Source organism: Saimiri boliviensis, chromosome 1 (genome assembly GCF_048565385.1).
Source record: "Saimiri boliviensis isolate mSaiBol1 chromosome 1, mSaiBol1.pri, whole genome shotgun sequence".
NCBI classification, from domain to species: Eukaryota; Metazoa; Chordata; class Mammalia; order Primates; family Cebidae; genus Saimiri; species Saimiri boliviensis.
In genome coordinates this window covers 8,020,965-8,309,322 of record NC_133449.1, presented here as the reverse complement: position 1 = coordinate 8,309,322, position 288,358 = coordinate 8,020,965, and positions in this window count along the sequence as shown.

Here is a 288,358-nt window from a genome sequence, read left to right as displayed (position 1 = left end):
CTGCAGGGCACCCATACCTCCAGTCTGCACGGCAGGAGTCCTTCCCGTGTCCTCTGGGAGTTCCTGCCCATGCTGGCTGAGGCCCCAGGTGTCCCGGGAGCAGCTCCACAGAGGGAAGGTGGTGGAGGAAGAAGTAGGGATGCTGGCTAAGGAAAGCCCCCTTTCCTACAATGGCTGTTCCCGGGGAAGCCCCAGGCACGTGTTCCCCAACCTGAGGCAGCGCTGGTTGTAGTTTCTCTGGGCTTCTGGGCTGGTGGTGCATCCGGCCCTGCCTTCAGAACGGCCCCTGTGTACGGCTGGCATCTGTGACGGGAGGCATCGCCTGTTTCTGAGTAATGTGAAAAAAGCAGCTTCTTTGACTTCACCGTTCCTGGAAAATGGCCTCAATTTGCTGGAAGAGTGGGGACAGAGGGTCTCAATTTGTCATGTGAAGCTTGCAGGCCATTGTCCTCAGCACCTAGCATGCTCTGATACCCGTGAGGGTCTTGAGAGGCTTCTTGAGGAACTCTGAGCATGGGCTTTAGCTGAGGCTGAAAGTGCAGTTCCCAGCCTTCTGTGCGGAGTTCTAGCTCCTGCAGCCTCCTGGGTCTGGCTGTGTCGGCCGCCCTCCTCCTCCCTCCTGCAATTGCACCTCTTTTCCCTGCTGCCTCCTCAGCCAAGCCCAGGGAAGGTCGTAAAGGGAGGTGGAGGGGGTAAGAGGCTGGTGGCGTTGATGCCTCCAGGCAGCCACTGTTCTCTGGGCTCTGGACCTGGGTGCCCAGGGAGAAAGAGTGTCCGTGGATTTATTTTGCATCAGAAGGAGCAGACTGCTCCAGATGCCTTTTCTGGAGGGTGAGGACTTGGGGCAAAAGAGATGGGCCCGTCCCGTGAGTGTAGGGCCTGGAGCTTGCTTTAGTGCTAAAGCCAGAAGTAAAAAAGGGATTTAAAGAAATGAAAATGGAACCACAGAGTGTCAGACCTGGATCATGTCTTGGTCCCGAGCTGGCCCCCTTCCCATTGCAGATCAGTGGAAGAAACTGAAGCCCTGAGAAATTCAGAGATGTGCTGGAGGTTCCAGAACTAGGCCTGGAACTTTCTCTAGGGTTCAATGCGATGCCTGAAACAGTGGAAGGAGCCCGCAGCATGGCCCAGATCCCCTTCAGAGTTCCAGTATGCTGGAGCGTAGCATGCGAGTAGACCCTGGAGGCCAGAGAGCTGCCCACTGCCTCCCCAGAGTTCTCAGGACCAGTGCTGCTGAGGTGATGCACCTGAAGGGTGCGTCCATAGCGGTCACAAGTCAGTGCTGGGTCTCTGTGCCGTGGCTCCCACATCTCCAGGTCTGGCCTCCCTCGGCCCTCCCTCTCCTCAGTGGCCCCGGCCTTGGCTTATCTGTGTTTCTGCCAGGGTGTCCTCATCCTAGAGGGTGAGCTGATAAGGCAGTCTCATAGGATGCAGGGTTGGAAGGCGCCTCAGGGACACTTCAGCTGAGCCCCTGCAGGAGGTGGCGGGCGGAGGGGCCCAGGCCGCACTCCGGCTGCAGGAAGTTTTTCTGTTTCTGTGTTTGTCCTTCCCATGGGCTGCACGGTCCTCAGTGCAGGGGCTGTGGCTTCCACACCGAGCACAGTGCCGGCCTTGCTGGACACTCAAGAGAGGTGAGTTCCCTCCCGCTGGCTACATCCACCCCCGTCTCACCAGCCTGGATGCTGGGTGGTGGCTGCACTCCTGGTGTGCCGCCTGCCTGCTTGCAGGAAGTCTGAGTGCCAGCAAACCCTTTGCTTGAAGAGCTCCCTGAGGTAGGGGGGTAGGTTTCCTAACGGCCTCTCCCCACATCCTCTCCTGCTTCTCCCAGCTTCCAGATCACGGAGGATGCCCCAGCTGCTGACTTGTACACAGAGGTACTGCAATATCCAGAAGAATCCTCGGACCTGAAGGATCTCTCCACCCAGGCATCTGCCCCTCCCACCCTACTGGGAGTCCCTGTCCTCGCTGGAGCCAGCCTCCTGGAGCCCTTTTCCTCACTGCCATGGCCCTTGGGAGCCCTTCCTTCCCCCTTTCCAAAGGGGAAGCCCTCAAACCCCACCTCGGTGACCCCGGGCAACTCAGTGCTTCCTGCGTCAGCAGCTCTGCCCACCTGCAGTCCGTCAGCAAATTCTCTCTTGTTGGTCTGGCCTGTCGCTCTGGCCAAGGCAGGCACAGCTGCCCACATATCTTCTCCTGTGTCACCTGCAATCTTGTCCCAGAAAGGAAGGCTGTGATGTTCTCATCTGCTCCATTCTTGTGCTTAAAGGGCAGGGAGGACCGTGGGAACGTCCCTCAGGGTCAGGGCCTGATGGGACATGGTCACAGAAGGTTTCCTCGAGGGGGCTTTGTGAAAAATGGGTGATTGTCACATGGTTATATAACAACATAAGCCATAATGATTTCAAACCATGTACTACTAATTTCATGTACTAACTTCATATTTTGTCTTATGGAAAATATTTGAGAATGCCTCTAGGGGAACGTTCGAGCGTTCATTGCGGGTGATTCTGGGGCGCACCTGCTGGAGTGATCTGTGTGAAGCTGCGTGCCCACCCTTTCCCCCACCTACCCCGCTCCCCTGAATGCTAAGACTCATTTAAAGTCACAACAATTTTTTTTTAAGTCTCTTTTGCTGTGTAGCAGAGTTTCATCTTCCAAGCATGGATGATCAGTTCAGGAGTTCAACTGTTCATTCATTAAATAAGTCAAATTTATTGAGCACCTACTGTGTGCCAGGCACAATGCTAGGTAGCCAGTGGGTACAACAGTAAATGAGACTGGCACAGCCCAGTCCTCGTGGAATTGTGGGTCCGTTGGTTTGAATCCTAATTCTGCTATTTGCTGTGTATCCAATCATTTAATCTTTCTGAACTTTCCTGCTTTTATCTATAAAATGAAGATAGGAATTCTTGGCTCACTGAGTTTGCCTGGGACATAGTTGGTGCTCAGTAAATGGCAGCTACTCTCTTTGCTGTTTTCCAGGCCTCGAACTGTCTTTTTTCTTCTCACTCTAGAAGTTGCCTGGAAAGCTACGAACTGTTAGCTCTTGAATCAGTTGGCTGCCCCGGATGTCCGAATCCCTTGGAAGGAACCTGGAGGAGCCGGCTGATGGGCTCTAGGTACATGCCAGGCTGCGGGCCGTGCTGAGCTTCCTAGCGACCTGGAGCCTGAGCTGTAGCTATGTTCTGTTCCAATTTCTGTGTCTGTATTCTTTGTAATTGGGCCACAGTCTTAGACAGCTAGAGCAATTAATGACCTTGAGAAATGATCCCAGCCCTGAATACAGAATCCTGCTCTTTTGAAGTCAGCCACTCTCTGTGGGTCTAAATGTGTTTGTGTTTTCCCCTCTCAGGCATATGCCTCCTCCTTCAGCTTTGATGCTGCCTCTGTAACAATGGGGTTTAGAATTATTAATTCCTCTTCACAGCAAGGTGCAGGTTTATTACACAAAAAGGGGTAAATATAATTGCTATCTTGAGTAATCGTTTTCTGAGGCTGAAAGTATAACCTTTAATTAATATTTCATCTGCAACCAGGATGGGTAACTTGAACAGGGCCTAAAAATATTCCTGTCCTGGCACATGGGGAGATTGTGAACTGTGCGACATGGAGCCAGTGTGTGCTATTCCATTGTTGGCAATTATTTCTAAAATTAAAATGTTTAACCCATTAACCCATAATAAAATGGGGGGGGAGAGGCTGTAGAGATGCAATTCTTTATTGAGCGGGATAAATACGCACAATCCTGGCATAATTTGTCTCAGCCACCTGCACTGGGGGAGCCATCTCACCTGCCTGAGAAATGAATTTGGGGCGCAGGGGCCTGGTGGGCCAGGCAGTCACTGATCAAAGCTGGGATTCCAGGCTGCGCCCACCAGGCACTGTGTGGGCTGGACTTGGACTTGTACAGGTCACTGGGTTTAAGGGTGGGATGGGAAGCCCTGTCTTTGATGTTTTCCGGAGCAGGGCACTTGAGATGTTCAAAATGCTTCCTGAGAGAGGGCCAAAGGGTGTTCCTGGGCGCCCTGGGAACCCAAGACATGTGCTCTGGGGCAGGAAGAGGGCAGGCGAGGACCCAGCTCAGCGTCTGCTGGGAGAGAGAAGGAGGGACCCAGTCAAGGGCAGGAGGAAATGGAGTTGCAGATCATTTGGTGACCAGTGGTGATTCTGGGTGACTTCCATCCCAGCGTAGGGATTCCTCTGGATAGGATCATAGGGCTGGCTCTGGCAAGGGGACAAAAGTCCTTAGTCATGTGCATGTATGTCAGCATGTCAGTTTTTCACGGTGTATGCATCATCTCACTGACAGGTGCTGCCCGATCACCTTAACAGCCTTCTGGGACCCGTGGCCATGTGTTCACAACAGCAGCCACGGCAGGTGTTTCCTGAGCTCTTGTCCTGGCCTCTGTCGGCTCCATCTCATCGATCCTCCAGCAACCCACAGGGAAGGAGAGGTTTGTGTACAGATAAGGAAACTGGGGTGTTTGGCTAAAGCTGTTGATTTGCCGGAGTCCCACAACGATAGGTGAGTTGGGATAAGAACTCAGTGGCCTGCTGGGTAGTGAGGATGACAGTGCAGGGCAGTCTGGGTTTGGGGAGCCCTGTGGGGCACATGTGTGAGGCTCACTGTGTGATGCTCTTGCTGGCCCTCCTGGATCTCCCTTGGGGTCCCCAGGAGTCCTCACCCCAAACCTAGGATGCATCCACACAAAGAGGCAAGTCACTTTATCAACACCATTGAGATGATTGAAAATCCTCCTGCTCATAGGACCCTGGAGTTGCTGTGTTTCTGTGTTGGGCTTGTCGAGTCTCTCTTGAAAAGAATATCATCGAATGGGTTTATTGCCATTTTATTGATCACCAAGGGGCTGGTCTCAATGATTAACCATCTTGAGATTTCCAGACGTGTTTGCCAGCCGTGGTGTCCTCAGGAATACCTTCATCAGGGAGAAAGCCTGCTGGGTTTGTAAACGACCACCCCCTCCTCCCTCACTACCTGCCCCTCAAGACGTGGGAGGCTGGAGAGAAGCAATAGTTAATTTGACTTTTCTTTGTTCTCTTTGGAGAGAAGAGTGTTCTGTGCCAGGTACCAGGAAGCAAGGAAGGACAGGGGTGCTGATGACAGCCCATCTGCAGTTCCCACGCGTTAGCTCACTTGGTCTCACTGCAGCTCTGCGGGCCGCTGGTCCTACCCTTGCCATTTTATACAAAGGGTAACTGAGTCCTTTGAGATGGGAGCACCAGCCAGGGCACTCTGGTCAGTGCAGAGAGCCAAGATTGGAAGCCGAGGGGAGCGGACCTCCAGGAGAGGGAGTGGCTCTTGGTCCCTCCAGCTGACACTGGAACCTTGCTTTCCTCACTGTGTTTATGTGGCCCACTTCTACCAGCTCCAATCCAGCTCATAAAAAACACTTCTAAGAGGTTTAACAAGAGTGACGTCATTTGATTTTTCTCGCTTACTCATTCCTTTTTTAAAATTATGAAGCAATACTTGCTTATAAAAAGTTTAAGGTGTTTTCTTCCCTAATCATCTCTCAGAAGTAACCAAGGTGAATAACTTGGTGTGTAGTGTGCTTCTATGCAAATAGGAATCTTTAAAGATATATAGAGATATCTATACACACAGGACTTTCTATTGATACAAAATGAGCACGTATAAGCATACACGCCACAGAAGCATTTGTAAAGGTCAAAGACTGGAACTACCAAACATGTTCCTCAAAAGGTATTCGGTAGAATAGATTTTGATGGAGACCTTTAATAGAATTATTGTTTGATCATTAGACAAAAAATGAGGCAGCTCTCTGTACACATGTGAGAACTCCTTACCACACGTTGTTCAATAAAACATTGGGTGCACAGTGTCAGCCCACTTAATTTTCCATCACAGCTTCCCACAGAGGCAGATGCCACACAAGCCACCCACCCAGATGCAGAGCCTGATTCCTGGTGTGTACTGGATGGTGGTTTCCCAGCTGGAGTTCTCTGGGCCAAGCCGCCTGTGACATGGGGTTGGGGGTGCTCCAGAGAGTCATGGCTGTCCCCAGAGGAAGTGACTTGTGGCTGACTGCTCAAGGGGAAGTCCTGTGGTGGTGGAGTCGTCAGCATTCATTCAAATAAGGTATGTGCTTCGGCAGGGATGGGGGAGGGGCTGAAAGGCAGGGGGTAACTGCGATGACCCTAATCTTGAACTGAAACCTCTGGAAGGGCATCGCCTTCGAACTGTTTAAATGATTGCATGGGATCATCTCATTTTTACATCAGCAGAAGCCTAGGCTCAGCGAGGTGAAGTGATTTGTCTGAGGTCACACAGCACAGCATGGTAGTGATTGGGCTGGGGCTGAGGGCCTCTCTGGGGGTGCATCTGAAGTGTCTGTGCCTCAGGGAAGCAAGGGAGGGGAGACTGGGGCTGTGGCCAGTGTCTTTCCAGCCTTCTCGGCTGTCTGTCTCCTCTTCAGCATCATCTCACTTTCCTTTCCCTCAGTTTCTTCCTCCTCTGCCTACACTCTTGATTTGTTCTAAATGCCCCCTTGCCAGAGCTGAGGAACTTGGGGGGACTTGCCGAGAACCCTGGGTGAGGATCCTGGTTTGATGCATTCTTCTTGGAACCCTTGGATGTTCCTGGGGTGTCAGTGTGTGTATGGTGTGAGTGTGTTGTGTGTGTGCATGTGTGCTTTGTGTGTGTGGTTAGGCGTATGTGGCATGTGACTGCATGCACATGTGTGGTGTGTGTATGGAGTGTGTGCACAGTGGGTGCGGACGGTGTGTGTGTATGCATGTGTAGTGTGAATGTGTGGTATGTGTGCACGCGTGCAGGGTGTAGCTGGTGTGTGCTCACTTGTTTGTGATGCGCATATAAGTGCACATGTGTTTGTGCATGTGTGTACTTGTGTGATGTGTGCCTGTGTGTGTCCATGCATGTGCATGTGTTTTGTGTGTGCAAGAGGAAACAGAGGGTGACTTTGCCACAGCAGCGTTCAGCTGCCCCCAGTGCAGGAGCTGCCCTCGAGGACCGTGTCCCCCTTTTCGGCAGCCCCGGTGAGAGTTGTGCCTCATGCCACAAGCGGGTCTATTCCTGCAGAGCCTGGACTCTGGGTTAAGAGAGGTAAGCACACAGAAATAGTAAACCACTGTTTTCTTGCCAGCTGTTTGCCCTTATTAATTCAGGTAGCAATTACCCATTCTGAATATTTGGCGACTAATTAGTTTTCCCGTGGAGATGGCAGAATGAGGAATGCTCCGCTTTGACCTGATCCACTTTCTCAGTTGCCGGGGGGCGGGGGCGGGGTGGCTGGGGGAGGGAGGAGACTGAGCATGGGCGTGAGAGCTGCAGAGAACTCTGCTCAAAGCCTGGGATGCCCTTTAGTTGCTGTGGTCTTTGCGACAAATCTTTAGGAGGATAAAAATAGCCCACCCAGTGTTGGTTTTGTTGGGGCTTTCGTGTCACGGGCCTGTTTCCTCTGCGGGTGCAGCCCCTGGCGTTGCGCCGGCTGAGGTGGGGGGCACTGGCAGCTCAGGCTCATGCTGCTCTCCAAGCAAAGCGCCTCCACTTTTGGGAACCTCATTGGGACTAGGGACCCATTGGAGACTGGACCTGGACCACAGGGACCTGATGCTCGGGGCGAGGGCACCCTTCAGGCCCCAAGAAACCGGGGCCTGTGGGACACACAATTCAGGGGACAGGTTGGAAGAGACACTCAGATGACTGGCTGAGCTCAGCCGGGAGTTGAATCGGAGATCATTTCTTATCAACCACTAAGCCCCTTGGCCAACATCGGGCCTATATTTGCCTTTTTAGCTCTTGAACTTTCTGTTACTGGGAAGAGTTGTGAGTACATGATCTGGCTCCCAGAGGCACCTCTGAGAAGGGTTTAACGGGAGGGTGCGCGGATCCAAGCCAGCTCAGTCCAGCAGCCTCCTGCACTGGAAGGGCCCTCGGGCAGGAGTCTATTCTGGGGAAGTGGTGGATGGATGAAACCCATTGCACTGCTTGCTGTACCTTTTCTGGTGGTGGGGAGGGGGCTCAGACTGCTGTGGGAAGTGCATGCAGTTCAGGGCACCCTAGACCAGCCCGCCTGTGTGGGTGGCTGCCTCCAAATGCCTCCCCACACGCACACTCTGTCTGCAGGGATGCAGAAGTCTGTGAGTCACAGGCCTGCTCTCTGTCCAGCATGCTCATGTGTTTGTGTCTGTGAAAGGGGCTCTTTGCCCAATGAGGCCTGGGAGGCCTCCAGGCTGATGTGCCCCCTTAGCCATGTTTTAGAGCCTTGTCTTAGCTGAGGGCAAGACCGGCTGCCTGCCCTCATCCTTGGACATGGGTCCTCTCCAGAACCTGGGGTGGGCATCAGCATTCTCAGACTGGCACCCACTGGCTGCTTGCCCTCTCCCGCTTGCATGTCCCTGACACTCAGCCTGTCCATCTGCACACAGCTGGGACTGGCTCCGGTCGTCTGCACACGGTTTGCCCAGCTCACCTACTTATTGTAATTTAAGGCCAGGGACCCTAGCTCCTGTGTGCCTGGGGTTTCCCCAGTGCCTGGTTTGTGCTCTGCTGCCAGCCCTAGAGGGTGGCTGATGCCTGCTTGCATGTTGGGGCTGGTTTCCCTGAACGGCAGCAGCTGTAGTTCCTGTGCAGATAGGCTCAACGAAAGTGCCAGAGCCTTGGGTTCAGACCTGGCTGAGTCCTGTTCTGCCAGTCGTTTGTGACCTTGGGCAAATTCTTTCTGCTCCAGGAGCCCCGCTTTCCTTGTGATTGCTGTATCTTGGGGGTAGACTACCCGCATATTTGTCATTTGAGAGAATGACACAGGCTCCTGTCCCAGCGATGTGTAGGGGCTTCAGGGAAGAGAGTATGCGGATGTGACCTTTGCAGTTTGCAGCTGGACAAGTGGCCGTGCGCCTCCCTCTACTCCCTCATGTGTCTGTGGGGTGATCAGGCATCGCCCCTTCCTCCCGGGAGCTGAGAGGGCTCTCCTGCTTTGGCCGGGAATGACTGGTTTAGAGCTGAGGTTGGGGAGACACCCAGGTGTTTGCCAGGTCACCCAAGGGACAGGGTTTAAACAAGCGCCATCGCAGAATTCCCAGGCTGGGACATGAAGTGGCTTAGAGGCGGAGGCCAGCTGTCCCACGACGTGGGCCGTGGCTCACTTCCTCCAGGCCGCACCTGACCTGGGCCTGGGAGTGAGCTCAGAACTGCACACACAATCCCTTCAGCTGGCTTGGGAAATGCAAAAACACCAGGTGCAGGGCTGTCGGTTAGAGTTTCCATTTACATTACCTGGGGCTTTCTGTCCAGCTCGCCCTTCCCCCACCACCTCGCACAGGCCTTCACCCCCACAAGCCCAGTGGGCGGAGGTTCTTCCCAGACAGTCCACCTGGGGAATGGGAGCTCCGGGCAGCTTCCTCGGGGGCCCTGGCTCTGGCTGTGTAATTTTGACCTGCAAAAGGCAGAGCCATGTGACACCTGTGGAGCCTGGAGCCTTGCTCCTAACCCCTCATGATCTGGGTGGCCCTGGGCAAGTCAAACCACCTCTGATTTCTCCTCTGCCCATGTGGATATGAAGACTTCCTTCGAGGCTGGCGGTGGGATGGACTAGGCAAAGGATTAGAGAGGGGCTGGAACCGTGGTGCTTGATACGTAGTGGCTGATACAACGCCACCCCGGCGTGCAGTGCAGGCTCTCTGCCTCTGGCTCTGCGGAGTTGGCACAAGTATCAGCTCATTTAAATGGCACGACGTTTTCATCATGTAGACATGATTCTTGTTCTTTCCATTTTACCAGCGAGGAAACTGAGGCACAGAGAATTGAAATAACGTGCCCAAGGTCACGCAGCGAGTCAGAGGTAGAACCGGATGTTGGAATCTAGGCAGGCTGAATTCCAGCGCTGTGCTGAAGCTGTTCCTCTTACTCTGATCCCTCAGCGGCCCTGGATGCCCCTGTGGGGTCCAGGCAGCTGGCATGACTGGCGGGTGGAGCCTCGCTGTGGTTAGCATATAGCCCTGGGGAGGCCAGCTCCAGACCCTGCCACTCCATTTGCAGGTGGGCTGAGGAGGGGGAGGTTGGGGGGGAGGGTGTGGGCTCCCAAGCCAGATGCACCTGGCTGTGCTTCCCAGCTGTGACATTTAAAACTGTGGACCTTGATTTTGTCACTAGTAAGGGCATGGGAAAGAGAAGCCACCGTGCTTAGGCTGTTAGCTTTCCATCCTTGGACTTACCCAGGTTCTTCTGCTGTGAGTCTGGTTTTCTTCGATGCTTTTTTCATTCAACAAACCTTTCTGGGAAGCTTTTTCCTGTACATTTCTGGACTAATGAGCAAGACTCAGTCCTCACTTGTCTGTTGGAGGGTGTGTGTGTGTGCATGTGTATGCTGTATTTATGTGCATGTGTGTTGCATGTGTGTGATATATAATTCCAAAGACATAGGAGTAAAACAGAAGGCATCAATGAAGCCCAGAGGAGGGAAGCGGCAAGGCGCTTCCCAGCAGTCAGTGAGCAAGCTAGCGTGCAGACACTTAAGAAATGTATGTGGAATGAAGAGGAGGAGATCAAAGAAGGCTTCCTAGGGGAGGTGGCATTTAAGCTAAGGCTCACAGTATGAGTCCTGTTTTGATTACAGAGAGAGGCTGCTGTAGGAGACAGGCTCAGAGACATGGAAATGCCTAGCCAGAAGCAGACAGCTCCCAAACTGCAGTCTATTCGGGGGCCCCACGGGGCCTCATTTTGTCACAGGCTGTGTGTTGGGGTTGGGGAGCAGGAGGGGGTGAGTTCCTGGAGGAAAGTAATAAAGATCCATCTGTTTGTTCAACAAACATTTACTCGCTGTGCACTGGCCTAGTCTGCTGCTCTGTGAAGACCAGGATGACGCTGTTGACGGAGCCGGCAGACCAGTGGTGGTGACTAACCCGGGAGCCACTTGAGCCCCCCCCCCCAGTGTCCCTGTGCTGGCATGGGACTTCTGCAAGGCCCTGGGGGCCCTGAGCAGGGAGGGGGAACGGGAAGAGGAGGACTGTCAACGAGGGGTCAGGAGGGAGGGCACCCTGCAGCTGTGGCTTCCAGGCTATGCAGGTGCTGTTGGCAGAGGCGAGGGAGGCCATGTGCTCAACCTGTGGGGCCTGGCCATGGGGAGGAGAGAGTCTGTCAGCCTGGGGCAGCTGCTGGCAGCTGGCGGAGGCTGGGCACTTGCCTTTTAGGGCGGTGGTGCTCATGATGCATTGAGCTCAAGTTACCTGGGGAAGGTACAGATTTGGGATCCTGCCCCCCAAGACTGAGTCAGTGGGGGCCTGGGAATGTACATTTTCATTTTGTGGTGCGTTTTTGGCACCCTAGGGAATTCTGACGTTGGTTCTTTGCTTAGTAAAGTCCATGACGTTGTTGCTTCTGCGTAGAACCCAGAGGCCCCAGGTGAGAGGCGCGGGAGCATCACCGTGAACTCCGAGTTCCCACCTTCGTCAGTCGGCAGCTCACCGTTCATTTCCTTTCAGTTCATTCCGTTTCTTGTATTTCATCGCCTCTCTCCTTATTCAAGACAAGAGTTTCCGATGGTTCGTTATCTTTATATAACAACACGTGAACATGGCATCCATTAAAAATGGGGTAAAAGATGGCAAAACAAAGGAGGGGTCGATGTGGATGGGAAACAGCAAGGCTGTTGCCTTGACTGTCATTTCCTTTCCAGCTGCTGTCATTTCTTTCTGGTGTCCAGCTCCTCTGTGGGCTGTGTGGAGGATTTCGGGGTCCAGCTGCTGGAGCTCCTTCCAGTGCTGAACACCTCACATCTCTATAGAAACGAGAGCTACCAAATCCACAGTGGATTTGTTGAATGAAACGTGTGCTGCTTAGTAGGCAAGCAATGTTGAGGAAGTCTTGTCTGGTGACAGGAAGGGCTGTGTGCCCAGTGCCACCAGCGAGGTTTTGTGCCTGTGAATGCGGCCCCTGCTCTTGCTCGCTAAGCCAGCCCTGAATGGTCAGCCACCGGCTGTGGGGCCGCTTGGCCTCTGTGCCTGACCCAAGGTTCCCAGGCCTCAGGACCCCCGGGTGCCAAGTCGTCTCAGAAGGGGTCTGCCAGGAGCCTAAGTGGGCCCAGAGGCCTCCATGTTTTAGGGTGTTTGGTGGAAGGGGACTCAACCACGTTGTGGTTTCTGTGTGGTCCTTGGTGGAGACAGACCTGGGCTTCAAGAAGCGCTTTAAAGCAGAGGACTCCACTGGGACGGCGGCCGCTCCGGTTCCGGAATCTGCCTGCACGCGGTCTGCCTGCGTGTTCCTGACGGAATGGATCGAGAGCGAAGGAAACTCGGGGCTGAACTCCTGCTTCCTGAGAGCAAAATGAACTAAAGCCCATCAACCGCGACAGCAGAACCCCTCCTCTCCCAGGAGGGTGGACCCGCGCTCTGTTTTCATTCGTCAGAAATCTATCGTAGGAAGCCTTTCCTGAGATCTGTTGTAATTTAGGCCACTTTTTTTTTTTTTTAAATAATGCAGTTGATTCTTTTCCTGTGATCTTTCTTTTCTCCCTGACTTGAATTTCCTCAGGAACTATTCAAATGCAGCCTCTGGGGGGTTCTGTTGCTTTTGTTTTGTGTTTTGGGGAGGTCATGACTTTCTCTAAACAGTCATTATTAAACAAACCAAAGGAAAACCTTCTGTGAAAATGCTGTTTACAAATGTTGCCACTTTTACAATCATTAATGGAGGCTGCGAAGTGTTGGATTCTGAGCTCCAGTGAGTCTGGGGCAGTCGCTTGGGTCCTCTGCCTGGCACCTGCCCCATCTGGAGGGTGGTTTCTTGCATGGGGAGTGGCTTCAGTGCCCGTCTTCCTCTCTTCCTCACTCCTCACTCGGTTTTTCCGGGGCTTTCAGGTTTGGCTCCCACTGTAGGGTCGGGAAGGCCCTGTGCTTGGTGACTGTGGCTGGCGGAGTCGCCCTGCTCTGCTGGAAGAGGGAAGAGCGCTGGGTTTTGGGCGGATGACCCCGGGCTCACCATCCTAGTGGCTCATTTGCTGGGGGCATGCGGGCTCCTGGGAGCATTATGAGGAAGACAGAGTAGAGTCACAGCTGCCCACGCACCGCAGAGAGGACACGGGGGTGTGCAGCATCTCGGGAAGGGCGTGGCGGGCATGGCAGGTGTGGCAGGGCCGTGCCATTCTGTCTGTCATGGGGCCCCTCCGTCCAGCTCAGGGCCATGGATTGAACAGAGAGGCAGGCATGGGAGCTGAAGAGCAAGGATACTCCCAGGTGAGGGCTGGGACTGGTTTCCAGGCTGGCAATGGGTAGGGTGTGGGGCTCAGAGGAGTGGGGTTTGGGTTGGTGGTAGTAGCTTCGACCTGGCTGTCATGCTGGAAAGGGGTGATGGGAGCTTGATGGGAGGTGGCACCCACATGGGAAAGGAGCTGGCATCACAGCTGTGCACTTGGTGATTGGCTGCTGCGCTGGCTCAGAATGATGGGTGCTCCAGGGGGAGTGGTTAGGGGGAAACCACACCAGGAGCAAAGCTCTTCCCTCGTCCCTGCCCGTCTCCTTCCTGTCTTTCCTTCCTCCTTTCCCACCACCCTCCTCTCTGTCTCCCTTCTGACCTCCCTCCTCCTCTCCCACTTTTACCTTCGAGGTGTGATGTGAGGGTCCCAGATGCTGGACTCATCTGGGGCTGGGTGTGCAGGGTGAAATATGATCTTGCGGACTTTCTGGATTGGGATTCTGGGAAAAGTTCCTGGGGGGTGCCCTGTTAATAGCACCTCTGCTGACACTGGAGTGTGACAGCCACTGTGTGAAGGCACAGCAGCCTCTTCCCCTGGGTTAGAGATGTCCTCTGACCCCACAGTCTCTGTGGAAGGCCACGTGTTACACGTTAGTTCCTGTGGGATGAGCAGTGTACTGCCTGCTGCAGAGTGGAGCACAGTGTTGCCCTGCATTAGCCAGGGTTCTCCAGAGAACAGAACCAGTAGCATGTGTGTGTAGAGAGAGATTTATTTTAAGGATTTTGTTTACACAGTTATGGAGCCTGTTGAGTCCAAAATCTGCAGGCTGGCCGGCAGAATGCAGAATGGGAAAGTTTTGGGCTGCGGGTCAAGCCCAAAGGCCTGGCAGAATTCCCTCTTGCTTGGGGGAGGTCACTCTTCGGTCTCTTTAGGCCTTCATCTGATTGGGTGACACCCATTCACATTATGGAAGGTCACCTGCTTTACTCAAAGCCCACTGATTTAAATATTAATCCAGTCAAAAGCACCTCACAGGAAGATTCAGAATAATATTTGACCAAATATCCGGGCATGGCGGCTCAGCCAAGTTGACACATAAAGTTAACCAACACAGCCCCTTATGTCTTTTAAATATCCATAGATCTCTCTGGTTCTAGAAGACTGTCATATGCAAGGTAGGGGTCTAGACCCTGTGGGACTACAGGAATGCATAAAGCCACATGAGAAAGCCTCAGTTCTTTCTGTCAATTAAGGACATAGACTGTCCATTTCGTGTCCATCATAGACAAGTGCAAGCCTCACAGAGTGCCACCAGCACGGGTCACACCCCAGCATCGTCCTTGATGCACGTCTTCGTTTTTCCATCAAACGCCTCCACCTACTTCTTCCCTCCCTCCCTTTTTGCTGTCATTCAGTCCATAGTATTGAGCATCTAGTATATTCCAGGCGCCAGGCCAAGCACTGGGCAATCAGAAATGGAGAAGACACATCCACTATCAACAGTGAGCCCAGAGGCCAGGAGGGCAGCAGGTGCAGAAGTCAGTCCGTAGGACGTTGGGGCCAGCAGCTGCTTTCTGCTCACTGAGCCTCCTTAGCAACACCGGGTCTTAACACACAGCTTACCACAGTCCTGGGTTGTCCTGGGGACACCACCACGTCTTGGTATGATGCACCTGTTCTTCAGTACGGAGTGCCGTGTCCCTCTTCTCCTAAAGATGGGACTGAGGGGAGCAGCAGTATCACCTGGCAGCTGGTTAGAATGCAGATGCTCAGGCCCCACTCAGACCCATGAGTCAAACCTGCATTTTCACCAAATCCAGCAGGCGATTCCTGCATGCATACATCTCTCCCTGCAACCCTGCTGTTCATCCCCTGCCATACACAAAAGAAATCCATGGAGAATTCCAGGAGAATTGACAGCCTGGCCACACAGCTGCTCTGTGAGATTGGAGTTTATTCCTAAGCCACACGGGGAGGCCCCCAGGCATGCTCTTCTTGGGGTTAAGGGAGGCAGCCTGGAAGCCGGTGGTGAAATGTAAGTTCGGAGCAGGAGTCTCTGCACCTCCACTGACTTCTGGAGGCAGCTTGGAGGAGATCCGTCACTCATCCAAGATTTCTTTCTCCTCTGTAAAACAGGGATGATACAAAAATCTTTCTTTCTGGGTTGTTGGGAACTCAAGCAGATAGATCCACAGCGCATGGAGGGCCTGCCTTGAGCGAGGTGTGTCTGTGCCCTCACGACGGGCAGAAGGTTGCACTGGGGGATGCTGGAGCTCTGGGGCTGGACCCCTCATCACCGACGCAGGGACGGTGCCTGCTGCACAGACTGTCCTGAGGACTAAGTGAGATTCTGTGAGCAAACACCCTGAGCCGTAGCTGTTATTTTTGTAACAACTGGCTTGTGTAACTGCCCTGTGTGGAGTGCCAGCCCTTGACTCATACCCAGAGACAGGTGGGGGCAGGTGGAGGAAGGGACCGCTCTTGGCGGAAGCAATGTCTTCTAGATTGTCCTTGGAGGCACCATTCACTCCAGGGTGCTCAGGTCTAGATTTCTGAGAGTCCATAAGAGGGTGTAGAAGTTAACATGCCACGTTGCCAAGTAGATTTCTTTTAAAAGGTGTTCTCTTGTAAGGTAGCGACAGATGTGAGGGTTGCTATGGCGACAGGTGTCTGTTTGGAGAGTCCGGTACAATAGGTGAGATGGCTGTCTGATGGTTTATGGTCATGGAAAGTGAGCGATTTCTTCCCAGGAAATTTTAGTGAGCGATCACCTTCCTCTGGGTTTATTTTTTCTGAAGCTGGTTTTATTTTGTGCCTTGGGAGATTGGGCAGGATGGAGGAGCCTTTGTGTGGATTCACAGTAGACTTGGTGCACAGCACATGGTCAAAGGGTTGGAGTCTTTTCAAGAATTAAAGGAGATTAAAAAAGAGCCTTGAAGAATTAGGTGGTTTAAGATCCTCGGAGAACATTTCACTGCCTGTGAATTTCTCTGTAGCAAACAGCACTGCAATTTTGCAGAGTTAGGAGTAGAATCTGCATTGGCCACGACTTTATTCTTTCCACAGAGCAAGTCTTCCAGAGTGCCTCCTGTGTACCTTGAAGGTCATGTGCTGGGGGGCATCAGGGTGGCGTGGCAGGATATGAAGATGGGTGAGACCTGGGCTCTGCCCTTCAGTAGTCAGGGTGGAAGACACAGATGGACAAAGGCTGATCGTGGAAGAGGCTTACGCTCCTACAGATGGACAGCTGGGGTATGGTGGATGAATTTGGAAAACTTGGCTGGGGATCATGGAGCATCCTCGGTGCCCTGTTGAAGAGTCTGAACTCTTTCCCACTGGAGACTTTTCCCTCGGGAACAAGATGTGGCCATCCAGGCCCACATGGTCAGCAGGTGAGGGCAGCATGGGAGGGAGAGGTCAGGCAGGGGCTGGAGGACCGTCTGTCAGGGCAGAAGGTGATGGCTGGGCACCAGTCCTCAGCTCTGCACGGCAAGACTGACCAGGTCCCAGCCAACAACCTGGGCTCTGCTGGCTCCCCAAAGCCCTGGGAGTTTGCTGCATCTTCTGGGCCTGGGTCAGGCTGGAGAGGTGGTTCCCTGCAATCCCCGCAGAGGGCTTCCAATCCTAGCCAGAGGGGAAGGGCCTGTGTCCCGAGCTCTGAGGCAGAGCTCTCCTGTGCGTCTGTTTCATGCCTTTCTCGTGTTCCAGTCACTCCTCTTGGTGGGTGCCCGGGCCCCAGTCAGCTCTGGCCAGGATCAGATTCCCAGATCCAGTTCTCTAACCAGACTGGCCCATCCTCGCCTGGAGCCACTGCCTGGAGCCACGGCTGGAGACCCAGCACAGCCTGTGGCTGAACCCAGGGATGCAAGCCTTGCTGGACTGTGATAGGAGAGCCAGGAGTAGGAGCAGAGGAAGGTGTGCCCAGAACTTGCTGGGAAGAGCCACCTGTGTCTGCAGGAGTCCCCTGGAAACTCTGCTGCAGCACCTGGCAACCTTGGTGCAACAGCCGGTGGTTGCGCTAGACATGAGCCAAACGCGGAGCTGGGCAGGGAGCCAGACAAGCATCTCGCGCTGTGGGTCCTCAGCCCTGTCTGGGAGGGCACAGACTGGAGAGCACACGGGAGGCCAGCCTAGAGGAGCCTTCCCGCCATGGATCCCGCACCCTCCTCTGCTTCCTGCCCATCTGCACGCAGAGAGTGAGCCCTGGAGAGCCACGGAGCGCCCGTATGCTCTGGGCAGGGCACAGTCTCAGCCTGCACCCGACTTCCCAGCCATAAAGTGGAGACAAATCGTACTTGCCTGGGCTGCCTCAGTTCACCCAGGCGGTGATTTAATGCAAGAGGTTTGTAAGCGCTAACTAGGATGCCATTCCATGGGATTTGAAGGATGAAACAAAAACATTTATTTTGTTCCAGAACATAAAATTGATACATGTTTTCAGCATGCAATTTGGAAAACACATACAAAAAAGAGAAGAGAGAACAACCCATCACGCCATCACTCAGATGCAAACGCTCTTCGTATTTTGTAGTATTAGCTGCCATTCCTTCCTCTGTGAGCAGACACATTTCTACCTTTTATTTCCTTCAGTCCAAATGGGATCATAGTTCATGTACAGCTTTGAAAACATTTCTTTTTCATTGAACATTTTTTTTTTTTTGAGACGGAGTTTTCGCTCCTGTTACCCAGGCTGGAGTGCAATGGCGCGATCTCGGCTCACTGCAACCTCTGCCTCCTGGGTTCAGGCAATTCTCCTGCCTCAGCCTCCTGAGTAGCTGGGATTACAGGCATGTGCCACCACGCCCAGCTAGTTTTTTGTATTTTTGTTTTTAGTAGAGACGGGGTTTCACGATGTTGACCAGGATGGTCTCGATCCATCGACCTCGTGATCCACCCGCCTTGGCCTCCCAAAGTGCTGGGATTACAGGCTTGAGCTACCGCGCCCAGCTCATTGAACATCTTAAACATGTTTTCTTATCAATAAACCTCCGGCTGGAACCTCATTTATGGCTGCCTGTGATTTCATCCTGTGATGGATCCCACGTTTTGTTCAGTGGGTATCTTCAATGCACATTTAAGTTGCTTCCAAATTGTCTCTACTGTGAGCAGTAGTTCAATGACTGGTTTTCCTGTGTACCTCTGCCTTTTGAACTGGGCAGTTTTAATCGGAGGCATCTTAGTGGAGGCAGAGTTTTCATTCCTGGGAAATGTATGCCCGGGTCTCCCTGTCGGCTCCAGCCCGCCTGCCCAGGCTTCATGCTGAGCACATGCTTGTCTTTTTCCTGGCATTTTCTGGGCTCTGTGTCTTTGCTTTGATTTTTCTGTGTCTCTTCTGTCTTAAATGAGAAAAAAAGATGCCCCTGCTTCTGAGAACAGAGAGAACCAAGTGACAGGCCACAAATTTCCTGATGCACCAGTGAATAGCATTTTCGCTTGTGTGAGCTGAGGGTGAAGCCTGATGGTTCTAACCCGGGCCAAGCTGTGGGTTGTCCCTGCCACTGTCTCATGATGCTTTCTTCTCTGGCACCAGCACTGAGGTTGCCTTCCAGGGCTCGTCTCCGGCTGTGGTTCTAGCTATTCCCTAGCACAGTTGTCCTAGCCACCGATTTCCTGGCCACAGATGCAAAGACCCACCCCTGGAGGGTGGAGGCCCTCCCTGAAGATGGCCCCACCCAGCAATGCCATTTCCTGCCCAGCATTCAGGACTCCTGGAAGCAGAATTGTAGGGTGCATGCGGCACCTTCAAGGGGCAGCCTTGAGTCTTCCCCAGTGAGTGCCCCCAGCAGGCAGAGGGAAGGAACAGGAACCACCGTCCACTGGATGTCTGTTAGGACCCAGGTCCTGAACTGGGCACTCACATGCTGATGCCTGAGTGTTAGCCTTTGATTTGGGCTACCTTGTCACACTGTGGTCAGAGACTTGCCAGGAGGACCATATGATGTTGTGTCAGCTCTTTCTAACCCACAGATCTAGACTCAGCAGCTCCCCCACCCCTCCACAACCCGCCCCACAGCTTTGAGAGTCATGTCACCTAGCACACAACTCAGCTCAGACAGAATTGGTTTGGATGACAATGGTGGGAAACACCTCACAGCCAGCAGTACGGGGACAGCAGGCAAATTCCTCTAGTCCGGGGCTGGACTGGCTATGCAGGCTCAGCCAAATCCCAAATCCCGCTCTCTGGAGCAGACTCTCATTAACCCTGTGCACAGTACTGATGCATATGCCACATGTCAGCATATTACTATTAGTATTCTACCGTTTTATTGAGGCCTGATTGACATATGAGCTGTCCATATTTAATGTATACAACTTGGTGAGTTTGGAGCTAAGCATACCTCTGTGAAACCATAACCACGATCTATACTGAAAAAATTTCCACTGTCTCCACCAGTGATTTCTCCTCCCTTCTTTATTGTATCATGTTAAATATTTTTTTGTGACAAGAACAGTTAGTATGGATCTGTACTTTTAGTGAACATTTATGTATGCAATACTGAACAATATTGATAATGCAATACTGGACAATATGCAATACTGAACGATATTGACAATGACAGGCACTAGGCTGTCCAGTAGACATCTAGGTCTTACCCGCCACGTGTAACAGAAACTTGGTGCCCTTTGACTAACCCCTCCCTGTTTCCCCCTTCCCACCAGTCCCTGGCAACCACCATGCTACTTTCTGCTTCTATGAGTTGGACTATTTCATTTACAGATTTTTTCCAGCTTTATTGTGGTATCACTGACCAATAAATTTAAGGCGTACAACCTGATGTTTGATAAATGTATACATTGTGCAAGGGTTACCACAATCTAATTTCCTTATCCATCACCTTATATAGTTAACTTGTGTGTGTGTATGTAGAGAACACATAGGGTCTACTTACTATCTTAGCAAATCTCAAGTACACAATACACCAACTCCAGTCACCATGCTGTACAGCAGATCTCTAGAACCTGTTCACGCTGCGTAAACTGACACTTTGCCTGCTTTGGCCAACTTCTCTCCATTTCCCTCTCCCCAGCCCTGGTAACCACGCTCCTACTCTGCTTTGTTTATGGCTTATTGCACTTAGCATAATATCCTTCCGTTTCATCTATGTTGTCCCAAATGACATTACAGGCATTTCCTTCCTCCATAAGGATGAATAACATTACGTGCTGTGTGTGTGTGTGTGTATCACATCTTTTTTAGCCGCTTATCCATATGGACACTGATATGGTTGTTTCCATATCTTTGCCATCGTGAATAATGCTGCAGTGAACATGGGAGTACACCTATCTCTTCAAGATCCTGATTTCAAATCCTTTGAATGTATATCCAGAAGTGGGATAACTGGATCCTATGGTATTTCTATTTTTAACTTTTTGAGGAATCGCCACACTGTTTTCCATAGAGGCTGCACCAATTCACCTTCCTGCCCACAGTAACAAAGGGTCTCTTTTTCCCATATCCTTGTCAATACAGCCTTTTTTTTTTTTTTAAAAGTAATAGGCATCCTGACAGGTATGAGGCGATATCTCATCGTGGCTTTGCATTTCCCTGATTATTGGTGATGTTGGGCACTTTTTCATATACCTGTTGATTATTTGTGTATCTTCTTTGTCTACTCAGATAATTTACCTATTTTTAAATTGGGTTATTTATTTATTTTGCTATTGAGTTATAGGAGTTCTTTATATATTTTACATATGAAACCCCATGATCAAATATATGGTTTGCAAATATTTTTTCCGCCACTCCTTTTTTTTTTTTTTTTTGAGATGGAGTCTCACTCTGTTGCCAAACTGGAGTGCAGTGGTGTGATCTTGGCTCACTGCAACTTTATAACTCCCAGGTTCAAGTGATTCTCCTGCCTCAGCCTCCTGAGTAGCTGGGATTACAGGTGCACACCACCACATCCAGCTAAGTTTTGTATTTTTAGTAGAGATGGGGTTTCACCATGTTTGCCAGAATGGTCTCTATCTCCTGACCTTGTGATCCACCTGCTTCAGCCTCCCAAAATGCTGGGATTACAGGCGTGAGCCGCCGCATCCGGCTGTTTTTCTCCTTTTTTTTTTTTTTTTTTTTTTTTGAGACGGAGTTTCGCTCTTGTTACCCAGGCTGGAGTGCAATGGCTCGATCTCGGCTCACCGCAACCTCCGCCTCCTGGGTTCAGGCAATTCTCCTGCCTCAGCCTCCTGAGTAGCTGGGATTACAGGCACGTGCCACCATGCCCAGCTAATTTTTTGTATTTTTAGTAGAGACGGGGTTTCACCATATTGACCAGGATGGTCTCGATCTCTTGACCTTGTGATCCACCCGCCTTGGCCTCCCAAAGTACTGGGATTACAGGCTTGAGCCACCGCGCCTGGCCTTTCTCCCATTTTTTTAGGCTTCTTTTTCATCTTCGTTGTGGCTTCCTTTGTGGTGCAGAAGCTTTTCAGTTTGACATAATCCCACTTGTCCAATTTTAAGTCTTCGCTCTATTTTTCTTGCTCTGCAGAGTGTTGTTTACGTCTGCTGTCTTCTCGTTAATTTTCTGTCTGACCCACCTATAATTGATAGTATTGAATTATGCTATTATTGTATTGTCTATTTCTCTGTTAAGATTTGTATGTTTACTTTATAACTTTAGGTGCTATGATGTTGGATACATACACATTTATAATTTGTCATTGTTATATCTTCTTGTTCAATTGACCCTTTTATCATTGTGTAATGACCTTCTCTGTCCCTTATGACAGTTTTTGACTTAATGTCCATTTTGTGTGATATAAATATAGCTACCCTGCTTTCTTTTGGTTATCATTTACAGAGAATATCTTTTTTCCACCCTTTCCCTTTCAGCTTTGGTATGTCCTTAAATCTAAAATGAATTTCCTGTAGATGGCATGTAGTTTATCTTGTTTTTTATATTCATGCATCCAGGCTATATTTTCTGATTAGTGAATTTAATCCATTTATGTTAAAGTAATTATTTATAACTAAGTACTTACTATGGCCATTTAAAAAATAGTTTTCTATCTCTTTTGCAGTTCTTTTGTTTCTTTCTTCCTCATTGTTTATCTTTGTGATTTGATTTTTTTTGGTCATGATATACTCTTTGATTATATTATCTTTCTCTTTATTGTATCTAGCATAGGTTTTTTTCTTGTGATTATCATGAGGTTTACATAACATTTTTAATATTTATAATAGTCTGTTTTAAGCTGATAACAACTTCAATTATATACAAACACTGTACACTTTTACTGGTCCCCTCTCTCACTGTATGCTATTAATATCAAAATGTAACTTATATTGTATATTCATTTATAAATTTATGATTATAGCTATTCTTTAGACTTTTGTCTGTTCTGTTAACTTTTAGAATTGGATTAAAAATGATTAAGCAGGCTGGGCATGGTGGCTCACACCTGTAATCCCAGCACTTTGGGAGGCCGAGATGGGTGGACCACAAGGTCAGGAGTTTGAGACCACCCTGGCCAATACGGTGAAACCCCATCTCTACTGAAAATACAAAAATTAGCCAGGCATGGTGGCACACACCTGTAGTCCCAGCTACTCAAGAGGCTGAGGCAGAAGAATTGCTTGAACCTGGGAGGCAGAGGTTGCAGTGAGCAGAGATCATGCCACTGTACTCCAGCCTGGGTGACCGAGCAAGACTCCATCTTCCACCCAAAAGAAAAAAATAAAATAAAATTAAGCACCACAATTACAGTATTACATTATTCTGTATTTCTATATTTATTTACCTTTACCAGTGAGATTTATACTTCCATAGCTTTTGTGTTGCTATTTAATGTCATTTCAATTCAACTTGAAGAATTGTCTGTAGGATTTACTGTAAGGCAGGTCTAGGGGTGACAAACTCTCTTTTAGTTTCATTTGGGAAAGCCTTTATCTTGCCTTCATTTTTAAAGGACAGTTTAAAAAAATTTTTAAATTTATTTTTACTTTCAGCACTTTGAAAATGTCATCCCACTTTCCCTCCTAGCCCACAGTTTCTGCTGAGAAGTCTGCTGACAATCTTATGGAGGTTGACCTGTATGTGAAGAATTAGTTTCCTCTTACTGCTTTCAAAATTATCTTTATCTTTGACTTTTGACAATTTACATACAGATAGGTCCTGAGTTACAATGGTTTTACTTAACGATTTCTTAACTTTAGATGGTGCAAAAGCGACATGCTGTGCATTTGGTAGAAACCATACGTCAAATTTAGAAATCTGATTTTTTCCTGGGCTAGCGATGTGTGGTGGGATACACTCTCTTGATGCTGGGCAGTGGCCACAAGCTGCAGCCCCCGTTAGGCACTCGATCATGACAGCAAACAACCCTGCATTTTTGACCTATGATCTTTTCAACTCACCATGGGGTTTCTGGGACATAATCCCATCATCAGTTGAGGAGCATCTGTATGATGTGTCTCAATGCAGACCTCTTTAGGGCCAACCTATTTGGCATCCTTTGGGTTTTATAAATATGTATGTGAATTTCCTGCTTGACAGTGTCCAATAAGTCCCATAGGCTGACTTTCTTCACTCTTGAATTCTGTTTGTTTTCTCCTCTGACAGTTAACTTATACGACCTGTCTTTGAGTTTGCCGATTCTTTCCTTTACTTAGTCTAGTCTTCTGTTGATGCTCTTCCAATCCTGCAGAGTTGAGCTGGCTGCTGAGACCCACACCAGCTGCTGAGATCTGTGTTTTCCCTGCAGGGGGGTCTGAGAGGTCATCTATCGGGGCTTGTGAGGTAGAGACTGCAGAGGTGCATGTGGGCTGACTTCTGGGGCCTATAGGTAGGCCAGTTGGCTGGTGGGGTCTACAGATAGGCTGGCTGCTGGGGGGTGGGGAGGTGGTCCACAGCTGGGACAGCTGGCAGGCCAGTTTGTGGGGTCTATGATCTGGTTGTTGGTATCTGCATGTAGTTGCTGTGAGCACCAGCCACTTTTCTTTATTCTTAGTTGACCCCAGGTGATCGAGGCATACCAATTTCCTCAATGTTTTGGGTGAGGTGCTAGAGAAGTGGGCCTCCTGGGAAGTGTCCTGAAAGGCTGGGGAAGTTGGATGCTCAGTTTGCTCTCTCTCCCTCATGGGAAAGATTGTAGGCAAGGGCGTCTCTCAGGGTTTAGCTGTGCCAGCTTGGGGAAGGGGTGATGTGGGCAAAATGAAGCTACTCTTCTCAGTCTTTCCAATGGGACTGTTCTTGTATTTTGTGGTTCATTAGGGTGCCGGGAGCTTTCAACTGGATTCTAGAACTCTCCTAAAAATATTTCATCCATGGATGCTTGTTAAACCCATGTTTCTGTGAGGAGACAAGGGCCAAGACCTCTTATTCTGATATCTTGCTCTTGTCACTCTTCTTAATAAGGAGAAATCCATCTGTCAGAGGGTCTGGAGCACTGAGTCCTCTGGTGTCCCTACTCTGTTTGGGAAAGTGTACCTGGCAGACCGCTTCGGTTGCCTAGTGAGTGTGGAATCAGAGCCAGGGAGCAGGTTGTTTGTTCTGAATGCTTACTAACTTCAGGCACTGTCCCCTGTCTCTATAGTGAGGTGGGCCTGCCATTGAGACTGGAGATTACAATTCGTTCCTCAGACACATCTGATTTTCTTCTAGATCCCTGCGGGTTTCCATGGGCTTTCATTTCCCATTCTATATAATAGGGTTTTTACTTATTGATGCTACTAGTTTCAGAGGGGCTGCCTTTACTTTCTTCATATTTCACATTTATCTGTGGACAGTCTCATTCCAGGGAAATGGTGTTTCCTGTACAATTGTTCCAGCTTCTTAGCGCCCTGTGAAGAAGGGCTCTTTGGGGTCACACTGAATTCATGTCTACTTATTGGTGGTTTTTCCTTTTCCAGGGATTGGGTTTTGGTTTTCCCTTTTGTTCTCTAGCATCTCATATGCTACTCGGGCTGTAGGGAGGCACCGCAGAAGGCCTTAGCTGGAGATTCTGCTCTAGAAAGGGGCTGTTCCCCTAGCAGGAGTGATTTTGAGGGCAGGAGCAGAATTGCAGGTTCAGAAACTTAGGTACGTTTAGGCTCATTTTTAAATAAGTAAATATGAAATTTTAAATACAAAATTGGGTATAAAATGATTATCTATCAGGGCGTAGGTCAGTGAGGGGCCTGAAGCTTAGCTTCGTGAAGCACAGAGAAACCTGGTTGCGGGCAAGCGTTCGGCATAGGTGGGTTTGGGCTCCAGAGGACCCCTGATTATGGATCATGGTCTCAGAAAGAAGACCCGGGTTCTTGTGGCTAAACTTAAAAGCCCGTAATTGATAAACCTTGCACAGATAATTCATGAACATGCTCTCATACATATAAATGAAGAAACAATACAGAAGAGCATAGAGCAAAAGGGAAATGCTTCCTCGAATTATGATTGCCGGACCCGCTGTCTCCCATAAACAATCCCTATGAACAATTCAGGGCAACTCTCCCAGGCGTTTTTCTTAGCCTCTAAATATGTATGTGCACATTTACCTCATTGTTTAAAAACAATGCGTAATAATCCACAGTATGTCTGCTCGAAGTTTATTTGGACAATCACTTATTGATAAGTATTCAGGTTTACTTCAGTCGGTTGCTTTTACATGGTGGCAGTTACCATTGTTTTACCTATGTTTTTCTGCACATATGGACATATGGGAATATTACTATGACATAGACAACTGGAAATTTCTCTCTAGGTAGAAAAGTGTGAAGATTAAAATTTTAATAGATTTAATGTTGTCCTTTGAAGAGTCTACCACAATTTATATGCCTATCAATAGTAGAATAGTACATTTTAAATATATTCTTATCAGTATCACTTTTCAGCAGTATAATCGGTAAAATATACTATTTTTGGTTTTTTTAAATGTTGTTTTTGATATGGATGTGCATCATTGCTAATAAAGTTTGACATCTTTTTTTATATGTTTACTGTTCAATTATATTTCTTCTCTGTAAATTATCTGCTCATATTCATTCTTTTGGTTTTTTTTTGAATGTGTAGGTGCTCTTCCATACTTTAGAGGTTATACATGCTGCATCTCCGTTAGCTTTAAACTTTGTTTATGGTGCCTTTCATCATAAAATTTTTGTATTTATGTGACCAAACTTGTCAATCTTTTTCTTATTTCATCTGGGTGTTTTTATTTTTTGGTGGAGAAGGGGGAGTTGTAACACTTATAAAGCACTTTTCTATGCCTAGATTTAAAAAAATGCTTCTAATATATTTTATTTTAATAATTTTATAATTAAAATATTTACCTTATGAATCCATTTAAAATTTATTTTTATATATTTAAAAATTATAATTTAAAACATTTACAATAATATTATATACTTTCTAATGTATATATACTAGATAATATTTGTAATAATTTAAATTATTTTAAAAACAATTTTAAGTCTTTCTACCCTGTTTTGAAAGGTTGGTATTTGCTCAGTGATCAGAAACATCCACTGCTCTGGTTATCTATTGCTGCAGAACATATGACCCCTGACTTAGTGGCATAGAACAATCACAACTTGATTCTGCTCATAAACTCCGTGGGGAATTTGGGCAGAATGGGGAAGGTCTGGCTCTGCTCTACCATGTCTGGGGCCTCAGCTGGGAAGACTGGAGTGGCTGGGGTGATGTGAACAGTGGGGTACTGGGATCATCTAAAGGCTTTTCACTGACATGTTTAGGTACCTGGGCTGGGACGATTCAAAAGTTGGGCTGGGTGCAGTGGCTCACATCTATAATCCCAGCACTTTGGGAGACTGAGGTGGGTGGATCAGGAGGTCAAGGGATCAAGATCATCCTGGTCAACATGGTGAAATCCCCTCTCTACTAAAAATACAAAAATTAGCTGGGCATGGTGGTGCACGCCTGTAGTCACAGTTCCTTAGGGGGTTGAGGCAGGAGAATTGCTTGAACCCGGGAGGCAGAGGCTGCAGTGAGCCGAGATCGCACCATTACACTCCAGCCTGGGTAACAAGAGTGAAACTCCATCTCAAAAAAAAAAAAAAAAAAAAAAAAAAAAAAAATGTTGGGCTCACCTTTGAGCTCCTAACTTGGCATCTGTGTGGCTTGGGCTTCCTCACAGTATGGAGGCCTCAGAGTGGTCTGAATTGTTCATGAAAGCTCAGGACACCAAGAGCAAGTGTTGCAACAGAAGAGGGAAGAAACTGCACAGCCTTTTGTGACCTCACCTTGGAAGTCACCTGTGTCACTTCCATTGGTGGACAGTCACATGTCCACCCAGATTCAAACAGCAGGGACGTAAACCCCACTTCTCAATGGGAGAAATGTCAAATAATTTGTGGACATGTTTTAAAGCTGCTTCACCCTCCCTTATTGTATATTAAATTTCCATTTATAATGGATCTGTTTTGAGACTCTAACATATCCCAGTGGTCTATTTGTTTAATCCTGCTCCAACATCCCCTGCCATCCTACAGACTTTTATTCTTAGTTATGGCAATATTTAAAAAGTTCTAAAATAAAATCCTAGTTAGAAAGTAGAATTATGACCCGGCTTCTGTGGGGCGTGACTCAGAGACCACTGGGCACGTCTCCTCTTCGGCATGCTATTTAAAAGCACACGAAATGTGGCACCAGCGTATATTTCTGAACAATGTGTGGAAAGGGAACAGCAGAATAGAAAGATTAACAGTAACTGTGCCATGAGTAATGTGGGTGGCATTTAATGGGGGCCAGCAAACGGGAAGCTTGCGGAGAAGAGTTGGGGTTCACGCTGACGTCCGGAGGTCTCATGTGAGGCTGCCGAGGCCCCCCACAGCTCTGCTTCACATCCACTTCTCACATCTGCATCTGAGGCCCTGCTGTCTCATCCCCGAGTGTGGAAAATGGGCACTCAGCTGCATCCTCCCCGTCTCACCCACTATAATGTTTCCTATAACACCGTCCTGAGTTAATTTCTACGCTCTCTGTGCACATGCTGCTGTTTATAGTCCAGGATTGTGAGTGGAAAGATAACTTTACGTTTTGGAGTGTTAAGGAAGTAAAGCCGCTTCAGCGCATTTTTTTTTTTTTTTACAGGGAAAGTGAATCATGGACAATTTTCACTTTTGTCTTTCCTGGCATTATGTATATCTGTCCTCTGTCCCCACCCTGTTCTGGAATCACAGGTGAATTGGACCTGTCAAGAAAGTGCTCAGATGGGTAGACTGCAAACATTTTTTCCCATTCTGTTGGTTGCCAATTCACTCTAAAGACTGTTTCTTTTGCTGTGCAGAAGCTGTGGAGTTTGATTAGGTCCTATTTGTCTATTTTGTCTTTTGTTGCCAATGCTTTTGGTGTTTTGGTCATGAAGTCTTTGCCTATGCCTATGTTCTGAACGGTTTTGCCTAGGTTTTCTTCTAGGGTTTTTACGGTGTTAGGTTTTATGTTTAGGTCTTTAATCCATCTGAAGTTAATTTTAGTGTAAGATGTCAGGAAGGGGTCCAGTTTCTGCTTTCTGCACATGGCTAGTCCGTTTTTCCAACACCATTTATCCAGAATCTACAAAGAACTAAAACAGATTTACAAGAAAAAACCAAACAAGCCCATTCAAAAATGGGCAAAGGATATGAACAGACACTTTACAAAAGAAGACATACGTGAGGCCAACAAACATATGAAAAAATGCTCATCATCACTGGTCATTAGAGAAATGCAAATCAAAACTACATTGAGATATCATCTCATGCCAGTTAGAATGGCATTCATTAAAAAATCTAGAGACAACAGATGCTGGAGAGGATGTGGAGAAACAGGAACACTTTTACACTGTTGGTGGGAGTGTAAATTAGTTCAACCATTGTGGAAGACAGTGTGGCGATTCCTCAAGGACCTAGAAATAGAAATTCCATTTGACCCTGCAATCCCATTACTGGGTATATATCCAAAGGATTATAAATCGTTCTACTATAAGGACACATGCACACGAATGTTCATAGAAGCACTGTTTACAATAGCAAAGGCCTGGAACCAACCCAAATGCCCATCGATGATGGACTGGACAGGGAAAATGTGGCACATACACACCATGGAATACTATGCAGCCATCAAAAACGATGAGTTTGTGTCCTTTGTAGGGACATGGATGAACCTGGAAACCATCATTCTCAGCAAACTGACACAAGAACAGAAAATCAAACACTGCATAGGCGGGTGTTGAACAATGAGAACACATGGACACAGGGAGGGGGGCATCACACACTGGGGTCTGTTGGGGGGAAATAGGGGAGGGACAGCAGGGGGTAGGGAGTTGGGGAGAGATGGCATGGAGAGAAATGTCAGATATAGGTGATGGGGAGGAAGACAGCAAATCACACTGCCATGTGTCTAGTAATGCAACAGTCTTGCATGTTCTTCACATGTACCCCAAAACCTAAAATGCAATTTAAAAAAATAAAATAAAGTGCTCAAAGTTTCATCGGGAACTAGACAGAAAGATCAAAAACCACACAGGGGTCTATGGGGTACACTGAGTCCTTTCCTAGACAATGAGGGCAGTGGCGTCTAGAGAGGGCTATCCCCTGATGGTGGTGTGGCGGGGTAGTGAGACGGATCTGGGGAGAAGGAGATTTGGGGGAGGGAGAAAGCAGTCACACAGGGCTGCACAGAAGCAGGTGTTCAGAGGGAAGGGCACTGATTGCTGCTTTCTGGGAGAGCTGGAAGGCCAAGTCCGGGTGACCCAGACGAAGTCATCAGTTAGTGAAGACAAGAGCAGGGTGCAGGTGCAGGGGCGGGGGGATGCAGATGATTCTGAGCAGTTGGCTTGCGGTCATGAGTATTCTGATTTCACTGACCTTGCTGAACACACACTGCCTCTTGCCAAGCCGGTCCTTGAAGAGTTGGAGTCACCTGGAACAATCCATAATGAAGGGAGGGCATGAACTTGACCTTGAAGGGCCACCAGGATTGGGGTGAGAAGAATGGGAATAGCACTTGAGGGTTAGGAAAGGAGCAGATGAAGACTTAGAAGTGGGAAGGTGCCGGGCATGAGGATCAGTGGGACTGGAGCCAGGGGCTGGTTCAGGGAGCTGGCCGGGCTGCAAAGCCGAAGGCCCTGCAGGCCAGACTCGAGCGTGAGCCTTGCCTTTTGGCCGTGGGAGCCATGGATGGTCTTTGAGCAGCAACTAGGACTGCATGACAGGGGCCCTCATCGTGAGAGCTGGGACGGACTGAAGGGGACACTGAAATGCCAGAACCATGAGGGCGTTTCGTCATTGTGGGCAGTTGGGGAGAAAAGGAGAAATGAAGCAAAGCACTGAGATAGAGGAATTGGGGGCTGACTGGAATCGAATGGGGAGGGAGTGCAGGAGCGGGGGATGGTGCCAAGCTTTCGGCCTGACACCAGCGAAATACAAATACGTGTGTGTTTCTTTACATAGCCAAATGTGCAGATGATCTTTAAGACGTGCTCGTCTGATCTGGCACTCGGATTCTGGGAGGAACAGGAGGAAGAACTCTCTCAGACTGGGAATCAAGTTTTAGCTCCCCTTGGGGCTGTAATTATTACCTAAGAAACAGGATCAGGCTCCTGGGGGAAGAATCGAGCTGAGGACAGTGGTGAGTGTGACCCTAGCTCCTCCACAGGCCCGCGTGGCCTGCAGCCTCCAGGACTGCCTGGCGCCCCCCACTGCTGCCATCACAGCCTCTCGTGCCCACCCCTGGATTATGGGGCTGGATCTCGGGACTTGCTTCTCATGGGCAGACCCTGGATTACAGCAAAGGTGACAAGATGTCGCTTCTGTGATGAGGCCGCACATCTCACTCACTGCCACTGATGCCTTTGCTTGGTCACTCACCCTGAAGGAAATCACTGTCCTTGGGACAGGCCCCCACGTAAGGAAGGGAGGTCTCCAGCCAACAGCCATGTGAGTGAAAAGAGGACCAAATCCTCCCCCAATCAGGTCCTGAGATGACCACAGGTTGTCACCTTGACTGCAGCTTGTGAGAGGCCTGGAGCCAGGGGGACCAGCTGGCCACTCCCTGACCCACAGGGACCCATATCACCAGCTCTGAAGGGCCTCCAGGAAGGCTTGGCAGACTGCTTGATGCAGAATGAGAAGGTGGGGTTAAAGTGGGCAGATGACGAGAGACGGCATCAGCTGTGAGCCCGCGGAGGCCAAGGCCAGGTGGAAATCCTGGTTACCGCGTGAGAAGGCCTAGATCGTCCAGACACAGAACAAGGGCAGAGCCATCTTGTTAATCCGGATGGAGGTGGACATAATCTACATGTGTTGCGTTAGGCTGCTGAACTTGGGGAAATTTGTTGCACAGCTGTAGACAGCCGACACACCCAAACTCTCCTGGTGGTGTTTCAGAGCACTGGCCCGGAAGCCAGATGCTGGTGTGCAAATCCTGGCTCTGCCATTTACAAGCTGCATAACCTTAGGTAAATTCATTCATTCTGTGTGCCGCAGTCCCTTCACCTGTAAAATGGGAATAAGAATAACGTGTGTGTCACGGGATGACTGTGAGGATTGAATCAGACAGCCCCTGCACATGGCTTAGCCTCGTGTTAGCTCTCAGTCAGTGTCAGCTCCCATCACCGCAATTCCTGTTGTCTACCCCTGAAGGCCAGCCAAACACCCATCCCGCCTACAACTCCTCCTCACTGCCCAGCATGTGCTGGCCTCCCCTTGGCCCCGCACACTCTGGTTCTCCATTAAAAACTCTCGAATTTGTTCTCTGAGGGTCTCAGATGTGTAACCTCTTCTCTTCCCGACTGTGTTAGTCCATTTTGCATTGCTGTAAGGGAAGACCTGATGCTGGGTAATTTACAAAGAAAAGAAGTTTCTTTGGCTTGTGGTTCTGCTGGCTGTACAAGCGTGGAGCTGGCATGCCTGCTTTCGGCGAGAACGTCAGGAAGCTGCCACTCATGGCAGAAGGTGAAGGGGAGTGGGTGTGTCACATGGTGAGGCAGGGAACAAGAGAGCCAGGAAGGTCCCAGACTCTTTAACCAGCAGATCTTGTGGTAACACATTACCACTGGAAGGGTATCAAGCCATTAATGAGGGCTCCGCCCCCATGACACAACACCCCCCGTGCAGGCCCCACCTCCAGCACTGGGGATCACATTTCAACACGAGGTTTGGAGGGGACATACATCCAAACCATATCACCAGCTCTGAAGGGCCTCCAGGAAGGCTTGGCAGAGTGCTGGACCCAGAATGAGAGGGTGGGGTTAAAGTGGGCAGATGACGAGAGAGACGGTATCAGCTGTGAGCCCGCGGAGGCCAGGGCCAGGTGGAAATCCTGGTTGCTGCCTGTGACGGCCTAGATCATCCAGACGCAGAATAGTTGCAGAGCCGCCTTGTTAGTCTGGATGGAGTGAACAGAAACGACACACTCAGAGGCCTCGAGAAAATGCACAGGGCCCTGAAGGGGTTGTGAAGACTGGCTCTAGAGTGGCTCCCTTAATGCAAAGTGAGTGCTCGGTAAATGTTTGTTGCATGAATGTTTGTTGAATGGAGCCAAATGCTAGTTCGGTGAAGGTCCCCTGAAGTGGTTGGAATTTGGATGTTGGGAAAAGAGGCTGATCGCTGTGAGAGGAAGAGGAGAACTGAAAGCCACAGGAAAGGGTTTTGAAGCAGGAATCTGAACTTGGTGCTGGGCCCTCGGGCTGCACGCACCCTCCCACAGCTGTGCCCGCTCTGTACTGATGGCCTGGCGTGTGCTTCCAAGTTTGTATTTTCTGGGGCAGGCAGCTCCCTGGGCAGGTCTACGTAGAAGGTTGGCAGAAGGCAGGGAGAACTGAGGTCCTGACCACCTGAGAGAGAGACCGGTAGCACCCGCCCCTTGCCATGTGGCCCAGGGAGAGTCTATTTAGTCACCTGTGCCTGAATTGCTGAAATTCAGGAGAGACGAGGGAGGTGCTGGCTTTGGGTCCTGTCTGATGGAGCTCTGCGCAGATACCATGCTATGATCCCACTCCAGGGACTGAGGACCACTTTCTACAGGCACAACGGCTTCCCGGACCCCCAAAGGTGAAATACCGGTAGCACCCGCGAAGGCAGTCTGAACAGCTGTGCAGAAGCCTGCAGGTAGGAGCTGCCCATTCGTGAATTCAACACGCATTTTCTGAATGTCTACTCTGTGCTGGGACCTTAAAGCCCTGGGGTTGAACAAACCCAGACACAGCTCCTGTCCCTGAGGCTCTTTGCTCCTAGGGATGCAGGGCTTCCTGGGTTGGTCCAGGCTCCTGGGGCTGTGGGAAGGCCTGAGAGAGCCACTGGCATCGAGTGGGTGAGGGCTGGGGACCCTCCTGTAGTTCATAGCCAGCACCGCACGGTGAAGAATTACACCTTTGGGGATGAGCAGTCTAGTGGAGATAAGCGTTAATTAACCACACAGGCAAGTGAATGGTTACCAGCCCTGTAAACTGCTGTGAAGACAAGGCTCAGGGCGCTCAGAGGGGGAATGGCACAGCACCCGTCTAGGGACGGGAGGTGACATGGAGGAAGGAGGAGGGCTTCCCCCGGGAAGCCATGTGTGGCCGAAGTCAGACCATTGGGTTGCAGGGGTGGGGTGGCGGGGAAGATAAGATGAAGATTGTTCCAGACAGAGACAACGACATCCCCTAGACCCTGGGAGGGAGGAAGTGGCCCATATGAGGACACCAGAAAGCCAGGGGATGGTGGGAGAGGAATCAGGAGAGACAGGCCAAGGCCAGGCACGCAGGCCCTGAGAAGCCGCGCCAGGGTCCTGGTCTGCCCCCCGGGAGTTTTTGGCACACAGGGGACCTGACCACATCACAGATTTGGGCAGCTCACCCTGGAAGGATGTGGAAGCAGATGGGAGGGTAAGTGTGGAGCAGAGGGCCCAGTCCCAGGCCACGGCCCTGGCACCCGAGGGATGGCACTTGCTTGGGTGGGGTGGGGGAGGGGCGACGAGGTTGAAGACAGAAGCCACACGGAGGGATGTGTAGGCCTGGAGCGGGAGGCAGGCCTTGGGGTGAGGTAGACCTGGGGGCCACAGACAGGAAGGTGGGAAGACGCGTGGCTGACAGTGGCGTTGTTACCACGGGCCTGGGAGCGGGCGGTGAGCACAGTTCCGGGCACACTGAACCTGGTGACCTCTGAGGCATCACGTCGGGGGGTGTGGAATAGATCTCTGGTTGTGAAGCTGTCCAGGGGTCAGAGGTGAGGTCAGCGCTGAAGGTACCACTGGGAGAGGCTGGTGCGAGTCGCAGTAGAGGCCGCCGGAATCGGGGCCAGCCTTGAGAGGGGGTTCAGCAGGAGAAGACGTGGCTCCCCCTATGACTTGAGGTACCCCAGTTTTAACAGACAAGTAGAGGACTCTGGCTCTACAGTGTCCTCCTCCTTCCTCCACGTCCCCTCCCGCCCCTAGATGGGCGCTGCGCAATTCCCGAGTGCCCTGGGCCCTATCTTCCCAAAGAGAAAGAAACAGGAGGGATGGAGGGGAGGGAGAGGGGATGGACCCGTCACACACACTGGGGACATGCTTGTTTCCAAAGTCGCTGGGACAGCAGGGCTTCTGGCTGCTGGGACGGAGAGCCCGAGGATGACAGCAACGTCTCCGGATTTCGAAAGTGGGGTTGTTGGTGCCATTGGCAAGAGCCGCCTCGGAGAAGTGGTGGGACAGAGGCCGCTTGGCAGCGCGGGCGGAGCGGGCGGAGGAGAGGAAGACAGGCCGGCCTGGAAAGCCTGGAAGACGCCTGCGAGGGAGGAGAAGCGAAGTGGTCGCTGGAGAGGCGGCGGGCTTGAGGGAAGACTCTTGTCCATGATTTCGGGAGAGGTTTTAGCATCTTCCTGATGGGTGTGTTATCCCTCAGTGACATCCCTTAAAAGGAACAGCTCGTGACTGCAGGTCAGTGCTGCAGAACAGCCACCGTGTGAACGCACCAACGCCGCTGTCATCCTCGCTCTGCGTGTGAGGCCCGGAGTGGTGACGCACTTGCCCCAGGTCACACCGCCGGAAACTGGAGCCGGACGCATCGCACGGTCAACCGAGCCTCGCTCAAGGCTCCGGGTCTGAACTCCGTGGCCTTTTGGCTCTGCCACCTTTCTGTTGAGCCTGGGTCAAGGCCACGCGTCTTGCCCCTGGCAGAAGTGACCTGTGTGGGGAGGGTGGTCACGTTATTGCTGACTCCCCTCCCTCTGGCCCCGTGCTGGGTGTCGGTGCTCACGGCAGCCCATTGGTGGCCTCTTCCCAACCCCACGTGCAGGGATGAAACTGGCTCCATTGGGAGTGTTTATACTGCGGAAATTGGCACCCGCTACAGATCAGAGTGATTTTTAATCGCCTCCCCAGGCCCCAGTGAAGCTGGTTGTGCGACATTTACCAGCACACCGCTTGGCTTGTCCGCACAGAGCACCAAGGTGGGCTCTGTGGAAACCCTCCGCCTCCGACACACCTTCTGCCTTGGGTGAGCGACTGAGGGCCTGCGGCTCCCTTAGAGTCCCTGAGCCTGCCCTGCAGCTGGAGGGTCTCCACCCCTCAAAGGCCACGGGGACTTGGGCTCTGACTTGCTGACCCCCAGCAGGGCGGGTGACAGGAGGGAGGCCAGGTGGCCTGCAGTGCCTGGGAGCCCTCGCTGCTGGGCCGGACACCTGCTGTCCCTGCCCCGGCTTCCCTCCTGTCACCCTCCTTCCCTCCACATCAACACAGCAGCAGCGAGAGGTGACTCTCCAGATCCCGACTTTCAGAGCGGTCACCTCTGCTTGCTGAGGTGCAGCGTAGTTTAAGGAAAGAAGCAAGGATGTTTTGAAAAGGGAAGAAGGGGCCCAGGGCTCTCTCGGGCTCAGGGACAGCCCAGCCAGGGCTGTGGGTGCCTCCACAGACCACCTCCCTGTGCTGGGCTCCGCTCTAGAGAAGGTGGGGCTTTCTGTCCATTTTATACATAAGGAAACTGAGGCACAGAACGAGGAAGTGACCTGCCCCAGGGCACACATCGGTGAGCGGCAGACTCCAGGGGCTCCAGGCCTCACTCTTGTGTTCCTGTAGGGCCCAGGAAAGAGGGAGATTGACTCAGAATCGAGACCGTTTCCGCCACCCGTTAGGCAGTGGGGTGGACGACTGTCGTGGTGTCTCGGTTTCCCAGCCGGCTCCTGGGCAGCAACCGGGAGGATCCTGTGGCTTCATTGCCATCATCGTCCTTGCCACAGGGCCTGCGTGGGGCCGTGTCTGCCACCTGCCTGGTCTAGGCCAGGCACGAAGTGGGTGCTGAGGCATCTCCTCTCCATCTCCTGGGCTCAGCCGCTGTGGCTGGTGTCTGGGGCCCTTGTCCCAACCTTCAGCCTGCAGTGCCCACTCCCACGTGAATGACTGGCTCCTGCATTTCCCCATTCAGCTGATGGTGAGTGCAGCGCTATTTTAAGCCCACATGGAAGTACTTTTTTTTTTTTTTTTTTTATAAGGACCATCTGCTACCGGCCCCAGCCCAGATGATACAGTTAGAGCCTCCCCACAGCATCCTCCCCGCCTTCAGACAGTTCCAGGAACAGGGGTGAGTCATGCCCAGCTGAACTCCTGCCTCACTCAGCCGAGAGCTGGACCGGGCGCCAGCAGAGGGGGCCGCGCGTGTTCCGGAGAGCAGGTGTGCTCTGCCACCTCCCAGAGAAGGGAAGGGGACCCTCACCCTCTGCCCCAGCTGCTCCCTGCTCCCTCTGAGGGACTAAGGCCTGTGTCATAAGTTCAGTAGCAGATGCTGCAGCTTCTTGTCATAGCAGCTTGTCCCAGAGCAGGCCACACAGAAGCCACCCTGCTCTGGCTGCCCCTGGAAGCATCTGGGGTCTGCTTTGGTACAGAGAGGGTGGGTCTCCCTTGCTGGGCTGCTCGGGGCGGTGTCCTGGGTGTCCAGCTCGGGCTGTTGGGAAGATGCGATTAAACACTGACCGCCCCATTTTCTTTCTGGGCGAAGGATCAGGGCCCAGGCAAGGCCCCCTGGCTGTGCTCACCTCCCCTCGCCCTCTGACCCCTTCTCTCCTTTTCCTGTCTCAGCGCCTAGTGGCTCACTGTGAGCAGAGGTCATCAGGGCAGAGACCCCCATCAGACTTTCAATCTGGGCTCTGCCCCTCAGAAGTGGTGGGACCCAGGGCCAGGCCTATTTCATCCTGAGCCTCTGTTTGCTCATCTGTAAAATGGGGAAGGCTGAGCTGCCTCCTAGGGTACATGAACAGGAATGGACGGTGCACGGGAAGGATCCTGCATGCCACCTGGCTGCTACTTTCCCATCATTAAGGATTCTGAAGGGCCCGCCTTTGGCATTGCTGAAAACGCTGGACCTGTAACTCCATAGAGAAGTGCTTTCCCGCCTCAACACCAGCACCGTTCTCCACGTGCGGTGGTACCTGCCTGCCTGAGGCCGCTCGTTTTGGCCGCAGGGAGCCCGGCGAGGCGATACATGGGCAGCAGGTCATTTGAGCCGACAGTGCAGGCCCTGCCTGCTGTGTTTCCATCATCCCTGGACTGGCAGAACCACTGACTTTGCAGGAGTCTCAAAGGCCAGGGTTTTGGGGGGCGATTCTCCACCACTCCTGCCTGCTTCTTTCCCCCCGGGGGCTATGGCTGGTGCCTGCTGTGGGGTCACTGCGTGACAGGAGTGCCACAGCAGCTCAGGTGCAGGGCCCTTTGATGGCCCTGGGGTGCCCGGGAGCAGGCGAGGGCCAAGACCTAACAGCTCCGCTTCCTGTCCCTGAGTCTATCTGCCGCTGCTCTGTGGAGCCCTACAGTTTATCTGTGGTCAGTTTTCTTACCCATTTCCTGCCAGCTGCTACTGGTTTTTTAGTCAGCTCCGACAGCTACGGTAATTGGGAAAGGACGCAGGCTGCTGGGGCCGGTGATTCACCAGCTCTGGCCGTGGGGCACAAGGGGCACAGAGGGAGGTACCTCGGTTCCCCTGCCTGGCCCCCCGAGCCTCAGCGAGTGAGACAGAAAAGACCCGGGGCACATTCACTGTGAACCGAAAGCTGATCTCTGCATGCACGCGTGTGTGCATGTGGCACAGGGAATTTTTTTTTTGAATGCGCCAAAGCCAGAATAAATGGTTTCATATTTTGAGAAGTCAGAATGTAACTCCAAGCTGGGCGAGGCCCGTCTCCCGGGGAGCCCCATATTTTCTCTTGAGGTGTAACTGTGGCGAGTTTTCTACACTTCAGATAGGATATTAGAGTCACATTTAAAATTTTATTTCATGGCATTTCCCAAAATGAAGGGAAAACCCCCATTGCAGCAAATGACTCCTCCAAATAGAAGCTTTTGACTGTGTGTTTTAAACGCTGTGGGCGGGAGTTCCGGAGCTCCCTCAGTGTCGGGCATCACCACCAAGCCAGGTGCCTTTGTCTGCTGAGCGCTGGGCTCGTGGGTGGGTGCCTGGCTGCAGAGCAGTGACCCTCGGAGGCAGGAGCAGGACCAGCCATGCAGCCTCACCTGTCCGGGCCTCCGGAGCCAGCGCTTCTGATTTTGACCTGACTCTCCGGGTAGCCCTGAAAAGCACCACTCTAGACTTTATTGGAGGATTCTATTAATTTTATTGCTAGCAGTGGGTTGTGGAGCATGAAGATGATTCTCTGATGCAGAATGAAATCACCCACTACACACAGATCTACTGCCCTACTCCCAGGCACCAGGCCCTGTTCGGGACACAGCAAGGGACCACCTGGCATCTCAGGCACAGGGCCCTGTCTCCCGGGGTCCCAGGCTGGAGAAGGTGGATAAAGTGAACAAGGAAGCCTCCTAATAAGAAGTGCCCTAATTGAATGTGAGCCTTGCTTCCAGGACCTGCCAGAGAGCTGGCTGGGGGCCCAGAGGGATGGCCAGGAGGGGCTCACTGGAGTAGTAAGTGAGACCCAAATGATTTCATCCATGGGTAGGAATTAGATGAGGGGAAGGGATAGCGTTAGGAGGTGATCACAGAGATTGGGGTGCTGAGGATGGCCTTGGTGGGTCTGGGGTCATCCCAGCTGACATCGTACAGCAGAAGCTGCTTGGAGCAGTCCCTGACCTCTCCAAGAATTAGTTTTCCCATCTGCGCCATGGGTTTGATGATACATCCTTTCATGATTGCTGTGAGCCTTAAGCGAGGGGATAATGCGAGACGCTTAGCACAGCCCTCACTAAGTTCAGTAAGGAGGATAATGGCCGCATCTGAGGGCAGCTGGAGCCGCTGACGGGGTTTTAGACTGTGAGTGATGGGGATGGACTGTTTTTCTTGAGTCATTCCTGGAAATACTTTGATCATTTAGGCCAGTTGAGGCTCTTGGTTGAGCATGAGATGCAAGAACCATTAATACTGCAGGATATAATCATGTGCAAATTTTAGAAAATACCTGAAATCTTCGAATGCGTTTCCCTTTTCCCATCACCAGATTTTTGAATACTAAAATCAACCAAAGGCAGAATCTGACCACTTTCCAAAGCAATAGTCTTTCATATTGAGAACAAAATCACGGGACAGTTCTTCATTTTTCCCTTCTCAAGAAGTCGCAAGACACAGAATGAGAAAAGCGTGGCTTTTGATGACCACACCTTGTCGGAATGGCTGAGAAACTCCTCACCCGCCACCTGGTGCAGCAACTGCGTTCTGCTCTCATGGAGCAGATCTGATGGAACCAGGATTTGCTCTGTTCAAAGATAAAAACCGCGGAGAAGGAAGCAGGGAATCACAGGGAGGGATCTCCATCTGTGGGGGCTGGCTCGGGGAAGTTTTGCAAAGGCTCCATGTTGAATTAACCCCCATCGAGCGCAGCCTCAGAGCAGACATCCTTCATTCCTCCCAGTCACGCGCCTTCCACCGCCCTGTACTGCCAGTGCTTCTATGTATGTAGTGGGAGAGACGCCTTCAACCAGTAATTGCACGCAGGTCTGGATGATGCCCGGTTGCAATAACTCCTCTAAAAGCAAAGAACTTGGTTCTGCAGAGTCAAATGAAGCTCAAATGAGGTTCCTGGAGTCACTGAGGTTTCTTTCTAGTCTTCTGTTTTGCACAAACCTTTTTCTTACTGAGCAATTCACCATCTGCTGGCTTTGGAAGAGGTGGATTGGGTTTCAGGTGGGGGCATCGAGAAGCAGCCGGATGTCCAAATTTGGAGGCGACACAGGCCACCCAGGTGCGTGCACAGGAAAATGTATGCAGCTGCCCTGCCACATCAAAGGCGTGTGGTCCAGGGCGATCCGGGTGCTATTCCTGGCACAGGTGCCAAAGTACTGCTATCCAAAGCATCTTCCATCTCAGTTTTCTCATCTCTAGAATGGGGCTCCATCTAACTTTTCTGGTTCCACAAAAACTCTTGAGCAAACCACCTCACTAGCCAGGAACTTGGTATGCCCGCGTGCCCGGCCAGGCAGGGCTTTCTAGTTTCCTCCTCGAGGTTTTCTGAGAATTCATCTGACAGTGTCTGCAAATGTCTCTCCATTCTCTTTCTTAGAGGAAACGCTCGTATTAGAAGAAAGCCTCTTGTGACTAGCGCTCCCTACTTTCCAAGGTAAAGCTTTGCTGTGGCTCCTGAAGCTCTGGGCTGGCTTCTGCACAGCCTCCCAAGGTCTCTTCCCAACTCACAAGTTGGATTCTGCCACTGGCCTTGCTAATTTCCCAGGAATACACCAGGGCTCCTTCCATCACCTGTCCCCCAGTCCCCTTCTGAAGGGCACATGGCAGCAGCACAGAGCAGCGTGAGGTTCTCCAAGTCCCAGAGCCTCCCTCTGCTTGACATTTCCTCTGATTGACTCTGCAAACTCTTCTCCATCCTTTAGAACCCAGCGCTGTGATTATCCCCTCTGGGAAGCCTTCCTGGACCCTCCTGTTCCCCTGAAGACGGATGCCCTTGATCCACAGGCTCAGTGTCAGGGCTGTTTGGGAACCCTGAGGCCTCTCCCTGGTCACCCCGCAGGCCAGCTGGAGTGCTTCTCTCACTTTTGGGGAGCAGGGGCACATCCTCCTTGGTCCTACTTCACGGCCAGACTCCTATCCATGGACCTCCCGGCAAAGAAGCCTGGACTTCCTGCTTCAGAAAACCCTGCATGAGGCAGTCTGACTGCAGGGAGGGCTGCCATGGAGCCTGGCCACAGTGGAGATGGCCCTTTCAGGCTGAGAGTGGAGTGGAGCTGAGAGAAGGGTTTCTGGGAAGGAGGGCTCAGTGGCCAACTGACCGCAACGACAAGGGTGCTTGCTTGTTGTACAGAAGCAGGTTGTTCTGCGGTGGGCAGGAGGGGAGGGGAGGGGATGGTGGTCCTGGAGGCCCCAGGGAAGGACGGGAAGCCATCTATCCCAAGGATCCTTCTGCCCTTGCTGCCTTCAGGAGGGAGCAGTGGCCGTGAGAAAGGAAATGGAGATGGGAGGGAGAGCCTGGCAGCCTGTCCTACTCCTGCCCCAGGCGACAGGCTTGTGACATTCAGATAGTTCCCTGGGTCTGGTTTTTCCTGTTACTGAAATTGCTGCTGCATAAAATTCTCTGGGCTGGGTCAGAAGTGGCAGTGGGGGAGTGTGCCCATGTGTGTAAAATGTCTCAGCTTAAAGAAACAGGAAATTCAGGACCAACTCGAACTCTGTGGCCCATGCCTTATTTCCTAGAAAGAAAGGGGTCGATAACACAGGAGGCTAGGGCCCCGTGGCAAGGACAGGGATGACGCAGGAGGCTGGGGTCCCCCAGTGGGGTCAGGGATGACGCAGGAGGCTGGTGTCCTCCATTGGGGTTGGCGATGACATGGGAGGCTAAGGCCCCCAGTGGGGTCAGGGGTGATGCAGGAGGCTGGGGTTCCCGAATGGGGTCAGGGATGACAGGGAGGCTGGTGGTCCCCCAGTGGGGTCAGGGTTTTGGCCCAGAGAACGGGCTTCTGGCCTCTGTCCTTGCCTGAGCCTGGGGCAGTCTCCTGACCCACTGGGTCTCTTCTCCTCTCTTCTCTTATAGAATGTGGCCAAGAGCTCATGCCTGCTGGCCTGGGAGGGTCTGGGTGGAGGAGGATGCAGCTCTGCTTGGAGAAGCTCTGGGTGCTGGGTGCTGGGTGCTGCTTGGTCTGAACATCCTGGGGAAATGGTCAGAGTGAAGTGCAGGGAGACTCCGGGAGGGAAGACAGGTTACAGTGACGTGAGAAGGGGCAGGAGTAGCCTCGGGGTCTGGATCTGGGAGGTTCCTGGGATTGGACAGTGGGGCAGCCATTTCCTTCACAGTCAAGGAAACTGAGGCCTATAGAAGCAGAGTGCATGGCCCGTGGCCCCAGCTCTTAGCTGCTTGACACCAGCACCACAACATAGGTCTGCGCATGCGGCCACCTTTCCAGTAGGTGGTCCCAAATGTCCCCGCTCTGAATTCTAGGGCTGGGCACTTGGCCAGCTCCCACGTCCTTCTCTCCCTGAGGGAGGTGCAGGGGTCCTGGAGCCACTCCACGCTGCGGCGCCTGGGCTGGAGGTCACCCCAGGAAGCACCTGTGGGTCTGGCTGATCAGGGCCTGATGAAGGACACAGACTTTTAACCCCCAAGGCCCTCAGAATAACTGGGTCTGGCCTCCTGGGTCCAGCTGAGCAGGTCTTGAACTGAGGCTGTTTGGGAGATCTCTGTTTCTGTCTCCATCTCCTAGGCTGTTCAGAGCAGCCGTGGTTTGGTGTCCAATCAAGAGGCAGCTTTCCCACATGGGAAAGGAAGAGACCTGGGGCAGCCGGGGGTGCCTGAGGCCCAGCGCTCGGCATAGGGCCCTCTCTGCAGCTCCTGGGCCCGGAGCACCTGCCTCCACCCCATCTCAGCCAGGGTGTTCTGCAGAGCTCAGACCCTCGGGAGGCCCCTGTGACCTCTGATGGCGGGGAGTACCCAGGCAGAGTGTGGGGAGCCTGGAACAGCTCACATGGCACAGACTCTCCCTGCACCGATTCCCCTCCGCTTGTTCCACTTTCAAAAATAGCTAATGAGGAAATTAATTTTGTCACCCAGATGTATTCAGTAAAAACATGTCAGGGAAAGACAATTAACCTCTGTACTGATAAATCCTTCCGAAATTAATGAAGTTAACATTTGTAGATATCGAGAGATTCATTTGGGGAGAGAGGCCCTAAATCACAGCTTCCTCCAGGCGGAGAAGGGGAGGTTGGGGGTGGAAGGAAAGGAGAGAGAGAAAGTCATGGGACAGCAGAGCAAAGATGGAGAAGCGCACACCGAGAGAAACTACGGCGGGGCCGGGGGAGGGAGAGAGGAGGGCGGGTGAGGACTGGCAGAGAGACACACAGAGAGAAGGAGACTGAGGGAGAAGGAGCTGGGGGCAGTGGGAGCCTGGCTGGGACCCGTCTGAGCATTTTCCATTGGGCCAGGCATTCACTTGCAGTTGGTTTTTGTGCAGGAAAAGACTCAACAACTTCAACCAAAAATGAAAAGAACTGAGATATATATAAGATATATCTATATCTATATATATCTATATATATCTATATCTTATATATAAATATATATTAAAACATATATAAGATATATATCTTATATAAATATATACTAAAATATATATATATTTTGAGACAGAGTTTCACTCTTGTTGCCCAGGCTGGAGTGCAATGGCGTGATCTCAGTTCACTGCAACTTCCGCCTTCAGGTTCAAGGAATTCTCCTGGTGCAGCCTCCTGAGTAGCTGGGATTATAGGCATGTACCACCATGTCCACCTAATTTTGTATTTTTAGTAGAGATGGGGGTCTCTCCATGTTGGTCAGGCTGGTCTTGAACTCCCAACCTCAGGTGATCCGCCCACCTCAGCCTCCCAAAGTGCTGGGATTACAGATGTGAGCCACTGCGCCCGGCCTGAGAAATGTTCGGTCCCACCTTGGCCTGACGTCTCTCTCTGCCTAAGGTCTCTGGATCCTTTTCTCTCAGGGAATCCAGGCCCTGGGAGCTGACTTACCAGCAGGAGGGGCTGGCTGGCTGGACTGGAGCTTCCTGTGCACGTTTAGCCTGGGGTCCTGTGTTTCCCCAAGAGCCACGGAGTCCTGGCATCGGCAAGTTTAGCCTCTCACCCGTGCAGGTGCCCCTCACTTTCTCCCCTTTCACCAAGGGCAGCCATGCCCCAGATGTAGCATCTTATAAGAGGTGGGTCTCTGCCTGCGTCAGATCCTTTGATCCAAGGTCAAGACGGGCTTGAAAAGTCAGGAAACCTTAGGCCCTGTGAACAGCCAGGTCAGGGGGTGTTGGTGGCAGTGGTGTGGCAGGGGCCAGCATGGGAGGAAGGGACAGTCCCGACTGGCACTCTCCCGGCCCTCCGCAGCCTCAGCCCCATCTGAGGAGCCCCAGCTTAGAAAGCGAGTCAGACTCTGCTCCTGGAACGGAGGTGAAAACAAAAGCTTCCCGGGAGACCTCTAGTTTTGGCAACGTCAGGTCAAATGGCTTTGTGACCTCCTGGATTTCCGTTACATCCGAGACTGGCAGGAGTTGCCTGCAGACCTTCACTGGCGAACTTCTTTCCAGAGGGTGTGATGTCGCCATCAGCCCCTAGCCAAAGGGGCTTCTCTGCTCTTGTCAATTTAAAAATTATGCTTTTAATAATCTCTCCCAAGAGCATGACATGCCGACAGTCGTGGATGTGGTGATGATTTCCATCTCACCATGGCTGATTCTGCGAAGTAGGCATCAGGATGCCTGGGGGCTGGTGTTGCTGTGCGGAGCCCATCAACCGGGAGGCCAGGAGGAGATGGGAGAAGAACCCTGACACTCTTGGGCTGTGTTTCTTTCTCGAAAACCCAGGGTCGATGGCAGTGACCAGCAAACGGGAGGGGAGGGAGGGGAGGCCTGGTGGCCAGGGCCCCAGGAGCTAGCTGGAGTCAGGCCTGGGCCCCGTTTTGGAAAACTCCGAGGGCTGGAGGTGTCTGGGGAAGAGCCAAGGGTGGGAGATGAGTGAAGTGGGAGAGGCCGGGCCTGGAAGGGAGAAAGCTGCCTGCTTTGTTTCTATACTTGAAAGAATGCCAGCCAAGTGAGTCTCACAAACACTGTGGGCACAGATGGAAGAAAACAAGATATTAGGTATCTGGAGTTGGATTTTCCGATGACCGGGCACTCGCTAATCTAATCTTCCTAGGCAGAGTGACGAACTTGCAGATTGCAGAGAGTGATAGATGTCACCTATCTTGACTTCAGTTGGGCCGTTGCTCTTTGCTGTGTGACAAACCTCCCCCACCCCCAAACCAGGAGCTGAAGGGGACATTAGTCCCATTCTCTGGATGACAAGCTGGGGGACCAGGGCCTCTACGAGCCATCACACAGAGCAGGGGCTAAGAGTGATGTCTTGGGTGCCCAGGCCTGTGGAATGGAGAACAGAAGACCTGTGATGTTTTTCAGAGGACATCCAATGTGGGTGGGAAGGGGTCCGGCCAGGGAGGGAGGGCCTGGACTCATGGGGCTGAGGTGAGAGGGGTCAACTGCCCAGCAGGGCCAGAGTGGCTTGCCTAGGTCCTGGCTGGTTTGGGTCTGTTCGTCTCGCGCTCTCCCCGGGTCTGGCACTGGTCTGCGATGTGGATCTTACTCCATCTCTCCGAGGCAGTGGTGGGGCTGGTGCTGCTGGGTGAGCACAAGTCCAGGGCCGCTGCCGACTTCAACACCGAGCTCTCGGCCTCCCACGTGCCTCCCGCCCCCCAGGCTGCTTCCCCCAGAGATGAGTAAAGGACTGAAAAATTAGAACCGGGAGGGAAGTTTGGGGGAAGGTGAGGCTGCAGGCTGATGGTGAAGTCTGCAAGCACAGGAGGATTAGGGCTTTTTACATGAAGGGTGTGAGGTGGGTGGTTCTCTCTCCTCTGCTCTGGACAGAACACAGGAAGCTGGCTTGGATGACAGAACCGAGCCTTCGAGCTGGGGTAGGGAAGAGATCTTGCCAGCGAGGGGCAGAGATGCAAATGAGTTACTAGTAAAGCTCTGTGTGGTGTGTGGAAGTCTCAGAGATGGGTTGGGGCTGCCTGGTGACCGCAACCCACCTGCAGCAAGGTTCTAGGATGTCTACAGGGACCCCTTTGGGAGCCCCCCAGGCCGCATGAGAATCCCCACCATATACTGAGTCAGTCTAAACCTTGGTGTCCCCAGCTGTGTATTTTGTTTTGTTTTGTTTTTTTTTTTGAGATGGAATTTCGCTCTTGTTACCCAGGCTTCAGTGCAATGGCGCGATCTCGGCTCACCGCAACCTCTTCCTCCTGGGTTCAGGCAATTCTCCTGCCTCAGCCTCCTGAGTAGCTGGGATTACAGGCACGCGCCACCATGCCCAGCTAATTTTTTGTATATTTAGTAGAGACAGGGTTTCACCATGTTGACCAGGATGGTCTCGATCTCTTGACCTCATGATCCACCCGCCTCGGCCTCCCAAAGTGCTGGGATTACAGGCTTGAGCCACCGCGCCCAGTCTCCCAGCTGTGAATTGACACAAACGTTTCTACCTTTGAGACTGCTGCGAGGATCGGAAGGATGCTGTGTATTAAACACATGTTTTCAGATCGAAAGTGCTGCACACATGCTGTCCCCAAGGCACATGCGTACACAGGCACAGACAGTGGCAGAAGTGCTGGGTTCAGACACGTGGTGGAGTGCCGGGGTGTGTGTGCCCCCTCCTCAGCCCCTTCCTCTCACTGGACCTTCCTGAGTCAGAGCAGAGACCCCTAAGCTCAGCTGCCTGGAGGCAGGGGAGCAGCGAGGGCCTGGCGCTCTACGCCTCCCTCCTGGGCTTTCTCACCCTGGCCTGAGAGTAGAGGAGACAGGGAAGCAGCCCGGTGGATCCAGGGAGAGGTGAGAGTGTAATCAGTAAAGCAGCAGTCACAGGCCGAGACCACCTCCTCCCGCAGGGACAACTTACTAGGAGCAGGGCCTCTTGCACAACCAGGCTCGGACGCTCACTGGGAGCTTACTAAGAGGGTGGCTGGGGGCCCAGGACCTTTCTGGCTGCAGTGGCTCCAGGCCTGGGCCACCCCTCACCCACTCAGCCTGGACATCGTCCTTGCTGGCTTGGCCCCATCTTGGGGCTGGCCTGGCCTGGGGTGGGGCTGTCCTCTGGCTCCTGTCTCTGCTGACCCTGCGGGCCAGCCCTGCAGCTGTAAGGGGTTAATTAACAGTCATGCTGGGCAGAAGGGTGGTAACCAAAGGGGAAAAAGCGGGGAAGTGACAAAAGTTGAAGAAATCTCACAGAGCCCTCACAGCTGGGGCTCTAGTTCCTGATTCTCTTGCTGAGACGGTGCCTGACGGCAGCCCTTGGCCTCTGCCTCCTCTTCCATCCCTGCCAGCCTGCGGGGGCACGGGTTCCCCTCCCCAGACCCATCCTCTCAAGCACCCCTGACTCAGCTCCTTCCACAGCCTGCAAACCCTGCAGAGGGTGGCCACGGGGCTGAGAGTCTGGTCAGGGGTCAACTGCATTTCCTCGCCAGTCTGCACTGGATACTTCCTACTTAGAGACCAAATATCTGAGTCTCAGAGAGGTCAAGTGACCAGTGTGCTGCTGGGCTCCTTACTCCTGAGCTGTGCCCTGCAGAGAGGTCCGGGGAGTGGCAGGAGGGTCCCAGCCAGGAACGCTGGCATGCTTGCTGTGGAGCTTCCGTTGTGCCCTGTCCTGCCCATGGTGGGAACCTGTGAAGGACTTAACCTGACCAAGGACAGAAGTGGTTCCCCAGGAGTCCCTGTCCCTTTGAGCAACCACTCATGGACCCAAGAGGACAGGAAGTGCTTGCAGCCTTCTCTCCAGGGAAGGAGCCCTGACTCCCTGGGAGAAGCCTGACTCCATGGGAGAAGTCTGACTCCAGGAGAGGAGCCCTGACTCCCTGGGAGAAGCCTGACTCCATGGGAGGAGCCCTGACTCCCTGGGAGAAGCCTGACTCCAGGGGGAGAAGCTTGACTCCATGGGAGAAGCCTGACTCCAGGGGAGGAGCTCTGACTCCATGGGAGAAGCCTGACTCCAGGGGGAGAAGCCTGACTCCATGGGAGAAGCCTGACCCAGGGGAGGAGCTCTGACTCCCTGGGAGAAGCCTGACTCCAGGGGGAGAAGCCTGACTCCATGGGAGAAGCCTGACTCCAGGGGAGGAGCCCTGACTCCCTGGGAGAAGCCTGACTCCAGGGGGAGAAGCCTGACTCCATGGGAGAAGCCTGACTCCAGGGGGAGAAGACCATTTTCTGCCTCATGTGGGGCTGGGGAGACGGTGGAGACCCGCAGCTGAGGGGCTGTGCAAAAGAAAGGCTCTCTACTAGCTCAGCAAGGTTTCAGCCACCTGACCTTGGGCAAATGCCCTCATCTTCCAGAGCTCCAGTTTCTTCACCTGTAAAATAGGTATCATAATAGCTCCTGGCCAGATTTCTGAGTTTACGTGGCTGCCATGGCACGGTACCCCAAACTGAGTGACCTGAGCTACAGAAATGTATTGTTCTGAAGACCAGGAGTCCAAGATCAAGGTGTGGGCAGGGCTGGTTCCGTCCGGGCCCGCGGGGTAGGCTGCTCCAGGTCGGCTCCCAGCTCCTGGTGTTTTGCTGGCCATCTTTGGTGTGTCTTGGCTTGAAGAACATTACCCTGATCTCTGCCCATGTGGCTGTGCTCTGCGGGGCATAAGACAGAGTGTCACAAAGTGACCTGTGCTGGGCTGAGATGTTGGGTCAGTTGATAGAATTGTGCCCTGTGTGCTCAAGCACAATCTATATCCCAGACCTCCGGGGAGAGGTGGGGAAAGAGATGGGTGAACTCTCTGGTTTCTCTCTTTTGTTGACCCTAGGGTAAGGACCATACCCTCTGTTTGGGTCTGATTGGGCTGCTGGGCTGGGAGTCAGCTCTAAGAGCCACAGTGTGGATGTTTCCAGCATCCCTGGTGGAATCAGGCGAGCAGGCTGCAGTGCTGCCAGCTCTGTGCTCCACCAAATTCATTTTTATCCATTTCATTTTTACTTGGCAAATAATAATTGTCTATATTTATGGGGTGCAATATGATGTTTTGATATATATTTACATTGTGGAATGATTAAATCAATCTAACACATCTATCACTTCACAAATTTGTTTTTTATACAGAATGGGGACTATAATAAATAAGAATGCATTGCATATTTCACAGTTGCTAAAGTGCAGTAGATGTTAAACGCCAGCTTCACTCTCTGTAGTCAGATATAGACATGGCCTCCCATGCCCTTTCAGTAACAAAAGCAGACACACACATGCATGGATATGGAGCTATGGACACACGAACCAATACTTAAAGGTGTGCCAGTCTTCAGGTCAGTGTTGGCTGTCTACTGAGTTGTGAGTAAAGATGCTTAGAAGATGATCAATGTGCTGATGAAATTCTACTTTGCACTGGGCTCTATCAGTCCAGCCCAGCCAAGTGCAAAGAGCTGATACCATATTGGGAGCATGCTATGGTAACTGTGTGTGTGGTGGTAGGGGGCATACTAAAGTTAGATGGGTAGAGCTATGATGATACTTTATCCACCACCTCTGTAATCTAAGAACAGAAGCTATCACATGTCAATTACATGTAAGACACTGCTAGCATATTCTTGCAAGCAATGTTAATATTCCCATTTCCAGAGAAGCATGCAGTCTCCAGAAGGACTAAGTACTCTTAATGTCCGTGGGACTGTCTGTTCTTTGAGTGGATCTTTTGCCCATGCATGATTTTACACTGTCATATTAAATACTGGTTTACTGAGTAATGAAGATCTTCCAAATGTTGACACATTTTATTGTTCAATATCCAGAAGCCACTGTAATTAATATCAGTACCAATCTCTGCAGAAAAGTCTTGGAAAGCTCTCAGTCAAGCACAAGCTTCCCAAAATTCTAATTTTCACTTGAAATCTTAGATTGTGTCATGGACAATAAATGCTGTCAGTTGTTTGCCTTGAACAGACCTACTTTGTTTATTTTCAAGAGGATGTCTGCCAAGTACCTAAGTCTGAAGAAATGTAGTTTGTCAAGTTGTCAAGTAAAAATAATGTTGCATGAAAAAAGTGGCTAGTTTAGCTTGTAACTCACGTAAGTGCTTTTCCTGTAGTCAACTTCTCACTTCAGAGCATAGTAGAAGGGCGTATGTGTCCTTCCCAGCTCCTCACACAGAATATTAAAGATATGCCATCAAGTATAGAGATATAATGAAATTAATGCTTTTTCCTGCTTCATCAAGGGCATTCTCCAGTGAAACTGGTATGTATGGCAGGGGAGATCACAGTGACTGTTAATGCAGTTTGATGCCACTGCCCATTGCCTCGATCTGTGCAGTTTCCTGAACTGTTGCTTTTGTACCATGTGTGCAAATATTGACACAGGGAAAAAGCAATATGCTCCCCTTGCTCTCTCTCCTTTCCTCTGTCTGTCTGTCTGTGCCTCTGTCTTTTTATTTTTAGTCCATTCTTTCTCATTCTTTCAGCCTTCACTTCTGTCTCTCTGTTCCTTTGTGCATCTAATTCTCTGTCTCCCTCTGTGTTTCTCTTTTTCTGACCCTTGTCCCGCCTCTCCTCTGCCTCCTCCTCCTCCTGCTCTCCCTGCCGGTGCCTGGATGTGTGTGGGACCCTGTGTGGATGTGCAGATGGCACTCACCATGGTGGGTGGTGGTGGGGCACTGGTGTGAAAGATCTCTCCTATAAATGCAGAGTAGTATACAGCCCTCCATCCAGAGAAATTCTTTTCCTTTAGAAACTCACCAGCCCAGGACCCCCCAGCAGTGGGGAGCTGCCTGGTGGTCGCTGTGAGCGCCAAGGGGCCTTCCTTGCCTCCTCCCAGCCATACTGTTCTGCTGTGTGTCTTTGAGCTGTGGAAGAGAGGGAAATACCATCTTGCTCCTTCTCATTTTGAAGCAGATTGGATTTGATGTTTGTGTTGAGCAAATTAGTCTAAAGATATTCTATTTTTTTTTTTGTCTCAGATGTGCTTGCTATGCAAACATTTTTATCCAAATCATCAGAAGAATTATTACAGTTTGGTCTGGACACAGTGGCTCATGCCTGTAATCCCAGCACTTTGGGAGGCTAAGGAGGGGGCATCACCTGAGATCAGGAGTTCAAGATCAGCCTGGCCAACATGGTGAAGCCCTGTCTCTACTAAAAATACAAAAATTAGCCAGATGTGGTGGTGGGCACCTGCAATTTTATCTACTCAGGAGGCTGAGGCAGGAAAATTGCTTGAACCTGGGAGGCAGAGGTTGCAGTGATCTGAGATTGTGCCATCACACTTTAACCTGGGCAACAAGAGCAAACCTCTGTCTCAAAAAAAACAATTACAGTTTGTCTCAGAGACGTTTTGCAGGACCACCTGCGTAGATGGGTATCTGCACCCTCCTGGCACCCTCTGAAACAGCCCTGCCCCTCCTTCTGCCCTGTCTAATCTTTTTCTTTCCCCACTTGCCCAACCCAAGTTGATGTCTGTTAGATGTAGCCCTGGCTATTTTTGGAGGAAAGGCAAAGAACATTTATCAAGCTCTTTACACATGCTAGATGTGGTCCCAGAGCTTTAGATACACTTTTTTCATTGAGAGGTTATAGCATCCCTCTATACCAAGAGGTGGATACTATTCTATCGTTCCCATTTTACAGATGAGCAAACTGAGACTTGAGAAGTGGATAGTGACTTGTTGACCAGTAGCCTGGCGGCATGACCGCAGGTGCGGTTGTTGGAGGTTGAAGCAACTGGCAGCGGACAGAAAGGCCAGAGGGTATTTGCATGTGTGCACATGTGTGTGTGCATGTGCACTCGTGTGTATACACGCACGGGGCAGGGCTGGGGTTGGGGAGACTCACGCTGTGGCTGGAGCTCCTGCAGGAACAGGTGTTGGGGCTGAGTGTGGAGCCCCAGGGAGGTAGCACTGAGGAGTCTGGTGATTGTCCTGCATGTGACAGTTTTCCGTAGGAAAGTGTGCGGTCAGCTGTGTGTTCTGGAAGCCTTACTTGGAGAGCAGTTTAGAGGATGGATTTGGTGATGGAGGAATAGAGGGGAGGACCAGAGGAAGGACCGCCGGTAGGAGGCCATGGAAAAAGTAGTAGAAAAAGCTGCTGATGGCTGGTCTTCTTGGGGCCCGCGTACCGGAGACGAAGAGGGCAGGCTCTCGCGAGGGCCAGGTAATGAACTGGATGTGGGGGCTGAGGGGGAGGGGGAGGTGGCATGGTGCCCAGGCTTCTGGTGAGGATGCTGTGTGTGCATTGAAATCCCTCCCCAGGAAAGAAGGCACAGAACAGAGGAGAAGGGATGGGTCTGGGGGCAATTGGACTTTGAATCCAGGCCTTTAAGATACCAAAGCCCCAATTCTCTTTTCTACTGTCCCAAAGCTGTTGGACTAGAAATGAGCGCCCCATCCCTGGGGGTATTCAAGCCTAGTCAGATGGCCTGAACTTGATCACAGGCCCTCAGGACGCAGGATGTGGGTGGGAAATGGAAGAGCACCTGTGTGCGGCCTTACCTCTGCCTGCACCCTCGGAGTTGGTTTGTCCTGTGGAAGTCACTTAGGAGCTGTTTTCAGCTCCTTGTCACCACTGACCAATGCATCTCATTAGTCCTGCCCTCCAGCTGACAAGCATCAGCCCCTCTGACTACAAGATGGCTTCCCCTAAGTGTTGCCCTCTGGCAAAGCTAAATATTAATTATCTCCCTTTATTTCATGATTATTCATGGGCACTAATGTCACCACATCGTGGGGTGGGAAGTTGGCACCAGGTGACACGAAGCAGGGCTAAGTCGGAGGGAGCTGCAGAATGTCCCTGACACTGGAGGTAGTCGCTGCCTGGGGAGCGTGACTCGTTGTTACTGGGGGTGCCTCTGAGTGGCGGCTGGCATCCCAGGTAAAATTGCAGGATCAGAGGGAAGAGAAATAATTTGCTCAATCTGGGTGCTCAGGTGAGAGGCACTCCTGTGGAACCAGAGCTGCAGATCATTCATCCAAGGCTCAGCTGAGAATGTGCCTGGACGTTTCAGGTTTTGGCAGGTGACTATGCATCTAGCAGACCCAGGATGCGCTGGAAACGTGCTGGCCCAGGAGTGAGAATGGCTCAGAAGACAGGGCCCCATATGTGGGTGGGTGGAGGTTTATAACTGGACACAAGTCCGTATCAGAACTGCCCCTGGGGTATGTGTATTTATGTGTGTTTGTGTGTACCTGTGTGTGTGTGTGTGTGTGTGTGTGTGTGTGTGTATGAGAGAGTGGGTGTGGGGGACATTTTGCCCAGTAGAGAGGATCCCTGAAATGATGGAAAGTGAGAGAAATAACGTCCTTTGCTGAAAGGTCCGTCTCTTCGTATGACCCATGTCCTTGGCATCCAGATGCTCATCCATTCTCCACTCTCGGATGGAGATGCAAGCTGGGGAGGTCCCCACTTACTGTCATGTGAACTCGGGTAGATGCTGTCCCTTCAAAGGGCAATCTCTGACAGAGGCGGGGGAGCGGGAGAAGGTCAGTGTGAAGCCCGGAGTTTCCAAATGGGTAGGCAGAGAGGATAGCCTGTCATGCTAATTACCTCCAAGTAACGTAGCAGATCTGTCATTATCATATGAGGTCATCTTAATTAGAATGATATAAAATAATGTCTAATTAGACACCATCTCATCTTTTAGAGACTTGCCATAGTTCAAACGGAAAAATCTTTCAGCTTCTTGGTGGTGAGCTTTGAAAATCTCATCCTCTCTCATGTCTCTCCCCCTGCCAGCCCTGTAGTCACTGGCCTCCAGCGGGGTACAGTCTGTGTGCTGGCCCTCCTTGGCTCATCTGCCAGGCAGAGGGAGAGGTCAGGCTGGAGGTGGCCTCCGGAGGAGCCAGCAGGGATTTGGAGGGGCCCAGACTCCCCACTTTGCTCAGAGAAACTCCTTTTCCTGGGAAAAATTGTCATAGAGGACAGAAGACTCACACTAGGAACCAAGACAGCTGGACTTCAACCCTGGACAGCCTCCAAACAACAGACCCTCCTGTGAACACCCTGCCACTCCGACCCTCGGACTCTTCATCTGTGTCTTGGAAAGTGGGTGGTGCTAGTCTTTGAGAGGAAGTGAAGAAAGGAGGCTGGAATGGAGCAGTGTTTCTTAACATTTTTGGAAGTCTCGCAGTCCCTTAAGCTGGGCTGAAGGGTTTTGCTGCCAAACCCAAGTCGTGACATTTCCCCCTGGTTTGTAGGAATAAGGACATCAAAAGCTACCAAATGGCGAACGTCTGCATGTTCTCCACTTGCACAACTGGACCCTGCTGGGCCCCTCTGAGCATCCTGAGAGTGAGGCCACCTTGCTTGCCCTTTGTCACATCCTTCCAGATTGCACCATTGGGCTTTTCCATGAGTGGCCTCTGGCCAGCTGGTCTCAGCATCTCTGCTGGCCCTGCTCTTTAAGTCTGGCCTCTTGTGACCGAACCCCTCCCATGCCCCCAGGCAGACATGTTCAGCAGCTTTACTGAGGAGGCTTAGCGTTCGCTCCTGGGCTCCTGGAGACTGCATGCTGGCCTGGCCTTTTAGAGGGTGCTGGTTGGGGTGTTTCCTCACTGCCTTTGGGGTGGGGGCAGAGCCTGCTCTTCTGTCCCCTCCCCACCTTGTCTTCACTCCTGTCCTGCCTTTTGCATGTGAAGCAGAGCACTTAACACCTCCCGCTGAACAATCTTGATTTAGGGCTCTTCACCTTTTAGGGCTTCCCTATATAACGGGAAATATTCAGATACTCCAGCCCACATCTGCATGAATTCAAAGGCTCATCTAAGAGAAAGTCTTTCCAGGGGACAGAGTTCTCTCTCAGAAAGCAAAAAAAAAAACAAAACAAAAACAAAACAAAAAAAAAACGGGTACATTTACCAAAAACAGGCTAACTGGTGGTGAAAGTTGGCTAGGTCTTCCTCTAGAATAGAATGTTCTCCATTTTAAGTTTCTCTTTCATAAGTTTTTAATTCAAAATTTAAGGTCACGTGAAGACACACATAAAAATGACCATCTGTAACCATTTGTAAGTATGCTTCTCAGTGGCGACACGTTTCTCTTCCATGGTTCTGAACACCTTGGGACTTGCTACCCGCTGAAGGACTGCTTTATTCTATGAGATCCCACTCTTATTTTAAGTTTAAATCTCCACAACCAGTGTTTGTGCTTCTGGGTGTCCCACAGGGAGCACGGCTGCTCCTGGCGTGGGCGGTGGTGGTGGGAGTCACCTTGGAGACACTTCTGGAGCCCTTGCAGCTGCGTCTTTGGGTTCTGCTCCGGTTTGACGTCGGCACAACCTCCTCCACTTATTAGCTCTGTGACTTTAGACAAGTGTGTCAGTTTCCTTGTCTATAAAATATAAACACTGAGCCTCTCCTGGGGTAGAGGCGACAAGGACCAGATAGATAATTATATCCTGAGAGCAGCCAGTGTGCCCTGGCCCCAGGAAATGGCCTCTTGCTGGGACTGCCTGGGGTGGTCACAGCAGCTGTCTTAGCCAAGCAGGAAGTGGAGCGCAGGCTGGATCCTGTTAGAGCAGGTTGAAAACATGGAAGTGAGTCCAGCGAGGGAAACTGTGAAAACCAGCCCGGCCTGAAGCCGATCGCTGACCTCCTGCGTGGTAAAATCGATACGGACTATCCACTTCCCCTTTGTGCCTTGGCTTCATAGGAAAGTCCCTGCAGGTGTGAGCTGAGACGCACAAAGAAGGCTGGGAGATAGCAGCCCTGGAAAAATAATTCCACCTGTAAACACCTGTGTTAACAAGCTCTGTATTTGTGCAGCTATTTTCTTTTTCAAATTCTGTTGACACACACCTATTCTCTTACCCTGCTCAGGTGTGTGTTGCATGGCATCTGGGGACCTGCTGGCCAGGGGCCAGCCTGCCCGTCTGAAATGCTTCCCTCCTCTGCCCAGCAACGTGGGACGCGGGAGGCCATGTCTCTCTGCGGCTTGGCTGTAGCTTTAGTGCTGCCGGACTGGTGGCCTGGAGTTCAGCCAAGTCCCGAAGAGCATGAGGTCTGAGACCTCAGTGTGACAAGAAGGGCCAGCCTGGGGCCCCTTAGGGGACAGTGACCTCAGCTGGGTGAAAGGGGACACCTGCTCTTTTCCTGGCTGGTTAAGATCACTTTGCATTTTCACACCCAGAGGAAATTTGAACTTTCCGCCACCTGATCCGAGCAGCAGCAGCAGCTGACCCAGGACAGGGGAGTGGGAGATGCCCAGGATCCAATAATGAGCCCTTCAGAGGTGCTGTGGGGAGGGCGGCGGTCAGACTCCCACAGCCTCGAGAGTTGCCAGCTCCAGCTCACTCTGTGTAGCCGTGTTCAATAACTCTGGTCCTACCCTGGTCACTGGTCTCTAATGCCTCGTAGAATCACCAGTGGATCTTTTCAAGGTCCTGAGGCTCAGGCCCCAGGCCTAGGGATTCCTGTTCAATCATTCCAGGCAGGGATTTTGAAAGGTTTTGAAAGTCTCCGCAACCAGTCTAATGGATGATCAGTTGGGAATGATTCCCCTAGCAAGATAGTGAGACATCTCAGTGTATTTATAAACTAGCAACCTTTGGTTTAGAACAGCATTTATGGAAGCGATGGATTCCACATTTACAGAAGCATTGCAAAGACAGTGCAGACGATTCCTGAACACACCTCACCGGCTTCCCCTTTGTGACAGCTTGCATTTACCTAGTGCGTTCCTCACCACTAAGGAACGAACATGGTTGGTTGTGTCAGCTAAGCTCCATGGTTTGTGTGCATTACACTGGTTTTTCCCTAAAGGCCTTTTTCTGTCCCAGGATCCCCTCTAGGGTCTCATGTCGCATTCGGTTGTCACATCTTGGTGGTCTCCTCTGGTCTATGACAGTTTCTCAGACTTTCTTTGTTTTCGATGACCTTGACAGCCGTCGTGAGAATTGTCCAGGCGTTTTGTAGAATGCCCCTCAGTTTGGGCTATCCGATATTTTTCTTATGGTTAGACTGGGGTTATGGGTTTTTGGGAGAGGTCCACAGATGTGAAGTGCCATTTTTTATCATATGAGATCAAGGGTACGTGCCTATCAACAGAAGTGATTGCCACCAATGACCTTAAGCTTCTGGCTGAGGTGTCTTTGTTAGGTTTCTCTCTGCAAAGTTCTCTTCTTCCCCACTCCTTTCACTGACCTGCCCTTGGGAAGCAAGTCCCCCAGCACAGCCCACACCTGAGGGCAGGGAAAGTCACACTCCACATCTTGGAGAGGCCAGTAGCTACATAAATTATTTGGAATTCTTCTTTAAGCGTGAATTGTCTCTTTTTCCTGTTATCTGTTCAATCATTTATTTATGTTGATATTGGCTCATGGGTACTTATTGTATTCTCTGGGTTATAATCCAATACTGGTTACTTTGTTGCTCACACTGTTTCAGCTTTGGCCATCAGGAGCTTTTCCAGGATCTGCGGTCCGTCCCCCTCTTTTTTTTTTGGGACAGTCTTACTCTTGTGGCCTAGGTTGGAGTATAATGGTGAGATCATAGCTCACTGTAGCCTCCTTGAATTCCCAGGCTCAAGTGGTCCTCCTACCTCAGCCTCCCTAGTATCTGGGACTACAGGCATGTACTACCATGCTCACCTAATTTTTCTGGTTTTTTTTTTTTTTTTTTTTTTGTAGAGAAGAGGTCTCACTATGTTGCCCAGGCTTATCTTGAATTCCTGAGCTCACGTGCTCCTACCTCAGTCTTCCAAAGTGCTGGGTGTGAGTCCTGGGCCTGGCCCCATTGTCTCTTTGATGCACCCCATCCATTGTTTTGTGAGCACTCCCTTGCTTAAGGAGATTGCTGAACACCTGCAAGATTCTGTTTTACGTACTGTTTTTGCATTTTCATTGCTTAATAATAACCCTCCCCTCTGGTGAATGCATGCCCTCTCTTCCTCTTACCCACAGTTTTCATTCTCGTCCTAGGAGTGGCGTCATGGGGTGGGGGAGCAGATGGAGTCCTGGATGGAGGGTCGTCTGACCGGTTTGTACCGAAGCTCTGCTCCTCACGAGCTGTGTGATCTGGAGCTAGTTCCTTGACCTCCATCAACCTTCAATTTCTGATCAATGGAAAGGCAGCAGTACTACGTGTCTCAACGGAGAGCTGGGAGCATAGGAGGGAGGTGTGCACAGTGGCACTTGGGAGATGCTTAGTGAAGCTGGCTTTACTGTTTCTGTCCCTGGCCCTTTCACAAAGCAAGTGGGTGGCTTTTTTGACCCCTTTGGAACCTCAGTTTCCTTATCTGTAAAATCGGAGGACTGGACCAGGTGGTATAAGAGGATGCCAGCTTCTGGATGTTCCCTAAGGTCCAGGTGCAGCTGGCTGGCGGGGATGGGTAAATAGGAGCGAGCTAGAGGGGGGCCTACAGGCCTTGGCCCAGGTATAGTCAGCTTTGTGAATCTGCCAACCAGAGAAGATGGCTTTTTGCCCTGGAAGACAGGATATTACCCTGAAAATGTCACCTGCATATCTGTGCTGAGAGCATTCCCTGTGTGTTTCAGCTCTTAGCACACCCTGGCTGGCTGGGCACAGGCTGGTGAGCACAATCCAGTTGGATCTGATGGAATGTTCCGTGCAACTGTTTTCACTGGTACAGACACCTACCTGCCTGTTTTGTGTATTCTTAGATATCTGGTCTCCTATCTTGGTGTGTCCCTCTCTACCCAGCAATGGCATTTGTCAGCTTCTGGTGACAAATGGGATTTTGGTTGGGGCGTGAGGTTGGGTTTCTGGTGTGAATTTCTGGTTGGTTACAGGTGCTGAAACTGGGGCCAGAGCCTGGCTGTAGGTGGGGTGTGGCTGCTCGTTCTGTTTCCTGTGGGAGCTCGCCTGACAGTCAGCCTGATGTGGGCCTGTTCACCTGAACAGGAAGGGGAAGTTTCTGGAAAGGGGTGGATGGGAGAGGGCTGGGGAGCAGACTCAGGTGCTGGGGTTAGGTTGGGCAAGAGCAGTGGTCTGCAGGGAGAGCCAAATGAGAGCAAGCCTGAGTTTCAGTCCCTGAGGAAGAAGCTCCAGGCCACTTACCCAAACTGAGACATAGGTTAGGGGAACCCAAGGCTCTGTCCGAGGTGGTGGACGTCCTCGCATTCAGGATGGGCAGCAGAGTGAGTGGAGACAAAGGGGAATCAAGGTGTGTGCCCTTGGCAACGGTGGGCCCAGGAGATCCAAGGAGGGCTCAGTGCACCCATTCCATGGAATAAGCAGGGGACAAGGACAAAGGCCAGGGGCGAGGTCTCTGGCCTGCCTCTTCTGCAGGCTACTCTATAGAGACGCAAGTGCACCAAGATGTAGACACAGAGATGTTTCTTGCAGCCTTCATTGTAGTAGGATAAAACTGAAAGTAACAAATGAGAACGTGCATCAGGAGAATGTCAGCTTTCTTTATAATGTGACCTGTGCAGCAGAAGATGGAAGAACTGCGAATGAGCTAGGCCCGTGTGAATGGGTATGGGAACCCCTGCTAAGGTGCATGCTGGGTGAAGAAGGCAAAGGGCAGGGCACTGTCCAGTCTGCACCCAGCTGAAGAAAAGTAAATTCACTAATGATGCTTCTGATACTGTATCAGTTAGGATGCGTTCTTCTGCAAGTAACAGAAAAGCTGACTAGCGCTGGTTAAAACCTTGAGGTTTATTTTTCTCACGGAACATCATGTCTGGAGGTTAGCAGCTGGGGATGTGCTCATCCGCTTAACAAGGTCTTTAGAGACCTGGGTTCTTTTTCTTCTGCTTCGCCTTCATGAAATGTGTTGGCTTTTCATCCTTACGCTCTTTACCTATGGTCCCAGGATGACTGCTGCAGCTCCAAGTATCACACCCAAGCCTGAGAAAAGACGAAGGGCCCAGCCAACGCCAGGCACATTGTCTTTTTTTTTTTTTTTTTTTTTTTTAAATCTGGAAGTAAGAGCTTCCTAGATGCCACCTGGCCCTGTCTCCCTGTCACGGGCTCACTCACCTGTGCATCTCATACCTGTCTCCTGCTGCAAGGAAGGCTGGAAAAGAAGCAGCTGGTTTTCTAAACATAATAGCAAGAGAGAGTCTGAAAAAGCTGTTAAATTAGCAGCTGTTCGTCCTGTGCATGCAGTGACCCCTCTTGTGCATGTATTACTTGTTGGGAAGGACCTATAGGACTCTTGAAAGCGATTACCTGTGGGGCGTAGGGTATTGGATCTGACAAGGGGAAGTGGCTTCCTTTTAAATTATGTATCTTTTTGTGCTCTCTTTTTTTAACTGTGCATTATGACTCTTTCAATGAAAAAATTAAAAAATCTACTAAAGCATAATGAAACAAAAGCTGTGAAATGTGCCAGACTGAGAGTAGATTCAGGGGACAGTGTCTAGGGGAAGCCCTGAGGTCCCTGTTTGCAGAGAGTAAGGCCATCTATGGGGCTCCTGTGGCCAAGTCCATGGGCACATGGGCAGCAAGCCTGGGCAGTCTGGGCTGATGATGGGGAGGTGAGGGAGACCCCCTCTCTGCTCTCTGGGTTTGTCATGGAGTCTGGGGTAGGACTGAGGGTAGGGGTGGGCTGCAGAGGCCCAGTGCCAGCCAGTCATAGGGAGAGGAGGACACTGGGGAGGGGGCTGGGAAGAGCCTGGTTCCCCCATTTTGCAAGCATGTTCCTAGTGTTTGTGATTTTCTTGCTGCCTCGTCTTTCAGAGGCTGACACTAACTCCTCAGGAAAATCCCTGCCTCTTCTGCTATTGAGCCTGACGTATGTTTCTGATTCGGCTAACCAACTGGACACGTGTCTTTGATGATACAACATGAAGGAGAAATGGGAAGATGATCTGCAATTACTTCTTGAATCAGATGACTGGGATGAATCCAGAAGAGAGCCGAGGAACATGGGACTTTGCTTTTCCTAAGAGTGATCTCACTTATGGTGGTTTAGGGGCTGATCTGTACACCTGCACATGTGAATGGAGTCTAAGAGGGAACGGAGGATAATTGTCCCAGCCAATACCACCCCAAGTCTTTCTCCATTAGTGAGTGACCTGTAATGACCCTGCAGGAGGGGACGTGCCATAGCTGGACTCAAAGGTTTGTTCTGCTGACCAGGCGTGGGAGACCCTGGCCGTGAGGGGACGGAAGGCAGCAAAGCACACTGCCATGTGTGTACCTATGCAACAATCTTGCATGTTCATCACATGTACCCCAAAACCTAAAATGCAATAAAAAAAAAAAAAAGAAAAAAAAAAAAAAAAAAATCAAGCTAGAAGAGTCTACAGAGGGAGACGGACACCCCAGCTTTTTATCTGTCTACAGCGGGTTCTGTCTCCTCAAAGTCCTGGGTGGGGTATACTTTAGTTTGAGTTTTCCTTATAGGGGACCAAACTGTGCCAGTGTACATCTTATTTGTCTTGTGTGTGTAAGAGAAAGCCCAGCACAGTGTACATTCAGATGCTTCTTAATAGAAAGGCCCAAGGAAGGTGGAGCTTCAGTATTTTCCTGACAATGTATTGGAGATAATTATAGGATCCAGGAAGGACTTTACAGAGACTCATAGATTTTTCAGGTAGCCATTCCTTAAGTTCACAAAGCATGAGAATTGCCTAGATCTGGGAACCTAAGAATAGACGTATTAGAGCTCTTTGCAGGAAACAGAAATCACTCTAGGTATGTTAAACAGAAAAGGCTTTAATACAGGGAATTCTTTCTTTACAAAATCAATGGAAGATCTAAAGAAACAGGCTTTCAACTGGGCCTCTGGAATCACTCCTGTAAGAATATAGATCTGGACATTGGAAGAGCTGTTATCTCTGCGGCTACTTTTAGGGCTGATCTGAAAGCAAGAAGCTGCTGCTGCATCTGCTTCTGATAGAAAAGGAGCACTCAAAGCTGCCATCTGGGGATTAGGAAGCCAGATGAAGACACTCAGGAACTGGAGGACGGACCCTGGGCTGCCATTGCTGGAAAGTTCTACGTCTCTGTGTCTGCACTGCAGCAGTGCTGGGCCCTACAGGAAGAGGGCACCCACCTCACTGCTGCCTTTTACAGGCATCTGTTTGGTCCAGGCTACTTTTTATCCAGACCTCTGGATGCATGTGAGCTTTGAAGAGCCTTCCAACTCTCCAGTCTGACAAAGGAGAGGGCAAATAGGCCTTTCCAGAGAGCCCAGCAAAGGAGGTGACACCAATAGGTGCGAGATGGCTAAACTCAATCTGTGCAATATTAATTCTTCAAGAAATGTTTGACTTGGAAACACATCACACGTCGGGTGGGGAAATTGTGGAAAGCAGCCATTTCTCCCAGTTTCGACGTGTAACACTAGCTGCTTCTGTCTCAGCTCAGTGGGACTTTGGTTCATGGCCTTGAGCAAGCCTCAGTGGCCACAGTTGCAAAAGGAGACGTGTGACGAGCTTGATGGGGCGATTTCTCACATTATCTTTTAACTCACATTTTGGTCTTGAGCTGGGCATGTCTTATAAGCACTTCTGTAAAAAGCAACTCTTCGTTGTTGGGTCTGCCAAGTTTTAGGCACACTTCGCTGGGTGATTCTCTAAGCGCTTGTGAAGATCATAGTGAATTAGGGGGAAGAAAACCTTGTGGAAAGGTTGGAGAAGCACTAGAAAAGTAGATTACTGCACAAACAGCAGTGTGTGGTATGAAGCTGGCTTCTTTGTTTCCAGGCTCTGTTCCGTTTGCCATCCCCACTGGGCCTCCCTTTGCAGATGAGGAAACAAAGCTTGAGTAACTTTGTGACTTTGGGGATGGCATTTTAGAGACCCTATGACCATGGTAGGGCTGGGATACAGACACATGTGTCCTGGTGCTCTGGCCTTATGATGTACGCACTCCGCCCATCAGCATAAAGGGCGCCGTCTGCTTGGAAGTCTCCCGGTCCCCAGCTGGGCTCCTGGGATGAAGAGGAGGATGGGGAGGGACATGGCGGGTGGAGGCTGGGGTCCTTTTCTGCCTGCTACAGTGGGCTTCAGGGAAATGTTGGTAAATGTTTAACAAGGGACACCTCTCCCCACCCAAAATAAAAAGCTCTAAGTTACAGCATTTCCCTATGTCTGAGGTGTTAATTCTCTCCCATCCCATTTCTGAACTACCAGTGAGACACCGATGAGTGCACATCTGGAAAGAGATGCTCCCACTCAGCAACGATGCTGTGGGACCACCCTGATGTAGGTGCTCTGCTACTACACCTGTTGGCCAGATCCCCGGTGTTTGTGAGAGTGCTAGGGCAGAGTGGCTGATGGCTGGAGGATCACGGAGATAAAGGGGGCATAGGCTGCTTGGTGAAGGGGCTGCCCCGAGACTGACATCATCACTCTGAGGCAGGAGGGGGCTGAGGCTGCATGTGCTGACCGGTCCTCCGAGGAAGGGCTTCTGATGCTATCCTGGCAAGGAGTGCTAACCACCTCCCACCCAGTGCCAGGGGCCTCAGTGACCTGTCCATTGTCACACAGCTAGTGGCTGCCACATCCCAAGGCTCCAGGCTCCAGGCTCGTGCCTCAAGGGCGGGAGATCTGGCAGCTCCCTTCCTACAGGTGCTGACTGGGGCTTGGAAGGGACTCCTCCCTCGGCTTGGAGGGAGTGCTTCCCATTGCCCCACACCACTGGAATCCCCCCTCCCTCCCCGAGGCCCAGGATGGAGCTGGAAGAAGGGAGGGGAGGAGAGGGCATCCAGGCAGGTACATCGGCGTCAGGGATTTCCCGGGAGTGTTGGAGAAACCTCCTGGGAGTAGTTTCTGAAAGCATGGATGAACCAGGCCTGCGTGGACTTGTGGGAACTGGTGATTCCGGGTATCTTGTCTCCAGGGCCTGTGGTGAGGACCTGACAGCAAGTGACGCTACAGCAGTGGGACTCAACGAGTGCCTGGAAATTTGTCCCCACTCTCAGCTTTAACATGAAAAAGAAAATCGCATCAAACCAGACTGCAAATTGGTAAAAAGTACAGATGCTGGAGCCCTGCTGCCTGCACCCAGGCTGCAGGAATTCCTAGCAGCGTGACACTCGGGACACTAGGCAACCTGCTTCTCTCCCCCACCTCAGTTTCCCCATCTGTAAGATGCTGATGATGGTGGTGGACAGTGCTCATCTTGTAAGTTGCCACGAGGATCAAATGATTAGAAATACTCCTTTTTTTTTTTTTTTTTTTTTTAGACCGAGTCTTGTTCTGTCACCCAGGCTGGAGCACAGTGGCATTATCTCAGCTCACTGCAACCTCTGCTTCCCAGGTTCATGTGATCCTCCTATCTCAGGTCCCCAAGTAGCTGGAATTACAGGCATGTGCAACCACACCCAGCTAATTTTTCTATTTTTTGTAGAGATGGGGTTTTGCGCTGTTGCCCAGGCGGGTCTCTAACTCCTGAGCTCAAGCAATCTACCTGCCTCAGCTTCCCAAAATGCTGGGATTATAGGTGTGAGCCACTGTGCCTGGCAATTATAGATACTCTTAATTACACCTGCTGGGAATAGTTTCTAGCAGGTGTGGAAATAAATAAATACAAGGTATTAGAGTATTATCTGCATTAAAGTTGGTGGTCTCTGAATATTGGGGCTCCTTCAAGCTTTTTGGGGGGTGGCTTGCTTGGAAAGAGACTTGACTTGCCATCCTGCCTCCCAGCCGCACTGCTCCACCAGTGCAGGCAACAAGGGGCTGAAATGACGCTTCACGGCAACACAACGTGTCCTTTACCCCATGCTGTACACCAGTGACTCAGTGGTCTCCGTTTCTGGGCCTCTTGTTCCACCGCAGCCTTGGGGAACTACTGCTTCTGCTCCCCCAGGCGCATGACCGTCTGCCGGAGGAGGACACTGAGGGCCAGGAGGACTTGCACCTGCCTTGGTGTGACTGTTTTTGAAATCCCAGATGTGCCTCTTCCAAGCTCTGTGGTACAGAGCAGGTTACTTCACCTCTCTGAGCCTTGGTTGTTATTGATGTTTGCTCAGTGAGCATGTATCGAGCACCTCCTTTGTGTGGAGTTCTATTTTAGGTATGAGAATTAAGAGGCATGCATAACCACTAGTCACAGTTGATTAGACATGGCTCTGGGCCTGAGAGAATGTGAAATCTATTGGGGAAAAGACTATTAAGTTGATGGGGGTCAAGCATACATGAGCTGGGAAAAGGTCCCGGAAGGCTCTTCAAAGGACAGGTCGCAGGCTGCTGCTGCATTTCAGGGGACATAGGAAGCAGCCTGCGGGATCGGGGTCCCCTGGAAGGGTGTGTGTGGGGTGGAGGCAGAAGGTGAGGAGGCAGTTGGCAGGGCTGTAAAAATGACACAGTGTGAATACATGGGACTCTGGGCGGGCACACCGGCTCCCAAAGTGTAGGGCCACACACCATGTTATGTGGTTTAAGCAGATATTTCGTTTCATCCTCATAAACCCTATGACCTAGTCACAATAGACCACAGCCTGCCCAAAGGCCGCAGAGCCAGGACATGCAGCGTGGGCAGTAGCTGGGTTCTGCTCTGAGCCCCAGGCTTGACCGCGAGGCTCTGCTGCCTCCTACTGTGTCTTCCTTTCTTCCTGCCATGTTGGAGGAACTCAACTGGGAACCACCAGCCACAGTCCTGAATGGGCCCTTTCTTCCCGTGAAGACACCTGGATGGAGGTTGGGCCCAGAGGAAGTGGAGTGACAGCAGGTGCAGAATGGTTTCTGTTTGCTTCTCGGTTCTCAAGTGTTTCCTCTGATAACATTCACAGACAGCAGCTCTGCTGGACAGTTACTGCCCACATGGAGGGCAAGAGGTGCTCTGTGTGGGGAGGTGGAGGAGGGGAAGGGGAAAGGGGAGGAGCAGGAGCAAGAGGAGGAAGAGGAGGGGGAGAAGGAGGAAGAGCCAGAGGAGGAGGAAGATAGGGAAGAGGAAAGGGGGAATGGGGAGGAGGAGGGGAGGGTGAATAAGGAGGGGCAGGAGGCGGCCATGCCCAGTGCCTGAGCAGGACCTGAGCAGGCTGTTCCTGAAGGTGTTAGGAGCCTCTAGCTTTCCACAGCCCGGCATCCTTTGGGTTGAGGCGTTCCTGAGACATTGGCAGTGTCAAGGGCGGCCCTCCTCCGTGACGCAGGGGACGCGATACCATCGGAACAAGAGTATATTTAGAAGACAGGAAACCAGCCCTCCAGCTTGCCCTTGATTTTACAACCAGCGTTTTAGCCTTGTGAGCACCCCCGGAATTGGCTGAGGCTGCAGGGCACTGTGAGAGGAAATCGTTTTGGCCTTTGCACCCATGCGGCCTCTTCCCCTTTTCTCCTCTCTGCCTCTTGGCCTCAATGTCTGTCTCTCTTTCTGTTTCTGTGCTGTGCCGGCTTTGCTGGGGTTGTCCCAAAGTGATGGGGAGAAATGACATTTTACTTGGAACTGAGTCATTTTGCTGGATTTTTTCCGCCGTGTTCCTGATTAGTAAACCTGTTTAAAGAATGGGAAAATGCACGGGGCTATTTTTACGTGTTCTTGGCACCAAATCCCTAATTCCTAGAACAGACATCGATTGCTTTTCTAGTCTCAAATGCAGATAAACGCGCAGCAGCTGCATGACCTTTAGCAAAGTAGATCAGCCTACCGTCAGTTTGCTCATCTGTAAAATGGGGCTCATACAACCTACCTCATGGGCAGAGGATGAAATGAGACAATGTACACTGACCAACCCCGCCCCCCATGCAGTGTGTATTGGCTATGGGCACTTAATGTGCTGATAAAACTGTGCCAACACCAGCCCCAGGGGACTGGTAAATCCCCTGAGTGTGCTAATACAGGTGTGTTTATTCGTTTAAAATCCACCTTTGGTTGGTGATTGGAGGAATCAGACTGAAACATGTGCTTAAATCATCAGCTGGGAGAAAAGTTGGTAACTCCTGCTGAGTAAATAAACATTTGCCAAGCTCTCCCATGCTCGCTTGGCACAGGCAGATGGAGAGGGAGAGGGAGGTGACTCAGCTCTGCCTGAGGGCCTCCATCCAGGGAAGGAGGTAGGCGCAGAAATGATGACCAGACAGTGAGAATTGTGGGATGGGGATGGGGCACCTGGCTCTGCTAGAGGAGTTTGGAAATGGCTTATCTGCAGGTCTTGTTATCCACAGTGGAAAGCCAGAGGACACTCCAAGATGCAGCAGTAGTAGAAAGACTGGGACGTGATACACTGTGAGGAATACATTACCTTCTAAGAATGAAACATAATTTAAATGACAGCCACGATCAATTTAGTGTCTGTTGAGTGCTAGACATTGTGCCCAGTACTTTGTATGTGACTCCTCATGGGATCTTCACAGCAGCTCCATGGGGCTGGTACTGTCCTCATCTCCAGTTTACAGATGGGGCCAAGATAATCCCTCAAGATTTGACTGTTAAGAGGCAGCAGAGTGGGGTTTGAACGAGATCTGCGTGACTTGAAGTTGGCCCTGCCTATGCAGGCACCTGGCTTCCCTGCTTAGAGGGTGGGCTCACCCTTCCCCCCTGGCCTATGCCAGCAGTGAGGGAGGCATCCTAGGTTCTGTGGTCTCTCTTGCTACCATGTCCAAACAATGTTGAGTCCCAGCCATCCCACGTCCCTCAGTGCCATCCTAATTCTGCTTCTCATCCCCGCCCCACTGCCCCACGCTGGTCCCGCCTCACCCTCTGTCTCCTGGCCTCCTCCAGAAGCATTCCAGGTGCTCTCCTTCTGGCTGTTCCTCCTCAAGTCCATGCTTGCGTGGCTCTCAGTGCACCCTGTTACATGCAGTGGCACGTCCCTCCCCAGGGTACCACCTCTGGGACCTCCCCACTCCCACACTATCAGGATGTGTCTGTCTCCGTTTCAGCATCCACACTGAGCTCTGCCCGCCTCCCCAGCCTCCTCTGGAAGGATCCAGGCACCCAGCCTCATGCCCAGGACCATGGAGCCATCAAGGTCTTGCTCAGGCCAGGCTGGCTTCCCACTTCCTGCTGTTCCCATCTTCAGCTCCTTTTTTTCCCTTTGCCTGGTGGCTCCTGCTGTGAGACTCAGCCCTGGCATACTTCTTCCAAGAAGCCCTTCCAGATGCTCTCCTCCCAAACTTCCCTTGAAACTCTTTGGGCATCCCAGTTCCATTGGCCACATCGCCTCAGGTCTTTCTCACAAGACTTGAGTCTCTTTTTGTCTTTTTCACATCTCACACTTGACACCTGATATTGGAAGGCACAAACAAGATAGATTCACATCAAATCCAGATTCGACAGCTGTCCAGCCAGGCTTTGTCCCCCATTCTTTCTTTTTTCCTTTTTGAGGCAGTTTCACTATGTTGCCCAGGCTGGAGTGCAGTGGCACAATCTTGACCCAATGCAACCTCCATCTCCAGGGTTCAAGGGATTCTCCTGTCTTAGCCTCCCAAGTAGCTGGGATTACAGACATGTGCCACCACACCTGGCTAATTTTTATATTTTTAGCAGAGAAAGGGTTTCACCATGTTGACCAGGCTAGTCTCCAACTCCTGATTTCAGGTGATCTGACCACCTTGGCCTCCTAAAGTGCTGGGATTACAGGTGTGAGCCACCGCACCCGGCTTGTCCCCCATTCTATTCGTGCCTCAGTTTTCACCATGGGAAATGGGAACAGCAATGTCTGCCTCCTGGCGTGGTTGTGAGCCACTGAGAAGATGCTGTGAGTGGCATCTGCAATGGCTGGTGCTGCAGTGGACTCCTCCAATGCGGTCTGTATTGTCAGGGGCACGGCAGCAGCAGGGCAAGGGTGGGGAGGGTGGATGCTCAGCACTTTGGGAAAGCCCACCTCAAACCACACACACTGGGGCTGTCAGTGTCTTTGCCTCTGGCTTTGTAAGTTTGACAGTGACACAAACATCTCTGTGTGGTGCACTGAATGTTTGTGTGTCTGTCCCTGCACCCTGCAATCCCCCTGTGTTTAATGCTAATACTCTGTGGTTGTGTTTGGAGATGGAACTTGTAAGGGAGGAGTTGAGCTTAGATGAAGTCATAGGGTGGGGCCCTGATCCAATAGGACTCACATCCTTGAAAGAAGAGACACCAGAAAGCTCCCTCTCCCTTCGTGTGTGCACACCAAGGAAAGGCCCTGCCAGGACTGCAAGAAGGCAGCTGCCTACAACCCAGGAGGAGAGCCCTCACTAGAAATGGAATCAGCCAGAACGTTGATTTTGGACCTCCAGCCTCTAGAACTGTGAGAAAATAAACCTCTTATTTCAGCCACCCAGTCTGTGGTATTTTGTGACAGCAGCCCAGTAGACCAATACATGCAGATAAGCAGCTTGGATGCAGATATCAGCTTGCACTCCTGGGGAGCTGTGACCTCAGTGCTGGGTGCAGATCTCTCTAAGTACCATTTGGCTTGGAGTTACCATGATTCACTCTGTGTGAGTCCTTCCTGACTGTAGCCCACCCATGCAGAGCACAGTGATTCTGCTGTGGTCATTTCTAATTGCTCCCAGTTGGCTATCCTGAGATAGACAAACTAAAAATAATTCCTCTGTGAGTGAAAGCTGCTGAAGGGACAAGAATGCTGCCCTACTGCTGGTCATCACACTCTCATGAGTGGGACTCTCCTGGGACACATCTGAAGAACAGGGCATTCTCACTGCCTTTGGTAACCATCTCCAGTATTTCTTTTGGGAGGTGAGAAGCCAAAGGGGCCTGTTGATTCTGTAGCAGCGGCTTCTGGCATGGAAAGCCTCAGAGCTCAGCATGTGTCCTGTCCTCACTGTGGCCATCAGCTGCTCGGGAGGAGACCAGGAGACACCAGGAGTGAACATTTCATTCCCGATGCAGCCACCAGAGACTTCTGGGGGTATCTTTTAAGCAAAGGGGGAGATCAAGTGCAGACATCCAGGCAAGAGGGTTGCTTTGGAAGTTCACTGCCATGCCTGTGAATGCAGCCTTTGAGACTGGCCTAGCAGAGGAGTCCAGGGGAAAAGGAGGTGGGGGAACCAACTTAGCTAGAACACATACGAGGTGCTGATCAACCTGGCTAGAAGCTGTTTGGACTTTAGCTCACTGGTTCCACACAAACCCTATTCTTGTGACGGGTGTGTGCTCATCACACAGAGAGGGAAGTGAAGGTTTAGGGAGTCCTTTAACCATATGTATTTCAGGGCAATAGTTGCAGCCTGAAAGAGCTGGCAGAGACCTGGATACCTTCTGGTCTTGTCTACTTGTCACACAGCAGGGGGAGGCCAGGCTAAAGTCAGAGGTCATGGCAGAGGTGAGAACAGGATCTGCCTGTGGTCACTCCTTTTCTAGCAAACAGGTCACTCCTTTTCTAGCAAATTCCATGTCATTTCTTCAGCTTTGATATGAGACAAGCTAACACTGGACAAAGGCTGTAGGAATTCGTTTCCTTGATCAGGAAGGAGCTGGCAATCCAGGTGGGGCAGTCCGGAAAAAGAAACCGTGACACCTGGCATGCTCCCTAGCCTTGGGGTTCTCACCCCAGGCCCTGGAGCAGAGCTGGGCATCCAGGCCAGCTGCTCTCTGCATGGAGTTCAGGGGCCTGGGCAATGCCTGCTTGTTCTTCGAAGCCCCAGTGTGGGTTCTGCCTTTTCACAGCTGTAGGGGGCAGGGATGCCCAGACTTGCCCTTTTAGCTTCCCTCCCCTTGTCACCCTGGAAGAAGCCCATTTACCACATCCCTGCCTTGAGATAGGTAGACACCCATTGGGCTTGCCTGGCACACCTGTGAGCTGCCGGATGGCTGGGAAGACCAATCCTAGTCCAATGTATGTTTCTGTCTTCCAAATAACCATGTTGATTTTTCATGGTTTTGATTTAGAAGCTGAAGTGAGATTTCAGGGTTGGTTTGGCTTGGGTTCCCTTGGGAGCAGACATGGAGACAAAGATTTTAGTGGGGTTTTTAGTTTGTGAGGCAACCCTAGGTGGAAACACTGATGTGAAGTGAGGCAGGGAAGGAGTGTGTGCTTCTGAGGTGGCTGTGACAAAGCCACCAGCTGGGTGGCTTCCAACAACAGAATGTTCTGGCCCATGGTCCTGGATGCCAGGAGTCTGAAGGGGAGTGGTCGGAAGGGCCTCATCCTCTGAAGGCTTTGGGGAAGGTTGTGTTCTGTCCCCTCTCCTGGCTTCTGGTGGCCTCAGACGTTGCTTGGCTTATAGAAGCTTCCCTCCCATCCACTGTGTCCACATGACATCTTCCTACACTGACTTCCCTCTGTGCGTGTATCTCCAGGTTCAAATTTCCCTTTCATAAGGACACCAGTCATATTGGATCAGGGCCCACCCAATGACCTGAACTTCACTTGGCGATATGGTTTAGTTGTGTTCCTACCCAAATCTCATCTTGAATTCCCACATGTTGTGGGAGGGACCTAGTGGGAGGTAATTGAATTATGGGGGCAGGTCTTTCCCATGCTGTTCTCGTGATAGTGAATTAATCTCATGAGATCTGATGGTTTTATAAGGGCGAGTTTCCCTGCACAAGCTCTCTCTTTGCCTGCTGCCATCCATGTAAGATGTGACTTGCTCCTCCTTGTCTTCTGTCATGATTATAAGGCTTCCCCAGCCATGTGGAACTATAAGTCCAAAAAACCTCTTTCTTTTATAAATTGCATGCCTTTATTAGCAGCATGAGAACAGACTGATAAACCTGGTTTCCTCTGTAAAGACTGTTTCCAAATGAGATCACCTTCTGGGGTACTGAGGGTTATGACTCCAATGTACTATTCTGGGGGGATACAGTTCACCCCATAATAGAAGGGAAGGAAGCTAATAAAGGGTGTGTTGTCTCAGCTAGGGTGGTTCAGTTTCATGCAGTCCTTTGGAAAACGGTGTGGACCACATCCCAGTTACCCAGCTGAGGGCGAGGGAGTGGAGAATTAGATGGACTCCAGTGCCCCATTTGCCCTCTATATCCCCAGCCAGGCACACGCCTTGCCATGGTGCCCTTGGTGCTCAGCCCTCAGCCCTCAGTGTGAGGGATGGGGAACCTCTACTCTAGACCCCACATGAGGCTCATGCTGGCAGTACTCATGCTGGATAAAGCGGAATTGACCTCAATGTGGCATGTTCAGTATACTGAAAAGAAAATACTCTTAAAAGCACCTGAGCAGATTTACTGCTGCTCTGCAATATAATTCAATGTGTTGCCTTACATGAATTCACATTATGTGTGAAATATAATGCACAATTAGCTTTATTATATATGGTATATTTCTTGGTTAATTTCCAGCCCTACAGCTTTCTTGCCAGAGGGGCAGGGTTGAACTCAAATTAGTCAGAGTAGCTTCTGGTTAGCATTTCTCCTAAGTTCAGAGAGGGAGATGGAGGCCATGGTTGTTGGGAGGAGTCCTAGGTGAGCCTTGACCTTGGGGGAAGCAGCATCTGGCCGGGCGGCAATGACCAAGAAGGTCTGGACATCACAGTCGGAGACCTAGCAGAGGCACTGGGCTCGAGAGACCTTGGAGGAATGGCTGCCTGCCTTTCTCCATGCAGCCTGGGGGCTTGTGTGTTGTGTGTTTTCTTGTAAAGTGAGGAAAATCACGTTTCCTTTTTAGGAAAAACCCCCAGCACAGAAAGCTCTCCACAAGGCCTGTAAGGAGGCATAAGGTCCATAGGGAGAATTGGCAGCTCTTGGCAGGGGAGAGCTGCTTGGGTGCTTCAGTGCAAGGGGGACTGTGGGCCATGGCCAGGGTGGGACTTTGGGGACCCTGGAGGTTCCAGGATGCACCCAGACCCCTGGGGCTTCCATCAGCCAAAGACCCCCTGGGCACCTGCCCCCTGATGCCCAGATCTTTCTATGTCAGTCCTGTGCATCTGGTGGTGGGGGTCGTGGTGTGGCATGGCAAGGAGTGGGCGCTTCCCTGTCTGGCCCAGCCTCTGGCTTCTGGCTTCTGGCTTCTTTTTGGCTCGTTTGATGTCTGCTGAAGGTCTGGCTGGCAGGAGGAGTGGACAAGCACTTAGCATGCTTGGAGGCCACCCCTGTGTTCCTGGGTGTGTGGAATGCAGCTTAGCTCCCACATTTGCAGGGACAGGGAGTGTGGGACCCAGGAGAGGGCCAGATATGCGAGTTTGCCACATGGAATACCCGCTGGGGCTGTGTGGCCTCAGACACATTACATTTGGTCAGTCTTGCACCACTGTAAAGAAACACCCAAGGCTAGTAAATTTGTAAGGAAAAGGAGTTTAATTGGCTCCCAGTTCTGCAGACTGTACAGGAAGTAGGGTGCTGGCATCTGCTCAGCTTCTGGGGAGGCTTCAGGAGCTTCCAATCATCGTGGACAGCAAAGGGGGAGCTGAGGTATCACATGGGGAGAGCGGGAGCAAGAGAGGCAGGGAGGTGCCATACTCTTTCAAACAGCCAGAGCTCAGAGAACTCACTACTGTGAGGACAGTACCAGGCCTGGAGAGATCCACCCCATGACCCAAACGGCTCCTACCAGCCCCAACTCCAGTGCTAAGGTTTATATTTCAGCATGAGACTTGGGTGGGGACAAATATCCAAGCCATTTCACCTGTCATTTAACCCAAGAGAGCCTCCATTTTATCTTCTCTCCAGTGGGGCTAATAAAGCTGACCTCACGGAAGTGCAGAGAGGAAGGAACTGCATGAGATGGTTGAGATAGTTCTGTGCCTGGGGCACAGAAGGTACTTAATAAACCGAAACTCTGATTACTAATAACACGCAGTAGTTTTGGGATAGCAGATTTGGCTTCCTCAAGAGAGCCTTAGAGAGGTATCTTTACGGTCTACTATACAATGCTAAAGAGACAACTAAATTCCTGTTTACACGTAAACATAAACCCTCTGATTCTAACTGTGCCACCTTAAAAGACATATATTTATGCTTTCGGCTGCAGCTGTTCACATGTTTAAAAGTGGTGTGGCACTTGCGGAGTGATTATGCTAATGTACCTCAGGAGTTAAACAGTCGCGTGAACTGCGGTAGCCGTCTATTTGAACTACACTGTGCAAATAAAATGTTATCTTAAATAAGCTCCTAATATAACTCAGTAATCACTGTAGTGCTTTTTGGTGAAGTTGTGGTGTTATTACTGAATTTAGCCATTGAGTCTCAAATACCGAACCTTTGAGCAGACACCAGTAGTGCCCAAATGCTGAGTTCCTGGTCTAAAGGAGTTGAACATGGCTGTTCTTGCAGGCTGGGAGGGTGGGGAAGGGCTGGCATAGTGCAGGAGGTCCCAGTGAGCACAAGTGAAGGGCGATGGTACCTGCCGGAGGTGGCCCTCACCCTATGAGAAGCCTCATCAACTGAGCAGAACACCTACAAAGGTTGTGCAGTCTGTACATTCCAGTGATAGAAGAGAATCAGGTTTTGAGGGTGACTGAAGGACCAGTTATCCAAGTAGTGTGAAGGCAAACACAGACCGCAAATCTAATGTCTTGGCTCCAAAATTGTATTGCAGTTCTCATGCGGGTCATGTCATTGCACCTTATGTAGGGGAAGAAGAAAAGTAGTATCTGCTTGCCCTGGAAAAAGTCCTGGATCTGGAGTTGGAAGGCCTAGGTTAAGGGTAGCTGAGGCAGGTCCCTTTACTTCTCTGGGTCTGAGTATTAAGCAAGGCAATGCATTACCCAGAGAATACTTATTGGTCACCTATTAAATATTGAGCAGCATGAAGCACTTTCTAAACTGCAAGGCACTTTGCACATTTCAGGTAGTATTTGAATATCTGCCACAGTTGGGGTGGAGACGGCTTGCACATGTAGTCTGCTTGTCAGGAGATGTGGAGGAAACTAACATATATTTTAAATGCTTGCCATGTGCCAGACCTGTTCTCAGAGTTTTGCATAAATATTTGGAGGAACTTGCAACTCTCTGTGATGCTCATTTACATAAGGAGCTGAACAATTGCACTCTGATGAACAATCACAGCATGATCGTCATTTTTCAAGTGAAGACACGAATGCTCGGAGCAGCTATGGTGCTTGCCCTGATCACCCAGTTAAGAAGCAGAGGGCCCCCAGACTCCAGATCCACCTGTCCACGAGGCTACCTCCTTTTTCCCTCACCCCACTGCCTCAGACAATGGCAAACATTTGCCTTCTCTGATTTTATAGGTGAGCAACGAGGAATCTCAAGAGGCGGTTTCCACACCACGAACTGACATGGCACCAGGATCTGGAAGCTCTGGGCTTCTCTGTCTTCTAGAATTCTAGGGGCCTCACATGGCAGCCTCCTTGGTGAGTGTATTAGGCTGTTCTTGTATTACTGAAATACAAATAATACCTGAGACTAGGTCATTTATAAAGAAAAGGTTCACTGGCTCACTGTTCTGCAGTCTGTACAGGAAGCATAATGCTGGCATCTGCTCAGCTTCTGGAGAGGTCTCAGGAAACTTCCAATTGTGGAGGAAGGTGAAGGGGAAGTGGGCATCTCACATGTCCAGAGCAGCAGCAAGAGCGTGAGGAGGGAGGGGCTACACGCTTTTAAATAACCACATCTTGCAAGAACTCACTCGCGATGGCGAGGATCATACTAAGGGGGATGCTGCTGAACCATTCATGAGAAATCCGCTGCTATGATCCAGTCCCCTCCCACCAGGCCCCAACTCCAACACTGGGGATTCCATTTCAATGTGAGATTTGGGCAGGGACACACATCCAAACCATGTTACAGAGCCACCTACACAGAGAGGACAGGGAAAGCCGGCTGCTGGGCCTGTTCAGGGGTATGTCTGTCACATGGGGGTCTGCAGTCTGTACCTTCTAGAAGAATCACAGCATTTTTCTCTCACAGACACACAGAAACCCAAAGAGGCCAACTGCATCAGGTCTGGATTATCTATGATTTAATTTTGATTATTGTAAAATTAAACTTCCAGAGCTGTATAAAGTGTATTCTCAGTGAGTTTCCACACTGCCGGGGAGTGCTGTTGACCCTTCTGTTTGACTGGACGCACCCTCCCTCCCTGTCCTCCCTGCGAGGCGCAGTCTCATGCAGACTCTGTATGACTGTAGGATTAACCTTCCCATTCTGTGGACGAGGACATTCAGGCTTCGGGAGCTTGAAGGGAGTTGTCCAAGGCCACTCTGCTGATAAGTGAACCTGACCCACGAGATTTTCATTTATTAAATCCAGCACTCTTTTGCAACAGTGCAAATAGAAGCTTCATTCAGGATGGACTAGGGGATGGCCCGGGGCTGCAGGGCTGCTAGGGGCGACAGAGTGACTGAGGGGTCGGGAGAGGCAGAGGCGTCGGGATCAGGGACGGGCACTCCATTCTGGCCTCTGTCACCAGTTTGCCTGGAATCTGTAAAATGGCAGTTTGGCTGTTACAGACTGTGCTGTGCCTTTCAAACCACATGAGAAGCCTTAGCCTTCAGTACCTCACAATGGGACTGTATTTGGAGACAGAGGGCCTAGGTCTCTAAAGAGGTTAATTAAATTAAAATGAGGTCATTAGGATGGGTCCTAATCTGGTGTGACAGGTGTCCTTGTAAGAATAGAGATTAGGTCACAGACACTCACAGAGGGACGACCATGTGAGGACACAGGGAGGAGGTGGCATCTGCAGTCCAAAGAGGGAGGCCTTGGAAGGAATCAGTGCTGTGGACACCTTGACCTCAGACTTCCCGCCTCCAAGAAACTGCGAGAAATGCTTCTCTGTTGTTTAAGGCCCCAATGTGGTACTTCTTATGGCAGCTGGAGCAGATGAACACAGACGAGATCATTCCATAGTATGGACTTCCACCGACAGCAAACGCCGGTGTATAGCAACAGTGTTTCTTGCCTGCTGGTCACCATGGATTCATGAGCTATCCATGGGTCATGCTTGACTTGGAGTTGAACAAATGAGATTGGGTCCAGAGAGATTTCTGGGGCCTGAGGACTTGGAACTGGTATTTTTCTATCCAGGAGACACTTCCGTGAGCCCGCTTCCTTACTACCACTAACTCCTCTCAGATGCCTTGCATGGCAGGCTGATGGGTTCAACTGGCCCACAGAGTTCCACATCCCTGGCAGGTTTTGCCCAATGAGCAGGTATGTGTGGCAGAAGGAAAGAAGAGTGGCTCCTTAAGTAGTTGTATTATTCAGGGTTCTCTAGAGGGACAGGACTAATGTATATCTAAAAGGGAGTTTATTAAGGAATATTGACTCACGATCACAAGGTGAAGTCCTGCAATAGGCCGTCTGCAAGCTGAGGAGCAAGGAAGCCAGTCCGAGACCCCAAACCCCAAAAGCAGGGAAGCTGACGGTGCAGCCTTCAGTCTGTGGCCGAAGACCTGAGAGCCCCTGGCCAACCACTGGTGTGAGTCCGAGAGTCCGAAAGCTGAAAAACCTGGAGTCGGATGTTGGAGGGCAGGAGGCATCCAGCACGGGAGACAGGTGAGGCTGGAAGACTCAGACAGTCTCGTCCTTCCAGGTTCCTCTGCCTGCTTTATTCTAGCCACGCAGGCAGCTGATTACCTGCTGCCCACCCAGATTGAGGGTGGGTCTGCCTTTCCCAGTCCCCTGACTCAGATGTGAATCTCCTTTGGCAACACCCTCAAAGACGAACCCAGGAACAATACTTCGCATCCTTCAGTCCAATCAAGTTGACACTATTAACCATCACGGTAGTGTTGAAAGAGCAAAGAGAAAAATTGGCAATGATCTTCTCATGGTCAGAAGCCAGCAAAATGGGAATGGGAAAGAGTGTTATTCACAGTCCTTATTGGTGGAGCTAGCGGGCGCGGGAGGCATGTCTTGTCCAGCCTGTGCCTTATTACAGATGGAAACGGAGGGATGGGGGCACAGAGAAACAGTGCCTTGCCCCAGGCAGAGCTGATGCCACAGACTCCTGACCGCCACCCCCTGATATCCTCCCCAGACCATCCTCATTTGGGAACAGGAAAGGGAGAGAAGAGAAGATTCTCCTCAGATTCAGAAATGCCGAATGCGCAGCAAACAATGCGTTTGAGCCCTGAAAGACTTCTGCAGGCAAAATGGCCTCTGTTTGGGCTCATGCTGCCTTTGCTCGTTCCTCTCTGTCTGGAGAAGCTCTTAGACACAGCTCAGTGTTATCATCCCCCTATTGTGTGAAAACGACAGCGAAGGTCAGACAAAAGCGCAGCAGGCTTATTTCGACTCATCTGAAAATTACCCTCATCACCGGCATTGTAGAGGCTCCATCGTGTGGATGCGGTGCCAACTCCACACACTTTCTGTAGGTTGCCCGGGTGAGGAGTGCAGAGAAGGGGGAAGCATCACACCTTCCACAGACGGTGCTGGGCCTGGAAGGTCAGGTGCCTCCTCGGCCCATGTGTGCTGAGAACTTCCTAGACCTGGCAGTCCCTGCCTGGGTCTTTCCATGGCGGTGCTTTCCTAGAAAGGGTGTGTTCCTAAGGGACTTGTTCTGGGGTCTTTCTCTAGAGGGAGACGCAGCCATTCCCAGGCCAGGTGGATGCCACTTAACAGATCCTTGGACATCGTTGTCACCACTGTCGCACACCCCAGCATTTCTCTTCAGAGACGGTCTGACACATGAGCTTAGCAGCACTTGTAAAATGGAAACAAGAACAGGATTGGACGCGGGCAGCTGCTGAAGGTGGCCTGCGTTCAATCAAGTGAAACAGACAATAACCTTCACTGATAGGGCCGGCCCTGTGCATATCACGTCTGTGGTGTCCATACGCTCTCGGGGGTGTCACAGAGGGACTTGAGGACTGGCACAGCCAGGAAGGGGCCGAGCTGGGATCATTCACTCTGTCCTGTGCAAAGCTGAAACCTCTTCAGATGGCCACACTGCCCCCACTGGGGTGGTTTGCTGAATTCCCATGACCTGGCAGGCACTGGGACGACCAGCAGGGGCTTGCAGACACGCACAGCCTGGGAGTCTGTCCCAGAGCCTGGGTGTGGACCGGGTGGGAGATACAGGAGGAAAGGTGTCTTCAGGAAAATAAAGTCTGTCTTATTTTTAAAAAAGTAACACTTGTTCATTGCTGAAAGTTCAAAAATGTAAAAGAACGAAACGAAAAGAAAAAGCAACTACCTGTGTTTTCACAACCAGAAATTAACTACCGTTACTTTTTGGTATATTTTGTTTTGGTCTGTTTTTACTACCAATTAGTTTTCTCACATACTTGTGATTACCCATTGATGGTAGGCTTCAGTAGATAAAATCTAATTTTTTTTCATTTTCCATTTTATCATTGATACCTGTAGAGTGTGTTTCGTATGCAGACGGTACTCGATAAATGGTTTTAAACAAATCTGTAGAATAATATATATATCTATATATCTATATATCTGAATGACAGTATATATCCAGGTTCGCAGCCTTCTATCCTCATTTAAAGTTTAAATGTATTTCCCCACATTTTTACTGTGTTTTTCTAAATAGTGTCTTTTAAGTAAATGCATAGTTTAATGTACATATTTTAATGTACTTGACACTTTCCTACTGTTGAATATTTTAGACAATTTGCAAGTTTTAGAATATAGTATATTCTCAATAAACAATAATGAACATCTTTGTGTAGAAGGCTTTTTCCCCATATTCTGGGGTATTTCATTTGGATGGCTTCCTGGAAGGTAATTAACAGGTCAAAGTACTGAACATATTTGTTTTAAGTCCTTTGGCTACACATGGCTATAAGCATCTTTTCAAAGTGTCTGCTGACTTATATTCTCATCAGTAGGATGAGTGGCTCAGGCAGGCAGAATGTGAGGTCTGGAATCCAAAGGCCTGGGCTGACATCCTGGTGCTGTCACCCCCTTACAGGTTATCTTGGGTAAGTCCCCTGGGTCTCCATTTCCCTTTATGTAAAATGGAAGTGGTGGCAATAACTCACAGGACTGTGGTGAGAATCACATGAGCAAGGGTTGTGACGGTGCATCTCAGACTGTCAGATTCTGAAGTGTGAATTCTCTGGTGAAGGGACTTACTCTCAGATAGACATCAGGCCTGCAGCTCCCCAAGACTCAAGAGGTACAGACCCTTGGCAGTCAGGGGCACAGCACCCAGAGACTCGGGGTTACAACACCTTGGGACTCAGGAGTACAGCACCCTGGGGTTCAGTTGTGAACTGCCTGTGCTACCTGTGGCTGAGGTGTGCACACTCTGTGCTACCTGTGGCTGAGGTGTGCACACTCTGTGCTACCTGTGGCTGAGGTGTGCACACTCTGTGCTACCTGTGGCTGAGGTATGCACACTCTGTGCTACCTGTGGCTGAGGTGTGCACACTCTGAGCTACCTGTGGCTGAGGTGTGCACACTCTGTGCTACCTGTGGCTGAGGTGTGCACACTCTGTACTACCTGTGGCTCAGGTGTGCACCATCTGCGTTACCTGGCACTCAGGTGTGTAATACCTGTGGCTCAGGTGCACAGAACCTGGAACTTAGGAGTTTAGACCTATGAATCCCATGTTTTGATGTTCCTGTCCACCTCCTCTGCCCACTGAAATTTGAGCTGTAGCTGCTCAGATTCAAACAACTGGAACTGTGTTCCAGTTCCAGTGACTCAGGTCAAGGTTTGCTCAGTAGCCTGAGTATACAGGCTCCCTGTAACAGAGCAGTGAGCTTCTAGCACACTGTTTGCCAAAGGATTATGTCAAGAAGCACTTAGAAGTGAGCAGTAATTTCTTTCTCTGGTTAGATATGCTAGGGTCAAAGCTATCCTAACAGGTGTCTTCCTTCAGTGTAGAGGAAAAGAAGGGAACACAGATGGTGAATTGCAGTGCATGGTTGGCGAGGACTCAGCAACAGAGAGGAACAAGATCAGCAGAAGTCACAGGCAGAAAGGTGATTCACCTTCTAAGAACCTCTGTTTCATTTCACCCTCCCTTCTTCCCTACTGGCCTTCCCTCCCTTTGTGCTTTCACTCATTTATCCGGTATCTACATTGGATGGAATACGTGGATTAGAAAATGCAGCCCCTGCTCTTAGGGCCTTCTGGGTCTAGGAGGGAACATCAGGGTAAGAGAGCGGTGATGATGTGGTTGTGTGAGGGCTGGGACGGTGGGTGCTGGGTGCTAGGGAGCACGGAGACAGCCCCAGCTTCCCTCAAAGGCTCGGGGCACATGGGGGCCATATTTTAGGGACGTGCTGTGCAAAGGACAGTAGCATGGATCTCTGTTTGTGGCAGGGGCCTTCCCACAACGAACAAATTGGGCGGGAGGTGAGGCCTGGCTCTTGAAGCTGTCACACCGCAGCAGCGGGTTCTGGGGAGCACAGAGAGGTGGGTGCCATGGGGAAACCAGATGCCAGCTGGCTCAAGGGCAGTGCCTAGGCACCAAGTTCCACTCCTGGGGACGGAGGTCAACCATGAGCCCTGAGGCTCAAGAAAACCTCTCGGGCAGCTCACAGGTCCGAAGGGGATTGCGGAGGTTTTCACGGCTGTGCCAAGACTGTGTAGCACTTGTTAATTTCCTGAAGGAAGCTACATGGCTGCTCCCGTAGGTCCTTTTTCCTCTCACCTGGCTCACATGATAGGAATAATGCTTTCCCACAGCAGCGCGTCATCTGACCCGGGCCTCTTCCAGCGGCATAAGAACGGCTGCCTCGTGGGGTCCGTGCTGTCAAGTGTGGCCAGTTGGCTTTCCTCTCTCTTGTTCTTTTGGCTTTCCACTTGACACTTCACAGAAATGTGTAGGCAGTAGAGATCCCATATCAAAGGAAACCAGCATCACTAGCTACAGTGTCTCCATCACCTGCTACGTGCCACGCCTTGGGCTTGCAGGATGACATTTAGTTCCTGGGAAAACCCCCAAAGTAGCAATCATTATTTGCCATTTTACAGATGAGGATCTGAAGCTTAAAGATATTAGGTGACTTACACACAGCTGGCAAAAAGCAGAGCTGGAATCTGCTTCAGGGTAATTCAATTCGAGGACACACACTATCAACCACTTCTCTATATTCCTCGCAGTGGAAGGAGAAGGCATGGTAACATATAATTTGTCAAATGGGCCATGCAACATTGTTGAAGAAATGGACATCCTATGCTGAGGTGAATGGGTCCCCAGTATGTCTCTAGGTGGGGCTGACATTCTATATATCAGTAGATAAAAGCATAATAAATATTGTGGAATGTTAGAAAACCGGGAAGTTAAAAGTGGAAGTAAACGAAATAGAAGTGGGATGACAATCATACAGAAGAAAGGCAATGTTTTAAGAAGATGACGTGCTTTCTCACAAGGACCATACATGTGCCTCAAGATTCCTAATATCTGTTGAATGATGTATCAGGACTATTAACTGAGAATGAAAGATTGTCATGAACAGCCAATAACTGGGCAGGCTTAGAAGGGTCCCTGCTATTCATGCACTGTTCCTGCAAGTAACTGCTTGCTTCTGCTCCGGAAACACACAGATGGGTCATAGGGACAGGCTGATGACTTCTCAATGTCTGAAGGATAATCAGGAGAAAGGGATTAAATAGTCATTCGTGGGCCAAGTTGTAGAACATGAGTCGGGGGGGGGGAAACATACCGTGGTGAAAACATACCTCAACGAAAATGAGGCAGTTTATGATTAATAATAAGATCAATAATAAACTTGAAGTTAAAAGATTGATGGCCTTGAGATCAGCTTTACTTCAGACTGTAGCACGTATGCATGTGAGATGCGGGTTGCCTTAATTTTTCTGAGCCCTGGCTTCCTCTTCTATAATGAAGATGGTGACATAATGTATAATTCACAAGGTAGTTGTATGGATTAAAGAGACGATACACTTGGAGACACCCGGACTTGCTGTTGTCCACCAAGAGCTCAACAAACAGGATTTTCTCTCCAACACTTACGGCTGTCTTTGAATGGAATGACCTGCCTTCATGGTTGGGGAACAGCCCAACATTGGAGAAATTTAAGAAAAAGTTAGAGGACCCTTTTGATGGGATAAAGTGGAAGGAGGAGATTCTGACACTGGGAATTTCCAAATCCGACGGGGCCCAGGGGTCTGGTGGATCCACCAGGCCTTTCACAGGGATCAGGAAGGAGCAGCCTTCCCGGCCAGCTGCCTCCTGCCTGATAAGGAAGGACATCGGTAGAAATCCATCCAAACGAAACAGAGGGCTGAAAAGCACAGTGGCTGGAGTAGGACTGTTTCCTGCGGAGGTGTGTCCTTGGTTACGATCCCTGGTCAGGGGAGGGGTGTTGCACTGGGGAGCCCTGGCATGTCCTCCAGTCACCACTGACACCAGAGGACGAGACCCAGCTCCGGTCCCATGGCCAGCGTCCTTGTGTTCTAGTTGGAGAGGAAGACACATTTACATCCAAAGCTTAATAACTATAGGAGCAAACTTACGAGCTGCGCTGAGCTGCGCTGAGGGAGGAGGTGGAGGGAGGCATGATTACTTGGCATCAGAGTGGCCGGGAAATGTTGGAAAATGAATGAGCTCGAAGGGCTTTGATTATGGGTGGTATTTGGGTACCTAAAAAGGTGTGAGCCCAGAAATCTAGGCAGAAAGCCTGATGGGAAGAAAACCCCAGGGTTGGAAGGCTCTGGCAGGTCTATTTCAGGGCTAGCAGCAGCTGTCTTTGCTGTAGCGGGGAGAGAGCTTGAGGAGGGGTGGAAGAGCGATGGCAGGTCCCGGCTGTGTGGGGCCTCGGCTGCCAGGTTCTCCTCTCGAGCTGGATGGTGATCTCTGAACAGCAGGCTGGTGTGGCTTTCTTACTCCTGAAGCTACGTGGACCAGGAGGGGTTCAGTACAGGCTGTGAATTGACTGGCAAGTTGCTGGGAGGTTTTCTGGTCAGGGCACTCCGGGAAGGTTAGTGTGCTGGGGGAAGGAACGGGATGGAAGAATGGGAAGAACTTAGTAAATGGGAAGGGAAGACAGCTCAAACGGAGACTGTGTGGCTATGAAGACGAGAAAGAGGAATCAGAGAGGAGGCTCACTTTTCTCAGGCCACTCAGGGGAGTGGGTGGATTCTGGGAGACAGAGTGGTTGCTGCCGGATGGACCTGCCAGCCCTTACTGAGAGTTCCCTACTTCTGACACATTTCAGAGGCCCAGGAAGGCAAATTCAGCTGGTTGGGGTTTCCAACAACGTGACTGTTGGCAGCAGTGAGATAAGCCACAACGCTGACCGTCCCCTGAGCACCTGCCATGCAACAAGCAGCGTGGGGGACTTTACCCACATCACCTGCTGTAATGCCAGCCCTCGGCGGGCAGATGATCACCCAACACCCCCGAGGAAGCTGACAGGAAACAACTGAGTGGACAGCTCAGTGTCCCTGGGCAGTGAGAAGCTCTGGGATGGAGCCTGAGCACCCTGATGTCCCAGCCTAGCTTCCATCTAACACAGCAGCATGCTCTTCTTCACGTGTGGCGGGTCCAGGAGCAACCCCAGCTGGTGTCCTCCGGCCATTCCCTCTGCAGCTCAGCATCCAGCCCCTGCTCCCCTCAGGGAGCTCGAAGGCCAGTTCACCACAAGATGGTACCCAGGGCTGGGTCAGAAGCAGCTCTTCAGTGGCTGTGGATTCCTTCCAGAAGGTGGTGACTCATCCTCATAGAAATTCTCCAGTGCCTCAGGATTCAGAAGGGCCACTGAATGTTCACTGGCTCCCAGGGGCATCTCTCCATCACTTAATTCACCACCAGTCAGTCACTCTGCCGGCCAGTCTGTTGGAGCTCAAGGTTCTAAGCAGTAAGCACAGATGTGAGGAAAGTCAGATTGTTCCAGAGTCGTCATCCTCCTTTGCCTGGCACCTCTCCCCACTCCAGAGCACGCTCCTCCTGCCTTCCTCCTCCCACGGGGCCAGAAGTACTGAAGTCAGCACCCCTGCCGAGTTAAATGTGTCAGATCTCCCATCTGCGTGAAACACCCGTTGAGCATCTGCTGCTGGACAGGCGCCAACAGGGCAAGTTTCAGCTCTAAGGTGCCCACAGGGGACAAAGACAAATCACATCATTTGCCATCAGGACATGAAGTAGAAATAGTAAATCCCTTAAGAGAAAATAGATGTAAGGGACATGGAGCTCTATTTCTTTGTTGCTGAGGCCATGTAAGGAAACTCCAGGGAGAGGAGGGCACTGGAGCTGGATGGGGAAGGGCATTCCTGGAGGAAGGAACAGCATCTGGAAGTGCAGAGGCAGTCCAGAAAGGGAGGGAGGGAGGGCCCTGGGTTGGAACGCAAGGAGTGTGTCAGCAGGTAAGCCTGGAAAGTCGCCAGCTCATGGAAGGCCTGTAAGCAAGACCACGGGACGTGCGTCTTACTCTCTGAGCAGAGGAGCCACTGGAAGGGTGCGGCGGATGTCATGGACTGAGTTGTGCTCCCCCCCCAAGCAAAAGCTATGTGGCGGTGTCCACTCCCATGCTTCAGAATGTGGCCTCATTTAGAAATTGGGCTGCAGGGGTAATTCGTTAAGATGAGGTTGTATTGCAGTAAAGTGCCCTTGTAAGAGGAAGGGAAGGCATGGAAACACAGGGAGATGCCATGTGAGGACAGAGGCAGGGACAGGGGCACCCACTGCAGGTCAGAGGCGCCAGGGCCTGATGGCCACACCAGCGGCTGGAGACAGGCAGGATTCTGTCCACAGGGATCAAAGGGGGCAGGGCCCCGGCAACACCTTGATGTTGTACTTCTGGCCCCAGAACTGGGAGAGGATGCGTTTCTGTTGTTTTAAGCTGCCCGACTGGCTCGCCTGGTCATGGCAGCCCTGAGAAGTGAACCCCTGGGGTGGGACGCACAGACGCCACTGTCTGATGAACCTCTGATGACCCTCTCACCTGGTGGTCCGCCTTGGCCTTGGGCCCCAGTGGTGGGCATGGGCCACATCTCAGCTCACTGCCCCCTCCAATGTTTGCACGATCGGGCGGCTGCTGTTTCCACCTTACCCCAGATGGACCCCCAGCTCGGATAACCTGTGGATTGGGTTGTCAAAAGCTTCAATTCTTTTTTTATTCTTTTTTCTCTGTGAAGAGATACAGGCTTTGGGAAGACAGGCTATTATACAAAGTGTAAAGCAGAGTGTAAAAGTCCTTGTGCGTGAATAGGGGGAATATTCCAGAGGAGGTGCTCAGGCCAGAGAGGAGGGAGGAGGCAGGGACGTTGATGCCGCTGACATTGCACTTGTCAATGGCAGTGCGGTGGCTCCGACGGTCTTGTGTCTGATTGAGGAGAAACGCTATGTGCTGCTGACTGCATGTGGTTAAACCAAGGTTTGTGTAGCTACTTCTACACATGTTAGGATAAACAAACAGAATTGAGGGGCTGGTTTCAGCTTAGCACTGCAACCTGTTTTAACCTGGCTTGGCCAGCTTCGCATCTCGTTGAGGGAGGTGGCTGCATTATTGAAAGAGATCATTAAAATCACTTTCCTGTTTCCCGCTGTGTCCTGCCCAACCCTTCTCCCTCCCACCTCCATTCCGGCTCCTTCACCAGCCTGTTTGTTCAGAGGCGGTGGAGGAAAAGTCACCCTTGCTGGATATTGATAGAAGGGCTGCCTGTGTCTTGCACACTAAGGACATTGTTTAAGTGGTGCCACCTCTGTAAAAATATTGGTTCTGTATTGTCGCCAAGATTTCTGAGTTATCTATCAACCAGCACTCCTTGTGCAAACTCAGTCTGCCTTCTGACAGGTTTAATCAGCGCGCATTCCTTTTTAGAAAATGTTCACAGTATTTGCGAGCTTGTCTTCTCTTCCTCCCTGCCTGCCCCAGCAACCCTAGAGTGACGGCCATGTGAAGCTGTTCATCTGAGGCAAGACAGGGTAATTATAACATGAGAATGGGCAGGAGAATTCTCTCTACAATAGATTGGGAGAGAAATCATCTCCCTTTCAGACTAGCCTGTCTGTAGGGAATATCTTTAGCCAAAGATTAAAAGCAAAAGTGTCCTCATCAAGCTAGAAGACCCCAATTTACTTGAGACTCCGGTGTTTAGATTCTGGGACTCTCAACGAAGTCAAGATTTTGAACTGCAGGTATCCACTAGCTTGGAGAAAAAAGTGTAGTGGTATTTACTTTGATGAATTTGCCTTGAAAAACAAGAGTGTTGCAATTCCGAGGCACTCAGCAAACCCTGCAATTCTGTTTTTGTAAAATAATTCTGTACAGCAAAGCAGACTGACCTGAACGAAGTTATCACTTCAGCCATTAATCTATTTGGGATCAGAAAAGGTTATTTCCAAGTTCTAAGAATAATAAGAAGCTCAAATCTCCTAGACATTAGATTAACATTTGTAAAAAATTAAGCGTGGTCAGAAGTTAATAATAAAACATGCTGGACCTTTACAGTAACTGGTTTAATAGAGAGAGTATATAGGACAATAACCGGAGAGAATTACCAGATAAATTTCCGCCTGCCTTTCCTCAAAGAATGTATCTCGATTTATTAGAAACCCCCACATCTCTTAGAGATGGCTGTCTGAATTTATGCATTTACAGTAGGGAGGAAATTAATCAACATGTAGTTGGAGCAGTGAGCTGGCACCTGGGCTCATCACTTCTCTGCTCCTGACTGAGTGACACTGGTCAAAGCAGTTAACCTCCGTGCAGTTCAGCTTCCCCACCTGTACAAGAGGAACATGGCTTCTCAGCTGCCCTGCAAGGGGTAAAAACGCATGAACCAGCACCTGGGAAAAGAAAGGAGAGGGCTCAGAGACTGGGTGAAGGCAGCAGGGAAGAGTATTCCCAGGCCTTGAAGTTCGGCCCTTTCTCGGGGCTGACGTTCGCAATGTGCACTTCCATGTTGACTTGGCCTGTTACTCGAAAATACGGAAAACAAATATGAACTCAAGATAAGGCAACACGAGCAATGCAAAGGCCGATTAGCCTGAAAGAAAGAAAAAAATCACCGTATTTTAAAATGATAGCACACGATGGCTCCCTGGATCGCTCATAAATTCCTGCTTTGTGGCAGCAAGAACGTGTTCAAGAAATTAGTGCCAGGGTATCTCAGGGCAGCTTTCTAACCGCGTCCGATCTGCACGCGTCGCCATTTGCCAAAACTCTTCATCGCTGATAAGGTGCTTGTTAGAGAAACGGGAACTAAATTTATAGTCGGCTTTTGTGAAGCCAATTTACATGTTGTACTGCTGGAACTTAGAACTAAAGGGAATGTGCTCGAAGCCAAAATTGGCTTTGTGGCTCCAGTTTCCTCAGCTCAGCACCACCTGCCTCCAATCAAACTGTCCAATTACAGGAAACAATTGTTTTCTTGCTTTCTGGGAAGTGAAGAAATTCATCCCGTAAAGGACTGATTTCTAAATGTTTCTTTTTTTCTTTCTTAAAAAGAAATAAAAAAGATCAGAAAAGACCAACAAATCCAAAACATCAACATTATTTGGGGGAGAAAGTGTTTCCCTAACAAATTGCCTTCGAAGTTCAAAAACCAGAATATTGCTGTCTACAAACTTTGGTGTTACTGACCACAGATACCTACTCTGTAATTACCTCTTATAATAACATTATTAGCCATTCAGAAGAAAGGTTTTTCTCTTTTAACATGTGAGGTAGTAATTAAAGGCTGCGAATTTCACAGGTGAAATCTTGCAGAAAGTACGATTCTAAAGTCAAAGAATTTCCTGATCCACCTCTGCCTAATTAAACTTTCTTCTCAAAATAAAATCTTCTATTTGAAACAATTATATCAGGGCAATGATACTAGTTATCTTTGAGCCCAAGTCTCATGTATTTAAGCTCTAATTTGACTTTCTACAGCTCATTTCCTGAAATGGTTAAAATAGCAGCAAAGAAGTTGAAAAGAATATAAGCCTCTGGTCACATGTAGAGAGTATTTAGCATGCACTGAGCATAGGTGATAATTATAGTACATTCTTCCCTCTGGCAGGTAATATTTTGATGGAACTAACAAACAAACTTCACTTGGCTTGTTTCTAGTTCATCTCTTGAGTTTCTCTTTTTAAAAATGAAACAGAAGTGCTCAATATTTTATGATTCAATAAAAATCATGACCTCGTGGAAACCACTTACTGGCACTTTTCATATCATTCCTCAGACATGTATTGACCTTACAGAGGCAACCTCCAGAAGCTTACGTTTATGACGTTGTCTTTGTGCTCCAGTAGGAATTCACTTAAGTTATTCAGGGGAATAATTCCACTCCATTCCAAGGGAGTTCTCCAGTGCATTGGATGTTAGCTTCTAAGAATCCGGCTTGCCTCCTCCAGGAAGCCTTCCTGGTTGACATCAGCGAGAAGCAAGCTCCCACTTTCCTGCCCTGGCACTGGCCCTGCATGGGGCTCTGTCCCGGGTGGTGGTTTTACTTCTGCCTTATAGTGCGGCCCTCAGTGAACAGGACTCACTGAGGACCAGTCTGTCGCTCTTTCATTTGCTAGAAGTGAGAGAGTGGAGGCTTGGTGCTTGGTAAAATAAATGAGAGGATGATCTTCCTCCTATTTTTCTATTTCTTCTGAGGTCCCTTAAGGGTCTTTTCTCTTCTCCATGTCCCCTTGGACTCTTTCCTTAGCACCTTTTCTTATATTCTGCACACACCTTGGGAGGTCACATATACCTCTGTGATTTCGCCTGTAACTGGTGGTCCCCAAACCCAGAGGCCTGTATTCTTATCCTGCTCTGTGGAAAACTTGGGGGTGGAATTGGGGGGGTGGTGGTAGATAAACAAATGGGCTTCAGAATTGGAGTCCCCTGTGCTGTATGTGCCTGGGTCATCCATATACAAATGTGGGGCCAAGCTCAATATCCTTGAGCCTTAGTTTTATTAGCAAGTAGGAAGGCATGATACCAGCTAGAAGTACCTGGAGCTGCTAAGTGGAAACCAGTGTTCATACGTCCATAGCCCGGGTGCCTTCCTGAGCTTTAGATGCATAAAGTACAATGCTTGCTGTCTGCAAACCCTAGATCTGCCGTAACTGGCACGGTAGCCAGTTGTACATGTGGTGGTGAACATTAATTAAAATGAAAGGAAGTTTAAAACACAGCCCCTCACTTGCATTAGCTACGTGTCACATATGTGGCTCATGGCTATTGTATTGGACAGGGCAGAGCTGTAGAACATTCCAGAACATAGCACAGAAGAATTCCACTGGGCGGTGTTGCCTATTGCCCTGGATCCTCCACTGGTGTCCCAGCTCAGATCTCCTTTAGCGTCCTCCTTCCCCGTGACTGGCCCTGCCATCCACCCTGCTGTGCAAGCTGACCACCATGGGCCAGCCTTGGACGGATACGCTAGCCTATGGTTAACAGGGGACCCTGGAAGCCGACGGCCTCGTACTGCGTGTCATAGCTCTGTGGTCTCAACTGCTTTTTGTCTCTGTTTTCTCATCTGCAAAATGGGGACAATACCAGCTCCTATGGTAGGGGATTTTGAAGATGACAAAATAATGCAAGTCAGGTCCACAGTGGATGCAACGCAGGTGGCACGTGCCCATCCTGATCATCTGTGACTGTCCTGGAGCTCTCCTCCCTCCTCACATGCAGCCTCCAGCTCGGTGAACCTGCATCCCTACAATCAGTCAGTGCCTTCCCCAGGGCGGCCCGGCTTCCCACTGTCATCCTGCAGCCTCTCACCCTGCTCCTGGGCTGCAGGCTGCCCACACCCTCCTTTCAGAAACCTGCATCTGATCAGGTTCTGCCTTGGCCAGAAGGTCATCAGCCAAGTCTCTGGTGTCTTAGAGCACAGTTCTGCCTCCCTAGCACAGCACATGGGCTCCAAGAGGGCTCATCACCCCTCTTACGCCTCCCACGGAGGGAGTGGGCTTCTCTGTCTCCTGTCTTTGGACACGTTGCTTTCTTCCCCCCATGCAACTCTCTGCCCTCATCCCAGCTCCATCTGGCTCTTTTCTCCTCCTCAACATCCTTCACACTTAGCTCATTTCAGGCTCACAGCCCTGAGGCATCCCTCCCTGCACATCCCAGCTGGGCCCCTCGAGCCTCAGGTGGGGCTCCTGGGCATCCTCTGATTTTGCGTCCTCAGGACCTGGTGCTTGTTTCCATCCTAGCAACCTGGAAGCGGTTTCTCCAAAGCAGGGGCTGAGCAAGTCTTAGCTTTGTTTCCTGGGGCGTGACACCCAGGAGGCATCGGGAGGGGCCTGAGAGGCTCTTCACTGTGTGAACGGACCTGCTGGCCACAGCAGATTCTGTGTTCCCTCCCCACGTGTGCTGCTGCCCCCACAAAAATGCATTTCAGATGCTGAATGTCCACATCTCACGATGCTCTGGTGACTCGGGGGATCCCTGTGAGATGGGGGCTTTCCAGCAACCTAGATAACAAAACCACAGAGCAGCCTTCCCCTATGGTGACCTAGTTCTTAATTCCTGTAGTTTCAACGCCTATCACAGCAGAATTCTGATGAGGCAGGGCTCTTTCGCTGCTGGCATTTGATGAGAAAAGGGAATTGAAATGTAGGTGATTGATTTGGACCTGGAGAAGCTGATTGGATGTCACCCTGTTCTTCCCGACATTGGGGAACTGGTCTGTGCACAGGGGACTTCCTGTGACCCCTGTGGGTCCACCGGAAGTTCTGGTTTCTCCCCATGGAATGGGGGGCAAAGGCTGCCTTGTCAAACGCGGCCCGAGAGATTGATTACCTGGGCTCTTGCAGCCTCTCTGGGTGAGTTTCTCAATTAGAATGAAAAATCTGTAACGATTCTTCACCCAGATCCTCGTTTGTCTTTTCGGAGCTGAAGCAAAAAATTGAACTCTCTGAGTTGGCTTAATTGAGTTCATCCACGAGGCCACAGGGCTGGTGGCTGCAGCTCCCGGGCTGATGGGCACACGTGCCTTCCCTCCAGCCAGAGAAGGGCTGAGAGGGCAGGCTGGGGCCCACCGTGCCTCTGGGGGATCAAGTCCATGCAGCCTTTTAGCAGGAAAGGGAAGTGAGGACGTTAGCATGGCAGGTTGATTTTTCTCCCTGTTTTTCTCTTGGTGATCTCTTACTCAGCACAAACATCCCCTCCCTTAGGGAATCTTTTCCTGCCAATTCCCATCTCTTCCCAAACCACGTTGGCCCAGGCGTCCCTCCCGTGGCCTCCCTTGGCTCTTTCCGACGCCCCTGTCCCAAAACTTCTCTTATTGGATGAGGATTCCTGGTGACTGCTCAGCAACCTGGCAGTCCCTGGAGGGCAGAACGTGATTTTATTTTAAAATCCCTCAGAAGATTCTAACAGTTCATGGGGCAGCCGGGGCCAACACCCCGCCTATGGGGTGCCTGGGATCTGTAAGGAATGAGGGGAGCCATGCAGCCATTGTTGGCCCTGACTGCCCTGTAAACTGTTAGAATCTTCTGAGGGATTTTAAAATGAAATGCAGAAGCTTGGGCCCCACCCTGGACCAATGGAATCAGAAACTCTTAGGAAAAGGCCTGGATACCAGCATTAAACAACATCCCTTAGGTGTTTTTATTTGCAGATAGGGAAAAGAACAGCTTGGAACAGCAGAAACGGGCCTTTGAAATCTGACTGCTTGGTCTGGGATCAGGGCTTCCCTCTTGACTAACTTGGCTTTCCTCATAAAGATTCATGTCAGGGGCTGTCATGGTGAGCCAGGTGAGGTTGCTGCATTCTAGATACTGTGTATAAAGCACCTAGAATAGATGTGCACGCAGTGACTTTTATTCTTGTGGTTGCAAATGCTTGGTGGTGCACATCAGGCACGCAGAGTCGGTGGTAGGCAAGACCTGATTTGAACAAGTTACCAAATATTTGAATGTGGGTGGTTTGCCTTTTCTGAGTCTCAGTTATCTCATTGTGAAATGGGCTTAATAATATTGCCCGCATATCCGAGATGTGAAAACAACCTAAAACAATGTCTATGGAGAGATGAATACATACAGAAAATGTGGTCCATCTGTACAGTGGAGTATTATTCAGTCTTTAAAAAGGAGGAAATCCTGAAGTATGCAATGACATGAATGAAGCTTGAGGACAATTATTGCAAGGGAAATAAGCCAGTAACAGAAAGACAGATATTGCATGATTACACTTATATGAGGTCTCTAAAATAGTCAAATTCATAGAATCAGAGTGTGAATGGTAGTTGATTACCATGGGTTGAAGGGGTGGAAAGTGGGGAGTTACTAATCAATGAGCATAAAGTTTCAGTCAAGCAAGATAAATAAGCTCTGCAGATCTGTACAACATTGTACCTATAGTCAACAATAAAACACTCTGCACTTAAATATTTATTGGGAAGATAAATCTCACGTTTCATGTTCTTACCACATTAAAAAAATTAATTGCATGGGAAAAAGAATATGACCCATATCATAGACATGTAAGCATTCAATGAACCAAGACATTAAAGTAATAAGTATTTGATAATTGGTAGCTATTTTGGATTACTGTTATTATTACTATTAGATTGCTGGCCAAGTTGGTGAAGTACACAGGGTAAATGCCAACTGATGTTCACAGGGACAAAAACAATTGGATTATCATATATGACTTGTGGTTATTTGGACTTCCCTTCTAAAGTATATCTCTTGAAGTCTTGAACTTCAAGGAAACACCTAACACCTTGATTTTTGACCTTTATAAATCAAAATATTGATTAGACGTTGTCTTTATTATGTAATGTTAGATTGGTGAGCTTCCAATTCATTTATGGAGTCAAAATAGATTTTCATTTGCTAATTTCTGTTAACAAGGCAAAAAGCTTTCTTAAATAAACAATTATATTTTTAGGGAAGTGTAAATTAAAGCACTATTCTTAATTTTGCTAAACTTGTCCTCCCTCTAACTGTGTAATTTACTCTGACGCTCTCCCTGTTCTTGAGGCTGCTAAATCATGAAGCTCTTAGCCAGCCCCCAGTTTGAGCTGTTAGACGCATATGAATGTGATAGAGCTTTGGTTTGGGCTCTAGGGTTGTGGACTGGGAGTCAGAGTTAGAGGTTTGGTAGTTAAGCCACTGCAGCCCATGCGCTTTCTCCCCAGCTGAGGCTGATGGAGTTGGGGAAGCCACAATCCACACATGTGCCATTCAGCCTTCTAGTACCAGGATGGATGGATGAATGGATTCTAGCCAGGAAAAAACAATCAAATGCTGAAAAATTATGGAGAAAATTATGAATATCTAATTCATTTGTCTCTTGGCTCAGGATGGGTTGGCTCAGAGCTGCCATCAGAGGGATAATCTGAACTTCCTCCCCAAGTACTCCCAGTTATTTTTGGCATCCCCCTCAAGCCCCCTAAACCAGGTCACTTGGGGGCATTGGCATCTTCTTCTCTATCCAGGGCTGGTGCCTGTGAATAAACAAGCAGGTATCTTGCTGTTGTCTCAGCCTGCCTCAAGAAGGTCACTGTCCCAGGCATGGTGTTACCTTCAAGGGTTCCCCAAATTTCCAAACCTCAGAGAGGTTCTAGGCTTGCTGCAGACACAGAATGAGTGAGTTTTTCCCAACGATCCTAGATCTGAAGCAGCTCTGCTCTCCAGAGGCCGCCTGTCTCTTCTTCCCCTTCAAGAAGCTGGGACTAGCTGGGGAAGAGATACCATAGGCACCCCCGTGTTGTTCCCTGGCCCCTCCTGGACTCACAACCCCTTCTACTCTCTCTCCTTGTACAAAATAATACCTTCCTTGTTCACCCCTGGGTGCAGACAGACACTGATGTTTGTGTTCAGGGGAGAGTGTGGCAGTCTAGACCTTAGCTCTACCAGCCACAGCTCCCGCTTACACACACATAATTCAAACCAAGCTCATTAAGCAGCCAAAAAAGACAGCCTAACTTGGTAGTGTCTTCCTCGAGAACAATTTGACAATATTGATTAAGAGCCTTAAAAATGTTCATAGCCTTTTACTCGGTATTTTAACTCTTAGGAATTTATTCTCAGAAAATATTCAGGTAGGTGCATCAAGATCTATGTTCAAGGATTTTTGTTTTAAAATCTATCTCACTAATATACATGTAAAATTAGAAATTAACAAACTTAATGTCCATAATAGAGGAATAAATAAATCCGATGTTTGCATATATATAATAAAATATTTTAAAGCCATGAAAATCACATTGAAGATTAATGATCTAGGAAGATGATGTTGTAATGTTAGGTTTAAACTATTAGACATAAAATTGTAGATACAGTGTAGTGCCATAATGTAGAACATGTATTAAACATAGCATATATTTATATATATGCATGAATGTGTGTATACATATGTGCGTGTGTGTGTACACGTATCAGAAAGAATGCCCTGAGATATCAAGAGTAGCTATACCTGGGGAATGAGACTATTATAGTTAATTTTCTTTTCCTTTTTCAGAATATTCTTTCTGTTTTCTCTTAAGTTTCTGTGATGACCACGTAAGACCTAAAACAATACTTTACAATGGTGCAAGCGACAGAAGTTACCAGAATCTCCAGGACACAATCCTGCAACTTGAAAAGTAGGGCATGCTATTCCAGGTCTCCTTTGTGGGGACCTCCCAAGCCTGCTCTCTCTCTTTGGTGCCACGGACTTTTCCAAGGAGGCAAAGAGCTGGTCCAGACCAGGAGTAGAGATAGGATGGACCAATGTGATATGGTTTGGCTCTGTGTCTCCACCCAAATCTTTTCTTAGGTTGTAATCCCCACATGTCAGGAGAGGGACCTGGTGGGAGGTGACTGGATCATGGGGGTGGTTTCCCCCATGCTGGTCTCATGATAGTGAATGAGTTCTCATGAGATCTGATGGTTTAACAGTGTTTGGCAGTTGCCACCCCCCCATTCCCTTCACGTTCCACCATGATTTAAGTTTCCTGAGGCCTCCACAGCCATGTGAAACTGTGAGTCAGTTATACCTCTTTCCTTTACAAATTACCCAGTCTCAGCTATTTCTTTATAGCAGTGTGAAAATGGACTAATACACTATGTCTGGAGCCTGGTGCCCCAGACAGCTACCATCCCCCATACTTTGGGGCCCTGAAGTGAGATACCCTGACTGCTTCCAAGGTTCTGGGTTTGTCTCAGGACTGTGCTTCATTTCCTGGACTAGTCTGGTGTCCTGCTGGGTAGTGGACAGCAGAAAGGAAGACTCAGTCTGCACTGGTATCCCAGCTCCACTACATAAATGACGTAGGGGGCAGGTCTCCTCACCTGTAAAATGGGGACAGTAATACCATCCGCCAGATGATAAGCGAGATGACGTATGAAAAGAGCTTGGTGTTGTACCTGATATACAGCAAATGCCCCGTCATTGGTGTGTGTGCATGCACATGTGTATGTATGTGTGGTGTGTGTCTGTGTGCATTTCCCATTTGACAAATGTCATCCAAAGTCATTTTCAGCACTTACCTCTTAAAGCTTTTGATTAATGTATGCCTAGTATTCTTACTGGACCTATGCTGGGCAGAGTATATGGGAGTTTCTTGGTTCTGAGAAAGAGGAGAGAATCAACATCTCTGGACAGAATTGCTCTTGCTCTGAGGATGACTGCTGACCAGCCCTGAGGACTCTCTGTCCACTCTCCTCACAGTCATGAGGCTGGACCACAGCTGCCTTCAGGGACCCCATGTCCAGGTGCACCTGCTGAATGGAAAAGTCAATAAACAGTTGCAAATACAAATTAACTCAATGAGGGAATTTTAATTATGAGAGGAGGCTAACATTAGATTCATCCTCACCATCATTATCATCACCATCATTATCACCATCACCATCATTATCACCATCACCGTCATTATCACCATCACCATCATCATCATCATCACCATCACCATCATCATCATCATCACCATCATCATCATTATCACCATCACCATCACCATCATCATCAACATCACTATCACCATCACCATCATTATCACCATCACCATCACCATCATTATCACCATCACCATCACCATCATCAGCATCACCATCATCATCATTATCACGATCACCATCGCCATCATCAACAACACTATCACCATCACCATCACCATCATTATCACCATCACCATCATCATCATCATCACCATCACCATCATCATCATCATCACCATCATCAACATCACTATCACCATCACCATCATTATCACCATCACCATCACCATTATCACCATCATCATCATCACTATCACCATCATTATCACTATCACCATCACTATCACCATCACCATCACCATCACCATGATTATCACCATCACCATCATCATCATCATCACCATCACCATCATCATCACCATCACCATCATCAACATCACTATCACCATCAACATCATTATCACCATCACTATCACCATTATCACCATCATCATCATCACCATCACCATCATTATTATCACTATCACCATCACCATCACCATCATTATCAACATCACCATCACCATCATTATCACCATCACCATCACCATCATCATCATCACCATCACCGTCACCATCATCATCAACATCACTATCACCATCACCATCATTATCATCATCACCATCACCATCACCATCATCACCATCACCATCATCATCATTATCACCATCACCATCATCAACATCACTATCACCATCACCATCACCATCATTATCACTATCACCATCAACATCATTATCACCATCACCATCACCATTATCACCATCATCATCATCACCATCACCATCATTATTATCACTATCACCATCACCATCACCATCACCATCATTATCACCATCACCATCACCATCATCATCATTATCACCATCACCATCACCATCACCATCACCATCACCATCACCACATAACGATCAGATGAAAATGCAGCTGGGTGTTCACTTGGAAGCTCAGAGCCTCGTGTGGCCTGGGCCTTCCCTTTGCAGCTGTTTCCCTCCTTCTGGACTTTTAAGTGCCTGGAAGCTGCCAGGTGTGCACCTGACTGTACCCCTTTCAGGAAAACACTGCTGTCACTATTAGGTGAACTAGCTGGAAAGGAGAGAGCATCTGGGTGACAGGGCTTGTGGGCCATCCTGGCTATGGAAGTACGTGCCACTGCAGAATCATCCCACACTGGCACCATCAGGGCCATGCAGGCAAGAACAACATAGCATGAGGCCAAATGCAAATTGTTTTAAAACACACAAATGAGCTTGGTTCAGGTGGTGCCAAAGAATTTTCTATTTCAGTAGAGAGTTATTTTGTGCACTTTTAGTACTATCATCCAATAAAATTGCAACTGCTCATAGAGTCATTAAGCTGTACTTTTAGGAGATGCTGTCAAGGAAAACAGGCCACAAATTTAATCTGATTTGCTAAACTGATTTTAGTTACTTCTGTCAAAGCCACATCAAACCTTCCAATCTGTGTGCTTTCTTTTGCATTGTGAAATTGTTACCCTGAACACTTAGAATCAATTCGATTTGGTGATACCTTTAGCCACTCAAAGTGCTACGTGCACTCAGGCATGTGATGTGGTTCCTGACCACAAAGAGCTACAGGGAAAGATGATGTAAAATAGAACGTGAATGGGAAAACAGGTAGCAAGGGCTGGAGGAACGTGGAGGGCCAGGAAGGGAGGAGACGGTGCTGGCTGCCATGTGACAAGCACCTCTTCTGCCCAGGCCCGAGCTGAGTGTTCAACCTGTGCAGCCACACAGAACCCATGCCGAGAAGGGTCACACACTGATATAATGCTCTGCTGCCTCTGTTTTGAAATTCTTAGTAGTTATGAACATGGCACTCTGTGTTTTCATTTTTGCACCAAAACTGTTTCCTTTTTTTTCTGGACACACAGCCAGACCATGTCTTCCAGCCTCCTCTGCATTCAGGCATGGCCATGTGGCTGAGTCTAATGGCTGGAGGGTGAAAGCCATCTGCAGCCCAGCCCAGGAGTGTCTCTGTGAGAGGGTCTTTAAAACACACACATGAACTTGGTTCAGGTGGTGCAAAGAATTCTCGATTTCAGCAGCGCACTATGCCGTGTGCTTTTACTGCTGTCATCCAACAACAGTGCAACTGTTCCTGGGTCATTCAGCTGTCCTTCTCGGAGATGCTGCCAAGGACAGCAGGCCAGGCTCTTTCCCCCTTTGGCTAATTAAGTTCTGACCCTCAGGGCAACTGTGGAAGCCACGTTTTGAAGATGGTATAGCCTGAGCTTGAGTCTCTGAGTAACTACATGGAGCAGAGTTTCCTGTGCCCTCTCCTCCCTTGTCCCAGCCACTTGGAACTGGCCTGGACTCTCATGGGAGCAAAACAGGCCTCTCTGTGCTGAGTGACAGCAGCTTCAGAGCCGTGGCTCCTGCAGCCTGGGCTGTGTGAATGCCTCATTTTCAGAGGAAGGAGCTTTCTCAGAAGTTTCCCAGCAGACTTCCTCTCTCAGCTTGTTAGCCAGAATTAGGTCTCATGTTTTTTCCTAAACCTGTCGCATCAAGGAGAAGGGAATTACTACGATCAGCTTGGACAAATGCAGACTTACTCCCTGGGGCCAGGGAGGGCCCTGGTCACCCCAAGCCCAGGGCTGTCCACACCTGAGCAAAACTGGGCTTTGAGTCACGAGGTCTGGCAGGGACTTGTCATTGGGTCGGCAGCCAAACAGTGTCTGGGGAGGAAGAAACACGTTAAAAAAATTTTTGTTTTTAAGCTTCTGAGGACAGACAATGACCATACTAATGTTTTGAGGAAAAACAAATTATTCCCTGTAATTTCTTGTATATTGAGGGGTGGAAAAATTATACGTGTTGCATGAGTAGAGAGAAAGTTTCCCTGTAACTGTGAGGTTTATATAGAAATAAAAATGTCACCTGTAGATCTTCAATCATAACTACTAGTTTGAACTCTTTATTGTCCCACCTCTCAAATGGACACAATGACATTCAAAGGGGAAGAACACACAGAGCTCCCTGGGAATTGCAATTAAAATGTGCTGTCAGGGCAAGAGTGATGTGGGAAGTGGTTGATGTTGACGCTGGGTTTCTTTGGAGTAGTCTGTATTTTTGTACAAACTATATTCCTGCTTTATGTTTCGTTTGTATATCAGTAGGGAATGCCAAAGGCTGCAAGTAACAGCATAGCTGATTACTTGACCATATGGCTTTTAAGTAACGAGGGGTTTATTTTTCCTCAGGTAATAGGAATACTGGAGGTCAGTGGTTGCTGGTGCTGGCTCATAAACTCAGTGATATTAGCACTAACCTTCTGCAGTTTTCTTAGAATTTCTCTCATGTTTGCAATATGGCCGTTGGAGCTGCAGTGGTCACGTCCGAGGCAGAAAGAAGATGTTTGGGGCAGGAGAGACATTTTGAGCCTCAGACTCTGTCTTATCTTACCAGGAATTCAAAGTTTTCTTGATACTGGCCCCAAAGCAGTCTCTGGCTTTGGTGTCATGGCAGAACTGGGTGACAGCCCGCCCCTAGCTACAGGGCAGGCTGGGCAGTGAGGAGTGAAATTGTCAAGACTGGCTTAGACAGGGGCTCATGACTCACCCCCTGGGGCTGCTGGACTCATGGCTTTTCTGAACCTAAATGGGTTTCTTCCAGTAAGAGACAAGAGAGGAATGGACATTGAATAGGCAACAAGAGTGTGTATCAGGAGCAGCCAAGAGGCTGAGGGGAGAGGAATGGTTTATATAAACACGGCTGGTGGGATTCTGAACCTCTCCTGGAGGTGTAAGGAGACAGGTTTGGGGTCTGGAATACTTTTTCATAAAAATAAAGCCCAGAGCAAAGTGAAAACCACAGCAGAGCTCCCATCTGAGCTGATGCTGGTGTCCAGAGCTGAATTCCGCAGGCTTTTGCCGCCAGCCTATGTTCTACTGCTGAGCCAGCCCCTCTAAAGTGATAGGATTGTTATTGAGTCTCTCCAGAACAGGCTGGGGAGTGTGGTAGATTATCTCTCCAGTCAACTAGACCACTGATAAGAGGGCTCGATTTCCCTATCAGCTCGTAAGGCCCAGGTGTGGCATTTCCCTTGCTTTCCTGTGGCCTCCCTTCATGCTTCCTTTGCTTTCCTCACCTGCCTGTACCATGGGACAGCTCTGTTCCCTTCTCATCCAGACACGTGCCTCTAGCACAGTGCAATCTGACAGAAATACAACGTGAGCCACGTAGGTCGCTTTAAACTATCTAGCAGTCACATTTTAAAAAGCAAAAGAAATGCGTGGAAATTAAAAAAAATGTATTTTCGTTAATCCATACGTTAAAGATATAATCTTAACATAGAATCAATAGAAAAGTTATTAAGATATTGTACAGCTTTTCATAATAAGACTTTAAAGCCTGGTGTGTATTTTACACTTTACATATTTCAAATCAGATTAGTCACATTTGGAGCAATCAACAGACACACAGGGCTAGTGGTACCATAGTGAAAAGTACACGTGTAGAAAACAGATACCATGATATTCATCTCTCCATCTCCAGGACCTGCCGAACAGTGGGCCCTTCATCAGTACTTACTTATTTAATAAATATGAACACACTGCTGGAAAAGGTCCTTTCTTAAACATAGGTATTGGTTGGGGGTGGAGGTGGAAGTAGAAGAGAAAGCCCTGGAATACCATGCCTGGTAATACAGAGCCTGGACTTACATTCTCACAGCGTGGGCCTGGCCGCATCAGCAGATGACCCAGATAGGATGCAATTTCTTAATGTTGTCTCTGTTTCCTTATCTGTCAAAAGAGCCAGCAACACCTATCCTGCAGGATCCTGGGAAGAGAGTGAGTAGGCATACGCGAAGCGCTGAGTCCCCCACATGCCGTAGGCACTGAAGCAGCAGGCGCCACAGTTCCTTTAAACCAGAGGTTCTGTCAGTCATGTGGACAGCTTGTACTTGCAGCAGCAGGACCCTTTGGCCAGGCCTGTCCTTGCTGGTCCTGAAGTTGGCTGCGTCCCAGTGGTAGGACTCTTGGGGTACAGATTTTCTCTGTTTTGGAGCACTCTTGACAAGGGGTCAAAGCAATTTGTGGTGCTTGTCTTTTTGGCTGGAGCTGTGGAAAGTCATGTGCCAACCGTGGGGCTTAGGGTTTAGTCAGCAAGGGCACATGCGAATGGAGGGAGGTCCTACTCTGGGAGTCCATGGTACCCCCCAGGCCTGAGGGCTCAGCTTCCCATGGGAGTCTGGGCTGACTTAGGGCAGCCAGGCCCCTTTGGAGCTGGGTGAAGACCTGGACCCTGCTGCCTGCTGTCTGTGCCCCCTCGCCCATCCTCGTATGCTCTGCCCCCTACCCTGTCCTCTGGGTGTCCCCTTTTCCCTCTGAATTGACTGAAGTATACTTGTTTGAAGCAATAGAAACCACGTGTTTCCTGATCATACCTAGCTTTGAAAACGGAAAATGGGCAAAACAAGCCAGGCACATAGTGGCATTGAGAAAGGCAAAGGCTAACTTCATTAAAAAGCTTCTTTGTGGTATCAGGCAGGAAGTGAAACGGCTTTAAATGGCAAACATTTCTCAATCATTTAATGCACCAGTAATCTTGGCATTCTTTCTCCTTTGTCCCCTTAAAGAAAAAGAGAGCCCAGATATAACTCAGACGAGGAGGGGGAAGGCCGGAGCCTGTGTGTTGGAGAAACTCCCTGGAGTGCTGGTCCTCACCCCATGAAGCTTCACGGGAGGACTGTCAGATGTGGGTGCAGAGGACTGTGCAGGCTCTGTTGTGTGGCTGAGCCTGGGCCGCCCCGATGGATCTCTGACTTCTGTCAAATCTGTTACCGTCAGAAGCCCGGTAAAGGGCAAACTTTCCATGTTAACCTGTAGGTCCATTTGCTGGGGACAGTGAAACCCCAGTCCCCACAGGTAGCATTGACTTCTCCTGCCAAATGCCATCGTCCTGATTTCCACTGCACACTGGGCTTTTTACAAAAAAAACTAAAAACACAAACAAGCTTGACTGGCTGGATCCTTTCTTGCAGAAAAGAATTGCACGTACATATTGAGTAGTAAACCACTCAAAATGCAAAGGAAAACCAGGAGATGGACGCCACTGATACACTCCTGCTTAGCTGCACCTTTTGAGCTTCATTTGTAGATGTCAAATAGGATATGGCATATGGAGGTGTTCGGTAAATACTCCTTAATTGATGAAAAGGCAGACATACATGTGAAGATTTTGGGGGAAATAGCAGCCAGTTTAAGTTGGTAACATAAATGGTGCCAGATGCAATCATGTTGACCCAGCCCAAAGTCCAGCCAATATGAAATTGCTCTCAAATGTAACGACTTTAGCATCTTTCTTAATAATTCTCAGAGTGGTTTCCCACATCTCGTTAACCTTTGTACTGCTCTGCAGCTGTAGGGGCCAGGCATTCTCATCGGGCACTAAGGAACTGAGAGGTGTGCCTTAAGGTGTGGCTAGAACTCATATTTCTGGACATCCATTATCATCCTGTCTAATCCTATCACTGCCCTTCTGCATCTGGGAAAATCCCCTGTTCCTGAGCCTCCAAGTGGATGAATTGGCTCCCATATCAGCTCATTCCTGCTGCTGGCACGGGGCTAGTCCAAGGTGTTGCAACTGTTTATTCAGTGTCTGTCTTTCTCATACAAGTTCCTCCAGGGCACAGATCCAGAATTATAGACTCCACATCCCAGTAACTCCCACAGTGTCTGGTAGAGAATAGTTTAATAAATGCTGGTTGAATGAAAGAGCTGGTACATTCTTTGGTATTCAAAGTTATTAATTCCTTTTGTTGTTGGTGTTTTTTTTGTGGTATATTTTGAGTCTTGCTTCTCATAGTTCTCTTTTCTTCTTAAGATATATAATGAAGGCAGACTTCTCACCTTGCAAAAGGTTAGTTCCATTTCTAAAGCTATCTTGTGGGCTCTTTTGAAAGTCTGGAAATGTCTCCTGTATCTCTGGGGAGAATCCTAGGTGAAGGGTTGGCAAATGTGGCTGCAAACCAAAAGAACTTGCCCTTGGAGTTAAGTGGAAAGGGTGTTGTGTCCCTTCTCTTTTAATTTCAGTCCCTGTCATTGTCATTTGTCTGGCAGGAAGCTCTGTAGTCTGGGAAAGTGGAATTTTCTCCTCTCTGAGCTCCTTGTAGCCAGATGCAGTTGGTGATTTTTCCTCATTGGGTTTTCCTGCTTAAATTTGCTTGAAACAAACTTTTTGAATATGGAGAAAGGTTTTAGCGTGGTCCCAACAGCTAGCAGGTGACAGCCGTTATACTAACTTGTGCTGCGCCAATTTTAGGGAAGTATTTTTTTTTTAAGAGCCCTGACAAGAAGTGGCTGCTTTCTCAGGTGGTGCTATTGCAGAAATGCTACAAACAATGGCTACTTGTGGAGCCTAACATTGCTACTTTGGCTCACATTTCTACAGAAATTGCTCACAGGCTGATAGCCCGGTTGATGCTCTTCCTTGTTTCAATTCATCTGATTACTCTAATGCATATCAGACCTACGGTCCCATCTGATGAAGCCCCAACCGTTAAGGGGAAGTATTTGTCATCTCAGCACCTGGTTTCAGGAACAAAGTACTCACCTTCTGGCTGCGTAAGCTACTTCAAAATAACCTTTGTTCAGGGATCCCAGAGGGCTCAGTGCAGTCCCGACTGGCCTGCAAGCTGGTTGAGCAGCAGGGGCGGGGAATTCAGGTGAGAAGGACTTCCATGGTTGCCAAGGCGACCATCAATCATTTGAGGAAGCCTGCTGGGAGGGAGTGGGGTGAGAAACCACGAGAAAAATCATCCACCTTTTAATGACTTGTTAGCACCTAAATGCAGCCATCAGGCTCCCACTTTTGGAAGTGGTTATTCGGAGCACTTGATTCTGGAAATAGAAGGGAAGCTAAACATTGTAACTTCCTTTGGCAAATGCATCTAATTTGTGCATCAGAGACTGCTCACAATTCTTTAAGGGCCCTCAGAGCCTGAGGCTAATTAGGGCAGAATGTGGTGCTCTTTTCCATGGTGGGGTTTCCTGGCTGCCATGAGGAATTCCATTTTTGGGGTTTCTGTTTAGAAGCCTAGCTGTCCCTACCATTTCAGGCTCTCACCAAAGTGTGCTCTTTTCTGTGGAAGACCTACTATGGGCCAAAAGCTTTTCCCACGTCCTCTCATTTGACTTTTATTATTATTATTTTTTGAGACCCCAGTGTCTTGCTCTGTCACCCGGCCTGGAGTGCAGTGGTACAATCTTGGCTGACTGCAACCTCTACCTCCCAGGTTCAAGCAATTCTCTTGCCTCAGTCTCCCAAGTAGCTAGGATTACAGGCATGCACCACCACAACCAGCTAATTTCTGTATTTTCAGTAAAGACTGGGTTTCACCATGTTGGCCAGGCTGGTGTAGAACTCCTGACCTCAAGTGATCTGCCGTCCTCGGCCTTCCAAGGTGCTAGGATTACTGGTGTGAGCCACTGTGCCCAGCCCTCTCCTTTAATTCTTACGAAAGCTTTATAAGGTGGATGCTGTCAACCTTATTTTATAGATGAGGAAACAAAGGGCCAAAGCATGGAAATGACCTCTTCAAGATCACAGAGATAATAACTGTAGAGGGGGCGTCCACCCCAGTTGAGGGTGAAAATTCTATCTGTTCCATCATGGCACCCTCTGGAGGGAGGCCATGAAGGAGCTTGTTCTGTGCTACTCCTGAGAGCGGTCGCCCAGGGCATTGCTTCGTCGGCAGCTCCCTTGGCTGTCTTGGGTGTCCTTGTCCACCCCGTCTCTCGGCACTCGGTAGCTGTCATCAGTTTGATGCATCTCCCCGTCCCTCAGAGAACCAACCAGGGCTGTCGCACCTGTAACACAGGTGAGGGTTTAGGGAGGAGATGCGGGGTTAGGGAGCTCACATGTTGGCCACCCCAGGCAGTGCCAAGAGGCAGCTCCATCCCTTTAATCCATTGACCCTGGAGTTTTGGAAGAGCTTCCAATCCGAAGCATAGGAATCCGACTTTGTAAAATGTCTTACAACAGACCACCATAAAAATAATTGTACTTTGGTTGCTTTTCTGGATAATCTACAGATTTGTAAGTCTAGTATTTCAGACACAGCCATTGAACCGAATCTGATCATTTTGTAAGGGCTTGGGGTATGTCTGGTCACCCTGAGGAAGTGACCAAGGCCATCATGGTGCTGTTACTGACTTAAGCTTGAGTTTCTGGAAATGGGCATCTTTTTCCCATGGGGAAGACTTCCTAGCCAGGGTGGTGCCAGCCAGGACCTGGGTGCCCCTTTCCCTGGCTGCTTGTGTGCTTAGGCTCTTTCCAAGGCTTTAGTTCTGCCCATGTCTCTAAACAAAGACCATCTTAGGAGAGAGAAAGGGAATGCTAGAGGCCTCCTGGTTCATCATCTCATTATAATACCTGTAACACCTGTGACCTTAGGGTGTCTCTCTTCTCCTAGACCTACGAACAACACCCGGAAGGGGTGTGGCGGTGGTGGGGGTCCAGACAGACTTGCTTTAACCAGGCTTGGGAGGGAAGCCATGTACCTCTCAGCCTCATACTCCACATCTGCAAAATGGGAATAGGGAGGTCCGTGTTGCCAGGGTAAGGAACAAGGCATGTTTGGCACTTGTCACCAAGTAGGTATTCCATAAATGGCTATTATTCTTATCTAATAATAATCGTATTACATAAATCTAACTTTACAGTGCTCATGGGAATTGGAGGGGCTCAGCTCTGATGTTCCCTTACTCCTTACCTTAGCCTGGAAGAATCCCCCTTTTCCTCCCTTCTGCGGGTCTTGTCCTGCCTGACCATAGAATCTAATGCCAACCTTGTAATTGCCATCTGAATATAGATGGCATCTTATCTGCTGAATAGATTGAGGCTTACAGACATTAAGGGCTCGAGATCATAGGCCAGTTAGTGGGAAAGCTGGAGTTCAAACACTGACCCATATTCCTTATCTCATCGCAATGGGCACAACAGCATTAAGTGCTGAGTTTCAGAAACTCACATGAGGACGCTGCTTTTGTTTTCGCCTCGAGGTGGGAATGAGAGGGTCTGAGCTGTCCCAGATTGGACACAGGGAACTGGACAGGCCTTCTGGTCTCTAGCACACAGCATATTTTATGGGGAACTTACCAACTTTCCACTTTCCCCACCAGAGGAGTGTTTAGAAATAGCCCCCAGTGATATGGGTGTAGAAACTCCTGATAGAGTAGAGCCATGGGGAGGAAGTGCTCAGAGGTGCCGGGCCAGCAGGAAGTGGGAGCTGTTTCTAGCACAGAGGATGTGGCTCAAGACAAGGTATAAGAAACGAAAGTCAGAAAAGAAGTAGAAGTGGGATACTGAGGTGCCTTGAGCACAAGGAAGTGGCTTTATTGGCCAAGGTGGAAGGACAAAACAGCATCGCAGCGAAGATTTTGGGTGGATATGGAAGCCATTTTCCTCTTGTAGCGGCTGTGTGAGGGAGGTGTTGGAACCCGGGGATTAGACATCTGGTGTGTGGAGATTCTCAGTCAAGTCTCACCGGGACTGGACAGAAACCACCCTGAGGAGAAATTGAACTTGCGAAGGGAAACAAACGTTGATTTCAGTGCGGTTTAGTTGGCTGATGTGTGTTTGCATTTTGGTCCTGCAGCTCTGCGGGATGTGCCGGTGAGCAGAGAGCTACCCTGGGGAGGCAGCTCTGGTTTTCTTTAGTGTTGAGGGGTCTACCAGCCATTGAGCACAAGTGCTGTGCTGGGGTTTATAGAGAACAAATAATTACATCCTCACAGTAACTCGTAAACTAGGCAAATGCTATCACCCACATTTTACAGAGAGAAGGCAGCTCAGAGTCACAGTATTCAATTGACTTGTACAAAAATGGAGTTCAGCTGGCAAATTGATGTGAGCCTGGGTCTCTCTGATCCAGAATCGAGATTCTTTATGCTAGGCGGCTTGTCCATATACAGGTCTTGCTGGGAAATTTTTCTCCCCTACCTATGAATAAGAAACATGATTATCAGAGGCCACTTTGTGGGGCAAGGGCCCCTTTGAAAATCAGATGAAAGCTGCTATGAAAGAACGCATATACCCTGCAACTTTAGGGGGCTGAGGGCGCTCTGAGGTGCATCCAAAATTCTCCTAATGTCTATGGAGCCCAGCTCAGGAACCCCTGAAATAAATAAGGAAAAAGGGAACCAGACAATGTCAGAAAGGAAAGAAATTATAATGGAAACAGATTTAAAAATTGAATTGTCAGTACAGCCTACACACTCTGAATTTGTTGCCTTGAACATAACAAGCTTACATAAACAGCTTCCATTACCTTATATGATACACGTTCTTCTTGTTTGTAATGTGCATGTAAAAATGGACAACTCCTTTGAACATTCTACAGGTAGACGTCTTTTTCCTACCACAAAAGCCAAAACATCAAATAGCTTAAAACAATATACTGGGAAGCTGACATGCTAAAATAGCATCGCTTCCTTTTCCTTTCCTACTTAGGCATTTTTCCCTTAGGGGAGTCCCCTTGCAGGCCTATAAAGGTGACTTCCGTGATATCACCCACACTTACTTTACACTGCTACTATAGTCATCTTAAAGGAATTTGCATCTCATCAGAATACAGTCCTTTGTATGTATTTTCACTAAATTATTTATTTGTACTCCCTTCCAATAATCCTTAAACATGCTCATGAACTGGCCAGGTGCAGTGGCTCACGCCTGTAATCCCAGCACTTTGGGAGGCCGAGAAGGGCAGATCACGAGCTCAAGAGATCGAGACCATCCCGGCCAACGTGGTGAAATCCTGTCTCTACTAAAAATACAAAAATTAGCTGGGTGTAGTGGTATATGCATGTAGTCCCAGCTACTTGGGAGGCTGAGGCAGGAGAGTCGCTTGAACCCGGGAGGCGGAGGTTGCAGTGAGCCAAGATGGCACCACTGCCCTCCAGCCTGGTGACAGAGCGAGACACAGTCTCAAAAACAAACAAAATGCTCATGGACTGAGAATCACTAATGAACAGAGATGGGAGGGAGCTCAGAGATCATCCAACTTGACCTCCTTTACAGATGGAGAAACTGAGGAGCTAGAAACTGAGTGCAGGCACTCAAGAAGTACCTACGAAATGTGAGGCCAGATGGAATCTTCCTTCTGCTCCGAAGTCCTGGCACGGTGGGTATCTTCAGTGGGATGGGGAGCCACAGAGGCTTTGCTAGCAGTGAGGGGATGGTCACCATGAAGGAAAGGTGCCCTGTTCCAGGATGGAGGTAGGACCTACCTGTGCCTCTAAGGATAAGCATCACCAACACAATGTGGTGGGGAGCATCTCTAAGATGAAGTGGAGTCCGAGTGGGGAGGACAGAGGGACGGAAAGATCCAGAGACTCAGAGGCTTGTGGGACAGGAAGAAGATGGTGCAGACCCTCCAGGAAGAGACTCAGGGAGGGTGTGTTCCCTGAGTCTCACAAAGACTCACAAGGACTGTTCCCTGAAGGAGCCCTTGTGTGGACTGAAAAGTGACTTGATGGGAAAAGGGAAAAAAAATATATGGTCTAGCCTTAGGCCGCTGTGGATGTGTGTGGGACCATCCGGGGAAAGAGGTAGCTTAGCTGTCAACACATATGAACAGCCTGCCTGGGCACATTTTGGACCAGGTACTGTGGTAAGTTATAGAGGAGCAGAAGTTAGAGTCTCCACTTTCCAGCTTCTTCGCCACAGAGGTTGATGTGGTTAGGCGCCAAATTTAGCCAGTTAACTTTTCATGCTTTGCTTGACGTTTTCTCCTTTCTAATTGGATGAAAACCTGGGTTATAGTCCAGTTTGGCAGCCCTGGGTTACCTGGGATAACTGAGTCCTGTGACCTCTTTGAGCTTCAGTTCCCTTGCTGGCCACAAGCATTTTCTTCCTGTCCCCAAGAAATTAGAAATAACTTGTTTAAAGAGTGAAATTAAAAGTCAAATTAGAGGAGCAAAAGGCCCAGGCTGTCTTCTGAACATGCTTTGATTACAGTCATTTTCAGAGTATGATCGTGTGCAAAGACAGGGTTTGTGTTTCTGGAGAATGGGTGGAATGTTTCAGAAGAAGCAGGGAGGGAGGCCAGGACCGGACAGTGTCTTCCGGTGCAGGGAGGGCTCCCGGCCCAGAGACGGGTGCACCATAGCTGCCAGCGCTGCCTTGCAATAGAAATGAGTCCACCTGACATCGGGACACCTTCAAATTGGAAACGATTCTCTCTCTTTTCCCTCCAAGTTTGTGGAGTAAACTGATTATCACGTGGCTTCCTAGTGCAATTTGTCTACACGGAGTAAATGTTTGGCCACAGGAAGTAAGTGCTGGTCAACGTGGTGGTCATCTTTCGTTTCAGTTAAAAATTAACACATTAGCTTTCTGGTTTCCCGACTTAGCTTCCTGTGGGTTGGTCGGCGTGAGTCAGTGTGGGTCTCACACACAGCTACTGACCCCTAATGCCCCTTCCACACCCTGTACACACCATCTCTTTCTTCCAAGCCACTGTCTTTCCCTTCTTCACTGACCATACAGGGGCTCAGAGCCAGTTTTAACTCTCAGATGACTGTGGGGCTCAGTTCAGTCCTCAGAGCTGCGTCCTATTGCAGGTTCTTGGAAGTAGGAAGTGTGCCCACAACCATAGCCCAAAGGCCTGTTGACATTCGACAGTGCTAACTGAATGAATGAATGCCTTAATGCCTGGGCATAGGTGGAAAAAGGGAATAGAGCGCAAAGCTCTGGCACTGGGTTGGGGGAAGTCCCTATTTGAAGTGGGTGGAAGGAGTATTTTGCCAAGGCCTCTCGCCTGGTCTCTTTCACTGTCCCTGCATGGTTATAGGAATGCCAGTATTGTCCTTGTTCAAAAAATGAAGCAGGTGGAGTTGGGATCTTGGAATTATGGAAGAGAAGATACAATATCATGAGGATTTCCATACACATTTAACTTTCAACTCTAAAGTCAATGCAGTTCATGGAATTTGCATAGATTATCCTAAAACTTACAGGCAAGGACCAAATGGAGACAATATTAATGGAAAAAAATATGCTGTGAGATTTTCTCTCCAAGCATTGACTGATTAAAAAGCCACTGTCATTAAGACAGTGCAGCATCGAGGCAGAAACAGAAGGCAGATCAATTGGCCAGACTGACCAATAGATCTGCTGGTCTAGGACAGAGGCAGGGTTACACATCGGTGGGAAACATTTGCTGTTTGGGACATTTGGATATCCGAATGGGAAAAAAGTTAAATTAGCTCCTTACCTCACCACAAACAAATACGTCAATTCAGATAATGACAGAACACCTTCCAACATGGGTAGAAAAGCATCTTAAGCAAGATACAACAAGCAAAGGCCAGAAACGCAAGATTCATACATTTGATATTGAAACTACAATTCCTATGCAAGAAAGAGAAAGATGACCATACACTGGGGGAAGATATTTGCAACCAATAGAGGCAGTAAAAAACAAGTGCTAAGAATATAGATGTAAGAAAACAGCATAGCAGCTCCTCAAAAAGTTAAACATAGAGTTACACCCCAAAGCATTGAAGGGAGAGACTCAAATCAGTATATGCCCACCAATGTTCACAGCAGTGCCAGTCCCAAGAGCCAAAAGGTGGAAACAGCCCTAGTGTGCACCAATGGATGAATGGGTAAAGAAAATGTACAATATCCATACAGTGGAATACTATTCAGCCATAAGAAAAAGCACATTCCTACACACACTACAGCACGGATGAACCCCAGATACATCATGCTCAGGCACAATTAGCTAAGATAGTGTACATGAAGGAAATATTGTATGATTTCATTTATATGAGATATCTAGAGTGGTCCAATTCATAGACCTGGAAAGAAGAATTGTAGTTTCCAAGGGATGAGGGAGACAGAAATGGCGAGTGAGCGTTGAATGGGTGCAGAGTTTCAGTTTGAGAAGATGAAAAAGTTCTGGAGGTGGATAGAGTAGGGATGGTTGGTCAGCAACACGAATGTACTTAATGCTTCTGAGCTGTACTTTTAAAAATGGTTGAAATGATACATTTTAAGTTATGTATAATTTACCACAATGAAAAAATAAATGAAGCCAGGTGTGGTGGCTCACGCCTGTAATCCAAGCATTTTGAGAAGCCGAGGTGGGTGGATCAAAAAGTCAGAAGTTCAAGACCAGCCTGGCCAAGATGGTGAAACCCCATCATCTCTACTAAAAATACAAAAATTAGCCAGGCATGGTGGCAGGCACCTGCAATCCCAGCTACTTGGGAGGCTGAGGCAGGAGAATCACTTGAACTCAGGAGACAGAGGTTGCAGTGAGCTGAGATCATGCCATTGCACTCCAGGCTCGGTGACAGAGTGGCACTCCATCTCAAAATAATAATAATAAATAAATAAAATTAAATTAAAAAAATGAAGTACTGACACATGCTATGTCATGGCTGAACCTCGAAAACATTTATGCTAAGTGAAAGAAGCCAGACGCAGGAGATCACACCTTGTATGACTCTATTTCCATGCAGTGTCCAGAACGGGCATATTTAGAGGGACAGAAAGCAGATGTGTGGTTGCCAGGGCCATGGAGGAGTGAGGGGCCGGGGGCCTGAGGGCTACAGACTTTCTTTTTGGCCTAATGAAAAAATCCTACAGTTGATTGTGGTGATGGATGCACAACTCTGTGAATATTGTCAAAGCCACTGGAATGTACACTTTAAGTGGGTGAGCTGTATGGCACGTGAATTATATCTCAATAAAGCTGTTACAAAAAAGTTAAAAAAAGAATATATAAATAACTCTTTCAAAATTAGGAAAGGCAAACAACAAAGAGAAAACCCAGCAAAGAATAGAGGGGGAAACTTGATAGGCCAGTAAATATATGAGAACAAGTTCAGCCCAGGGAAATGCAAATCAGAGCAACAACGAGATTCGATCTCACCCATCAGGCTGGCAAGAATTCAAATCCTTTAATCCCCAGTAACGGGGAAGATGTGAAGCAACGCAAACCCTCACGAGTCGCCGTGTGGAAATGTAAATTGGTACGCACTCTTTGGAAAGCAATTTGGTAAAATTGGGCAAATGGAGAGAACTGCACATTTTCGACTCTAGGGATGTACCCCGGGGAATTTCTCATGCCTGTGTTGAAGTTGTGTGCAAAAACATCGGTGTGGCATTGTCATATCAAAAAAATTAGAAGCATCCTAAGTGTCCCCCTCAGGACAGCGGGTTAACAAATTGTTTATGAGGCAGTAGAATACTATACAGCAGTTAAAATGGACTGCCCATTTGCTGTATTCATATGGTTGGATCTTTCAAACAAAACATTGAAAGGCAGGTAGAACAGCCTACTTATATGCTGTTTATAAAATCGGCAAAATGACATTTACGTAATTTATAAACAGGACTTCAATTCTACCTGTATTCTTCTGTATATCTTTTTATTTTCTAAAATGAAAGGTCTGAAGCAAGTGTGTCAAAAGATTAACAACGATTAAACCTCACAGGTGTTGATATGGGTGTTTGTTACATTATTTTGTACTTTTCTATATGCTTGAAATAACTCATAATTCAAAGAATATTTTAAAGATCTACACGAGGGGAACAGCACACACTGGGGCCTGTCAGGGGAGAGGGGGAGGCAGGATATCAGGATGAGTAGCTAATGCACGCTGGGCTTAATACCTAGGTGATGGGTTGATAGGTGCAGCAAAACACCATGACACACGTTTACCTCTGTAACAAACCTGCACATTCTGCATATGTATCCTGGAACTTAAACAACAACAACAAAAAACCCTACATGGTGCTGTATATTTGAGGTCACGTGTATTATTTTGGAAAGCTTATATGCTTCCCCACATCTCATTAATGGTGACCCAGTTGGGAAGTCTGCCCAGGTCAGATGGGTTGGTGCCTCTGGGGTCAAGAATTGCCCTCTGCAGTTGATCAGCCAGCGAAACCTTTCCCAGCATTCCTGGTGTGAGCTACTTGGAGGCACATCCTGGGTCCTGCCCAGCTTTCTGCTTTTGGTTCTAGCATGGCATACAGTGTGAATGTTTAGGTGGGTGAACCCTCCCCCAAAACACACAGGTAGGAAATGTGGGTCTCAGCCTGAGGACCTGTATGAGGCTTAGAGAGAGGAGGGTGTCTTAAAACCTTCATGGGCTCTGCTTGGGAGATCCTGAAGTTACCATTATAAGATGTTTGGCCTTGGCCCACTGTTTCAGGCCGAAGTGTAAACTTACATGTTATAGGACTCACCTTGAACAGGGTCACTCACTCTTTCCTGGAAGATACTCCTTAACTGTGTGTAGGATGACAACCAATCTGAAGGATGAACCTCGGTAATTACAGGGAAGCAGTGCTCATCCAAACAGCGACGTGAAACTCCATCTGCACCCCTTTCTTACAAATGGCAATTACTGTATTGAAGGAGACTAGTGTGAGTTTCCCTGCTAGGGTGAGCTGACATGCTGGGCTTTAGTTGGAAGTGGCAGAAAGAAAGAATGAGTGCTTCTATTTTGCTGATGTGATTCTCTTCTTGCTGTTGGTAAGGGGTCGTTGGTAGTTATTAGAAACGAAGGACAGGAGAGCAGTGCAGGGAGCATCGCCTGGGTGTCTGTTCACGTGTGCACACGTGAGCAGAGAGTAACTGCTTTCCCCGTCAAACAGAATGATTTAATTTTGCCCACATGGGTATAGGGAGGTGCTAACGCACTGTCAGTGAACCCATGGCTGTGTCATTTCTGGTCCACCAGAATGTATCAGGCATGTTCTCAACCGAGTAACAAGTACCATGGGAAGCCTGCAATGAAAGTCCTTGCTTTCCATTACTCTGGCAAGGAAAGTTGGTTATGATCACAGCCTTAGCTGTGGCAGAAGATGACCCAATTATGCTGATGGCTTCTCACATGTGTTTGTTTGGGCTTCAAGGGATGACTGAGAATGGCCTCAATTTTTTTTTTTTTTTTGAGACGGAGTCTTGCTCTTGTTACCCAGACTGGAGTGCAATGGTGCAATCTCAGCTCACTGCAACCTCTGCCTCCTGGGTTCAAGAGATTCTCCTGCCTCAGCCTGCTAAGTAGCTAGGACTACAGGCACACACCACCATGTCCAGCTAATTTTTTTTTTTTTTTAATTGGAGATGGGGTTTCACCATGTTTGCCAGGCTGGTCTCGAACTCCTGACCTCAGATGATCCACTTCCCTCAGCCTCCCAAAATGCTGGGATTATAGGTGTGAGCCACCAGCTGAGAATGTCTTCAATTGAATGGAAAATATCTGAAAATAGTGCCCAAGGAATTTAGTGTGGAAGGATGTGCTAGTATTTAAATGTGGACTTTATGCACAAATTTGCTTTTATCGGAGTAATTAGGGCTAGTGAACGGTTTAATGAGTATTGAGCACATAGCAACAGGGCCTGAGCTGAGTAGTCAGGCAGCTGGCCTGGATGCACTGGGGGCTTTTTCTTTTCAGTTCACTGGAAATCATCCTCTTTCCATAATGTCTACAGCGCTGAACAGTCAGTTTGGTTCTAAACTGAAATTAGAATGTCTAAGTGTTCAGCCAATGCGTATTAGAAAAATTACTTTGGTAGAATACTTTCTTTCTCCTGAATGCCATTGGGACAATAGTTTATTTCAATTGGCCTTGCAGAGTCTTTGAAAATATCCTTAGTGCTGCAAAAGCTTTATTTAAGAACGCCACAGATCTTCTCCTATCCTGCATTCTTACCAGTGGAGACAGCGAGACGTTGCAAAATAAAAAGTATAATTTATTTCTTAATTGTAAAATACTTTGAGTATAATATTTCATTTGTGATATTAGATTAGTCATTTGCCATTACTTTCTATGGCAAAAACCACAATCACTTTTGTACCACCCAAATAATCGACTTCCTCTCCTTTATAAAACATCACAACCCCAGGCAGAAGAGATAGTTGAGTAGGGTTCTTCTTTTTTCTTCTCTTCCTCCTCCTCCTCTTCCTCTTCTTTTCTTCCCACATACAGACATGGGTCTCCCTATGTTGCCCATGTTGATCTCAAACTCTCAAGCTCAAGCAATCCTCCGGCCTTGGCCTCCCAAATGTTGGGATTAAAAGCTTGAGCCATTGCACCCAGCAGGTTTAGTAGAATTCCAACCCTCAATGACCTCCTGGCAAATTTTTCTCTTTAAATGTCACACGTTGGATACCTGCTAAGTGGTGGGTGGGGTGTCGGCTCTAAGGGAGGGTGCTCGTTCTGCATCTGAGTACGAGGGTCCATTTATGCCAGGCCGGGTGCAGCCAGGCTGAGGCAGGCAGGCAGTGGGACCCCCTGCAGGCTGCAGGGTTCGGGCACTTGTGCCTGCTGCTTCCAATGGTGGAATCAATGTCAGAAGTCCACAGAGAAGCCATAACGTGTGACTGGAGTGAAAAACTGGGGTTACAAATTCAGAGCAGTGTCTTTAGTTGGTTCTTTGATCCTAGCAGTGAACATGAATTTCTCTTCTAAGTAGGTGATCTGAATGCAGCTTATCAGATTTTTTGGGAGTCTGTGTGGTTCTTCTTTAGCAGCTTTCTTTCTTCTCTTTTTTAAACTTTTTTCCCCACTTAGTGCTTAAAAAAGGCACGACTGAGAAAATAGTCATCTCTCTGGGATTCGTCTCGGCTGAAGACATCAGAAGCTGCAACCACAATGGAGCGGGAACTGCGGAGCAGGCAAAGGTGGGGCCTCTGCTTCCTTCAGGGACAGGGTTCCTGCTCCTGATCCCACAGGGCGGCTGTGCCTCGGTTGGGTGGCCTGTGGTATGTCCCCACAACTTGGCCTGGATGCCCTTGGCTGTTTTTGCTTGGCATCCAAACTGGCAGTGGGGCTGCCTGCGTAGGCTTCTCCCCGGCCCTTGGCACAGGCTCTCTCTCCCCTTGTCTGCCGGGATGTGGGCTTCCTAAGAGATGCCTGGTCCTTCGCGTCTGGGACCTGATTGCCCTTGGAGCCCACCTGGGTCGGGTCTTCTCTGCAGCCTCCTGGGCTCTCTAGTTTGCTTATGAGTGTGTGAGGCTTCCGGGCTCCTTTCCTGCAGCCTGCCTGCCTCCCTGCGGTTTCCCACCTCTCCTCTCCCCCTGACTTCTCTCCCCATCCTCCTCCTCCAGTCTCCCGATTGTGGAGGCCCCGCAGCTCCATCCTCAGCTGACTCCTCTGAATGCTCCGTGTTTCTCCCCTGGATCCCATCCACACTCTATGTGTCAGTTTTATTTCTATGCAATACTCTTCTCCCTCCTTCTGATTGGCAGCCCACAGAGCCCCTCACCCCTTGCTGCTGCCACACCTGCCATCCCACAACACCTGTGGGGCTTCCCTTCCTCCTTCTCTGACGTCTGCCTCGTTCCATTCTTCCCTCTACTTGCTATCTCACCAGCACAGCCTTCACCCTTTGCAGGGGCTTCAAAGCTGCTCCCCGATTTCCATCTCTGCCCTCTCTGATTTATCCTGACTATAGCAGCTTTCATGGGGTCTCCAGAAGAGTCTCTTTTCTCCCTGCCTGGCTTTTGAGTAGGTTAAGAGATAAAACAGTGAGTAAAGATGGAGGTGTCTTTATTCCTGACAGACGCCACATTGGCAGATATGACTTTGCATGCAGTGGGTAAGTGTCTGGCTGTGCTGACCTCAGTTTAAGTGACTTAGCCGTCCAGTCTTTGCAGTACTTGCCCAGAACAAGTGTCTGCCACTGGAAGGCTGGCCCAGGTATGACTGCCTGGAGCGGAATGACAGCAGCCCAGAGCAGCAGCAGAGAACTCCTATTTTTCACCAACAGGCTCGCTGCAGAGAGGAAAAAGGAGAACAGAGCTGAACCAAGCTTGCCCAGTCATGCATCCTAAAATACCAACTGGATGGGCACTCTCTGTCCCCAGGTGGGCTGTAGGAAAGGCTACTGAAAGGAAGCATCCAGAGAGGGAAAAAGCATTTCTCCTCCTAGGGGAACTGACTAGTCTTACAAAGTCTGCATGCTGACCGTGGTCTCCAGCTCAGAAACATTCAAGCTCTCTATTTTTGTGCCCCCCCCCCCCCGTTTTATTCTCCCAAACTCCATTTTTGTCTAGATTAGCCAAACATCAATACCATTTGTCTGGTGCTTTTCCTTCTTTGTCTACATTTAAATTGGAGCCATTGAAAGTTTACAGACTTCAAGTTCAACTTCAACCACCATAACAATCACTGCAGTAGCAATTCTCAATACCAAGCTCCCAAGCCCCCAACGTGGGCCAAAGCACGACACTAGATGCTTCAGAAATACACTCTTATGGCCAGGCGTGGTGGCTCACGCCTGCAATCCCAGCACTTTGGGAGGCTGAGGCGGGCAGATCATGAGGTCAAGAGATCAAGATCATCCTGGCCAACGTGGTGAAATCCCGTCTCTACTGAAAATACAAACATTAGCTGGCCATGGTGGCATGTGCCTGTAGTCCCAGCTTCTTGGGAGGCTGAGGCAGGAGAATCGCTTGAACTCGGGAGGTGGAGGTTGCAGTGAGCCAGGTTACACCACTGCAGTCCAGCCTGGTGACAGAACGAGACTATATATCTCAAAAAAAAAAAAAAAAAAAAAAAAAAAAAAAAAGCATTCTTGTGTAATTCTCAAGTGTAGAAAACCTAGCCTGCCTGAATTAAGCAGTAGGGAATTTATTGGGTCATGTAATTAAACAGCTTTTTAGACCCAGCTCCCTCTATCCAGGCTCAAAGAAGTTTACCATAACTGGTACCTATCTCTTCACGGCTCTCCATACTCGGTCCATGGACCAACCCATTTTCGGATCCCACGTAGTTATAGTAATGAACACAACGGTGGCAAGCCCCACATCCTCTGTAAGACTGTACACAGTAGTGATGAGCCCAGTGTGCTGTCTAGGAGGGCACGCAGCAGTGACATAATGATGGCCCCAATGTCCTCTGTGGGGTGGCACACAGTAGTGGGGACTCCCACATCCACTAAGGGAGGATGCACAGGGGTGAGAACACCTCATTCTCTGGTTCTCATCCTCAGATAAAGAGCAGGTTTTCTTTCCTCACGATTAAACAGGACTGGCTTTGTCTAATTAACCCTGAGAAGCCTGGTCCGGGCCCTCTGCCCATCTACAGATCCACTGCTGTGGCTGGGAGGTCCAATGAACCAGTTAGTTTAGCTCCAACCCCAGGTTACTTGGTGAGCAATTTACAAAGGAAGGGCCATTTCTCAGAGGTCCTGTTTGCTGTAGGAAGAAGTGGTGCCAGGTGAGGGGAGCATGGAGGAGTGGCCTAGGCGTCATTCCCTTCAGACCTCTAATGTGCCCTTGCACCTCCTCGGGGGAGCCTGGTTCAGTTCAGGTTCTCACTCAGCAGGCCTGGAGTAGAGCATCCACCCCCGAGAGATCCAGGTTTGTCACAACTCCCAGGTGATGCCCAGGACCCAGACCGCACTTCCAGGAGCAAAGCACTCCAGTGCCCAAGGCCATACAAAATCTCTCAGATGACAGAGCTGGGGCTTGAACCCAGTCTGATTGATTCTACAATCTGGGTGCCTCCTACCACTGCCTCCATCTCTGTGAACACTGCCCAGGCCTCCCCGAGGGAAGTGCCCCTTTTCCTCAGAGCCCCATTAGCATCCTGTGTGTCTTTGACAGTGTCTGTGTTCCATCTCTTAGTCTAGTTATTTGGGTGAGTCGTACAATGCATTGCAAGTATTACTGTTGTTCACTGTTTTTCCCCTTGAACTTCTCAACTAGAATCCTATGGGAAGGTGGAACTGTTTTCCAGAATGTTGGTTTAGTGAGGTCAGGGCAAAATCCCTTCTCCTGTTTCTGACAACAATCTTGCCAGCCAACTCTTCTGCAGATTCCTGTCTCTGGTCACAAAGGAACTGTCTTAGGGACCAACCATGGATGGAGAGATCTAATCACACACCTGGTAAGGACATTTGCACTCTCCTAGTGCTCAGCCCTATACCTGGTACTCTTGGGCAGGACCCAGGCAAGGGAAAAGACATGAAGAGATTGGCCCTGCCCGCAACAATCCACTTACGGACACCAGAATAACCCACATGAAACCATGCGAATAAGACGAGACAGCCTGACAATTAAATGCTAATTTGAAGGACTAGAAGTGATGTTGGATTCAGAGGCAAAAGAGATTCAAGAGAGCTGGAACAGGCAAGAAAGACTCCATAGAGGAGGGATCTGAATTAAGTTTTGAGAGGGGGGCAGGATTTGGAGGGAGGCAGAGGTCATTTTAGTCCAAGGAAACAACTCAAACACTGGCTTCTTCATGCCTAAAAGACAGAACACCCCTGTGGCACTGTTTGTGTTGGGCACACTGGTGACATGGCAGGTAACCTCCAGAGCTGCCAAAGTGACTTGATATTTATTCAGACTCTAAAATAAATTGGCCTATTACATCAGTTGTGAGGAATCATATTTGGACAGTGAGTGGATGTGAAAGATCTAGTTATGTTGCCAGTTAAAGAAATCTGAGCGTTCATTTTTCTCTGCCTTTAGTGAAAGAGGATCGATAATATGAAGAGGCCTTGGCCGAATGCTGGGGAATGTGGGGCAGTGAGGGTGGAGGGAATCAAAAGGGAAGGTGAAGATGCAGAGATGCATGGGTTTGGGGGATCCTCAACAGCAGGGAGGGACATCTCTTTCCCCAAATGTTGGGGTGTCAGGAAGGTCTAGGTTATTTCACAGAAACTGGGAACTTCTGAAGGGTTTAAAGGAAGAGAGGTGGAAACTTTTAGAGAAAGGAGGCCATGGCTGCACCGAAGTTGGGGTGTAGGGAATGGTGTAGGGGATTGGCACAGGACTGGGACATGAGGCTGTCAGCAGATGGCATGACCTAGAGGGAGGTTTCCCCATTGGCAATGCCTGGGCCGACTTTGCCATACAGCTCTCAATGATCTGGGTGAAATAAGGAAAAGTGTGGTATGGTTTCTTCCCAAAAGCACTCAGCCAACGGCCTTTTATTTTTGAAAGATGCTGTTTGTTTTATGAAATGATGGGGATAGTGGTCCCTCAGAATAGCCTTCCTTGACAAAATTTAAAGTTAAAAACCCTATGCGACCCTCAGAATAAAAAAAAATGAAGTGATCTATACAATTTAAAAGTCAGGGAACCAACTGCTGACCCAAGAATACAGAGAGAAAAGGATGGACAGGAAGGGGCCAGTTGGTGGTAGCCTTATTATTTACTTATGTATTCATTCATTCATTCACTCAGCAAACACCTACTGGCCTTGAAGCCTTGTTTAATTTGAGCTACTGCAGACTTTGTGGAGACTGGGAGCAATGTGCTTGTCTTTGGGAAGGTGAGTCTTTGGCTTTGTGTGGGTGCTGGCCTTATAGGAGGCGGCAAAGTCAATGCCCTGTGAGACCCCCCTGGAGCTTCATTTACATTGATTAGAAGGGTCTGCCTTCCTGGGTAGTGGTCTCCAGGATAAGCAGGGGGAAGAGGGAGGAGGAGAACCAGGAACCAGAACAAACCTTTTAGCCCCTAGGGAACATCCAGATTGAAGAGGTGTAAGGGAAAATCACACCAGAGGCTCTTTTAGTGCGTTTGGGTCCAACAATAAATGTTTACTGAGCACCTAGACTGCTCAGGACGCAGCACTGGATGCTACCTAGGTTACTGAGTAACCACGCTTATTTCATCACAATAAATAGTTTTTAAAGGGCCAAGTGAAATCAAGAAGTGGTCCAAAGTCACTACTTACTTTTCCAATTGTTTTGGGGCATCAGTTGTTGAGAAGGACACCTGGGTGAATTTGGAGCATCAGATTCATGTGTGTGCATGTATGCAGTGTGGTAGCGGGCAACCTGCATGACCAGCATGGGGAGGACGTGGCATTTCTAACATGGAAGGGACCACTGGGATTATGGAGCCAAGTTGAAGTTTGGGGGCCCACTCTGGCTTTTGAAAATTCCACTTGCACGACTGATGTGGTTTATGCCATGGATGCCAATTATTGTGCGACTCATTGCAAAATTCTGCCCAGTCAAGCCAGTGTGGCTCAGGTGGTGAGGGGCATGGGACTTAATGCTCAAATGTTGAAGGTCCAGGGGCCTGAGTTTGAGTCCTCATATCACTGCAGAGTTGGAACTCCGTTATGACAGCTTACAGAAGCAGGTCTGGTCACACATTGGCTCCAGCCCTAATGGGGTAAGACTGGTGTCCTGCTTGTTTTTGGCTGGACGCTTGTGAGAACACGAGCATCTGACATTCACGCTCCCCCTCTTCTGTGCATGTGAGTAGTGGTGTGAGGAACGTGGTAATTCTCATTTCAGTATGAAATGTGCTTTAAACACAAAACAACCTACAAAACCAGAAGTGTGGGCAGGCCAATAAATGCAGGTTAGTCAGACACAATCCCATTTGAACAGCCACACCACTCCCACCTGGAGTCGGAAGCCTGGGCAAAGGAAAACAATGACTAGAATCTTCTCTCTAGCCCCGCCACTTGCTCACACATCACATTTGAAATGCATCCCTTCTCTCAGATGGAAATGAGGATTTTCAAGTAACACATAAAAAATCAGTAAGAAAATAAATACTGCAATAGTGGGGCCAGGATCCCCAGTCGTTCACAGAGATGCTATAGAAACTAGGCAGAAAATGAGGTATTTTCCTGTGTTGTAGTGCAGCACTTAATTTTTATGCTGATTATATATTTCTTATTCAATGTTATTTAACACCTGTGAAATTGACTTGACTTGGTAAGACGGCAGACTGTGGGATGGGGGTGGGGGTGAGAATCCTTCACAAGTCTTAAATGGAATGAAACCTGCCTACATATATTAACAAGGTTAAAAAAAAAAAAAAAAAACCCGGTCCAAACAGAAAACGGCCGGAAACCCAGTGAGGTCCTAAATATAGAACACTAGGTAATAAAGGATAAATATTTCTAGCAAGTAAAAGCCAAGAAGATAAATACCAGGTAAGCTGCACCTGCCTTCCTTATCTAACCTTTTAAGAATGCTATCGCTGGTTGCTGTTTGTCCACACCTCCAGCCGCGGGGGTAGGTGTTCCTGGGGGCAGGCTGTGTTTGCAGTAGCATCTATCCACGTCCCCTTCACCGGCTCCGCCTGGATGTTTCATTTCATTCACTTTATGGGTTCACCCACCACAAGGAAGCCTAGCAAACCTGGGCTCCGGATGCGCCCTGGAGCTTCTTCGGTTATTTATTTAATCAATTTCAGCAGGTAAAAAAGAACTTACTTATTTCTCAATACTTCTTTCTGTTTCCTGAAAGACTGAAAGAAAAATACGTATGTATGTATATTCGGAAATACGTATTTAGTAAACCTGGTAAAGAAACAAGGCTTGGGTCTCCTGGCAGCTGCGCAGACCTGCACAGCGGGCTCAGCCCTCCCGCCACGCCCCCTCGCCGACCTGCCTTGCACCCTCCGTTACTCTCGCACCCACGCCCCGGGGCGCACAGAAGCCGGCGTGGCAGTGTTTGGGGGTGGGGGTGGTCTGGGTGGTAGAGAGAAGGGAGGGTGTTCAGCGGCCCGGCAGGTGCTGCCTTCATCCGAGGCTATGCGCGGGGCCGGGGTGGGGTGGGGTGGGGTGGTGGTGGTGGTGGTGGAGACAGCAGCCGCCCCACCCCGCCCCTTAACCCCGCGCCCCAACCGGCTTACCCCGCCCAGGGGCGGCCTCCACGCCCGCTGGGCGCGTCCGGGCTATGCCCCGACAGGAGCCGGGCGGAGCCACCTCCAATCCCCCAGGTGGCCGGGCAGGTGCAGGTGCGGGGCCGCGCTCTGCCCAGCCGAGGGCTGTTGACGCAGGTGACCCAGGTCTAATAATCCCGTGGGTCTGGAGCCAGCCTTCTAGGGTCCTGGGGACTCGAGTTCTTGGAAACCTCCTCAGCTGAGGGGACTCAGTTTCCCCTGTGGAGAGGTTCCAGACAGCGGGACCCTGGACCGGGGAAGCCAGCGACTAGGCGTCACCCCCAGACCCTCGTATGTGGACGAGGCTGCTGTCGGGGGCCTAATTAGCGCGCGTCCTACCTCCCGACTTGGGGCGGCGTGTGCACCGTCTGCGTGATTCTTGCCCAGGTCTGTTGAGGGCCACCAAGTACCTCTTGCCATACAACTTTCTAAGCGCCCCACTCACCCTTGGCTTAGCAGGTAACTTGCCCTTTGCCCATCTCCAAATTAGGTCACCAAAATGAGCGGTCAAGTAGCTGATGATGAAGGTTGCAGCCTTGGGTAAGAGCGCTCAGCTGCGTTTGTGAACAGCGTGGTTGAGGCTTCTGCAGAGGGGCTGTGAGCTCTGGCCAGAGTTTGCACTTTGCAAGAGTCCACAGAGAGTCTCAGGGATCTGCTACCTTACAAAGAAAACCGGCCTTATCCAGCCTCCTCTGCAACACCCCCGGCCCCTCTCCCGCCAGGTGAGGCTGCAGGCCTGGGTGGGGTTGGGTGGCGGAGGGAGCGTTGCTGATGCTGTCTGCGCGGGCAGGGAGAAGCCTGGCTTCGGGTGAATGCTGCGGACAGGCCTGCGTGCCGGGGCCTTTGAAGGGCTTGCCGCGTTGGAAGCGGCAGGGTGGTTTAGTTTCCGAGAGCAGACTGCTTTCATTTTCTTGGTTACCTTCATCAAGATACTTCATTCTTTGACGTTTCCTGCCCAGAGCCCTTTGAACCGAGTTATTTTTGCTGAGTGTGCACTGTGCTCTAGGAAGGCCTGTTGTGAGAGTCCCTTCTGTTGCCCGGCCCTGTGCTACATGGTGCATAGGCAGTAAGGCTGGGTGGCGTCCCTGCACTGCCTTCCCCCCGACAGCGAGACCCGGAGAACCAGGGGCACCAGTGCCAGGGGCAGGTCAGGGCCAGTGTAGAATGACCTTTGAGATGGCAGCGTCCCCTCCGCGTGCACACTGTTGCAGACAACCTGTCCTAGTTTCAAAGAACTTGAGGGAAAAATATTCTAAGCATCCTCAGAAGATAGGCGCTGTTGCCTAAGCGCGTCTGTTAGTCAGTTGCCCCTGACGTCTAGATCTCAGCACAGCCCTGAGAGCGTCTCCTCACTGCGGTCAACATGAAGAGGGCCGTCCAGGGGGCCCTTTCGGTTGTGTGGTATTTAGTATCTGGGCCAAGATTAAAAAAAAAAAAAAGCAAAAAACACCATCACCAGAAAGTTTTTCTGTTAGAAAGTTTCTCACCAGTAATTCTCCAAGACACACTTTCTGGTCTTTAATGAAAATGTTGAACTCTTTGCTGATGATCAACATGGGGAAGGTTCCCACTGAGCTCATGAAATCTCCTCTGCTTCTTTGGATGGCCACGTGTGCTCTGATCTTGAACAGCACCGTTTCCCTTTCTTTGTGTGTTTTCCAAATGAGAAGTGGAGGCAGGCACAGGGCCGTCTCTCCAGTCTGGTGCTTTTCCTGCGTCTGTATGAGTGGGGTGTCATTGCAGGGAGCTGGCAATACCCCGGCTCCTCTGGTCACAGCTCATAGTCTTTGAGTGTGGTGGAGGCCAGGCAAGGCAGTAGCCAGCCAGGACAGGGCCCAGCCAGGGCCTCCTTAGGTTACACTTTGCAGGGGATGGCCAGGGGAACTCCCTTAAGGGGTGCTGGGCTCCTGCAGGCCTTCCCTAGGGAGTGGCCCTAAGAGAGACACAAGCGCCGTTGACTTCCCTGTCTCCAAAAAAGAAAGGGCCCCTCTTCCCCCTGCAGTGGCCCCACTTGCCCCTGTGAGGATGCTCTGTGGTGTTTGGGCATCTCAAGGCTGGGCAACAGGTGAATGGAGGGAGAACCAGAAGAGCGAACCTCGTGATGCATTGGGAGTGCGGGTGGTTAGATGCTGCTGTCTTGGAAAGGGTTGTGGCTTCAGGCAGATTTTATAGCATTTATATAACAGCCGTGATGCTTCTGCAAATCCTTTCCCTTCACTTTGGAACTCTGTCATCCTTGGCCTGCCGTCTGGGGCTGTCTTGCTGCCCCTCCTGAATATTTGTGTTTAAAAATGTGGACTGGAGCGCTGGACCGTCCAGGCGGGAACCAGGCTTTGCCAGTCATTAGTTGTAGGACTCACGTCTCTTTGTGCCTTGGTTTCCTCTTCTGTCAATTGGGGATAATAACAGTTTCAGCTTCACAGGGTGGCTGTGAGGGTTGAACGAGTGAGTGTACGTGAAGCATTTCGGACGGGGCCTGGGAGGCATAGCACCATGCGGTGAGGCCTGCGGCCGGCATTCCCCTGCTGTGTTGTGTGGCCGAGCCATAGGTTTTAATCCAGCTATTGGTATATGACTTGCAACTTGCTTTTTTTTTTTTGAGACAGAGTTTCACTCTTGTTACCCAGGCTGGAGTACAATGGTGCGATCTCGGCTCACCGCAACCTCCGCCTCCTGGGTTCAGGCAATTCTCCTGCCTCAGCCTCCTGAGTAGCTAGGATTACAAGCACGTGCCACCATGCCCAGCTAATTTTTTTGTATTTTTAGTAGAGACGGGGTTTCACCATGTTGACCAGGATGGTCTCAATCTCTTGACCTCATGATCCACCCGCCTTGGCTTCCCAAAGTGCTGGGATTACGGGCTTGAGCCACCAGGCCTGGCCTATTTTTTTTCTTAAGAGATAGAGAGAAAATATAATTGACCTGTTTCACTGTGAGACTGACTGGGCACCCTTTGCTAATGTATGTTCTGGGGCTCCCATTTCTGGTGGATTCACATTGGCATAACCGGTTAACTTCACGGGAGTTTCCAGGTCTTTAGGCAGTTTGGAATGGTGCAACTTGGGTTGTGTTCTAGAAGAAAGTGGATCTGAATATTGGTGTCATGAACTGTTTACCCTGGCAAGGGCTGCACCGAAGAGTGACCTATTGCTGGGGGTGTTGGCCTGGGTATAGTCAGTGCTAGCTCCAAGTTTATATAAAATGCAGCTTTAGGAGATTACCAGTCAATATTCCCCCAGCTCTTTAAACATAAAACATGAGAAAGTATGGCGGTTGTATCAGTTTCCATGCGTATCTGAATGTAGCATGACTCATCAACGGAGAATCGCTGGAATACCCAAATGAAGCCAAGGGCTGGGTCGAGGTGTGCTGTGTGCTTGACAAGTGAGTGCCAGGCAGCCAGCGAGTCAGGCTGGGATGTCTCCAGCAGGAAGCGCATGCGTGGCCTGCCAGGCTGCACCTGTTCTCACTTGGAATGCCCTTGCATTCTCAGGTGCACATCCTGCAGATGTTTACTGAAATTCTTTCTCCTCCATGAATCCCTTTATGGCAATAATTCTGAACTAAGAGCTTTGGGGGGTGAGCTTGGGAACCTGGGAGTCCCTGGAGCAGGTGCTGACTCAGTGTGGCCATGGGGAAGGGTGATGGGCAGTGGAGACCCCTGGTCTGCGCAGTGTATCAAGGGCTGTGGCTCACAGCAAGTGCTGCATTTATAGTCTTGGGGAGACAAAGTGGTCTGAGTTGTTTTTCTAGAAACAGGAACGGGCCTGAGTCATTTACACCCTTGCCAAATTGCTTTCGTTAGCAATTGTTCACATTTTCCAGATAATCTTATAAATATAGGCTTCTCTCAAACACATCTTTCCCCACATGGCCTGTTTTGTGACCAAAATTATGACCCAGTGTCTCTTCATTAATACCGTGCCAGCTGGTAAGCACAGAAGGATGCCAGATCGAAATTTCACAATTCTTTTAAAGGATGTGAACGGTGACAGAGGAGAAAGATCTCAACAACGGCTGCTATTTATCATGCAACAATCACACACGTGCACCTTGCTCAGGACGTTCCTCCCCTAAATGCGATCTTTATGAGAACACTGAAAAGTAGATTCTGCTCTCTGCCTCGTCCAGATAAGGACGACATGGCTGGGAGAGAAGTCAGCTGTGATGGACCTTAGGGTAAAATGCTGCTGCTGTACCATTAGCTGGCTGTCTTCTGTCCCTGCTAGGGCAGTGGCTGGTTTTAATTCTCTAGTGTCTCTTGCCTGTGGCAGTCTCCCCTGCGGGGCTGACATTTAGAACCCAATGGGGTGTTGGGGTGAAGGTGCGGCCAAGGAACCGGCAATGCCATCCACCCACCAAGATGCTGCTACACTGAACTTGGTGAGGTTGAGTCTATTTCAGTCATTCCTCATGATCTCTTTCTCCCGGATTCCCTGCTGTTTCATAGCTTTCTCCCACTTTGGAGAGTGAAGGATTCATTTCCACAGGGAGGAAGCAGCACAGGGAACTTGAACGTGGCTTTTAAATTTCAGAAGAACTCAGGGTGTGAGCAATACATCTGGAAGAATGCTAGTGCAGAGCCAGTTCCTGTTCCTTGTTGCTCTGAGATTAAAGATTCTAGAGATGGGAGAAAAGTTCTGAGAAGGTGCGTAAGGCTCTGTCTTCATGCACACACCCTGGCCAGTGCCGACCCCTCTGTTGGGTGGTGGGGGGGGGGCGTGGTTGGAGGGTTTCCACTGAACCCTTGACATGCTTGAGGATTCCTGGGGGACAAAAATGCCGTGTCGCTGCGGAAGTTCCCTGGGTAGGGCCTGGAAAAGGAGCCTTCATTCAGTCTCCCAGGTGGCAGCAGGTGAAATGGTTTCATTGGCAGTTCAGGTGGACAGGCTTGGAGCAGTCCCTCATATCACAGGCTCTTCCTTGTGCCTTTTCTCACCCACATGCAGCCAAGCCACAGCACTGAGTGTTGACTTGTCCTCAGGGAGGCCTGGGGGCTGTGACACCTGAGGAGGAGCCATAACTGGGACAGGAGCATGTAGCAGTTAATGGTGTGAACTGGATCCCTGAGATCAGATGGAATGAAAACATTTTGTGGAACCACCAAAAATATATCCACTGAAAGATGATAGTGACCAAGGCCAGGACCACAGATATCCTCCCCTCTGCACCCCAACTCCCACCTTCCCCCGTTAGGAGCAAAGATTCTCTCTGACCTTTGCTCAAAGCACGGCCGCAGCCATAGATTTGCTTCTATAGGCCTCCCCATTGCCTTGGCACCGGGTGCTCTGGGAGCTTCCATGCAGCCCTCTAAAGGACTAAATAAGACTCTGAGATGAAATTGGTCATTGTGAAAATAGATAAACCATGTTTCTTCTACAAATCTGGAGGCCGAGATTTGCAGCCAATGTCTGAGTTAACCAGCAATGGGCTCGCAGTTGCTGTGGCATTGGGAATTAGAGTTCTTGGTCACAGTAGGGATTTTAGGTAAACCTTTTGTGATGATTTTGCAAGATCATGGGCTGGGAGTTAAGCACTTGGGTATTTCAGCTCCGTCTCTGATCCTTGTTCAAAGCATGGCCTCAGTCATGGATTTGCTTCTCCAGACCTCAGTTTTCACATTTATAAATTAGTATTGGGTTGATTATCTCTAAAATCCGTTACAGTTCCAATTTTGTGAGATCATAAAATTAAAATCAGATCCCAAATTCCTTTGACATAGAGAAAGGTGGCTGGGCATGGTGGCTTATGCCTGTAATCCCAGCACTTTGGGAGGCTGAGGCGAGTGAATCACCTGAGGTCGGGAGTTCGAGACCAGCGTGACCAACATGAGAAACTGAAAATACAAAATTAGCCAGGCATGGTGGTGCATGCCTGTAATCCCAGCTACTTAGGAGGCTGAGGCAGGAGAATTGCTTCAACCTGGGGGTGCAGGTTTCAGTGAGCTGAGATCGCACCATTGCACTCCAGTCTGGGCAACAAGAGCAAAAAAACCCCAAAAAACAAAAAACATGATTCGAGCCCCAGCCCTGTTGTTTATGTGATTGACCCTCCCACGATCCTTTCATTTAATTTTTATCCCACTTTGTGCTTACTGTTTGTTCACTTCCTTCCAGTATTCGGACGTGGTGACTTTGTCTCATGCTGTCCTGATTCTCCATGGTGTCATTTCTCCTTGGTTACTGCCTAGGAGTTCTTGAGTTTTGTGTTGATCTTCTGTTCTCCAGTATCCTACATTTGGTCTTAAAATAGGCACATGCTTTATCATGTGCTGACCTTCTGATGTGAAAAAATCCCCAGTGTCAATGATGTTTAAAAAGGAAGCTCCAGGAAGAGCACAGCATTCTTGACCCTGATGACAGCCATTAAGCCTGTAGCCTCACAGGTGTCGATATGTGTCCTTGGATATAAGCTTTGCGCTTTTAAAAGAACCATGGAACCAGCCAGTCCACAACAAAGAGTCTTTGGTACGTATGTCTCCCCCCCAAACAAAGAAACACATTTAAATCAGAAGATGCACAAATTCTGATATTCCCTATTTTCACTAATTCAGGGGTCCCCAACCCCGAGCCAGCGACTGGTACCAGTCCGTGACCTGTTAGGAACCGAGCCACACAGCAGAAGTGAGTGGTGGATGAGCTCTGCTTCCTGTCAGATCAGCGTGGCATTAGATTCTCTTGGGAGTGCGGACTCTACTGTGAACTGCACATGCGAGGGATCTAGGTTTCACACTCCTTATGAAATCTAATGCCTGGTGATCTGTCACTGCCTCCCATCACCCCTAGATGCGATTGTCTAATTGCAGGAAAACAAGCTCAGGGCTCCCACATTATAATGAGTATGTAATAATCATAGAAATAAAGTGTACAATAAACCTAATGTGCTTGGATCATCCCAAAACCATCCCCCTCACCTTGGTCTGTAAAGCAATTGTCTTCCACTAAACTGGTCCCTAGTGCCAAAGAAGTTGGGGACCACTGTCCTAATTGTGAAATATATATACATATACATATACATATATACTCATTTAGTTCCAAGGAATGACTGAATACAGATACAAAGAGAAACAGGTAATACCTACCTACTGTGGGCATCTCTCTATATCTGTGTTATACAGTGACAGTCAAGAAATAATTTAAGAGTACAGTGACACAAAAAGCAACTCTGGAAATGGCGGTACTTCTTGTGATGGGGGCAGCCGTCTTCCCTGCCCACTGCAGCAGGAGGGGCCCTCTTCGGTGCTCCCTGTAGCCTCATCTCACTTCTTGCATGGCACAGGATGCCTTCCTATGGTTTCTCTTGACTTGTTTACTTTCTACACCAGATCGGGAGCTCCTCTGAGGCAGGGACTGTTTCATTCATCATTGTGATACCAGCGTCAAACAAAGGGTGGAGTGGATGGAAGGTTAGATGGATGGGTGGGTGCATGACGAGTGAGGAGCAGAGAATATGAATAGAGGTACGGGCAGAAGAGAGTGACCGTGATGGGGCACAATGAATGAATATCCAGTAGTAATGCATGAGATTGAAGTGATGCAGGTAAGCTCTTTAATGGGTTGAAATAATCCATAGAGCAAAAGTACTACCATTAGCAAGAATTGTTGACTTGTACACAAGCTCAAGGACAGGAAAGACAATTCATTATGGAAACCATACATTTGTCTATGATGATGTAATACATGTTTCTCCAGTTACCACAGAAATACACCAATGCTTGGTGCATTTAAAATAGATTTGTAGGAAGCCTGTCTTATTTGAAACTGCTATGCTCGTTTCAAAAATATCAAACTTAATATCTTATAGCAGTGGTTCTCAAACTTGATTATACATTAGAATCACCTGGGAAGCATAAACAAAATTCCTGATGCAGAGACTGTACCTAGACATTGTCTTAGACACTTTTGGGGTAGGACCCAGGCATCAAGAGCTTGTCAGGCTCCCCAGGTGATTCCAGGGTGCTCCCTGTGATGTCGTACCTGGGCTCTAATACATGCAAGGGAACTGAACACTATAAATGGCCAGAAGGAATTGGTCCCAATATATCAATAATTTGGCTTGGTGCTTTAATGAATATTTTGAAAAAGCATCTTCAATAAATAGGAGTTTAAAAACTCAAATGCTCTAAAAATAGACTAAAAATGCTCTGCAAGTCAATTTTATTGCTTTGAATTCATTATTAAGTGCAGCCATTGTTTTACACCCAACTGAATTGAATTTCATGCCATCATGGAGGCTCCTCCATTAGGAAAGTGAAGGCTTTCATAGCACAGGACGGGGGTGAACACTCTGCTCATATTGGAAGCGACCGTCTCAGATGCCACAGGTGCAGCAGGCCAAATCTTTTAATACCACTTCCACCCCTGGGAATTAAATTCATTCTCGGTGAAAAAGGATTCATAAATCCTGGCCCTGCCTTCCAAACAGTAGTATGATTTCGCCAGGGTGATAAATTGCTCCTATCAAAACAGACATCAAGTCTCCCAGGGAAATAATGGGTTCCAACAGAACAAAGTGTAACGTCTTAAGCACTTATGAGAGGGCACTAGAGGTGAAAAATCCAGTCTTGGGAAATCAGTGACTGTATTTTCTTTTTAAATCTCTTTCAACCTCTCCCTAATTGTAACAGGTACAGAAGAGCAGATGAAATGGATAATGTGATTAAATGAAAAAAAATCCATCATAAAAATGTCCCTTAGAGCATGTTTGTTGGAGAGGGTGGGACTGGGCTGGGTTGGGTGCCTGCTGGCAGGGCGTATAGGATTATCTTTTATGGTATCCCTGGCAAGCTGCAGGCAGGTGGGGAAGTCAGCTGTCAGAGGAGGTGATTTACAGAGGCCTGAGAGGCACTCCTGCCCTGAGATCCCTCCTGCTGACCGCCCTAATTACCTGCAATTCTCTCCTGAGGAGGGGTGAAGTTAGAGAGGCCCCGGGGGTGAAAATGAAAATGTCACCTGGACAGAAAGAGAAAAAAAAAAAAAAAAAAAGAAAGAAAGAAACCATTAAATCACATTAAATCATTATCAGCTATTAGCAATGTATCTTAAATCTCTCTCTCAAATAATCAACTGGCCTGGAAAGTGGCCTAGAAATAAATGAAAGAATGGAAGTCGATTCTGGCCACTTTTCCTTTCCTGCTTTCTTCCCTGTACATTTTCCTGCACAGACGTTAGGTTTTTCCGGGTGAGGACGGAAGCCTCTTCCCCAACTTAAAGTGCATTTTAAGTTCCTCGGCTGTTTACTCGGTCTGGAACTGTTACTGGAAAGGGGTCCTGATCTGGACCCCAAGAGAGGGTTCTTGGATCCCATGCAAGAAAGAGTCCACAGGGAAGAGTCCACAGAGTGAGTGAAAGCCGTTTATCAGAGAAGCAAAGAAACAAAAGAATGCAGTGACCTTGAGAGAGTAGCCCTGAGGGCTGCTGGTTGGCTATCTTAATGGTTATTTCTTGATCATCTGGGAAACAATGGGTGGATTATTCATGAGTTTTCCTGGAAACGGGCAGAGATATCCTGGAAGTGCGGGTTCCTCTTCCTTTTGTTATCATTTAGGGTAACTTCTAGACATTGCATGGCATTTCTAAATGGTCATGGCACTGGTGGGAGTGTCTTTTAGCACGCAGTTCATTATGATAGTGTATAATGAGCACTGAGGATGACTGTCTTGGTTTTGGTGGGTTTCAACCAGCTTCTTTACTGCATCCTGTTTTACCAGTGGGGTCTTTGTGACTAGTGTGTTGTGCTGCTCTTTCCTCTCATCTTCTTTGTGACCTGTGACAACTTCCTATCTCATCCTGTGACTAAGAATGCCTAACCTCCTGGGAATGCAGCCCAGCAGGTCTCTGCCTCATTTTACCAAAACCCTATTCAAGATGGATTCACTCTGGTTCAAACAGTCTGACAGAACTCACTTGAATTCACCTTCTGGGACCTGATTTCGCTATTTCCTCGCTACGAAGCTTCCTGAGATACCCCAGGAGACTAACTGCTGCTTTCAGAGCTGTTCACATGTCTTCTAATGCTTATGGGAGCACAGGGGACTCGTATTCATACGTGTATCCACTCAACAAATATTTACTGACATCCTGCTATGCGCCAGTCCATGTATCTGGGATAATGGAGATAGCCAAGATCTAGTCCTTAGAGATGCCTAGATAACTGTGCCTTGAGTCTAATTCCAATTACATTGAGAGGCTGTGGGGACCCCTGGGCTCTGGGGCTCCTTCCCTTCAGGGTCCAGTGTGGGCAGCACTCCATTCTAGATGCTTCTGTTCTTCAACAGTAGAGTGATGAGGTTGGAGTAGATTGTACATAAAGTATCTTCTGGTTCTGAAAGTCTGTGAACTACAGTCATCTAAAGAAGGAATTAAAAAAAAATACCATTTCTCTTAATTAGTAAAGTAAAATACTTTCTTTATAGAAAGTTTTACATACAGAGAATCAAAAAGAAAATAAAATCAGCATAATTCTACCTCTTGGAATAACGCCGTTATACCTCTCAGAATAACGCCAGAATAATGGAATAATCGTCGTTAACTTTTTGCCTTGATCATTTGTCTTTTATTTTACATCTATTACTTTAATGAGGTCAAGAACAGCTACTTTTTTGATTCCTGACTTGAATTCCCGCAGGGATGTTTCTTTCCCTCAGTCCGTCTTACCCTTCAACATGATTGTGATGGTTTAATACTACAGCAAGCCTTAGTATGATCCCTATTATCATAAAATGGCATTTATCAGATACTGACAACAGGCCAGGCACTGTGCAGAACATTTTGTGTTCCTGAGGCCTTTCAATCCCCCAATGATCAGATGAGTGAGGTGCTGTTGTTCCCATTTGACGCAGTAGGAATTTGAGCCTGACAGTGCTTAAGCAGTTGGCAAAAGGTCACACCCTTTTAAGTGTCAGAGGCGTTTGAAGCAGAGCAACTCCATTTTTAATAGGAGTTGGGTAAAATGTGGCTGAGGACTTCTGGGCTGCGTTCCCAGAAGGTTAAGGCATGCTAAGTCACAGGATGAGATGGAAGTTGGCACAGGTCACAGAGACCTTACTGATAAAACGTTTGCAGTAAAGAAGCCAGCCAAAACCCACCAAAACCAAGATGGCGATGAGAGTGACCTCTGGTCATCCTCACTGCTACGGACCCACCAGCGCCATGACAGTTTACAAACGCCATGGCAACATCAGGAAGTTACCCTATATGGTCTAAAAAATGGAGGCATGAATAATCCACTCCTTGTTTAGCATATAATCAAGAAATAACCATAAAAATGGGCAACCAGCAGCCCTAGGGCTGCTCTGCCTATGGGGTTCCCTTACATAGCCCACCTTTCTTTTATTCCTTTACGTTCTTAATAAACTTGCTTTCGTTTTACTCTGTGGACTCGCCTCGAATTTTTTCTTGCACTAGATCCTTCTCTTGGGGCCTGGATCGGGACCCCTTTTTGGAAACAGTTTTCCAGGCCATGGAGCCCAGGTGTCCTTCGTGGCTGCACATTGTCCCCATGTCTGAACTCTCAGGAGTCAGACCAGCTGCCTATGACTGACGCTTCAGATTGCTCCCAGTTTCCTAGCATTATAAGCAATACTCTGATTGAAATCCTTGCAGCTAGGAATTTGCACATGATCCGTTCTTATTTCCTTCCTTCCTCCCTCCCTCCCAGAGTTTCACTCTTGTTGCCCAGGCTGAAGTGCAATGGTGTGATCTCAGCTCACCACAACCTGCACCTCCCAGGTTCAAACAATTCTCCTGCCTCAGCCTCCTGGGTAGCTGTGATTACAGGCATGCGCCACCATGCCTGGTTAATTTTGTATTTTTATTAGAGACGGGGGTTTCCTCCATGTTGGTCAGGCTGGTCTGGAACTCTTCACCTCAGGTGATCTGCCCACCTCGGCCTCCAAAAATGCTGGGATTACAGGCGTGAACCACCACGCCCGGCCGATCCATTCTTATTTTCTTTAGATAATGTTTTAGTGGTAGAATTGCAAAGTGAAAGACTGTGTTAACTTTTGAATATATGCTGCCAAACTGCTCCTCTCCCATCAACCAGAGGTTGTAACAATTTAGTGCCTCCAAACCCAGCAATGAGCACCCAAGGGGAACTGATGCAATGCTGAGGAAGGGAAGAAAAGATGAGATGCAGTGAAAGGAGTCAGGGAGACTGGGGCGCGGAGGAGCCATCCCCAGCAGCAGCCCCCCCGGCTGTTGTTTAGCACCAGGGATCCTTGATTTGCAGCAGGCGGACATTACAAGTCACGGCTCTTACCCAGTTATGTCATCTAAAGTTACTGACGTTAAATAAATGCTAACTTTTCGTTTGCTTCAAATTAAAAAAATAATGCCTGCCTTTATTGTCTTTCTCTGCTTAGCCAAGCCTGAGGCTTGTGCCAGCTTTTTCCATGTAGAAATGTTACATGAAATTCCAGTGCCATCAAATGAGACCTTTATTCTTCCACCTGCACATTATGACTCTAATAAACACGTTATCAGCTCATGAAAATGATGGCAAACAGGTGACTGAAGGATTTGATAAGTCAGCAGCAAAGATTAACAGTTCTTTTCAGAGAAAGCTGTGAGAGGTTCCCCTATTTAAAACAATTGCGGCATGTGAATTTGCAGCACTTAAATCATTATCGGCAATTAGTCCTTGTCAAAAAGGTTGCAGCTGGCTTCAATTACAGGTAAGAATTTTATAATTTAAACTTAGTAGTACGTCTGATAAGTAGGACTTGGAGGAACACCCTCAGGGAGATTTGCAATTTGAGAAAAACTTAAGAGGCATTTCAAAATTCAAAAATACATTATTTTCAGTGATGCTTTGTTATTGACATCTATTATTAAGCTTCCAGAAAAAATTTCCATAAACTTAATCCTTCAGCTGTTTTATTCCCTAACAGAAAAATTACTGATTTAAAAATTGATTTTTAAATTATGAAAATACTACATGCACACTATTAAAAAAAAAATCCAAGGAGCCCAGAAGGATATAAAATATAGTAAGTCTCTTTCTAGGCATCTCCGCATTCTTGGACACCCATGCCCCAAAGAGAAGTACTCTTGCTTTCAATTGTCTTAGACATTATCATCACAACTTCATCTCAAATTATTTTTACCTTATTCTTTATCAGTCAACTTTGGACAGTGTATATTAACTCCTCACTAGGAAAGATAAATAATTGAGGGCCCTTCCATACTCTACCATCTCTCTTTCATGTGTTGATTCTTCCTGATTGTATTTATTGTAAAATCAATCAAAACTTTAAGTAACTTGCTTCTCTATTTCTTGACGCTTCAGCTCTAGATCTGCACTATTCTAATAGTGGAGATTATTGTTATTACCTATTATGGGTATCTCATTGTTTTAATTTGCAATTCCCTGGTGACACGTGATGTTATATGCTTACTTACAAGCTGTATGTCTTCTTTGGTGAAGTGTCCAGATCTTTTATCTGTTTTATAGTTGGGCTGCTTGCTTTTTTGTTGAGTTTTAAGAGTTCTTTCTCTATTTTGGAAGACAGTCCTTTATCACACATGTCTTTTGCAGATAGATGTTTTTCCATTTTTTTCTTCTCATGAACAAGAGTTTTTAAGATTTTAATGAAGTCTAGCTTATCAATTATTTCGTTAACAGATTGTACCTTTGGTGTTGTAGTCCCATCAACTATAGATGTTATCTGTTGGTGAGAAAATTAGCACGCTTATATGTCCCACCACCCTTTCCTTTTTGGCTGGCTATGCCATTATTTTTACATGATCAGGATTTAAAATATGTGTATGTTTTACTGTGATTACATTTTCTATGCTTTTAAAATCTGTGATAAAAATAAAAAGTTAAAATATAGAATTTATTTTATTATGATTATTTAAAAATGTTCATCGCAAAACAAATAGAAGTACTCTTATGTCACTGCACCGTGCTATTTGAAGGATCATCTTCCAAGGGTCAAGATTCAATGTACTTTTACTTTTCTTAAAACTACAACCATTGCTCAAAATTAGGCCACCTCTAAATGTGCTCCATGTTTGGTCCATGCATGTTTTCTGGAGCTATCTCCCCCACCCCCACCTTAGTGTCCCTTGCTTCCTTTTTGTTTGTTTTTTTCTAACCACTGAGGGAAGAGACATATGCATCTTTTAGACTTCCCAGGTTTTTAATCAAGCAATACATGTAATTGGATTTGTTTCTGCCTTGAAGGCCTTTTTCCTCAAGCCCCTCTACTTTCTCTTCGAATTGGTCACTTGCTTTCTAGGCACATGGCATAGCTGTCAACCTCAGATTTGTTTTCATGGATCTCCTCCGTGGTTCACCATGAGTTAAATTGCATAGCATCTTTTCCCTTGAGTTTCTTCTTCATTTTGCCAGAGTGTAACCCTCTCTGTCCAACAATGTTCTCATCCGTAAAATTAGGATTTTAATTTTGTGTTGATGTGAAGATTCAAGGAGTTTTAACACATGAAAAGCGCTAAGAAGAGTACCTGGAGAATATTTACTGCTCTGTGATTTTTTTTTTTTTTTTCCAGAAAGGGAAGTAAAACTTTCTGAGTCTTACAACTCTTAAAATATCTTTATTTTCCACTGCCCCACTTGATTGATAGTTTGGAATGTAATTTTAGTTTCACAATAACTTTCCCTTAAAATTTTTGAGTGCTTTGTTCCTTTATCTTCTAATGTTACATTCTACTGATAAATCTGAGGCCAAGTTACTTCTTATTCTTTATAGGTTTTTTTTTTTTCCGCTCTAGAAGTATTTAGAGTTTTTGTTTTAGCCTTGGGGTTCTGAAATATTAACAGGATATATGTGGTCTTTTAAAAATGCTCTTAAACTTGTCCTTTTTCTCACTTTATCTGCTTCTGGAGATAGATTAGGTGATACTGAACCTTCCGGGTTTCACTTCTCTGCATTTTCATTTTCCTGTCAGATTTTCTTTCTCCCTGTCTTGTTTAGCTTGTGCTGTCAGTCTTCAGTAACTTGGTCTTTAGCTGTGTTCAGATTTTAATTAAGCCTGTACCCTGAATATTTAATGTTCACAAATAGATGTTAAGTTTCCTAGATACTTTCTTGTTCTGTGCTTCCTTCTTTCCTAAACCAGTATGTTCTTTGGGGATGGCTGTAACAGCACAGCCAGGCTCTCTGACCTCGCCAGGGACATCTTTTTAAAGTTCTTTTCTGTCCAATAATTATTCCTCTTTTCACCAGGGTCTATTGTTCTATTTCTTTATCTAGACTTCTAACAGTTTATTTATTTATTTTCCTCAAAGACCTGATGATTTGGGGTTGAATCTTTATGAATGAAGAACTATGTTGGTGAGCAAGGGGAATTGATGGTGTGGTTTCCTTTGCAAATGTGTGGGTCTGTAAAGCAGAACCATCTCCCACTGGCTGGAGGGCTGCTTGCAGGCTCCATGCATGTGGGCAGCTCTTGGGGACAGATGTGCTTCCCCAAAGGTGCTAGAGCAGAGACTGGGCAGGCTTGGAACCTCCCACAATAGTCACCTTCCCCAAATTATCCCAATTCCTCATAGTGTAAAAACATATCAGGTAAAATAAGGGCAGTTTCTTTAGTTTGTAATGAAAAGGCACATATTGACTGAATTTTATCTTCTTTTATCGTTGAGGGTAGAAGGCAGCAAAGCACAACACAAAGAGATGAATGAGAACCACAGAACGAGCAAATTCGTACAGGAGCGTAAACATTGACCAGGCAACATCACGCTTCTTCACGCCTGCAAGTCCTGTGGGTTGTTCATTTTTTTGTTGTTATTGATGTTGATGGGGGGATGGGATGGGCCATCCCACAACAGCATTGCAGGTTTCAGACTCTGTTACCTTGATCGATGCGATAGCCTCTTCCTACCTGATCCTCGGCCAGCGTCTCCTCACAGTATTCTGGGGCTCCTGCAATCTCTCCTAGCATCAACCACTGCCTCTGTGCTGAAAATTCTCCATCTCTAGTCCCGATCTCTAGGTGGCCTACCTGGAGGGATGGCCCAGACCTCCATGCCTCCATCACGTCCTCCTCTGGCCACGGCGGCTGTTCTTGTCCATTCACCAACAAGTGTGGTTGAGAGAGTCCCAGGCGAACCCTCGATGGGTCTCCTGAGTGCCGAATGGAGTCTTCCCTGCCTGCATTGCGCAGTGGCTTTATCCTCCTGAGAATCTACCTGCCATCCCTCAGGGTGGCACTTCCTTTCCTTGCCTACTGGACGCTTGCTGCAAGGGCCCCAGGGTGCAGATTGCAGGCCACTTTTGGGAGCCCGATGTCTGGTTTAGTGTGTCCAGAGTGGTAGGACATGACGACATACAGACTCCTGGAGTGGGAGTCATGGTGTGGCCACTCCTACATTCAGCCCACTGTTTCGGAATCCACGTGTTCTACCTGCTGGGGACATAGTGCTATTTGATGATCATTGATTTTGCTGTGTGCCATTCTTGCAGTGGATCAGCTCACAAGCTGGCATTTCAATTACATCTTTTTTTTTTTTTTTTTTTTCTTTTTAGATGGACTCTCTATCACCCGGGCTGGAGTGCAGTGGTACAGTCTCAACTCACTGCAACCTCTGCCTCCTATTTTGAAGCAATTCTCTTGCTTCAGCCTCCAGAGCAGCTGGGATTATAGGCATACACCACCTCCTCTGGCTAATTTTTCTAATTTTAGTAGAGACAGTTTCACCATGTTGGCCAGGCTGGTCTTGAACTCCTGACCTCAAGTGATCCACCCACCTCAGCCTCCCAAAGTGCCTAGATTACAGGCGTGAGCTACTGTGCCCGGCCTCAGCTACATTTTTGAAAGATAGTTCCATGGTTTTTATCAGGCCAGCAGCTTTCTGGATGGTGGTTGGTCCCAAAAGGATGGTCATGGATCTCATGATCCCGTGTTGCGCCACCTCTGTTGCAAGGTAGGATGCTGGATCTGATGCATTGTTTTGTGGGGTTCTGTGCTGGCAAATCAAACATGCCATGGTCCCTGGGGCAGTGGAGCTGGCTGAAGCCCTTGGGCAGGAAAGGTCAGACTGTAAGTGGGTGATGCCTTGATTCTAGTCAACAAACTGCGTGTTGTGTCAGCACCGTGGTGGCAGTGACCGGGGCCGGCAGCACCTGGCCAGCTGTACCCTTGACTGCTCAGTTCTTCCAGCGGTGCTTGTGCTCCAGTGAGTGTGAACGTACCCTGCACCCATCACGTGCTGCTCCCCTGAGCTTGCCTCAATCTTCTGATCTTGCTTTCTTCTGCCAAGCAGCCTGCCAGGTGTCCCACATGAATGCAGCCTGTTCTGGTTCTCCTTCCTGATAAGGGTGGAAAAGAATGCGTTCACCCGGAACAGGCTGCATTCCTGGGCCAGAGGCCACTGAGCTCACCTGCACCGGGAAAGCTGCTCCCCACTGGTTACAAACAGCAACTGCCTGGATGAGTTGCAGATGTCCATTGTCATCCTCTAGAGTCTGTCAGGATTTTCTGGGGCCAGATGGTGAATTCAATAGGGGTGTGCTGGTACAGCCCCTGCATCCTCTAGGTGTTTAATCTCTGGCATTTCCTATGGGATGTAATGTTATTTTTGATTTTCTGCACTGGATTATGTGTTTGGGGGTGGGGGGCATCCACTTGAACTTACCCATGGGGGTAGCTCTTACCACTGACTCCTAGAAACTGATGTGGCAGTTTTACCAATTTCAAAAGTCAGTTTGAATTCTACATTTGGAGGCTGGGGAAGGGGCTCTGGTTGGGTCTGTGGACCTAGGGGAGTAACTGTGAGCTGGACCTGGTTAGCTTTTCCTTCAAAACTGGCCTCTGCACACCTCTACTCTAACAGAGGGTTCAGGACCAGGTGTGGGTCCCTGGGTACCAGTGTCATCTCAGATCCATGTCCAGTGGTCCTCAAATGACATGCGTCTCTTTGTCGAGGATCTGGGGGGAATGTTTGTATAGACACTGCCGTGATGTTGGAGGGTCCTCCCTCCTGGTGCTCAGCCTCTTTCTCTGTCAGTGGGTTCCAGGTCTGAAAATGAGCTCAGTCCCCGAGCTGAAATGTGGCTTTCTATTGGTCAGTTTCCTGCAGTCTCCTGACCAGTTTTCCTTGAGAAAAGCTTTTGTTAAGGATGCGTGGATTGTGAGATGCCCTTTTCAGTTGCCACATAACTACCCCGTGGCAGGTGTGTTCGTTCCTGCTGCTGGGTCAGGTGCTCCAGCTGCCACTCCAGGTTTGAAGCCCTGCGTCTCTGTGCCCACCTTGCTCCCTGCCCAGTGACACACTAGTTTCCGTTGCGGGATTTCATCGACCTTCTTTGCATTCAGGAGTCTAGTTCTGTAACGGCAGCATGGCCGCCCTGCGTGGTTCAGCAGTGTTCCTCTTGGCAGTGTGTTCTTTATCTGATTGCTAACTGGCGTGTTCTGTGGCTGAAGAGTGTGGTTGGCTTTCTGAGCTGATGTGCTGGACCTGCTCTGAGCCTTTCTGTCCCTTCCCTCATGGGCAGGAGGGTGGCCCAGGCATTTCTGCTTGACTTAGTGCAGACCTTTGCTTCCTTCAAGCTCCTAGGAGCCCTCCTGGAGCATGCTTAGGGGCCTTGCCAGAGTTTACAAGCCTGGGTCATGGACGGGCAGGCCCACATTGATAAACTCTCCCTATTCCAAGCGTAGGTTCCGCCCGTCCTAGTCTCACACTGTCAGAACCTAGCCGCACACATTCTCCCGGTTCCTGCCCATGCCTCTCAGTGAGGTCCTGCAGCTTCTCTGGAGGCCTTTCTTCCCGTAGCAGGCACTTCCTGCACTTCCCCATCTATGTACTGCTGTGACCTGAATCTCATGATCAGCCTGGCTGGTGGGAGGGGAAGTGGGGGCAGAGACCCAGGGGTGCGTGCCTCAGGAAGATGCCCACGTCGACTTGTGGGGCAGCGCTTCTGCAGCAGGCGTCCCCAGTCTTTCTGGCACCAGGGACTAGTTTCATGGAAGACAATCTTTCCACAGACTGGGGGTGGGGGGTGGTTTCAGGATGATTCAAGCACATTACGTTTCTTGTACAGTTTATTTCTATTATTACGTTGTAATATACAATGAAATAATTATGCAACTCACAATCACACAGAATCAGTGGGAGCCCTGAGCTTGTTTTCCTGCAACTAGACAGTCCCACCTGGGGGTGATGTGAGATGGTGACAGATCATCAGGCATTAGATTCTCATGAGGAGCTCGCAACCTGGATCCTTTCCCTGCATAGTTCGTACAGGGTTTGCGCTCCTGTGAGAACCTCATGCTGCCGCAGATCTGTCAGGAGGCGGAGCTCAGGTGCTGATGCTCACTCACCGCTGCTCACCTCCCGCTGTGAGGTCTGGTTCCTAACAGGCCGTGGATAGATACTGGTTCATGACCCAGGGGTTGGGGACCCTTGTCCTGCAGCATTTTCAAGCAAGGGGGGAGCACTAGCCTTTAACAAGGAGGAGAGGGCCCCTTCTGCAAGCCCAGAGTGTTCTCATAGTTGTTAGGGGGATGTTGACCTGGATGTCCCCATCCCAAATATTAGGGTCCCACTCCTTTACAACCAGTCCTCTGCTGGCATGGCAGAGTTGTCAGGGCTGAACATTCAGCCTTCTCTGGAGCTTCACTGCCCTTGTGATTCAGGCCTAAGCCTGCTCTTCAGCTTTTCCTGCCATCTGGCTGAAGGACATGTGAGCCTACCTGCTTACGTACTGCCAGGAAGGTTCTCTGACTTGCACACTTCACCTCAAGTTGGTGATTAATAACTCTCAGGCTTTCATTGTCTTTCTCAAATAAATGATGCCACTTAACAACAGCCATTCAATTCCATTATCCTTGTGAGGACAGCTTCCCCAGAACCTCCACAGGTCTCAGGGATGATACTGGTCAGCACATTCCCTCCCTCCGGAGCATCTGTCCAGTCTCCCACTGGCGGAAGCTCTCACAGCGCACACCACAGCCTGATGGCAGCCTCTGGTATGCCACTGGCCACAGGCCTCATTGCCAGCTGTGCTCATTTAGGGGGTGAACGCTGTGCTCTCCAAGGCCAAGTTCTCCCTCAGTGGCTATTTATAGACGCTCTGTAATGGATTGGGCACTCTGGGAATGTGATGGGGATGCCATCTTTCAGCTCTTGCTTGAATGAACAGCACACGATGCACATGCGTTCTCTCGGCATTGACATTAATCCGTGTCTGTGTGTGTAATACAGAGGACAGGGTGGGCACCTGCCAGTGCTCGAGATGGTAATCCCACTGGGAGTGACCAGGGCTCTGGGGAAGCCCTAGGAAACGTCACAGTCCAGAAGAGAGGAGAACCTTACTTCAAGAAAGGACTCATGTTAGAAGACATAAGTGAATAGACTTACTTCGGTGAAGATAAAGACAAGATTTGAAGATCTGGTGAATCAGTAGCCTTTATCTTACACAGAAATTTATATTTTTTCAAGATTTCTAAAAAACATAAATCCTTTAATGCTTACCATCAAACGAATAAAGCCACATCATTCTCTATCACTTTGCCCTGGAAAAGACCTTGGAATAACTTCTTGAGATGTTTACCATGACACCCTCCAACCTCTCTGTTCTACCAATCCCATTCCACTTCATTCTTTCCTCCCCTCTCTCCCTATGTATCTCTTGTCTCCCATCATTCTTTCCTTATGCATTCATTGAGTGCCTCCCCCCAGCCAGGCACAGCTGTGGCTTGGGGATCACAAAACTACAATGGTCCATTTGGTCCTTTCCCAGTGACCTCGTCATTGAGAGGATGACATCTGAGAACCTGAGATTTCCAGGCCCCATTCTGCCACGTTCCTTCTCTGATGCATTTGGGCCTCTTTAGATGAGTTTCTCTGCATCTATAATGGATGAAATAATACATTACATCAATTTCAGCAGCATTAGTTAGTATTTATAAAGTGTGTTGAACAAGCAAAGCATTCACCAAATGTGAATTTAGATTCGAACACGTTTTCTTGAGTGTCCGTGATTTCTAGCATGTTGCCTGGCAAGGCATCTTAGTTATGAAATGTTACCACCTGCATATATTTTGCATACATTTCCTCATATTAAAAAAAATCTCATTATGGAAGACTCATAGTTTGGAGTTATCCTTTACACAGGAAATCACAGAGAAGCATGCAGGCCTGGCGGCTGCTTTTTTTTTTTTATGCAAAAGTTGATGCATATAGTAATTAATCTTTTGTTTACTTGAAACTTTCACATTCAAAATGTTTAATTTTCACATCCAAACTCCCTGCTCTTTTGTGCATTGAATGGTGGTACCGTATTTCTAATTACTCAGCTTAAATGCAACTTCTGAATACTATTTTTCTCTTCCCTTCCTCTTCTAACAAAGTGCTCATGAAGAGACGAATTTTTATTTCCACTGGTTTTGACTTCACCATTGTGTGGGGTGGGCTCTGTTTGGTTCCTCACTCTCTTTTCAATCCCATCTCTGTGTTTGATGGTGTGAATAAAGTCCACTCAAAATTTCCGCTAGCAAGGATTCGCCTTTCTAACCAATCCTTTCATGCCATATTTCTAAAATAAAAATAATTTACAAAAAGCCTCTCTTGGAAGCAGCTGTCAGGCCACACAGCTTGTAATTACGGGGAAATAGCTGATGGTTTTGCTGCACCTCCACGTGTTTCCCGTGGATTTCTTCTTGATCATATTGCTTTAATTAAGTGTGGTCATTCTAGCAATCTTGCGTTAACATTCTCGAGAAAGTAATGAATAAACCAGGTATGGGGTTGCCTGCTCCAAATGTTTGGCCCATAAAAGGAAAGGATGATAGCTTCAGCATCTTTAAATTGCTGGGGTTTGGCATATGTGTGGGGCTTTGTCGTGAACTGGAGAAACAAAAGAACGAGCGATGAAAAGAATGGATGAGCGAGTAGAGGTATGCAGGGGGCTGTTTGCGTTGACTCTGCACTGTAGCTATAGAGATGCAGGTGCCGCTGTTTCTTGACCCGCAGTACTGCCTCCATTAGGTTAGAATTTTATTAAAATCTGGACCTTCCTTCCTCCCTTCCCTTCTTTCTTCTATCTCTTTTTCTTCTTCTTCTTCCTCTCCCCCCCTCCTCTTTCCCCCTCCTCTTCCTCCTCCTCTTCTCCTTCCTCCTCCTCCTCCTCCTCCTCTTCCTCCTCTTCCTCTACCTCCTCCTCCTCCTCTTCCTCCTCCTCCTCTTCCTCCTCCTCTTCTTCCTCCTCTTCCTCCTCTCTTTCCTCTTCTTCTCCCTCTTCTCCCTCTCTACCTGGGATCAGGTTTTCTGTGAGCCATCAGCTTTATCGCTCCATGAAGAACTCTCTTACCTCATTAACTGTGTTTGCCACCCTTACCTTTATGTAATATCCCAAAGCAGGGCCAACATGTCCGGGAGCTCAATGCCTCAGGCCTGCATGTTTTCAGGGACCTATGAAATGTGTCACTGCTTGTGTTTTGAATCAGAAGTTTAAATAAAAAGGAAGGCTTAAAGATAATATCTTACAGTATATTATCAACATATTTCTCTTTATACCAAGACATAGTAAAATATAATTTTTAATATTATTTTGCAAAGGAAGGGACTCCTGGAAGCAAAGATGCCTAGAGCCCACCAAAGTCATAATGAGACCATGTCCTTAAGGCTTCATATATTTCGATACAGCCAGTGAGGCTTGATTCTACCTGGACGTGAGAGACACCTGGGCAGTTTTTGAATCAAGCCTACCTAGGCTCACACCATTCTTTGGGATTCTGAATTAATATGTCTGAAGTGGGGCGGGGTCACTGGTTATTTAAAGCTGCATAGGTTATTTGAATGTGAGGTCAGGATTGGAAACTACTGGTCTAGGTGCTTCTCCTGCTCCATCTTATGCTCCAGTCACCTGGGAGCTTGTTGAAATGCAGACCCTGATTTGGATCCGTTGGCCTGGGGGAAAGGGCCAAGACCCTGCATTTTTGACAAGCTCCCCACTATGGTCAGGGTGAAGTTGCTGCCTCCTGGCCCACCCTTCTGCAGCAGGGGTTTGGAGTATGGGGTCTCCACAGAATGTGCATGCCATTCATTGCCTGCAGGCTCTGGAGCCTTATGGAACATAGCAATTGCTGTTTATTGACCACCCACTATTTGCTAGTCACCAAGCATGAAGCATGCTTTGCGCACCATTTCTCGTGTCACAGCCACCTCATGAGGGAGGTAGCCTTGTCTCTATTTTACAGGTGAAATAATTGAGATCCAGAGAAGTTAAGATGAGAGCCTAAGAATCCACAGAGATTAAGTGGTGGTACTGGGACTCAAATGAGGCCCAAGAAACTCCAGGTCCATGATCTTCTCCAGCACCAACCTGCCCTCAACAGCTGGAGTAGTCTTCCTTACAGAGGGCATGACTTACAGAGGCCTCCCTTACAGAGGCCAGTACTGCACACCTGCACCAGAGAGGTCAGGGCATTCCTGCCCATGGCTCAAGAGAACCACGCTTAAAAAGAGTGAAAACAGGCCAGGCATGGTGGCTCACGCCTGTAATCCCTGCCCTTTGGGAGGCCAAGGTGGGAGGATCACTTGTGCTCAGGAATTTGAGACCAGCCTGTCCAACATGATAAAATCCTGTCTCTACTAAAAATACAAAAAGAAAAAAAAAATAGCTGGGCATGGTGGCATGTGTCTGTGATCTCAGCTACTTGGGAAACTGAGGCAGGAGAATCTCTTGAACCCGGGAGGTGGAGGCTACAGTGAGCTGAGGTCATGCCACTGCACTCAAGCCTGAGCAACAGAGCAAGACTGTCAAAGAAAAAAAAAGTGAAAACATAAAAGTCAAAAGTGAAAGCAAAAGTGCGTAGTTTATATTACTTTTGATGCCTCCTAACTCCAGTCTCTCTTACATCCGAATGCTCAGTTGATCCCCCTAACACTGCTCTGATAGCATCTCTCCCCTGGATAAGAGGAGTCTTCGTGCTGATGACGTACTTGCTAAACTGTCTGACTAGTGATCAAGGACTTGCACTATCTGGCTTTACCCCCATGTAAACTCACTCACCTTCACTCACTCATTCAGTGGACGTTTGTTGAGTATCTACCCTGACCTAAGGCTCCTCCCTGCTGGAACTCTTGTGTTGTTGGAGGGGCTAGTGATGTTCGGATGAGAAATGAATCCCTACATAACTTACCGTGTATTCATTCCACGTGAAACTTATTTTCCTTGCCATTATTTTAACAACATAATGAATTATATTGTTATAATAAGATTTCCACAGAATTTAAGTAACAAGTTCAAGTAACAGTAAAGATCTAAAGGATTAAAATATCAAATACAGTTGTATTCAAGGTATACAAAATTTTGAATACATTTTCATTAAAATATAAATTTAAAAACTTTTAATTCAAGATATTAAAGTTATTTCTTTTCTATGTATGTTTTCAAAAAGTTATTTTTCTTTCAAATTGTTTAATCTGTTCAAAAGTTATAAGTAATACATTTCAACAATTAACATCAAATTATAATAATACAGGTGAAGCTTTTAATTACTTTTGAAACTGTATACCTTATTACAGTTTTCATAGAAACTCCTTGCAATTCTAGCGTTCAATATTCCCTTTGGTTATCCATGTAAAAGATTAGTGTCATGTTATATGCATATGACACCTATATCAACATGTCTATGAATGTGACAGTAGTGTGAATCATTTAATGTTGCAGAATGTTACTCAGTCACCGTCTGCTGCAGACACCACACGGATCTGTGTATGTCTCTGGAACCACGAACTAGAACATGTGCAGAAGCAAGGACAGGACAGATGGCACCTCTAGGAATCTACCGTAGACCTGCCCTCTGAGAGGGAGGATTGGACAAGGCGTCCCTCTGTCTTTCCTTTCATCTGTTCATCCTTCCCAGTGTTCCAAAGTGGCATCTGTATCCAGCCCTCAGACTTTCATGACCTTTGCGTACAGTCATCTTTTGTTTCAAGGACACAAGTCTAAACGTGTGAAGAAGCCCTACCTGGGCCTGAATAGTGTTGATCATGAGCAGAGGGTTGAGGATGACCTATTGAATTTCCTTTAAAAAATTACTCTTAAATTACCCAAATTGGGTGGCTTAAAGCAACAGGTATTTCTTCGCTCTCAGTTCTGGAAGGCAGCAGTCTGAAATGACTTTCATTAGGCTGAAGCCAAGGTGCTGGCAGGGCCACGCTCCCTCAAGAAGCTCCAGGGGAACTCTGTTCCTCGACTCTTGCAGCTTCTGAAGGCTGCATTCCTTGGCTCGTGGCCACACCACTCCAATCTTTCCTCCATGGTTGCATTGCTTCCTCCCCTCCCCCATGTGTCAAATCTCACTCTGCCTCTCTCTCATAAGGATACTTGTGATGATGGCATGTAGGTCTCACCCTGATAATCCAGGATCATGGCCCCATCTCAAAATCCTTACCTTAATTGTATTTGCAAATTCCCATCTAAGGTAACATTTCTGGCAATTAGGATGTGCACGTTTTTAGTGGGGGGAATTATTCAGCCAACCACGGATGAGCCACACTGTGTCAGTGTTGAGTGCCAATCATGACTGACAAGGTGCTTCCATGTATGCTCTTTATATGTAGTTCTGTTTGTACTTGTGACATGTTCCCTAATGCATGGGGTCTAGGCAGGGGCTCCTCTTCTCTTGCCTGTCTTGTGGGCAGTGCTGGCTAAATGGGTCACTTTATGCTCAGTGCTCAGGACAGTGACACATGGCAGGACCTGAATCAGTGCTAGCTCTGACAGCTGTGACTGTGTAATGTGGTCTGATCCTAGCTGTTGATGGATGGTCTGAGGGAGAGGGCCTTGCCAGGTATCTCTCTTTTAGCTACTTTCAGTCCCCTCTTGGGACCACAAGTTACATGGCTGCGCTTTCTTAAATACCTCTGGCTCTTTGGGGACTTGGAAACTACTGAAGCTCTTCCACATCTTGTGGGATACTCCCAGGCCCATGCCCAGGAGCCCTGGAAGGCTGTCCTAAACCCAGCTGCCTGGGCATACACCTCCCACAGTGCTCTAGGCTCCCACTGCTCACTGGGACCCCCCTGGAGGTGTACCCAGGGCCTCCTGATGCTCAGATCTCTGGAGACACCTCCAGCATCCGCTTCCAGCTGTCTGCACTCTCTGGCTTCCGCTCTGGTTCTCTTCTTTCTTGCTCTGTCTGGAGACTCTTTGTCCCAACCTACTTTATCTACTCTCTGAAACTATTATCTCTTCTATAAAGTCCAAAAGTGTATTTTCATTTTAAAAGCCCAAGAATTAGCCTTTTTCCTTTTTTCTGCATTACCAAGGATGCGTTCCCTCTAAGGCCAAGGCTGCCTCCATATCTGTCTGCTCAAAATGGGTCAGGACCATGGGAAGTTTGGAGAAAACCTCTTTGGTCAAACCGGGGGCTTGATGGAGAGAAACTGTGCCTTCCCCTCATCACAATCGTGGGCTTACCTTGAGTCCCACTGAGGCCTGGCCTCCTCCCTCGTGTTAGATCTCCCCTTGTCCCACCAAGCTGCCATGCCACCCCACTCAGCCCGGTCAAGCTGCTTGAATGAGGTAGCTTGAATGAGATCTTCTGTTACCTTTGCCTAGAAGGCCCATCTTCCAACCACTTGCTTTCTACTCCCAAAAAACTAGCTCTAGCTTCTTTGCTTCTGTAAAATAATTGATCTTACTTTCCTTTGAATCAGCCCTGTATATGGCAGAACCAAGCAGAACATGTAAGAAAAAACATCTATCTTATAATACAAACAAAATTCTAACAAATTTGGAGCAAATATGACAAAATGCTATAAGATCTTCATGGGGAAAATGATAAAAGCCTACCCGGAAGGACAAGAACAGAGAGACATACGGCATTGGTGGATTGAGAGACTTACTTTTGCAAAGCTGTTGGTCTTTCCAAATAACCTATAATTCAAATGCAATTTAAATCCAAGTCATTGTAATACCTTTATTCCTAGGACCAAATAAAATTATAAAAAATGCATATAGAAGAATAAAGGCAAGAATAGCCAAGGAGATTATAAAGAAAAAGGATAAAAGAAAATTTTCTCTATCAGACGTCAAGGCATGTTATAAAGCAATAGGAATGGAAGCAGGGTGGGCCAGCACAGGGTGGCCAGGCAGGTGGAGGGAGGGCACATGAGAGCCACACGTGGGAGGCTGTGACATGAAAGGAGGCTTGGGAGATGCGTGCAACAGCATGGACTATTGATAAATAACATTGCTGTCTTTGCTTACAGACAAAACTGATCACTATTGACTCAGACCACATACAAAACATATATCCCAGAAGGACTCAGTGTCTAAATTTGATAAATAAAGATGTAAAATTACAGAAGATACAGAGGGAACTTTCTGAAACAAGACACAATTGGCCAATATCAATATTGAAGCTCTCTCCATGATCAACGACTCCATAAAAATGTTGATTTTTAACCAATATCAAAAGTTTAGGGCTTAACATATGTAAAGAACTACAAGTGAAACAGAAAAAATGCAATGGAAAAATGGGTAAAGGATATGAAGTAATCTTATAGATGAGAAATACACAGTTGCTAGTAAACATACAAACAAGTGTTCCATTTTACTTGTATATCTAAATGGCATATGAAATCAAGATACCAAAACTAAAAGTCATGAGGGAATTTGGCAAAAATGTCAAGTATGATTGTATCAAGTTTTTGCACAAATATGGGCATTATGCACTGCTGGAGCAGGTTTAAATTTGCAGAGGTACTTTGGAGAGCAATTTGACAATATCCAGTAAAATTAAAAGCATGCATCCCCAAGAATGCATACAAACTCATGAATAAAGATGTTAATTGTAGCATTGTTTCTACTAGCAAAATATTTGAAATAGCCTATGTGTCCTTTAATAGGGAAATGGTTAGATGAAATGTGGTATTTTCACAAGATGGAATACTGCACAGTTAGTAAAAGGACTGAAATAGATCTGTATACGTCAACATGAATAGATACTCAGAATTATAGTGATAAGTGAAAAAAAAAAGCAAGTTGAATAAAACTTTTGAGTGTGATATTCATGTAAATGAAACACACACAAAACAATCCATATATGTATGGATACATATATATGCATGTGAACATAAAAAGGTCAGGAGGGAGGTTGTTTCAGAAAAGAAGGTGAGGCAGATAAGCTCGATCGTCCCGGAAATGGTTGGAAAGTCACTTCTGCTTTATGTGTGGTTAGTTCTCTCTCCTCATCTCTTTTTCTCTCTCCTTCCTTCTTTCTTCACTTCCCCTCTCTTTCTTCTTCCTCCTCCTCCATCTCCTCCTTTAATAGTGACTATATCCATATTACTTCTGTAATTCAAAATATGTATACATAAAAAGATTTGATGCAAATTAGAGAAAATGTTAACAGGGTCATCCCTTGGTATCCATGGATGATTAGTTCCAGGGTCTCCCAAGACACCAAAATCCTCAGATGCTCAAGACCCTGATATAAAACTCTATAGTATTTGCATGTAACCTACACATGTCTTCCCCTCTACTTGAAATAATCTCTAGATTCCTTATAATACCAAATACAATCTAAATGCTGTGTAACTAGTTCTTATACTGTATTGTTTAGGGTGTAATGATGGAAAAACGTCTGTACTTATTTAGTGCAGGTGCAACCATCATAGTCCTTACCACATTTTTGATCCTGGGCTAGTTGAATCTGTGAAGATTTGGGAACCTATGGATAGGGAGGGCCAACTGTAATTGTTAATTCTGGATGTTGAGAATATGGGTATCTGTTATATTATTCCTTTTACTTTTTAGTGTGTTAAACCCTCCTAAAAATAAGCAATATACACTCATAAAAATTCAGAAAGTAAAAAAAAATACATAAAGAATCCTTTGAGAAAATGGGATGGTATCTTGGAATTTCATTGACCTGGAGTCCCCATTCCTGAGTTTCCATTCTGCTCACTGCTGTCCTCTAAAGTGTAGCATGTCCTGAAGTGAGGACATGCTCACAGCTGTCCTGAAGTGAGGTGCGATTGTTTCTCTGGGTGACTCTGCACCATCCAAAGTGCATGGCTCACTGTCATCTGCCGTAACCTGCTCTGCCCAAGGGCAACCACAGCACCTTCCTCTAACAGATGACACACACCCAGATGTCCACGTGATGCTACTGGTTTCTATCAAATCCCTACCACATGCCAGGCACCCAGCTGGAAACAGAAGCACAAAGATAATTGAGACTTGTTCCCTGCCCTCAATAAGCTATCTGGTACAGTGTTTCTCAGACTGGAGTAGTTTAGCAACTCCTTTAAAAAGGGGAAAAAAACCCAGTCCCCTGGTGGTGCTTTAAACATGTTCTATTTGTGCAAAATCACAATTAGGATCAACCCTTTTCTGTGTGTAGTTCTATACATCTACAAACCTAAACCATTTTTCTAATGAAGCATGCACCAAACCTAAATCCACTGCAGTTGGAGTTTACGGTGATGCTTTGTTGACATGGCTGGGTCCTGGTACTGGTGGCCAGGCCAGGCCTGGTGGAGCCAGCCTCGTATACTGCCCTGTCTCTGGAGACTCACTTCTCCCACGAGAGTCCTCCATGTGAACAACTGTGAAGCTTTCATTCATGCTGTGCTGTGTGGGGCCATCTGACCTTTTGCTGGCTCAGTGTCACTCTTTGTGCATCAAGTCAGCCTCTATTTTTTTCTCCTAGCCTGTATCCATTAAAGCAGAGTTACGTGGTGCCAACACCCCCGAAAGCACAGAAGCAAACACAGGCACTAAGACGGTGGCTTGTTAGGAAGTGAACCAGGTGCAAGACAGGCATAGAGCGGCGTTTCCTCTAAGATGATTAGCACAAGGAAAACCGTCAACTTTTCACTTCTGAAGGAAGAGCTGCGGATTTGAGAATACATCCTCAGATCTGAGTTTGAGAAACACCAATCTAGTGACTCTACCTCACGTTCTCTGAGTCGGCTCCCGTTTCCAACACTCTGCTTCCATGTCCGTTTGCTTGCTATGTGACACATCTCAGAGGTTTTGAGTACTGTGGCCCAGACCTGGTTTCTGAGCACCCATCTCGAGTCACCTGTGCTGTCCTTGGCCTGCGTTCTTCCCTTCATGTGAGTGCTTCTATCCACAGGGGGTTGCTGGAATTCCCTCATCCTTCAGAAGGACCATCTCGTGTTTGACTTCTTCCATGAAGTCCTCTTAACTGTCTTCCTTCTTCTCTATTCTGTTAAGGGCCATGAATGGCCTCCTGGGGCCCGTCCATCTCAGGCTGTGAGGTTAACTGTGTTAACCTCCCCCCAGGGACTTGCTAGGAAACCCTTCCACCCCCCTGTGCCTGGCAGAGTGTTCTGAACACACCAGTGGCTCAGTACATCTTTGGAGTCAAGTTGGATTTGGGAGACTCTCCTGCACCGTGGATCCACCATGGAGCCAGTGCGTCTGTTGCGGAACAGGTGTTGGGTGCTGCCATTATGTCCCTAGCGGAATTGCAGAAGGCTTCACAACACTGACATGGTGACGAACACCCAGGACAACTCTTGCATGGAGGCAGATTCTGACACAAGCTCTGTGTGTGTGTGTGAGAACATATGGGAGTGTGTGACTGTGTGTGTGTTTAACCACATCCTGGAGGTCATGTCCCTGTAAGTCCAAGTGAGAATAACAGTGGGACATTCTTCCCCACAGGGAGGTGCCCACGCCCAGTTACCCTCATACTCTTTTTCCCTCCCATCTCCTTCCTCCTAAGGGTCAGGAGGGAATAAAAGAGATGGTAGAAGCTCTCCAGAATCTCCTCTTAACTGGCAGTGTCATTTACAACGAATTGCATGAAATGATTTACTGGGTGAACTATTTTAGGATACCGTCCTTTGATGTAGGATGCCCTAATCACACCCTCAGGGTATTAAGTACCTCTCACGCTCCAGTGGTGCGATTATATCTCATGCCATTCACGACTCTCCAGGGTGTTATTTTTATTTTTTTACTGGTATAAAGAAATCAATTATTTAAGGCAATTGCTTTGATCCTAATGAGCTGCAGGTTTGTGGTGGAAAACCTTAGCTGTGCAGTTGTCTGTGGGACCCGCTCCTCCCAGCGTGGATGCAGCCCTTCCTGGGCCACTGTGGCCATTACACTGTCACGTGGCTCCCCTTGAACACAGAGCTTTCCGCATGCGGGCTGTGGTGGAGTCCCTGCAGGCGGTCCCTTCATGTGAGAGGGTTGCTGTGGCCTCAGCTAAGTGGACACTCGAGCTCATCTGCACCTCCTTGGAAAGGCCAGGCAGATGGACTTGCTTCCAGTCTTTGAGCACCATTCCCATGGAGTGCTTCCTGCAAGATCGCTCACACTGCTGGGGAGAAAGGAAGTTGAGGGTCACTTGGGATCTGTATAAATTAACATTTATGTCATGTTAATGAGGTGCTAATTGCTCTGGCAATCTTTTTAATGCAAATCAATCCAGGCTGTTTGCATTGTCTGTTCCCAGCCTGATACATCCTTGCTTCTCTATTGTTGTCAAGGTAATTATCATGCTCCCGGGAACAAGGAACAATGTTTTGCATCTGCTCCTCTGAAACCTAGTGTCTTATAGGGTGGCAGGATTGGGTCAACATTGTTAGGGTTATTTAAAAATTACAGTCTTGGGCCAGGTGTGGTGGCTCACGCCTGTAATCCCAGCACTTTGGGAGGCTGAGGTGGGTGGATCATCTGAGGTTGGGAGTTTGAGATCAGCCTGACAAACATGGAGAAACCCCATCTCTACTAAAAATACAAAATTAGCTGGGCCTGGTGGTGCACGCCTGTATTCCCAGCTACTTGGGAGGCTGAGGCAGGAGAATCGCTTGAACCCAGGAGGTGGGGGTTGTGGTGAGCCAAGAATGTACCATTACACTCCAGCCTGGGCAATAAGAGGAAACACTGTATCAGGAAAAAAAAAAAAAAAAAAATTACAGTCTCTCCCAAAGACAGGGATGTTTGCAAGGGACGTGGCAGTCCACATCATGTAGAGTGTACGTGGATGTGGTTAGCTCACGGGAAGCTGGGAACACACCAGTTCCACCACAGGTCCTCTTCTTTGTTCAGTTTCCTGTCGCCTCTCTGTGCTGACGAAATGATGAGCAGTGTCCAAACCACATGGACCAAATTGGAGCCTGTGGCAAGAGGAAGCCCATCACCCCCATAGGTGCTTGTCAGAATGTCCTCCCATATTCTGAACCAAGCAGAAAAGGTGAACAGAACCTCTGGAATCAAAAATCCTGACTAGATATGAAGCCCAGTGTTGTTCTGTCTGCACACGATATGGTTTGGACGTTTGTCTCTGCCCAAATCTCATGTCGAAATGTAATCCCCAGTGTTGGAAGTGGGCCTGGTGGGAGGTGTTTGGGTCATGGGGGAGGGTCCCTCAGGGCTTGGCGCTGTCCTCATGATAGTGAGTGAGTTCTCATGAGATCTGGTTAAGTGTGTGGCACTTCCAGCCCAGCCTTTGCGCCTGATTTTGCCATGTGAGGGGCCTGCTCCCCCCTCCTTCTGCCACCACAAGTAAAAGCTCCCTGCGGTCTCCCGAAGCTGAGCAGTCGCCAGCAGCATGCTTGTACAGCCTGCAGAACTGGGAGCCAGTTAGACCTCTTTTCTTTATAAATTACCCAGTCCCAGGTATTTCTTTACAGCAATGCAGAAACAGCCTAACACAGCATGCCACTGTCAACCCTCATGAAGCTGTCTCATGGGGACACCAAGGCCATGTGGCCCACGAACCACAGCTGATTAGAAGCCATAGGGTTAAAAAACAAACAGACCAGCACACAAACACCTTGTCTTTATTTAAAATGTTGATACTTTGCTCATCATGGATTTTTTCCATTAATTTTTAAAAATATGGCATTAACCATCTCCTCTTTTGATACCCCCTCCCCACTATGAGTGCAAAAAATACAACTAGATAGAAAGAGGAAGATCTAGTGTTCAGTAGCGCAGTAGAGAGACTGTAGTTACCAGTAATTCATGGTGTATTTCAAAAGCTCAAAAATAACTCAAATACTGTATATTTCAAATATGTGTGTGTGTGTGTATTTCAACAAAAACTAAAAAGAAACTAAAATTCCAATTTCAAAAATTGGAATGCTCCTAACACAGAGAAATGACAAGCGCTTGAGGGATGGATACCAAAATTGCCCTGATTAAATCATCACACATTGTATGCTTCTGTTAATAGTAAAATGTACCCTGCAGGTACCCCATAAATATGTACAACTATTATATATCCATAATAGTTAAAAAAAACAAATGTTGCATGAAAATATTATTTATCTTGATGATGGAGATTTTTGGCTGTCCTAAATTGTATCTTGGTTGGTTTGCTCTCATCCTAGGTATCCCTGAGCCGTTTAATGTGTGACTGTAGATTTCACAGTCAGGATGCTAGCCCTGGTGTAGATAGCACTGTTAAAGGAGCTTGAGAGTCTAGGTCTGGCCTGAATTTCCCACCTTCCTATGCATTTGGGAAATGTCCCAGCATCTTCAATCTTCGACATTGAGGGGTATTACTAGGTAGCTGGTGGCAAGGTATTTACAGGAGTAGCTATTTTAGATCTTCTTAACTATAAGGGGGTTATTTTACAGAACACAAATAATTCTTCAGGTAAAACTTGAGCCATTGAAACCCAAGCACTGTTCATGATGGACTGTGGACTTTGCATTCAGAAAATGTGTGGGGTTTATGTGGCTCTTCCATGTTTTCGGTGAGTGATCTTAGGTAAGGTTTTTAAGATCTTTGATTCTCAAGTTTTCTTATCAGTAAATGAAAATAAAGGCTATTTATAGGGTGGTTATAAGGATTGAATAAAACAATCTGTAAAGATTCTGGCCCGCAGCAGACCCTCTATAAATGTTTTGTATCCCACTTCATCTGAAGAGAAGACATTGTTTTTCAGAAGTAAATTCTCAAGTTAGTGCCCTAGCTGATGGTCCTTTGGTCTTTTATTTGTTCTGTCACACGATTAGTGGATTCCAGTGGCTGAAGGTCACTGTTTCCCCAAGCTGAGAAGCCGAGGACACCAACGTGGTCTCTTGCTACCGTGGGAACTCAAGCATAGGAGAAATCTCACTCAGTTATTCCTGGAAGGACCCAGGGCTCCCATGTGGACCCATGGCAGCTCCTTCTCTCTTTCTACATCCCTTTTGACCCCTTTTCCTACTCAAGTTCCTTTGGGAGACCCATGTATACCACAAAGGTGCTTTCAGGGCTTCACCTATATCCCTGTGGGGCTGTCCCAAAGCCCCAGGACCACCTCCCACTGCTGCACAGTGAGGGTCATGGCCATGAGATGACACCATCACCAATGTGAAGCTGTCCACCATGTGTCCAAGCCACGCCGGGCTCTTTATAGATGGTGGGTGCTGCTTTCTCAGTTTGGGACAGGGCATGAAAGCGGGACTGCTGACTCCAAACTCATCCCTTCTTGCGGTGTTCCCCTTGGGGCAGGTACTCAGGCTGACTGTCCCAACCTCGGTCTCCAATCCCCTTTGCCTTGGCTGCCTCCCAGCTGGGGGTGGTCATGTGGGCACAGCTGGCCAGAGTCATAAGAAAGCACGGTTTGCTTAGAGTTACTGAAAACTTCTGCCATAGGCTTTGGTTCCTCTCTTCTGATGTAAGAGAGGCAGATGTGATCGGCGGAGCAGTTCCCACTATTGGAGACTTTGAGGGAGGGGCCGAGATGGTCTCGGAGACCTCAGCACGGGGCCACTAAACTGAAAATAGGTCCCTTATGTGTTTAAGCCACTGTGGTTAAGTTTTTCTGTCGCTTTCAGTCCCACGCTTTCCTCGCCTGTGCACCACCCCCTCCTGTCATCCCGGGACCCTCAGGAACAGCAGGGGGTGAGGGTGTGCCAAGGCCACTCTGTACTGGGGATGCTAATTCCCCTGTGAACCCACTGCACTGTGACTCCAAGAATCTCGTGTTCCTGCCCTTCCATAACCTCAGGAAGAGTCTCCCAGGAGGCTTTCTGTTTCCTGATACAAATGGAGTTCTAGAGAGTCCATCCCAGAGTTTGGCCAGACCTGCCCAGATGTCTCAATCAGGATTACAGGTTTTGTTTGGGCTCCTGTGGGGCCTCCTGCTTCTGAAAATGCATTATAAAGCTCTTGATGGAGAAAGGAGATGGTTTCTGCAGAGTAAATACCTGAAAAGGAAAGCAAGGGTGGCTTCTTCTGCACCATCATTAAGATGCCAAAATACGGCCATTTTTCTAAGAAATTAAAAAAATTTACCCCACCCCTTTTTTTTTTTTTTTTTTTTTTTTTTTTTTTTTTTTTTTGAGACGGAGTTTCGCTCTTGTTACCCAGGCTGGAGTGCAATGGCGCGATCTCGGCTCACCGCAACCTCCGCCTCCTGGGTTCAGGCAATTCTCCTGCCTCAGCCTCCTGAGTAGCTGGGATTACAGGCACGTGCCACCATGCCCAGCTAATTTTTTGTATTTTTAGTAGAGACGGGGTTTCACCATGTTGACCAGGATGGTCTCGATCTCTCGACCTTGTGATCCACCCGCCTCGGCCTCCCAAAGTGCTGGGATTACAGGCTTGAGCCACCCCGCCCGGCCTACCCCACCCCTTTAAGGTGTGTGATGCAGTGACATAGTGGCATGCAATAACTTGTGTAAAATTGAGGGAAAAGGCATTGTAGAAGTGACAGGAGTTCGCAAGCTGTGATTTTCAAGGGAGGTGCCCTCCAAATGAATTAGGTACAGTGGAGAATCATCATATTAACTCCACTTTCCCATGAGGCCAAGGTGCTATGCAGGTTTGAGTCCAGGTCCTAAGACTGCTCTTTCTGTGCTCTTCCATCTTTGGCTTCCTGGCACTGCCTGGTCCTGGGGTCCCTCTGGACCCTCTGTTCCTCCTTCAAGCAGGGTCCTGCTCACCAACAGTCATGGACCACTGACCTGATCATTAAAGCCCACCACAAGGGGAGTTATAGCTGGTATATATTCAGTTTCCCAAAGATTCTTTAAGTTTTAACTCGAAGGAGTGAATAGAATTTCAGGGACCAGAATAGACTTGGTTTGGGATGGGGAGGCTGACGGGCACTGGTGATTGGTGGAAGAATGACATTTTTCATCAGAAGGTAAAATGCATAACCCTCTTCCAAAATCCTGGTTATATATAAGGGTGGCATATGTTTATCTAGAATAGCTTCTGAAGAATCTGCTTTTTAAAAAGCTTCAGACAAAAACAGTCATCTGTAGGTTGTGGCAACTGTGGGTATGCTAATTTTATAATGAGCCAGAAATTGATTGATGGGAGGCCAAACAATGATGGGGTAGAAGACACTTGGCTCTGGGACAGGAGCTGGCTACTCTCCTGGGAGTGACCTGGGTGGCAGAGGGTATGGGAAGCAGAAACCACAAAGACAGATGTTGGGGGGAGGGTGTTCCAGCCATCAAGGGCTGGAGTGAGGTTCGGCAAGGTAGGAGGTCCTGGAAGTCGCTCTGGCTGAGCCTTCTAGGGTGAGATTTGATGGAGGGATTCTTGGATTGGGTGATGGAGGAAGAGGACCCTCTTGAATGGAGCCAGCAGCCCCAATAACTTTAGCACAAGGTGCGCTCTGATCTGCCCTCCATTCTCCAAGGAGAATGCTCATTGATGGGAGAAGAGGCCAAACAACAAGAACCCCCTACGTGGATTTCCCAGTTTCATCTGTATCCCTGAAGTTTGCCTCCTGTGAGTCATGTGTTGCTGAAATGCAACATCAAGCATCAGTGCTTACATCCTGGGTAGTGGGATCTTTTCACTTTGGTTTCCAGGAAAAGCCCAGGTACCTATGATGGCCACTCGATCCTGTTTGCTGATTGCCTGGAAAAACACATTGGTGAGCTGAAGCGAGATGGAGAGCTGGAGGCTAAGAGGGGAGAAGCTCTTGTTCCTTGCATGGGACTGGCCTCTGGTTTGGGAAATATCCTGCTGGAAGGGTTTCTTCTATCCCAGGGTCAGTAGATCCTCCTGTAACAAACTGGTCAGAGGCAGGCATTTCACTTTTGGGGCTGGGCTTTTGTCACTGTGGTTGCCAACCCAACAGACAATTACAGCAGTTGAAGAGGGATGATTTGAGCACATTTTTCTCAGGGTATTTTTTATGAATTGGCCTTGGATAGGAACATTTGTGTACCATGCCAAGTGTCATTTGGTTTTTTTGGTTTTCTTTTTTTTTTTTTTTTGAGAGAGAGTCTCATTCTGTTGCCCAGGCTGTAGTGCAGTGGTACCATCTACTCTCACTGGAACCTCCGCCTCCCGGATTCCAGTGATTCTCCTGCCTTAGTTTCCCCAGTAGCTGGGATTACAGGTGCCTGCCACCATGGCTGGTTAATTTTTGTATGTTTAGTAGAGATGGGGTTTCATTATGTTGGCCGGGCTGGTCTCAAACTCCTGACCCCAGATGATCTGCCCACCTCAGCCTCTCAAAGTGCTAAGATTATAGGCGTGAGCCACTGTATCTGGCCCAAGTGTTTTAAATGCACTTGAATTTTTACTTTATCTACTTTTTAAAATGGACTTCACTTTGCTGGGCATGGTGGCTCATGCCTGAAATACCAGCCCTTTGGGAGGTCGAGGCAGGTGGATCACGAGGCCAGGCCAATATGGTGAAACCCCATCTCTACTAAAAATACAAAAATTAGCCAGGTATGGTGGTGCGCACCTGTAGTGCCAGCTACTCAGGAAGTTGAGGTAGAAGAATCGCTTGAATCCAAGAAGTGCAGGTTGCAGTGGGCCAAGATTGTGCCGTTGCACTCCAGCCTAGGTGACAGAGTGAGACTCCAGCTCAAAAAAAAAAAAAAAAAAAAAAAAGGCCCCACTTGTAGGGCTCATTTGCAAGCTTAAAGTATCCCCCTCCCCTGTCACACATGGCATAGCGTCTATCACAGCCCTGAGGGGCTTCGTTGACTTCAATGCCTTCGTTTCACTGCTGCCTCCCCTCTGCTAAGACAAGAACATCTTTTTGCCACCCGTACCTTTTGTGGCACCTGGCACATAGTTAGCACTCATAAGCATTTTGCTGAAAAAGCTTTTAATGCTCAAGATTCCTTTAGAGTATGTCTTTCACATATGGTATGAAGTAGATGTTTGAAACATTACCCAGCTATTTCAAACCAAAGAATTCAACTTGACTTTAACCATCTCTGTATGTTAGGGAAACATTTATTTTTTACCTGATGCATATAGATAACCACCCTCTGCCTCCATTGTGCCTAAATAAACAAGTGATTGGTCTTGCCAGATACAGTGTAGCCTGTAGTGAAGGATTGTGTGAAGTACTCCCAAAATAAGACACACAGCTGTTTATAATTCAGTAGCTCACATTGGTTGATCTCTCTGTCTCTTTCTCTTTCTCTGTCTCTCTTCTTCCCTCTCTCTCTCTCTCTCTCTCTCTCTCTGTATCTTTGCCTCCTTCTGTCTCTCTCCATGTCCGAATCTGTCCCTGTTTTCCTACTTCTCTTTCTTTGTCTCTGTCTTTTTCTCTCTTCCCCTCAACTCTCTCTTTCTGTCTGTCTCTGTCTCTCTCTGGATCAACAGCTTCCATGTATGTGATATTACCTATGTGAAGTGGTAACTCTCTGCTGGACTATTTCCCAAGCTTCTGGCTGCTTTGGGTTACAGATGTTCTTATAAAAAGCGAGATGTATAGAGATTTAAAAAATCACCCCAGGAAGGCTGGTACGGAAAGGAAAAAGAGAAGCCCATATGTTTGTTTAGCAGTATCTTACAATAATTAAAATACTTTGAAAATGACAAGAAGTTGGGTTAGAGTGTAAATTAACAATGTTAAATCAATTAGCACTTAGCGACTACCTTCTCTGATGGGTGAAAAGATAAATCAGAATGGTATCTGTTCCTAAGAAGTGGCTAATTGATTAGAGGAGAAGGCGTATTTGGATATAGATACATAGAGATGAAGGCTAGCTAGCTAGATAACAGATAGATATAATCTACATTTATTTAGTGTTTATAGTGTGCCAGGCTCTGGTGCCTTAATTATATCATCACAGTCTTTGCAACCACCTTGTGGGGTTGATATTATTATTATTGTCCCTTTACATCTGAGTAACTGAGGCACAGAAGGGTGACCTACCTGTCAGAGCTTATATGACTATTAGGTGGGAAGGCAGAATTCAGAGCTGGCTTTGATGACGTGAAGACAGTGATTTTCCCATTTGCCACATCAGCACCCCGTCTTCCCCGCTTCCCTGCTTGCAGCAGGCCCAGCTTTCTGGTTCGTCCAGGATATGGTTGACAATGGACTGAGAAAGACGCTGTGGATAGGCAGTGAGCATGGTGGAGAGCTGGGTGCCACTGGAGCCTCTGTCTTTCTGGGCTGACTTTCTGGTCTCTTGCCTGCACAGGGCTCAGGAGAAGTGTGGGTTGGGGGTAGAAGCATGCAGACAGGATACCTCTTCCTGGTGGCAGCACCAGCAGCAGGTCCTGGCACATCAGAGACACAGCCCAGCACAGTCCCCTGCCTCATGATTAAATCCCCAGCGATTAAATCTGACCACATGTTGGCAGGGTGAGGGGTTCTAGAGGGCATTCTTTTTTAAAAAAAATTTGAAGCTTAGGTTAGAATCAAGTTTAATTAGAATACTGAAAGTTAGAATTAAGGTTAAAGAGCAATTCAAACCTCAGGCACAAAGTGGATCACCTAAATGAAGTTAGGAAAGGTTAAAGACGGATTAATTTTCAATTAAATAAGATTTTGGCATTGGAGTACAGGTTCTTTGGCAACAGATGTATTAGGGAGAGTAACACTAGAAAAGTCGAAGTCAAAAAGAAATGAAGTCCAGCAGATTACTTGGGTTCAGTAAGCGAAAACACTAAAATATACATGAAAAGAAGGCAGCAAAATATCTGTTCCTTAGGTGTTATTTGCATTCATGGGCTGAATCATAGTCCACACTGTTACTTTAGAGGCTCTTGATGTAAGCCTACCTCGAGAACAGCAGTACTTTGTTCAAATGCCCAGGATATTTATGAGACTGGCTTTTCTCTTTCCAGAAGATGAGCTTATTGTTATGAACAGGTACTTTCACATAAGCAATCTGATTGCCATGGAGATGATTACAGATGGATACTTGAAGACAGGCTGGCAGTTCAAAGGGACGGTGGCTGGGGGGTGGTAGGTGTGGGCCATGGAGACAGAGAGCTCGCTGTCCACTCTGCTGAGGGACTTTCCCCTGTGGAAGAATGGGAGCACCTTTGCAACTGTCTGGTAATGCTGATGTTTAAAAATGATGACCACACTCAGCAGGGCCATACAGCTGCTGCTGCAGGAGGGCTACTGGGCAGCCATGTGACAGCCCTGACTTCCTTCTTAATGTCTAAAGCCAGGAAATTTCCACTGAGAGGTAGAACACAGGAATAAGTTCATCCGTCCATTCATTGAACAAGGTTCTATTGAGAGTCGGTGAGTTCCTGGTTCCTTGGAAGATGGTGGTCACTCCCAGAGGCATTGGCATGGTGTCTGCCCTCAAGAAGTGCACAGTCCAGTTGTGGAGAAACTAGAGATGTGCAGAGAATGTGAAATGTCATGTGCAATGGCAGAGGCATCTACAGGGTGAGGCAAACGGCAGGTGTGCTGATGCTGATGCTGATGAAGAGTACCGGGGCCCAAAAGCATCTCAAGAAGCTCCGTTGAGCTGACTTTTGCAGACAGCCCAGGAGGTGGTGGTGAGAAAGTGCTCTCTAAACAAGAGGAAATACAGCGTGTGAATAGTTCCAGAGGACTGAAACAGTCTTCTGAGCTCAGGTATGATTTCTGCTCAACCTGTTGCCTCCGGAGACTTTCTATTTTGCTTGGATTTAGTACTCTAGTCTTTGGGATTGGATTATTCTCATAAGGGCTAGGCTTGCCTGCCCAGCTGGATTCATGTCTCCTGTAGGACACAGAGCATAGTATGGGGCACAAAGAAAGTGCTTGGTGGCACAGCAATTGGAAAACTTTGTATCTTTGCTTTCAAATATAAGAATCAGCACAGTCGATACCACCTTCTTACTGGGTACTAAATGAAGCATTGTACAATTAATGTCTGTTAGATAATAGGACCCTTTCCATTTCAAATGGAATAAGAGGACACTCATTTGGGACAATTTAGGGAAACACCAGTCTGAATAGTAGTGGAATTAAATGAGCTACAGTAACAAACCTAAGATAGAAATGTTGCCTATTAGGAGTCTTTAGGGAGCTACAATTACTGAATATTTACCCATGACTTATTTCCTGTAAGTGAGTGCTTTGGATGTGTTGAAACAATGTGTTCTCTGATGCATTTTGACACTTCCCCCCCAAAGATCGTTTAGACATTTAAATTACTGTTGAAAGAAGAAAAGGATTGCTAGGTGTGAAGTTCAACTTTAGCCTAGTGTGAATGATTTCAAATCAGCCAATTTCAAGTCAATGAAATTTTACCTCAGTTTACACAAACAGGTTTACTTTGCCAACATGTGAACTATGCTTGGGGAAAGGGAAGTGGTGTAGGCCATGTTTCGGGGTGAACAGACTTCATGAGGATGATCAACAGAAAACAGAATTCCAGGAGCTTCCATCTTCCTTGTGGGCCACACACCCGGAACACACAATTTTTTTTTTTTTTTTTTTTGAGACGGAGTTTCGCCCTTGTTACCCAGGCTGGAGTGCAATGGCGCGATCTCGGCTCACCGCAACCTCTGCCTCCTGGGGTCAGGCAATTCTCCTGCCTCAGCCTCCTGAGTAGCTGGGATTACAGGCACGTGCCACCATGCCCAGCTAATTTTTTGCACTTTTAGTAGAGACGGGGTTTCACCATGTTGACCAGGATGGTCTCGATCTCTCGACCTCGTGATCCACCCGCCTCGGCCTCCCAAAGTGCTGGGATTACAGGCTTGAGCCACCGCGCCCGGCCACAATTTTTAATACCACGTTAAAAATTGGTGTGCTTGTCTGGCACTGAGTGCTCAACACCTGCTCTTTGCACAGCATCTCCGTTTGAGATGAGTCGAGTCACAGCCTGTCTCCAGGGAATGAAAGACTTGCTCAAGACCAGTAGATGTGCTGAGCCCAGAAGGGCCCCTGTCCCCAGCCAGTGCCACAGCGAGGCTGTGTCAGCTTGCAGTTTGGTCCTCGTGCTGGGAGGCAGCTGCTCCTTCTTCCCTGTCTGAGGATTTCGACAATGTTTTCCTCATGGCCCCTCATTACATTCCAGCACCAGGAGCGTCACTGCAAGGTGGCTGCACAGAAGTGGAGGTCTGAGATGGGTGGGGAGCCCTCTCTCTCCTCTAGGTTTGCATTTGAGGATGAGTCAAGGGGACTTAGATCTATTTTTATTTTTTTATTTTTTTGAGGCAGTCTCCCCCTTTCACCCAGGCTGAAGTGTAGTGATGTGATCACAGCTTAATGTAGCCTGGACCTCCCGGGCTCAATGAGTCCTCCCAGCTCAGCCTACCGAGTAGCTGGGTAGCCAGGCAGGTACGCACCACCATGCTTTGCTACTTTTTGAAGTTTTGTAGAGATGGGCTTTTGCCATGTTGCCCAGCCTGGTCTTGAACTCCTGAGCGCAATAGATCCACCTGCTCAGCCTCCCAAAGTGCTGGGATTACAGACATGAGCCACCATGCCTGGTCTTATTTATTCATTTTTTAAAATGAAGGATCCAGGAGTAAAATTTTGGCCACGAACAGAAGAACCTGCTGCAAGACAACTCTGTTCATTTTTGTTGCTTGTCTGTTTGTTTGCACTGTCTGCTGGGCTTTTGTTTGTTTTAAACTATAGTTATCCTGACTTCAGATTTTTTCAGGTGATTTTATTGGGGTGGGGACTGGACTTGAAAAGGCCTGTCTGAAATCACCTGTCCTTGAAGTAGCCAGCAAGGGCAGTGCTGTGGGCTCAGCCAGTTCTGAAGTCTGAGGGACCTGGGCGTTTGTAATGTATCTGTTTCTCACTTTTTCAAACTCACCTAATTGGATTGCATATTTTTATATATATGTATATTTTGATGCAGAAACACTTGGACACGTGAAGCAAAGCTTCACTTTTATGGGCTTACTTTTAAAGAGAAAATGCTGACGTGTGCCAGATCATAGCCACCTTGAATCATCTGGTTGTATCTACAAATAGCTTGCACACCTCTTGCTAAATGTTTTCCTCTTGGCAGAAGCCTGCTACTGTGTTGAAAGACTTTCACAAGAGCTCTGGCCCCTCTCTCTCACAACCCGTCTTGCATTTATTGGCTGCTTTTGCTGATAAGAAATGCCTGTGTGATTTGGGCTGAAACTGCATCAAGAAAAAGTTAAAGTACTAAGTCCAGAGACAGCGTCTTTATTTATTTATTTTTTAAAAAGTATGTTGTGGCCTCTACGACCCCAGATATTCTTTCTCCTCCTCGCCTCAGCAATTTGTTCACAGAGTGCATTACTCGGAGTGAGGTGGCCAGACTCACTTATTTGCCTGGGTAGTGCTGGTTTGCAGTGAGTCGGCCAGGTGTTGTAAGCAGTAACTTCTCCTTTTGCTCTCAAAAATGACCTTGTGTGGACAATACACAAAGTGGTCATCCTTCTTAGGGTCCCCCACTGCCGTTTCTGCATATGGCATTGACACCACATGTTTTGAAGGTGCACCTTTACCTCTGGCTGGTCCTGCGTGTGAAAACAATTTCATTCATTTTGAAGTTGACTATGGTATAGTGGCCATGGTTTTTACCCTTCGTTCCTTAGAAAAAACCCAAATGTACCTGGTTCCTCTCGACTAGTTTTCAACTGCAAACCGACAGTAGGGAGGTGGGCGTCCCTGAATTCTCATACCCTTCTGCGCAGAGATAAGGGGAGGACAAGTGGTCTTTAAAGAAACAGTTGAGGCTGGGCGCGGTGGCTCACACCTGTCATCCCAGCATTTGGGGAGGCTGAGGCAGGTGGATTGCTTGAGGCCAGGAGCTCGAGACCAGCCTGGGCGACGTGGTGAAACCCTGTTTCTTTGTAATAATACAAAGATTAGCTGGGCCTGGTGATATGCCTGTAGTCTCAGCTACTTGGGAGCCTGAGGCATGAGGCTCGTTTGAACCCAGGAGGCAGAGATTGCAGTGAGCCCCACTCCAGCCTGGGTGACAGAGTGAGATTGTGTCTCCAGAAAAAAAAAAAAAAAAAAAAAAAAAAAAAAGGAAAAGAAACAGTTGTGAGGGTTGAAAATTGAAAACGCCCTGACCTTCGGGTGTGCTTGGGCAGCCTCCTCCAGCCTCAGCCTGCCTCTCCTGGGGCTCTGTGATGTGCTGTCTTCCCATGAGGAGCATTTGTCGGACGCCATGCAGTTATTTGGGGGTCCGTTGTCCTATCCTGCTGTCTGTTGCAGTTTTATGATGTCTTTTCCCCAGATTCCTTCAGGAATGTTTCCTCACAAAGGCCTGCTTTTGCAATGCCCCAGGGAGTGGTTCTGTCTCATTTTCCTGCTCTCTTTCTTGCTCAGCACTTAATGAACTTTTCTTGGCTGTTTCCACTGTCAGCGTGTAAAGTCTGCTGGTGAATGCTGGTTGGCTTTCTCTGTGCTACACCGGACCTTTCAGTGGCAATTATAGTTCTTCATGATCATGAGAAATTTGAGGGAAAGCTGAACCTTCCAAAAGTCTCTCAATGCAGCAGGAAGTGAGTCTGGCAGTAAAAGGAAGGGAACAAAAAAAATCCCAAGGTCCGTTCTGTTCTCATAAGACAGAATGGGGCATATACCGGAAAGCTCTATGGAAATAAAGTCAAAGGAAATACAGAGATGCCGAGCTGATGTCTCCCCTTGTGTCTGTTGTTTATATGACACAATTGGCATGTGGCCCATTTATTTGCAGGTTAATAAATCATTAACAGAATGCTGGCGTTAGACTGGGCGGTACTCAGAGACTCCTAGACAAATATGACATCATTCCTGGCTTTAGGAAACTCTGAGATTAGTGGGGAGACCGGCAATAAACTGATGCCTAGGAAATAACATCCCGAGCGGGGAGACAGACCTGGGCCACCATCTCTGTCTGGGAAGGGCCCAGGAAACAGACAAGCCAGCAGGGAGCCAGCTAGCCTGGGTACACAGGCAGGCACAGGCCTGTCTTCAGGGGTACCATGTTCTGGGAATTAGAAATACTAATAGTTCAGCATGGCAGGTTCGTTCATTCGTCCATTCTAGTTATTGATGGAGAGCCCATGCTTTACTAAATGTGAGGCTGGCATTTATGGAGATCTGGCTAGAAAAGTAGAATAGACCCAGAGGCCCCAGGTGCCAACCAGAGCACAGAGCTTATCCGGAAAGCGGAACACCATGGAGAGCCAGGGAGGCTCTAACCGGGAGCTGGACATGATCAGATGTGTGTGCTGGCCATGGTGTGCGAGACATGCTGGGGATCCCAGCCTGGAGGTACCAGGGCTGGGCAGGTGAGAAAGAGTCCCCAGATGGTATTGGGAAGAGGAAGGAGATTATCCAGCCAAGGGGTTCTGAGTAAATCAGATCTATTTATTGGGTAGAAATGAGAGGGCCAGTCTGTGCTGATATTTGACTTCTCTTTCGGGGAGCTGCTGGATGCTGATGTCATCCCTGAGATTGATGAAGGAGGCACAGTAGAAGAAAGATGATAAATTCAATTTTAGAGGAGTCTGCAAAGTTAGAGGTGTTCGTTGGAATTTTGGGGTGATGCCCATCAGACTGTCAGACTTCTAGGGCAGGCCGTGGGGAAAGAGAAGTGAGCTGCAGATACGGATGTGGGGATATGGTGAAGTCATGGGTGTGGCGGACATCACTTTGTTACAAAATGATAATTGAATATAACGACAGTTCCCGAGAGCTCGCTCTGGGCTAACTCCTGTAGTAAGCACTACTCCATTTACTCTTCAGTGAGACCCTATGAGATTCTGGTTTTAGTTGTCTCCACTTTACAGAGGATGAATTTGAGACAGAGCAGTTTAGGCAGCTGCCCGAGGTTGTACAGGCTGTTATGAAGAACAGTGGGTGAACAGAGTATGGGTCATTTAAAGGAGGAGCGTGAGAGGGAGTTGGGAAACCTGTAACTGAACTGAAAGCCATGGGGGATGGTGCCAGGGGATCCACTGGGCTGGGCAGTCTCTGTTTTGCCTGGTGCTCTCTCAGAATTCTGGGTCTCATTGTTGCTCCAGTTAACAGCTGCACCTCTCTGCAGGACAAGGAGCCGCATCTTCAAAGCAACCCCTCATTGTAAGAGAGTGCAGACCCTGCTGCAAACAAGCTGAGAGTCTCTCCCCTCAAACCTCCAGGAATGAGAAGAAAGCTCTGCACCTGGCATTGTTACCTTTTCAGACTCCCTAGAGTTTAGCCAAAGTTAACTTCCCATCTTGGCAAGTTGAAGCCCCACTCACCTTGGCAGGCTCATTGTCAATGGCAACTTCTCCAGGAAGCTCTCCAGATCCTCCCCTGGACAGAGTCTCTCACTCATGGTGCTTTGCACAGGCAAATACCTTATTACCATGCCCGGTCCTTTGTGTTTCTGTCTTGAAGTCCTGGAGGGCAGGAACTCTATCCATCAATATTTATTTGTGTGCCTTGCGTGTAGAAGGTGCTTAGTAAATGATTGCATTAGTAGATGCTTAATAAGTAGATTTGAATGAAGGGAGAAGAGGTCCTGGATCCCCTTTTCCTCCTCTAATTTTCCTCTTTATTTTGGGTGAATTTGCAGCTAAACTTTCTGTGTAGTCTGTCCTTCTGCTATTTCTTTATTTCTCTGTAGACTCATGGTTGATTGTTTCTTCCCCATTTATGCATTCATGGGTCTGACATGTATTAGAGTTAGCAGTCTCAGGTCCCTAAATCCTTGAGAGCTGGATTTGTATCCATATCTAAGTACCAAGGCCAGTGCCGAGGCTTTAGTCAAGGTTAATATGTGGCAGCCGGTGAGATGGAATTCTAGCCTTCTGGGAGCCTCTCTCTAACCATCCCCTGTTCCATCCCCAGCCCATACCCCCCTTCTCCCTGGGCCAATCAGCTGCATTATTTCATTCCATCCTAATAAGGGGAGCAGGTGGCCCAGCCACGCTCTGGGTCCCTTCTGTGCTTCTCCTTGGTCTTCCCAGCCACTGCTGATGCAGACCCAGGCTCACACATGATGTTACGATGATATGGGCTTCAGCTTTGATCAAAGCTGAAAACTGCAGCTGAGACCTGAGCTGGCTGATAAATTAGCAAAGGCTTATTTCAGCCAGTTGGGCCAGAGTCTGTAAATAAATGGTGCCAAGAGCTGTTGCCATAGTTCTAAGTCAGGCACTTCTAAACTCTTCCTTAAAGAACTACGCATCATGGAGGTGGAAACTTCTGGTGTATTGCAGATGTACGATGGTATCGAAAGGGCCCCCTGTAACCCAGAGGCCAACGGTTCCCTCTGTCCCTGTTGATTTTCTGCCAGCTTACTCAGACTCTCTCAGTAAAGTGGAGAAGGTCATAGAAGAGAAAAAGACAGAGAGGGCATGCATGTTTCTGTTATTTCCAGTGTAAACATTACAAGCAAGCTCATTAGGGTGATATTTTCAGTGTAAAGACATATTTCTACTGGACACAATACGCAGATATTTTGCTCATGGAGTTTTCACTTAACAATGGGGAAAAATCCGTTTTCACTCAGGCAGTTTTGGCTCCGAATATGGATTTGACAAGTGTTTCCCCAAATGCCACCAGGTCTGAAGTGCGCAGCTGCTATGGAAATTTCACAACTCTTAAAAGAGCCCCAGATGTATTTTAAAAAAATCACCAAATCACATATTTAAATTGTGCCTTCTATTGTTGCTAACAACATTTGGGTATTATAATTAGAGCGACCTCAGAGGTCTTGTCTGAGAAACCTTACACATTCATTTAGCTGTTGGACTTTCTGTGCTTTCATTTAGTGTCATGGCGAAAGGCAAGGAGTCTGCCTGGTGACTTTCACATCCTATTCATTAGAAGTTTTACTTTCTGGCCCTAAGACATTGATGTTTGGGTTTTCAGAAGACTAAAAGCATATTGAATGTGAATCTCTCTTATCTTTGTGTCATTTTTCTGGAAGTCTTACCTGCCTGTCCCTCAATCTGATGTCAAAACTCATCCCATGCATATTGTCTGTAGTCTGATGTGATTTCCAGTTCAGTTTAATGAAGTTGTGATAAAGCACAACATCAAGATGAAAAGAACCTGTGTTTTCTACTTCATAACAGTATCATTGACTCATCCTAGCGATGCCACTTGCTGCAGGGCTGGAGAGCAGTTGATTGGCTTGAAGAAGAGGCCACGTGGATTTATGTATACCACTTCTGATGATGTTCGGGACTTTTGTGGGGCCTTACAATTCTATCACAAATGACTCAGCTCTCTTCACAGCTATATTTTTTAAAGCATTTTTTTCCCCCACTCAGGTTTGATAATTTTCTCTCTCAGCTCCTTCTGGTTAACCTTATCGTTTTCAAAATGTAAAAAATACCCTGCCCGTTTTTAAGATTAATTTACATGCTGAAGTTTTTTTTTTTTTTCCCCTCTTTCCAGGTTACTTTCTCTAACCCTTTTTAAAGATGATATCCAACAAGGAAAGATCTTGCTGACTTCTTAAAGTCTTTCTGGGATTCATTGACAATTCATTCACACACATTAAAGTTTATATTAAAAACTCCCCAAGTACTCACTTTAACCAATGAATATAGCATATTGAAGATAACTTGGACAACACTGGGATATAAATAAAAGGTCTCATTGCTTTGTGGTCTATGTATTTGTACCCATTACAGCTTGGTATAGAGTAGGATTGAAAAATAGAGTAAGAATAACTTTTTACTGGCTAGGTGGGGTGGCTCACGCCTATAATCCTAGCACTTTGGGAGGCTGAGGTGGGTGGATCACCTGAGGTCAGGAATTCTAGACCAGCCTGACCAATGGCAAAACCCTGCCTCTACTACATATACCAAAAACAATTAGCCGGGTGTAGTGGCACATGCCTGTAATCCCAGCTACTTGAGAGGCTGAGAAGAAGAATCGCTTGAACCTGGGAGGTAGAGGTTGCAGTGAGCTGAGATCACGCCACTGCACTCCAGCCTGCATGATGGGAGCATGACTCCATCTCAAAGAAAAAAAAAAAAAAAAGATTAACCATTTGCTATAAATCTTTCTTAACTTTTAGTGTCACATAACATTTTGACTCAGTTTTACCTGAGTCAGGTAAAACTGAGGTCTAATCACCTGAATTGACCCTGTCATTGAGATCTTTGTTTAATTAAACTGTGCAAATCAGATTCAGCTTTCTTTTGAGGATTAAAGCAGGCATTGGGAAGTATATAGTATTAGGGCTCTCTAAGAGAAAGGTAACCCATAGGACGTACCGAGAGAGAAACATGGGGAGGTTTACAACAGGAATGGCTCCCAGGATTGTGGAGATCCAGACATCCCATGATCTGCCATTTGCAAGCTGGAGAGCCGTGAAAGCTGGTGGGTAATTTAGTCCAAATCTGGAGGCCAAAGAACCAGAAGGGCCAGTATCAGGGGGCGAGAGAAGACAGATGTCCCAGCTCAAGCAGAGGGAGTGAACTCATCCTTCCTTCATCTTTTACCGTATTCATTGGATGGGTGATGATGCCCACATTGATGAGAGCTAGTGATTCTTACTTACTACAGTGATTCAAGGGCTCATCTCTTCTGGAAACGCTGTCCCTGGCAACCCCAGAAATACTGTTTTACCAACTATCTGGGCCTCTTGTAGCCCAGTCAAACTGAAACATGAAATTAATGATTATATGTAACTTTGGTTAGACTGGGAGGCTGCAGAATCTGAAGCTCATCAAGTTCCTACCCAGAGGTCCAGGAAGTACTTTTGGTGAATTGCTGGTTCAGAGAAACCTGGAAGTAGAGTCATGATTTTGGATGTAACTTTGTATGCCCTGGATCTGCCTGAGAACCGAAATTCTTTAATAAAGACCAGGAAGTAATTCAGTTGCTCTGTGGGTGACTTTGTCCAGCATATTGAATAGGAATGAAAACCCCTGCTGAATGGAAAGGCTGGCTTGGTTTTCGTGCTGTTTCTGTGCTGGTCTGCCTCTTGGGGGGCCGTTTAGAAGTCCAAGAGGGCTGTGTCCTCACATAGCTGGGGAGGGGAGCACCACGCTGGGGCTCTGTGTGGTTTGGATCTGCTACCAATTGCATGTCACTTTAAATCAGTTCTTTTGTATAAGGATTTAAAAATAAGCTGTATTTGGAAAATTAATTTGTGTGTATTTTGAGGGTGGACAGTGGTAATGGCCTCATTTTAATTGGGATTTTTTTAAGCCTAATTTTTAAATAAAATATTTTCTAATTTGGAGCAAGGATTCCTTTATTTGAGGATTTTAGCTTTTTAAAACATGTTTTATTTTTATTTTTATTTTTATTTTTGAGACAGAGTCTTGGTCTGTCGCCCAGGCTAGGGTGCAGAGGCACAATCTTAGCTCTTTGCAACCTCTGCCTCCCGGATTCAAGCATTTCTCCTGCCTCAGTCTCCCAAATAGCTGGGATTACAGGATACACCACCATATTGACTAATTTTTTTGTATTTTAGTAGAGATGGGGGTTTCACCACATTGCCCAGGCTGGTCTTGAACTTCTGAGCTCAGGCAATCCACCCGCCTTGGCCTCCCAAAGTGCTAGGATTACAAGTGTGAGCCACTGTGCCTGGCCAAAGGATTTTAGCTTCGTACATAAAACAATAGCTATGTTATATTACTAATAGGCCATATTTAAATATTCTCACCACAAAAATGAGAAGTATGTGAAATGTAATGCCTATGTTAACTACCTCAACTTAGCTATTTTAAATATATACATATGATGTAGTGAAAGATATAAATAAAATATAAAGCATAGACAATTTTTATTTGTCAGTTAAAGAAACAGACACTAAAGCATATTGCTTAGGTTAATTCTCTGATAAAATTTAGGTGAGACCAACTTTGGAAAGATCATAGGATGCCCAGATGCCAGGTTGTCTCAGATGTGAGAGACACCTGCCTGCTTCTAAAAAGTAACTTTGAAGAAATGGACTCCTTTTTCTGCTTCCTTATGTAGTGAATTCTCCCATATGCCTCACTTCATCAACTTCAAATCAATTTCTCTTTAGTGAAGAAGAAATAAGCCTTGTGAAATATGTATATATTTCTTTTGTTTGTTTTTTGAGGCAGTCCTGCTTTGACACCCAGGCTGGAATGCAATGTTGCAATCTTGGCTCGCTGCAACCTCCACCTTCCAGGTTCAAATGATTCTAATGTCTCAGCCTCTAGAGTAGCTGGGATTACAGGCCTGTGCCATGATGCCCAGTGAAATTTCCTTTTGGAATTTTTAGTAGAGGGGGTTTCATCATGTTTTCCAGGCTGGACTTGAACTCCTGGCCTCAAGTGATCCTCCTGCCTTGGTCTTCCAAAGTGCTGGGATTACAAGTGTGAGCCACTGCACTCAGCCCGTTCTTTCTTAATCCCAAACTCCTGGCGCAGGCTTGGCACATTGGAGAGGCTGACTGAATATGTGTTGAGTGAATGAAGAAAAGGGTTGAATAAAACAGAAAGTGACGTTAGTTGGTTGATGTTCATTTACTTTGCCCCCTTCCATAAAGGCTTTGAGGTGAACTTCAACAAAAGTTACAGAGACAATAAGCTTTCTAAATATACAAAGCACTGGAAATAAAGAAGAAAGGAGGCAAAGCAAATATGACAACCAGGGGGGCTAATTTATTTTTGTGGCTGAGTCAAAATCTATCTCTGAGCTTCCTACCAACAAGGGCGAAAAGGAAAAGAGGATAGTTATGTAGATTTTGTCAACAGAAAAGAGAAAGCACATCTCTTTTAAGGGGCAGATTATTTTCAGGCATGAAGTTCTTAGTTTGATTATAAACTACTAGAAGAAGATAGGAACTAGTTTATTTATGTTAATGTTAAATACATGTGAATAAATTCATTAAGATTTCTAAAATTGTGGAGGTTCACTGATATTAGAAACAAGAGAAAACAGGCAACAGAATAAAAAAAATTCAATGTGAGTGGCATTTGTAAAAGAGAACAACTATGCACATAATTCCTGCCAGGGAGACAGAATGAGGCCCCTCTCACTGTGCTTCAGCCGCTGTGTTTGGCCCAGTTTCTGAAACTGTTCTGTGAGGCTGGGCTGTCCACTGCCCTCCCAGCCTCATGAGCCACCTAGCTCGCTATCTCAAGAGGCCCTGTCCCAAGGCCTGTCTCTCTCCGCTGGCCCTGACATGCCAGCCAGCTCTGCTCTCCCCATCCCCAGCACCACCCAGCCAGGCCCTGGGATGCCTGTCTGGCCACATTCCAGGATAACCTGAGAGTTCTTCATCTCTGCCTGTTCTCTCCACCTTAGACTGAAGAGAAGACTAAGGCCGGGACAGATCCTTAGTCTGCCATCCAGTCCCTGCGTCCCAGCCAGCCTTGCAAACCTGGTTACTGCTGCTTATGAATGGGGCTCTCTCCTTCAGACAGCCTGGTTTTCCCTGTTCTCTGAATAAGCTCTACCAACTCTCATCATGCTGCCTTCCCCCAGACTGTGCTACCTGCCCGTCCACCACTGTCATTCTTCTCATCGATTTGCTTACTGCTGCCCTTTAAGGCTCACTCTTACTTTTCCCACATTTGCATCTCTGACCCCCTCTACCCCCAGCCGTCCCATCATTTCCATGCCTCATGGTGGGCACCCCTTCTTGGACACCTAATCGTAATCTGTTGTCTGTTGCTGCTTGAAAATTTTGCCTTCGTTTTCTTCTTATTGGCCCCATGATAAGCCTAAGTTCCTCAAGGGTTAAGGCCATACTTTCCTTCATATCTTTACTTGCCAGCAACTGAGGGGCAGGATGACATTGATAGATTAGAGGAATTGGAAGCTGACACCTGAGGTTTGAGCAGAGGCATGACTAATTATTGGTTGTGTGGCCCTGCTCAAGTCAGAACCATAGTCAAGTGGCTATGGTACCCATTTTATTAAAAAAATGACTTTTCAGTGCCCTTGAGAAGTCATTTGCTTATTTACAAAGTGGGGACCATAGCCAAATCCTTGCCATTTAACTCCCTGTGACCCAGGGAGACAAGGAGGGTGGACCTCTGGAATGTCTCCAAATTGCGCGTACGCCAGAAAGTTATCCATTATGCTGTAGGTGATACACAAAGAGGGAGGGAGTGGATGAGGGATGTTCAGCACATCTTTTCTCTCTGTTCCGCTTTGGACTTCTAACTGCCATGGAAAAGACAGTGGAGGTCAGAGGAGGAGAGGTCAGAGGAGGAGAGATGACTGTGTGAAGTCGGGTGGCGAGAACAGGCAGAAAGGAAGGACTGTCAGGTTATCCTGGAATGTGGCCAGACAGGCATCCCAGAGCCTGGCTGGGTGGTGCTGGGGTGAGGAGAGCAGAGCTGGCCGGCATGTCAGGGCCAGCGGGGAGGGACAGGCCTCGGGGCGGGGCCTTTTGAGATAGTGAGCTATGTGGCTTACGAGGCTGGAAGGTCGGTGGACAGCCCAGCCTCACAGAACACTTTCAGAAACTGGGCCAAACATAGTAGCTCAAACATAAATTAAAAGGAAAAAAAAAAAAAAAAACACCACCCAGCTCCTAATCAAATATTTTTGGGATCCCCAAGTGGAATGGGCACCTCACTGCCACACCTGCTGATTCTGCTCCTTACAGCGAGGAGGGTTAAGATTAAAGTAAAGATGGAAATCCTTAAGAAACAAGAGGAAGGGGGAAAGTAAGAAGAAATGATAAAACCAGCAAGGTCAGATGGGTAGAATAGATGCAGTTTTAGAGCAAGAGCCATGAGTGGTCCGAATGCAGCGGATTTCTAGTATGGAAATTGACTACGAGAGAGTTGATCTTGTTGGCCAGGTTTCAGACATGATGGATCAAACCAACGGTCCTCAACATACTGGGATTTCTCTTTCTCACTGGGATTTTAATGGAAGGATGTATTAGTCCATTCTTGCCCTGCTGTAAAGAAATACCTGAGACTTATAAAGAAGGGGATGAAGTGGCTCACAGTTCTGCAGGCTGTACAGGATGCAGAGTGGCTTGTGCTTCTGGGGAGGCTTCCACCATGACTGACAGTTTCCTGAAGCTGCCGCAGAAGCAGAAGCCACGCTGCATCCTGTACAGCCTCCAGAACTGTGAGCTACATGGCTGAAGCAGAATGAATAGAGATATAGGGGAGAGGTGCCACACACTTTTAAATAACCAGATCTCTTGAAGACTAAGGGGGTCATCCATCCCCATGAGCCGGTCACCTCCCACCAGGCCCCATCTCCAACACTGGGGATTATAATTCCCTGTGAGATATCGGGGGTGACATAGATCTAGATCATATTAAAGAAGAACCCAGACACACTGGTGCTGCAAAGCAGCTTTTCAGTTCCCTGAACGTTGTTAAACTCTCATGGTGCTCCATTGAACACTAATGCCTGCATCCTTTCTTTCTGAACTATTTAGGGCTATTGTTACTTCCTGCTGTTGGTTATTTCTTAAGTTTTTCTTTCTCCCTCTTGAATTCTGTCATCAGGTGTGCCAGGTACTGGGGTTAAGGCAAGTCACTAGCTGAATTTGGGTTGCTTCCAACATGACAAGCCAGGCTTGGTTTCAGTGGAAGGGCACGTGGTGTTTTGCAGTAGACGCCCAATGGCAAGTCAACAGCCACTGGCCATTTTCTTTCTCTCCATGTACTCTAAGTAGATGGTATCTGAGCTGAAGCTCAGGGCAGAATGTGCATTAGAAAGGAAGGTTGAGATCAAGTTTCCAACTCGTGGGTGTGGAGCAGAGGCCCCAGATGTCTGCACCCCCCATCCTGGGGCTTTGCTATAAACTGACTCAAAAACGGAGGCTGCCCATTCCAAAAACCTGCTGACGCTCCAGGGCCCTCCAGACAGCCATGCCATTTACCTCCAGGAGAAGAGTTGAGAGGCATGGGAAGCTGTAGGATGATCCCCAGTGAATGGTGGAATTATCATTTACAGTTGCCAGTTGGCACACAACCAGACACCTGGGTGGAGAGGGCAGGTGGGGCAACATTTGCTTTAATGAGCTTAAGCTTTTTAATGGTTTTTGAAAAATATATCAAATTGTGCTTATGAGAGGCATGGGAGAAGCGAATGGCATCATTCAGGGGACTCAGCTCCAGCGCCTTTCCCTGCAGAGCAAATGCGCCATGCTGGGGCCAAGGCCACCCCCCAGCTGTGCTGCAGCTTCGGGGGTGCTCTCCGCCACCTGGAGCAGCCAACCTCACCTGGCCAGCTTGCCTCAGGGGTTCTGGCATTGAGGGTGGGAGATGATTACGCTGTGGATGTTTTGTGTGTAAAAGATGATACCTTCCTCCTCATACCAATGCCTGGGGTCTGCACATTCTTTTTCCTAGGAATGACTGAACCGATGGTGTGAGGCTCCCGGAGTCCCTGAGTCCCTGCTGTGCCCATCTGGGCATGAGGTGTACCTCCACTACAGATCGGCCTATGAGGGGCCCTGTTCGGGTGTAGCTCTGGAGTCAGACCATTGGGGCAGCCAGGGGCCACAGCTTTCCAGGCCCTGATTCAGGAACAGTACTGGGGAGGCTGCCCACTTCCTTCTCCCCTGCAGGCCTGGTGCAGGGAGAGGCTGGCAGATACAGCATGGGTGTGCACCAGGATCCTCAGGGGCCTTTCCCCTGTCTGCCTATGCTGGGATTGTTGCTGGAATTTTGAATTCTGTGTGGCTGCGGGGGTAGTCCTTACAATCATCATTCATAGCAAGTGAATCCAATCCTTCTTAGTGAGCGGATAAAGAATCACATTGGTGACTGGGATTGTCTGTTGGTGAACTGGGGCGTGCCTATCATTCAGAGGTTCACGGATGGCATCATTTGATGTTCCAAAAAGTGAAAGAAGTAGCTCGAGTCACAGGTACCAAGGGAAAAATCGAGGTATCTTGGCCTGTTCTTGCCCCAGTTGCTGAGCCCTAACCATCCTCCCCAGCCTGGACCATCACCTTCTAGAACAGGCTGCCTGGGCAGTTGGGGTGAGGGCGGGCTCAGGACAGCCGTGCGGTAAAACCAACCTTGAGACTGTGTTTGGTTGCCTCCTCCCATCTTCATTCCTAGTTCCTAATGGTCTCTCCTCTTCCCATCCTGGCCTTTCACCTCTGCCCGTGTCCCTGGAAGCCAGTTTGTTATAATGGGAGGGCTCTTAGGACAGCAGTGGCTTCATGGGAATCACTGCCTGGACTGGGCGAAGAGGCCTCTCCCACCCCAGCAATGCTTCTCCTCCCCGCCAGCTCTGTCCTTGTATGACGCTACATGTCTGCGTCTGCCCAGGTCTTTCCTGTGACTGCCTGAGATAGCGTATGATTCAGTAGCAGAAACACTGCCTTTTAAAACAAATTATAATTTGCATGCAGAACTTTGTGGGAGATGACCTACGTGAGTGGCATTTGGGCAGCACTGCCTTGGGAAGTTATTTTGTAGGGAGCTGATTCTGATGACTTCTGCCTCTTTGTGATCTAGGTGTAACGGACACTGTACCAGCTGTGATTCTGGTCCAGTAGTGTCAGAAGCTGAGTAAGACCCCAGAGCACGCAGAAGGTAGGAGCAGACTTCGTCATGAGGTTGTGGGAGAAGAAGGGGAGGAATGGATGAGAGGAGAGCTTTGGTCTAGGAAGGTGGTAGTTCGGGAAATTGTCATAAGAACAACGCAGGTGAATTTAGCCTCGGTGGAGGGGCGGGGAGTGACTAAATGTGGATGGTCCACAGTGCTGCATCTGGGTCCTCCCACAAGCCTTGCAAGGCCAGCAGTGCAATGTCCTTTTGCAGATGGAGATGTGGCACCTGGGGAAGGGAAGCCAGTCAGAGCTGAGCTTCTGGTTTCAGTCTGCTTGAGCCTGGTTGAGAGAAGGGCTGGGCTGTGCAGTCCTGCTCCCACGGGCTGAGCGGAAAAGACAGGTGAAGAAAAGAAGGATGAGCAGTGAGTAGAACAAGGGCTTAACTGCCTATTTTCAGAGTCTGCTAACTCCCACCCTGCAGAGCCCAGGGCTCACCCAGGAGCTGGTGCCAAGGCCGTGGAGCCCATCGCCCTGTGGCACCAAGAGGCACCAGCACCCCCGCCCCTCCGCCAGCTCTGTGTCATCTTTTAGAGCTGTCAGAGACCATCCAATGGTGGTCCCAGAAATGACAAACTGAAGACCCATTCCCATCCCAACGGGTAACTGTAATTCATGGGCTGTGCAAAATACAGCTCACATGTTTAAGCGCAGAACAAAATGAATAAAGTCAATTGGGAATGTAGTAAAAACTCTCTGGTATGCATTTTAAGACATTGAGCTGTATACTGCAATGAATCTAAATTTAGAGATGGAAAATTAAGACAAAGCCACCTATTTATTAACTCACCATTTTACAAGGAGCTTGGCTGTATTTTGGGTAGAATCACTGGACGGTTAATGTATATTACTGTCCTTGTGGAAACCATAAAAGTTACGTTTTCTGGAGCATCTGCCTTTGATGAACTTTGCTGCAGGCTCTATTTTAAGGGTTGTGTTTCCCTCTCATCCTATTTCTATACTACACAGATATTTCTAGGGTTTTACATTTTTCCTTTATGGAAACAACTTAATTTAACCATGATTTATTTCAGTGTTCCTCAGGTATAGCATAATTATGGGCTGCCAATTATGGCTTTATTAAGGGACACTCCAAGGTTTATTTTAAAAGCATTTCTCCTTCTCCTGGTGGTGAAGCTGATAAACAAAAAGGGCTCTGTGGCAGTCAGGCCGATCCTAAACAGAAGTATGCTGGACACTAAAAGCATGGCTTCCCGACTTGGAAACAAATGGTGAACATTGCAAAAAGATGTGGATGCAGAAGTGATCCTTCTTGCTACTGACTGAGATGGAAGAACATCCATTAAGTAGTATGGCGCCGAGAGGCGTGACTCAACCCATAAGCAGAAGAAAGCCTGTGACAGTGGGCATGTGTCTCCCTAGGTAGCCAACTGTTAAATTTTGCAAACTGTAAAAGTTGACTTAAGTATCTGAAGAGGGCAAATGGGAAGTATAAGTCTCCATCCATCCATCCATCCATCCATCCATCTATCCTATTTAAAAGATCTCTCCTATTGTTATTTAGGTGGCATTGAGATTAAACCAGAGTTGAGATATTTACTCATGTTTCACTGCAGTTCCTCAACATCACACAGTGAGTGGGTAAGGAATGGTGGCCTGAGGGGTCAGACAGCCACTGTGTGTACTCTTTCACCTTGGTGAAGTTCTTTAGTGTCTCTAAGGCCTCAATTTCCCTGTCCTTAAGTTGCTCATAGTCAACTCCAGGAGTTAGAGAACAACCAAACAATGACACAAAGAAAACAGACCATTTTGCAGCTGCTGGGAACTTCAGAGGGCCAGAGCACGGTGCTCTGAGAGGCTGCCACAGTGATGGGTCGGGAGAGCAGGAGAGCTTCCAGGAGGAAATGATGCTGAGCTGAGATCTAGAGGACGGGTATGAGCTAAGAGGGGAAGAGGTCAGGAAAAGGTGATCTCAGCCAAGGGAGGAGCCTTGACAAGGGTCCTGTGGTCAGAGGGGGAAGGTGAGTGTGAAGGATGCGAGGACAGTGTGTCTGAAGGACAGAGTAAGTGGCAGGGACCACAACGCACAGGGTCATGTAGGCCAAGTTCAGAAGCTCTGTTTTAAGAGCAACAGAAAGCCAATGACAGGATTCAAGATGTGTGTGTGTGTGTGTGTGTGTGTGTGTGTGTGTATGCATGTACATGTGTGCACGTATGTATGTGCATGTACGTGTGTGCACGTGTGTGTGTGCATGTATGTGTGTGCATGTACGTGTGTGTGTAGGCTGAGTGAGGGCAGGAGAGCATGATGTGATGTATGCTGGTAGAATCACCGTGGCTACAGGTAAGAGAGAGCCAAGGGGAAGCGGGCAGATACTGGCAAGAGTCTCCGCAGCTGTCCAGGTTAGAGGTAATGGTAATTTCTGCAAAGGTGGTGATGTAAGATTGGAAAGAAGTGGATGGATTTGAAGATGTTTGAAAATCAAGCTCAGGACTGGTTGATGGTTGGATTATGGGCAGTCGGGAAGTGAGGGGTAAAGAATGACCTGTGGGCTCCAACCCCAGGAGTGGATAAATGTGGGGCCATCCCTCACCAAGCCTGGGAGACCTGGAAGAGGATAAGGATTCAGAAAGGGAGATTAGGAGTTTGAATTAAGTGTTGGGTATTTGCTGAGTTGCCTTTGAGAGGCCCTAAAGAAGAGGACCCGGGCTTGAACCTTGAATCCCTGCAGTGCTGACCATCTTGGAGAAGGTCTGTGAAGGCTGCAGACAAGGCCAGGCCAGTGAGGTAGCCACTGGACAGAGTGAAAGAGGGTTTCTCAGAGGGAAACGTGGTCCACAGTGTTGAATGATACTGGGAAGTTAAGTGAGACGAGGCAGGGAAATTTGGGGTTGGAGGTAGAGATACTGAGGACTTTGGCCGTTTTCGATCATCCTAGGACTTTCTACAACACAATTATCAGGTCATATCAAAAAAGATTGCTTCTGAAGGAGGCAGGGTTACATAAGACAACCTCAGCAAAGTGCTGGTGCATTGGAAACACTCAAGCCTCAAGCATAGAGAAATTATCTGTCTCTGGTTTCTGGAGAATTTGTAGTAGGTTTGTGCCAGGTCTGTTTGCCTTGGCCCTGAGGACATCCTGAACTGAATGATTCCTGCCTGGGGTGTGCTGTGCATTGAAGGATGACCAGCTGCATCCCTGGCCTTACCCACGAGATGCCAGTACATGCCCCCAAGACGTGACGCAAAAAGTGACATTGACAAATGTCTCTGGGAAAGAGGCACAAAATTGCCCCCAGTTAAGAACCACTGGTTTAAAAAAATAATTTTTAGAAATAAAATTAATAGATTCAATTTTTGGTTATTTTTATAAACAGCTGTAAGGGCATGGCACCCTTGGTACGCCTCTTATATTACAAACATAAGTCACGGGCCATGGAGAAAGTCATTGGCTTAGTATCTGAACATCCTAATTGCCACCAAATACACAACTACTCTGAGAAACAAAACTAAGATTGTGGACTCCAAATGTTTTCTAATTGTCTTGGAAGAATGAAAGCCTATAATTTATGCCAAGCAGGAGAGAGAAGCCAGTTCTCCCCCGGGATGGCACAGTCCACACCTGGGGGTCACGGTCTGCCAAATGACACACAGTTCTGTTAATATTTATAAAGGGACTTAATGCCCTTTGGTATAAGAAATTCATCTAAATGAACTTCACTAACAGGATGGTGCCCTATCTCCCAAAACATATAATCTCCTTTTTGGGGTTGGCAAAGTTTGCAAAATAAATCTCATCCAATGCCACACACTAACTGCAGAATTTATCTGTGACACCCTGTACCATTGAAATACTTAACGCCTTATAGCTGACTTCAGCAAACAAATTTAGCAACCTAGTTAAAACCAAATAGTGTTCTAGAGATGCTGTGATTTCTTTTTTAAGTTGTAGCAGGACAGATTTAGGAAGGCAGACAATAAAAGTCCTGTGGTTGCTCATGGACTATATGTTGTTGCAGAACATTAATGTGAGCACGCCAGCCTAAGTGGCAGCCGGGGACAGCTGGGCTTTAAGAATCCAGAGATCTTTTCACTCACCCAGCACTCCTCTGTGTCAGAGCAAAAGTCACTTCAATGTCTTGTTATACTGTACAATGCAGGGTTGTGTGTTGAATTATGCCTTTTTCCTTAAATAAACTACAACAATAATTTCTCTAATAGGCTCTGATGGGATGCTCTGAGGAAGAGGTGGGCTGGATGGGCGCTTTTCCTGGAGAAGTTTTTCACACCGGAATGGGAGCTGCAGACCCTTCAGGTGGATGGCTTACACAGTAAAGCACTTGCACCCTTGAGTGAGCAATCACATTGCCTTGTCTTTCTTCTCAAGTTAGTTTAAAGAAGCCTGTCCCTTTTGTAGTATAAGTTATACACTTGAGCTACTAGCTTATAGCTCAACTTCCTTCCTTCCTTCCTTCCTTCCTTCCTTCCTTCCTTCCTTCCTTCCTTCCTTCCTTCCTTCCTTCCTTCCCTCCTTCCCTCCTCCCTCTTCCCTCTCCCTTCCCCTCCCCTCCCCTCTCTTCCTCTCCCCTCCCGTCTCCTCCCCTCCTCTCCCCTCCCCTCCCCTTCCCTTCTCTTTTGATGAAGTCTTGCTCTGTTGCCCAGGTTGGAGTGCGATGGCATAATCTTGGCTCACTGCAACCTCTACCTCCCAGGTTCTAGCGATTCTTCCTGCCTCAGCCTTCCAAGGAGCTGGGATTACAGATGTGTGCCACCATGTCCGGCTAGTTTTTGTATTTTTAGTAGAGACTGGGTTTTGCCATGTTGACCAGGCTGTTCTCAACTCCTGACCTCAGGTGATCTGCATGCCTCAGCCTCCCAAAGTGCTGGGATTACAGGTGTGAGCCACCACACCCAGCCTCACAGCTCGATTTCGGTGTGGCTTCAGCCTCAGGATATTAGAAATGTAGAGCATTTTGTATAGAAATCATGGGGAATCTGCTGTAGCATTAAAGGCAGAATAGCAAAAGAGGTGGAAGGAAGGAAAGAAGGAGGAATGGAAGAGAAAAGAAGGAAGAGATGGGAAAGGGGAGTAGGAAAGAGGAGGGGAAGCAGGAGGAAGGATTTATGCTTTACAAACCTCTTCTCTGTAGCTGTGGCTCACCCTAGGCAGAGTTCTTCACACGTCTCTGGATTGGCATTCCAGAAATTGCCCTCATCTTGCGAGAACAGTGGTAACCCCCTCACAGGGTTGTCTGGACCATGTGGGACATGAATGGCATAATGGTCTTTTGGGAAAGCTGTCCTGATTCTGGGAATGCCAGGATTTCTCCATGGAATGAAAGGCTCCTTTCAACAGAGAAATCTTAGAGAGCCTTACAAACCTGAGGTCCACAAAGATGGTACGACCTGCCCAGAGCCACTCGCTATGTAGAGGCAGGCATGAGGACCTAAGGAACGAGGCCCTAAGCTATGGACTCATCACAATAACACCTTGGGTTGCTAATTCGATGTGGCCTCCCTAAAAGACAAAATGGCAAGGGAACTCTGGGGCCAGCTGGCCACGCCAAGACAGCCAGGCCTGGGGGCTTGGCCCGCCCACTGGTGCTGCAGCTGTGTAGCTGGCCTTCCCTGTGGGTACCTTGGGACTGGCCTGAGGTAGAATTATGAGGTGACAGTGCTGCCTGTTCTGTACCCCCAGTGAGCTACCCACACCTGCCTATTCCCTATTCTCCCATCAATCTTTGCCTTAGAGATGTCAGCTATTCACGCCTTAGGGAGAGCTTAGGCCAGTTACCCTCCAGGAGGCATTAGCACAGGAAAGCTTCCTCTGTGTGTCATTCTGGCATTGATGTGAGTCTGGGGAGCAGCCTCAGGGAGGTCCTGTGTCAGGTGCTGCACAGAGGGAAGACGAAGGGCAGGTGACCTCTGAGAAGCAGCACGAAGCCCTGACACTCGCTAGCCTGGCTTCCCCATGGCTCCCCACTTCCTCCTTTCTCCTGCCTGACCTCATCAACTTTCCCCAAACAGACCTGGCAGCTGGAGACCCTCAGCAGGCTGTGGTCTGAGCTCTTGGCTTACAGAGGGGGAGGGGAGCTGTGGGAGCGTTTCTTTTTCTGGAAGGTGGCTTCCCTTGGGAGCTTCAGACAAAGGACCATGCGTTGTATTCCACAGCCTCTCAAAGAAAGGCTGCCCCACAGGCAGGGGCTGGTCACCCAGGAACTATGAGGTTGTCACCCTCCTTTTTCTGTGGCTCAGCCATTGGAGCAAAAGCGCAGGAAGGTGTTGGCAGTGTAGAAAATGATTTCCAAAGAAAGCCTTCACTTCACATTTCCACATTCACAACACTGAGCCTATTTCAGGGGAGAGCCTCTTTGCTTTGCAAATGTGAGTTTCTTCTGGAGAAACCTCCAATTTGTCAGATCCCTTCATTCTGGGGCTTTTCAGCATTTTCAAAGAATTTTTAAAAATGGGCAAATATTGATCGAGCATCTAATACAGGCTACCTATAATGGGAACACAGAGGAGGGGAAGACAGAGGATGTCCACAGGCCATGCCTTCTCCAGCTGAGCCAGGAGGCCAGAAGCCTCTTGAGGGGTGCTGAGCCAGAGGCCTGAGGCCTTGCAGATCTGAAGCTCCATAACCAGGTGTCTTCCTGCACTCCCCCCACCCCCATCCTCATGGGGAATGGAGATGTGAGGTCCTGGAACTGAGTTCCATCCAACCCAATTTCTTCAGGCCCAGCCAGGATCCAAGCTCCTGGGTGAGGCCTGCGTGGCCCAGTCAACTCAAAGACCTGGGATCCCAGACAGATGCAGCTCACTGCTGTACTGCTTGGGAACACCACTAGCATTTAGATCGCGGTGACCTCATTATGAGTTTGGCTTATGCTGGGCTTCAGCGTAGCTTTCCTTTGGATTAGAAACCCCATGAGGGCAAGATTGTGTACAGAAACAGGTGCACTTCAGAACTGATGTGCATACCTTCCTGTTTTGCCTGCAAAGAAAGGGAACTTTCTTTTCCCTCTATATGTTAATTCGCACAGTATTGGTTTCCATCTTAGAATCTGCAACCGTTTTGGCCTCAGAAGAGCCTTGTATTCCTTGAAGTCCCTGGAGCTTTCCAGGAGCCTGATCCTCCTCCTCCTCACTTGGTAACTGGGACCTGAGATTTGTTACATGAAGTCTGTCATACTTACATGGACATGGTGATGCCCATCCTCTAGAATCATCCCAGAGCAATGCTCTGGGCCATTCAAGTTCAGTTGGCAGGACAGGTGGTCCTGGGGAGAGGGACAGGCCCTTCAGCTCACACCTTCTGCTGGTGCTATTCAGCCAATTCACCAGTTCTTCAAATACATGTCTCCTCAGATTGCCCTCCACGCACCTTTCTCAATGGCATCATTACCTTTCCAGTGACAGTGACAGGGACTGGGAACCTGGGAGCTTCTCAGCATCTTCTTCTCACCCTCTGCCCCTGAGCAGCTGGGAATCCTGATTCCTCCAATTTCCCACCTGCTCGCCTCTCTGGAGCCGGGATCTGAGTCAGCGTTCATGGCCTGTTAGCGGCTTGCAAGGCAGAGCAGTCAAACAGACGTGCTCAGGCCGCCTATTGATCAGGCCTTGCTAGGACCTGCCCTGACCCGGTTCTGTTCCAAGCACTGATCGTGTGGACAAGGTGTGTGCAAGGCCCGGAAAACGCCAAAGAACAAGTGTGAGGTGGTGCTGGGCCAAGTTCCTTGAGGAGAGCAGGGCCAGGCAGGCTCCGCCCAGAGCCCCTCCCCACGCCGTCTTGGGGTGTCTCACTGGCTCATAGGAACCTCCTGACCAGGAAATGTCTGTGTTTGACTCTGCAGGCCTAGCCCTGGGGGACCCTGGTTGGGCCTGAAGGAATTAGGTTGGATGGAACTGAGTTCTAGAACTCACATCTCTGTTCCCCATAGTTGGGGGCAGGGAGGAGACCCCTGGTTCTGGAGCATCAGATCTGCTAGGCCTCAGGCCTCTGGCTCAGCACCCCCTCGAGGGGCTTCTGGCCTCCTGGCTCTGCTGGAGAAGGCGTGGCCTGTGGGCCTCCTGTGCTCCTGAGGCGGACTGCCCAGCTAGCATTCGGAGGCTGGCAGAGCTGGCTAATTCCTAACCAAGGATGCTGTTTGTGTCTTCGGATGGAACGTGCCTTTCTTAGCCTAGTAGGTGTTATTCACAGGGATCCTTTAGCTAAGCAAATTTGCCTAGGCCCCTTGCTGGGTCATATTTTTTTCTTTCTTTTTTTTTTTTCAGGAGTCCTTAATTCCTCTCAGCACAAACACGAAAGGCTTTTTCAGCTCGAACATCCTGTGATTCTTTGATTCTAAAAAGAGATTTTCTTGTAAGGAGTTTGCCTAAGATAAGAGAATTCTGACTGCCCAGGGTGTTACAGTCACTGAATGGTTTCCTGGGCAGCCCAGGCCCCAGCTGAGACCCCACACCTTAGCTCTTTTTGGGATGGAGGCCTGTTCTTAAGCTTCTTCAACACCTTCCTTTCCACGAAGTATCCACACGGCTTGTGTCCTCCCAGCGCTGGCCTGCCAGCCTGTGGCCTGCCTGTGGAGAGGGTCCTTGGGCCTGTGTTGTGAATGTCTGCAGAGCCTGGGGCTGATTTCGAAGAAGGTGTGATGTGAAGTTGTGTTTGGCTTGGGCTCCTGTCACCCCTAAAGACAGCACAGGCTCTCCTGTCAGTGACCCAGCAGGACCGCTCCCTGAGGGATGGTCTGCCCATTGTACAGAAGGGCTTTTGCGATTGCTTTGCCCAGATGTGATGTTTTTCCCTACCTTTGAAGGCCTAGATTGGCTGTCCCATTTCTTGGCCCTTTGGAAGTGCTGTTTGGTAAGCTGCCCTGAGCATCAGGTGTTCCATTTGGATCCAGGCTGCCCCAATCCCAGCTCTGATCTGACTCTCAGCTCCGAGGCTCCATTGAGTACCAGAGACTCAGGGACCCTGTTCAGGTTTTGCTGATGGTGGCATCAGGTGACCTCTGAGTCACCTCTACGTTGGCTCTTACTAAGGGAACTGGTGATCCTATCTTACTATTTGCAGTCCTTAAAGACAAAAACAGAACTTGTGCTGCATTCTCAAGAAAGAAGAGACAACCTTTTCTGTACTTCGACTCCTGTAGATACCCTTGTATGATATCCATCTCCTTGTATGTATCCTGTGTAGATATCCATGTCCTTGTATGAAGGAGCAGTGATGGGTGCATGCAAGCTAGGGAGCATCAAGGCTCCCACAGCATGGGCGCCAGCTAACCCCTGATCTCGTTGTCATCTGCTGCTCTGGTTGTGGCTCGACATTCGGTAACCTGAGCCAGCTCATGTGTTCCTTGCCTTTGTGCTGTTGAAGTGTCCATCCCTGTACCCTGGAACTCCCTCCAGTTGAGTTCAGCCTGCCCCACCCCATCCCACCCATACCACACCATCCTACCTCATCCTAACCCATCCTATCACATCCTATCACATCCCACCCTGTTCCACCCCATCCCAGCCCACCCTATCCCATCTCACCTCACCCCATCTCATCATGTCCTGTCCCATTCTATCTCATCCCATCCCGCCCATCCCCCCATCCTACCCTATTCCATCCCAGTCACACCACCCTGCTCCATCCCCCCTCACCCCATCCCACCTCACCCCACCCCACCTCATCCCATCCCATCCCATCCCATCCCATCCCATCCCGCCCCAACCCATCCGGTCCACCATCCCATCCCCCATCCCATCCCCATCCTATCCCATCCTCCATCCTATCTCATCCCCCATCCCACCCCATCCTATCCTATCCCATGTTACCCCATCTCATCCCATCCCACATCACCCCATTCTATCCCATCCCATCCCATCTTACCCCATCCCATCCCATTCCATCTTACCCTATCCTATCCCATCCCCTCCCACCTCACCCCATCCCATCCCATCTCATCCCATCTCATCCCACCTCATCCCTTTCCATCCCATCCCATCCTCTATTCTACCCCATCCCCCATCCTATCCCATCCGTCATCCCGCCCCCACCCCATCCCCACCCCATCCTATCCCCCATCCCACCCCATTCCATCCTATCCCATCTTACCCCATCCCATCCCATCCCATCCCATGTCATCCCATCCCCTCTTACCCCATCCCATCCTATCCCATCCCACCTCACCTCACCCCATCCCACCTCACCCCATCCCACTCCATCCTACTCCATCCCAAAGTGTGTGTCCTTGGGCTGCTTCTGAACCTCTCAGTTTCTGTCTTCTCACCTGTAAAAGGCAAATTGACAAGGTCACCCCCTTTGGCAGGTAAGTAAATTCGGAGGACATAGTCCACATTAAATAAAAGACAGCAACTGCTGTTTTTCTGGTTTTCATGTCCACAAGCAAGGCAGCACCTGTTCTCTGCACCAAGGATAAGCCAACCCTGGTACCCAGGTCCTGCTCATGTCTTGAGCTCCTTCTCATGCCTGCCACCAGATTTGGTTTTATATCCTACCTGGGCTTGAGGAGGGAGAATTAAAATCAAATTAGGTAAAATTGGAATTAAATGATAATGATAACTTCTCAGCTGCTTCAATCTCAAAGGCTGTTTCTGCCCTTTTTGAACTTGCCAAGGGGTGGAGGTGTCTTAACAGGCTTGCTCTGTGACTGTCACCACTGTCCCCATTTTAATGCAGCTATTTGTGTCCTAGGTGCCTCTCTCTGAGGAAGCTGTGAACTACTTAAAGCAGGAGGAAGGGAAAGGAAGGGGAGGTGAGGGGAGGGGAGGGAAGGAAGGAAGGGAGGGAGGAGGGAGGGAAGGAGGAAGAGCAGAAAGGGGAGGAAGGGTAAGAATAATTAAAGAATAATACTGCACTCAGGAACCTAGACTCGGTATTTTCAAGGTGACTCAGACCCAGCCACCCTCTCCTTTGCCAGTTAGCATTGACAGTCTTCAGTTGCTCAACCACTTGTTTCTTTTAATTTTAACAGTCTTACAGCTGGAGCTATCTAAGATTTATTCAGGAGAATATATTTTATAACACTTACTTTTATCTATAAACATTGAAGGAAAGCTCGTGATATGGACCCTTGTCTGAAATTTGAAGGTGAAAAGGGAATAAATTATGAATTTTTGGACTGCTCCATTTGTGTTTATAGTGAGGGAATGACTTTTCTTCACCACCAGCCTGGGTAGAATTTCATGACTGATGAGGAGGGAGGTAATTCGTTCTTCCTGCCGTCCTGTTTTATTCCCCTGCCCTCTTCCCCATTCTCTGTTTTCCTGTGCAGTTCCTATCACGGTCTTCCTTTGTCAAAGATGTTTCTCATTATTAAGTGCTTATATCTTCTTCTCCCCAGCATATTTGTTTGGATAGATTTAAGACAGATAAAAATGCTGAAAATTGCCTGGTTTCTTTTTCCTCTACAGAGAAACACCAGAAAGATTTTTAGCTAATGGCATTTGACTAGTTTTGAGCACTATAAGGTTCTCTGGGTTTTAGTTCTATGATCCTCCAGGAGTCTAGAGCTTTTCGCTATCCAAGAAAACATGCACATTTTGAGTGAACTACTGAGTTCCATCTAATTGTTTCTATTTTACGGAGACGAAGGAGAGAGGACCATTGAGAAGACACATAAGAAAACGGGGGACTTTGACGCAGAGACTGGACCCTGAGTCTCTATGAAATAGGTGATGGTGTTACTAAGAATTTCTTGCTTTGAGTTAGTTTCACTCTGGGTGAAGTCCGTACTCGAAGTTCCTCTCCTAATGATGGTTGCAGGTGGGGCCAAAGTTAATGGAGAACCTGGACTGACAGCCTCACCACCTTGGGTCACTTTCAGTAACCACCAGGCCTACCTGGAAGTGCAACTCTGGGTCATGTGGAAGTGAAAGCTGCAGTGGTAGACATCCAGTGTCTATTCTGGGGGCTCTGATTTGGTTTTCCACTCACCTATCTGAAGGGCTTGGCTTGGCATGGACTTATTTAGTGTCTTTCTTTATGGAGCTCAAAAGCCTTTATATGTAGTTTTATCTTTCAGTTGTCCCAAGAAGCTCTATTGGCATTAGAAGCAAAGATATCTGCAACTGAAGTTTTCTGTGACTTGCATTTTTTTGTCCCAAGTTTTATGGCCCTTGGTAGAACATCACTGAGTCCTGGTCTTACGGCCAGAATACCTGAGTCTTAAGATCTGAGACCAGGGGTTTCTGATCAAGTGGGCCTGGGCCCCTGGCTCAAATACTACCCTCTTTACCAACAATAGATAGCAATTCCTGTCCACGTTCTCCTCTGTCCTTCTTAAAGGGTGGGAGCTGAAGTTGAAGCAGCTGAAAAGCTATAAAGATTAGTCACCTGCTGTTTTTTCCAGTTCTGGTTTTTTGATGATCTCTTCTGAGGTCCAGTTAAAACATAATACAAGATGTAACTGGAGAAAAATCAGCATCACTTGTATAACCTGCTTCAACCACTTGAGATACAAATGTGGTAATACCATGTTAAATTAATTAATTTCCAATGCATTTATTGCACATACATATGCTTCTATGTATCTGTTTTTTGAGGGTATCCTTCGAAATATACGAGCTTTTGGAGAGGGAGTTATGGTTAATCCAAAGGTTAGGTCAATTTCACTTCTAAATCTCACCCATGAAGGCACTGGGAAGGTGCTTAATAGCCAAATAGCTGCTGTTAACTGCTATTAATAGCAGCTATTTGGCTATTGTTGTTCCTTACAACCACATGGTGGCACTGTTGAAAACCTGTCCTGCACAGCCTGGTGAACACTCATCCATTGTATTGATGCCCTTGTTTTCTCCATTTCTGCATAAGCTGAGATCATGGTCCATGGGTGGCCTCCCAGGGTACCGTTCCCACAGTTCATACAGATAGGCTTAGCCAAGCTTTCCCTGCCACAGGGCACAGTGCTTGGGTGGCTGTGTTTAGGAGTTGCCAGCACAAGCTATGTGGGGAGCCACCCTTCTCAACAAGACTTCAGGCCTTGTGTTGAATCTAAGCCAGCAAGTAGACTCTCAATGACTTCCTGTTGATTCCTCTTGGGGATCTTGGGACAGGAACATTATTAGTCTTGATAGATTCTTAATTTTGAATGTTTGGGTCTCTCTTTTTATTTTTTTGCTAATAGGATTTTGGCTTCTTTTACAAATTTTTCGACTCCCATCTTTTGTGGCCAATTCTTTATACCCAGAGAAAGAGATATTTGCTTTTGTTCTAATATAAAATGTTCATTAGATTTTAAAGGAGAGCCTCAAATGACTCTTCAGGAAACAGAAAAGGTGTGTTTTGAAGTGACTTGATACATCCATTCTGACAAAGAAGTGTTATGTAAGTGTGGCTTACATACTTTTGGGAGCAAACAGTTTTTGGCATTCAGCTACAAAAGACTCACAACTACTTAATTTTTTTAAAATTTATTTGAGATGGACTCTCACTTACTCTGTTGCTCAGGCTGCTGTGCAGTGGCACAATCTCAGCTCACTGCAATCTCTGCCTCCCAGGTTGAAGTGATTCTCCTGCCTCAGCCTCCCTGAGTAGCTGGGATTATGGGCATATGCCACCATGCCCAGCTAATTTTTTTGTATTTTTAGTAGAGACAGGTTTTGCCATTTTGGCCAGGATGGTTTTGAACTCCTGACCTCAAGTGATCTGCCTGCCTTGGCTTCCCGAAGTGTTAGAATTACAGCCGTGAACCACTGCAACTGGCTACGACCATTTAGAAAATGGTTTGAATATAGCATTCATTATCTGTGAGCTATGGAAGCCTTAATCTCACTACAAACTATTCAATATAATAGAATTTGCTGGTAAATTGACCTATATTTCTAAATTACAGAAGTGATTTCTAAAATTTAAGTAATTTCTTTCAGAAAAATAAATTCTTCAAAATTTGGAGGAATAATTTTGAAACGATTTTAAACATTTCTAATATTAAAAAGTAATCTATGTTAAAAATAATTTTTAAAAAGGGTTAAAATCATGACTTATACAAACACAAATGAATGCCTATCAAAGCTTTATTTGAACTCATTAATTAACAAAAGAACCGATAAGATATTACAACCAGTTCAAAGGAGAATTTAAAATACACATACAGAGCAGTCAGGAACACTGAAGTGGATTTACAAATAGATGCAAAATTGGTCAATATCCCCAGAGAAGTAATCAAATGCATCACCACGAAAACCAATTTGTGTTTCTGTGGACACAAATCACCTGCATTCCTATCAGTTTTCTATGGTTTACAGTTGTGAAATAGCTCAAAGACAAGGAAACTTAGTAAAAACTTGGAGGAGTGAACTGGGCAAGACAGACCACAATCTTTTTTTTTCTGGTCCATTTCAAAGTCTTGGTAATTTTTATAGACACTTGCTTGATTCTAAGTTCAAAGAATGGATAATGGATAGCTAGTGGAATATCTTAACAATGATTCTAATTGATTTTAGTGCCCAAACTTTAAATCAGTGGGTAAATAATCAAAACAGAAATTTCCAATATGCTAATTTCAGATTATTCTTAGCCACTGTCTTGCTGTATTCTGTGTTCCTCACTTTCTTTTTGGTGTAGTAGAAAAGGCACTAGACTTGGTGGTAGAGGTTGTATTCTCAGAGGTGTGATTTACCTGTTGATGCAGCTTTTGCTGAGTTAACTCAATCTCTCTGAGCCTCAGTGTGCTCCCTGGAAAACGAGGATAATTATTCACTCTGGAAGCCTTACCATATCACTGCTTAGCACATTCAATGAGAGGATGCATGGTGATGAACCACAGAGGCATACCTCCTTCAGACCCTGCCACGGAGGTCACATCCACACAGAACTCTCTGTTCTGCAGCTCCACCTTGATGTCCTAGAGCAGGCGTCCCCAAACTACGGCCCCCTGAGGCCATTTATCCAGCCCCCCGCCGCAGTTCAGGAAGGAGCACCTCTTTCATTGGTGGTCAGTGAGAGGAGCACAGTATGTGGCGGCCCTCCAACGGTCTGAGGGACAGTGAACTGTCCCCCTGTGTAAAACGTTTGGGGACGCCTGTCCTAGAGTCATCTCAAAACTAAACCAGGCCAGAGCTTTGCTGCTGATTCCCACTTTTATCCCTCAAAACTTATTTTGCTTCATGGCATCACCATCCACCCAGTTCCTTAGTAAAAAATCTCAGGGTTCATTGAGGATTAATCATTTCCTTTACTCCTCACATCAAATCGAACACTGCACCTTACTGACTTTACTCTCAAAGCATCGTTCTAGTTTCACCATTCTCACAATTTCCAGTGTTACATCCGGGACCAAGCCACTGCCTGCTATTCCCTGGACTTTTGCCTTATTGTTTCTTAATCTTGAGTCGGTCTTTCTGCAACCAGTCTTTCACACCTGAATTCCTTTCTCCCAAAGCAGCCAGAATGACCTTTTAACAAATGTATATCAGAGCATATCACCCCTCTATTAAAAATCTCCCAATAGATCTATGTTGCATTAATAATAAAAATGAAATTCCCCCACGCCTCATATCTGAAAAGGACTATGTCATGTCCTCAAAGGACTGCCTGCGTACCGTGCTGTAACTCGCCACCTTTGCGTCTTTGTTTCCCTTTGGCTGCCTGGCTTCAGCCACGCTGGTCCTGATGTTCTGTACTGGGCCATGCCTCTTCCTGCTGCAGGAACCTTGAATTTGCTGTGTCCTCTGCCTGAGGACATTCCCTCTGAAGATTCACCTTTTCAAAGAGGCCTTCCTTGGCCATTATGTTGGAATTTTCTATTATTTTTGTCTAGCTCTCTGTCTTCAGATACATCTTTTCTTTATCCTCTCAGTCTGTTCTGCATATCTGAACCCTTCTCCTTCTCCCGTTGGGTTTTCATCTGTTTCTCCACCTCTTCCGCTCTTACTTAACAGACCTGGCAAAGCATATCGCTGCACCTGCGTATCGCTCATGGATTTTACTGAAATAATTGTGTTTGTCCGTTCTTACCTTTAAAGGCAATGAATAAAATTAATCATATTTATTTGCCTCTAAAAAGTGGTGCACACCCAACCCAAATTGATTTTAGTACATTTATAGCTCTTGCTGCATGTTTCTGTAAGGCAATGGCTCTTAATGAAAAACCACCACCACCAGCAATAAGGCTTGTCACTGCTATTCTAGACACAGGCATTAGTTCTTATCTTTAAAGTAAGAAGCTCTAGAACAGTACATTTCTATTATTAGTGGAAAAATGAAACGAAAAGTGTTCTTTTTTTTTTTTTTGAGACAGAGTCTCGCTCTGTTGCCAGGTGCCAGGCTGGAGTGCAGTGGCGCGATCTCAGCTCACTGCAACCTCCGCCTCCCAGGTTCAAACAATTCTCCTGCCTCAGCCTCCCAAGTAGCTGGGACTGCAGGCGCATGCCACCACACCCAGCGAATTTTTGTATTTTTAGTAGAGACGGGGTTTCACCATGTTGGCCAGGATGGTCTCGATCTCTTGACTTTGTGATCTGCCCGCCTCAGCCTCTCAAAGTGCTGGGATTACAGGTGTGAGCCACCGCGTCTGGCTGAAAAGTGTTCTAAGAAAACAGGCTTCCGCTTATATTCATGGGTTCTTGGCCTATTTTCCTTTGTTCATCATTGCACTGAAAGATGTTCTTTTACATAATTATTTTTTTTTATCCCTGGAAAAGATAAAAAAATCTTTTCGTGATACACCTAAATTTTAGAATCCTTAAACAATTAGAAAAATCAGGTGAGCTCAACATACAAGTCATTATAAATTTTGAAGAAAAGCTTGACTTTAGAAGAACTTTGTGCCTAAATGTTTCTACCCATAAAAATATTGGTTGAATCAAAGCAAACAACTAATAATAAAAATGGACAGTAAACAAAGATAAACGAGTGTTAATGGGGAAAAGTCACTACACAGAGTTTATAAAACATGTGCTAGCTTGCAATTTCAGCAGGCTGCTACTTCTAGTATGAAATGTGCATGTCCTTCCCAGAGTCTGCCCCTTATAATATTATAAAGTATAAAATGCTTTTAATTCAGTTGAACTTTATGAATGATATTGCTGTAGAAGTTAGCCTGGTTTGCACTGATCAGGCAATATTCAATAATGTAGAGCTTGTGTTCTATCTGGAATAGAATGCTTTGTACTGTTCCAACACCAAATATTTCACCTGTCAGTCTAATCTTGGATATTTGGAACCTCCTCCATATATATCATGAGGTATTCTTCACAAGAATAAGCTTTTGTCTCACTGTGAAGAGGTGAGTGCATTTTGAAATCCACTGAAACCTCACAGGAATTCAATCTCTTCTGTGCAAATTTGGGTGTGGACCATGGAAACTTGTAAGTCTACAGAAACCAAACCAGCACAGGTTTTATGATTGGGCCTAAAATATAGTTCCCAGGGTTCATTTTAAAAACATTTTATATTTGTTCCTGAATTTTATTGCCAATGTTTTGTTGTTTTGATTTTGTTTCTTGTCTACACCTGGGTTTAATTCCTCAACCACTACGTACTCACTGTGCTGTGACGGTTTGAATGGAGGTTTGGCCTCATTTCCAGCCTGTGACCATGGGAAGACAGGGCACCTGTCCTATTCACCTTTGTGTCTCTGGTGTCTCACTCAGGATCGGACACAGATACATCTTGTAGCACATGCTCAGTGGATATGTGATAGTGCGTCTCAACAGTTTATGGTTTAGAGGCCAACGTGGACATTTTATATTTCAGTATTTAATCAAGTTTACTCTGTGATCTGGGAAGACATAGAGTAGTAGTAACCATTTCCCTGTGTTTTCGGTTATGACATGTTCATGTTGCTATTTATGTTTGGAAAATGTCCAAGGTTGCCACTATAATGGAATCATTTTCATTTCAGAATAGGCTGAAGGTTGGATGGAAGATAGGATCAGTGAGACAGTGTCCTGGGGGCACTGATAGAGTGAAAACCATGAGAGCTCACTTAGGCTAAAGACCGCACAGTTACCCTTCAATCTGCCCAGACCTCAGGTGCGCTGCCTGCATCCAGCTGCCTTGCACTCTGTTGTGCCCAGTCCACAATCTCTAAGGATTAGACTGCAGGGCTTGGAGGAAAGAAGGAGAGAGTCAACTGTGGTGTGGTGGGATCACTCGGCTTGCAATCAGAGGTCATAGAACCAAGATTTTGGAGTTCTAGTCATATAAACTTGAACCCTCAGCAAAACAGGAACAGTACTGCTGAATTCTCAGAGGTTTTTGTGTTGATTTAGTAAAATAATACAAGGTGGAGAACAGGGGCTCTGACCCGTGACCAGGCCAGGTGATGGGCCTTACATTTTTGTTAGCTGTTTTCTCATTTTGTCAATGAGTATTGTATTTATTCCTCCACAAATTCAACAGTGCTTGCCAAGGACCTGTTATGTGCCAGGGGCTGCTGGAGCCAGGAACCTAATGATCACAGTGCCAGCCTCTGCCAGCCTTTGTGTGTGTGGCGGGGGTGGTTCTGAGTAATCCCACCATCTTCCATACCTGATGCTTGGAGAACCTGAGGACACACAGGGTTAAGTGATAGCCCAAGTTGGGAGGAATCCCAGACACTGGGTCTGAGAACCTCCTTCAGAGAAGGTATTTGTGGCATCTTGGTGATTTAAAGATTCTCTCAAATCTTATTAAAAATGAATGGATCAACTGGGTGCTATGGCTCACACCTGTGATTTCAGCACTTTGGGATGCTGAGGCAGGTGGATCACTTGAGGTCAGGAGTTCAAGACCAGCCTGGCCATCATGGTGAAACCCTTGTCTCTACAAAAGATACAAAAATTAGCCAGGTGTGGCTGCGTATGCCTGTAATCACAGCTACTTGGGAGGCTGAGGCAGAAGAATTGCTGGGACCCAGAAGGTGGAGGTTGCAGTGAGCCGAGATTGTACCACTGCACTCCAGCCTGGGCAACACAGCTGTACTCTGTCCCAAAATAAATGTACAAACGAAAAAAAAAGAATGAATGGATCCTGTGATCTCGGGTCTAAATAACGTTGTTTTTGTTGACCTCTTGCCTGTGGATTTCTTTTAGATTTGGTAAAAGAATCCTATTCTGGCTGGGCACGGTGGCTCATGCCTGTAATCCCAGCACTTTAGGAGGCTGAGGTGGGTGCATCATGAAGTCAGGAGTTCAAGACCAGCCTGGCCAAGATGGTGAAACCCCATCTCTACTAAAAATACAAAAAATTAGCTGGGCATGGTGGCGGGCACCTGTAATCCCAGCTATTGGGGAGGCTGAGATAGAATTGCTTGAACCAGGGAGGTGGAGGTTACAGTGAACTGAGATTGCGCCACTGTACTCTAGTCTGGGTGGCAGAGCAAGACTCTGTCTCGGGGGCGGGGGGGAAGGAATCCTATTCCATCAAAAGCATTTCTTAGCTTTATGTAAAGGATAAGACATAGACCCGTGAGATGCTCTGTGAAAAGGGTGCAATGGTCAAACAATCTGGGGAACAGTTCTTGCTCTATCTTCCTCTTAAGAGAGTCCTGGTGGACCCTAGCTTTTGGGAAGATGCAGACATATCAGACCCTAGTGTTGTTTACCTCTGGTACCAGTATCTTAGTAACGAAGGTGAGGTTATCTACACTATTTAATTCACCTCTGTAGTGTTTATAAGGAGCATGTATCTTTTTGTAAGTTAAATAATCCTATAAAATAAACAGTCAAAAAAGGAGACCCAAAAAAGGTTCTGAGAAGTCCTGCCTTAAGGAAAGCTGCTGTGTCCCCAGTGTTTCCCACCAGGTAACACTTAACTGGTTCTTATGGCGAAGTTTTTTGGAAGTGCTTTCCTAGTAAACATTGCATACATCTCAGAATAATTTAACTTGACTGCATACATCTCAGAATAATTTAACTTTAGAGCTAGAAGTAGGTTAAAGCATGGCCCCCATGCCTCACTGCACTTGAAAATAAAGTGATGTCTGCAGAAGGTATGTGGCTTGCCCGAGGTGGCCCAGTGGAGGCTGACCAGAAGCTCCCATTCCCTTTACCAGGAAGGTGAAGCTGCCCACCCCTCACTTCTGTTAATAATGACACTGTTAAATTAAGCTATATTTGGCCTGAGGAGGCCTCCACACCTCGAGCCCCTAGGTAACAAATTGCAAGGTAGCTTAGTATGTAAAGGGACTGAAAGCCTACCTTTGAAGTATACTTTTGTATCATAGCTGAGTCTTAACCAATCACAGCAGCTGAGCTTCAGTCACTCCCAGACCATCAACTAATCAGACCACATTCAAATACAGCAAAGGCTGCCTGTAATCAATCAGGCCGCCTCTGTACCACACCTCTGTTTTCCGTCCATAAATGTTGCCTGCGCACTTGCAGAGCGGAGAGCTCTCTGAACCTCTCTTCGGGTTCCAATTGTTGTCCAATTCAAGAATTGTCCTTTGTTCAGTTGCACTCTGTTAAATTAATTTATCTTAAGTTTTTCTTGTAACAGCACCCTTGCCGTGACAACAACCCTTAACAACAGGGCAATGTGTACAGGGGATGCTACCAGCTCTGCTGTGCATATTGTGCGAGGAACCTTTAACATCTCAAGACTTCAGGAAAGATAAATAATTTTTCAGATCTGGGCTCAGGGACCTGCTGCATTACCCTGGGCTTTAGAACACGTCGTTACCCATTTTTCTCCTGACACTGCCTATTCCATCAGGAAAGGGTCTGGGGAGGGCTGACTTGCATCTTAGCTCTCCCAGGCATGGCTGCTATCCAGAGTCCTCACTTCCTTGACACACCTTCCGGCTGGCTTCCTGTCCATCTCTGAAAGTTCCAGGGAAGCTGGATGCACAGGAAATGATGCACTTTGAACATTTCTCCCCTAAGACCCAACAGAACACTTCATGAGAAACTTCTGTGTTGTTAGCCAGTTTCCTCTGCCGAATGAGAAAGCTGGCTGCCCCCTCGCACTCTAGGCTTTTGAAAGGTCAGACTTCTGACTCTGAAAGTGGCCCAGATGAGACACTGAAAGGAATGGGGCTTAAAAGGGAGGGGACAGGAAGCACAGTTGTATTTCTATAGACAGTAAAGTACAGGGTGGCAAAGCCGTAGATTTTAATTTTTATGCTCCTTACTTTAAAAAATAAAACAAAACAGAACACAACTGGCATGCTTGCAAAAACAGGGTCTAAAGTCTCTGCAGGAATAAGCAGCCAGTGAAAAGCGAATGTGGGAAGGGAGAATGGGATTGTTATCAGGCTGCTTCACAATGGGAGGTCAACCCAAATCATTTATAAAAGGTAAGTGCTGGCGCAGCCCGGCGGGCCCTGAGCACCACGCTGTAGGTGTGATTTATGAGGGAGAGACTGGCTATAAATCAAACCCCTTTGTTTTAAGTAGTAGTTTCAGTGCAGTAGATTAATTTACATGCAAGGAGAATGAAGAAAAATTGCAACATATTATAATCTACGCATATCACAGAATTAGATTCCAAATTGGAACAAAATGTTCCTGCCTACTATTTGACCATCACTGCAGAACAAGTGCCCTTGTGCAGTGTCCCTTAGGGGGCATGGATGAGATGGTGACTGTTTCGGTCTTCAGGTCACCAGGGAGTGTCATTTGTTCGGACCCTGAGTAAGAAGCTTCAGAGCTGGAAACCAAAAAATTAATTGCTTTTGATGTTGGTGTGAACTGGTGCCTAGGCTCTCGGGGTATCTAAAATTTTGCATTGTCTTCATTGTTGCTGCCGTACTTGAACTTTGCAATATTGCTGGTCTTGGTGCTAATATATTATAATAGAGGGAGACAAGATTCTAATCCAATTCTCATCAGCCATTGTGTTGGAGATGCGTGAGAAGAGCCAGCTCAAGCACCTGCAACTGATGCTGGGAATTTCCATCTTACGTTTATTTGTTCTGTTTATTTGGATCTTGATTATCCTTACTGTCTTAATGGCTCATAGTTATTTCACACATGTAAACCTTGTGCTGCTCAAGAGATGAAAAACTTCCCGAGAGCAGAGCTTAAATCTTAGATTCTCTTGTATTTCTCAAAATGCCTAGCACTGTGTTTGGGAAAGAATGGATTCTCGGGATGCACTTGTTGACTTGAATCAAATGTCTGTGAAAACAGGAGAGAGCCATTGCCATAATCAAAACCCTAGGGTTATTCAGAGCCCTCATTTCAGCTATTAAATTTAGCTCTCTTTTCCCTCAAGCCTTTTATCATAAATACCACGAGGGTGAAGGAAAGAGGATTATGATATCATCTCTATTTGCTTCTCCTACCCTCCTGCTGGTACTGAAATGATCAAGAGAGTAGAAAAATGGCCAAAAACCGATAGAAGGGAAGAGATGCAAAACGCCCAGAGAACCATGCATGGGAGGCTTTGCCTGGAATGACTGAGACAGACTGTCATTTTGTAAGCTACTACCTCGTTTTGGTTTGGTGATGATTTTGTACCCATTTGCATATGTGGTTTTGCATTTGTGCGCTTTGGGGTTTCAGGTTGAATTCGAAGTCCATGCTTTCAAGAAGAGAAGGAAATTCCTAATAATGTGCTGAAAGTAAAGTTTATGACAAAGAGCATCTGCATGATATTACTATAGATTTGGGTACTCTGGGATATTTTTATCCTTTTTGCCCCAAAACAAAATATTTTCATGGAATACCAAATGTTCTGTTTCTACTCAAATTGTAGATCATGAGATGAATCTATTAGAGGGTGATATGGCTTAAAGCTGTCCTACTGATGGTCAGTATTTTCTAGATTTGCGCATAGTTGCTGGTAGGCTGTATTACCTGTGAGCAGTGTTCACTAGGTTTTATCGAAGACAGTGGCCATGCCATACAAATCCCAGGGGGAAACTGAGGCTGAGCCAGGCGGGTAATGGAAGAGTCAGAATGTTTCTGGAACTGTTTGTTTATTCCTTCATCAACCATTTATGAAGTACCTGTTATAGTCCAGGCATTGCACTTGATGCTGAGAGTATAGTGATGGGGACAATGGAATCTGTGCCCTCAAGGGGCTGGGGCCTCTCAGGAGAGAGAGAGAGACTCTGGTAACAGAGCAGGCCCAGGGCTGTGGCAAGGATCCTTCAGAGTCTTGCCTAGCCCTGCACCAGCCAACCTAGGGGAGTTGATGGGGACATGGAGGGTCATTGGGACAAGCTGCTGAAGGAAAAGACACTTGATCTACTTTGGAGTGGTTTGTTCTTTAGGTGAAATGTAGAAAAGGGTGTTTCAGCTATGCAGATAGAAACCAGGATGTGTAAAGACAATATCTGAGTAAGGTATGCTTTCCAATATGCAAATATGATACAAAATTAAACCTTCTTTAATTGATATCTTAAAACATTGATTATATTGGCACATTAGAGGAGCTACTGGACTGAATTGCTCAGAAGAATGAACTCTGGCTTTGTTTTCCAGACTCAATAATTAGCACTATTGCCTTGCACAGAACAGAGGCTAAGTTCGTGTTTGTGGAAGAGTCAGTTAACTCTTAAATTTTTATTTTCTTGATCTCTTTTTAACACTAAACAATTAGTAGTAGAAGAAAATGTAACTATAATTTGTAATTTAATGGCTATCTTGGAGATAAGGATGGCCTTTTTACAATCTCTAGTAAAGTTTACTCTGCATTGTAAAAGCATATTTTTCTTTGTATACAAATCAGCATGATTCTTCTAAAGTGAAAAATAATTTTGCTAAGTGATCCACTGCCTCGCTGACCCAAATGGAAGAAAGCTGTGGTTTTCATTTTTGAGAGATTTAAAATGGGAGGAGCCTGCAGGCTGTGGGTGCCCTTTGTGCCACACTCAGAAGTAGGGCATGCATTTCTTGCTTTTCAGACTTCTTACCTTCCCACACAAAGAAACCACAAATGGGAAATTAGCGCTGAAAGAGTCAAGCAGCATGGGCCCATCTTCCTCAGCAGGGACATCAAAGAGGGCACACCACTTTCTAGAAGAACTAAGCTGAGACTCCAGATCTAAAAAACCATCATAGCTGCATATCTATACCACTCACCATGGACTGGGAACTCGGGTAGTGTTCTGTAAGAGTGTAGACTGGACAGGGAAAATGTGGCATGTATATACCATGGAATATTATGCAGCCATCAAAAACGATGAGTTTGTGTCCACTGTAGGGACATGGATGAAGCTGGAAATCATCATTTTCAGCAAACTGACACAAGAACAGAAAATCAAACACTGCATGTTCTCACTCATAGGTGGGTGTTGAACAATGAGAACACATGGACACAGGGAGGGGAGCATCACACACTGGGGTCTGTCGGGGGGAAATAGGGGAGGGACAGCAGAGGGTGGGGAGTTGGGGAGAGATAGCATGGGGAGAAATGCCAGATACAGGTGGTGGGGAGGAAGGCAGCAAATCACACTGCCATGTGAGTACCTATGCAACAATCTTGCATGTCCTTCACAGGTACCCCAAAACCTAAAATGCAACAACAACAACAACAAAAGAGTGAGTTCACTCAACGTCCTCACAATGGCCTTTTGAGAGGGAGTCTATGACCATTCTCATTTTACAGATGGAGACTTCGGTTAAGAATTTGCTCAGGGTCACCAGCTAGTAGGTGCCAGCCCTGTGGCTTGAGTCCTGGCGATCTTGGTGGCAGGTGCCATGCAGACTCAAGCTGGCCTTACCCACTGCCTCCCTCCCTCCATTTTGACGCAATGGGTGACACAATCAAGTTGTAATGATGCTAAGACGCTTTGTGGTTTAAAGCAACATAGAAACATATAAGGCTATGTTTTTAGTTTAAAGCAACTTTAAATGTTTTAAGAGAATAATGAATAGAATAGTTACTGTTTTTCTCAACAATTTCCAAGATATGAATTATGAGACCCAGAATTTTTAGGAATATTTTAAGACCCCAAAGATAAGAATCCTTAAGAACTCACTGTGGAATGAGAAACACTGCCAGTAAGTACATATTTCCTTCATATTGGTCAAAATATATTTTATTTATACTTTGAACAGTTCATATATTCATATGATACGATACTCTAAAGTATAAAGAGAGTACAGTGAAAAGGGGGCCTGCCTTCCATATCTGATTCCCTTCCTTAGAGGCAAACAGTGTTAGGAGTTTCTTGAGTAACCTTCTATAAATATTGTATGCATATATAAGTTTATGTGTCTAAATAGGTTATTTTTTATTTTTTGGTGAGAAGGGCACAAATCGTATTTATTTATTTATTTATTTATTTATTTGAGACTGAGTCTCACTCTGTCACCCAGGTTGGACTGCAGTGGCATGATCTCAGCTCACTACAACCTCTGCCTCTTGGGTTCAAGCGATTCTCCTGCCTCAGTCTCCCAAATAGCTGGGACTACAAGCATCTGCCACTATGCCTGGCTAATTTTTAGTAGAGACAGGGTCTCACAATGTTGGCCAGGCTGGTCTTGAACTCCTGACTCAAGTGATCCACCTGCTTCAGCCTCTCAAAGTGCTGGGACAACAGGCATGAGTCACCATCCTTGGCTAGTAATTTACTCTATATAAATATTTTAGTGCTTCGTTATTTTCACTTAAATTATGCACTGAAGTTCAGTATGAGCTTGGTCCTTAGCAGCATATTCAATTTCATCAGTCTGATCATGAGTTGAAAAATTGATTGATTTCCATATATAAAATTTGCATCCAGTTAGCTTAATAAATTAGCTTATTTTTTTGATAGTCTTTCAATTATTTCCTTTTATTTTCCAAGCTAAAAGTAATATAATCTGAATTCCCTTTTCCAAGTTTTATACTTCACACGTATTTTTCTTATTAATTCGATGGCCAAACACCTGTGAAACGAAGTGAATAGTTGTGATCATGAGCTTTCTCATCTTTTTCTCGACTAAATTGGAGGTTTCTAGCTTTCCTCTATTAGACAGTCTGACTTTTAGATTAACACACCCACACAAACTAAGTACACATAAACACATACTTAATTGGCATTTAAAAATAAATGTTTTTTTTAATCAAATTGAGGAATCACCTACCTATTACCATATTTAAGAATAATTAATAGAAATGGATGTTGACTTATGTAAATACCTTTTCCATCACATATGGAGATGATATTTTGATTTTTCTTTTGATATAATGATTTATATTAATAGATTCAATGATATTTAATTATTCTTATATTCTGAAATTTATATTGCTTGGTTGTCATATATTATTCTTTCAATATTTCTGTTAAGAATTTCATATTGTTCTTTTAAAATGAAAGTTTCTTGTTCTGGGTCCTTTTTGTTGTTGTTCCTCAACATAATCTTGCTTTGAAATGAACTGGAACTGGGCATGGTGGCTCATGTGTAATCCTGCACTTTGGGAGGCTGGGGTGGATCACTTGAGCTCCGGAGTTCAAGATCAGTCTGGGCAACACAGTGAGACCTCGTATCTACAAAACATCAAAAAAATTAGCTGGGTGTGATGTCATGTGCCTGTGGTCCCAGGTAGGTGGGAGGCTGAGGTCAAGGTATTGCTTGAGCCTGCAAGGTGGAGCTGCTGCAGTGAGCTGTGATTGCACCACTGCACTCCAGCCTGGGTGACAGAGCAAAATTCTGTCTTAAAAAAAAAAAAAAAAAAAAAAGAGCCTTCTTATTTTTTCACCATCTAGAATAGTTCAAAAGAATGTTAGAGACTTCTGTTTCTTAAAGGTTTGATAGAATTCTCTTGTCAAACTATCTAAATTCACTGCTCTAGGGGAGGTATTAGCACTTTAACAATTCTATTTCTTTTAGAGTAATTGGTCTACTTAGAATTCCTAAACTTTTTGATGAAAGTTTTGGTGATTTATATTTTCTAGAAAATGAATTTCACCTACTCAAATTATTAGTTAGAATTACAGAGAATTCAGTAAAGTGGTCTCTTATGAGTCCTAAAATTTCTCCCTTTATCATGTCTTACAGTGTTAGTGTATTTTTTATTTGTTAAAATTAGGTTAGAAAATAATTAACTTATATATTTATGTATTCACTTATTTATAGCTCTCAGATTTATCATTACTGTCTTATTAGTTTTCTAATTAATTTCATATTTTATGCTTAATAATTCATTCCTTCTGTTATTCTTGGCTTTACTTGATCTTTTTTCCATTATTTTCCTTTGGGTGATCAGTTCAAATATTTTTAGTTTTATCTCCTTATTAATATATATACTTGGGTTTATGCATGTTTCTCTAAGTTCCACTGTAGATGTAATGCATTGGTTCTGCTACATAGCATTTTAATTATTGCTATTTTCTAGTAATAAAATTCCACTTTTGATTTCTTATTTAACTATGAATTGAGAAAAAGCCTTTAAGTTTCCAAGTGGTAGGAATTTGTTTGTTAGTTTTATGTTTTAGTTTTATTACTAATTTCTAGTTTTGTTCATGTGATCAGGGCACTTTATCTTATTATTTCTAATTTGAGGAATTAATTGAGGTTTTCTTTGTGGCCTAATATTTTCTTATGTGTGTATTTCTTTCAACAATTTTGAAAGTTTGTATTTGTTCTAATGTTCTCCTTTTTATAGAATATACTTAGTCTTCAATTTCTTAAATTTTTTTTGACTCTCAATTTTCTCTGGGATGTGCTTTTTTGATTCTATAGTTTAAAAAACTTTATTTTGGAAAAGTTTTCTGAACAAATCTATTTAGATATATACAAATATAAACACATTTTAACTGTTTTGTCTTGGAGATACCAATTAGGCATATGTTGGATCTCTTGGTTTGTCTCCCTTATCTTTCATTTTCTCTCTGGCTCTTTTAAACCTCTGCTTGTTCTATTTTGATTGATTGCACTTCTCAGTCTTTTGACTGCTGTGTCTTGCTAGGTTACCAGTTTCTCTGTTCCTCAAAACTGCTGTCATGGTGGCTTTTGTTTCTGTGATGGTTTTAATTCCTCTTCCAAATATTTTCTGAGCACTACCAACTTGTTTTTATCACCTGTTGTTGGTAAAATATAGTTTCCCTGAGTTCTAACAGCTACGTTGAGATCATATTCTGTCAAGGTGATTTGCTTAATTCTTTTAAACACATAGTGATAGGCTATAGATCACACTTTTGAGCTTCCTCATAATAACATTTTTCTAGTTGATGTTTGTCTTTCATTTATGTAAGATTTACATCTTTTCCTTTTATTTCAGTGTTTTTTCTTTTAATTGATCTGGGTACTGGCTTTCTTTTTTTTGCTTATAATTATATTTGGATGAAGCAAATTATTTCTGGTCCAGTCAATTGCAGAGTAACACACTGGATGGCAAGGCTATGAACATGTTAGCAGGAATTCTTCATAGGGCACAGCCTGTTCGAGGGCATTCTTTCCAGCCTTTACTTTGAAAGTCATCTGAAATGCACAGATGCAATTCTGCCCACGATGCTGAGTGTTTCTTCTGCCTCCCGCCTTGCTGACAGTCTGCTTCCTGCATATATGGCGTGTCTGATTTTCCATCTAGCTCACCACATCTTGCTTTCCCTTTCTGCCTCTCAGTCCGTGGAAGCCACCTACTCCCTGCTGTCCCCAGTAAGGGAGGTTCATTTGCCTCTATGAGTAGGCCACTTCCTTTAGGCCCTTTGCTCTCTAACCTTTGTCTAAAGCCTGTGGCCCTGGAATCCTTTCTCCGGTTTGAGTGTAGATTCAGCTTCTTTCCTCGTATATCTTTTTTTCTGTTTCATAGTAAAACTGGAATTCTCCATTATATTTTAAGTCTTTGTATTTTAAATATAGAAGAGTTCAAATTTTGGGAAGTGTTGTGCTGTTACATGTGTAATATTTGGTATTCTTTATTGGCATTTTTTTTTTAACATTTCAAGGGTTTTGTTAAATATATAATTTTACATAGCTTATTCTTTATAGCTTAGATTACCAAAGAAAATGTTGTGATATGAAGAAATAATGACATGATTTGTGAATTCTTATTCTCAATTATATTTTTTCCATATAAATATAATTTTGATAGATTTTATGTGAAAATCTTTTAAAAACTTTCAATTTCTAAATTGATGCCCCACTTTAAAACTCTCAAAATATTTTGTGTTGTAACTTTAAAACTCTCAAAATATTTTGTGTTGTAAAACATATACATTACTATAAAAAGACACAATTTCCCTTTCTGTGATTCAAATATTAAGTCCCATTCTCATCTCTCTTTTGTACCATCAGGTGGTGCTAAATATGTCAAAATCGTAATGATAAAATTTTCAGGAATATTCTCCACATACAGTTAATTGAGGTAGGATCTTTGGGTTGACTGACACGATTATTGCATCTAAATTAAAAATAGTATGATTAGAAAGTATAGCATTTTAATGTAATTATACAAACCACAGAGATATATTAAGTATCAGTAGCATTTTTTATGTTTCAATGTGAATAGCATCATATGCAAAGTGAGTCTGTGGCCCTGGGTAAAGAACTGTTTGTGAGTTCTTTAGTTTCTTTTGTATTGTGTGGATAAGGATCCAATATTTAACACAGAAGTTACATCACCTTCTTTCGATATCATTTTGCCCCTTCGTTCTTTGGTAAGTTGAAGTTTGCTCAGTTTGTTTATCTAGCATCAGCATATGTGATTTCTCCATGTTGTATTTGATTTGGGCTTATTGCATTAGCCTGGACCCTTGGATGGAAAATGATTTCTGTAATTTGCTTACCCGAAGAGTTTGGATGAGGAGCTTCACATAACTGCGGCCCTCACAATTTTTTCTTTTACATTTACACTTCCGCTCATGATGGAGGTAGAAATGTAATAGGCCTGCCAAAAGGGAGCAGGTGACTTTTAGTGTCTCTTGAACTTGAGTTTCAGTGGCCATATAGTATATCACATAGTTTGCATGTAGCAGCAACATAATTACTCAATTTCTTGAGAAAACAGAGAGAGGGCATATGTTATTCATTTCCAAATCCCTGGGGAGTGCTTATACTTAGTCAGTGCTATATTCTCCTAACAGACTTCTTTTTAAAAAATTAAATGACACTTCTTATATCACAAAATGAGAGCATAGTCATGAATGCAAATATTTGGTGATTTCACATTATAAAATTGTAATGTGTCCTTAAAATCATTAAAAGGCTTTCATAACTTTCTTGTTCAACTGTCACTGCTGGGCAGTAGAGAACAGGATGTGTAAAGTGCAGATGCAAGGAAATAATTGCTGGGGCCAAGTTGGAGCTGGTTTGAGGTAGAGGAGGTAAGAAGGGGTGGCCGGTCTTGCCTCTTCTGCAGAGGTGGCTCATACAGAAAGCGTGGGAGGAGACTTGCAGAATAACATCTCTTTGTTCTTATAACCCCTCCCTGGCATGCCCTGGGCCATCCTAGGCTTTGGCTTTTAGCACAGCCCCTGTGGCTCTTGTCTCCTTCCCACCTCTTCTGGCTCCCTTGGCACTGGATCTCAGTCACTTTCTGAAGGGACCAGTCCAGCATTCTTCATGCTGATGCTTGGGGACGTGCTCATGATGGCAGAGGCCAGAAAAGGCCTGGTGCTGCCTTAGATCCTGTGTGGAACTGTGGCATGGCAGAGGACAAAATAGGAAAGGAAAGAATGGAAGTGAGCAACAGAGTGAGACACTCCTCTTTGTGTGTGCCCCACCTCTCCTTGAAGGAAATGTGCTTGTTTCACCTCTCACCTGCCTTTAGGCTCTGGGGACCAGAAGGTCAGTGGAGGTATCTGCATCATCTGCCCAGTAACTGAGAAGGCTGGGTGCCTGCTGCACCCAGGGACTTTAGTCCCAGCCAGAGTGTGCTGGGCGGCATCGCAGGGAGATGTTTGGGGCACAGTGTTGTCACAGCATCCTTTAAATCACACTCTTGGCAGCTGCTTGCCCACTTGAGCAAGTGGCCCCCTCAGCTGTCTGCTCTCACAAGGAGCTTTTGCAGCAGGTAGACCTTCTGGGGGAACTCCTTCCAGAGGAGTTGATAGCCCAGATCCAGGATATATTTCAACAGATTCCAAGCCCGGCCCTCTCCCAGGAACATCAGGCATGTGCAGGCTAGTGCTTTACAAGCATGCAGAGTTTCCTTTTTTTTTTTTTTAAATGTCCATGGCTTTACCAATTCTCTCTTTCTGAGACATCATCAATGAATTAAGTATTTTAGTTATACCAACTTCTCTGGAGTGTTTCTGCATCTTTGATTTTTTGCATCCGTCTGTTTGGGGGCTTACTTCTTAAGCAGAGAATGGGGTCATTGAGAGGGACTCAAATTCTGTATGGCAACTCTTGGCCCAATACAAGACCCTGATGAGGGGCTGGGAGAGGTGGTGACATGTCCAACTTGTGCAAGACGAGGACGGGGTAGCCCCTGAGTAAATGAGGGAAGGAACCAGGACGTGCAGGACAGAGATAATTCCCCTGCAGGCCAGGAGGAATTTATAAGCAGAAGCTCAGACTTGGCTGTTCCTAGGGAAGCTGATGGGTGCTGGCTGAGGTTATCTGGAGAGGATGGGTGGAATTAAACTTGAAAGCTGGAAGGATTAAGATGGCTTCAGTCTGGGAGTTTCTTCCCTCCCATGCTGTGGGTGGGAGGAGGAAATGGAAAATGTGGCAGGGAGGACAGGCCAGTGGCTGATGGCAAAGATCAGGGGCAGAAAGCTGGCCAGGCTTGGGTGACAGTGGGTTTGGGGGCAGACTTCGGATTTGATGGAGTCCAGGTCTGTCTTGGAGGTTAAGGAGTAGGCTGTAGCGGGAAGAGGATTCTCATCCTCAGCACGGATCCTGTATACAACTGTGGAATCGGTTCACATTTTCTTTGATGACTCCATTCCCCTTCTGCACTGGGTGTCTGCTGGGGGTCTCACCCTCTTGCAGCCCAGGGGTGAATTCCAGGTGCTGCACTGGTGTTTCTCACCTTCATCAATCTTGTTAGGCTAAAACCCAAGTGTTATTCAAAGTAGCCAAAATTATTCCCCCCTTTAGGTTTGAAAATAAGGGATGCATCTCTATTGATAAATAAAGCAAGCACCTGTAGGCCTTGTGCTGGGGAATAGGGACTTAACTTTTGATATGTCAGATTTCTCAAAGCCAAGGGTAGACGCAGGTTGTGTGGGATAGAAAGCTTGTTTAGTTTTTGGTGCTCTCTTAAAAGAAAAGTACAGATTGCAAATACACAGTGGGGTATGGGCATTAAAAGGTATTTAGAATGGGAAAAATAACACAACAGATTAAAAAAGTTGACAAATGCCACTGTCATGACAAAAACCCCCACAAATAGCACACTATTGCTACTTAGCTGTCCAACACACCTCTATAGTGTATCCTCTTTCTCCAGATGTTTGGCTTCATGTCCTGTGAGTGCCTCTTCATATGACAACAGTTTGTAATGTTATTTTCTTTTGAGTGAGTGGAAAGAATTCAGTCTTTCTTCAGGTGTGGCTGATGGAGCTTGCTGTGGATTCTCGGTAGTTTAGGGAAGTCCCTTTCGGCCGCAGGACTCTTCACTGCTGACGACATAGTGGGACCACCCCTGCCATTTCTTTCTTGTACAGAGCTGCTTCCCAGAGATGACCCTGGGCCACTGTCTCCCGTGGCCTCTCTAGGTGTGGGCTGCCGCACCGTTGCCTCAGTGGCTGGTGCTGCTTAGCTAGGTCCGTGCACTCCCCTGCCCTCCAACTCCCACCGTGGTTGGGGTGAGTTGGCCCTGGAGAGTGAGACTGGGTGTGATAGCTCCAAACCCGGAGCAGGACCAGAGCAGCTGCTTGTTCAGATTCTTCCTGTTGGGGTCAGAGACAGGGGCTGGACACTGGTGTGGTGTAGAGACGGTGCTGCAGCCTGCCCCATGCTCAGGACCATCACCAGGGGGAAGAGGAGCACCCCAGGCTGGGGCACAGCTGCACACTTCCTCCTCACCTTCCAAGGAGAGCATGCAGGGCCGTGCAAGGGACCTCATCAAGTAAGGGACCTGCTGCTCAGGCTGCATTGGCAGATGGCATCTGCTTACAAAGCCATCCTTGTCCGTCGTGACCCTTTCTGAAAGAGAAGATGGATGAGGGATGTTTTTTTCTTTCCTGAGCCTATAGTACAACAACAGAGATGAGATGTGTAAATGTCTAGCCTAGGGTCGGTCTTACGGTAACTGTTCAATGACTGGTAGCTATTATGATTATTAGTAAATTACCATCTGCTTTAATCCTTCTTCTGTGAGTTTTGTCTGAACCTATTAGTTTCCCAGAGCCAGCTTACCCTGGGGAGAAGTCACAAAGCTAAGAACCAACTTTATGGCCTCCAGACTCAGTCACTGACACCTGTTTGCCAGAACACTTTGAACCTGGGTGTGGGTCCTGCTCCAGGAACATGGTGTGAATTACCCTGTAAAGTTGTAATTGGGGTTGTTCATCCTCCTAGTGAGTTCTTGCTGCATGGGCCCTGCAGGGAGCACTGGGCAAGGGCCAGGATAGGACACAGGAAAAGAAAGGTGGCTCTTGCCTTAATTGATTACCCCAGCGTTGAGTGGATTCAACATAGTGTTAATTAAGGCGTTTTGATTGCAGGTGACAGCAATTCTTTTCTATAGCTTAAGCCAAAGGAGGGAATTTGTTGGTTCATGCAATTGAAAAGTGTCAGGGCAGAACCATCTGGTTCCAGTGAGCAGAACTAGAGCAATGGTTACTGAAATCATTGTGACCGAACCTGTCCTCTCCCTGTGGCTTCATACTCAGGGGCATGCTCCCCTCATGGTGGATCCAGGAGATTTCAGGCTTCCATCCTCTCAGGTCAATAAGCCAATGGAAAGCCGTCTTCAGTCTCCTGTTTGTCTCCAGCATTCTGGAGGCTGATGCTCTGACTCTAATCGGCCCATATTGGGTCACATTCTCCCTTGACCCAGTGGCTATGGACAGAGTGATGGAATGCTCTCATTGCCTTGGTCTGGGCACCCTGTCCTTTCTAGGAGTCAGGACTGCTTGCCAGCCCCACCCATGCTATCCGGACTGAGAGGGGTTAAGAGGACCCTAAAAGGTCAGCATGGGTCCTGCAAGGCAATGCACAGTCAGCATAATCAAGCTGTCATCACTGACAGTGGCATTCCATATAAATGATCATCGGTTCACAGTGCATAGCGAGTGATCAATGAATGTTTTCTGATTCAATCTGCCATCAGATTAGAAGTTCTGGGAGCACAGACCATTGTATTATTGTCATCTAACATACTGCTTAACATATATAGGATTTTATAAGCATTTGTGGAATGAATTTGCTATAAGACTTCACAGAGAGAGGCACATCAGGATAGATTCCTTTGATTTGGTTCCCTGGGAAACTGAGAATATAAGGTTCTGGGGGTCACAAGGCTGTATTCTTCTGGAAATACAACGCAGATGTTTTCCCTGCATTTGTGAGTTTTTAAATTAAAATTTGAAGGGAGCCATGAGTTTGTGGCCTCTGGTAACAAATTGCCAATTCTGTGAGTATTTGTCAAACTTACTTATTTATGATGTCTTGTATTTATATACTGATCTTATATTGCAGAATTTCCTTGGAGACCATGACAGGTGGATTTCAATATATGTTCCCTATACGAACAGCATGCTAATTTTTCCTGAAGTTATCAGCTCCTTAGCCTCTTTTCATCCCCATCTGTCTGTACACCCAGATCCTTTCTCTAGTCCTGCATTCAGCAGCCATGTGGCCGATGGTATCAAAGTTAAAGGTGGTGGGGGCCGAGCACGGTGCCTTACGCCCGCAATCCCAGCACTCTGGGAGGGTGAGGCAGGTGGCTCACGGGGACAGGAGTTTGAGACCAGCCTTGCCACTATGGTGAAACCCCATCTCTACTAAAGATACAAAAAATTAGCGGAGCGAGGTGGCGCGCACCTATAATCCCAGCTACTCAGGAGGCTGAGGCAGGAAAATTGCTGGAACCTGGCAGGCGGAGGTTGCAGTGAGCTGAGATCGAGCCACTGCACTCCAGCCTGGGCGACAGAGCTAGACTCCATCTCAAAAAAAAAGTAAGTAGGAGGTGGTGCTTCCTCTTGCAGGTTCTCATAGCATCTTCATCCTCTGCAATGACATTTCTCACACTGAGGGCCACTTGTTTTGCCAACTAGGCCACAAGGACACATGGATGCCTGTGCCACCCAGAATCAAGGTCCAGCACATATTAAGCATTAAAGGAAATATACATGGATCGAAGCATGAATACGGCTCATTGGAGGAACGTTGCTTTTAAAAGACGGTGAGGGGACAGCAAGGGATTGCTTTGGGAAAACTTCTGTGGAATGAAAGCAGAGGAGCTAAGCATATGCTAGACAGTAAACAAGCGGGAAGTCTGTTTACTGAGCATTTATTACTCAGCACTCTCGGGTCCTGTGGCATCACAGAATCCAGAATTAGAGGCTTGCCTGGTTGAGGAGCTCAGCACTGTTGGAAAAGGCATTAGGAGGAAACACGTGGTGGCACGGCTCTCAGTCTACACAACAGCAAGGCAGGGGCTGCTTTCTCCTTTCACGGAGTGAAGAGTTCTGTGGAGGAAGTGGGCCGTGAGCTGGGCCTTGAAGGCTGATTTATAAGTTAGGATTCCTCCAGAAGCAATGACAAGAACCTAATTCAAGCATGTTTAAAGTTAGAAGAAAAAAAAAGGATGGAGAAAGGGCTTTATTGGCTTTGCTTAGTGAAATATGCCAGGGAGTTGGGAACAGAGCTGGGTTGGCTGGCATCATCGGACCTGTTTGCTCTCTGCATTGCACGGCTCCGGCTTCCTCTGAGACTTTGTTTTCAGGCTGCCCCCATGTCACCCCCAGCAGCAAATGTTCAGGCTTAATTCAAATGGGCTTTAATCATGTGTGGCCCTCATCAAACCCCGGAGGATGACAGGATAGCATGCTCACTCCTAGAGCCGGGGCAGGGTCAGCAACCCCAGCTGTTGAGGATGTGCACTGAATAATGAACACGTGAGCACATGAGTGAATGAACACACTGATGGCAGGATTGATTGGAATTTGGGGAAAGCAAAGGCCTAGTGTGTAGAGAGACACATGACTGTGGCTTCTGTGGCTATGAAGGCTCCCACTTGAAACCCCAAAGGAGGTCCAAACACTGGCTCTTGGATGCTCTGCCCTCCACAATCTCCAGTGCTGAAATCAACAGCGGAACCTGGACTTGGCCCAGCACGTGATGCCCGTGGGGCCTGAGGATGGAGGCACATAGGCTTTCTTTAACTGAGCAGGTACTATATCCACTCAAGGCTTAGGCTTCTGGACCTCCGTTGGCCTTGGATGCCTGAGGTCAAGAGTGGGCTCAGGTGCATTACAGATGTGGCCAAGCGGGGCTTTAAATCCTGAACTCCAGACAAAGCTAGGCGTATGTTCCTGATGAGGTGGCTGAGACGTGCGTGGATCTCCAAGTGTTAACACCCTAGCCTCATCTGCACATTCGTCTGCCTATATTCTTGTCTTCTAAAACTAGAAGCTGTGACCTCATTTATTCTCATCTGAGTTGTTGACCCAAGTCTGGTTCCTGACAATGCCTGGGACAGACTTTGCCCTGCTTACCAAAAATTCTCTGATCAGTGTTCACCGGTTCAGTTACATAACGGGCTGAACCCATATTTCTTTTATTTTCCAGAAACCCATAAGAAATCATGTCACATTAATTGCTGAATGGCAGAAATGATTGTCTAGAGCGTAGACTTTGCCATATTCTGTAGTTGGGTTTGAATCACAGTTTCCTGACCACAGACCTATGTGAGCTTGGACATTGGAAAGGGTTTCTTATCATTTTCAAGACAACTGCGGTTTCACTCTGGCACCACCAAAGTTTTGCCAAATGACTTTTGCTAGGTGTTTGTGTCATGGAATGTGACAGGAATGATAATAACTGTAATTTGTGTAAATCACTCAGGAAATGTTGCTGATAAAAAAAAACACTTAAAAGTGTTACTTTTTGTTTTGGTTATGGTGACCGTTACTTAACCTCCCTACACCTCAGATCCCCAAGTAGGAAATGGGACTATTCTGCTAAAATCCTGGGCTGTTGTTAGAGAAATATGGGAAAATTTCCTAGCTAGCTCCAATCTTCTGTCAGCGGTGTTAGTTAAATTTATGGCACTCACCTATTTTGTCATTTCAGTAATGTGATATAAAAAGAAATGATATCAGAATGGTGGGATGGTGGTGTGTGGTGCTTGTGGTATGTGTGTGGTACATGTGGTGTGTGTGTGTGTGTGTGTGTGTGTGTGTGTGTATGTATGTGTGAGTGCTCTATTGTAATAAATTTCCTCCTCTGTTTTGAAAAATGTGATGGCTCCTTGATTTCACAAGTCCAATCCCTTCTGTACACCCCCATCACAGGTTGGTAATTATACCCTTGGCAATTGGTATTCCCTAGAGATTAATGTTTGGTGCCAGCTTTAATGTTAGAGCCATAATTAGAATATTCATTATGCTAATAATGTTATACCATTCATCTAATGTATATTTATGTATGAGAAGATATGATAATTCTGTGTGTCTTACTTGGAGCAGGTAGACTGGTGTATCACAGGAAACACTATTTTCCTCATCAGCAGAGATAGGAAGGAGGAGGAAATTAACATTAACTCACGACCTGCAGCGTTCCAAGACCTGCATTGGGTGCTCTGAATACAGGATTTCACTGAGTCACATTCCTATTACCTCCGTTTTATGGGTGAAAAAGAAGGAGGCTCATAGCAGGAAGTAACTCACCCCCTGGCATGGTCACTAAATGGGGCTTAGGTCAGGGGTTGCTCCCAAGGCTCCCCACAACATGGTGTGAATCAAGGCACCACCTCCCTGTGCAGCTGTGAAAGAGGGCCTGGGAGAAACACCTCTGCTTCCTTCTCACTGTTTTCCTCTTCTCCATGGAGGGAATGGCAGGTATCATTTTTGCAAAGCAGTTTAAGGGTTTTCAGCAAGAGAGAGGCTGAGACAGACATGAATTATTGTTCTAACACCCCTGGAATCTCATCACGCAAGCTCCTCCTTATTGAAAAAATGGGAACGTCTTAATGGGTACCAGCCAGGAGCAGGGTTCAGGGGAATGCCTGAGTTCCCACTTTCGGTAGTTTTTCAGAGTGTGCATAGTCACGTAGTATTTTTCTTCCCTGTGAATTGAGGATAAGGGGGGGAAAGGACAGGGTTGAAGGGGACTGAGGGGGACTCACTGGAGACTGCAGTCTCTCACCTTCCTGGGAGTGAACTCTGAACAAAGGGCTCTGGTTACTTCGAAGCCCACACAGGGGAACTCAGTGGCATGGTGCAGCTAGGACAGCCCTGAGCGGGGTTGGGAGCCCCAGACTCCTTGCTAGGTGACCGCAAGAAGTTCCTTCGCCTTTCTGGGCTTCTCTCCCCTGACTTGTAAAATGAGACTATATGAGTCAGAATCCTTTCAGATGCAAGTGGCAGAAACTCAGGTTCTGTGAGCTTGAGCTCCCCTCTTGATCTTGGCCCGCAGATGCACTCTCTTTAGGCAGCGAGAGACCTGGCAGCCACAGCAGCAGACTCCCACCCCAGGGGATGACACTTCGAGAAAAATGAACTCCTTCCTCCAAGTATCCTTACATCACATTCCAAGGAAGGATTCCATTGGTCTGTCCTGGGCACAGATTCTCTCATTTGACTGTGGCCAAGGTGATGAGATTCTCTGGCTGATTTTCACTGGATGAAGGTGGAGAGCAGGGATGCTGGGCAGAAGTGGCAACGGAGTCTACCAGGAGAAAGAATAGTCACTGTGCGTTCTACAACCTGCTTGCCGTCCAATCAGTTCAACACTGACCAACTCCTCCCAACCTAAATGTTCCCCTTTCCTTATTTTCCTCCTTATACAGTTTGAACAAAACTGTTTTCCCAGAAGGAAGGAGTTTTATCTCCCTGTTCTGCGTTTCTTCTCTCACAGGCTTGTTTGATCCCTGGCTGCCTTCGCGCCCATTCAGTGTGTGCAGAAGATCACTGCTGAGCTGCAAGGCTCATGCCCGGGAGTCAGGACAGACTCCTGATGCCTGAAGACAGCCTGTGTGAGGCTGCTCTTGCATTGCTGTAAAGAAATACCGGAGGCATTAAGTTAACTTATAAAGAAAAGAGGTTTCATTGGCTCATGGTTTTTCAGGGTGTACAGGAAGCATGATGCCAGCATCTGCTTCTGGTAAGGACTCAGGAAGCTTCCAATCACAGCAGAAGGTGAAGTGGGAGCAGACACATCACATGGTGACAGTGCGTGCAAGGGGGGAGGGCAGGGGAGGAAGTGACACACTCTTAAACAACCGGATCTCGCAGGAACTAACTAAGCGAGAACTCACTCATCACCAAGGGGATGGTACTAAACCATTCATAAGGGATCCACCCCACAATCCAGTCACCCCCCATCAGGCCCCACCTGCAACATTGGGGATCACATTTCAACATAAGATTTAGAGGGGACATACTTCCACATCATATCATCTCACTGCCACTGTCAAAGTAGAATGACTTTAATTTCTCTCTCCACCCCCACTCTCATAAAACACATACCCGGGTTAAAAGAAATCAAATCTAAACCTTTAAATTTTATTATATGACTTATTTGCAAAAGCATCTGAGGCTTTTTTATATCTTGAAATACTCAGTCACAGATTCACTTTTAATATACCTACAAATGGAACACCAACCCACCCAAAGAGTAGCAATAATGAGAACTCATTTAACAAAGATGAGATAGAAACTTCGGGGAATAAAGTCAGAAGCAGAGGGTAGAACATGTTGGTGGTCATAGTAAGTTGGATTCGACATCACATTCAACTCTGAGGTTCCTGGAAGCCAGGGCAAAGAGAGAACCTGTGACATTTGAGAGCAAATCGGTTTTTCAGTGGCAATAAAGATTTCTCCATTAAGGAAGGCACTATTATACCTATGTTTTCTAGCACTATATTCTAAGGACTTTATGTTCTAATTTCTATAGGAACATCTGTGAATGGGTAAAGACTGTTTCATCGACAGTAGAAGTAGACTGCACATGGCAAGTTCTAGGATACCTATTGATAGGAACAGATGCTGAGGACCAGATCCCTGAGGATTCATCCAAGGGGGTTTGGGGGACACGTTTTATAAAAGAAGGTATGTTGAATATGTCTGTGATGGGCAGTTCAGGAAGCAGAGCCAGAGGGTGAAGCAGGCTGGGGCCAGGTCGGAGGAGCTCTGGAGGCCAAGCTCAGGAATTTGGGCTCTGAGAGGTTGGAGCTGGTCAAAGTTCAAAACAGTAATAGAAGGACATCACCAGGTTGAATGTAATCTCACTTGCTGACTATACGAGTCTGATGTGAAAAGCATGCTGCTTCCTCCATTTCCAGTACCAAGGGCTCCTGATCACCCAGCCTTGCAGCCTTCTGCATCTTGGGGAGAGAGGGCCCAGCCAGCACTCACAGTGAGAACAGAGCTCCCTTTTGGGACCCCGTTATGCTGACCCTGGCTTCGTCTTCTAGAAGAAATAAAGCGTAGAAAGTCCTGTTTGTGGTAAGATTGCTTGCTGCTTTCTGTGGCCAAAAATGTAGAGGTTCTGTCTGCTAGCATTTTGAAATAAGTAGTTCATTTTTTTTTTTTTTTTTTTTTTTAACATCTGGTCAGAACCCACCCAAATGGTGATATACAAATGTAAGTGTTAATGGTATTTTATATTGTTGTTGTGGGCGTGTGTATGTGTGTGTGAAGTTGACTACTGTGGCAGCCATAGCCAGCCTGCTCTGAAAGAATTCATGTCAAAGTAAAGATAAAATGCTTGTAAAGACGATTCACAGGCGAAAACAAAACAAAACAAAAAAATCCCAATTTTTTTGATGAGAATATTTTCAGGCATTTTAGAATGAGAGTGTTCCAGAAATGTTTGAAAGCGATACTGGGCATGAAAGAAAAACCTCTGCTTCGAGCTGCATATGGAGGGCACATCAATCAGAAATATTTAGCATGATTACGTGCGAGTATTTATGAAAAACGCGGGGCTTTATTTTAAAGGATTTCTGGGCTTACTGTGCCTAATGTCGGCAAATGTTTGCGTGTCTAGCTCTACCTTTCAGGGACAGGGCTCAATGGTGGGCATTTAGCAAGCTCTGTGCACCTACACGCTGCAGATGGTTTCGTTTTATAAGAGATGAAACTGCATTTGGTGGAACTGATTAAATATAAAAACACCACCATCTGCCATTTATTCTAATATAAAATGGTTTGGGCAGATGCTGACATCTTTCGAGATGATTGATTCATCCCTGACAAGAGAAGACACTCAGGGGGTTCCAGCTGCCCACCGCTCAGACAATACCGGTTTGCGGACGCCGACGCCAATCCCGCCAGTTTGATTTGGATGTAGGGGGTGAGGAGAGAGCACTTTAATAATAAGAAGCAGGGAATTTCTAAGCACATCGTTATCTTCTCCCCACTCCCTATCTCCCCCGGCTTCTGGACTACGTTTAACCAGGAGAATATTTTCTCCACGTGCTCCATCCTATCCTGTGCCTGATTCTCCAGATAATTGGAGTATTATTTTCAGAAAATAGTTTATTTTCACTTTAGTGTAGAAAGCTTCCAAACACGCTCTGTAGTGGCTACTGTTGGGTTTAAAATGATCTTTTCTAAGTGGACTAGGGGGTTTCATTAAAGAATATATTGTTTATAAAAATGAAAATAAAAAATAAAAAAAAAGAATATATTGTTTATAAAGATGCCATGGTGCATGCTATAGACCGACTTAGGAACAGCTGCGTGCATGTTGCTTAATCTGTGGGTGTGCTCCTGCCCTTCGCAAAGTGGTAATAGATTATGTGTCTCACCTAGAATATTTCCCTAACAGTTTTTTTTAACAACCTAAATAATTTTGGGAAGAAGGTGGTGTAGTGATCAAGATATTTACTTGGTGCTATGTTTATAAAATATCTACTTATGCATGATTGTTACATGTGAAGTAAACGTTTTTCTCTCATAAAATTAAAGTCAGAGGTGAAGCTGGATTTTCCTCATCTTGTTTATCACATTTCTAAATATTCATACTTTACTAATAATTAGGCACGTGATTTAAGAATATTTCTTGATATTATTGTTATTTCGAACAAGGTCTCACTCTGTTGCTCAGGCTGGAGTGCAGTGGCGTGATCACAGCTCACTTCAGCCTCAACTTCCTGGTCTCAAGTGATCTTCCCATTTCAGCCTCCTGAGTAGTGGGACTACAGGTGCACAGCACCAGATCTGGCTACTTTTTGAATGTTTTGTAGAGGCTGGGGTCTTGCCGTGTTATTCAGGCTGGTCTCAAATTCCTGAGCTCAATTGGCCTCCCAAAGTGCTGGGACTACAGCCGTGAATCACCATGCCTGGCCTTGATATTATTTTAAATTAAATGCGGCAAAGCTATGAATATCACAATGTGTTCGTGCTCTGATTACATATATTCCTATGCATATAATTGTGCAGGTTTGTACAGATATGTTTCCACTTTGCTGTTCATAGGAAACTCCGGTATTTTGAATCAGAGTCCTGTCTGTCCACTTATTTTCTTTCTATTTTCTCCTGTGTGTTTATTCTCCTAATGCTTTCTAGTCTGGTAGTCAAGGTGGGAGGATTAGATTTCGTCTCTTTCCCTGGTGGCATTTTATGTGATTCCTGCACTCAGTGTACCGGGGACAGCAGCTCTGAGTTCCCATTCTTAGCATCTCTTCCCTGCCTCCTCTCTGCTCTTCTACTCACACTGCTAACCACTTTTCATGTCTTGCCAACATCCCTTTCTCTAGACTCTCTATACTGTTATTATTTCGTTTCGTTCTTATTCTTTCAGATTATGTCTGAGAAGTCTAGGAGCCGCTTTTTCAAAGTTGCAGCAAACTCTGACCGGGTGGTTTTGTTCCTGCTGTGCCACCTTGAGTCTGCACCCCTCCTCCCTTCTTTCTCTCTCTCACCCTCAGTCTCAGTGCCTCTCCCTTGCAGGCTTTCCTCCCTACTCCTCTTTCCTCCTAGAGCGCCTACTTGCTAAGACCTCCATCTGACTTTCTACCGAGCTTCTTACAGTTCGTAGAGTCCCCTCTACTACTATCTTATGGGTCCTGTCTGCATCCTTAGCACCTGTTCAGTGGGAACCTTGAGGGCGGGGATGGTACCAGTATTAATCCCCCAGACTGCCATCAGAGAGAGCCGCAGCCTGACAGACTCAACAGCAGATATTGACTTTCTCACAATTCTGGAGGCTGGAGTAGAAACTCAGGTGTGAGCAGGGTTGGTTCCTTCTGAGGGCTAAGAGTTGGGATCACAAGGAAGAACAAGCCTCTGCTGTGGTCTGAACTGCTCCCCACCCCAAGTAAATCCATGTGTTGAATCCCAATGCCCAATACTTCAGAACTGTCTATGTTTCAAAACACAGTCTTTGTAGAGGCAATTCAGTTAAAATTGAGGCCGAAGATGGGCCCTAATCCAATATGCCCGGTGTCCTTTAAAGAGAAGAGAATCTGGACAGAGACACACATAGCAGGAGATGAGATGCTGGTGTGAAGAGACAGGGGGAAAGCCATCTCCATGGCCAGGAGAGAGCCTGGAAGAGCCTTTCCTCACAGCCTCACAAGGATCCAACGCTACTCACACCTTGATCTCCACTTTTGGGCTCCAGAATTGTGAGAAAATACATTTCTGCAGTTGAAGTCCTCCAGTTCTGGTTGTCTCTGACTGCAGCCTCGGAGACCAATACAGGTACTGTCCATGCCCTCAGGGACCCTGCTTCACTGGAGCTAAAGATGCAGGCAGGCACCCATAGACAGCAGCGGGCAACTGATTGGGCTTCAAGATGCTTGGTAGAAAGTCAGACGTGAGTCAGGGGAAAGGCCACCTGAGAAGGGCAGGAAGTCTTGTTGGAGGAGGAAGCATTGAGGTCACAACTTAAATGATGAGTATGAAGTTTTCAGGCGGACCTTCAGCGGAAAGCACGCTGGGCAATAATGAGTCCTTGTGCAAACTTAGAAGGGTGTGGGAGAGCTTTGGCTGTGGACGAGTTTTGTCTAGTCTTTCAGGCAATGATGGTGGCCCAGATGGTACCATTTCCTGCAATCCACTACCCTTCATGGTATGACACTGCTACCTCCTGTCATACTCTGCTTCATTCTGGATGAACATTCTCTGTTCAATGAGCAAATGCATTTGCCTTTCGACTGCAAGATAGTGTTTAAACCTTGGGTTTGAAATCTAAGGGGAACATTGGTCCTGCTATCTATTGCTGCATAACTTAGTCATATAAAACAGCAATATATTGTGTCTCACAGCTCTGCGGGTCAGCTGAGCTCTGCTGGGAAGTTCTGTCTTGGAGTCCAATGTGCTTATAGTCAGATGGTGACTATAACTAGAATCCATCTGAAAGCCTGTCTGGGTTGGGGGTCCCAGATGACTTCTTCTCTCATATGGCTGGTACCCAACTAGGATGGCTGGAACAACTGTGGTTGCCTGGGCCTCTTTCCATACTGCATCTCCACATGCTAGCTTGGGCTTCCTCATAGCATGGCAGGATCAGGGTATTTAGGCTCCTAGTACGGTGGGTGGCTTTCTCCAAAACAAGTCTTTCAGGAGACAAATGCAGAAACTTGCACCCTGCCTCAGAAGTCATGCAGTATTGCTTCCATTACATTTTATTGGCTACACCAGCCAGCCAGAATGTGGGAAGGGATGCAGAAGGGCATAAGTATTGGGAGGTGTGGTTAATTGGGTGGGGGACACCTTTGGAGAGTAGTTACTACAATTGTGTTTCAGGTAGTAATATTGGATTTGCACTGAGTTTCACCTTCCTCATGGATATGACTGTCAATAACCTGATGATTGTCAAGAACTTGAACTGGCAACAGGCACCACAATATTGATTTTCTTTGTATAAGAGAATTGGACCAGAAGAGTGTCAGATTTGACATCTAAGTCTCCTTAACAAGAGCCAGGATGACTGTGTACAAATGTTCAAGCCTAGAGCTCCCTGACAGCCCAATCAGGGGCCAAAGTTCACCAGTAATGGGACCAGAAACACATTTCTGGCCAGTTTGATGGCTACAAAATAACTTAAGAAAGGATGTCTTTTATAAAGCCTTTAACCCTGCCTTTAAGAAGTGAGGGCTCATTTTCATGACTATTCTGCCTCCTGATTAGGGAGTACCCAGGAGCTGCCTGGCTCTGTGACCCACGTGTCAGCTTGTGAGTAGTATTCGGGGAAATCCTGTCTAAAGCCAGAGCAACTGAACGTAAGTGAAGGTGAAAAATTAAACTGGCTGCTCATACCTTCTCTAGGAAGTTATCTTTCAATCATAGTTAAAGGGTGGCTTCTTCAAAACAAGCCATCTTGCTTGCTGCATCATTGCAAGAGACACGCACATCACCAGGGAGCAGGATGGTTGGAGTTTTAAGTTGCAGGCAGGAACTAAGCGTGATCTGAACTTCCACATGCAGCCTTATTCCAGTAACTTTCCTGCCACGCCCTGTTCCCTAGTGGTGGTTCCTCAGGTTGGTACCCTTCTGTTCGAAGACCCACGAATGACTCTCTGCCTAATTTGCACCATTTTCCCTGCAATATTAGTTTTCATTTTTTTTTCTCCTGCAAGCAGATTTGTTCTGCCATATGCTCATCTAATCCTAATTGTGGTGCATGAACATCTTGTGTACTTAGTGTCTGAGCCCCTGGAGGCTCCGTGCAGCTGAGCGCCATGTGACCCGTGAAAGTGTGTCAGTCTCATTGGGCAGCTCCTGATAACTTAGACCTCCCATTCCTGATTAAAAATAGGGCAAGTCCAGATTTTTTGTGCACCTTCAATAGGAATGGCACACTGTTTGATTGCTTCCAAATTACATCACACTTACACATGTGTTAGGGAAAAATATTGCTATGGTTTTAGTGTTTACTTCCCTTGAAAATTTATATTGAAGCATAATCTCCAATGCGATGGTATTAAGAGGTGGGACCTTTGGGGTAGTGATTGAATAGGAGGGCTCCACCCTCCTGGAAGGTTAATGTCCTTAGAAGAGAGGCTCTGGAGAAAGCTGTCTGTTCTTTCTTGCCCTCCTGCTCTTCTGCAGAAAAAGGTGCCTCAATGAGGCAGAGAGCAGCCCTTGCCAGGACCACACCTGCTGGCACCTTGAGCTTGGACTTCCTAGCCTCCAGAACTGTGAGCAATAAATGTCTATGACTTATAAATTACCTAGTCTATTTTGTCACAGCAGCCTGGAGCTGACTGAGAGGGCTGTGTCATGTGTTTTTAGCAGTTCTGTTTCCCTGAGTTCAGGACCCCAGAGTTTGAAACTGGCAAGTGAAGGCTGAAAGAAAGCATGCCCCATATCAGGAAAGTTGATTTTTAAAGTCTCATTATGAAGAATAGAAGTTTCTCAGGCCTAGCAATTTGAAAACGGGACCACGGCATTACAAAAACAACCCTTCCCAGTAGGTCTTTTTGGGGAACAGCCAAGGAATGCTTGCTTTCAAATGCACACCATGTCAATGTGAAGTTTGGTTTCCCTCTGCTTGACATTAGCCTACCTGACGCTGATGGTGAAGGATGAGGAGGAGGGCTGGGAAATGAACAGATCTTCCCTGCCCAGAGATGCTGTGTTCCCTTCTCAAGGCTGAACAGTGAGGGTGATTTAAATTTGGGGCAGAGCTGCAGTGTCTCTATGTGATGACCACCTTTCAAGGTCTCTGCCATCAGAGGGGTTTGATGGCACTGACTTTGGTTTTGCTCAGCCCAAGGTGGCTGACTCAAGGCTATGGGTTCAATATATTTTGTCATTAATTTAATGTGGGAATATATTTTAAAATTTATTTTGAAATAAATATCTACGAGATTCTTTCACGCTGTTGGGGTGTTTATGGGTTCTCTGTGCCTCAAATGCATTCCTTTCCTTTGTGTATCTGAAAAGCTCCTACTTATGCCTAAAAACATCTCACAGCCAGAAGACACCTTCCCTGAAGGCTCTGTGTGTATCATCACCACCGAACACACAGAATTGATCAACAAATGGTATTTTAAAAAATGTTCTCCCTTTTCATGCACTGTTAGTGCCTTTGAGGGCCTCAGTTCAGTCTGTTTTCACTGTTCCAGACTCTACTTTCACACAGAAGCTCCTATCATCTTTATTATTTTTGTTGCCTTTCTTTTAGTTTTCCAGTATCTTTATGTAGAGACAGTCACCAGAAAAGAATGAGGTATATCATGGGGAAAGTAATTCATTTGCCAGTTCACAAAGATTTAATCTCATCTTTTTTCCTAAGAACTATGGATCATCAACTCTGTAAATATTGAGAAATGCGTTTTGCTTACATTTATGGCCATGTTTAATAGTTTGGCTTGATGTACAGGAGGGCAGAACAGCCTGGGCTCTTGAGAAATAGCCTGTATCATTCCTTGAAACCTTCCTTGGTTGTTAAACTCAGACTTCCTTCAAATCAGCTGCAGTAGGAGTAGTTACACCATGGGAGTTGGCAAACACTTCAAATAAGAGGTTTTTCTTTTCTTTCTTTTTTAATGGTGAGCCAGTTTACTATCATACAATTGGTTATAAACAAGAATTCTGGTGGCCATGGTTGCATATGTGCAATTTAGACTAGCTTATGATTCATGAAACATTGGTATTCTGTGAGACCATACTAGGTACCCTTGATAAATGGGGTTTTAAATAATCATGGGATAAACACAAAGATGATTTTTCTAATCAAAGATGTCTTATAGGTTTTAAAAATGGTAATGTGCATTGGGAATGTTCTAGAAAGAGAGGGAGATACTGAAAATGAGGTGTTAAATTATTTATCCAAAGAACTGTCTTTCCCAAGAATACTTATCTATTATTATGTCACTGGCCCCTGTGAAATCCTGGCTTAGATTATTTCTCCTGAACGTATTGTCTTAGATGTATCTCACCTGCTCACTCCTTTCCTTACCTCTTCCTTTCTTTTTCCCTCCCCTCCTCTCCCCTCTCCTCCTCTTCCCTCCCCCCTCCCCTTCTTCTTCCCTCCCCTTCCCTCCCTTCCTTCCTTTTCTTTCTCTTTCTTCAGTTTTGTGACAGCTTCCTACAGACCAGGGCCCTCCATGGACTAAGGAAACTCAAAGACTTCCTGGTGTGTTTCCTCATTCAGTCTGTATTCATCTATGCCTGTCTTCCCAGTTCTTACCCAGTGTCACATTTGAGACAAAAACATTTCTGTTAGTAACAAACAATCTTTGAGACTTTATGAAATATATATATTTTTGAAAGTCTATATAAATTTGTAGTCCTCCTTCTCCCACCCCCCGAGTATCTTCTTCTGTTCTCTAAAATCCTAGTTAAGTATTGCTGTAAGAAGCTATGTGCACCCTCCCCCATAATTGTGCTTATGTGTTGGATGGCACCCACCTAGGTGATAAGCTCAGTCTATGTGTAAATCACACAGGAACTCTAATCCAAATGTAGTGTAGCATGTGGCTTCTTCTGTCGTCACCATGACTCAGTGCCTCTGCTTGCACAAGGCTAGGACTATCAATACTGCTTAAGTGGAATCAAATAATGAGGATGATAGTAAATGTTTCTTGTAGGGCAATTTTTTCTTATGTTATTAGATTTGTTTGGTGACCCATTGATATGAATTGTGAGAAACAGAAGTCATATTCAAATAGAATATTAAAAATTACCTAGAAAAGATTTTAATACGGAGGTAAAAATGAGTAAATACATACCTTTTCCCAAGAAGATATGATTTATAAGGTTCTTGGGGTCTGTGCTCTGGTGATTTGCACGTGTGTCATATTGAGATCTTACCTGGGGGGATGGGAGCTATGAGTGACCTGCGACTCCCTACTGAGTGACCTGAACAAGTGACATTCCAAGTGATAGATGCCCTTGAGGTGTTAAAGATGGTGGTGACAGAATCTGGACCTCTGACATGAATATTCATGAGGTTGCAAGCTGCTACGTGGAGTCAGTTTGGCAATACACAACTAAAAATGAACTTAGATCTGATGATTTCACTTTCACAAACTTAGGCCGAGGAAATAACATACAGGGTATTTCCTGCAGCACCATCTATGAATTCAAAAAGGTGGAAAGTAATGTTCAGCATTGGGGAATTTGTAAAGCACATTATGATACATGTATAGAATAAATACTATACCAGTTATGCAAAATAATGAAATTGATCTATATTTATGGAAATGGGAAAATATGCATTATATATTGCTAAGTTTAAAAAGCTGGTCATGACAGAGCCAGTTCATATAAATACATTTTTTGGATAAAATTTGCATATGGAGATATGTAAAACCCACAAACATCTACGTGTGTGTATATATATATGTGTGTATGTGGAGGAAGAATTTGGAAGTTTATATATCGAGGTGTTAATGATGGATATCACTTAGGGGAATCAATATGGGTTAGCTTTCTTCTTTGTGTTTTTGTTTATTATCTGATTTTCTAAACATCATGACTGTAATTTTAGTATATAGAAAAAAATAAGCCTAAAGCTGTTGGTTTTGTATCTCAGGCCTGGGCTTATTTCCAAGACCCTGAAATCTCTTACTTCTCAGAACTAGGAACTGCCTTTTCCTTCCTGCTGGCCCAAGCCTGTCTGTTCCCTGTTCCCAGGGCCTGCCTGACTGTGGGCAAAGACTCATGAGCTTGGCTTTCTGGGGCTCTGTGTTCTGGAGCTGAGTTTACAGTAGGGCTGCTGGGTTTGTCTTTCTGGAATTCTGCCATGTTGCCGAGTCCTAGTCCTAGTCCTTGATTTTTTTTTTTTTTTTTTTTTTTTAAATCACTGATTCCTGTTCTTGAGTCCTTGTCTCATAATCTATCAACATCCCAGCTCTCGCAGTGGCATCTCCCTTGTTGATCTTCCCTGGTGTTGACGTGTGCCTCCCACCCAGCTGTGGTCATAGGAATCCTGCAACCTGCTGACAGATGCTCTGCAGAGCTCCCTTCCTGGGGTCTGTCACCCATAGAGACCGTGCCCTCACTGACCATCTACCATGTGCTGCGACCACCAGACTGAACTGCCTCTCTGTCCCTACAGTAAATTCCTGGCCACATCACCACGTGCCTACCCATGCTGATGCATCTCCTTACAGCTTAGGCCTCCCCTGGCCTGTCCAGGAATGGTGCCCATTCTCAGCTATGAATCCTGGAGATTCCGCCTCCTCCTAGGCTCCAGACATATCAACCCATCAACCCAGGTGTTGCTGTGGTATGTGTTGTTAGGTAGGTGTTCGCATAACCATCAACACCTTTGGATAAATTCACCTATTTAGGAGAATTCTGTGAGAATCAATGATGGGCTGGGTGCAGGGAATCTTATTTTAGAATTGTTAGAATAGTTATTTTTTTCACAGGTAGTTATTGTTTTTAAAATTTCGATAGCTTTTGGGGTACAGATGGTTTTTGGTTATAGGGATAAGTTCTTTAGTGGTAATTTCTGAGAAGTGCACTATAACCGATACGTAGTTTTTTATCCCTCATGCCTCTCTTACCCTTCCTCTGAATCCCCAAAGACCATTATCTCATTCTTATGCCTTTGCATCCGCATAGCCTAGCTCCCACTTATAAGTGAGAACATATGATATTTGGTTTTCCATTCCTGAGTTACTTCACTTAGAATAATGGCTTCCAGCTCCATCCAAGTTGCTGCCAAGCCCATTATTTTCTTCCATATTACGGCTGAGGAGTATAGAGTAGTTACTTTTGAACGACGGATCTTTTTGAGAATTTGGTGAAAGCATTCATGCCCTGGCATTTTAAGGTCTGCTGAAGACTTCTGGCTCTCCTATCATTTCCCTCATCCCCACTCCCTGTGGGGCCTGCTTTCTGATAGGGAAAGGAAGACGCTTTGTCAATGGGCTGTTGCTACCTGGAAGGCTTTATCTGTGAACAGCAGGACCTCGAGATGGTGTCCCGGCCCCAATTTAGGCTATTGTGATGACAGAAAGGTATCTTTAGCCTCGTGTCCATTGTCACCAGCTCTTCCTTATTCTCACTGTGGAATATCACCTACTCCGCTTTTCCCTGGGTTGCCTCAAAACTCAGACTTTTTCATAAGTGCCGGCTTCAGTCTGTGAGCTCCCCTTTCTTTTAGTGCTTTCTCTCCCGTCCTATCCTCCTCTCTGCTGCCTTCACTGTTTTGATCCTTATTATGGTTTGAATGTGTCCCCTCCGAAATTCAGGTGCTGCTAATGTGATGGTATGAAGAGGTAGGACCTTTGAGAGGTGATTAGGCCTCGAGGTTTGCCCTCTTATAGATGGGATCAGGTCTCTTTATAAGGGGGCTTGATGGGAGTTTGTTTTCTCTTGCCCTCTGCCTTCTGCATGTGAGGACACAGTAAGAAGGCCTTTACCATATCCTGGCACCTTGATCTTGGACTTCCCAGGCCCTAGAAGGGAGAAATGCATTTCTGTTTTTCATTGATTGCTCAGTCTCTGCGATTCTGTTGCAGCATTATGAATGGACTGAGAGAGTCCTTCAGACCCCATTTCCACTGATAGCAAAGTTTTATGGGGGTGGGGCCACTGTTCAATCTATCTCTGGCCCCAAAAGTTCATGTCTTTCTCACATGCAGAATACACTTCTACCCATTCTTTTTTCTTTTTTGAGATGGAGCCTCACTCTGTTGCCCAGGCAGGAGTGCAATGGCATAATCTCAGCTCACTGCAACCTCTGCCTCCCAGGTTCAAGTGATTCTCCTTCCTCAGCCTCCTGAGTAGCTGGGATTACAGGCATGGGCCACCAGACCTGGCTGATTTTTGTATTTTTAGTAGAGACAGGGTTTCACCATGTTGGTCAGGCTGGTCTTGAATGCCTGACCTCAGGTGATCCACCCGCCTTGGCCTCCTGAAGTGCTGGGATTATAGGTGCGAGCCACTGCACCCTGCCCATTTCTACCCATTCTATTGGCTAAAACAGTCAGAAGGCCCCCCGCTAACCACATGAGGTTCTGGCAGGGACCTTGTCTGCACGGGAGGCTTTTACAGACAGATTTATAATGCAGAATCCTTTTGCACCATGAACTCATTTGATACAATTTCAGGTAGAAAAATTAGGCCTGAAACAGGCAGATAAAATACTAAAAAAACAAAATGCTGTTTTAAAATATGAAAACAAGGCTCAAAGGGCTTTGGTGAGAGAATGAAAGTCACAGAATTTGCTGGGGAGGGAGTGAGGCTAGGTCACGAGCCGTTTCAGGCATCTGCTCCTCCCATTCTGCAGCACTCATTTGTCTGCGTCTTGTCTAGCAGGAATCGATTTATTGATGTGTGGCCTAGAATCAATGCATTATTTTCCGGTAAGATGTGTGATACGTATGGTATAGTGCGGAACAGATGAAAACAAGTAACTAAAAAAAAAAAAAATCAGAACCTGCCTAGAAATAACATTTCTGGTTCTCATAACTGTCGGTATCTTCTTTTTTCAGACTGTTTGGAATTTGGTTTCAAGGATTCCATCGTACTGAAATGAGCTTGAAAAGCACACGAATTATGCTTGTAGAGGGGATGGAGTGGTCTCGCTTCCTGTCCAGGAGGACCTTGGAGGATGTTTTTTCTCTCTTCTCACAGCGCACTCTGTCACTCCATTTGTGTCACAGCTGGGCCGAGCAGGGCTCTCACTCCTTGCATACTATGGCTGCTTTTTCCTTTGGCTTGGTTTAATGTCCTGATAAATAACGCACCGTCTATAGCTGTTCAAATGATGCTCCTTTTTCTAAGCAACACTTCTGTGTCCATTTCCACTATTGTAGGCTTTGCCTCAATAAGTAAATAACGTACATGAGTGCGGTGGGACTAGGTGTTAGGTGAAATTGAACAAGTAGCAGTGGAAAGACAGTGTGGAGTGTGAGTTGCCTTGGAATAAATAGGTTCTCTTCTTGCTGGGATCCAGATTCTTTCTTGGCAGGCACGGCATGCAATTTACTTAAATTATTTTCTCTCTCTCTTCTAATCCCTCTCCCTTCTAAAATTCATTTTGTAGATCAATACTATGTCTCCTATATTGAGTAATTGATACAAATGCCTTTTCTCATTTAGAGACCATTTGCAAAAGAGAAAATTATTTTTCCAGTGGAAATTAGGCTTTAAAATTTTTGCCAGCGTGTGAGCTATAGAAATGGTGGCTATTAGAATATATCCATTGTAAATTATGTGATTGCAACATTTAAAGCTTATTAAAGTCACGCTTTACTGTGCAAAGCAATTTCTGGCTATCACACATGTGACTTATTTGTTTTTCATCACTATGAGGTCTATGCTGTCGTGTGGTGCTCTCTAAAGAAGTCTTGGAGTTAGACGCACAGAGTGAAATTGAACCATGTGTGGACACCTGAGAGATTCTTTTTACAAATACAGCGTTATTTATCATCTATTAGTCAGCAGAGAGGAAAACATAAAGGACCACCCACAGAAATTTGGAGGAGAAAGCAGGTGCATCAAGTCCTCATCTCTGTTTTTCCACTGTCTCAATGATTCACCCTGTTGCTTATCACTGTATTCTATCCAGCCTTGTGCCTCAGTTTCCTAATCTGCACATGTAACATATGATTATTGGAGGGTTAAGTGAAATAACACATGTAAGGTACTTAAAACAGAGCCTGGCATGCAGTAAGCACACCACGATTGTTAGGTATTGTGGTTACTATAATACCATCAGCAATCCAGACTTAAATTGGATTCTACTCCTCAAAGAGAATGCTCAGCTGAACAGATGTGGAAAAGCAGGCCTTCCATAGCCACCACGTGCCCCTGGGACATAGGATGCAGTGCTTAGGAACATGGATAACCAACTAGGAGGGACTTACAAAGTGGACATCAGGCTTCTTGGAATCAGAAGGCCATAAAATCTGCTTGAAGAAAAACCCACTAGGAGTGGCCAGGATAGTCAGAATCAGATGCCTTCCAACAACATGTGGAGAGATGAGGTCCTGGCAGAAATTGCAGGTATTGAGATCATTTTATAACAAAACCTCCCCGATTGTATGATTTGAACCTTGTATGTCAATCATATGAATAGGCACACTGTCAGCTTAGTGTCACAATGCTCATGATGATGCGTTGACAGCAACATCTGTCACCCCTCCCATGGCCTCTATTTGGCTGGTGTAGCTGATGTTGTGGGGATCCCCTTTTCTTCAACTCTTTCTTATCCATGTCTCCCAAACTCTGTGGACTGTCTGAGGAAATGCTGCTTCAGATGGAGGAGGAAGGACCATTGGCACCAGCTGGTTTTGCAGCTATGACTTCTAATAACATGCTCAAGATCCATCTGTCAAAGAACATGGAGTTGCATTACAAACATAAAAAAATATTTGAGTATCCGTCACATACAAGGCCCTTGGGAAGAGTAAATGCACAGGATTTATAATGAGACTCAGTTACTGTTGAGGGAAAGGTGAGAATTGCAATAAAACCCAAAGCCAAAGCTCATATCTATGAGAAGGTACAACCACCCCTCCTAACTACACTTTTACCAGCACTGTCAGCAATCCATCTATGGGCATGTTCTGGTTTCGTTTGTAGTAAGATGATGCATGAAGCTTTTCTTGTACAACTAAGATCCATAGTTGAAAACGAAATGTGTTAAGTGCTCTCATATTCTAAAGAGAGTGCTAGAAATTAATGTTGGACACCTTCCAAGGCCCTATAAACACCAGCCACCACTCAGCCACTGCCATCCCCAGGAAGTCTTGTGGCTGGCGTTCTTGGGTGCATGGAGTCTGTGCCGGTGGGGGAGTTGCATGGTAGAGGGTGGCATCTCTTTCCTTGAAGTCAAGGCAGGTCTCTAGGGAAATTTTTAGGGCCCATGGAAGTGTCTGCAGCACGAGGAGCCTGGCAGCTTTCTCACTCTGGTCACTTGCTGAGCTTCAGAAGTCCTGGAGCCCATCTTGGAGCTTCTGTCCAAGTGGAATCTTGGAGAGTCTTTAGGAGAGCTTCACACAGGTTCCCTGTAGTTGGAAGATGTGCTTGGCCATAGAGGTGTTGTCTATTTTGGGTCCAGAGATTTTTTTAAGGCTGCTGAGGAATAGTGGTGGTGGTGGTGTTATTTTGGGTAGGAGGTAATATACAGGCTGGAAAATCCAATTTTTGATTTCTACTCATAAATAGAAGACAATTCCCTGAAATGATAACCACTGCAGCATTTGTATTTACCTTAGAGTCAGCAAAGCCCTTTCAAAGACACAGTACAGATATTTAGAGTACAAGAAGTAAAGCCCTGGAAAGATCATTCCAGCCTGCACTCAGTCAAATGGAGGCAAGCTGAGACCACAGTATTGTGTGCCTGGGAGAAAGATGTGGTTCATCCTTACCCCATTCCAGCTTTCTGAGCCATTGGAAGGCATAAAAGAGGTCTCAGGTTCTTGTGGCTGCATGTGGGAGAGCATGGAGGTTCCTGGAGGTGTGGGATCCTTGAGACTGTGGTTACAGGGTGCCCAGAGGAGGTGTGGCTTTACTTGCTCAGGAGGCCAGGGTGTAGCTGAACACCATATGCAGGAGACCATACAAGCCAACCACTGGAAGGGCACACCTTTAGCAGAGGCACTGGCACCAGATGATTCTCTTGGAGATGATTCCCTTGATGGCCTCTCTCCCATGACTAGACCCCCTTTATCCTCCTCCGTCAGACCTAGGTAACAGCTTCCTGCTGCTAGTTCCTGGGTCTTTAACTCACCCTGTTGGTTCCCTTAACCTGCTTGCTCCTCTGGAAACAGTCTCTTCAATAGCCCTTGTATGTGCCATCTTGGTCCGCCAGGACCCTGACAGGGGCACCAGCCTCCTCACTCAGTCTTCCTCCCCCCTGAGCCAGCTTTCAGGTAGGGCAGGCAGCATCTGCACTACCTGAGTTTGTTGGGGAATGCAAAATCTCTGGCCTACCCTGTTCCAAGGGAGTCAGAATCTACACTTTCAGAAGACCCAAGTGACCTGTGTGCAAATTTGAGAAGTGCCTATGGGAGTCGAGGAGGAGGGGTGTGAAGATGAAATCACGCCCCAACCTACATTCCATGGCCTATTCAGGAACTAGCCGGGCTGGCTCCCCAGACATCTGCTACCCAGTTCTTTCTTCTTGTCTTCCATGGGCAGTGGTGCTGCACATCTGATCTGGACTCACGCCGCCGCCTGGGTTGAATCTTACCTCTCCTGCTTGCTAGCAGCGCAGTTCTGGGAGAGTTCTTTAACACTGTCTGTTCCCTTGTTTGTCCAGTGGGGATACTAATGGTGCCGGCCTAACATGGTGGAGACAATTAAACAGCTTGATGTGTAAGAGGGGAGGGAATTGCCATGTGGCAATTCCCAGCAAGGAAGGCCAGCAGGGGAGCCCCGAGAGTGGAGGGCGGTGCCTGCCACAGCATCCCTCAATGGCTGCTGAGGAACACTGGCGGCAGTGGTGGTGATGTTATTTTGGGTAGGAGGCAATATACATGCTGGAAAATCCAATTTTCGATTTCTACTCATAAATAGAAGACAATTCCCTGAAATGATAACCACTGCAGCATTTGTATTTACCTTAGAGTCAGCAAAGCCCTTTCAAAGACACAGTACAGATACTTAGAGTGTAAGAAGTAAAGTCCTGGAAAGATCATTCCAGCCTGCACTCAGTCAAATGGAGAGCTTCCAGAGTCAAGTTTACTGTAAATGAATCCCTGCTTCCAATGTAATTCTGCAGATGCACTTTGATTTCACAGCCATTGATCAATAATTCATTTGGCTTGTGACTGCTGATGACATGATTTAATATGTCCAGCTAAATTATGTTCCCATAGGAACACTCACGCATACCAAAGGAAAAAATTACAATTATCGTAGTGCTGGCCTCTAATTGAAGCAAGCCTGCATGCAGGCCTAGACTTGCTGTTTGAAGGAGAAGAAAAAAAAGTCATGATCAAATCAATAGAGGGCCTAAGTACAGAGAAGTCTTTATGAATCTAGGACTATGGAGGGGCCTCCTATTCATGACACTCCCTAATCAGGAGCACCTGGATTGGGCATTGATATGACTAAGCTTTGTGTCCCCACCCAAATCTCATCTTGAATTATAATCCCCATATGTAATGGGAGAGACCAGGTGGAGGTAATTGAATCATGGGGGTGCAGTTTCCCTCATGCTGTTCTTGCGATAGTGAGTGAGTTCCACGAGATCTGATGGTTTTATAAGGGGCTCTTCCCTGCTTCATTACGCACTTCTCCTTCCTACTGCCTTGTGAAGGTGCCTTGCTTTCCCTTCTGCCATGACCTTAATTTTTCTGAGGCCTCCCCAGCCATGCTGAACTGTCAATTAAACATGTTTCCTTTATAAATTACTCAGTCTCAGGCAGTTCTTCATAGCAATATGAAAATGGGCTGGGTACAGTGGCTCACTCTTGTAATCCCTGTAATCCCAGCACTTTGGGAGGCTGAGGTGGGTGGATCACCTGAGGTCAGGCGTTCAAGACCAGTCTGGCCAACATGGTGAAACTGTGTCTCACTAAAAATACAAAAAACTAGCCAGGTGTGGTGGCAGGAGCCTGTAATCCCAGCTACTCAGGAGGCTGAGGCAGGAGAATCACTTGAACCCAGGAGGCAGAGGTTGCAGTGAGCCAAGAGGTGCCACTACCCTCCAGCCTGGATGACAAAGCAAGACTCCATCTCAAACACACACACACACACACACACACACACACACACACACACACACCAAAAAACAAACAAACAAACAAAAATGAAAAAACGAATGCAGGTACTGTTTACACATACCTACCACCATTAGGACTAGAAGGGCAAAAGTGACAAGCACCCAGGAGAATTACAATTGTTTGGAGTAATCCCAAGTACTCACTCCAACTTTCCAAGAAGCACCGTCATCATTTTTACCCCTGATTGTGATCTCTGTTTAGTTCCTGGCAATGTTTTCTTGACCTCTCCTTGTCTAGAGGTTGTGAGAGATGTGGAGTGAAAGGCAGAAGTAACCAGGCACAGGCTTGAGGACACCTTAATGGTGGCAATGTTACTTGATCTAAAGATATTCCAAGGCTTGGTTTCTATTAAAAAAGGGAATCTGGTATCCAGGGGATTTCTTGTGAGACTAAATTAAACACTGAAAAGAGCCAGAATAACACACCTCCTCTGTTTTCACTGTGGTTAAACACTTTGTGTCATGTCTGACATCTTTTTCCTTATATTGGGATTTCTCTTTCTCTGCTGCCACTGTCCTTGAAAGTAATAGCAACCCCAGCATAAAGTAGTAGCTAAAAGCATTGAACTTGGCGTCAGACTGCCTGGGTTCAAATTGTCACTCCATTGCTCACTGGCTGTGTGATCTTGGGAAGTTACTTCTTTGTTTCAGTTTTTGTGTCTTTAAAATAGGCATAATCCTATCATCTTACCCCTGTGCTGGTTGTGAAGAGTACATAAGTTTTAATGGAAGTCTATTCTTAGTGCAGTGCTTGGTATATATTATACTTAGGATATAATAACTGTTAATAATATACATGTAGTATTCTTATTTTTACCAGTGGTTTCCTAACTGGTCCCTCTACCTCCAGTCTTTCTATCCCAATCCACCACCGTTTACATCACTGCCAAAGTGAAATTTGTTTGGCCACGTGGTGATGTGACTTTACCACCCTCCAGATCCCCATGTCCTGTTCATTCAGCTGTCAAAAGGGAGCAGGTGAATTGCAGGGGCCTGGGTCAGCAGGGGTAAAGATCAGTCTTCTACTTGGTGTGTGGACCAAAGAGTCACATGGTCCTAGTTACCTTTAAGGGAGACTGAAGTATAGCCCCTCTATGGCACTAGGAAGAAAACAGATGAGGTTTGTGACATGTTCTGATCCCTGTCCCAGGCCTTGAGGCAGGAAGAAATTGGACTGTTCGAAGAACAAGAGGAAGGCGACTTTCCTTAGTTTAGCAGGCAAGGAGGTGAATGAAAACAAACAAGGACAAAGTTTAGACTGGAACAGCTCCTGCAGGCCACGTTAAGGAATTTAGAATTTATTCCGACGTAAGTTGGAAGTCTTTATAAAAAGTTTTAAGCCAGGGGGTGATATGAACACATGTATGTCTTAAAGACGCCTGCTGGTGCTAATGAAGGGGGTGGATTAGTTTCCCATTGCTGCTGTAATAAATTACCACCCGCTTGGTGGCTTCAAACAGCACGTATTTCTTCTGTTACCGTCTGGAGGTCAGAAGTAGAAATCAAAATGTTGGCAGAGCTGTGTTCCTCCGAGAAGCATCAGGAGAGAGTCTGTCTCCTCGATTTTTCTGTTTTCTTGAGGGCTCCCGTGTTCCTTGGCTCACGGTCCCTTCCCTGGTCTTCAGAGCCTCTCATTCTGCCGTCCCATCACCCTCCCTCTTTCTCACTGTAATGACTGCCTCCCTCTTATATGAATCCTGTGGTTACACGAGACACACCCAGATTATTCAGGAAAATCCCCCTTCCTCAGCAGCCTTTCTTTAATCACAGCTGTGAAGTCCCTTTTGTCAGGTAAGAACAAATTTGAAGAGTTTCCTGGGATCTGAAGGTGACACCATTCGGCTTGCCCAGGAGCAATGATGATAGCAAGGTGACTGGTTAAAATATCATCGTCATTGTCCTAAACCTCAAGGGAGTAAAGAGAAGTGATTTGGGAGGCAGGATCCACAGGTGTTGGTCCTTGACTGGTCCTGGGCGGTAATAAAGAAGGAAAAACAGAGGAAAACCCAGTCCTCTTGCTTCATGTAGTTCATGAAATAATGAATGGAATCATTCGAAGAGTCTATTCGGCAGCTAGTGATGAGTAAAAATTCTGAAATTGTCTATAATTTATAAGGTTTATGACAAGGAAGGAACTCATAATTATGAACTGGTTATCACTGGATATTATACACTGATTTTGCCTGAATCATTAATTAGCAAATGAATCAACAGCTGCTGATATCTCATAAACAAGCTATTCTAAATTATTATTTAAAAAGTACCATGCAGTAGAAGGAAAGACCTGTAGAGGTGTGAGAAATATTCCTTACAATTATTTTTGTGTTTCAGGGACTATTTTAAAAACTGTATATGTGAATTATCAACTTTCACTCAAAAAGCCAAAGTAAAGGCTGAGTTACAACAAATTCAACACTTTAATTTAAAAATGGATGTGGAATAAACAGTTTTCTGTTTCCCAGTGTCTCATTTTGTGATTTTTGTTACTCTTCAATGGCTATGGGCCTTACTTTGCCTTCATGTTTCCTCTTTTTCTTTTTTTTTCAGTTCTGTTCCAGTGATCTATTGCTGCATAGTAAACTACCTCGCTTGTATTAGTCTGTTCTCATTCTGCTATGAAGACATACCCTAGACTGGGTAATTTATAAAGGAAGGAGGTTTAATGGGCTCACAGTTCCACATGGCTGGGGAGGCCTCACAATCATGCAGAAGGCAAAGGAGGAGCGAAGGCACATCTTACATGGTGGCATGAAAGAAAGTGTATGCAGGGGAACTGGCCTTTATAAAACCATCTGATCTCAGAGACTTATTCACTATTGCAAGAACAGCATAGGATAATCCTGTCCCCATAATGCAGTTGGCTCCTGTGGGTTCCTCCCACAACATGTAGAGATTATGGGAACTGCAATTCAAGATGAGATTTGGGTGGGGACACAGACAAACCATATCACCACAATGTATTGACAAAATACAATAACCATTTCTTTTTTGAGGTGGAATCTTGCTCTATTGCTAGACTGGAGTATAGTGGTGCAATCTTGGCTCACTGCAACCTCCACCTCCTGGGATTCTCCTGCTTCAGTCCCCTGAGCAGTTGGGACTACAGGCATGTGCCACCATGCCCAGCTAATTTTTGTATTTTTAGTATAGACAGGGTTTCACCATGTTGGCGAGGATGGTCTTGATCTCTTGACCTTGTGATCTGCCTGCCTTCACCTCTCAAAGTGCTGGGATTACAGGTGTGAGCCACTGTGTCTGACCAATAACCATTTTATCATGCTTTGTGATGTTGTGGATAAGGGTTTCAGCGAGGGCCTAACTGATAATCCTCTGTTTCACTTGGTGTGGACCAGGACTGCCCAGTGGAGTTCACTGGGGACTGGTCTGGACCATCCTAGACAGCTTCATTCCCATACTTAGCTCCTTGGCAGGGTGAAATGCAGGGTTGGGCTCAATGGGACCCGCCCTACCTCCATGTCCTCTTAAGTCTTCTTCACACAGTCTCTCTATCAGGGCAATAGAGACTTCTTCCAGGAGAGCTCAGGGCTCCAAGGGGCCAAGGTGAAAGCTTCCAGTTCTCCAAGAGGCGAGTCCTGGAACTGGCCTAGAGTAGGGTTGCCAGCTTTAGAAAATATGAGAAAATGCTCAGTTCAATTTCAATTCCAGATAAATAACACTAATTATTGTAAGTATGTCTCAAATATTGCATGAAACATACTCATGCAGAAATTGTAATTTATCTGAAACTCAAATGGAACTGGGTGTTCTGTGTTTCTTCTGAAAGCTATAGTCTGGAGTCACTTTCATGCTCCTGTGTTTGTCAAAGCAGTCCCAGACTATCCCAGGTCCAAGGGAAGGGAAAATAGAACTCATCTCTCCATGAGAGAAGTGTCAAAGAATATGTGGCTTTCTTTAATTAGCCACCCCCACTGACATTCTCCTGAGATTTACTCACTGCTTGGGACCTAGAAACTGTAAGTGCTGATGCTTTCTGTGCCTTCATACGTGGTCTTGGGTGCTTGGTGACTCAAGACCACCATTCACCTCAAGTCACAATAACCTTAACATAGCAGGCAACATGGCACCCGTGGAAAGTTCCAGATAGAACTGCATGGGAATCCTGCATTACTTGAAGCTTGGAGCCTCAGTTTCCCCCACTTGTTATATGGTTATCAGAATTCAGGTTACAGCAAGGATCTGTACTTTTAAAAAGGATCTTTGCTTTTAAAAAGAGGTATAAAAGGAATAGAAAACAAAGCATCCAATAACAAAACATTTTTTCCCATCGAAGGGGCTGTTATTCCTATTGCTTTTTAGCAAGTAGAAGACATATGAATTGGAAGAGGTGGATACTAATAAATAGTATCATTAGAATACTAGTGACAATGACATTTGTGAGTTGAGCAAACTACTTGAACCCCACAGATTTCTGGCTCCTTTGCAATGTTGAAAATGCCTGCTTGTTGAGTGGGTTTAGCATCAAAGAGAATGCAACTCTTCTAGCTTTTCACCAAGGAGTCTCTTCAGGAACAATATTTTAAATGTTTTAGTATTTTTAAATCAGTGTCGATGACTGAAAAGGAAGGATCAGATGGGGCAGTCACCTCTCAGAGGACATCGATTTTCTGTAACCCCAAACAACATAAACCTTTCAGTATATCCTAGCTTGCTATAAATATTAAGTTATTTATCTTTTTAACATTTCAGATGATTTTATTTTGTCCATCATACTGCTGTTTATAGGCTGCAAATTAAAAATGGTAAAAGGCCGTTTATGTGCCCCAAAGTGCATTTCCATGTGGTTGCTTTGGTTGTGATTGCGAAGCTCCTGGATGTACCCTGGAATCAACACCTGCTTCTTTCTGTTCTTGTCTCATTGAGCTATGTGTACAGTGAGTGCCCTTCAGATCCTTGGGAGGAGATTCGGAGAAGGACAGCCGGATTTATTTGGAGTCTAAACAGGGATCAAATTCATTATAGCCAAAATATTTGACAAAGCGCATTTTGAAAAATAAAAATGTGTTTTAGGACATGTCATAGCCAATAAATTCACTTAGATGAAAGGCCCGATGTGTAATAAATATGTCTCATTTAAGAAATTAAATGATCCTGTCATTTGTAACAAGGACTAATAGAATTTGAAAATGGAATGAGCTCAAATGAAGCTTGGTGAGTCACAGTGGCCTTTCACATTTGCAATATTCCTAAGATAATTATTAATTAACACACCAGAAACAATTCTAATGTAATATTATGGTGCAGATTTAAAGACCCAAATGGAAAATTCTTCTTATTAAGCTTTCTCATCCTTTCTTAAAATTAAAATGCTAAACTAATTAAAACCAAAGGTACTTTAAAAACAGTTTGCTTCCAAACAGATTTTTAATATATGCCAAGCCAAGTATCAGCCTAGAGCTATTTTTTGTTGTTGCTCAAATCAGGAATGTATTAAAAATGGAATTTCTAATAGATGTCCTAACAGCCTCTGCTCCATCTCCATGTGATCTGTGTGGTATTCATGCCATGAGAGCAGAATTTGGAGCTAGAATTTGGAGTGGCATATTTAAGAGTATTAGTCAAAACTTTCTGAAAGATAACACACACTTTCTGACTACTTTGCTTGAAATATTTTCATGAACTTCCATTGCTCCTTGTGTAAATTTCAATATCCTCACTGTAACCTATAAATCTCTATATGATCTGGCCTCTACTTATTTTTTTCTCCTTCATCTCAGTCTGGATGTTTTTGTTATTGTATGTTAGACATTTGAGACTTCTAGTTTTTTTTTTTTTCATGTGCCTAGCTTATTCCTCTCCCAAAGTATTCTTGTATTTTCAATTCCTTCTGAAATATTTTTACCAAAACTTGTCACACAGCCTGTTACTATCTCCACATTCTGGTTCTAGACTATATTATGTAGTATAATTCCAGCCTGACTCATTACCTCTGTTGTTTTCTGCCCCTTCAGAGTAGAATGCAAGTTCCATTCAGGCAAGGTCCTCTTGCACCTGCTCAAATCCGGGTCCTAGGTACCTGCAAAAAAGCTCGGTAAACATTTGTTGAATGAACAAAGGCACTTATGCCATCTGGAAACTATAACAAGAAATGATTACACAAGAGCTGGCTAAGAAAGAGACATCGTCTTTAAGAACTTTAAAAAGTCCTTAAAGAAGTTGCTGGTTTCTCATTGTGAGACCTTGAAGAAATTTAGATAAAAGTGTGTGGTCAGGAAGTGGGAAACATACATAAAATATGCTGGGCTAATCTCTGAATCAGAAGAAGAAGAAGCAAGAAGGGTGATATTGAAATGCACAGCTCAGAGCAACGCTGTGCTTGAGTGATTGGAACTGCAGGCTGGTGCTCGGTTCACTTGATTCTCTTTCTTCTTCTTCTTCTTCTTCTTTTTTTAAAGGCCCAGCGTATTTTATTTCGAGGTTTGAAAGTGTTCAAAAAATGCTTATCAAATGGTTATTTGGGAGTCCTAATTTTCTGGTTTGTTTTTAAATTGTTCATGGTTGATGTTGGTTCACATTAGCTCACAGTTCTGAATAAAGGACTTATTTACAGTTGATAAGATTGCTCTATTTTGCCCTGTCCCCCCCTCTTTTATGAAAAAGTCACTCTAGTCTCACCCCATCACATCTACTCAATCCCACTTTCTGATCGGCAGCATCTGGCACCCAATGTGTTGATGAACTTCATGTTTCTGTGGAAGCTTGCTGGAGTCCTGCAGGAATATTCTACAGAAAAAACGTGTCTTAGAAATTGGGGCGAAATTATAATTTTGTATATTCTAGGATAGTGAATGCCTTTTTTCATCCTCTGTCTAAATTGCTCACCCATATATATCCTTAAATTGTGCCTTTTTACTAATTTGTAAGAAAGGTCTAAACCAGTAAGCAAGTAGTACATGTCATAACAAATATGTTAAAATGGGACTGGGATGTTGAAAAAAGGGATTAGTATATGGTACCTGTTAATAAATGCAAATAAAATGTCTAAAGGAGAAAGAAAATTTCAATATGGTTCTATAATTTTTCCACTGGCCTTACCAGATTAACAGCAATTACTATAGTTTTCTTTGGTGTTATTCTAATATAATTTGAAAAATAATTTAATCAAAGACAATCTATTTATATATGTATATCTTCTACATATAATACATCTACTTAATAGGCAATTCAACAAATGTATATTGAACATTCCTGTGAGCCAGGAACATACCAGACCCTGGGGACATGTGAATGAGTAACAATTCCAGTCCCTGGGAAGGTCAGCCCTGTCCAAGTATATACATTTACAGGGATTACCACTTATAGGCTTTATCACTTCTTAAATCTTAAAAGTGTAATTTTCTGATTCAAAACATTAGTGACCATTCTCTGTTCACCCTTAATCAAATTTTTTGTCAAGAAGAAAAACCATCAAAGAAAGAGTTTCAAGAGTAGCCTGCTGTGAACATTCTCATGTTGTTCATCTCTGAACAACTAGGGCAGGGATCCAGGGACCAGGGATAAAGAAATGATCTATTTTAGGTAAACAGCTTGATCCGTGGAGACAGCCAGGATTTTGGAGATATGAGTGATCCCACTGGAATCCCTTTCCAGCCTCTATGAGCTGTTTTATGCTAGTTAAGTGACTCTCATTGACGTTCCTTTACAGCTTCTGATAAACAGAGGTAGTATGTATCCTTGCAGTCTTAGGAGAATGATTCAGGGTGACGTATGTGAAAGGCCAAGCTCAGTGCTGCTCCCTATGCTGCAACTGCTCAGCTCTCAAAAGTAATCACAATTAGTTTTGAAAGGGTACTGGTTTGTTTGCAGGTGCACATCTAGACCCTTCACCTGGTGCCTGTGGCTGGTCTGTACTCTACCGCTTGTTCCAGCTTTCCTCTGTACCACCTGGTGACTGCCATACAGCTTCATTCTGCACTCATTTTACCTATGGGAAGTTTGTTTGAACATTGAACATTTTGCTCTCAATTCCTAGTAACTTAATGCATGGACTGTTTTAATTATTTATGCAGTAAACATTGATAGCCCTCATAAACAAAAACTCTTTGGAATTCTCAGTTGTTAGGTGTGCAAAAGAATCCTGAGACCAAAAAGTTTGAGAACTGCCCATCTATTCAATCAGGTTTAAGCTGAGCTGGATCTTTGGAATGAGGATTCTTTCTTTAGTTATTTTGCCAACTCTAACTAGGGGTCTACATTATGCAAATTATTTGTCTATGTTTTGGGGAGGGACAGAGCACTGGATAACCCATCCTTCCTGCCTTTGAGAAACTGACTATACGTTGATCTAGATGGATGGTATCTTGCACTCTATGTGTTAGGAGAATGGTTGCCAGCTCACTTTGCAGAACAGCTTGGTGTGCACAGTGCTGGTGGTCAAGCGCTTGGTGTTTCTGAGCAGATGTTTCTGCATGGCAGTTGAGGTGACATGCAGGACAGCAGCTGCTGCTTCTGCTTTTCTTGTCATGGGCAGGCCGAATGTTCCTGGGGCTCCTTCCTGGTGGTGGCCTTAGGATTAGCAGCCCCATGTTCAGAGTCGTGAGCAGGCAGCCCTGGGTGCTGACCAGTGACCACACTGCCAGCACATATCTGCCTCAAGCCTTGCTGCCCACAGCTCAGTTGTGGTCAGGGCTATGGACAGAGTTTGGGTTCTGCAGTCTTAGATGTTAACTGCTTTTCTAAATTCTTCTCCTCTTTGAAAGAATGTTCCCATTTTTAACTGTAACAAATAACTGCCCCATAGACCGAGTTTTCTGCACTTCTCACCACTTAGTGTTGGAGGCTACATACACCATCAGAAAACTTCCCTTTTCACCCTTGACTTGTTTCATTATCCTGTTGAATGCATGACCCAGTTTTTTCCTTTAAATTGGTAGCAAAGGAAAATAGGAATAAAAGAGCATTTAAAATAATTTTATAAGGAAACTCAGGACTAAGTGAAACTTACCGTTGGGTTAGCCCATGGGAAATCTCATCTTCTGTTAGTTTACACTGGATTTTCCAAATAATGTTCAGGACTTTATCATTTGTTTGACTATTTGATGAATGAAAACATTTTATCCAAAGCCATTATGTAAAAGAAATGAGCACAGAGACAGATATGTTCTTTGGGCTAGTTTTTACTTTTCTTCTTCTTCTTCTTCTTTTTTTTTTTTGAGATGGAGTTTTGCTCTTGTTACCCAGGCTGGAGTGCAATGACATGATCTCGGCTCATTGCATCCTCTGCCCCCTGGGTTCAGGCAATTCTCCTGCCTCAGCCTCCTGAGTAGCTGGGATTACAGGCACATGCCACCATGCCCAGCTAATTTTTTGTATTTTTAGTAGGGATGGGGTTTCACCATGTTGACCAGGATGGTTTCGATCTCTTGACCTCGTGATCCACCCGCCTTGGCCTCCCAAAGTGCTGGGATTACAGGCTTGAGCCACCGTGCCCAGCCTAGTTTTTACTTTTCTTACTATCTTTTCCCAGGTAGGAGTCTTGTCTAATAAATATATCATTTAAATTATAATAATTTAAAGATGGCCAAATAGGAACAGCTCTGGAGTGCAGTTCCCAGCGAGAATGCAGAGGGTGAGTGATCACTGCATTTTCAAACAAGTTTTTACTGCCCACAGACCAGGAGATTCCTGGGCAGAAAAGTGTCACCAGTCTCCAGCACGGCTGTTTCAGCTGGCACAGCAGGTCTCTGCACAAAAACTCACACAAATCTGGGCAGCCATTTCAACTGGTGTCTGGAATGCCTGGGAGAAAGAGTTGCCCATTCAACTGAACAAAAGGGGGCTGAAACAGAGAGCCAGATGATCTGGCTTGGCGGGCCCCACCCCTACAAAGACCATCAATCTGAAATGCTCTGGATTGAGAGTTTCACAGCAAGCACAACTGGACCTGGACAGTACAGGTCTGTGGGGGGAAGGGTGTCTGCCATTACAGAGGCAGTCCACCATTACTGAGGCAGTCCGTCATTACTGCGGCAGACCACCATTACTAAGGCAGATCTAACTATATCTCCACAAACAAAACTGCATGGAAGTTCACACAGAAGCTGGGCAGAGCCCACAGAAGCTCAGCAACTCCTCTGCTGGCAGACTTTGACTAGGCTACCTCCTTGCTAGGCAGGGCATCTCTGAAAAAAAGCAGCAGCACATCAGGAACTTATAAATAAAGCCCCACATCCCCAGGACAGAGCACTTGGTTAAAAAAGGTGGTTATGAATTCCACTCCAGCAGATTTAAATGTAACTGCCCAGCAGCTCTGAATGGAAAAATGGAGCTCACAGCTCACCACTTGGGCTCCTAAAAGGGACAGACTGTCTCCTCAAGCAGCATCTTGAAACCCATATATCCAAAGAGACACCTCATAAAGGAGAGCTCAGGCTGACATCTGGTGGGAATCCTTCTGGGACAAAGACAACAGAAGAAGAAACTGGCAGCAATCCTTACTGTTCTGCAGCCACTGCAGGTGATCCCCAGGCAAGCAGGATCTGGAGTGGACCTCCAGCAGTCCTACAGCAGAGGGTTCTGACTGTTAGAAGGAAAACTAAAAAACAGAAAAAAATAACTTCATCATCAACAAAAAGGACGTCCACTCAGAGATCCCATCCTAAAGTCACCAACGACAAAGACCACAGGTAGATAAATCCATAAAGATGGGAAGGAACCAGCACAAAAAGGATGAAAACACCCAAAACCAGAATGCATCTCCTCCTCCAAGGGATCACAACTCCTCACCAGCAAGGGAATGAGGCTAGATGGAGGATGAGTGTGATGAATTGACAGAAACAGCTTCAGGAAGTGGGTAATAACAAACTTCTCTGAGCTAAAAGAACATATTCTAACCCAATGCAAAGAAACCAAGAACTTTGAAAAAAGGTTTGACAAAATGCTAAGGAGAATAATCAGCTTAAAGAATATAAATGAATTGATGGAGCTGAAAAACACAAGAACTTCATGAAGCAAACACAAGTTTCAACAGCCGAATCAACCAAGCAGAAGAAAGGATATCAGAGATTGAAGATCAATTCAATGAAATAAAACAAGAAGGCAAGATTAGAGAAAAAAAAGTAAAAAGAAATGAACAAAGCTTCCAAGAAATATGGGATTATGTGAAAAGACCTACTCTATGTTTGATAGGTGTACCTGAATCAAAACTCTATGTTTGATAGGTGTATGGAGAGAATGAATCCAAGCTGGAAAACGCTCTTCAGGATATTATCCAGGAGAACTTCCCCAACCTAGCAAGGCAGGCTGATATTCAAGTCCAGGAAATACAGAGAACATCACAAAGATATTCTTCAAGAAGAGCATCCCCAAGGCACATAATCGTCAGATTCACTAGGGTTGATATGAAGGAAAAAAATGATAAGGGCAGCTAGAGAGAAAGGTTGGGAAACCCACAAAGGGAAGCCCATCAGACTCAGCAGATCTCTCGGAAGAAATCCTACAAGCCAGAAGAGAGTGGAGTCAATATTCAACATCCTTAAAGAAAAGAACTCTTGACTTAGAATTTCATATCCAGCCAAACTAAGTTTCATAAGTGAAGGGGAAATAAAATCCTTTACAAACAAGCAATTGCTCAGAGATTTCATCACCACCAGGCCTGCCTCACAAGAGCTCCTGAAAGAAACACAAAACATAAAAAGAAACAACCAGTACCAGCCACTCCAAAAACGTACTAAATGGTAAAGAGCATTGACACAATAAAGAAACCGTATCAACTAATGGGCAAAACAACCAGCTAGCATCAAAATGGCAGAATCAATTTCACACATAACAATATTAACCTTAAATGTAAATGGGCTAAATGACCCAATCAAAAGACATAGACTGGCAAATTGAATAAAAAGTAAAAAACCATTGGTGTGGTGTGTCCAGGAAACCCATCTCACATGCAAGGATACACTCAGGCTCAAAATAAAGGGATGGAGGAAGATTTACCAAGCAAATGGAGAGCAAAAAAAAAAAAAAAAAAAAAAAAAAAAAAAAAAAAAAAAAAGCAGGAGTTGCAATCCTAGGCTCTGACAAAATAGATTTTAAACCAACTCAAAAGAGACAAAGAAAGGCATTATATAATGGTAAAAGGATCAATGCAACAAGAAGAGCTAGCAATCCTAAATATATATGCACCCAATACAGGAGCACCCAGATACATAAAGCAACCTACAAAGAGACTTAGACTCCCACACAATAATAGTGGGAGACTTTAACACTCTACTGTCACTATTAGACAGATCGATGAGACAGAAAATTAACAAGGATATCCAGGACTTGAACTCAGATCTGGACCAAGAAAACCTAATAGACATCTGCAGAACTCTCCACCCTAAATCCACAGAATATACATTCTTCTCAGCACCACATCACACCTACTCTAAAACTGACCACATAATTGGAAGCAAATCACTCCTCAGCAAATGCAAAAGAACAGAAATCATAAGCAGTCTCTCAGACCACAGTGTAATCAAATTAGAACTCAGGATTAAGAAACTAACTCAGAACCACACAACTTCATGGAAACTGAACAACTGGCTCTTGAATGTTGATTGGTTAAATAATGAAATGAATGCAGAAACAAAGATCTTCTTCAAAACCAATGGAACGAAGGTATGATGTACCAGAATCTCTGGGACACATTTAAAGCAGTGTCTAGAAGAAAATATATAGTAATAAATGCCCACATGAGAAGCAAGGAAAGTTCTAAAATCGACACCCTATTGTCAAAATTGAAAGAGCTAGAGGAGCAAGATCAAATAAACTCAAAAGCTAGCAGAAGACAGGAAATAACTGAGATCAGAGCAGAACTGAAGGAGATAGAGACACAAAAAATCCAGGAGCTTGTTTTTTGAAAAGATCAACAAAATAGAACACTAGGTGGATTAATGAAAAAGAAAAGAGAAGAATCAAATAGATGCAATAAAAAATGATAAAGGAGATATCACCATAGATTCCACAGAAATACAAACTACCATCAGAGATTACTACAAACAACTCTATGCACATAAACCAGTAAACCTGGAAGAAATGGATAAATTCCTGGACACTTGCACCCTCCCAAGCCTAAACCAGGAAGAAGTCAAAACCCTGAATAGACCAATAACAAGGGCTGAAGTTGAGGCAGCAATTAATAGCCTACCAACCAAAAGAAGCCCAGGTCCAGATGGGTTCACAGCTGAATTCTACCAGACATACAAAAAGGAGCTGGTACCACTCCTTCTGAGTGGTATTCTATTCTAACTATTCCAAACAATACAACAAGAGGGAATTCTTCCCAGATCATTTTATGAGACCAGCATCATCCTGATACCAAAACCTGGCAGAGACTCAACATGAAAAGAAAACTAAAGGCCAATATCCATGATGAACATAGATGCAAAAATCTTCAATAAAATACTGGCAAATCAATTTCAACAGCACATCAAAAGCTTATCCATCAGGATCAAATAGGTTTCATCCAGGGGAAGCAAGGCTGGTTCAACATATGCAAGTCTATAAATGTAATTCACCACATAAACAGAACCAAAGACAAAAAAATGCATGATTATCTCAATAGATGCAGAGAAGGCCTTTGACAAAATTCAATAGCCCTTTATGCTAAAAACTCTGAATAAACTAGATATTGATAGAATGTATCTCAAAATAATAAAAGCTATTTACAACAAACCCACAGCCAATATCATACCGAATGGGCAAAAACTGGAAGCACTCCCTTTGAAATCTGGCACTAGACAAGGATGCCTTCTCTTACCACTCCTATTCAATATAGTATTGGAAGTTCTAGCCAGAGCAATCAGGCAAGAAAAAGAAATAAACGGTATTCAAGTAGGAAAGGAGGAATTCAAATTGTCTTTATTTGCAGATGACATGATTGTATATTTAGAAGATCCCATCATCTCAGCCCAAAATCCCCTTAAACTGATAAACAACTTCAGTGAAGTCTCAGGATACAAAATCAATGTGCAGAAATCACAAGCATTCCTATACACCAATAACAGACTTAAAGAGAGCCAAATCAAGAACGAACTGCCATTCACAATTGCTACAAAGAGAATAAAATACCTAGGAATACAACTAACAAAGGATGTAAAGGACATCTTCAAGGAGAACGACAAACCACTGCTCAAGGAAATAAGAGAGGACACAAACAGATGGAAAAATATTCCATGCTCATGGTTAGGAAGAATCAATATTGTGAAAATGGTCATACTGCCCAAAGTAATTTATAGATTCAACACTATCCCCAGTCAAGCTACCTATGACCATCTTCATAGAACTGGAAAAAACCACCTTAAACTTCATATGGAACCAAAAGAGAGCCCACATAGCCAAGACAATTCTAAGCAAAAAGAACAAAGCTGAAGGCATCACACTATCTGACTTCAAACTATACTACAGTAATCAAAACAGCATGGTTCTTGTACTGAAACAGAGATATAGACCAATGGAACAGAACAGAGGCCTTGGAGGCAATACTACATATCTACAACCATCTGATCTTTGAAAAACCTGACAAAAACAAGCCATGGGGAAAGGATTCACTGTTTAACAAATGTTGTTGGGAAAACTGACTAGCCATGTGCAGAAAGCAAAAACTGGACCCCTTCCTGACACCTTACACTAAAATTAACTCCAGATGGATTAAAGACTTAAACATAAGACCTAACACCATAAAAACCCTAGAAGAAAACCTAGGCAAAACCATTCAAGACATAGGCATAGGCAAGGACTTCATGACTAAGACACAAAAGGCATTGGCAACAAAAGCCAAAATAGACAAATGGGATCTAATTAAACTCCAGAGTTTCTGCACAGTAAAAGAAACAAACATTAGTGTGAACTGGCAACCAACAGAATGGGAAAAAATTTTTGCAATCTACCCATCTAACAAAGGGCTTATATCCAGAATCTATAAAGAACTAAAACAGATTTACAAGAAAAAAATAAACCCATTCAAAAGTGGGCGAAGAAAATGAACAGACACTTTTCAAAAGAAAACATATATGAAGCCAACAAACATGAAAAAAATGTTCATCATCACTGATCATTAGAGAAATGCAAATCAAAACCATATTGAGATACCATCTCATGCCAGTTAGAATGGCAATCATTAAAAAATCTAGAGAATACAGATGCTGGGGAGAATGTGGAGAAATAGGAACACTTTTACACTGTTCGTGGGAGTGTAAATTAGTTCAACCATTGTGGAAGACAGTGTGGCGATTCCTCAAGGACCTTGAAACAGAAATTCCATTTGACCCTGCAATCCCCATTACTGGGTATATATCCAAAGAATTATAAATCATTCTATTATAAAGACACAAGCACATGTATGTTCATTGCAGCACTGTTTACAATAGCAAAGACCTGGAAACAACCCAAATGCCCATTGGTGATAGACTGGACAAGGAAAATGTGGCACATATACAACATGGAATACTATGTGGTAATAAAAAGCAGTAAGTTTGTGTCATTTGTAGGGACATGGATGAACCTGGAGACCATCATTTTCAGCAAACTGACACAAGAACAGAAAATCAAACACTGCATTTTCTCACTCATAGGCGGGTATTGAACAATGAGACCACATGGACACAGGGAGGGGAGCATCATACACTGGGATCTGTTGTGGGGGGACTAGGGAAGGGACAGCATGGGGTAGGGAGTTACGGAGGGATAATATGGGGAGAAATGCCAAATATAGGTGACAGGGAGGGAGGCAGCAAACCTCATTCCCATGTATGTACCTATGCAGCAATCCTGCATGTTCAGCACTTGTACCCCAGAACCTAAAGTGCAATATATATTTTATATATATATAAATTATAATAATTTACCCCTTCCTCTCCATTCCCCATGAAAATAATAATAATAGTAATAATAATTGTATTAAGGTTTCTGTAGTTTGCCTTATGGACTTAGAAACACTTCATTTTATTTTAATTTAAAACTAGTATTAGAAATATAGCAAACCACAGAGCACTCTACTGTGGTATTCCTGCTAAGGCACTTAAAAAATACATTTAAATTTTAATTTTAATTTCTGGGGTACATGTGCAGGATGTGCAGGTTTGTTACATAGGTAATTGTGTGTCATGGTGGTTTGCTGCACCTATCAACCTATCACCTAGGTATTAAGGCCAGCATGCATTACCTATTTTTTCTAATGCTCTCCCTCCCACCATCCCACCCACCGATAGGCCCCAGCATGTGTTGTTCCCCTTCTTGTGTCCATGGGTTCTCATTGTTCAACTTCCACTTATAAGTGAGAACATATGGTATTTGGTTTTCTGTTCCTGTGTTAGTTTGCTGAGGATAATGGCTTCCAGCTCCATCCATGTCCCTGCAAAGGACATGATCTCATTCCTTTTTATGGCTGCATAGTATTCCATGGTGTATATGTACCACATTTTCTTTATCCAGTCTATTGTTGAGGCACTTTAGCAACAGTAATTCATCTAATGCTCATTGCAACCCTGTGAGATAGAGATGAGTCTCCCCCATTTTACAGATGGGAAGACTCAGGCCCCAGGGGTGAAAGGACGTGGGTAGGGTCAGGTGGCTGTTGCAGAGGTGGAGCAAGATTCCATTCTTGTGTTCCTCTGCAGCTGACGAGTGTAACTGTAACATGCCCTGGAGGATCACCTGGCAAATCACAGAGCACCTAGAGGACCAGGGACCACCCAGTGAACCAAGATCACCAGCAGGTCCCCATCACCTGTTGGGTCACCGAGTCCCAGCGCAGCGTCCTGCCGGTTAAATGTTCACTGGGTGTCTGTGGCCAGGATATTTACATTTTGTCAGGATCCTTCCCTCCCACATATACTAGAGTCCTTCCCTGCTCATTTCTGAGATTAAAGTTTCTGGAAAAATTAGAGTTCTATCAAGACAGATTGGGTGGAGACAAGAAGATGGAAGGTTTCCAGGGAATGAGAATGTTGGACAGGGTGATTCCCAACTTCTCCCACTGTTGTCTCTCTTCCAACAGAGCCAGCACAGGCTCCACAGTCACTGGCTCTGTAAGAACACTTGTTCCAGAGCCTCGCTTGGGGCCCTGTGTGCCAGGCCTGAGTTGGGCACCAAGGACATCCTAGGGTCACTAGGTGGGGGCCGTTCCTATAGGGCTTCATGTTGGGAGTTAGAGGTAAGATTTTCTTTATCATTCTCTCACCTAACAGTAGAGAAAAGAGTATGTACTGCTATTGGGAACCCTTGTGCCTTTTCTTTAAAACATGTTATTTATCTAAAGGTTGCAGTAAATGTCATTTGCTGTGTAAACCAGAGCTGGGGCCACGGGGTGGACTTGCTGGAGGGTATACCGTGGGACGGTTCGGTGAGTCGTCACCTGCAGGGGTGGGTGTGGGGTGTGTGGGGCAAGAATGTGCAGGGGCGGGGAGTGGGGGGGTGCAGGGGCAGGCCTGCACAGCTGGCACTGCCTTTGCTCAGAGGCCTCTCTGTCTGCACAGATGTTCCCGTGGCCTGCATCGTCATGGTTTGTGGCCAGCTCTGCTCTTGATGCATCATTTATGGGCCACCAGGATTCCAGGGCCACATGGCGGCCTGCCTGTCTCCCAGCCAGAGCCTCAGCTGTCTGAGGCATTTATGACAACTGTATTGCCACAAGCAAGCCAGCTTTGCACTGTCGCTTAGAGTGCTCGTGATGGCTCCTCTAGCATCCCCATCTTTCCCTTTGTTTGTTTCAACAGTCACTCACTTATTTCTCTTGAATCTGTAAACCTTGGTGAACTGGCAGCTGACTATATCTGAATATTCTCTACCCCGGTTGCTGGGGCCAGGATGCCATCCGTCTCAGTGTTTACTGAATACCTGTTTCATGCCAGGGGTGGTGTTTTGTGCTTTACATAATTATTTCATTCCATCCTCACAACAACCCTCTGAGGAATGCAGAACTCGACTCACTTTTACAGATGAGGAAATCAAGGTCAGCAGAGACTGTAACTTAGGTCTGGCCACACAGCTGGTAGCACAGCAGCAGAATGAGGCTTCTCAGAAACCCAGAGCAGCTGGCTCTAAAGGAATCAGATAAACAAACGAACAAATGAATGCGTTCACAGTCTCATGGCTGCTGGTGGTGGCGCTGGTCGTTACCTGGAGATGGTCCCTGCCTGGGTCCCTTGGTGGGTGCTCTCAAGGCCACCCATGGCTGGGAAGAAAGCAAGGTGCATTACAGAACCGAAGTCAAACTCTAACAGGTACGTAAGTTCGTTTCTCCAACCAGCAGCTCTTTGTTTTTGCTTTTTTTCCCCCCCAGCCGTGTAAATATTACCTTGTCTGATTCAAGCCACTGGGAACCAGGCACTCAAAGGTGTCCCAGGAGAGCTCGAAGAATCCTGGGCCTGGCCTTGCTCAGTGGAGCAGAAGCCACAGATCCTCCCTGTTGTTGACTCTTCCATGTCTGGTACCCACGGCCTGCAGTAGGTGCTCAGAAGATAGTCCCTCAATGATGACGTTCATGAAAATCCAAGCTGGCCTCTCTCCTGGCCCCAGTGAAAGTGCTCTTACAGCGAAAGTGGCTGGGGGTGGGGCCCTTGGCCAGTGGGGCTTGGAAGTGGAAGCAGTGGGGGGTAATGCTGCCCCTGGCCAGCAGGCTTATTATGCTGCTTCCATTTCCCTGGCACCACACTCCCCTGCCTCCTTGCACTGTGCTATGTCCAAGCATTTATTTTCAGAAAAAGGATCCCTGTGAGATGCACCTGAGTCTGTGAAGTTGGCAGACAGGGAAAGTGAAGGGAGAACTGAAAATGGGGATACAGGAACACGCCTGATGCTCACTGCTGGGTCCCAAAAGGGGAAAATGATGACATCGGGTTGGTCTTCAACGAACAGGTGTTTAATTCCCCTTTCGTGCCAGAGGGGGTGACCCCATGGGTAGCTTGGAGGCTTTTTCAGATGCTAGTAAGAGCTATGGACACTCTTGTAGAAAAAGGAGCATGCATACACAGTTTTAGGAGCACCAAAACCCCCCGGCTCCATCTGGTTTTAGAAACTGCATTCGAAAGAAGAAAAGGGGTTGTCACCTGCAGGCAGTGCAAGATGAATAACACCAAAGGCATCCAACAAAGTCAACTTGTTGTCTTTTAAATATTTGTCTCATTTAATGAAATTATAACATTTACCATTAAAAATGACCCAAGAATGCCAATGCTTTCTATGAATCTGTCAATTCTTTATCCATTTGACAGAACAAAAGGTGCTTAGGAAAATAATTCTATACATAAAGAACATGAGAAGCCAGGAAAAGGTCTCTTTTGTGTGTAGGTGGGATTATTGCAGAGAGAGACAAAATTCTTTTAGCATCATGAAAGAGGTTTTCACCTTTATTAAATTTCTTTAAACTGTTCCAGAAACCTCCCTGGTATCGCTGCTAAAATTGTCATAAAGAACTACCCCCTAGTACTTACTGCTGTGCCGAGACTTTCACATGCGCAATCTAGATTCTTTGAAGCTCCCATAAGTAACTTGAGGCTCAGGGGTTGACTTGCCCAAGCCAGGATTTGAACATGGAACTTCCTGATATGAAGTTGGCAGACAGGGAGCGAACTATCTGCCTGTCCTATCATCCTAGTGGTATTTTTTTAATCGACATGTAATAACTGTACCTATTTATGGGGTACAGAGTGATATTTTGATACATGGATCCAACGGGTAATGATCAATTCAGGGACATTAACATAGCCAACACCTCAAACATCTATCATTTTCTTGTGTTGGGAACATTCAAAATCTTCTCTTCTAGCTGTTTGAAAATATACGATCAATTATTGTTAAGTAGCCTTTGGCATTTTTCAATTGAATTAAGTTGCTTGTGAGCCTTTCAGGCAGCAGGAGGCAGACAGGAAGCAGAGCCTGTGGCCCCGTCTCGGGACTAGGAGCTGGGTCTTGCATTGAAGGGGCGCCAGGGCTGCTGGGGGCGGGGACTTTGCAGGGAGAGCAGGGACTGACCCTTGCAGGGGCATTGGCTCGGCAGCAGCCGCCCTCCCACGCCTGCCTTCCCTTCTGGGAGGCTCCTGTGGTCAGCTGTGGCCCGAGATCCGGGCAGTGGGCGGGCCTGCGGGAATGCCGGCTGTGTGAGCACACCTGTGCTGTCCTCCCAGCTGTGTGCTAAACAACAGGGCTGCTGTCAGCCATGGCCAAGCATTGCACGCCACCCACCCACTCTCCATGGCTCTGTCACATCTGCTGGCACCCCCATCTGGGTTGAACTGCTTTACTTTATTTATTTTTATTTAAAAAGGGACACCAGAATTCTTTATGTCTGGGAATGAGCCAAACTGGCCCGGTGTTGAGTGCAGAAATATTCCATCTTCCTTCTGTGCCCAGAATTATTTTTGTTTTCTTCGATACCCAACCTAGATACGGCTACAGCAAGGAAATTGGTTGATTTTCGAAACCAAAACTCCTTTCCTGTTTATCTGTGTTGAAAAAAAAAAAATCCACCATCGTTGATCACGGGGCCAGTTTATCTCTGTGGGTGGTGTTCGATCCGTTTGCTTTTTCATCTGGTGCCGGCTCCTAATATCGTACCAGGGGAAGCAGCCATTACATTTTGGAGCCAAGAGGAGCTAATTGATACTGTTACTATAATTAACGCTAATCCTGACTCAGGAGGGACCTGGTGGTGGAAAGCCTTTGAGACCTTTGGCCTCAGCTCCATCTGAGCAGGAATCCCAGCCTGGTCACCTCTGAGTTAGGGGGCCACGGGGAGTCTCACAGGACTTCATTGTCCATCATGTGAAGTGCTGTGGGCAGACACGGTGGGTGTGCAGACACAGGGTGCTGGTGGCCCTTCCTGATGCTCCGTCCATCTCACGTGCTCACCGGCTGGCTGTGTTTCCTTGTCCACCAGGACAGAAGCTCATGAAGGCAGGGGCTCCTGCCAGTTTTGTTCATTGCACTATCTTTAGAGTGTGGCCTGGCACAGAAGGAGATACTTCAAGCATTTGTTACATAAAGGAATGAATGAGTGAATGACCGAACAGCGGGGATATTTTGGATGTCAGACTTTTCAAGTGATGTTCCTTTCGTGATCAAGGCAAAGGGAATGCCTTAGAACAGATGCCCTGCGGACCAGAAGGGAATATCCAGGTTTTAGGAGAATTTTGCACCCGGAGGCTATGAGGTTCAGGACAGCAGAGTGTGGAAGGTGCTGGAAGGAGGCTGAGTAAAAGGACATAGTCCCTGAACATGTGCAGGTCCCCAGAGTGAGTTCAAATGGGGCCCACATGGTAAAGATCTCCAAATTTTAAAAATTACACATTTTGCTTACACATTGCTGAGTAAAATGGTTTCTCTCCTACTACCTTGACCTTGATGGCTAGGTTCAAATTTGGAATTCAGACTCCTTGAGACTTCGGGCCAGCAGAAGGCCTTGGAGGAAGCTGGCTTCCAGCCCCTGCTGCCCTCGTGCTCTTCCCTGCCAGGTTCTCCACCCACAGGGGTGGGCCTTGGGCTTCCCCAGGCTTTGGGATGTCCAGGAGATCAGACTTGTGTCCTGGAAGTAAGTCTGGTGACATCTGGGCCGGGAATTCTGGAGGCTTGAGTACAAGGCGTGGGTAGGGTCAGGTCCTCTTGGGAGGGCTCTCGCCCTGCCCCATAGACTCTCCTGTCCCTCTCTTCGTGATAGGAGTTCCAGACCTAGGACAGGGGCCCCCTTGTCCCATCAAAGGGCTGTGCTGGTTCAGGGAATACCCTTCCCCTTATGGGCTGTGACAAACAAAATCATCTTAAGGGGAAGCCCCTCTCGTCGTGGGGCAGGAAGCAGGCTGCACAGGGCAATGTCTGCTTCCCTCTGATATGAAGGGTAGGGCTTGCACTGAGCTAGGACAGCCATGCCTTGCCCTGCCCTCAGGCCCATGGTCCTGGTGGATGAGCAGGGGCATGCAGGGCAGTCCTGCAGGGCAGTAGGGTTTCCATCAGCAAAGCCCCGTGATCCTCACAGTAGCTCCAGGAGTCAGACGAGCCTGGAGCCTCACCCTACTTTACAGGCGAGGAGACAGAGGCTCGAGAGGCTGGCAGGGCCAGGCTAGGACTGCTTTTGCAGAGAAGAGGTTCAAGGCCTCATCCAAGGGTATGCAGCTAGCAGGAGGCCGGGTGGGTCATGAATTGGCAACTTCTCATTCCAAGTTCAGGAGCCTCCTTCCGACACCAGTCCTCGGTAAGAGTGGCCCTCCCCAGGCCAGTGGGCAACATGGTTCCTGCTTGGCCCTGGGGGTGGCCTGGGCTCTGGTCCCTCAGTCTTAAGAGTAAGGACAGCTACATGTGCTGCCCTGGCTGGTCTGACTCCATGGCTCTGGGTGCCCAGGAGGCTCTGCTGTTCTTGGATGGAACCCCTCCGAGACCCCAGACTTGTGAGTTAGCCCAGGACTGCAGCCTCCTGTGCCTGGCCTGTGACTTCTCAGAGGGACTCCACGTCCTGTTTCAGAACAATTTTAAGGCCCTTCTTGGGTTCTTGAGTTCTCTGGGCCTCACTCGTCTCCAGGAGCCTCGGGCTCTTACTTGTGAAGCACCCAGGTGGCTGCTACCCTCCTGTGCCCCCTTATTCCCTGGGAGGTGAGGACAGACTCTGCATGGCCACCCTCATACTCTGTTGGATGAGGCTGCACTAGGCCTGGGGGCCTCTGACCCCTGCCCCTCCCAGGCAGGGTGAAATGCCTCAGAGGGGATCTGTGTCTTCTATAGCTACCTGGAGAAGCCAGGTGACCCCCTGTGAAGTATGGGTGTCACTGCCTGGGGGGTAACTGTGACTAACAGGAGGCAGGAGATGAGGGAGCTGGCAGACCACTTCCTCCTCTGGCCCCTGGGCAGGCTGCTTTAGGGTGGGTCTCTGTGCAGCCTGTTTCCAGGGGTCCCATGTGGCCCAGGGACCCTTAAATCTCTTGGTGGCTTGGGAAGCAGTGATGATGTGGTCACACACGACCTTGCGTTTGCTTTCAATCCTTCCCTTTCCTCTTACTGTTTCTGCCAGGGGATTGTATCTTTCAATAAAACACTAGCATTGAAGGCAGCCTCAGTTACTGCTTTGCAGGGAATCTGGGCTGAGTCCAGTCTGCAGGTGGCTGCTGCCACCTGGGTTTTCTTGTTCTGCAGAAACCTTCTCCACTTCGCTCTTGCTCCTGTACTTTTTCCCCCCAGTGTTCATAAGCATTTGCTAATTTTTCTTCTATTCTGACTTTCCTGGTGAAAAACAACAATAGTGAGCCATGGAATGAGATCCTCAAATGGAAACCCTGAGCCTCACTAGCTTCCTTGGAAGGGCTGGATATGTCCTAGTGCTTTAGACAGTGACCTGTGTTGCACTGTCTGTGTTTGCATCAGAGAGTACTTACTGTGTGACCTTGGGGAAGCTACTTAATCCGTCTGGGCTTTAGAATCATCTCCTAGAAAATGTGGATATTGACAATATTTGCACGATAGGATTGTTGAGCAGAGTAAATGAAATAAGAGTGAAGGAGAGAAGATCAAAGCCAAACACAGTAAGTGTGCAATAAATGTCAGCTATCATTTGGAGCTACTCAGTGAAAGTCTATCCTCCTTGAGTTAATTTCTCTTGAAATATTTAATAATTGTTTCCATTTATTATCTTCCATGTGCCCATAACTGTGCCCAAGCTCTTCCACTTGTCTCTTCGGCACTTAGCAGTGAGGAAACTGAAGCCTAAGGTCCCCTGGATGGCAAGTGACTTGAGTTAGAAGCTGTCCCCAGGTATGCCTGATGCCAAAGCCACTCCAGCTCTTTCCACTCCATGACACTGAAACAGGTTTTCATTCTTTTCTTTCTCCCAGGAACGTGTCCCCATCTTTTCACCGTGGCACTTCCAGAGCTGACCTTTGAAGTACAAAGAGAAAGACCAGATGTTGGGCCATAGCAGAGGGCTTCCACCAAAGAAGGGGTTTGAGGGTGAAGCAGGTGAAGAGGCAAGCTCTAGGCAGGGGCGTCCAGCACAGCAGGCCTCTCTTGATGGGCACACCATTGCCGTAAAGTTGACAGAGTTTGGCTTCGCTTGAAGAACAGCCTGACTTTGGGAGGCATTTCCACCGAGTCCAGGACCCCAGGGGACCTGGTTCTCACCATCCATGCAACGCCACAGCCACTTTCCAGGTCAGGAGGGTAGCTGACGTCCTGCACTGGGACATTTTGATGAGCTATGTCTGTCAGACATCCCCCTCACTGTATGACACAGAACACTTCTCTCTGAGAGCAGGGCAGTGTGTTTCGATAGTCCCTGGTAAATGTGAACAGCCGGGAGAAAAGCAGCTTTAAGTGGGTCAAATTAACCTCTTCTGACGGATACAGAATTGAGCTTCATCATTTACTCCCCATGAGGGAAAGATGGCTATGGCCTTAAGCAGTGGAAGCAGAGCTGTTATTATTTTTGTTGATGCAGAAAAGGACTTCTTTCTCCACTTTGAATATGTTGTCATCTTGGGTGAGCCATGAAGACCATGTCAGGTTGTGATCACCACTGTTGGCTTTTTTGGGAGAGCACTGGCTGGTTCCATCCACTACTTTGGGGTGACAGGAAGGGAAAAACCAGGGTTTACCAGACAGGTGTCAGGATTAAGATACACTTTCACTTTGAAGCACTTTTCAGTCACTAACTACGTGCTCACCCCTAATTCTTCTCCAGGTTGAGGTTGGCCATGGTCTCCCCATGCCTCCCCTGCCTCTTCTTTGAGTCTCAAGGAACATGCTCTCACTGGCAGATATAATAACATCTTGTGCCTTACATATATTTTGAAACCTTACTGGGGTTGCTTGTCTGACTCACCCCTCCAGTAGCTTAGTGAGATTAATGACTCTTTCTAAACTGTGATAACCAAGAGATACTTTCCAGGCAGATGTGGATGGAGCTTTAAGGGCTGTGAGGCAGGATGACAAGATCCTGGGTGTTTCAGGATTTACAAAGAAACTTTTGATTTTCTTTTTAGAGGAAATATAGAAGGGCTTTATCAGCGTAGGTAGCACTATAGAGCTGAGTGAAATGTAAATGAAATTCCCAGTTTTCACTTTCTGCTTCATTTGATATTTGTGGGTTTTAGAAGTAGGATCAGCTGGATTCATCTCCAGAAAACTCCATGTGACAGCGGAGCTCCTTCCATTTGTTAAAAAGCGTGCCTTTGTGTGAAGGGGAAATGTTTTGAAGGCAGATCTAGATGTGAATTTTGGTTCAGTTAACAGTGGGACCCTAGGCAAGCTAATGTCTGAGCTTAGATGTCCTCATCTGTAAAAGGAGGATAATAATGGATACCTCAAAGAGTTGTAAAGATCAGAAGTAAAATACGTGCAAAGGAGTAGAGAGGGCTGTTTCAAGTCACTTACTTCAACATAGGGCTGTGGGCCAGGAGAGAGTGAAAACAAAGCCCCTGGATAGTGAGTGTTGAGGGTGCTCCATGAAGGCGAGCTGTGTCTGTACATTTACGTAGAAGGGAAAGTGAAGGAGCAAATGTGGGCAGCAGCTGTCAGTGGCACACCACTAACCCAAGAGCCAGAAACAAGATAAGAGCCTTGCAGGGGTCCTTAACTGACTGCTAGGTTCTGATGGTTCAGAGAGAAAAAGCATGTGGTGGCTGGCTTCTGAAGGAGGCTGGCAGGCTGAGCAGATCTGATCACCTAGAGACTGGAAGTGCTTTCTGGATAAGTACGTACCTCTCTGCTACTGGATCTCCTAACCCAGAACTGAGCATCACAGATGAAAGATAGCCTGTTGGTTTTCTTTCTTAGCTGATTATTTTGCTCTCTGTCAAGTTTAAAACTAAAGTGAAGATGTGGACTGTAGTAAGAGCTGCCAGTGTCATTCTTGGCTCTTCCGAAGTGTGGCAGTGCAGCCACTGGATCTGAGCTTCCGCACAGGCAGGTGAGGGTTCGACTGGGTGATGCTTTCAGCATCTTTCTGCTTTGGGAGTTGACTTGTCTGTGATCCTAGGGCTGTCTCTCACTTCACTGACACCCACTTACCAAAGTCCTTCTATTCAAACACATCCATTTGAAACCTTGTTACTAAGCAATTGCCAAAGTGAAGGCATTAGCATCAATTCACACACAAATTTGAAAAATATAAATAAATCCAAAGAAATTGGAAGGGAAGAATTCATTCATCTTTTCTCTAATAGCCTTAGAGACCAAATAAGGGATTCCTAGTTTTCTTCTGTTGGGTTCAGAACCTGGCTAATGCCAAACACATACAATATTTGATGAAGTAAATGAAGATTTCCATTTTCCTGCAAGCTGAAGCTAAGAATAGCCATTTCAGAGTTGAACATAGACTTATGATAAGCAGAATCATGGATCTTTCAAAATTTGGACTAGATTTCAAACAATAAAAATCCAAAAAATTCAAAGTAAAATTTCCTAAAATTTGCTCATGGCTTTCAACTCTTCTGGTACTTTCACAAAGATGATCTTACTGCATTTTCTCTTTTATAATCTCTTCCACTTACCTCATGAAGTTAACAGACCAGGATTTATACCCATTTTATAGAATGTGGGTTCCTATAGTTAACACACACACACACACACACACACACACACACACACACACATACACGTCTATTTTATTCCCGATTTTATCTGCAGTGGTTAGCATAATAAACATGAACATGAACATGAAAAGAACTTAAAAGCATATGAGTGACTGACTTATCAAATGAATGATTAAAAAACTGAAGTACACATGAAAACTTAAGTGACGTACCCAATATAATTTTGTACCAGTGCCAAGATTTTAATGAAAGAGACAAAAATGCTGTCCTCTTCAGAAATCAAAGCTCAGAAGATTCCATGATCCTACTGCAACAGTTGTCAGTTTAACAGAACAGTTAGAGTTCTGCCATTGTATTCGTCTACTATTGCCCTGATAATGCTGTGTAACAAACACATTTGAATTCTCAGTGTCTCATAATGAATATTTATGTTTCTTAGCTAGCTGTGCATCTGTGGTTTGGCTGAGGTTCTGATGATCTTATTGGGCTTGGATAGGCCTGGTTCCAAGCTCAGTTCAGGCTCAGGGTTGCTCCAGGGGGCTTATTTTGGGCCCACACTAAAGGGGAAGGGGCTATCTGGGCCATATTCTTCTCATGCTGGATCACAGAAGTGCAATAGGACAAACCAGCCATGAGAGCACATTTAAAACCTTTGCTCCTATCATGTTTGTTTACATTTCCTTGGCCAGAGTGAGACAATGACCAATCCCCCCAAGAGTCAGTGGGACAGCAAAGTGTGTTCTATTCCAAGGACAGTGGGAGGGACTGTTTGCTAAATAACAATTCAATTTATCACCACCAGCCTGAAGAGAAGGAATTTAATTGACAAATTCTTAAGCTCTCTGACAGCATTGTGATTCTTTAGTTCTTGTATAACACATTAAAGGGAGCTTAGTACTTTGCCAGTGGAAATTGTCTAGTCATACCCTGATCAGAATTCAAGGCCAAGCAGGGACCATTATTTGAGCTGTGGATTCTGTTGCTTGGTATTCACACATCCCTAATCATCTTGGAAACTATAATGTTTTCTAACAGCTGTAAAGACAAGAGATTCTAACATTACAAACTATACATAGTATCCACGAAATTGCATTGAATAATGTAATGATGTGTTCCGCTGTCATTAACACATTATGAATACCTAATTTGAGAGGTTAATGAAATTGACAAACATGAACACTGTGGGTATCATCAATACCACTTAATGACAAACCTCTTGTTTTCATTTACAGAATCATCTGAAATGAGAAGATTCCATCTTTCTAGCTACATTTTCTTGGTCATAAATTAAGAACAGTGCACAATATGTTTTGTTTTAATGTGGAATGCGAGGTTAGAAAGTATTTTACATTGCAGGTTTATGTAGCAATAATATTTAGAATAAATAAATTCGTGATTATTTGACACGACCATTTGTAGTTTTTTTTCTGAAAAGAATTGAACTTGCTGAGGGTAAATATATTTTAGTTGGACAGATTGAAGAAGAAAGTGTCAGGACCAAGGAAAACTGCCCAGAGGAAAATAATTCTTAACAGTATGTTGTATTCCTAGTGAAGGAGCCCCATCCAGTCTGTACTAAACAGTCTGTAGTTTTTCATCTTAAAACTCAGAAGCATGATATGAGGAGGCTATTTTCTTTCTCTCCATATCACTGGTTAAGCTTTTTGTTTAACCAGTTGTATTTCAAAGCAGTTCAACCTGTATCAATAGATAAATGAATATCAGTAAAACTCAACCACATTGGTGGGGGCCTGTGTTATTTTCATCTCCAATGTAATATTTCTAAAAGAATGGATATAATCTATGTTAACATTTTCATACATAATAAAAAATGTAAATACATTTTTTCTTGAGTGTTTTCTGTCCCATAAATACTAATAATAGAGAAATAGTAATAGGGAGGCCTTTTATATTGGAGAAAACACATTATATACATGATTGGATTTGACCTTTTTAGAAAATGAGTGAAGTTACAGAGAAGACTTTGTGATTCCATCTTGCCAATGATGAAATGAGGTCTAGAGAGGAAAAGGGACTTGCCCAAGGTATAATGACCTCGGAGTGGCAAGGTCATGGTGTGGTAGCCCTGTGCTTTTCTCATTACACTCCACAGCTTCTCCACCACCAGCCTTCCAGAAGTCATGGCTTTCCATTAACCATTGTAGTGACACATCATTCTCATTAAAAGCAATTATCTTTTCTGATTATCAAAATAACAAGTAGACATTGTAGAAAATTTGGAAATTTAGAAGAGTGTATGAAAGAAAGTGATAACCACTCTACTTCTGGAATTTAACCGTGCAGAAATAACACATTAACTTTTAACTCTTTCTCTCTCTCTGTGTGTGTGTGTGTGTGCACGCACGTGTGTGTGCATGTGTGGGTGCCTGTGTGCTATATACATAATTATCAGGTATTCTTGGCAGTTTTCACATATTCAGTCAATGCTATGAAGTCGATACTATTATTATTTCTATTTCATGGAATAAAAAAAATTGAGGCTCAGAAAGTCTATGTAACTTGCCCAAGGTCATGTTAGCAGGCCTTTCTTCATGTAAAATATGACTCAGCCTCTCCACGGACTCTGAATCTAAGTGCACATGTGCTCCATTTGAAACTTTTAAGGTAAGCATCAAAAAAGGTGTAATTCCCTCTGTATATTACTGTAAATGAAGTTTCTTGTCTTTGACAGCTTCAGACCTCCAAAGATGACTTTACTTCCCCATTCAAGGATTAAAAGAAAGTCATATACTTCTGTGTGAGGCTACCATAATTGGCCTCTGCTCCACTCCTGGGGGCAAGCACTGTACCAGGATAAGTCTGTGATGAACGATGTGATGTTAATGAGGACCAATAGACCAATGCTAAGGGATTCTGAAGGAATAGCCTTTATCAAATGGGTAATAGAAAAGAGAGATCCCAATTCAGTGCTGGAAATCACTTGGAATTTTTGCAATCTTGTCCCGTTTTTCAAATCTCCATACTTGGTAGTCTTTTAGAGACATATGTTACAAATTTGCATCTCCATGAAAATCTCATGGAGATCTTATTAAAATACAGGTTCTGACTCATTGGTTTGGGTGGGACCTACTGGGTTGTGAGCTTCTAACTAACTAGCAGGTGGGGCTGACCCTGCCAGTCCTTGAGGTGGCCTAGTTCTTCAAGAAACAAGAGTCTGAAGCACCCCCTCTTGAAATAGTAGAAATACCATTGCTTGGCTGCCACTGTAGCCATTTGGAAACTTTAATTAAGTAAATTATTTATTATTGCCACAGAACTCTTTCTTTAAATGAAATCTTGAGGGTTACTTGGGTGTGAAGATGAGCCCTATGGTTGGGGACTTGCCTTGCACCTGTGTTTGCACAGCAAGACTCCTGTTTCTAATTAGTCTATGTGTTCATTTGTGGTGATTTGGTAGGAGATTGTGTAAGTCCAGAGAGGGCAAGGCTAAAGGCCACCTCAAAGCCCTTCTGTGACCCTATTCTCTGTTACTGCTTTCATGGAATCCCAAGACAGAAAGAAAGGTTGCTCTGTTTGAAGAATATTTGGGAGCCCCAAGACCTGCCGCTATGCCCACCTCTCATTTTCCCACCCACAGAAATGGTCCCTGAAGTATCCCATGGAAGGAGAGGTGCTGGTGGGTCAACCTGATGCCTCCTGGGTTTCAGCTCAGCTTCGCCACATGTTATCCATGTGACCTTGGTCAATCGATGGAATCATTCATGGGATTCCAGAGAAAGTTAAAAAGATAAAGTATCGAAAACACTCAACAGAGTGGCAGGTCCATATTAAGAATTCAACACGTGTGAGCTATTACCATGGCTCTTCAGATTATTATTATTGCTGTTGTTAGTTCAGGGTCTCTATGGAAAGCCTGTTTGAAAGCCTTCAGTGTAGTAGCAAGAATGCAAGATGTTTAGTCAGAGGACATGGTCTCAAGTACTGGTGGCCTAAACAAGTAGTTCATGTGAGGTTGCAGAACCCTATTAATTGCATCTATAAAATGGGGATGTTAGCAGCTACCCTCAGAGTTGTTGAAGGATTAAAAAGCCCATCAAAAAAATAAAGTATCCTCTAGTCAGTTGTTGGTTTCTAAACAGATGAAATTCCTAAAGATTCACTGTTTACTCTGAAATATTAAACATTGTATTGGTTCCCAATTTATGTGAATGACATAGATCTATTTTTGAATGACATAGATCTATTTCCCAGAATGATTGCAACATCCTTCAGGAATCTTTAAAGGCAGGTTTTAGCAACTTAAGGAATGATTCCGCCTCCACTATGTAAGCCTGGAGACAGGTATATGCTTGGGCAGGTTCATGGAGGGGTTCAGCTTTTCTTGTGACGAACTTGGCTATCTCTACCACTGTGTGTCCCTCTGGCTGGCTACCTCATGGGAATATCTCAGTAACAAAGCAGGAACCTTCCTTCTGTTCTCTGGTCTTGAATTTTTCCTACCCACAGGCTTTGTCATTTTAATATTGTCTCCTTCTTTCTAATGTTTTCAAAAGCTCTTCTAGCTCACGAAAGAGAGAGTTTCTACCACAAAAAACCTACATGAAGAGGCAGGGGTGGACTGTCACCCTTTGACTGGCAGTGGAAAATCAGAATGTCGGAAAAGGCAGAATTTTAGAATCTAAGAATTCAGGGAAAATCAGGACACTCTTATGTCAAAAGCTTCATTGCTACCTCCAGAAATATTTCAGCACAGTGTGTAGAATTAGGTGTTTCACAGAGCAGGTTAAAAACAAATAATCTTTAGTGTTTTTGGAGAGTGTTTTTTGTCTATGAAAGCAGCCAAACTTTTTCATTCAACACAGTCTCAAAGATAAACCCAATATGATAAATTAATCAGATACTCTTGCTCTGGCTGAGGTTGTAGGGAAGGGGGGATGCTTGAAAAGGATGCTGGATGCCCCAAGCCTGTCCCTAAAAGGAACCCCTGGAGCCCTGGATGCTTCCACTGAGTAGTATAACTGAAGACTCTGCAGATTTCCAAGAAAACAGCATGAGTATTGAGACGTGAGGCCCTTGTAGACTAGTGGTTTCTAGAGTCCACCTAAATTGATACTATTCTTGTCGTAAATCAGCATCCATCCTGCCAATCTGAGCAGGTCCAGCAGGTAGCACTCAGTCTTTTTTTTTTTTTTTTTTTTTTTTCCAGACAGGGTCTTGCTCTGTTGCCCAGGCAGGATTGCAGTGGCAGATCACAGCTCATGATAACCTCCACTTCCTGGGCTCGAGTGATCCTCCCTCCTCAGCCTCCTGAGTAGCTGGGACTATAGGCATGCACCACCATGATTGGCTAATTATTGTATTTTTGGTAGAGAAAGGGTTTCACCCTGTTGCCAAGGCTGGTCTTGAACTCCTGGGCTCAAGTGATCCACCCACCTCAGCCTCTCAAAAGTGCTGGGATTACAGGTGTGAGCCACTGTGCCTAGCCTGCCCTGAGTCTTTGGAGACATTCTTATCTGGGCTCATTCCTTCTGGTCAAGGTCACCCTTCCTGACTTGCATTCTTGAAAATGTCCCAACTGCATATCATCATGGGTTTGATAGTCTCATCTCTGATCTAGGAAGGTATTCCTTTTAATTTGTTCCCATTTTTGGTATCAGTAAACTCCACCCTTCTTGCCCTAGGTTCTGTTAGGTGTTTGGGTGTGCACAATAAGAGCTCTGGAGAATACCAGTTCAGGAGACTGATCCAGTTCTGAGCCTTACAAAATCTGGAGGTAGAAGAGATAAGGAGTCAGAATTGCTTTACAACATCCCAGGAAAATGTTCATCCAACTCCTGTCTGAAATATTCAGTGATGGGAAGCTTACTGTTCATGCGGCTACCTGCTCTTCTTGGTTGTCTGTCGTTTGAGGCCACACGTTTCCTCTTGTCCTTCAGGCTCTCAAAGTTCACTTCATAACCAGTGTCCAGTGATGTTACCCCTCTTGGCCTCATGGTCTTCATTGATCACGTGGTGAGAGGAATGCTGGATCAATTAGCATGTGTGAAACACCCTGAATGCTCATTCTCATTAGTGTCAGTCAGGTTGCTGCTGTGGTTGTCGCTATTAGGATAATTGTCACGGCCATTCTTTCACCTTCTCCCTGGCTCCTTTGGCACTGCTTGGCTTCCTTAGATTACTTGCTGGTTCTCAGACGCACCATGCACCCACACAGCTCCCTGATCCTATAGTTGCTCCCCTGCAGGATGCCCAGGGCACCCTCCTTCCCAGCATTTCTGCTCTCACCATGCTCCCTCTCTCCTGAAGACCTTGACTCACCCTCTGGAGCTCAGCTGCAACACAGGTTCCCTCAGGACACCCCTAACCTCATGTGGGAGCCTGATGCCTGGGGCACAGGGCCAGCTTCTGCTACTAGCAACTCTCACATATTGAAAAATGTACTCACCTTCCCTAAGCCTCTATGTTCTTATTCTTTAAACAGAGATAATGTGTTTGCTGTAGATTGTTGTAAATATTAAATGAAATGAGATATTTAAGTTGTATGTTGGATAACAGGCATCTTACTTGCATCAGCTATTCCCTCTTTCAAACACATTTTTCTACTCAATCCTCACAGCAGCCTGGGGGGCAGGGATCTTTCCTTTATAGGTGAAAACACTTAGCTTCGAGAGTGGCAGGTCCAAGGCTACCCGGTTCCTAAGGGCTTCATTCAAACTTGAACATAGGACTTTGGAATTTACATCTTCTGTGTTATCCACTAAAAATTTGCAAAATTATAGCTGGCCAATCTGGTAAGTTCTCAAAAAAAAAATCCTCAAATTAAATCAATTAGATCAAACAGAACTCTGTGAGATTTTTAATTCTTATTTATTTACTTGCATTTATGTTGGGTTTTGATTGCAAGATTCTCCAGAGAAATCAATTAAAATTTTATTATGAAGTGTTACGGTTTGGCTCTGTGTTCCCACTCAAATCTCATCCCAATTGTAATCCCCACATGTCGAGGGAGGGGCCAGGTGGGAGGTGATTGAATCATGTGGGCGGTTTCCTCCATACTGTTCTCATAGTGAGGGGGTTCTCACGAGATCTGATGGTTTATTTATTTATTCATTCATTTATTTATTTGAGACAGAGTCTCAGTCTGTCAACCAGGCTGGAGTGCAGTGGCACGATCTTGGCTCACTGCAATCTCTACCTCCCGGGTTCAGGCAATTCTCCTGCCTCAGCCTCCCAAGTAGCTGGGATCACAGGCATGTGCCACCATGCCTGGCTAATTTTTTGTATTTTTATAGAGATGGTGTTTCACCGTGTTAGCCAGGATGATCTCTACCTTCTGACCTTGTGATCTGCCTGCCTCAGCCTCCCCAAGTGCTGTGATTACAGGAAGGAGCCACCATGCCCAGCCCTGATGTTTTTAAAGTGGCAGTTCCCCCTGCTCACTCCCTCTTTCTCTTGCTGCCATGTAAGACATGCCTTGCTTCCCCTTCTGCCATGATGGTAAATTTCCTGAGGTCTCCCCAGCCAAGTGGAAATGTGAATCAATTAAACCTCTTTTGTTTATCAATTACCCAGTCTCAGGCATTTCTGTATAGTAGTGTGAAAACAGACTAATACGTCAAAGAATAGATGGATATAGAAAAGAAGTTGCTTTCTTGTCGCTGGGCACCAAAATGGGTTTTCTAGGTTGTTTGGCTTTTAGGGTGCCTGAGAGCCCACCAAAGCACAGGCATTTAAAAGCCTAAAAGCCAAGTAGCCTCTTCTGACATAGTTATGATGATGTCTGTCTCCCAGAATCTGCGCACAGGAATAGCAGTACATAGCTCATGCTGAAAACATGCTTGCGGGTGCACAGAATGTTTTTTTGCAGCCCCACACTGTAGTTGATGCAAGCCAGCCAGCATCCCTGTGAGGTGGTGTGAGTGTGAGACTTACTACCTCCAGCCCAGCCTGCCCATGCTGGCTGTCCGGCCTGGATCTGCTACTGTACCTCACCCCTCACTTCTGAAGCCACATCAGGTGTGCTTCTGCCTTGAAGACTGTGGATCCACCTTGAACAGGAGCCAGCTCTTATCGTGTCATTCCTGACAGATTTCTTAATTAATCTGCTCAGATTGTCAATAATGTAATTCACTGTTGATTTAGAAACTAGTTACACGAGGACTGCTAGGGCCATTGTGGGAAAACATCTGAATAATTCAGCTAATAGATGGGAAACTCACCCAGATTGCCGGGGCACAGGGAGGGAGCAGCTAATTCGAACGGGATGAGCTCAAGTAGGGTGATTCCAGCAAATTCCAGGGAGCAGGGAGAGGTTGTCATATTGCTAGGGGCAGCAGCTGCCTGGTTTAATTATTGTCATTTTGGTTTTTGGAAAAAAGCACATGGGCCCACACTTGCAGGCAGAGGCCATTAACACACTCTTGAAAAAACGTGGAATTTCAGTGTAAAGTATGTGATGTGGCTGATTCTACCTCTGAGCTATGCTCACGTTAATGGGGCTTATTCTCAGCATATCATATTTATAATTTCAAATAATATGACTATTATTTGAAATATGTGAGTTTAGTAATAAGTAACATCAGAGAAATGTAAAAATTACCTTTGCCCCTGGGAGAGTCATAGTTGTTTGGGTATTTTCCAGGATTGTCTAGATGACTTGAGATTAAGGTAATCATCCTTTATATACTTGGGGCCCATGCAGTCTATAGATGGGTAAGTCTAATGATGTGAAGGGTTTTACAAAAACATAAAAACTCAGTTCTATTTAGTTATGTACTTAACATTTTATTTTTATTGGAAATAATAAAATTATATGGAGTTGAGCTATTATACACATTTTTTGCATGGTGGCTAGAGTTTTAACAACCCTTAAGAGCAGATAAGTTAGTGCCTAAATGTAAATGTTAAGAATTATGGCACTTTGGGAGGAAGTGTTAATTTGGTTGCATTTATCTGCAGAGTCACATGCTTTTCTTCTGTTTCTCTTTCCTTCTCTATTTTTCAACATTCTCACATGTGCGAGAGCACATGTATGTGCACGTGTGCACACGTGCACACACACACACACACACACACACACTACCCTGTTGGCCACTTTGCTTCCAAATTTCTATCCTGAAGACCTTCAAAAAGAGAGAAAGACCAGCCATATCCAACTCCAATACTTTGACACTAGTACAATCCTAGTACAGGAGAGTCGTCCTGCTTGAGATACCTTGCTTTATGTCTTAACAACGTAAGGGCTGATTTTATGTCTGCACTAGATTGGGAACCTTAGAAGACAGAATTGGCTTTTGGCAGCTTAGTGAACAGAGCTTCAGCAAATAATTTGTGAGTGAATCAATAGAAGAATCACAAATGTGCCCTCTGTAAATGAACTCTGGGTTTCAGATGAATGTGCCCACTATGGCCCCTGGCGTGACCTGGGCATGGCAGCAGGATTGGGTGCAGGTGCACAGCACAGAGCACCCCACAGACAGTGGCTCCAATGACACAAAGGCTAGTTCCCTCTTTCTGTGCAAGCTGTGGATGGCTGGGTGACCATGGCATGGTCACCCCCACTCAGGCCTCTCCTGTCTTATTCTTCCACTATCCTAGCTCATGGCTTGCTTAAATCTCAAGGTTACCTCATGGTCAAGATATCTGTGGGTGTTGTAGATATCACATCCATATTTCAGGGAGCAGAAAAGAGGAAGAGGGAAAAGAGTGCCACTCCCTTCCCTTCTGCTTTTATGAGGCAGCCTTTCTGAAAGCCCCCCTCCCTTGCCATGTCACTCCTGCATACACATTTCATCCTGTGCAGCCTTTGCCAGAGCTCAGATGGCCACATCCAGCTGGAGAGAGGGTAGCAAATGTAGTCTTTCTAGCGGAACATCAGTAACATTGAGTAACATATGCCGTGTTCTAGGGAGGCGGAGGGACTGGCTATTTGGAGATATTTTGCAGGATATGTCATAATACCTAACCTATTCCTAGCGATAGCACATGCTTTCAAACAATTATGATAGCTTTAATGAAACCACAAGTAAAGAATTCCCACATTTTATAGAGGGCCCAAGTATTTTGAATTGAGAAAATGATTTGGAAAAAAAGTATTGTGTAATGATACCTTAAGACTAGAGAGCATCTAGTCTTACCCATATAGGCATACCTATATTTAGACTGCATTCTAGCCCGGGCAATAAAGCAATACCCCCATCCTCTCTCCCTCTTCCTCTTTCTCTTTCTTCCTCTTCTTTATTCTTTAAAAAAAAAAAAAAAAAAAAAAAAAAAAAAAAAGACTAGAGAGCATCTATCTGTCACTGTCCCTGTGTAAATTCTCAGCTGCACTCAGGAAGACTGAGTGGTGACAGATGCTCTCAATGCATGCTGGTACTGTGGCAGGTCCCTGCATTTTCTAGCGTTAGTTATTGGGATGATGGTTGTCTTTTATTGAACAATAGTTTGTTGTGATTTAAGGGTGTAATGTTTACATTCTCTGATCATGTATTCCCTGGGAATTTAATTTGTAAATAATTACTTGACAGAAACTGAACTGGCTGGAAAATTCTGAGTATGCAGATGCAGAGGAAGGTCCCAGGGAGGGGACTTCAGCTGAAAGGCCAAGCACCTGAATGGTTTGACCACAATTTCTCTTCTCAGCAGTTAGCAGCTAATAAGGTCCCTTGTTAAAAAAAAAAAAAAAAAAAAAAAAAAAAAAAAAAAAAAAATTCTCAGGCTCCGGAAGCAATGGACACACTTAGCTGGTCATTAGCAGCCATGCCTAGAGCAGCTGGCTTAGGTGGAGTGCTGATGAGATGATTTCCCCTTTCACCTCTCCACAACAGAGAATGTGGGAAGGATAGTGTTTTTCTTTCTGTGTGCAGAGCCAGGGTTCTAGGGCAAGAGGGTTGCTATGGACTGAATGTTTGTGTCTCTGCAATTCCTATACTATGCCCTAACCTCCTGTGTGGCTGTATTTGGAGATGGGGCCCCTAAGGAAGTAATTAAGGTTAAGTGAGTCATAGGGGTGGGGCCCTGACTTAGCAAGATTTGTGTCTTTACAAGAAGAGACAGCACAGAGCTCCCTGCTTCTCTTTTCATGTGCACAATTCTGACCGTGTGGAGACATAGCCAGCAGGTGTGTCACCAGAAGCCAACCCTGCTGGACTTTGACCTTAAACTTGCAATCTCCAAAACTGTGAGAAATATGTTTCTGGCCTCCTCACCTGCTCTGCCCTCAGCAGGTGGGCCCACATCTTCTGCTTTTCACGGTCCCATTCATTCTCTGGATTTTCCATTTCAGTAGTGCCTGAGCTTCTACTGGGATTCAACACTGGCTGCACTTACGGAGACAGCAGACAAAAGATGAAAACAGCCTCCACCGGCACGGGGACCAGAGGTGGGGGAAATGCAGGAGCAATGCTGGTATTAGTTAACTCGTATTTAGCACTGACCATAGACCCCTATTCTAAGCACTCAATGCACATGAAATCATTCAAGGCTCAAAATAAGTCAGAAGGAGGAGGGAGAGGCTGCTGTTATCCTCATCCTACAGGGAAAGAAAGAAGCTTAGGGGTGTGATGTGGCTTTTCCAAGGACACAAAAGCAGTGAGTGGCAGAGCCGGGGTCACACCTGGACCGTCTGCATCAGGCCCTGTGCTCAGCCAGGTGCCATAAAACCATCTCACCAGCATCCAGTGGACAGGTGCTTCTGCGGCTAGAGTCCAGGATCCCACCGCCTCTGACTTTGGGCGCCAGCGAAAATCTCCCAGGGGAAGTCAAATCTAAGTGAAGATCTGAAAAGACAGCCAGGAGCTCGCCTGTCATAAAGAACGAGAGAAGGTGCTTCCAGGCAGCGGAGACAGGGAGTCGCGTCCTGGGGTTCTGTGAATGTAGAGAGCAGGAGGTAGGGCTGAGAGGACTCAGGGAATGGGCAGGGGGTTCATACCGCAGCGGGAATGAAGAACCACAGAGCACCATCACAGGGTTCAATCAGGGCAATGGCCAGGTCACACCTGCCTTTAGAAAGATTCAGCCGGGCGCGGTGGCTCACGCCTGTAATCCCAGCACTTTGGGAGGCTGAGGCGGGTGGATCACGAGGTCAAGAGATCGAGACCATCCTGGTCAACATGGTGAAACCCCGTCTCTACTAAAAATACAAAAAATTAGCTGGGCATGGTGGCGCGTGCCTGTAATCCCAGCTACTCAGGAGGCTGAGACAGGAGAATTGCCTGAACCCAGGAGGCGGAGGTTGCGGTGAGCCGAGATCGTGCCATTGCACTCCAGCCTGGGTAACAAGAGCGAGACTCTTGTCTCAAAAAAAAAAAAAAAAAAAAAGAAAGATTCACGGAGCCAGTCGATGGAGAATGGGTTGGAAGGGAGCGCAATGGGAGGAGCAGCCACTGCTTTTGAGGCAGGGAGACTGCGCAGAAGGATTGAGTTGCGTTCCTGCAGATGCACACAGCTGCAGAGGTGAGTGAAGGAATACCTGGGAGTGTGCAAGCTCGCCTGTGTCAGTTCGTGAGAGCTGATTATTACTTTGAGAAATTTGGGAAGCTGATTATTAAACAGCCATTATTAAACATTAAATTTTAAAAATTTACAACAAAACAAATGATAGCAGAAGCCAGGATACTAACTACTCAAATTCATCGCTTCCTAATTACTTTGCTATGATCTGTTTTCCTGAAGGTATGTATGTCCCTTCCGTCTGTTGGGCGACATACTATATCATGGTGGCTGCTGCCTGTCTCTTCCAGTCTCTGAGTTCAGTGAAGTCATGTTGGTTTCCACTGGTACCTTAAAATTTGCTATTCTTAGGTGGCAGTGTTTACAGCAAGGAAATTGGCAAACATTGCAAATAAAGTTTTAGTTTTTAAATTCAGCACACCTCTGGATGAGCTGCTGCATTCTAGAGACAGACACATGGAAGAACCCCATTTATCCTTCCAGGATCCATCCCAGAAGCTTCCTCTAGCCTCAGCCGGCAGCCTGTCTCCCCTGCAGAGCCTCCTACCCTGTGCTGCACTTCCCTCTCGTCACTGTTGCTGGTGTCAGCCTTTCTCTCATTCTGCAGGGTTCTTGATGGCAGAATCTGTGCCTCATTCATCTCTAGAATAGAGGTAGCGCAGATTTGGGCCTACTTATGCCCTTTGAAATGAATGGGCAAGTGACTGGGGTGGAGTGGGGGTGAGATGGCTTTGCTTTCTGAATTTTGTCTCTGTTCTGCCTTTTTTGGGAGCCCTCTCTCACTTACTGGGTAGGACACTTCAATCATGGTAAACCCTGGGCTGCTTTCGGCTTCTGAAGCAGCCTGGTGGCTGATGTGATATTTTACATAAATGTCTCTGCAGCTTGATGCTGAAATGTCTACTGAGAAACGACTTCAAAGGGGCTACTTTTGAAAGAAACTACTTTGAAAATGTCTTGATAGTTAGTTGGGCCAAGGAAAATGTACCCACTAGCAAGGACCAATACATCAAAGGCATGCTGAAGGACAATTTGAAAAAGGAGCATCACGTGCCCGGATCACCTTGGGGGAAGTTGTCTTTGAAACTGATCTAAATCAAGGGCAATAGGGCACAAGGACATCAGATTTGTTTGAAGAAAACAGCATCCTGTTAGTCTTGGAAAATAATTGCACAAGGCCACCAAAGTGCCACTTCCTCCCTTCCTCCCACACACCCTCCTGCCACATAAACCTCTGTGCATCAGAGATCTTTCCAGGCCTGTTTCTGTCTGGGGTGTCACTTTGGTTAACCATTTGAGGGCAAATGCTTGAAACACTGATAAGAGGGTTAGTTACAAAGACACCCCACTTCTGTTTACTTGTGGGGGGCCCCCTTCTCTGGGGCCCATTCTCCCAGGCTTGCCTTGGTAAATTTCCAGACCTCAGCAGCCAAGAGATCTGAGCTCGAGGAGAGTCCACCCCCTCCCATGAGAGCCAAGCCTTTGCCACCATCTGCAAGCTTAAGACGCTCAGTCGGCTTGCTTGTCTCTCGAAGCTGCCGGGAAGTCGGAGTAAATCATGGGAAGCCACCATGGTGCTGAGCTGGGGTGCTGATCGTTCTCCATGCCACTTCCAGTTTAAGTGCCCTTGCAATTTACAGGAGGAACCCCAGGCCCAGCAAACGGTGGGAGGCTTGACCAGGCCACACACAGGCACGCACTTACCGCAGGACTTGCGAGTGGGATCCTGTGCTTTCCTGCTGTGAATGACATCGGCCTTTCTCACCAACTCTTCATTATTAGCCCCGTGTCAGGTGCGTAATCTAACAATAGGAGATGATTGCCACCCATTTTGCTACAAATTTCATCCAGGGAATGCAGACATACCCAGCCACTCCCACCCTATCAGCACTACACGCCCTCTGCCACCGGGTTTCAGAGGGGTAAAAGTCACCTCTTTCAACATAGCCATGTCAACCAAGTGACTGTTCTCTCCTGTCATCATTTGATGCACAGCACTATAAAATCAGAGAGTGCATAGGTCTTCCTTTCTGTAACTGTATGTTAATATTTAAATAATATTAACAATAGTAACAGCATACATAGCACTGGTGACGTGCCAGAGGTTATTCAAAGTGGCTTGCATGTTACCTCTTGTAATCCTGACAATTCTGTGAGGTCCATACTATTATTATCCCATTTTCATGTAAGAAAACTGAGATACAGAGAGGTTAAGTAATTTGCCCAAGGTCTCATAGCTAGTAATTGACAGAGCCAGAATTTAAGCACAAGTAGTCCAGTTTCAAAATCCATGTATATATTGACACATATTCTTCATGGTGTGAAATACTCAAGACCACGTATGTCCCGTATATTAGGGTGAAAGAAAGGATTGTCAGGGCTCTGATGTGCTAACTTCAGACTCTATCCCATTATGCTGTCATACGCCTGACCTCAGACCCAGTCACTTGTCCTAGGAGGCTGGGAGCAGAGCAGACCGGGCACAGACATCGGCCCGGGCCCTGGCCAGGGGCTTCAGTCCCCAGCTGGGTCTCCCCACCTCCCAGGTTCCTGCCACAGCGTCTTCCTTCATGCTCTGGCCATCAGTGCAGCTGTGTTAAAATCCTGTTCCCTCTGCACGCTGTGTATGCTGGATCCTGTTGGCTGTCCTAGAGGGTCTGGACTGACACAGATCTCAGCTTTCCGTTTTAGAACACTGCTGCCTTCTCCCAGGTCACCAGTCTTGGTCAGCTTCTTGGCTGTTTCCCAGGGGAAGCTGATTATGTACAGGACAGGACCTTCCAAAGCATGACCCAGTGGACCAGAAGTGACCCACATCGGCACTCGCTGCCTTGTTTTCATGCTGGATCATTTAACTGGGGGGCCGAAGACATAGACACAGAACTCAGAATTCCAATGCTCTCCAGTTAAGTACCTAGAAGGATGCCTGCTTCTTGAGGGGTGCATAGCCTGAGAATATCCCTGTCTTCCCACCGTGCTGTGAGTGAGTTGCACTGTCCCCTCAGTCTAGCAACAGAGACGGCCCTCAGTAAGAGCGTATTGGATAAATGTGTTCCTGGGTCAGCCCCACCTTCCCAGTTTTGCTCATTCATTTGTTCACTCATTCAGTTAGTCTTTTGTTGAACTTGTATTACACACCAACTGTGCGCTAAGTACAGAAAGTACAGATACCAGCTAGATACACACTCAGCCTCAAAGGAATTTCATTCCTATAGGGGATGTGGAAATATACAGAGATCATCAGCTTGCAGTGAGGTGAAGGCAGCAATGGAGACAACGCAGGCATTCAGGAGAGCCAGGGCACGGTGTGTGTGGGGTAGAGGAGGGGTCAGGGAAGACCCTTCCCAGGAGGAGAGATGCTCAGAAGTCACCCTGAGGCCAAAAAGCCAGTGAGCAGGGCCCTGAGGTCGGTAGGAGACTGCGCCCTGAGTCCGCAGGCCAACGTTCTGTGACTGTGCAGCTTCTTAAAGCACCAATTTCCCTCCAAAGCGTCTCTCTTTGGCTTCTGGGAAATCACTTGAAATCACCTGGACAAGGGGAGAAAACAGACCTGAGGTTGACCACCTGCGTCCCTTCCTTTCTCTCCCTTCTTTCTGCCTTTCTTTTCACTTGTCGGCAACGTTCGAGTGGGCTCAGGAAAGTATAACTGCTTCTCCACCCAGAGCCCCACAGAGCCCGGGTTCCAATTACTGTCATGGATTCTAAAGCCTTCCCCTAATGGAAGCCATTTCACCATCGAAGGGTGGGCTTTGATGATCGCAGGTCCTTCCTAAGGCAGAGTGGGCCTTTAGTGCAGGTTTCAAATGCAGCCCTCAGATAGGACCCTTTTAAAGGGCCTTTCAAGTGCGGATGGCCTCCGGAAGAGGTTTCAGGCTCCATGTAAAACAGAAGCCGCTCAGAAACAGGGAAGCCTGCCTGCATACATCCTCCTTCCTACCCACCACAAGGGTGCAGAGCCAGTGCATAAGCCTGAAGCATTGCCTGTGTCTTTATACTCTGAGGACTTGGAAGGGCAGGAGCTCAGGTGAGTCCCTTCTGAATCTGGGTTCTTGAGTAACAAGCCCATGGAGAAGATAAAACCAGTTAGGACCTGGATTTCACATTTGGTCCAAACTCTTGATTCTATTAAGGAAGCTGAGGCTGGGGGAAGTTAAAAGAGGAGTTAAAGCAACTAGTGAGTGGCAAATGAAGACTCAGTGCCTTGCCTCACAGCCAGTGTTTTCACCACTACCTTACATTCGGTGGCTTCAGAGAGCGCTTTTAGTGCAATTTACCAACACTTAAAATCACCTAAGTGCCAGGCATCGTACTAGGTGCTGTGGGGCTTCACCAGCAAGGAGTGTAGGGCCTTGGCCTGTAAGTGCATTCCTACAGTCTCAGGGGACGCGGTTTCCGTGTATTACATTCACACACAGTGCTGAGTGGCATATCGCTAAATAGAGACATACAGGTAGCTATACACTCCAAAATGTTCCTTTGAAAAAGAAAATTGGAGCCAGAGCAAACACGTCATGCTGAGTGATGGGTACAGAGGTGGTAGGGACTTCCTGATAAACACCATCTCTGGAAATATACTAGAATCAATCACTTTTAATATTATTATCCCAGGTATACCTTTGACAATTGTGCCTAAATTTTGTTTCTAAAGAAAACAATAAGATTTGAGTTGCTTTTTCTTCTTCTTTCTCATTTTCCTAGAATGGGCAGTGCTGCTTAAAGTGGTGAGTACACACACACACACACACGCACACACATACACACATACACACACAGAGACACACACATGAACACACACATACACACACATTCACACACATACACACAGACACACACACAGACACACACATACACAGACACACACATGAACACACACATACATGCACACACAGACACACATATATACACACATACACACACATACACATATACACACACACATATTTATTTTCTTTTCAACATAGAGAATTCTGCACTATAAACTCTCCTTCAGTTAGATTATATACAAGTGTTGACTTTCAATCCATATCTCTGATATGAGTCATTGAGTGCTCCAATTCTTAGTTTATTTGTGCTGTTTTCAGTAAAATGGATTGAATGTGGAGTTATCCAACCGTGGTGTGGTGCCTTGCTGCCTCTGATACGGGACTGATGAAATCTGAGTGCTTGGCACTATCTTACAGGAATAGAAAAATCAGATTTGGTCTGTAGCCAGCTTTCTACCTTCTCTGGAACATGGACAGAACATCTGGGAAAACACTCAACTTGCTACCCACAGCCCCAGACAGTCCCATACCACCTCATCTCTCAGAACCTGCCTCCACCCTGTTAACTGGCCTCATATACTGCTTTATATAGCTGACCATGGTCACAAGCTTGCTTTAACATCTTGTCTTTGTCTTAGAGGTGTTATACAGAATCATGGCTCAGTTTTCAGAGCTCATAACAAAATCACGTTATCTATTTCTAAATTAAAGTTCAGATTTCCAGACTTCCCTAGTTACTGTATCTTTTGCTTCTCTTTTGGAGAAATTGTCTTTCAAGATCTCCAGAGCTGAGAGTTTTAAGCCCATCCTCTGGGAGAGGCTTCGGTGGTTCTCTGAATCCTCGTTCACGCTCTGCGTAAACTTCTCCATGTTTACAATCCTTTGTCTATATTTCTGGAGAGAAGGCTCACATGTTTATCAGATACTCATAGTGACCCAAGGTCTTACAAGGGTTAAAAAAATCTTTTACAGTGAGATTTCCCATGATTTTGAAAGTAGAAAATAGCTGAGATAGGGCTTAATTGAAACTCTCATTTCACATAGATGGAAACCGAGGCCCATAGAGATGCATTTTTTTCCCCCTCAGGTCAATGCAACAAGATAGCGACAACACAGAGTGGGAGTCCAGAAGCAGAAATTTGATTTGTTTAAACTTGTGAGTATCTTCCATTGTTCCTTAACTCACCTGAGACTGACTCCTGGGAAGCCTGGTAATCTGTGCACAGGGAGTAAGGATGTTAAATGTCTTTTGGAAGAACTGTTTTTCTCCTTTGCTTTTTTGGTAATTTACTCTGGCAGCTGGTAGGTATTTTATCCCCAGACTTGTTCAGAAAATCCTGTTGACGCTGTTAAAGTCTTTGCCCATGCAAATACCCAGTGCTGTTCTTCTTGGCCATCAGGAACCGTCACATGGGGGGCATTGCTCCACTGTGCATGTGTGCACGCTTCCAGGCACGTGTGGAAGTGTGCGCTTGCTAATGTAATTGCAAAGCAAACTGCAAATGCCCATAATAGGGAATCAAGAGAAAAGTCTTAAGTTAGACTTTTGTTTAGCGCTTGGCTTCCTAGAGGTTTGTAAAGAAGGTGTCTGTTTAGGGAAAGCCTTATTAAGCCTGGATGGTTGCCCTTAGCAAATCAAAGTGTTGACTAAACCTTGGTCTCTGTTGTGAAATGTAAGTCTAGTGAAATTCAAACACATTGTAAATGTACTAATCAGCTGTAATCAAAGAAGAGGGGCATAAACACTCCCAGAGGGTGGCTCCCCATGAGGACAACTGATGAGTGACTTGGGAGGCCCTGGGTGGCTCTCCAGAGAGTTAAGGATGTCCCTGGCCATCCCTGCTCCAGCATCGACCTTTGTTTGTGTGAAAGTACAGGCTCCAAAACAGCCTGGAAGACAGCTCAGAGAACACCCGGAGTGAAACTTGTGTTTTACCGAAAAACGAAACCAAGGTCCCTAGAGATATGGCTTTGTTCAGGCTTCACACTGTGGCTCAATGGCAGATCAGAGACGAGGGCCCCACACCCCAGTGTCTAGCCAGGGATATGGCCCTGGCATAGTGTTGATGAGTTATGTTGGGCTGCCTGGGGGATATCGCAGAAAAAGCCCCTGGAGGACACATGTGTTCATCGTCTGCTCAAAACTGCACAGCAGGTGGATGGTGACATTGACACCATCACAAAAATAACAGACGCATGGAGGGCAATGTGCTAAGCACTTAACAGGAATTATCTTAGTAAGTCTTCACAACACTGTGATGAAGTAGGTAGCGTTGTAACAGTCATTTTACAGACGAGGACGCTGAGGTTCTGGGAGGTTAAGAAACTTGCCCAAATGTAATTAGCAGGTGGCCCAGCTGGAATTCCAAAGCAAGGATTTGTAGAGATTATGCTACACGAAACTCTCACTGCACCTGTTTATTTGTTTTCGTTTTTCCCCTAAAGCACGCCTACGTTTTCTTGTCTCGGGGAGTGTGACGTGTGAAGGACTTTAGTTCTCATTGGCCAGAGACGCCAAGTCCATCTCAGTCTGAAGTCCTAGGGTCTGAGCTTCCCTAGGTGTGTGGAGTCTCTGCTAGGCAGGACGCAGTTTGACTGACATGTTTCTTTTCCTTCATTTTCTCCTATTTAGCCACCTGCTTTTCCCGATACCCTCTTTTAAGAGGGTGTTAGGGCCCCGGGCCAGAGGCCTTTTACAGCAACCCCAAAATTGCCTTGCAGCCATCTGACAATTATTTTTTACAATAATTTGCATCTTATTTCTAAATACAGCAACAATTTGGGGTCTTCTGTCTTCTTTTTCTGTTTTGGCTCACCATCATTCAGTTGGATTTTGTTGTGGGAAGTTCCCGACTCCTGGCCTACTTCCATCCACCTTTCATTCATGGGACAAACAGTAACTGTGCACGCACCTCCTAGGGCCTCCTATGACAAAGGCACCCTACGGCTCAGAGTAAGTTGTATTTCCTTTTTTTTTCTGACGGTTAACAACACAAATCAAGCTGCAGTAACTATCTTGGTTGAGACGCAGCTTTCCAAATGCTTGTCGATAGCTTGCTGGTGTGTGACTTTAGTACTCACCATGTCCCTGCCTTGCCCGCCCATCCTGCCCTTGAGGGGACACCGGGCTCCTCTCTGAAAAGATCCAGGGTTGGCAGAAAAGGAAGATTCCCTTCTTGACTTGTGGTATGGCCTCTGTGCCAGGCCCCGCGCTAGGCCCCGGGGATGGAGTGGGGAGCAAGGCTCAGCCCTGGCCTCTGGGCAGCCTGGACTGGCTCTCTGCATTTCACATTTGATTTTTAACAACGGTGGGAGGGGAGGAACCATGGAGAGGAACAGAAACCAGAGATCTGGGCTTGCAGGACCCTCCCTGTTAACCTCGACACGGCCCCCCGTGTCCTCTTGGTTTCCTGTCCCTCACCACAAGAAGCAGTGTTCAAATTGGTTTCTGGATGGTTCCGAAGCAGCCGCGTTTGGGTGGGTCTGGTGCACGTTGGCTCAGCTGGGAATGTGCTGGTGTTTGGAGGTTGTTGTGCAAGTCTGAGGCCTCACTCCCTGAACAAGGTCAGGGTGTCCTGGTGGGCCTCGTTCTGCTTTGCAATGGCAGTGGCCCTCCCAGACGGTCAAGCCTAACTGTATACATTACCATATAAATGACCATGGTGAGTATGAATGACTCGTTGAGTAATTTCATTTATTTATTTGACATCTTTTGGGTGCTACCATGCTACGCATTGAGGGTCTAGGGTGTGTAAGGCACTAGTACAGGCTTTGAGATATTTTTGGGTGGTGAGGCAGAGAATGTGGTACAAAAAGATGAATGAGGCTGGATGCAGTGGCTCACGCCTGTAATCACAGGGCTTTGGGAGGCCAAGTGGGGAGGATGGCTTGAGGCCAGGAGTTTGAGACCAGCCTGGTCAACATAGCAAGACTCCATTTCTACATGAAAAATAAACAACCACCACCCATGAACAAGAATCAAGGAGTGCAGGGAAGGGAGTGGATGGCTGTCAGCACACTGTGATGCTGGTGCGCCGAGAGGTTTCCCCTAACTGGGATTTCTTTGTTCCCTTTGTTATTCCTCCCATTGTCTGCTCTTCTCTAGGTAAGGGGTGTGAGAGCAAAAAGACAAGCAGTCCTGTTTCGGCTGCGGTGAGCACTGGGGTGCTCTGCCCAGGCCTCCCCTTTTGCTGCAGGGACAGCTAATGATGGTCAAGGCAGAGTGTGCACTGGACACCCCCTCCTGCCGCAGGGAATGGCCTCATTTCAGGTCATGTCCCCCAGGCTTTGAAACTGACTGAGGAAGAAATACAAAGGCTCAGCCCTCTTGCTTCAACTTGGGACAACTCTGATGGGCCATCCCAGCCTGAGAGCGCTGCTTAGGATCAGCTGGGGGAGGCTCCGATTATAACCTCATCGCAGTCAGCTTCACTTTCTGCAGGATCCTGCCTTTCTCACTTCCTTACTGTAGAATTTCCCAAGAACACCCCCTGATCAATCCTCAGCCTGCAATTTTTCATCTCAGACTCTGTTTCCAGGAAGCCTCTCAGGCAGCTGACACTGGACATGGTTGTGAGCTGTAGACCCTAATGAAAAATTGGAGAGGAAGCAGGTGTCCGACTGATGAAATGATAACCAGAAGGCCTGTGGGCTTGGGTGGCTGAGGCTGAGGCTACTGAGTGTTGAAGAGAGAGAGGTAGATGTGCAGGATGACTCATCACTGGTTTCAGACAAACTGTGAAAGCCAGAGCACTTCCTTGGCAGCATTTGAGAAAACCCTGATGAGCTGCAGCTGAAAGGCAGGTCAGCTGGAGGACCAGTCTGAAGCCTGAGTAGGTTAAGTTCTCAGTTCTTCAGGGACGGGGGTAATGGGAAAGAGGTGAGACCTGACACTTAGGGTGGGAGCCCTGGACAGTTGGGAACCCTGAACATTTATATGCCCTGGAGTCCCCTTGGCCTGCAGAAATGGCCTGCTTCTCATGCCATGTAGAAAACTGTAGATACTCCTTTTCTGAAGATCATACACAGGTCTCAAATGAGGTAGGTATCATACAAGACAATGCTTGACCTGTCAGGATCTACCCTTGACTTTCCTTTTGGCAAAACTAGATGAATAAAAAGAACCAAATCCCAGCACAACCCAATTGGGGATGAGCTGGTCTGGTTTGGGCAAAAGGAGATATCAGGTGAAGGAGCCGTGGGGTTGAGCTAATATGTCCCAGAGGACCTGGGAACATATTCATGGGATTGGATCAAAGAGTGTAGATATAAAATTGAATAAGGTTGAGTTTATTGAGAGGGGGCACTCCAGGTGGCAAAGGATTAAGCATCTTGGTCAAGATTCCTGGAGAAAATGCTGAGACTCAACTCAGATGTTGCTTAAAAGCCTAGAGAAAGCAGTAACCCACACTAAGGCAGTTGGTGGAGGGCCAAATGGCTCAGAGAAGCGGGTATGCTGGAGTAGACATGCTAGCATCCACAGTGCTGACTGTCCTCCCGAGGTGGCCTGGAGGACTTCCCATGTATAAAGGAATGCACTGGCGAGAGTGGCCTCGAAGTCACTGAGCTCAGGAATGGCTGTGCTCTATATGCCAGAGATCATGCATGACAGGTGATGAAATCAAAGAACTGACTCCTGGTAGCAACGGGAAAGACAGAATTCTGGGATTAGAAAGGCCAGGTAGTGTGATCACCGTTGGATACCAGGCAGAGGCCATGATCACAACGAGAGGTGAGATCAGTGGGGCACCCAGGGTTCCTGCCCTGCAGAGAGCTCCTAATAAGCTCACTGCTTTAGAAGGGAGATAGATGGGCACTCAAGGCCATGCTTAATTTCTACGAGAAAGCAAGTGTGGATTACCAAGAGGTACAATAGTCAGGATCTCTTGCCTTATTTCTTGAATTGAGCTAATTCTCAGCCCCAGAATCTGTTAACTGAAGGAGAAAGAGCTCCTCCCAGGAAGGACGGTACCACATTACAGCAGGTGAATTCAGCAGTAATTCACCCAGTTCTCTCCTAATGGTATCTAGGACATTTATTCAGGCAAATGCACCCTGGGGAAAGAGAAATGCCTTAGCTTTTCAAGGACTATTAAACTATCATTGATATTTGGAGACCCAGGATGCTACCATAGCCCTCTATTAGACTGGAGACCAGGAAGACAAGGTAATAAATGGAATCTTGGATCAAGCCTAGCTCACTTTCTTCATTTCCCTGGTCCTCTGGTATAATAGGAGTGAATATACTTGGTCATTGGAAGAACCTGTTCATTGGCTTCTGGGCCTAGAATAAAAGATGTTGTAGTGGGGTAGGCCTCTTCCCCTATGAGATCGCAAACCACAGACATGACCACATCTGTGTTGATGGCAAGAATGTCAGAGATGAGTGTTACTCTCAAAGACTTAAAGGATGCAGGGACTGTGGTCCTTGCCATAGCTCATTTAATTCATGAGGCTTCCCCAGACACAGACCTGGAGGGCCATGGTGGGGGACAGTGAACATCCACACAGTGAGTCAAGTCATAGCCCCACCTGCAGTGGCTGTGCCAAGTGTGGAACTTTTGCTAGAGAAGATTAAATGGAGTCTATGGCCTCTCTGAGGAAGTTGTTGACTTGGTGAACTGTGTTATTTGTCATCCTGGACCAAAGGAGGATCAGAAGCAGTTCACATTGACTTGGAACAAAGGATACTCCCATAGTCCCACTCAAGATCCATGTTAATTCTCTCACTTTTGTTGCTTTAAAAAATTTATGGTTTATGTTGCATATTTGTTTCTAGAACAGACTCCTCATATAAGAAACAAAATCATAACGTTTCGATAATGGTAGAGATTAAATCTTGTATTATAGTTTGTTGATTTTATATTTTTGAATGCATCTTTAGTTTTTAAATGAGGCAAATTTCGAATGTCTCCGAGGACCTCAGAATTATCCAGTTGTTTTTTAAGCATGCTAACTTTTGTTGTTTTTCAGTCTGAAGTCATCTGCCCTGTCTGGACATTCTATAGACTACCATGTTTACCCACGACTTCGATGTGCATGCACATTGGACCAGATAAGAAAGCAGTGGAAAGTGGGTTGGAGGTCTTGGTAAGCCACATGCACATTGAGGCTGGGAGATCAGCCCTATGAAGACTTAGAGGCTTTCCAATTGGTAGAGTTTTTAGGGGCTTAACAGGAGAGTCCCTCCAAAGTAGAGTGATTGCATTTCATACGTCCTCCCATAAAGAAGCAGCCTGGTGCTGAGGGGCCTCTTTAGCTTTTGGAGGAAGCATAGTCAACCCTTATGAAGACTGCTTGAACCCATTTTCTGGGTTATGAGGAAGGCTGTTGTCTTTGATTGAGATCCAGAAAGGAAAGCATTCTCCATAGGTCCAGGTGATGGTGCAAGTAACCCTGCTATTTGTGCCATATGACCTGGACAACTGTATGGCTCTCTGTGGCATTTATGCTGTAGTGTGGCAGACCTTGATGGCACTACATGCACGTATGATACATCATGGAGGTATGGAAAGGATATCGTGTGGAGCTCATGGCA